At 30.4% G+C, this 218445-nt stretch overlaps 10 protein-coding genes and 2 long non-coding RNA genes across 23 annotated transcripts; 7 read left to right on the top strand and 5 right to left on the bottom strand.

Moving 5' to 3' along the window:
- Positions 1-8176: 8176 nt before the first annotated feature.
- LOC114946707 (uncharacterized) lies at positions 8177-10391 on the bottom strand. Its single transcript, XR_014924068.1, has 3 exons — positions 10132-10391; positions 9254-9378; positions 8177-8616 (listed from the first exon to the last, which is right to left on the bottom strand). It is a non-coding gene; the product is annotated as an uncharacterized LOC114946707 (long non-coding RNA).
- Positions 10392-11779: 1388 nt separating this feature from the next.
- Positions 11780-14885, top strand: LOC114944813 (eukaryotic translation initiation factor 4E type 3). Of its 2 annotated transcripts, XM_029320860.2 has the most exons (6): positions 11780-11980; positions 12934-13054; positions 13694-13801; positions 14069-14191; positions 14364-14463; positions 14533-14885. In XM_029320860.2, the coding sequence occupies exons 1-6, from the start codon at positions 11784-11786 to the stop codon at positions 14565-14567; spliced, it is 684 nt and encodes a 227-aa protein (XP_029176693.2). In that variant the 5' UTR covers positions 11780-11783; the 3' UTR covers positions 14568-14885. The 2 variants fall into 2 exon arrangements, with proteins under 2 accessions (XP_029176693.2, XP_029176694.2); XM_029320861.2 differs by lacking the exon at positions 13694-13801.
- Positions 14886-28100: 13215 nt separating this feature from the next.
- Positions 28101-40653, top strand: Reg-5 (Rhythmically expressed gene 5). The gene is given in 5 exon segments (XM_029320885.2): positions 28101-31428; positions 35387-35558; positions 35810-35902; positions 38290-38317; positions 38319-40653. Coding segments are annotated over 5 exon segments (801 nt in total). The 5' UTR covers positions 28101-31305; the 3' UTR covers positions 38704-40653.
- A 537-nt stretch (positions 40654-41190) lies between these two features.
- flr (actin-interacting protein 1 flr) lies at positions 41191-46738 on the top strand. The gene is made up of 13 exons (XM_029320855.2): positions 41191-41377; positions 42882-43003; positions 43124-43214; positions 43648-43795; positions 43879-44046; positions 44120-44288; positions 44408-44536; positions 44617-44721; positions 44822-45142; positions 45325-45444; positions 45529-45687; positions 46263-46413; positions 46488-46738. Exons 1-13 carry the CDS (start codon positions 41236-41238, stop codon positions 46595-46597), a joined length of 1935 nt encoding a protein of 644 aa, XP_029176688.1. The 5' UTR covers positions 41191-41235; the 3' UTR covers positions 46598-46738.
- LOC114944810 (uncharacterized) lies at positions 46728-51929 on the bottom strand. The gene is made up of 4 exons (XM_029320856.2): positions 51794-51929; positions 50924-51117; positions 50366-50542; positions 46728-47936 (listed from the first exon to the last, which is right to left on the bottom strand). The coding sequence occupies exons 2-4, from the start codon at positions 51104-51106 to the stop codon at positions 47259-47261; spliced, it is 1038 nt and encodes a 345-aa protein (XP_029176689.1). The 5' UTR covers positions 51107-51117; positions 51794-51929; the 3' UTR covers positions 46728-47258.
- A 696-nt stretch (positions 51930-52625) lies between these two features.
- Positions 52626-68821, bottom strand: LOC114944848 (WD repeat, SAM and U-box domain-containing protein 1). 4 transcript variants are annotated; one of them, XM_029320910.2, is made up of 18 exons: positions 68770-68821; positions 60508-60641; positions 60248-60419; positions 59800-59945; positions 59448-59674; positions 59114-59352; positions 58948-59038; positions 58604-58713; positions 58395-58537; positions 58135-58327; positions 57912-58057; positions 57393-57616; positions 56945-57216; positions 56768-56858; positions 56498-56592; positions 56258-56419; positions 56040-56184; positions 52626-55924 (listed from the first exon to the last, which is right to left on the bottom strand). In XM_029320910.2, exons 2-18 carry the CDS (start codon positions 60612-60614, stop codon positions 55764-55766), a joined length of 2724 nt encoding a protein of 907 aa, XP_029176743.1. In that variant the 5' UTR covers positions 60615-60641; positions 68770-68821; the 3' UTR covers positions 52626-55763. The 4 variants fall into 4 exon arrangements, with proteins under 4 accessions (XP_029176743.1, XP_029176740.1, XP_029176744.1 ...); XM_029320907.2 differs by lacking the exon at positions 68770-68821 and adding an exon at positions 62622-62743; XM_029320911.2 differs by lacking the exon at positions 68770-68821 and adding an exon at positions 62622-62743 and having other exon boundaries at positions 57393-57604.
- LOC114944850 (GATA zinc finger domain-containing protein 1) lies at positions 61243-65335 on the top strand. 2 transcript variants are annotated; one of them, XM_029320914.2, is made up of 5 exons: positions 61243-61300; positions 62648-62896; positions 64016-64388; positions 64604-64806; positions 64912-65335. In XM_029320914.2, the coding sequence occupies exons 3-5, from the start codon at positions 64113-64115 to the stop codon at positions 65123-65125; spliced, it is 693 nt and encodes a 230-aa protein (XP_029176747.1). In that variant the 5' UTR covers positions 61243-61300; positions 62648-62896; positions 64016-64112; the 3' UTR covers positions 65126-65335. The 2 variants fall into 2 exon arrangements, with proteins under 2 accessions (XP_029176747.1, XP_029176746.1); XM_029320913.2 differs by lacking the exons at positions 61243-61300; positions 62648-62896 and having other exon boundaries at positions 63894-64388.
- On the bottom strand, positions 64015-68075 carry or (AP-3 complex subunit sigma-2 or). 2 transcript variants are annotated; one of them, XR_014924067.1, is made up of 5 exons: positions 67530-68075; positions 66881-67264; positions 65621-65970; positions 64902-65051; positions 64015-64284 (listed from the first exon to the last, which is right to left on the bottom strand). XR_014924067.1 is itself a non-coding variant. In XM_029320915.2 (3 exons), the coding sequence occupies exons 1-3, from the start codon at positions 67596-67598 to the stop codon at positions 65848-65850; spliced, it is 576 nt and encodes a 191-aa protein (XP_029176748.1). In that variant the 5' UTR covers positions 67599-68075; the 3' UTR covers positions 65340-65847. The 2 variants fall into 2 exon arrangements, 1 of the variants encoding a protein (XP_029176748.1); XM_029320915.2 differs by lacking the exons at positions 64015-64284; positions 64902-65051 and having other exon boundaries at positions 65340-65970.
- LOC114944849 (beta-1,3-galactosyltransferase 1) lies at positions 68579-74375 on the top strand. 2 transcript variants are annotated; one of them, XM_029320912.2, is made up of 5 exons: positions 68579-68898; positions 69757-69994; positions 70134-70399; positions 70484-70755; positions 70862-74375. In XM_029320912.2, the coding sequence occupies exons 2-5, from the start codon at positions 69757-69759 to the stop codon at positions 71283-71285; spliced, it is 1200 nt and encodes a 399-aa protein (XP_029176745.1). In that variant the 5' UTR covers positions 68579-68898; the 3' UTR covers positions 71286-74375. The 2 variants fall into 2 exon arrangements, with proteins under 2 accessions (XP_029176745.1, XP_085336000.1); XM_085479874.1 differs by lacking the exon at positions 68579-68898 and adding an exon at positions 68914-69323.
- Positions 74376-75439: 1064 nt separating this feature from the next.
- Positions 75440-79016, bottom strand: LOC114944811 (uncharacterized). Its single transcript, XM_029320857.2, has 4 exons — positions 78941-79016; positions 78196-78305; positions 77234-77478; positions 75440-77033 (listed from the first exon to the last, which is right to left on the bottom strand). Exons 3-4 carry the CDS (start codon positions 77286-77288, stop codon positions 75610-75612), a joined length of 1479 nt encoding a protein of 492 aa, XP_029176690.2. The 5' UTR covers positions 77289-77478; positions 78196-78305; positions 78941-79016; the 3' UTR covers positions 75440-75609.
- A 1461-nt stretch (positions 79017-80477) lies between these two features.
- On the top strand, positions 80478-97921 carry LOC114944802 (uncharacterized). 5 transcript variants are annotated; one of them, XR_003822274.2, is made up of 8 exons: positions 80478-80542; positions 80836-80911; positions 81306-81431; positions 90485-90559; positions 90747-90786; positions 91594-92055; positions 92332-92380; positions 97468-97921. It is a non-coding gene; the product is annotated as an uncharacterized LOC114944802 (long non-coding RNA). The 5 variants fall into 5 exon arrangements; XR_014924064.1 differs by lacking the exons at positions 91594-92055; positions 92332-92380; positions 97468-97921 and adding an exon at positions 91542-91589 and having other exon boundaries at positions 90747-90802; XR_014924066.1 differs by lacking the exons at positions 91594-92055; positions 92332-92380; positions 97468-97921 and adding an exon at positions 91542-91560.
- Positions 97922-98622: 701 nt separating this feature from the next.
- On the top strand, positions 98623-212383 carry LOC114944801 (uncharacterized). Its single transcript, XM_029320844.2, has 6 exons — positions 98623-98684; positions 182158-182271; positions 184128-184241; positions 199298-199368; positions 207392-207661; positions 208701-212383. Exons 3-6 carry the CDS (start codon positions 184172-184174, stop codon positions 208815-208817), a joined length of 528 nt encoding a protein of 175 aa, XP_029176677.1. The 5' UTR covers positions 98623-98684; positions 182158-182271; positions 184128-184171; the 3' UTR covers positions 208818-212383.
- The last annotated feature ends 6062 nt before the right edge of the window (positions 212384-218445 follow it).

Genomic DNA, 218445 nt, shown 5'->3' with positions numbered 1-218445 from the left:
CCCAAGACTGCAAGTAAAAAATCTGTTTGGCAACATGTTCTCCAGATTCTTCCCTAGTCAACCCTCAACGTCTAGAACCCGCAACCTAAAACCGATATCCGTGCTCCCCAGTAATGCAACATGTGTCTCACACGGTTGTGCACCCCCAAATACTATTCTCCGAAAACAAAAGGTCTTCCTGATCAGAACAAGAATGGTCATTGGAGTCGTACCTTCCGCGGACAGAAAAAAATGGTTAGTACCGGACAGAAAAAAATGGTTAGTACCGGACAGAAAAAAATGGTTAGTACCGGACAGAAAAAATGGTTAGTACCGGACAGAAAAAAATGGTTAGTACCGGACAGAAAAAAATGGTTAGTACCGGACAGAAAAAAATGGTTAGTACCGGACAGAAAAAAATGGTTAGTACCGGACAGAAAAAAATGGTTAGTACCGGACAGAAAAAAATGGTTAGTACCGGACAGAAAAAAATGGTTAGTACCGGACAGAAAAAAATGGTTAGTACCGGACAGAAAAAAATGGTTAGTACCGGACAGAAAAAAATGGTTAGTACCGGACAGAAAAAAATGGTTAGTACCGGACAGAAAAAAAATGGTTAGTACCGGACAGAAAAAAATGGTTAGTACCGGACAGAAAAAAATGGTTAGTACCGGACAGAAAAAAATGGTTAGTACCGGACAGAAAAAAATGGTTAGTACCGGACAGAAAAAATGGTTAGTACCGGACAGAAAAAAAATGGTTAGTACCGGACAGAAAAAAATGGTTAGTACCGGATTTTTTTTAGGTAGCAGAAAAAAAAAAAAAAAAAAAGAGAGAGAGAGAAAGGAGAGTTTTTATTAGTACTAGATTTAATAGTATTTTGATGTATTAAAGTTAGGACCAGATGTATTGTAATGGTTAAAACCAGGTTTTATTTACCCCCTTCGGGGGCGGAAGGAGCGCCAACACCCGGAACGGGAAAGTCGCAGAGCTCAAAGGGCGGGGGCCCTTCGAGCTCATTCCATGCGGCTCTCCAAGGATTGGAGAGGAGTGGTGGAGGTCCCCACTCCTCTCTGCCTGGCAGGCTTGCTTGCCAAACGGGTGGGACGCACCCGAAAGGGGTGCGTCACGGCGTTTCGGAGGCCCCGGTTGCATGCGAAAGCAATTCCCGGGGCCTCCGAGTAGCACCAGGAGGACCACCGTCAGGTTTAGCGGGTCGGGAATGGGCCTTCTGCCCATTCCCATCCCCGCATAACCCGAAGCCTCCCCCGAGGTGGAGGGTATGTGTTGAACACATTCCTGACGTAAAAAAAAAAAAAAAAAAAAAAAAAAAGAGGGACCAGGTTTTACTTATTTTTTGTTTATAATTTTCATTCCAATAAGGGTTTTTTTTGTCATATTTAAAATTAATTTGTTTAATATTAATAATAATTAGAACCGAGTTTAATCTTATTTCTGACTATTGCATAAGTAAAGAAGTATTCAACAGCAATTGTCACGACATTCAATCTATTTATTTTCATCTCAATCAACTGCATTGTTATTAATAATTTTTGGGATCAGGTTACACATAATCTTAAGTTATTACAAAAAAAAAAAAAAAAAAAAAAAAAATAAATAAATAAATAATAATAATTATAATAATAAAATAAAATAGAGGTTAAAATAGAGGCCTTAAAATAATAAATAAATTATTGTAGGTGGTGTCAGGATAGTTTTAGATGATGTCAGGGCGTAATTCCAATAAGGCTTCTAGTGGATCTTAACAAAGGATCTTTATTAGGTTAAACTGTACTCGATAGGACACGCACGACGGCTCACTGCCGTATATCTGTCCAACCGCTCTCCCTTTCCGCGGGGAACTGACCTTCTTAACCTTCTCCCTTCTTTCTTACGCAGCGCCGCCAGGGGGGGAGAGGAAACGTAATTCGCCGCTCACGCGTGTATATAAATGAATATCGGTAGAATAATAATTCGCCTACATTATTAATCATATTTAACGTTTTAAATGAAAAAAAAAAATAAAAATAAAAAAAAAATAAAAAATAAAAAAAAATTATTTAAAAATAAAAAGTATTAACAGAATAAAAATATATATATATATAAAAAAAAAAAAAAAAAAAATTTTAATAATAAAAAAAAATTTAATTTTTTAAATAATATATACATATATATATATAGATTTTTTTTTTTGCGTTTTGATAAGAAAACTTTAAAGAATCATTATCTAATTTCAAATTACTATATTTCATTAATGAACATAAAATTAGTTATTTGAAATCTATAAAAAGAAGACCCGAGTTCAGAATATTCAAATAATTAACAAAGTAGCCCTTTTTTGATAATAAAAAATATTTTGAAATACACAAGATTTAATATTACAATATCTTAATTCATTACAATATCAAAATCTAAAAAAATTTACATAATACTCATCCCTTCTATAAAAATTATTAGAAAAAACGACTAGAATGAACATGATTTACAATACGTAAATAATGATCCTAAAGTAATCACAAAATTTATTACCACAATTAACGATATAAACTCTTCAATAAGTAAAAGAGCCTGGTAAAAATTATAAAAGATATTAGCAAAAAGCCCTCTTTTTGATATTTAAATATATACTTAAATAAAAATCATGATCTTATGTTCATTTAAAGTATCTACATACTAACTTTAAAGTAATGACAGAATTAATTATCGCAATTAGCGATCCAATATTTTAAAAAGTTAATAGGACGTTAAAAATATTACAAAATATTAATAGACTAGTTTTCCCCTCGATAATAAATATATTCACAAAACACATGATCAAACGTTACAATATCAAATAAAGACTCTAAAATAACAAAAAATGTTTTATCGTATTTAACGGTTTAAACTTTTTAAGAAATAAAAAAGCTTGGTTAAAAATAGAAAATATCACAATAACAGTCTCTTCCATAATAAAAAATATTACAAAGCACGTGACCAAACGTTTAATTAAGTTATCTAAATAAAAACTTTAAAGTAAGGACATAATTAGTTATCGCAATTGGCGTTTAGCGTCTCTTTCGCGCGTCGCGAGTGCTTAGGAGGAACGATGCGGGAATTAAATAAAGTTATGCAATGATTAAATTAACTGAATATATTCTTTAGTGTAAACGGTACGCGTGAATACAGTTAGATATATCGCTCGGATTACAAACGTGATGCGTCCGTGCGCGGCAACTATCGAAGACGGTATATATCGTTATCTAAAAATCCCCTATTTATACCTTGCCTCAAAAACGCCCTTCGCTAGGCTTCGAGAGGCTTCGCGAACTTTCTATCTATTTTTACTTCTTTGTTTCTGTCCTACTCGTCTTTCGTCTTGTCTGTAATATTTTATTTATATTTACTTGTGCCTTTGTCCTTTTCGTATATGTCAGTGTTCGTATTCGTATGCGTGTTTTCCTTACTAATCTCAGGGAAGTATGTGACGATGTAATCGCCACAGGCGATTTAAAATCTTTAAACAATAAAAAGAAATATAATAAAACATTATTAGAATTGCTTTAAGTTCGATAATAAAAAATAGAAAAACACGGACCTAACATCAAGTTAAGATATTTATAAATTGTGATTTTAAAGTAACGACAAAATTAATTATCGCAATTAATGATTATTTTTAAAATGAAAAAGCTTTGTTAAAAATATAAAAATATATTAACAGAATAGCTTTCTCTTCGATAATAGAAAATATTAGAAAATCACGTGATCTAACTAACTCCAAGTTAAGATATATAAATAATAGCCCTAAAATAAGGACAAAATTATCGCAATGAGCTATTAAAACTATTTTAAAAATCTAAGAGCATTGTGAAAAATATAAAGATATATTAACAAAATAGCCCTCCCTTCTATAATAAAAAATATTGGAAAAAGATGTGACATATCGTTACTTTATTTAAATAGAGCCTTTAAAATAAGGAAAAAAATAATTATCACATTTAGCAATTTAAACTTTTTAAGAAAAAATAAAACTTAGTTAAAAATATGAAAAATATTAACAAAACAGCTTTTTCTTCGATAATTAAAAATATTGGAAAACGCGTGACCTTACACTAAAATAAGTAATTGAAATGATATCTCTAAAGTATCCACAAAATTAATTATCGTAATTGGCGATCTAAATTATTCAAATAATAAAAGAGATTGGTTAAAAATATTCAAAAATGTTAGCAGAATAGTCCTTCTCTCAATAATATAAAATATTAAAGAAACACATGACTTAACATTGCAATATCTAAATATAGAGACCTTATAATAATGAAAAAATTAATTATTCCAATTAGCTTTTTAAACTGTCTAAAAACAGAAGAGTCTGATTAAAAATATCAAAAAATATTAACAGAATTGCCCTCCCTTTGATATAAAAAAATTAGAAAACGGCACGACTTAACGTCTAGTTAAAATATTTAAATGCTATCTTTAAAGGAATGATAAAACTAATTATCGCTTTAAATGAATGAAACTAATTCAAATATGAATAAACGTACTTCAAAATATAAGAATACGTTTCTGAAATGGTCCTCAGTTCGATAATCAAAAATATTAAAAATAATGTGACATTACCAAACATAATGATTCGTACATTCCCTTTCTAAAAAAGGCATGTTATTTATTCTCGAATATCTCGAAATATTGTTACCTTTAATCCGCGATGCCGATTCGTTCCGTCATAGCGTTTACTTCGTAAACGGCTGTCATTCCATATTTTGACAGTTGTATGTATCGAGGGGTTATAGTATAGTGACAGTATATAATGTATATAAAAGGATTTGATGTATTTAATAGTTAAAATCTAATGAATAAGTGTTTATTAATTTTGCGATTGAGTAGTTTCCATTACATTTTCTCAGTTTCTTAGAAATAGAAATTTGGTAAATTAAAATCATGTATATATCGAAATTCAATTAATTTAGATTATTAGATTATGTACATATTTCCATTATAAAATATAATACTGAAGTTGAAATCAATATTTACTAATATTACACATGTATTATCTACGTTAAATATAACAACAAAGGAAATCGATAACTAATACTGACAACAAGATTTTGAAGGATTCTTCGAATTTTTATTATCTCTTGATATAATTTTAATTTATCAAATTTTTATTGTCTTGACATAATTTTAATTAATCGTTATTTATTATGTCTCGAGATAATATTAATTCATCGAATTTTTATCACGTCTCGAAATAATTTTAATTATGTCTTGATATAATTTTAATCATTGAATTTATATTATGTCTCGACAGAATAAAAATTTTTGAATTATTATTATTTCTCGACATAATTTTAATTCATCGCCTTGTTATTATGTCGAGACATAATTTTATTTCATCAAATTTTTATTAAGTCTCGACATAAATTTAATTCATCGAATTTTATTATGTCTCGACTTATATTTAATTCATCGAATTTTTATTATGTCTCGACATAATAAAAATTCTTGAATTATTATTATGTGTCGACATAAATTTATTTTATCGTATTTTTGTTATATCTCGACATAATTTTAATTTATCGAATATTTATTATATGTCATGATATAATTTTAATTCATCGAATTTTTATTATGTCTCGACATAATTTTAATTAATCGTTATTCATTATGTCTCAACATAATAGTGATTCATCAAATTTTTATTATGTGTCGATGTAATAAAAGTTCTTGAATTATTATTGTGTTGATATAATTTTAATTCATCGTTATTTATTATATCTGGAGATAATAGTTTTTCATCGAATTTTTATTATGTCTCGATATAATTTTAATTCATTGAATTGTTATTATGTATTGACATAATTTTTATTCATCGAATTTTTATTAAGTCTCGACATAAAAATTCATCGAATTTTTATTATGTCTCGACTTAAATTTAATTCATCGAATTTTTATTATGTCTTGACGTAATAAAAATTCTTGAATTATTATTATGTGTCGACATAATTTTAATTCATCGAATTGTTATTATGTCTAGACATATAAAAAAATTCTTGAATTGATTAAGGCATTATGTAACCCCTTACATCAAATTAAGGGTAATTAGATTTTTTCACTAATCATGACATTATTTATGTAATTTTTCATGTGAATTGTATTTTAAAAAATTGTTTGCGTTTTCTTTTTTTTTTGTATTTACGACTATTTTATTTTAATATTATACCCAGAAGAGGACTCAATTTCAGGGTCGAAACGTTGCCTTTTTATAATAAACAATCTTTTATTATTAGCCAGTGTGGTAAATTAAAATTTACAACCTTGATTTAAATAACTAAATCTAATTAAAAAATGAAAGACTGCTATCACAATTTAAGAATATATATTCTTGAAATGGTCCTCAGTTTAATAATAAAAAATATTGACAAATGACGTGTCAATACCTAACCCAGACAGCACAATAACGTTTTAAAAACGTACTAAATATATATATATTGGACGTTTCGTACATATTTAAAACATCCAGATTACAGCCTCAGACATTTTTAAGACATTTTAAATATGTCCAGTGTTACTGATTTGGACAATTAAAAAATGTCCATTTTATATACCAAACGGACTAAAATTGGACCTGTTTCGAACATTATTTAAATTTTTTATAGTAGGTTTAACAGCACATATATTCAAAAGACGTTCAGAGGACATCCAAAGGACATTCAAACATCCTCTGGATGTCCTCTGAACATCTTTTGGATATATTGTGCTCTAGGTAGGTGTAGGTAAAATATTGTTTATTTTTAACGCAAATTGGAGTTAACTTGTTAGCAACTTATTAATATAGTATAAAATATATATACAAATATTGTAATTGCTAACAAATTAAATTCCTAATGTAGCATTAAAATTAAACTTTAAGAAAAAGAACAAATTTAATATTCTTTTAAATATATATTAAATTTTATTATTTATTATATATTTTTATCATGTCTCATATAATTTTAATATTGTTTTAACATTTTTAAATTATAAATAAAATAATATTTATTGCGGAAAAAAGAAAACGAATTTTGTTTCTTTCAAAAAGTAATGTACATGACAAACATTTTGTACTGGAAAGAGAGGAATCTTGTTTTTTTATAAGGTCTACAATAGGTAATTTATACTCTAAGCTTTAAGAAACTGACTAATCACAGTCAAGTATTCCATTCATACTTGACTGTAATCAATTTCTTAAAGTTTAGGGCATAAATTACCTATTGTAGAACCGGTCTAACACTTAATCATAATTAACAAAAATAATTATATATGATATATTACTTTCTTTAAAAGTACTTATACATTTTATGATATATTACTTTCTTTAAAAGTATTTATAGTGAAAAAATAATATGATTATTGTTCATCTCACACAAAAAGTAATAAAGTATAACAAAACATTTTGTACTAGAAAGAAAGAAATCGTTTGTGTGCTCCTATAACATTCAGTCAATGAACAAAAATAATTATAACATTTTTATATGATATATTATGTTCTCAAAAAATAATGCAATATTTCGTATTAGAAAGAAAGAAAAAGAGAAGGGAAGAAAGAGAGAGAAAGGGAGAGAGGAGAGAGAGAGAGAAAGATAGAGGAAAAGAGAGAGGGAGAGGGAGAGAAGGAAAAGGACGAAGAAGAGGAAGAGGAACAGAGAGGGAAAGGAAGGAAGGGAAAGGGATAGGAAAGGGATGGGAAGGGAAAGAGAAAGAAAAGGAGGGAAAAGGAGAGAGAGGAAAAGGGAAAGGGAGAGGGAAAGGCAGAGGAAGGGAGGAAGAGGAAAAGGCAGAGGAAACGAGGAAGAGGGAAAGGGAGGGGGAGGGAGGGAGAGGAGTGGAGAGGAGGAGAGGGAAGGGATAGAGAGGAGAGGAGAGGAGAAAGGAGAGGAGAGGAGAGGAGAAAGGAGAGGAGAGGAGAGGAGAGGAGAGGAGAGGAGAGAGGAGAAAGGAAAGGAAAGGAGAGGAGAGAAGAGAGAGAGGGAGGGAGGGGGAGAGGAGAGAGGAGAGGAGAGAGAGGAGAGAGGAAAGGAGAAGAGAGGGGGAGAGGAGAGGGAGGGAGGGAGGGAGGAGGAGGAGGAGGAGAGAGAGAGAGAGAGAGAGAGAGAGAGAGAGAGAGAGAGAGAGAGAGTATTTGCACTTTTTCTTAAGATTATTCCACAAGGTTCGAATGGCACTAACAATTCATAGATCTCAATGATAGGCTGATTTCCTTTATATTTTTGATCATTGACTCTGCTAAACGAATGTCTTCCATTTCTTTTCCTTGTATAACACAGAGACGATACGGAGATTCTATATCATCTTTACTCATATTAATATGTGTGCCACTTTTATCTTGTATGTTTTTGATCACTGAACCACCTCTTCCTATTACAACAGCTGCATATTGCTTAGGCACTTTGTATTGTGGTAGTGCTGTATGGTGATCTGGATGTTACTATCCGACGAGATTTCGTATCATCATCATTATCATCTCTTGTCTCATCATCCTTTGCAAATACAGAATATAAGATGTATTTTAAATTTATTGTCTCAGTTTTCCTCTTTCAGCAGCTCTTCTCAACCATCCTTGAATATGTTTTTCTGCTTCTTTAGTTGTTTGACAATATCCTCCTATTTTAGAGGCACCTATTTAACATAAAATGAAACAAAATTATTTAATTTATGCAATTTAAAAAAATAGGAAACATTTACATTTTTTTTTATATTTTTGTTTGAAATTTTTAGATAAACTTTTCTAGAATGTAATACTCACTTATTAAAACTTTGCAAATATTAAAGTTACAAAACGCTTTTTTCTTCTTTCGTCCAAAAAAACTATATTTATCCGCAATCTCATTTGTTAATATCATAGAAAAACTAAATTCACTAAAGTCGCTCAACAATAGAAAAAGTTATAAAATATACAATTAAGCTTTTATTATTTTAATATTAGAAAATTTGTCATCTTGATATAGTATAAACAATGTATGTGTATAGTGGAAGTAAAGAAATAATGTTACGCAACATTAAACATCTAACACATTTTATTTAGTCTTTAAGTCATCGATACTCAAGTTGGTATTCAGCATTGAATGTAAGATAAAATATAATTATATATATAACAAACATATAATTATATTTTACTTTACATTCAATGTTGAGTATCAATTTGAGTATCGATGACTTCCAGACAAAATGAAATGTGTTAGATGTTAAACGTGGTGTAATATTATTTCTTTACTTCCACTATATGCATAACAGATAATTGGAAATTATATCTTACCTTATCTTCAATATTGAGTGCCAATGTGAAATGTCGACTTTCCCGAACACAATGATGTGTTAGATGTTTAATGTTATGTAAAGTCTGTTTATTCCTCTGCTTCCACTGTATACATAACAGATACTCTGAAATATAAAATTTGATTAAATTGCAAGAAAAAGATGTGATAGAAAAATGTATGTGTATAGTGGAAGTAAAGAAATAATGTTATGCAACATTAAACATCTAACACATTTTATTTAGTCTTGAAGTCATCGATACTCAAATTGGTACTCAACATTGAATGTGAGGTAAAATATAATTATATATATAATAAATATATAATTATATTTTACTTTACATTCAATGTTGAGTATCGACTTGAGTATCGATGACTTCAAGACTAAATAAAATGTGTTAGATGTTTAACGGTGCGTAACATTATTTCTTTACGTCCACTATACACATACATTTTTTTATATTAAAGATCATATTAAAATCTTAATAAAGAAATAGTAAAATTATAATTAGCCATAAATTTTATAGGTACAAGGTACATAGAGGAAGTTATAACTTTGTTTTAATGGACTAAATTCACAATTAGCATAATTTTCGTAAAAATCAACGTAATAATTATTAAAAACAATTAAAGAAGTCTAATAATGCTATTCTGAATATTATATGAAATTATGTGCCTTAAGTTTAATTATATTTTTTATTTTATTTGGAATTTTGTCACCTTAACCTTATTACTATTTTTCGGAAGGCTGCAAATTTACAAGAACCAACAAATACAAGGAAAATATTATGAAAAGTACACGAATAAATATGTAAGCTAATTTATTTATAACTTTATAGAGTTGATTTATGAATTTAATAATGAAATAAATAAGGATTACCTTCGAGTATGTATGCACAGCCTTCGGAGATAGCGAAGCCAAGGCGGGAAGGACGAAAAAAGTTGAATATCACAGTCACGTAATATACGTTTAGAAAACATCGAACAAGTGAGTGCTCACACGATAATCACTGTCACTAGGTAAATTTTGGCTGTGTTTCAAAATTCACTGTCAATACTGCTAAAAATTTATAAATATATACGTAACGTATAAACTATCGATTGTGTAACTTTTTCCAAAGTGAAAAGGTGAAAAGTGAAAAATTTCTTCCAATCACACATTAATTTTATTTTAAAATCAATGCGTGATTGCCGAAAATTTTTTACTTTAAAAAAAGTTACACAATTGATACCCAACACTAACTTTAAATTTCAGAACACACAGCCTTTATAACAGACTCTATATATGATCGAAGTATATCGAAGACGTTCAGAGAACATCCAAAGGATATTCTAGATATTCTCTGAACGTCTTTGGAACATGTATGCTGAGTTATATTGCGTATATATGAAAAAAAATTATTTCATCTACGCATAACTACGATCCGTTATATTGCGTTTATTATTTCCTTATGTTATATAATATTTATATTCTGTTTGCTGAAAAAAAGGGTTTATAACTATTTTACACGAAATTATTTTTATCGATAAGAATTCTTTACATATATGCATAAAATAAACATTTTTAAAACGTCCAAATATAAATATACTTTGAACATCCAATAATGGATATTCTTAAAACGTTCGTATTAAGTCCATGGACGTTTGTACCAAATAAAAACCAAAACTGGACGTCCACTGGACATTGTGTGCTGTCTGGGAACATAATGATTCGAATACATTGGGTCCTATTTGAACAAATTAATTATCACTTTAAATGATAAAAAAAATAATTAAAAAATGAAAGAGCATGCTACAAAATGTGGAAATACGTTCTTGAAATTGTCCTCAATTTGATAATAACAAATATTGAAATATGATGTTTTAATACTATCTAACATATAATGATTCGTACATTGGGTCCTAAAACTTGGAAAAATTAATTATCGCTTTAATAAATTACTAAAGCTAATTAAAAAATGAAAGAGCGGGCTTCAAAAAATGAAAATACGTCCTTCAAATAATCCTCAGTTTGATAATAAAGAATATTGAAAAATAATGTGTTATTTCCTAACACACATAATGATTCGTACATTATTGGGTTCTAAAATTTTGAAAAATTAAATTGTCGCTGTAAATGGCTGAAACTAATTAAGAAATGAAAGAGCGATCTTTAAAATATGGGAATACGTCCTTTACATGGTCTTTGTGACTATAAAGCAGAAGACAAAAATTAACAAATCGGAGCACGAAACACTCGTAGCGTAGCTGCAGAGCAGAGCAGTGGAGCAATGGAGAATGGAGCATATTTTAATGTTTTCTGTTTATCTATCACTGAAATATATATATCTCATGGAAACTTATCTTTCTACAACGTTAACCTGCACCTTGCACCATGATCGTGCCTTGCACCAAGTATATTTGTGTCGACGCGCGCTTGCAATGATCAGATGATGGCGGGAAAACCACTAGAGTTCGAGAGCCAATCAAAAATGGTTCGGAGTTGGCGCATCTCTGATCACAGGTCTACTTGTGAGTTGCGGCGGCGATCACATGATTTTGACGTTACAGCGCTGCTGCATCGTCGTTTCGAACATGGCCGCGGCAGAATGCGAAACGAAGGAGAGCAACTCTCTTTCGGTGGACCTGTTGAAGACACCGGTCTTGTCCGATGAGACCGTCAGCGCGATCGAAAAACAGGAAGGCTCCGGCATTCCGTTGCAGACTTCGTGGACTTTCTGGCTCGATAAGTAAGAGAGAACATCGATCTTTTCTCGTATAACCTTCTCTTGCGCGACGCTCTTTCGTCAGGGCATACCTACAGAAATATATACATCTCGATTTTATCACTCTTATTGTTGTCAAACATCACGACACAAATATTTCGCGATAAGTTCTATCAAATAATCCTTTTCAACTTTGATATCGATATCGGTTGCTGCTTTTCATCTCACTTTGTTTAAGTGCAGTATATTTTAATTCACATAATATATATATATATTTATATATATGATAAATTATATATTATATTTTCAGAACATTTCTCCCTGTAATACTTTTATCCTCCTAAATGATCTCATTAGGTGGTTGCCAAACAAAGAAATTTCTTTTTATATTATGATACATTTTGGTATAATATGTTGCTATTATTCTGCAACACATGCACATAAATGATTAATGTATTTAGTTATAAATAATTATATAAAATATTTCAGATAGGATTAATTGATGTTACAGAACTAGTGTACAAAATAAAATATTCATTCTCTTCTTTTGATTCTTATTTGTAAAAATTAAAGAAATTATTGCTTCCATAAAAGCAATATTGGAACGTCTAATATTAGATTTAGAAAAACTTTATATTTTAGATTTTATTTTTGATATAACGTTAAAATTTGAAAAAATATCAGCATTATTCTATAATTCATTTAAGTTGATACATTTCACTTTAATGAAGAATTTCTCAATCTGTCTCTAAATTATTGAATTCTTAAAAATTCATGTCTTAAAGTATTATCAGATTTAAATTAATTATTACCATATAAACATAGATTAGTTATTCTAAACAAAAAAACAACATATATCAAAGTTGATATATTAAATATAGGTGATATATTAAATTAGTATAATATAAATGTAAATACATGTTTCAAAATTCATTGAAACTGGCTAAATATTTTTAATGTAAAAAACTTTTTAATAGAGCTATCCCTGGAACAACCGCTGAAGAATACAAAGCCAACTTGCAGAAAATCTATACTGTAAATACTGTGCAAAATTTCTGGGCAGTCTTCAATAATATACCAAATGCTGGAGATATGCAGGTATAATGATAAACTTTTTTGAAAAAATAAGTTTATTAGCGTAACATATTTTATTTTAATTATAACTCATTTTATTAATTATTGAGGAATAGAAAGAGACTTGTTACATTGCAAAACAAGAATGCTGATTTAATTTGTTAAAAATAGTTTCATTGAATTTGCATATTATTTCTTTACAACAAATTCTTTAACTTTATTAATGAAAAAATGGAATCAGTTTTCAGCAATATCATCATTTCTTTGCAATAGTAAAATATTTTTGTACCATAAATTATTTTATTTGAATAACAAGTTCTAGAAATAGATATAATCTGCCAGATTTTATTAACAAAAAAGTTTGTAATATCAAATGATAAGTTACAATAACAAATTTTGATCACTTTTATATTGAATATGCAGTAATAGTGACAGTTTTATTATTGCTATATATATATAACGAAATTCTTCATTATTTCTTTTATTCTACATTGTTTGCTGAAGTAGGAAAAATTATTACAACTTATTTATAATTGATATTAATTATATATATTATTGCTTATTTATGCTATGCTATTTAATATTTTATTCTAATATATTGTTTACTTATTTGTTATTGTTATTTATATTTTACTATAAGTTATTTAAATTTTTTGTTGTCAGGTTAGATACAGTTACCACTTAATGAGAGATGAGAGATATCCTTTATGGGAAGATAAACTGAATCAAAAGGGTGGGACCTGGAGATTAAAGTGCCATAAATGCGATACTGTAAATATCCTATATTTATGTTGACATTGATTTTTTGATTTCTTTTGACAATATATTGCTAAGTTTTAATATATATGGGGACTTCTTGATTTATGTTAAGTTACATTATTTATATAGTTTTATTTAACATGTTATTTTGTACTTATTTCAAAGTTTTATATAGATAATTGATATTATTATTATTATTATTATTTCTTAACTTGTATAGATAATCAACTTCTTGCTTTTGTTGCATAACATCTAACTTACATTTCCGATGTTTTTCAGGAACGTGTGTGGAAAGAAGTGGTGCTTGCAGCTATTGGAGAACAGTTTACTACACATGTAGCACAAGATGATGAAGTCTGCGGAGTGACTGTATCTATACGTGATAGGGAAGATCTTATTCAAGTAAGTATATTGTAAATTAATAAGTAGACAACAATGTTCAAGTAAGTATGTATGTATGTATGTATGTATGTATGTATATATATATGTATGTATGTATGTATGTATGTATGTATGTATGTATGTATGTATGTATGTATAATTAGATGAAATTAAAGTTGTATTATGATTTCAGATTTGGAACATTAATGCTGCCTTGCAATCAAAAGCTACGGTCCTAAAGAAAGTTCACTTCCTATTGCCTGAGGTTAATTTCCTGGGAGAATTTTATAAAGGTAAGTCTTGTTAATAAAAGTAACTCTTTCTTTTTAGAAAGATGCAAATTAGCATTGTTTATGTTTTAGAACATCAATCTAATCATGCTTATGGGAGACGTTAAATATACAGTGATATTATGGTGAAAGAAAAATATGAATTGTTAAATATTTTAAAATTTGATAATAATATGAAAATGTGTGATGTATAAATAATATTCGTATTATGTATTATGATAATACGAAAAAAATTTCCTCTAGAAAAAAAAATTCGGAGCACAATGTGTGAACACATCATTAAAGAATGAGCTGTCATGATTTTTAAAAGTTTGTTACTTGTTTAACACGTTCAGTGCGTTGTTTATATCAAACTCGATATATTTTAGAAGCGAATAGCTGTTATAAACGTTTTACAAACGCAAAATATATTTTTATATTTACAACCTACGTATCTATTTATTTCTCATGGTAATATGCTTTTAAGCGAGCGTGCATATATTTTTAAATGATCATGACATATACACGATTTCACATCTTCATAATTATTAATGCTGTTCACCATAACGAAACACTGATTGATTGTCGATTAAATCAAGTAGAATGTTTACTGAATTTTTGGGCACCAATTTTTGTGCGTAATTTATTAAGCGATTAACTACACACCTACATAAGAAAGCGATTTATGTAGAGAGAAGGAGTCTGGCGCCTACCACATGTTGTGTTTATTAATTGCAATTTATTCAATCCACCTTCGAAAATTTATCAATGACACATCAAAGGTAGTATTAAAATTCTTCAGAAAATAATGCGAAATCGTGTAGCAAAAAAGACGATTCCGCGCGTCTGTTATCGTGCATAGAAAATAAACATTGACCCTGAATTTTATTAAGATCCGGGAAGTATTCGAAAGCGTCTCTTATCTCCGTGATTTCGGATGTAAATGCAAATAGGGTACATCCTCGCGTTATTCAGTAATTCCGTAATTCGAGAGATAATGACGGTGAATATAAATTATAAATTCTTTTCTCTTAATAAAAATAACGCTTGTTTAAATATTTTTGTAAAGATTGATAATATAAATTTCTCTATAAAATTATATGAAGAAATAAGATTTTATTTTAATTAACAATTGCAAAAATAATTTTTTTTCTTGCGTAGTAGAATAGAGAAATTGGCTGGATTTTGATTGTTGCGAATTAAATTTGCATGATAAATGTCCGAGATGTTTTTGACCGTCAATCATAAAATAATTAATACGATCAAGAAATTTCTTTGAGTACTTCGAAAAATTAATTTAAATGTCTAATCAATCTTCGTTTAAAGCCGGTAACATTGTCCGACTACTAGACGCCGAGTTAACATTTTACTACTCGCATTTATATTGACATCAACAGAAGGATTTTTCGAAGATATAAAAATCCAAATTTATTCAAACACTCGATACCTATTAGATTAATTTTAAATCACGTTTAAATTATGTATACCGATTTGCATTTTTCGTTTAAATCGACCAGATGCGAGAAAACGTCATTATTGAAATTCGATTATTCACACTATTAATTACTTTTCTGATAATTAATAGAGAGAAAGAGAGAGAGAGAGAGAGAGAGAGAGAGAGAGAGAGAGAGAGAGAGAGAGAGAGAGAGAGAGAGAGAATACACACGTTACGAACACATCATTTTTTTCAAGATAGAATGGCTTAGATACAAGTAAATGCGTATTAGTTAAAATTAAAAAATTACATTCAAAATTAAAATTTTTGATTAAATTAAATAACAAAATTAACTTTTTAAATAATAAATTTAAATTGAATTTGTAATTTGTCACTTGTCAGAAACGATATTTTTAAAAAAAAATTTTATTTGTCTTATTGTTTTCTCTACAACATTATATATTTTTGTTAATTTGTTAAATAATGGTAGTTTTATAAAATAGAAAGTTCGGCCGTAAATAGAAGCTCACGGAAAAAAATTAGTCACCATAGCTAAATTTTAGCTGTCCCTATTACAATCCAAAATTTAGTGGTGTTATCATATTATCGCCTTAATATTTTTTATAGCTTAAGAATTTTCCGTTAAACTATAGCTAAAAATATTAATTATTATACCTAAATTTTATCTATGGTAAAAAATATTTTTAACTATAATTTAACGAAAAATTCTATAACTATAAAAATATTAGCTACCAGCTAAAATTTAGGCATGATAATTAAATTTTATGTATAACATAAGAACAGCTTATTGAGACAGTAAGTTTAGCTATAGTTGTTCATTTTGTGTTTCCATGCTTCTTCTCTTCTCTTGAACTAAAAAAATATTGATTTACGTTTCAAAGTTGCTGAATTACGGGTTTGGATGATGTATCACTATATACGCAAAACAGAACTTCCGAGATGAAGAGAAAAAATATTTAGAATGAAAAAAAATATTTATCGATCACGATTAGCTACAAGTCCTCTTTCCCGATATATATATATGCATCCGTACGAATAAATCATGGCATCTCGGCCTTGCATACGGCCTTGCCATATGGGAGACACGTGTATACGAGTGTGAATATGAACATTAGCGATGTCGTGGATGCCTCCCAAGAAAGATGACACCAATACGGAGTCTTATTACTCTGATGTGTAAAAGTTTCTCTCGCATCTGAGTCATTGTCGACAATTACTTACCTCTAATTAGCAACTAGACATTTTCATGAGAATCGTGATACTCTCATAATCGATTCATCGGTAATTTAATTCCTTCGTTTCTTACCAGCGAGAGGGAATTATTAAAGAATCTTCCTCATAAATTTAAACCTAATTAAACTGCATAAACTTTATACTAATCAAATGTTTTTATAATTACATTGTACATTGAAAAAAAAATTGTTAACTTGACTAAATCCTTCAACTAAATTACTATGTTGTTAATTGAACATTTGTAAGTATTTAAGTTAAATACACGTTTTGTTAGATTTAATATAGTATATTTAAATATTTCTGTATATGTTCAATTAACAAAAGAGTATTTAGTTGAACGATTTAGTTAAGTTAACAATTTTTTTCAGTGCGTATACTTTTAAGAAATTATGAAATGATAAATTTATATCTTTTTTATGACTATATGACTTTTTCTCGGTGAAAATTTTAATTTTATATGCAATCTTAGCTTCGCAGAAAACGAACTAGACGTTTTCAAAATCGGTTGAGAATCGTGATATTTTCATAATCAATTCATTTGTAATTTAATTCCTTCGTTTCTTACCAACGAGCTATTGCTTCGAGAGAATCTTTCTCATAAATTTAAGTCTAATTAAACTGCATAAACTTGATATCATATATAATCAAATGTTTTTATAATTATACTGCACACTGAGAAAAAATTGTTAACTTGACTAAATCGTTCAATGAAATTACTATTTTATTAATTGAAGATACATATATAAGTATTTAAATCAAATACACGTTTTATTAGATTTAATATAGTATATTTAATTTAAATATTTTTATATGTTTAATTAACAAAATAGTATTTAATTGAATAATTTAGTTAAGTTAATTTTTTTTCAGTGTACTTTTAAGAAATAATGAAATAATAAATTCATCTTTGTTATGACTATATGAACAACTTTTTCTCTCGGTGAAAATTTTAATTTTATATACAATCTTAGCTTCGCGAAAAAGACAGAAGCAATTAAATATTTTCATGAGAATCGTGATACTCATAATTGATTCATTAGTAATTTTATTTGTTCGTTTCTTACCACCTATTGCTTCGAGAAAATCTTCCTCATAAATTTAAGCCTAATTAAACTGCATAAACTTGATACCATAATCAAATGTTTTTATAAATACACTGTACACTAAGAAAAAAATTATTAACTTGACTAAACCGTTCAATTAAATTACTATTTTATTATATTAATTGAACATATATAAGTATTTAAGTCAAATACACGTTTTGTTGGATATTTAATTCTATAGTATTTAGTTGAATAATTTATTCAAGTTAATTTTTTTTCAATATACTTTTAAGGAATAATGAAATGATAAATTTATCTGTGTTATAGCTATATATGAACGACTTTTTCTCTCGGTGAAAATTTTAATTTTATATGCAATTTTAGCTTCGCGAAAAAGACAGAAAAAATATAGAGATTATAAAAAATGTTTCTGTTTACCGAGCGATTTATCGTTTTATCGATTTATCTTCTCGTATCGGAGGGGAGAAATTAGAGAAGCGAAGGGATTAAGAATAAAATTTCTTCGGGTTATAACTTCGCTTTGGCATCAGACCAATCCAGCACGCGCCGCTCATTATAATTCAACTAACTGTCTGACCGGTACCGGTCCAGGATCCTCTCTAGCAAAACATCGGAGGATACGGGATTTCCTGATTGCGGAATGGCGCCGCGCCGCGGATACGACACTGTGTAGATTATATATGCATGTACGCATACATACTTGTATATTTGTATATATTATGACATCAGCAACAGTACTGTTACATACTTTCATGTTTAAAGAATTTATATCGGAATTTTTGTGCGCGATATGTCATTGAAAAGTCAAAGGCCTCGCGGAGCATTATTTTCAAAAATCTGCATTGATAAAAAGGGCTGTCCTCGTTTATTTATCGCATTCACGGAAAAAAAGAAAATTATCCATAGCTAAATTTTAGCTATCTCTATATTACAATCTGAAATTTTATTATCATTTCAGCTATGATAGCTAATATTTTTAGCTATAGCTACAGCTAAATTCTATAGCTAATATTTTTAGCTATAGAATTCTCCGTTATAGCTAATTGTAAAATATTAGTTATCATATCTAAATTTTAGCTATCGTAATTAATATTTTTAGCTATAGTTTAACGGAGAGCTTTATAGCTAAAAAATATCTTCTAGCTAAAATTTAGGTACGATAACTAAATTCCTTTTGTAATATAAGGACAGCTAAAATTAAGCTATAGTAGTTAATTTTTTTCCGTGATTTTTGTTTACCTATTGTGCATATGCATTACATAATGCTTATTTTCTAAAGAACCATGAAAATTTATTTTACATCAGGCCGTTTAAAAAAAAATGAGAATTTTAATTTAAAATATAAAAAAATATTAAAGTAAAAAAGAGATTTAATTGAGATTTAATAGATTAGTTTTATCTTTTTTTAAAGTAGAATTAGAGGCAGAAAATAAGTTAAATTTTAAATAATTTTTTTAACATTTAAAGCGATATTCCTCTATCTTAAATACAAATTTAATTTATTTTGTTTGTATTTTCTACAAATTCTGTTTATTCTCTCTTCTTTTGTTTGAATATGTATATTGTACAAAGAACTTGAACTTAAATCTATTTAATTAAGATAAATAATAAGATAAATGTACAGATTAAGGCAGATACGAACACAAAAACTTTAAAATTTCCAATGCTCTATACAAAATTAATAAGCAATAAATATGCATCGATGCACAATAAATTTATATTAAAATTTATTTTAAATATATATTTTGGAAACGTGATTCGCGAGTGTTTTATTCCTTTTGCTTTCATCACTGTATTTGTGGAATTTTTTAAGGGAAAAAATCTCATTATCATATTTTATTGTTTTGTTGTTTTTTTATGCAATATTTTTCTAGTTCATGCAATGATATATAGACATTATCAATTGTAATGATCAAAAAATTAATCTTGTGAAATCGCGCGTAAAATCCTGCAATTACGGATTTACGCGAGGAATTGAGCTTTTTTCTGAATCGCTCATAAATAATTTTTCTCCGTTTTGTAGAAGAACAATTAATATCAGTAGCTTCGCCGGGACTTAGCCTGCGTCGTGATTTATTCGACGATACTTAGGAACGGCCTTCAGAGGCCGAGCGATGTATTTTCGTGAATAAAATAAATGCGTTCACGACGGGATGCGCGAATTCTTACTTCATATTAGTCCCGCTCCTCCAAGAGGATGCACACTCACTCTCTTGCCTTCTATTAATAAATTATCTTTTCATTTCGACGTACCCATCTCGCGGGATTCCCTATCACGCTCTGCCAGCCATTAATCAGTCGTAACATTGTTCTCGTCACCAGAATCTGCATTCCTACACAACGACGACGACGACGACGACGAGTATGATGACAATGATGCCTCATAAAATCAGTCGTAATTTTGTAGGATTTTTAATATCTACAAATTACGATCATAATCACTGATCACTGACTATCCGGAACTCGCATGTTTTTTTTTCTTTTTTTTCTCGATGTTCTACTTATGTTTCCTCGTCAAAGCCAGCCGATAAGGTCCAACAATTTTCGGTTTGTTTTCGCAAAATTATAATGTAATTTGTAAAATATCAAGTATTGTAATAATACTGCATTTCCACAAAATGACCGTAGACAGTAAGTCCATTTCGATCATCATTATCATCGTTGTTGTCGATATGGTATACAATGACCCAGAAAATTACGCGAATGTCTGATCGATTCCCGCGTTCCAAGAAAGTAAGAAATCATCACGTTAATAAAAAATTAGTCACCATAACTAACTTTTAGCTATCCCTATATTACACATGAAATTTATTTATCATGTCTAAATTTTAGCTACGACAGCTAATATTTTTTAGCTATAGAATCTTCTGTTAAACTATAGCTAAACAATATTATCACAGCTAAAATTTAAGCATACAATAACTAAATTTCAGATTGTACAATAATATAGGCACAGCTAAAATTTAGCTATAATAGCTAAATTTTTTTCCGTGATGGTTATTTGAAGTAGAATTTCATCTGCTTTTTTTTTTATTTACAATTTGTGTCAATATACAGCGGCTTCATTCAGATTCAAGTATTTTGATCATAGCGATCAATTGCTGGAAGTGAGAGAAGCCCTGGAGATGCGTATCCGGATTATGTCAACCGGAACGCAGTTCTTTGCACGTGTTGCCTACGCCAACGCACAATGTTGAAATTTGTCCGATCTGAAAAAACGAATTGTCTACCTCTTATAGAGAAATATTGTGCATTTTCCTTCAATTTAAAATTTTTGATTTTGTTTAAATAGTTCTATCTCAAAGTACCATGTACCAATCTTATATAAAAATAGATTTTGGTAACATTAGTTAGTTTTTTTTTATAAGTTGCAGCTTATAATCTGCTGAACAAAAGGTACAAAGGTAAATAATAAACAATTACTGAGTTACAGCTAGTCAATAACTCGCAAAACCTTTCGTATTTGACTAGTTGTAAATCAATAATTGTCTGTTATTTAGCTTTGAGGCTATTATATTTTTTATTCAATAGATAAACCACAATATATGAGAAAACCAGCTGATTTTATCGAGATTTAATTTTATCTGGAATTTCATATAAAATAAATAAATTTATAAATTCAAAACCCCACACTAAATCCTTATATAAAATTGAATCTTAGTAAAATCTGCTGGTTTTCTCATATGCGTAGTTTTTTATTGACTGAGCAAAAAATATAATATGCTTGAAGTTAAATAATATAGATAATCACTTGATTTACAATCAGTTAAACTCAGCTTTTACGAGTTGTTTGACTCACTTTAAATTATAGCAATTATTCATTATTTATCTTTGCAACCATTACATTTTTTGTTCAACAAGTCATAAGCACAAGAGATAAGCTACAACATATGAAAAAAACCAACTAATTTAACGGAAATCCATTTTTACATAAAATTAGTGCAGGGTACTAGACTATGTTCATTTAAGTAAATGAATTATTTTTAAATTACCTAAATATTTTATATTGTTTAAAAAAACGAATAAGAAATATAGGAGTGAGATGGATGTATGCATATATTACTTTTTACTTTTACGTATCCTTATTGAGAACAATTTAACACAGCCGTGTATAATAATCGAGAAATTTATTTATAGTTATATAAATCTTTATTTTCGTATATAATGGGATAAATTATTTTGGTCTTCATAGATTTTACAAACTTCGCAATGAAAATCAGAAAGTGATTTTCCCTTTTTTTATTCGCTTCCGCTTTCTGGTCCTTCTGCATTCCGTTGCGATCGATGGATACGAGATTTATCGTTGCGCGAAACGATCAACACTGCGTATCGCGTGATATTATTCGAGATACATCCGACTCGGACATTGAGTTATTGCGGTTAAAGTTGAATGATGTAACTGCTGAGTGATGGTACAATCAGTTTGAATCAGACGTTGAAACTATAAGCATAATCGTGCCGAGTGTTCTTGATGCTATTCAACCAGGAAGAGAGATTCTAAGCGAGAAAAAATAAATGGAAAACGTAGAATAAAATTGCATTATACAAGATTTTATTTTTGATAAAATTAAATTGAAAGATTTCCGTATTTATTCGTGACAACAAAAAACGTGAAAATTATTATAACATTTTTTTCAATATTTGTCAGATATTAAGACTAAGTCTCACAAATCGTTACAATTATTTCAGTTCCAGATATTAAAAAATAAGTAACATACTTCGATATTTTATATATCTAATTTCGTTGCCAAGAAAAACGATGGATTCGGCAATTCGTTTCGATGTACTTCCGAAGGCGAGAAAGGTCTTGGTTCATGCATAAATTAACACGTTATTTAAATTTTAACAATATTTTAGAATACAACGCACAACACAAAATTGCAATAAATTTTTAATCTGTATTTATAATACAGGAATTATTAAATTGTACATTATTATTTATAATTTATAAGAAATACGCGCATTTGTCTTTATTATTTTATCAAATCTGTTTGAGTTAATTAAAATTTAATTAATAATAGACATTTTATATTGAAAAAAAACAAAATAAAATATAAGTCCAGGTCACATGTTAAAATAGATTCTATTTCATATTGTTCTGTAATCTACTGATTTTCTTTTTTTCTCTTTGTATAATTTTTATGAATTTCTCGTCATTCCTTAAGATTGCGATTCTTCCGCGATAGCACAGACAAATACACATGGTTATATATGTCCGTGTATTACGCGCTCGCGATGATGAAACGCAAATTTATTGGTACAGAATCGTACAGCTTCCGGTTACCACAAGTTGCGTCCGCTTTATGCGCGTTACAGAGGTAGAATCTGCACTGCATTATCAGAGAGCCTACGTGTGAAACATTTTTATGTAAGAACCCGTGGAAATCTTTCTATCGATCCTACCATTATGTAATTAATATAATTAAGCTGTCGGAAAGATGCTTTCACCTAACGTAGGACAGTATAAATCCGCGTTAAAACTATGCGAAATAAATCTGTATTTGGGAATTTGGGATTTTGACGCGTGTGACTAATTTAGAAATGTCTCTTGACCTGCATCATTAAATCTTTTAATTAACTACTTATTTACGGTTGTAATTATCATTGTAATTATTATTGTAATTTTTTCTCCACAATCTGTTGCATAAAAAGTTCTTGTAAAACTAGTGATATATTTAATACGTGCGAAATCTATGCATTGTATCTGCAATATATATCACTCTTATCAACAGACTCCAGAGATGTAATCTCAAATAAAATCGAAGAATTATGACAGATGAAAAAAAAATGTTATCTCAACGAATACATTGTGTCGTAACAAGATTAATTTATTTCGATCAAATTTCAATTAAACGGTATTCCCCAGCAACAGAAATTAACATAATATAAATTGTCAAAAGTTCTTGCAATTTTACGTGAAATCAAAGAATATGCGTTAAAGACGCGTTTGGCTCCAATTTGCAACTTTTTGCAAGCAAATAATTTTTATAATTGAATTGTAAACGATTTTAACAGAATTCTTTATGCTATCGATATTGATCTGTAAATATTATTCCATTTGCAGTTACATAATTTATAACTAATCAATAATTTTAAAATCGTCCCAATAAATAACATCTAAAATAATCAAATTTTTTTAAATTTTAATTCAACAACAATTCTCGTACGAATAATTATGAAAATGTTTTATGAAAAAAGTTTTTACAAATAATAATTATAATAATATAAAAAAAATCTTTTTTAATTAATTCTAAATTAATTTTGTTAAGAAACTTATTAAACATTTTATTTATTGTTTCTTATTAAGGGTATAATATTAGAAATTAAAGAAAAATATCTGGAATTTTATTCAAGCACAATTTGCTTGGAAAAAATTGCTTAAAAATTAAAATGTAAATGTGCTTGGAATTAAAAATTAAAATATTTTTATCATCTATTTTCTTATAATTAATTATAATTACTAAAAGCTCCTTATTTTTAATTATTTTAGATTATTAATTTTTTCAATAATATAAAATGCCTCGACATTTTTCTTGTGCAAAGTATTATATGTACTTTGTATACAGAAGAAATAATTTTCAATCGCAAGTTATTTGACGCTGCGGTAAATATAGATGAAGACTGCGCTTCACACATGCATTTAGATTGTGTCATTCTGTTTTCCAATTCAATTAGCTATGCGCGAACCGACCTCGATCTCGCTACATACGAGCGTCCTTTGAGTTTAACATCAAAGGCATGGAAGGATATCCATCACGATGATCTAAGAACACATTAATTTTTTTTGTAGAAGAATATTTAAAATGTGGTAATTGGGTGATTCCCAATTAATTAAGTTACACGATGAAGCGATGATAATTTCTGCATTAAATTATTACATTTAATTAACAATTTATTTTTTATTTCTTTTAGAAATTTTTTTATATACATTTCAACACTTTCAAGCTCTCGAACATGTTTTATATATATAGTACATACTTCGCGCATTTATTTAATTGCTCAGGATTTATCCTAGAGAATAATTAGTTACTGCCAATTCAATTCAATTCAATTCTAACTTCACATACGATACAGTGGTAACAATATACCATCATCAGTTTCTAGATAATTTAAATCTCACGATGATCACATCGCAAAGATAATCTCATTATCAATCAAATAATAACGTTACGTGTTAAAGTGAATTAATTTCATGTCTTATTGTTACATAATAAATGTATATTAGTCCGTCACATAAAATGCAAAATGTACAAAATACAAAGTGCCATACGCGACATAGCTTATTATTCTTTCTACAGAGTGACCACTTTGAATATTTCTATTATTAGTAGATCGAGACAGATGTTTTTGTGATCTTGCTTTGATATAGAGTTGATCTATATCTGACTTGTAAATATTCTTTGAATGGATCATATATTAATTTTTATCTTATATGCATATCTATTTTATCTATCTTCCAATAGAATCATCAAAAAATAATTATTAAAATGGCCATTAAAGTAAACAGATATGGAAATGGATTTATTAAGCATAATAGAAAAATAAGACAAAATCCACTAATCTATAACAATGTTCAAGCTCGTATGTAAACAAACACAATGATAACTTACTAAATATTATGAGGCCATGTAAAACGAGCAATAAAAAATTATTCTAAACTTGGAAAAATTTTAATTTAAAAAAATAACTAATTACAATATAAACTCTAATATTCTTAATTAAAGGTTTCAAACTATACTTAGTCTTCCTCAGTGCGCAATAAAAAAATAATAAAAAATAAAAAAAATTCTAATAAAGAGTCGCAATACAATAGTCAAAATAAATTAGATAATTATGTTAAAATTAAAAGGCGAAATACGTTAACAATAAATTGAAATAATTACAAATAGTTCAACGCGAAAAGTCCCAATTAGAAGCAAAAATCGAATTAAAATAATTTATCCGGCTAATCAATAAATTTTTTAATTATTAAAACCTCGGAGTGGCACTTAAACATTTGTCCAAACCAATCACTCATCGTTAGTCGGCGAAAGGCTATCAGTTTGGCAATGACCGTGTCCATCTCCTCCAAGTTATTTAATATTTGTTATTATAAAAATTGTTCCGAATAAATTAAGATGACAATGCCTTGTTGTTGAACTTAGTACTTGACTGATCATGTTAACGTATTTCGCCTTTTAATTTTGACATAATTATCTAATTTATTTTGATTATTGTATTGCGACTCTTTATTAGAATATTTTTTATTATTTTTTATTATTTTCTCATTGCGCACTGAGGAAGACTAAGTATAGTTTGAAACGTTTAATTAAGAATATTAGAGTTTATATTGTAATCAGTTTTCTTTTTTTTTTTTAAATTAAAATTTTTCCAAGTTTAAAATAATTTTTTATTGCTCGTTTCACATAGCCTCGTAATATTTAGTAAGTTATTAAGCATAATTTATAATAAAAAGATATCTTATTGCGCTTGTTGAATCTGTTTTTTTATTCATTAAAATTATGATTATAATATAAAGAATTTTATTTTAAAGTCAAATTCACTCTATTTTTATGGAATCATATAAATATTTTTTTTCTATCTTTTGATGAATATTAATGGCTAATATTTCTTTCATATATAAGATAAAGATTTAATTAATAAATTAATATTTTGAATACAATTTATTTATTATATTTAGATTCGTTGACTTCAAATTCATTTTGTGAATTGCAGAGAGATAATTATATTTCTTATTTGATTTTTAATAAGGATTGATTTATATTTCACTAATTATTTGCTATCAATTTGACATAATTAAGCTATTATTAAATAAAAAATGTCTGTCTTTCTAACAAAATATTGGTATTTGAAAGATATTTCCAAGATATTTATTTTGTATGCGCGACTTCTGAATGCCGTGTAAGATTTAAATTACTAATCTAGGAGATTATCATGAACGACACACGCGTTGTGGTAAAAGCAGATGCACATTCACACTGCATAACTGCACGTATAACAAATATGTTATCTTGATGCATGCACAAGGCTATTTGCAGAGCATCGTTTGAACGCGATGCGGTGTTTGCGTTCTCACGTTGGTCATCGCCACGGAAAAGCCTCATAGTTCTATTGTTCGATTTGTTACGCGTGAATTTTCCTGAGTTGTTCGCACATTCCGCAAATGTTCGCACCATGAAGTCACGTCGTGTAAAATTCGCCCAATCTCCAAAAGAGATTGGAAATAAATATAGTATTATTGAAAAAAGATTTTTTTTGTTAGAAATAAACCAGAAATTATTTATTAAAATTGTAGCAAGTATCATAACATTTTCTCAATTTAAAAATAAGATCTTACATCAACTCTCGAAAAATTGCAACTTTAAAAATAATTAAAATGAATCTCGCACTATACAAAATATTCTGCATGTCAAAGCCTATTCCGACCATTTTTATCATTCACGATCGATCGATCGTCTGATCCATTTGATATAAAAGTTATTTAAAACGAAGCTAACGCGATTATTCGCACGGGAAGGGACGAATGTGAAAGTGAAATTGAGAAATGATGTACAAATTTTATTCGTATGCTATAAGCGCGCGGTGAATAAATAACACAATCGGCGTTATGTATACCGCGCGTCGTTGTTACGAATTACGTTTTACCTGCTTATGGGTCTTCCTGACAAACCGCCGTAACCGATGCCGATACGATCGCAAATGAACGACACACAATCGGTGTCGCTCTTAATTTGCACACCGCTCACGCACTCATTTGATCGTGCCCGATGTGATACCTGTTCATGATTAATCGCAATGTAGACCTGCATGTTGCACGTTGCTAACTTTTATATACGCTGCTCGAAATATATAGAGAATAAAATTTTGTCATTGCAGTAAAATCTCCATTACTATTGCATAGTACAGTGTATGTATAAATATGATCCTAATAAGGAATTCTTATAAATTTTAGCAAAACTGTTTATTCAATAATATAGAAAAGAATTTACTTTTAATAAAATATTTAAGTTTTTCTTTCTCTCGCACTAATCTTATGTAAAAATGGATTTCGGTTAAATCAGCTGATTTCTTATGTTGTAGCTTATGACTTGATGAACAAAAGATGTAATGGCTGCAAAAATAAATAATGAATAATTGCTAATTTACAGTCAAAGAACTCGCAAAATCCGAGTTTGACTGGTTGTAAATCAGTAATTATCTATATTATTTAACTTTGAACATATTATATTTTCTGTTCAGTAGATCAAAAACTACAACATACGAGAAAACTAATAGATTTTACTAAAATTCAATTTTATATAGAATTAGTGTGAGGTTGATTTTGAATTTATATGCAAATCTAGATGATATTAAATCTCGGTAAAATCAGCTGATTTTCTCATATGTTGTAGCTTATCTACTGAACAAAAAATATAATAGGCTCAAAGCTAAATAATAAATAGTTATTGATTTACAACAGTTAAATACGAAAAGTTTTGCAAATTGTTTGACTGGCTGTAACTCAGTAATTATCCATTATTTATATCTTTGCAGCTATTATATCTTTTGTTCAGCAGGTAATAAGCTGCAATAACATATGAAAAAACCAGCTGATTGAATTGAAATCCATTTTTACATAAGATTTAGTGTGGGTAATTTTATTTTTGCAATTAAAACGTCATTTTTTTAATGATAGAATAAAAATTAGTTTATTATAGAAAAACAATTTATTGAGTAATCTTATTTTTCAATTAATTCAACTTAAATTTTAACAGATTTTTTTAGATTTTATTGTTGCAATACTTAATTGAGAAAGCAAAATCTTTCTCGTAAAAAGTGTTGATTTCTCATAAAAAGATTTTATTAGAGGAAAATTACAACACTTATGATAAAATGTGTGGACATCCCATACATATAGTTTACTTTGTATCTTGTTAAAGAAATGAACGGGGCCTACTTATTTATTACTGTCGTAAATTTTTCTTGTTTACGCCCAGGATTTTATGAACTGCAAAATCTTTAAAAGGCCGTTCACTGATAGAAGGTCGATAGTGATATTTATGCTAATTTTTCTAGTCGTCAAAAAATTTTTTGTCAGATTAGTTTTTATCGTATGTCTAAGTATAGTTTCGCGAACGGTGGAAACCCAAGGATTAAATAGAATATAATAAAATCTCAATCGTTTATCTTTCTAAAGCAACACCCAATATGGGAATTGTTATAACAATGTACATATTTTTTTATTAGATTTACCAAAAATTCCCGCGATGACGTAAAGTTGTTCGGCAGTTGTGAAGCCATTATAAAAACGATCTCTGGGTTTTTACGATGTCTAACACGAAATAAAAGAAAACTGTACCCTTAGAACTCCGGTTACGCGTCAGCTCCAAGAGATATAAGAAAAGAATGATGATAGGGAAAACCAAACGATCAATGTTGAGCCCTTTTGTTATACTTTCTCACAGAAGCAGTCACTCCTATCTTGCAACCAAATCGGATTATTTAACATGAAAGATCGATAGTTAAGAGAAAAAAATTTAACCTTGAAGCGGTCTTTAACTCTTAAAAAGGATGACCTGCAATATTCGTTTAGTAATTCGCGAATTGTTTTGACAAATACGCGAGTCTCTTCATTTTTTTTTAACTTGTCTGTTACACATACCTAATTTTTTTCGTATAAAAATTATACTATTAATATACTTGAAGCTGTGAGATTAAAATGACCCGAGGGGAATTACTCTTTTTTTCTGCTCCAAAAAGCGATCGTTTTATTAACGTGGAATAGCCCGCGTAGGAATGTCGACGCGGCGCCGAATAAAATTAAGGAACGCTTTTTTGCGCTTTTTGCATACCTCTGTCGCGGCGGCGAATTCTTAAGAGATCGCCGATATAAAAATAGCATATAAAAAGACCAAGTATTTAATAAGTTTATTTACAGTGTTAATGAATTGTCGTCTTATTTCATCCATTTCACTCTATGCCGTATGAGAGAACCGTAAACTTTCTTCGACTATACGCACATCGCGCGCAGGAATTTCAGTGCGGCGCCGAATAAAATTAAGAAGCGCTTTTTTTAGTATTTTTTTACGTCTTTAGTCACTTTAGGAATTTCCTGTAACACGTAAATATACTAGCGTAAAATAATGTATACTTTTGTGATGACTATATTAGAATTTGTAGACAAAGTTTATTTAAATTCGAAAACAATGTATAATTATTTCTAAATGAATAATTTTTTGCACATTTTTTAAAACAATAGAATTGTTTGGCAGTATACTGAAATATTTTGCAGTACTTATTCTCATAGTTTCTATTATTAGAAGCATTTTTAGTACTAATCAATGAAATGTGTTTGACCTATGAAGATGTTTTTCTCAAATACCTCAAGATAAACTTCTCATCAAGTATCTAATTATTTATGTATTAAATAATAATAATATACAGAGGATATTGGATCACAAGACATATATGTGCAGTTTGCACATTATTGGCATAAAATATGTATATAAAGTATAATGAGAGGATAAGATCTCTTTAGATTGTATTGAGCTTTCAACATTATCCAAAAAAGTTACATCTGTGAATTTAATTAAAACAATTATTTAATAATTTATAAAGCATTGGCGAACCTGTCTATCTAGTTCATTCCATATTGTGATACAAAAAAAAACTAAGCTTTCATCGACACTGCACGTGTCTGCGCACAGGAATTTCGGCATGGCGCCGAATAAAATTAAGGAATGTCTTTTTTTTTCTTGTGTCGCGTCAGCGCGATTTCCTAGAGCGGGTAAATACTTTCCGGATCCCGTGGACTCTGCTCCTCGTACTGACGTATGCACGAAATCCGGATATACGAATTAAAGTGGGGGCTCTCGGAGGCGCGTAGTCACCACTGAGATGCTCATGTCAACATAAAACGAAGCGGCAAACGAGACCGGAGCTCAGTGTGTACCAGACGGTCGATCGCTACACGATCTGTGCGAAAGCTTCAGTTGTTGATTGTTTGCCAACAATCGTGACAGCGACAATTGCGCGTGATTTTTCATACCGGTCGGCGTGAAGCGAGTGTCGCGAATACGTGAAAACGAAGAAGAAGAGTAAACAAGCACGACAAAGACGACGACGACGACGACGATGATGATCAGCAGGACTCTTATCGTGAAGGTCACCACCTGCATTTTGCTAGGCTGTTGCGTGACGATGCGAGTTACGGGCTCGGCGATACCGATGTGGGAATTTCTCTCGAGAGATGAGAAAGTGAGTACTAATTGTAAGAAGAATCATTAATTACTCCAAAATATAACAAATAGTTTGATGCGAAAGATTTATCGATTTTTTTTATTAAAGTTTTATTAAATAAAAAATGTTATTCAGTGTCTAAATAAAAATTTGAGGAACTCCTTTCGAGATGAAGAAGTATCGAAATTAGCAAATATTCCAATTGGAAAAATTTACTCTAAAATTGTAATTTTATGTTTATACTTTTATTTTTTGGTAATATAAGTACGATAAATTATTTGCATCATTTTAATATATTGCATGTAATGAGTAAAAAGACATGAGACAGGATATAAAGTACTTTAGATTTATCCATTATTCTCTAAGGTTCGATTACACCAATACCTATTATTTTGGCTTTAAGACTTAAATATGCATCTATCGTTAATTTTCTTTTTAAATGAATAAAAACAAATACATATTTAAGTCTTGCTTAAAACCAAAATAGCGTTGGTACAATCAGATCTTAGTCACATAGTCTATCAATGTAGAAAAAAGACACATTTTTTAATGAATAAAATGTCTACACGTCCTATCATCTTGGAACCAATTTTGAAAAAGAAAATTTTTTTACTGTTAAGTGTTTTATCACAACACAATTTTTATTTAAATTAATATATTGAATAAAACACTTTGCAACAATATTTTTCTCGTTTATGAAGGTTTATTACAAGAAGAAATTTACAAATGTTTTTTTTATTCACTGCTTCCCATGCATATCTAATTTTTATTTCCTCTACGTTAAATCTCTTTCATTAATCTCGCACAAAACCGCGAATGAGAGATGTTGCAAGTATCTCTTCATGGTATCAGCGTTGTTTGGTGGACTTTCACCGAACAATCGAGTGCGTTCAATGCGAGTGCGTTGCATCCGAACCACACCACACCACGTGCCGGGCGTACTCGATGTTACCGCGATCTCATTCGTATTGCAAATTTCTCTTGACAATATTCACATTCAAATGAGTCGATGAACTAGAACGTAGCCAATGGAAAATATATAAAAAAATTTTATTTCACTTTATTTATAATTTTTGCATAAATTCTCAACGAAACATCTTCGAATTTTAAACATTCAATGTAAAAAATAATTTATAGAAAAATAATTATTTATAGAAAAATAATTTAAATAAAAATAATTATCTTTCTTCCTTTATCGTTTATTTAATTCGTTTGTACTTGAATTAATTGAAACTAACTCATTTCCTTAATCCTACGCGAATACGATGTATTAGCTTTCGATTATTTGATTTGCGGATACTATCATAAATTGTTAATAATCTTAAAACATGGCACAACTATTTAGCATCTCGTAGCTATATCAGGATTTAACTTTCTCCGAGTATATTTTCTTACAAGTTATCTCTCTATACTATAAAGAAAAAAAGTTTTTGAAGACAAAATTTAAATTTTTTTGCAGCTGACATTTTATTTTAAATACGATTTAATGTTCGAAACAATCCTCAAAATTAAATATCACGATATCCTCTATAAGATTAAGGTAAAAGATTCGACATGCTTTTCTATTTTTTGTTTTAAACAGTATCGATGATATCAGTTTTAAATAAAGGGATTGAGAATCCTCTTTTTCAATTCTCAAAGAATGTCTCTCTAACATAGCTATTTTAATCGAAAATTATTTTGAAACTATATAATTATATTTTTCTTTTTCAATTTTATTTGACAAATAGACTATATGCTCCAATCAAACACTGGTTAATAAGTTTTCCGATAATGTGAATAAATGATATGTTTGTTGTAGTGGAGTTGTAATAAACATCAGGATTTTAGATTAATTTCAAGCTGCTCAATATTATCAATCAATAGTCATTCTTACGATTTTACATTTCAATATCGCACCTATTATTTCAAAGCTCTTATATTTCTCATAGAATATTGTCAATACCTGTAAAGTATTATACGGTAAGGAAATATTATAAAAATTTGAAAATTATCGTGATTACAACGATCAGCTACCACGAAGATAATTACGGTGAGTGTTAATTGTCGCCATGACACGATAATCGCGCGAATTCTCGAAAGCCAACGAACATACAAGAGATCATAAAAATCTGCTTCCAACGTATATCGGAATATTAATTAGTATTTCTTTCCGATATTCATTGACCTATGAAATTTCGAGAATTCCTGAAAATAAAATTCCTTAAAAACTACATATAAATATTTAATTATAAATAACATGTTACATGTTAATTGTATTAATGAGAAATATATGTGGATTTTTTAGCTTCTTTAAATATATTTTTATTTGCTGATATTGATTGCAAATAAATGTTAAAGCTAAAAATAGAACTCAATGTATACAGAACCTTGATGAACGCTGACTTACTACAAGTTATTGAAAGTACTTCATGTACTTTTAGCCAAGGCTGTAGACACGGCATTTCGCGGCTGCATGCACCGGATTAAATGTATATATGTAATACTCTTAGAGCAAGTAAAAGTGATCGCAAACGCTGAGTAAGTGTCGATTTGAAGTTCAAGAGCACCGCAGTTTATATCCGAGATTAGTTTCTTGATAGAGTTCAAATTAATATACGAATTAAATATATCGATTTCGATTGATTAGACGAGTTAAAAGGACACATATTAGAGATAATTTGACAATTTTTTCGAACTTTAAATAATTATATATACGCTGGTAAATAATACATTTAAAATTTAAATAGTGTTTAATTGTAACATTTATCTGTAAGACAAATAGATAAATTTTGAACAATTTTCTCTTTAAAATTAATTGTAATTTAAATATATAATATTTTTTCTATATATAATTAACGGGAAAAATTTTCTAAACGAAAGCGGGATACAAAGATCGCTTCAAAATGTAAAAGTATATCTCTCTAGCGTAACTACAACATACAGTCATATCATTGTCTTTCCGCGCTAATTCCTTTATAGCCGAGAGTCTCGCTAAAAAAATCTCCGCTTTCTCCAAATTTCCGGAATTACAGCGGAAACGGGATAATAATCCATTGATCTAAAGGACATCAATCAATCATAGTAATAATCGTGTTGAAAAAACATGCGAGATGAAATGAACATGAGATTATTTTCTCCATTATTATTATTATTATTATTATTATTTGTTTCCAATTTGAATTGATTTAGGTATTTAATTTTTTTTTTTATATAAAGAAAACAACACACACATGTTTAACGACAAAATCAAAAAATTTTCAGAAGATGCTCGAAATTTTTAAACAACTTTGCCCGATTACCATCTAAAAAATTTTTTTAATTAAAAAAAAATGTTTGTCATAAATTCTTTTGAATTTGTTTAACTTTAATCTCAAATATTTATGTTAAAAGTGATATATCAAATGGATTAATTTATATTCTCAATCTGTAAAATTGATAAATAATGTGCCAGACAGTGTCGAAAAGCGAGAAACAAAAGTAGACAAAACAGGATACTAGGGAATATTGTTGATTACAGAAGTATGATTAGAAATTCTAAGATCGGATGTGCGCGTCATCGGAGCCGTAAAAGGTGTCCGCCCATGTGGACATCGTTCTCATTATCCTCATTGTCGACGCGAGATCATTTGCCATATTTCACGCAATTGACGAAAAAGACGGTATCACGCAATCAAATACGTGATGAACGGGACGTCGCATTGCGCATGCATACCATATCTCTCTTCGCTTTTAACTGTCAGTTCCATCACTGGTGTTACATATTGCAGAGTTTCACCGGACGCGATTGGAATGCGGTCCTATCGCGACATTCCGCGAATCGACTATCTTTCAAAAGATTTAACATAAAAAGCATATTAATAAATGTTATTCTGAAAATTAATGATTCATTGTCTCCTTCATTCTCTTCTCGAGAATTAATGTACCGCATATTTATATTTTGCAGATCAATGAATTATTACAACAATTTTCAAATAAATATTTTCTCTCGTTTCAGATGAGTCACTTGTATGGATTATTCAGTAAACAAGTAGCACAATTCTGTGCCGATTCATCGAGGCCGGACTGCAATAAGAACCTGCTTGTATCCGGTATAAGGAGCCTCGCCAGCATGAACGACAACGTTCTCGATCAGCTGGATCCCTATCAGCGCGGCGCCCAGGAAATGAGTAAGAACTCGTTCCTATAACCATCCTGAAAAAAATTTTGTTGCATTAACAAAAATTCTATTCGAAAGTGGACGAAACAGAATTACTGGTTGAATCTACCAAAATTCCTTTTAATGCAAAATTGTTTTCCAATGCAAGAGCGAAAGAAATTTCGCGTTTACGCTTTTGATCGAGACATACATATAAACCACGAATTTCAGTCTTGACATTCCATATGGCCTCGTACTCATGCTACTTTGTAATGTTCACAGTTTGGCGTGCCATGGTAGGAAACAATAGATTTACATCGAGAATTAGCAACGAAAATGACGAATCTTATTTTACAACTGGAGCCGATTTACTAGGTGAGTGTTGAAATGATAATTGAAAAAAAATTACTAAGAAGCCTTTCGTGGTCAATAATAGTCGTTGAAAAAGAGCTCAGACATTAAGGTTTAACAATATGAGAAATATCCTGGTTTATCCGAGGAAAAAAATGATATTTGCATGTTTGCTTCTCTATTTTGAAAATCTCTCCTCGTGAACGGAAATACACATTATATCTCGAGAAAGTTTCAGTCGCGATCTTTTTTCCCTCCTTAAATTGCACCCTTGTTGATTACTTTTAATACTTCAACCGCGTGCGTTTTCTCCAATCTTTTGAAAAAAGACATCACGTCATGAATCGATCTATGATTGATTTAATCGACTCGAAAATTTTGAACTTGTGCCATTATTAGAATTTTATCGTGCTCCTTGTACCATAAACTTGTTGAATGTGCTGAATCACAAGTGAATAGAAATGAAGGCAACACGAAAGGTCGCATAGTCTGATGCAAAACTTTGTCGCGAGATACTTTCCTCTTTCAATTTCCTTCTATTAAAGTTAGATAAAATACACATAAATTTAATAAAAAATAAAATTATAATATTATCGCTTCGTTTCAATTTTAATTTTCTTTGGTACTGCTAATAAAAACGAATCATTCTTTCAAGAAAGTGATTCTCTGATTTTAAAGATAATAATTAAAAGATGTTTAAATATTTGTATTCTTTTATTATAAATTGCTTCGTGATTCATAGTAACATTTTGCAATATTAAATATTTTATAAATATGTGAATAATTTGCGTAGATTCAGTTTGTGTGTACAAAATATTGTATTTCAAGATATATAATATTTTTTTATAATCAATCGAATAATCGAGCGTTTTTGACAAATCTTAATTTTCATATAAATAACAGTCTTAAACTTCATCTAAGATATCTAGACGAATATAGATAGTGGACAGGTCGCGAAAGGAGGTCACTTTTCTCGAAGATGAGGTTCCTACGGGGGCGTACGACAGTAGCTTTCACATTTTCTCTGTGTGGCCCATATTTATCATGCATATACGCTAATGGCGCATTAACATGCGATGAAAGCCGCGTGCATTGCGTGTCCGTGATTTCAGGTGTTTATCGATCAATTACCGAACAATTGGCGTATATATGAGAAATCTGATGAGAAAGAAAAAAAAAGAGAATGTGTAAGAGAAATACTTTTCTCATGCTCGATGGAAAGAGAAACGACCAGCAATCATCTCTCTATTATGAATGATTAATTTTATTTGAAGTCAATATAGTTATTATGCTATATATTTATTGAGAAATTCATGATGTTAGATATTTACACAGCTTTTTCACTCGTCAGAATATACAGATACAATCGCGAAAGCAATTTTCTGCACGTCTATCTTACAAAGTCCCTTGTATTCTACAAATCGATGATATTCGGCCAGTTGTCGGAAGCGAAAAGAACACGGGCAGATATTGAATACCGAATTACCATAATGCGGAGGTCATGTTTAGGAAACGTGCGCAGAACGACAACGCGGCCGTTGATCCAGAATAATCATCGCCTGGGAAGGGGAGTCCGTTCCATTCTTGTTCCCTTCCTTTTACGGATATCAGTCCCTTTTAAAACGCAGCTTTTTCAACACGTCTATCATCTATCTTCTCGAATGGCATGAAAGCGCACGAGTCTAAGCGGAAATAAACATTAGAGAAACTCGACACGGAGATTGCTGAGAATTTAGAGTTGGTTGCAATATAAAGAACGATTATAATATTATATAATATTATTATAAAATATATAATGTATATGCAGGATGTGTCTAAATGAGTACGAAAAATTTTAGGAGATAATCCTTGTCGAAAATTAAAGGGAGTTTCTTATATAAACATATACTCTTAGACATCTTCCTGAATTAAGTTTTCATTTTTTTTTTCAAATTTCAGACAAATTAAAAAATAAAATAAAATAAAACTTGGGGGGGGGGGGGGTTATTTTTCATTTCATTTTTTTGAATCCTATAGGGAGGGATATAAGAGAGTATATGTTTATATAAGAAACCTCTCTTAATTTTCGACAAAGAATTATCTTCTTTTCGCACTTATTTAGATACACCCAATTTATATATTTTATTTTATAGTCTTGTAAAATAATTATACAAAAATTTATCGAGAAATTTATACAATTGACGCTATATTGTAATGGTATAATTCGACTTCTAATATCGTTTCACGACTGAAACTATGATGATGTATCATCTCGAATGAATTTCGCATAGCTAGGTGCATATACTTCCTGGTATCTGTTATGTAAATGGGCCTGTTGCTTAATCCTGGATAACTAAATTAAAGTTCGTTTCGCGGTCACGCTGGTGCGTCTGCTAACAATAAGAGTTCATTTCTCTCTTTGATTGTTTCAGCGAGTAGCGGCAGCGAGACGAACGGCCTCGTCCGAGGAGACTGCTGCGAGTGGAGATTACGTTCTACCATCGGAATCGAATAGGCCGTATCTGGCGGGCCCGATGGTAATACGTGTCTATCCAGACGGCCGACCGGTTCCAGAGGATCAGAAGCGCCCGTTGCCGAGGGACGAGGACATCGATGAACTCAGATACTCCCGTTTGCCATCGATAGAAGAGATCGAGGCTAAGAGCGGTAGCAAGTTCTACGGGAAAGGCGCGAACGAACCGACACCGGCCAAAAGGAGAATGTCCTTCGTGACCGACAAGGACTATCGACGATCGGAACAGCTACGTCTTCACGGCAATCCGCTGGCCTACGAAAGAATGGTACTTCGACGCGCGATTAATGAACGTGGAGTGCGTTACTATTGAAGAGAAAGAGGGAGGGAGAAGAGAGATCTTTCGTATTTTTTCCACTTGCTAAGAGACCTTCTGCGAAGCGGTTTCGCTACGTCGCCTCGTGAGGGAATAGAAGATTATTGGAAAAAAATTTCCGCTTAAGATTCTGCGAAGAAATGTTGCCGAGATAGATAACGTCGTGCTCACTGCGATAATATATGAAAAATACGCGAGAAAAGCTGAAGATATCTAGTGATACATCAATCGTGTGGTAGCTCGTTGCAGTAGATTTCGATTTAATAACTAATGTATAATTAATTATTATAGTATAATTAATTATACAAATTTATTGTCAACGCGCATTCTAATTTATCTGATATCGCCGTTGCGATAAGTGTATAATTATTATACTCTATTTTTTTAACTATATAGGATATGAATGTAGGACGTAGCGGGGAATGTGATTTTAAAAACTTACAATTAGTTTGAGATAAAAGTTCATTTATTATAAATCGACACATATCGCATATGTATCGATTTATATAAATAAAAGGAATTCACGGTTTCTGAACCGCCTAATTTGGCTTGACGATTGGTCGGTTAAATTTTTATCTCGATAGCATGCTCGAATAATCGCCGACCATGAAATACCATTTAGCTTTCACTTATTTAATTTTATTCATTTATTATTTATTTAATACTCAATATTTGTCAATCATGGCAGAATATTGCGGCACAAACATTGATGGAATTTTTCAATCAATTGGATTATGAATAATTAAAAATTTTATATTTTGTTCATGTGTTAACACAAAGAAATCTTATTATTTATACATTTATTTTACAATACATTCGATAAAATACCGGTTAATTAAAATAAAATTTTCTTATTTTTATTCTACTTTTTTTTTATAATGCACATTATCGCGTCACATAAGGGAACCAGTGTACCTCGCTGAAAATTATGTGTTACACATATATTATCATTTTAATCATCTTTGAATATTATACAAATTAGTTACGGATTAACGTATAATAATATATTTGCTAGAAATTATATTGTTTTTAAAAATATCCATAACTGGTTACACATATATATAATTTCTATATTACAATAATTGTAATACTCATAGATCTGTTGGTTACACAAATCGTTTGCATAAAGTAACAAATACAAAAATATATAATTATATACAATTTAAAAATCTACATGATTATTTACGCGACGATTACAATTGTTTATTATATTTATATATTTGCACTCTTATTTGTAAATAGTTGACGCCTTTATCATTAATTTTAAATATACAGATCAATAAGATAGAACTTAAAGTGTGATAAAATATTTAGAATGTAATATATGTTCCAAAAGAAACTAACAATATAAGACAATGTGATAAATTAAGACTAACGTGATACCTACTATTATATGTATATAAATACATATACATACATAGGTACAAATATATATACGTATACGAAGCTCTCTATTACATTATAAGACACCTGAGACTTGATATATGATTGAAAATCTTTATTTCGTAACTGTTTGGAATTAACAGAATTTCATTGCTGTTAACAGATAATCATTCTATGTTTTTATATTTTATCATAAAATGATTACTTCTCATTATCTTCATTATCTTATCCAAAGGTTGAAATATTAATTATCTTAACTTTCATTTCTTTATCTCGTTATAAATAAAGAGGTGCTAATGTCTATTTTCTTAACTTTGTTATATTTTAATTTTATTATCAATAATTCAGATTACAAAACATACATTAGTACATTTTAATAATAAATGTCGTTTCACATAAGATCGTACGAAGATATATACAAATTCAATATTATTAAGATTTGATATTTAATATAATAATATGTTAACTTATACACTTTGCGATATAATAATATTGTGTATATATGTATAAGTTTTGTACAATAGTATATATTTTAGGAATAAAAAGATGACTTAAGAGCAACTATATATTGCATTCTTATATTATTTTTATACACTGATATATTAAATTTATATACTGATATATTAAATATCTGTAATTTATTAATTTATTAATTTGTATATTTTTGAAATTACAGTTCAATATATTCATTAAATACATAAAAATGCATAAATATTTATGAGATGTATTTATTCAATAAAATATATCATAAAAAATATATATTTATTTTATATATTAGTTTATACATTTACATTCAAATATTAAATATTTTATTTGTAATCTCCATTTTTTCTTTTTTATTTTAAATATATATATACATATATATATACATTTACATATAATTTTTTATATTATATTTAAATATATTTTTATATGGTATACTATTAAATATTATATATATTTAAATACCATTATTTCATTAAAAATTCATAAAGTGTTGAAAAGTATAGAAAGGCATGTGACTTGATAAATTTCTAAAATCTCATGGAAACGTCACCTTAAAGCGCACCTGTTACACGCACGTTTCGAACGATCTAGTAACATCTTGGTTCATGTTTCAACCAAATAAGGCGAAGGGCGGAACAAGTATTACGGACGTGAGTGTGTATGTGTATACGTGGGAGGTGCTGTCGTGACTGCGTACGTATTGTCATAGCTTCTCGTAGGCTTCAGGATTCTATTTGGGATTTCGTTAAATATCAGTGGTTGCATAGAGGACTGCGTACCGGGAAGATGTCGTATGAAACAAGTAAGTCGCAGTGTAAAGACACTTAAGGTGTTCGCGGACCAGCTTGCCGTATTGTACGATTTCAGAGCTGTATAAAGTATCGCTTCTCGATTTCGTCCGGTTTATTTGTCTTTGATCGGACTATAAGATTGCTATAATATATCTGGTGCAGAGAGGGATTTTTATGTGCGTAATTTTTTGCCATCGCTTGTAGTCATCGAAATGACAAGTTGTAGTTTATATTTTGTCTTTTTTACTTTTCATTTAACAATCAAAAGTCTCATCGTGCATGACTGATACGCCGGACGCGCGGCTTGGTGTCAATCTCTATATATATATATATATATATATATATATATGTGTGTGTGTGTATAGGGTGTTCGAAAATTATTGGCATTTCCGTACAGTCGTAAAAGAATTTGAAATAAACGTATTGTTATTAAAAAAGTGGACAGAAAGATGTTTCTTTCATAAGGTTTCACACACAGGATATATATAAGTGATATAAGTAATAAATTTATTATTTAATTAATTTTTTCAACCATTTTTATTTAATTGGAGTTTTAAAATGTTTAAAATTTTTATACACATTACCAAAATATAATATCAAATATATTAAAAATTAAGAAGCTGTCAAACAGAAGATTGATTCTAAAACATGTCAAGATTTTTAGTTATTTTTTAGACACTTTGTATATAGACACATCAGTAAAAAGGTGAATCACAACAGATATTAAATGCTAAAGATTGGACCTCAGATAATAATTGATTACAGTTGGCATTATACTCTTTTTTTCTCTTATCAGAAAACAAAAGATATAAAAAGGAAGAATCATTTTACATTAATTATGTTGAATAAATATTTATACTGGCAAAAATCATTTAATAATAAAGAATAAATTTCAAAAATTTTTATTTTTATTTATATAAAGATAGAAAGAGAGAAAAGAAAACTATTATTAATTATAAATATAATTAATGTATACCATTCAAAATATAAAAAAAAAATTGTTTCAATAATACTATTTTCAGAGCAGAAACTATAGTTTGATGCAGGATATGTACTGTAGCTTGTCTCAAAATAATTTGAAATATTAGAATTTGGACCTATGCCAATGTATCAAGAATGAATATTTTAGTTCCAGCAACTGGATACATTATGTGTTTACATGTTATTTGATCTTTTCTGTTAAATTTTTTATAAATATTTTTTTTATTTATTTTTTATTTATCTTTAATTATAATTTAATCTTTTATTTATCTATTACTATGTATTACTATGTAACCAAAATAGTATTATACTTAAATAAATAGTAAAGAAGTAATACATTTTTTATGCACATAAATTATTTTTTATGAAATAATAAGAAATAACATATTAACTGAATATATTTAATTATTTGTTACAGATATTATTTATATCGAATTTATTTAATATATTCTTATTTATTATTAAAGATATTATATCTTTATATTGTATTCTTTATTATTTTCTTGCTTAAGTATCTCTATTTTTTTTTTACAGAATATATATTTGCCACATTACCGAGGACCCAAAGAGGGCAGCCTCTCGTGCTAGGTGGTGATCCCAAAGGAAAAAACTTTTTGTACACTAATGGCAACAGTGTTATAATTAGAAATATTGAGGTAAATTTTTATATTGCAACAAATTTTTTTTTTTTTTTTTCATTTAAAGTAAATATGGACAGAAATATTAATTTATATATATATATACATATATATACACATTATTTTAATATATTTCAGAATCCAGCAATTGCAGATATCTATACAGAACATTCTTGCCCTGTGAACGTTGCCAAATATTCTCCAAGTGGTTTTTACATAGCCTCAGGAGGTATATTATTAATATATATATATATATATATATATATATATATATATATGTATATGTATATGTATATGTATATTACATATATATATTTATATATTATATATATTATATATATGTTACTAATACATATAGAACTTTTAAATTAGAGATTTATACATAATAAGATAATAAATAGATTATCAAATATTATAAGTATTATGCAATATATTATAAATATATTATTTATAATATATTGCATGATACTTCTAATATTTTAAAATCATGTATCATTACTTTTATAATAAAATTGTATAATAGGATATTAACATATTAATAATAAGTATTAATTCAAAGTTTTACAGTATAATATATTCTACTTCTGTTAATTTTTTATTCCAATTTTGATATGCAGAAGAACTAAAGTAAAAATTAAACATATAATATGTTTTTATTTCAGATCAATCAGGAAAAGTACGTATCTGGGATACAGTTAACAAGGAGCATATATTAAAAAATGAATTCCATCCTATCGGTGGGCCAATTAAGGATATTGCTTGGTCACCAGACAGTCAGCGCATGGTCGTAGTTGGAGAAGGAAGAGAAAGGTGCTCATACATCAACTACAATAAACGAATATCATTAGAAAAATTGTATAATAGGATATTAACATATTAATAATTATATTTAGATTTGGACATGTCTTTATGGCAGAAACAGGAACATCAGTGGGTGAGATCTCTGGTCAAAGTAAGCCTATAAACTCGTGCGATTTCAGACCGGCAAGACCGTTTCGATTAATAACTGGAAGCGAAGATAATACTATTGCTGTGTTTGAAGGCCCTCCATTTAAATTCAAGTATATATAATAGCCTATGTTTATTCTATATTTCATTAAGGAATTTTAATGTAATTTATTGCCATTTATTTAGGATGACGAAACAAGAACATACTCGTTTCGTTCAAACCGTACGTTATTCGCCTGATGGAAATCTATTTGCTTCCGGTGGATTTGATGGAAAAGTATTTATATATAATGGAACAACTTCTAATCTTATTGGGGAAGTAGGATCTCCTGCGCACCAAGGTGGAGTCTATGGGGTGTGTAATATTTCTATATATTATATCTAACTCGCTTGACGTAAAAATGATGAAAATTTATTTCAAATAAATTTTAATGATTTAAAAAAAATAACAAGTAACGTTTATTTATATTATAGGTTGCATGGAAACCTGATAGTAAACAATTGTTAACTGCCTCTGGAGATAAAACTTGTAAACTGTGGGATGTAGAAACGCGTTCTTTAATCACTGAGTTCAATATGGGAACAACAGTCGATGATCAACAAGTTTGTAACTTATATAATCAATTTATGAAATAAAATCTCAAAAAAGGTAAATATGTTATTGAAATAATTTGTACTTTCAGGTAAGCTGTTTGTGGCAAGGAAAGCATTTATTATCCGTGTCACTTAGCGGCTTTATCAATTATCTTGATGTCGATAATCCTCAGAAGCCTATAAGAATAATAAAAGTAATTCTTGTTTTTCTTATTAATTTATCTTTCAAAGTTTCTATTTAACTTCTTTCTAGTGTCTTTTTTTGATATTATTTTTCAATCCGATAATTTTTAGGGCCATAATAAACCAATAACGGTCCTAACACTAAGTCCTGATAGAGGTACGATTTATACTGGTTCTCACGACGGTTATATTACCAACTGGAATGCGGAAACGGGGGAGAATGATCGTGTACAAGGACATGGTCATGGTAATCAAATTAACGGGATGAAAGCCGCGGGTAATTTACTTTATACCGCCGGCATCGATGATACTTTAAGATCAGTTGATATCGCAACAAATGCATACGCGGAGACGTCCGTAGTAAAATTGGATTCGCAGCCACGAGGTCTGGATATATATAACGATATAGCTGTAGTAGCTTCAGTCCGACAGGTAAATCTGTGTCTACGAAGATAGTTTTCGATTTCTCGAATTTATTTAGCAACTCTAAGAATTACAAATTTATTATAGAACTTGCTATAAATACATTTAAAAAAATGCAAATTACATTTATAGACACCTTCCATATATAATAAATTTATCATTTGCATAAAACACAATGGTATTCTTTACAGATCGCAGTTACGCAAAACGATAAAAAGTTGTCGAATTTATCCATTAATTACGAACCATCGTGTGTATCAATTAATCAAGAAACTGGAGATGTAGCTGTTGGCTCTACATCCGATAATAAGGTTCATTATTTATTTTTATAGTATATGAAAATATGTAAAAGAATAAGATTTATGTTATCAATATGTATAATTTATTTTATGTAGGTTTATATTTATGAATTGTCGGATACTATACTAACTCAAAAGACTGAATTAGAACACCTGGGTCCAGTTACAGATGTTTCATATAGCCCTGATAATAAATATTTAGTTGCCTGTGATGCAAACAGAAAAGTTATATTATATGCTGTACCAGAATATAAGGTAAAGTAACATTTTATAGAGAATATCATTTTTTAAAATAATTATTTAATTTTTAATTGTATACAATAAAGAAATTTAGATTTTGTATGATTAAGCTTATATTTGTCGTGATATAGATAAAGAATGTAGTGATAACAAATTTTAAAATAATTAAATTTTCTTTAAATATTTTTCTATTGCCAAAAAATTGCATTTTTACTTCTAATGTCAATTAAATCGGTTTTATAAAACTTATATATAATATAATATTTAATTACTCAATAGAATTTAATGTACTATATACATATGTGTGTGTGTGTGTAAAATTTAGTTTCCAATGTATATATATAAAATAGTTATATCCATGCTTTCTTTAATGAATTAATTACTATTAATGATTTGTTTATATGCTTATTGGATTACCCCAGAGGGTGAGTGACATAAATATAATTAAGAATCCATACTATGCAAGTCAATTACATAAAAACATAAAGATGTAGCTTTAAAATACATTAAATATAAATTTGAATTTAAAAAGCTTTAAAAAACGTGTAGTTCCTTACTTTAAAATTAAAAGATGTTTATTTAATTCGCAGTTGGCGCATAATAGAGAATGGGGTTTCCACAATGCAAGAGTAAATTCTGTTGCATGGTCTCCGAATTCTGACATGGTTGCAAGCGGTAGTCTCGACACGACTATTATTATCTGGAGCGTAACAAATCCTGCGAAACATACTATCATCAAAAGTAAGTAAATTTAGAAAGTACAGTAAATTTTTTCAGCAGATTGTAATTAATAAAGCAAAAAAATTCTTGTTTAGATGCACATCCTCAGAGCCAAATAACACGCTTAGTCTGGCTGGACGAAGAAACATTAATCTCTGTTGGACAGGACTGCAATACTAAAATATGGCGTATAGAAAAGATATAATTATCTTTTGGAAAAATTTATTGTCACTTTTAAAAGAAAAACTCAATTTTGGAAGTATTTTATTTATTACGTAGCCTATGAATATTGTATATTATTTTTTAATACAATCCTTAATATATGATTAAAAAGATTATATTGCAATCTCCTTTTATTGATTCATTAAAATTACAAATTAATTTACATTCCATATAACTATTTCTAGCCTCCTGCTGCTTTATCTTTCAACATTTCTAGATATATATTTGCACTAAAAGTCACGCAATTTATCTAATTTGTCTTTATTAAAACAGTGTAACAATAACAAGAAAGCGATAACAATTCGAACACTAAAGGTCTTCAGGAACATGATCACACTTTGTTGTTTGTACACTTGAAGATGTTATGGCTTTTCTTATTATTAATCAGTCCAGTGCTGTTCTTACGAATATAAGGTACCATGAATTCTGTCACTAAATTATTCGCTAGTGCAATATATTTAGAACACATTTTTTTAAAACTGATAATTTTTTAAATATATTTAATAAAATATTTGTTTAAATATTCTTACCTCTCTTTCAAACTTTCTTTTTGTGATTGCACCAAAAATTTTTGATAGGTATTCTAGCAAAGGTTAAAATGTCTATATATACATATGTATATAATAATAGTAATGACTTCACCATCACAGTAGTGGTGGTTTCGACGTATACCTTGGACGTTTCTGCGAAGAAGCCACCGGATGTCTATATGACACGTGTTTTCTTAACGCATCTCGCGATCGCGATACGTGCGAGCACGATGTGCAGCTGTATGAACTATTGCTATGTGTCTCCAAGTGTACGCGCAAGTTGTATTGATTGCTCAACTGTTTACCACAAATAAAACAAGTAACACTAGATTTGTTATAGGCCTGAGAAGTTTTGCCAGATGCGGATGTTGCAAGCAATTTGAAATTTGTGTCCCACACGGCCGATGGCGGTTTTACATCTTCTAAGGGTGCAATCTGATCCTCTGTGATTGATGCGGTCTCGTCCGTTATGCCTTCCGAGTATCCTTTATCGAGATATTTATTAACAGATACATTAATAGGACCAGACGTTTTCTCTCTTTGGTTTAATTTTGCGTTTATAGAGTAATAAGGTTTTGTCTTCACGCAATACGATATACTTTCTTGATCGTTGCTAGGTTCTTCATCGTCTAAATTATCTATTACCTCGTGTAGAGATGCAGATACCGATTCGGATTCAGTAATCATTGTATTATCTTTCGATTCCGTCGTTATCATTTCATTGTTCGACAGTTTTTCCTGAGGTATTATTGGTGGCTGTGCATACAAACCATTATCGTGTTTCGAATTTTTCTGAAATAAAAAAATATGTCAAATTAAATCAAATAAATAATTATATTTTTTTGTTGAAAACAAACATTTTAAAAGCAAAAAGTAAAATTTTAAAATATATTACACATTAAATATTACGGCGTCATATTTCATATTATAAATATTTAAGTGAATATTTGATATTTTCAATAATTAAAAGATTTAAGTGTTAAGATTTATACAAGAATATAAATCGTTTTTATCTTTCGATATTCATGGTATAAATATAAAATCTGATCTAATTCTAAGTAAAATATATGTGGATATTAATGACATACAACAAGCAAAAATGTATTCTTTTAAAAGTATTCTTCAATCAAATAAATTGTCTAAAAATATTCTGTATTACAGCAATGAATTATGCATTGCACATTAATTATTCATTTTTGCGCAATTTTGTTCATTATTCTTAATTTAAATTGTTGTTTAAGAAATATTACTTAAAGATATTTAGCATGATAATTTTTAAAATACATTGTTCTTTTAATTTATATATATTCATTGTTTCAGATACATTTATAAAACAATAAAATTTTCCTAACATATCTGCTCTTCTGTAAAAAAGATATATAATCAGTTATACTAAACTCTAACAGTTTAGCACCTAAAAGTACAGAATCGATTTATATTATAGAAATTTATTTACAAGAATTACTTTGTCTGAAGATCTCTGGATTTGAAAAATTAACGTTTGTTATCATCACACTTGACTAAAATGTTAAGTATTATTGTTCTGCGAAAAACAAAATATATTGTATAAAAACGCCGTTCTATGAACTTTGCTAAACAGTTTTTTTTAGTAATTTAAAGATCCATGGAAGAAGCTATATTTTAGATATACCTGTAAAGTCATTCTATGGGGTAAGGTTCCATGGGATGCATCCACTTGCATTTAGTTGCAACACACACAACGATCTTGATCTCGTGGATATCGTTTTTATTCATTATCGTTCCTTCTCGATGCATGTACGAACATAATATGTGTAGCTGTATAATATCCTTCGTGAGGTACTTCTTGAGGAACGACAGTGAATGTATTTAAGTGACCTGAACAAAACAACACGATCATAGGATAATATAAAAGGATTAAGAAAGGAACAAAAGCAAACGCGTTTATCTCGTTCTTTGTTCTGCTGAATGAGTATGAAATTAATTTAAAAAATTAATCTCGGATCTTTCTAAAAAATAATTGCAACAATATAGTGGCAATTCTGTAATTTGTAAAGTATCAAGAGCATGCATGTTATAAGGATATGCATTTACAATTATATGTAAGTTATGATATATCGAGATTGATTAATGAAACAGATAAGATATATTCTATAAAGATATAATGCTTACAACATTTATTGTTATCAAATAAATATCATATCATGGATATCATAATCTATAAATGTTAAAGTTTAAATATTAAAAATAAATTTTAAATAATATATATATTGGCCCATTTCTCATAAAAGTAGTACAATTGAATAAATAATTAATATATTATATTAATAATTAAAATAAAAAGAAATGTACATTGTAGACTAAAATAATATAACTTATTAATAAAAAGAGTATTATATAAGATTTGTGTTGTTACATATTATATACCAATTATGTGTGTTGTTGAATACATCTATAATTATTTTGTACAAATTTGTATATATGTATATTTCTGAACAAAAGATAAAATGTTTAGTACATATATTTATGATAGACTAATAGAATTGTTAGGGGGAATCATATTTTTATATTATAACGTCGCTTATAAAAATACATGCGTTATAAGCAATCTGAAACTTTTATTTAAGAGAGAACAAGCATAAAAATCAAGTATTATTCATGCTAATTACCTTAAGTACTAAATAACACGCCATTAATATCACAATTTTTATTTCTGAGTATATTATAATGTGATAATTATGCCAATATTTATCAATATATTATATACTTTTTTTGCATATAATTAACAAACTTTCAAATATTTAATCTAAATTTGAAACACATTGTCAATGATAATAATAACAAATTGCTTCATATTTCTATGATTAATATGTGTTTTTCAAATATAAGGTTATTATGTTATATATTTTGCAAATAAATACTAAAAATCAAAATTAGTATGTAATTTACATTTATATAGTTATATAGTTATTAATAATAAATACATATATCAATATTTTTTTACATGAACTTTCATAAACTATTATGTATGACGCCAGAAGTTGATAAAAAAAATTACAAGTAGAAAAAATTATAGAAATATAAGAAATAAAAATTATAGAAATATATACAATATATTCAGAAAGTATAAGTATAGAGAGATGAATTGCATTCTTTTTTATGCAATATATATTTCTTAATATTTAAAAAATATAATGGTTCTCTCATACTGTTTTATATATTAAGTAATCAAGAACACTTACCCCAGCCATATCAGCTAATCCACAAATATGTAATGTATCAGCCATAGCTAAAAGTGCAGGTAATTGTTCTTGGTAAATATTCACTTCACCATTATACATAAATTTGACTAAAGCGCATAAATTTGCATATTCCATGCCTGGCAACACAATAACAGGATGTTGCAAAGAGCTTAAGTCCTAAAAATTTATTCATAAAATTCCATATATATCATCATACTAGTATAGGTGTAAATCAAATGATAATCAATATGATTTCAGTAATATACCAATACTATGACTCTAGTAAACTTAAAAGATGATTATAGAAGTGATTATATTTATCTTATTCAAATAATCAAATTAACAAAACTAAATTTTTGTCATATTAAATCTTGCAATATATAAAAATAGACAAGAAGACCAATGCAAAAGATGTAATATTATGTTGTATTAAGAATAAATTTATTGCAAATATAAAAAAAGATGTATATTATATGTCTATTATATAATATTACTAATAAATTAATATATTACATGCATTCACACAAAAATTAGATAAGATACGTCTCAAATAAATACCTTAAACAGTTCTTTAAAATAATAACTACAAGCTGAGAGTATAATTCTATGAGCATGAATGTGTCTACCACCAGCGCTCAGTGTGACATCTGTTAGATGGCCACCATCGAGCAGTTTTGGAAGAGAGCTCAATAATGTATTTTGGAAATTGTGCCATCGTAAACAAAACTGTTGACTCTCCATATCTGTTCTTGCTGTAGAAAGAAAACACAGCATTGAAATCTCACATTTCATTGTCAGAAAGAGACATAGTTTAAGTCTTAAAAAACCTATACAGAACAAAAAGAATTAATTTCTATCATGTAAAAAATTGAACTTGCATATTAACAAAAATACAAAAATTAAATGTCAGATTATTCTTGAAGAAATATAAAAATGGTTCTATTATAGTTAGATATATAATGTTAGTGATATTTTTTTGCTCAATCAGTTATTGCATTTGCTTACACAAACTTAACAATAAAATGTATTTTATGTATATTGTTACACATAAAAAAATGTAAAAAATGTTACACACAAGGTTTCAAAAAATTATATGATGTAAATGAGATTATACAGTGAAGAAATATTCGTGCAGTTAGAGCGAAAAGAAATTCGCCAAAACGCGATATAGAGGATAACAGCAGAAGCAATGGTGAAGCCAGTTTAAGAGAGAGATATACAGAGAGACACAATATACTATTTATTTAATCAGGCTGCAGGTTCCAGCCAAATCTATTATTGTACTGAGGTATGGCTGGAGGAAAAGAACAGCCATTGTGTGATTTACTCACGAGACAGCTTGTGACAATTCAAGCGGAATTCGAGACGCGTAAAATTGCGACGATGGAAATCGACGAGGGGATGAAAATTTAATGTATTGTTTCCTACCTCGTTAAAATCGCTGTCCACTGTAAACGCGATTATTCTTTGTATATACACTGCACCCTTTCGTTTGGCGATCGCCACAATCACGAGTGACACGAATCACATAATTATAGATAGCGGATAGAATCCGCTAAGTTGCATGAACGATAATCGCTACTGTCAACCTATCGATATTATATCGAAACGATTAATATCGATATAACTCAATTTTCAAACAATAGCTTCGGAGTCTCGCTTCGAGACGCAAATTCCTAATTAAACTTTTTAAATTTGTGTTGTACATATTATATATCATAAATTTTACGAATATCATCTAAGTGTTACTTGAAATTAAATAGTGCATTATTGGTTTTATAATTATTATATCTATTTCTAAGAATCTATATTTCTATATATCTATTTTTAAGAAAGATATGTATAAAGTCGATAATCGCATCTCTCGAAGTTTATTGTTGTCACTTTTCTGCGATGCTAATTGGCTGTCTCGATTCGCGTTATATTCATAGTATTGAGTATTCATAGTATGACAGTTGTTCAAAATAATATTAAATCAAAGTACATAAAATCAATTAATAGCGCGCGCTTGTGTTATCTAGTACACGGTAAAACTTGAAAAAAAATATGCACATACACTTATTATGTCACTCGATATCGCATGTTTATTAGTTAAATTCGGATGTAATTAATAGTATATGTGTAATTGTAATCAATTATATTTCCGTACGTAAGTATACACACATATAATACTGTAATTAATTATGATTTCACTAAGAACTGCGAAGGAATAACAGGAATAATAAAAATATAATGGTCAATTATGCAGTTGGCGGATCTCTCTATCATAGAAAACTACTTGTCTTTATTATTATTAATATTATTATCGACTTTATTATTTTGTATATAGCTATACAGAAAGTCATGCTTATAACTGTAAAATCGCTTAACACGCTCAAGCTCAAGCTCGATTACATCGGACTTTCTTCGAAAGATAATGCGATTTTTTAAACGTGTCATACTCATCGATTGCGTTTTTACAAAACCATCGAAACCATCGTCATTCCTATACTACGCCGCAAGTTTCAAACGATTTCTCAATTATATCACAGAAATACTGACTTTAAATTCGAGTGATAATTTAAAGACATACAATTATAAAACAGTGTTCTTAATGGGTGATCGAAAATTTTGTAAAAATCACGTACAAACCTGTGTGTATATACTAATTATATAGAAACAATCGACGGTTTTAAAAGAAAATTACTACGATAATAATCTATCAAAAACAAAAACTAAATTGACGATATTTATACTCGTCTGATCGTATATGTATATACGATATCTTCTCGCATCTGTTTTACAATTTTATATACAATTATTTTTTTGTTTATTTTTAACGCTTAAGATTAATGTAAGAATTAATTATCGTATGATCATAAAATATTTATATAATTATACGTTTGTATTGCCTATCTAGAAAGCGTATAATAAAATCTACAGCATTTATAATTAATAATAATAAACAATTTTGTATATCGATAACTATATATTGATATAACACAATTAATATGTCAAAAGAATATTTTCTTTGTTAAATATTTAAAAAATGCAACAAATAAATATAATATTAATAACTAATATGCATGTATTAATATTTGCGAATAAAAATAACATACTATTATCACACACAAATCATATACAGGATGTCCGATAATGACTGTATAACACGATGTTCGTATATACAGAGTGTCCCATCAAAAGTGGTCACCCCCTTTTATCTTTGAAACTAAAGAGATATACCATAAAAGAGATAGACCATAAAAATAATTATATATGAAATTATATGGCTCAAACTGAACTGTTTTGTGGTTGCTTACAAAAACTATGTTTGAGCCATTTAATTTCATATATAATTTTTATGGTCTATCTCTTAGTTTCAAAGATAAAAGGAGGTGGCCACTTTTGATGGGACACCCTGTATATGTAGCTATTATATATCATATATTTATAATTATATAATAACGCTGCTCTCAACGCTTCATCATGCGGTATTATCGGACATTATCATACATATATATTAACATATTTTTTATGAATTTTATTTAAAGTATTCTATTTAAATATTTACTTCAGAAAGTAGATATTCGATAAAATGCAATAATGCCGTAGATTAAAGAAATTGCGATATTTTTCAATATCTCGTCGTTAATTATATTAGGCACAGATATTTCTATATTATTAATTGTTCACTCTAAAACGCGTTTTTATAACGTTTAAATTTTCCATTAATTATTAATTGAAAACTTGGTTTTCTTTCAGCCGTTTTTCATTTATTTAAATCTCAATATTATAATTGTAATATAAGGATTTGCAACTTTGCACTGTAATTGAAATAAGATTCACCCAGCTAACCATTTCTGCGGAGGCAAATGTAAGCAACAACTTTTGTTTTGTAAAATGGCCGCAGATAAGAAACATATTTTGTCATTACAAACACTGTGAGCATAAATTCAGTGAATATTTCCCAACATCTGTTAGCAGACTATATTGACAAAGTGGCAATGAGTAGCAAGCAGATCTGTCGAAAGTGTTGACAACAGATTGATGCCAAAAATGCAGCAGATCCTTCAGATTTAGGATTTTTCTTCGATTTGCTAAGCATTTGGCGCAAATCTGTCCTCAATTTACGATTGACAAATCTGTTCCCAGTCTGTTGCCAATCTGTCGTCGCACTGTTAGTAACAGATCTGCTCTGGCGTTGCACCCAACTTGATGTTAGGATATACTTTCAACTTTTGATTGCAATTGAAGCGCACTCGAGGACACAGTAGGCCCTGGATTTGCAGCCATATTTGGTCGTATTTATTGTTTCCCGTTTGTTAACAATTTCCAAGCAAATGGTTAGCTGGGTATTTACCATCTAAAAAAATTAAAGAAATTGAGGAAATTATTTTCTTCAACATTAAATATAATGCTACATTTTTTTAGTGCAAAGTTATAACCCTGTCAATGCAATCTTAGATTCGAAATTAGCTCTATTTAATATTGATACCGAAAATTCTTTACACAAATCTCTTTGTTTCGTGTCACAGAATCGAAGTTATAAAAAGTCTAAAATATAGAAGAGATATATAAGTAAAAGAGAGAGTGTGACGAAACACATATATGTCGCATTCGCAAGATGTGCGCAATTCAATTTCAAGATTTGTAAATCCTGTTTCATGCCTAGAACTAATAATATATAAAATCCATGTATTCTCGCGATATGTCTATCTACATATAACGTGTATATGTACGTTCGCTTATTCTGTAATATCCGATATTTAGACCAGCGCTTCTCTTCACTATTCATAATCTCGAAGATTGTCCATAAATTTTCGTAAACTTGTACTTGCTGCTTTGCATCAGGTATCTGGATCGTTACATGTATAGTACACGCGCTCGTATATCGAATATTTGGAAATCTTTCAACAATATTCATTTGTAGATATTGCTTAACGATATCAAAGATCGAAATCATTTAATATATAGCGGTTTTTTATATATACCGCTTCTAGGCAAAGTTATAACAATATTTGTTACTTATTAGCATACAAAATGTATTCTTTAAGCATTTTTATATCTCCAATAATTTAATAATTTCAAAACACCTCGAATTTAAATTTACTTTACATTTCGCAAATTCAATATCTCCAGAATAAAATTTAGGAATTATAATTTTTTTTAGTTCTCAAATATCCTGCGGCGGTAATTATATGAAATCACCACAAAGTCTTTTATATTTTTATGTAATTGGTCCGCGGTGCCGATCAAACGTTCGAATTCTTTTCGATTCTTGTAAGAAGAGCAAATATTATTGCGTTAAAACCGCCAAATATCTAATTTTCCACAGAATAAAATTACTTATCGTGTATAATAAATTGCCGACACGTGCGCGCGTATAATATTCTTTTGTTTTCTTTCATAAGTGCGATTACTATTGTGGTCCTTCGCCATGGAGTAAAGTGAGTATAGCATTTCTAAGAGCGAAGTTCGAAGTAAAGGAAGTGTCGTGCAACGATTCATTCGTCATTGGACTGGTGTATTTTCCGCACAAGAACCATTCGTTTATAGCTGCTCTTTCATAAGTAAATCCATCTAAAAATTTAATGGTCAATTAGATTTATTATAAAATAAATAAGAATGTATGTAACATGTAAATATTCTAAAATACTTTTCTAATAAAGACGTGACTTGTATATAATATTTTTACCTGAACACTGTACAGGTTCTTTCATTATCTCATGCGTTATAGGACATAGGAATTCATGAGGAATCTCAGACTCGTCTATATTCTCTGTAATATTGCAATCTTCACGCTTCAGCCAATATAATTGCTTCTTCAGTGTCTCGATCGCCTTCGAATATAATTTAAATATAATTAGTTCATAATAAAATTAGTTAAAGATTATTATAAAATATTGTATGTACCTCTTCGTCGTCTTCGATTTGCAATCGGGATATCAGTTCGTTCTCCGATATGGACAATAAATGTCGTCCAGTTATTCCCAGAGAAAGCACTCTCCTAGAAAGTCTGGATAATTCAATATCATTTAACCATTTCAAAGTATCGTGTATCTTCCAATCTGCAACCTGAATGACCAGATATTATTTTATTAAATGTCATTGAATATTATGTGCGTATTTCTTATATTTTAAAACATTACTGACCCTCTTCTTCTTGTTCCTCAAACTGTCTATTAAATTACTTTGCGACACTAATTGCTGAGGCACCTTCCAAACTAAAACAGTTTTATCCAGCGCACCTAAGAAAAATATTTCTTATTACAATAAAATAATTTTATACAATTTTGATTATATGAGTCTTCTATATAAAAAATATGCATTCAAAAAAATTTATTTAAGTTGAAAATTGAGCAAAACCGAATAAATTCATAACTTAATCATTGATATACAATATGTAAAATATAATCTTAAGACCTGTGGCAAAGAGTGACGAATCCTCAGAAAATGCACAACATGTAACAAGACTGTCGTGAACCTCTAGGACGTATAAACAACTTCCGGAAAACTGAAAACATTAATTCTCGTGAATATCTCTCTCACGTTTCTTTTTTTTTTTTAATTAAAATTTATTAAATTATCTTGATTACTCACCACACTCCATATGCGAGCTGTTCTGTCCGTTGCGACGCTACCTAGAATTTCTCCCGCGATAGGCGAAAAACGAACACACATTACATTTCCACCATGTCCGGTTAAGGATTTCTTTTCCTTGTAACGCGTTTCGATATTGCTTGTGCCGATACTGTCCGAATCGGATAATGACTCGGTTGAGATAATTATGTGCCATAATTTAACCAACGAATCGTTACCACACGTTGCCAACAAATATATTTGCTGATTGACATTCATTTCTGTCTCTCTTGCTGCAAACAATTGATATTTGAATTTTTGCGTTAAATAATCGCTATTAAATAATGGCAACAAAATTATATTAATAAATTGATATATTATATATTAATCGGCATGCACTATAATTTTAATAGAATTGAAGCATAGTTTAGTAGGATAATAATTTTTAATATTTTTTTTCCGTACGCACTGTATATGGCGGAACCTGGAGTAGGGCTGAAATCGCATCCTTGGACACCTAGATCGTGACTTGCGTCGCAAACCATCAATGATTCGGAACCGTTCTTTTCATCCAAAGTATCGAAAAGACGCCAAGTACCCTCGTTGCATGCAGTGACCAAATAACGTGAATCATGTGTAAACGCGATGGCCGTTATCGCGTCGGCGTGACCCTCAAAAACACTATAATATTCCCTAACCATTATTGTTAATTATCTACATCTACAAATAACAATTTAATTTATCCCAAATCGTTATAAAAGATGCATCGAATTTTTTTTAAACAAACAATTATCGTAAGATTCCATTTGAACTTATTTTTGTTTAAAAAATCTTTGGCAATAAATATTATAATATAATATTATTTTATTATTATATATATTTATTTTATAATATTATTTTCGAAGATATTTCACATTTATCAAAATTTATTTTTTACGAATTAGTAATGTATTTATTTGTATTATTTTCTATTATTAACTATACATACTGTAATTGATCCATAGTCTCCACATCCCATAACATTGTTTTCTCGTCATCACCAGCAGTGGCAATTTTTGTACCATCTGGTGACCATCGACATACACGGATACCTGTGCCGGAATTGACAAACGAGGCTTTTGCTTGACTTCCGTTCTGTTAAGAAAAATTATCATAAATAAAGAGCTAGGCCACAATATTATATTATTCGCCATAAAATAATAATTATTTACTTCTGTATTCCAAACTACAGTCGTCCCATCGAGAGAACAAGAGGCGAGCATGGAACCACATGGACTAAATTCCACATAATTGACGCTGTAAGTGTGAGCGTCGAGTGGACTGAAAGGCTTTTCTTGTATTTTAATTATTTCTTCTCCGTCTTCCTCTTCAATTTCCACGCTCCATATACGCACCAGTTTATCGCTAAAAATAAAAAAAAAGATTATGTCATTGTCTTGTTACAATTTTACAATTAATTTCAAAGATTTACCCGGATGCTGAGGCTAGAAGATTATTTCCATAAAAGGCAACGCTGTTCACTGCTCCATTATGCTCCTCCAGTTTTTGAATCAGTCGTACTTCGTTAGCATATGTCTCAACGTTTTTCATCATATCCTGTTCATACATAGCATTCTAAAATATAGAATTTTATTAACGTTGCGTTATTTGTAAATTATTTATTATTTACGATCAACTCACTTTTTCAGGATCATTCACGAACCACTTCGTTCCAACGTTTCTTGAGAGTTCTGAATCAACAGTTAAATTCCCTGTCAAGTCCCAAACAATTACCGACTTATCATTAGAACCTGCAATTATATTAAGGATTAATTGCTTTGAACGGAATTATATATATATATTTTCTGGAAAATATAAAATAAATATATATATATATATATATATATATATATATATATATTTTATATTTTCCAGAAAGATTTATTCCACTTTTCCAGAAAGATTTATATATATATATATATATATATATATATATATATATATATATATAAATCTTTCTGGAAAAGTGAAAAAAATTATTATACCTGTCGCTAATAAGCTTCCGTCACGTGAAAAAGCGCAGCAAGCGATGTACCTGTTATGACCGGAGAGTATCGTCACTACTTTTCCTGAGCTCTATAAAAAAATTAATTATTAAAAAACTGTCAAATTTTCACAATTGATTTCTCTATTAAAAGACAAGTATCTTACTATTTCCCAAATTACTGCCGTTTTATCGAGGCTACAGCTAGCAATATACAATCCGTTGCTACTGAAACGGACACAAGTTAAGGCACTGCTGTGCTTTTCCATCACTCTGCAAAGCTGTACAATGGCTGTAGAGGGTTGGGCCTCGTATTTATTCTGACTTACTGTGATTTCCCATAATTTCACGTCGTGATCGTTGCCGCACGAGACCAGCTGATAAAGTTTAGTGTACGGCTCGTTACCTGTGCGATAACATAATTACATTACTTTATCAAATTTTATGTAATTATTTTTTTTTTAGATTTGTTCAAATAATATCTGTAGTATGCTTGCATACATGTGACTTCTTGAAAAGTGGAGAAGTCGCAACAAACCACTCCCATGTCGTGAGCATCGTCGATTGAGGCGAGTTCGGCGACATCCTCATTGCTAGACGTACAAGTGTCAATCAGCTCGGCAGTGGAAAATAGCTTTAGGACGCCCAATGTGCACGAGGTGATCAACCAGCTGGAATCTGGTGAAAAAGATACGCTCTGTACGGCGCCCTCGTGCTTTTGAAAGCATCTGTAAATCGATAATATATATATATATATATATATATATCATAATTGGAATGCAAATTTTAATTTTATAACAATTATTTTAAAAAATATGATTTTACGAAAAAAATGATTATAAAAAAATCTTGCCTGATTAAATTGCGATGAATCAGATCCCAAATACAGACTTGCCCATTATCACCGGCGGTCGCAAGTAATGTCGAATCCGGTGAAAATCTGCAAACTCTCACCGCTTCACCACCCATCTGCACCATAGTGTGTATCTTTGCTCCCGTCTTTGAGACCAAAATAGATTTATATCAATAGAAGAAATAATAATTGCGAAAATATAATTTACAATTTTTAACAGACTTTTTATGTCGACCTTACATTTCTTTTAATATTTTATTATTGCAATAAGAAGATTGCACTAAAATAACATATGCGCTATAGCGGCAACTTCTATACGTATGTATAAAAAAATTATTCGACTGTATATAACTTTAAAATTATATAAAAAAGCTTAATGACTACTATTATATAATTACTATTATAGTACGTTATTTATATTACATTTATATTACGTTTTTAAACCTACACGTAAGTTCCAAAGCAGTGTGGTACCATCTATGCTGGAAGTGGCTAACATAGTGGATTGAGGGCTGACTTTGACCGAGGTCACGCCGTATTTGTGCCCCATCAAGGGTGAGAAGTAAGCTTCCACATAGCCAGTACCAGGTTGCCATTCCCAAACTCGAACGCGTTTGTCTCTGTTATTGAAAAAGGTGAATATGAATCACAAGCATCTTGCATTAATAATTAATATGATATAGGTGCATCGATAATTAATATATTTACCCGGATCCCGTTATTAACACGCAATCACCAGCGAAGTCGACGCTATTTACATCGCTGGTGTAAACTGTGAGAGTCTGCAAGGCTTGCACGTCGCCTATGGCAGTCATGTTTTTTCAGATTAACGGGTTACTTAGCTGTAAAGATGTATACAATATTAATTAGCTGTGTGCGTCACTTGTCAAAGTCAAATCGATGTCATCCGCTTAATGAAAGTGCGCTTACTACATGATTGACGATGATCATTAATCTTTTAACGGAAAGAGATACCTACGTAGTTTAAATCACATTTCGTCTTTCTGTCTCTAAAGACTGATAAATGTTGAATTCATGTTAGAACAATTTATCGATTAAAAAATAAGGTCATATTCGAGAGACAAACTTTTCAAGATATGGAATAGCGGAATGTGATTGACAATCGCATTAAGTTGTCACAGTTTGATATTTTTACTATATATGCATCATAGATATTTCTTTAAAATCAATATATTTGCGTTAAATATATGTATATATGTATATTCTATCAGATTATATATGTGTATATATATATGTTCTATCTATAGATGTTACATAGCAATGTCGAAAGGGTAATGAAACATGAAGAGAAAAGCACCTTTAACCTTCGCTTTTCAATGCTCGCAAACGTGTATATACACGTATGTATATGTACATACTACATACACGTTTCTCAATAATACATACATTACAAATCGACTAACTGTTCTACAGGTGGGTATACGTAAGACATTGAATGTGAAGCTTCTGAAAGTCAGAGAGCCTTGGCATTGACCGTATCGTGAGTCTTAAAAATCATTTTATCGTCATCGATTTGCAAAGTATATATAGCATTAAAATAGATATTTCATATGATTTAAAAATCCATTGTCATTTCATTGTGAGATTAGAATTATTTCATTTTTAAGATAAAAACGAAAGAATCCTAGATGTAAATTTATATCGCGTTAATAATTTCGCTATAATTATCACTGTACAAATGATGTCGTGTTTTTTAAATACATACGATATGTTTTGAATAAAATGAAAAGTTTTTGCAATATAAAGGCAAGTGTTGGACTTACTTAGATAGTAACACATAATAGTAAAACATGAGTTTAACGCTGACGTGTTCTGCTACGTAAAACTTATTGATTGTATTTATCTGTTCTATCTCTCTATATATAATGTGCACAACAAATATCACATATTATTATATATATAGTAACGATCGATATAGCGAATAAAACAAAAAACTCGCTGATCGCCATATACAATTAATGATAAGATAAGCTACAAAGAAAGTACTTCAGATAAAATTGTAATGTCATGTGATAAATAAAAATATATTACTTGTGTATACATATAGTACCGATAATGTGTGATATTATCAATTTTGCACTGAAAAATATAATGCGATTATCGATGCATTACATTTATTTTTAAAAAACTAATAAATTATTACACATAATTATATATCATCCTATTACGCGTTATTACGCAATTTTGTGATATTATAATATTAAATGATACAAATACAGTATAAAGTAATGATATCTCGATTTACGTATTTCAATTTCAAAATATATAAAATTATATTAGCCATAAAATTTTATACGTAATAAAAATATGAATAGTGAAAAGTATGAAATAAGTGTTAGAAATCTACAGATATACATCATATTAAGTGTTAATAAATATTTGTTTAATTATAGAATTGATGTTTTATTTTTTGTGTTAGAAAACAGCGTGCATCGAAGAGTTGAATGACTCTAAAATTAATATGTGCCTAGTATTATAATTACTCTTCTAATATAAAAATAGCTATTTAACAATTGAGTCGTAACAATTTGCGTAGGAGATGTTGCGGTTTTTGATTTATATCTAATCAATAAATCTCTCATTAAATTATTAACCAACAGGACTTTAATCACGCGCAAAATAAATCGGTGCTCTCAAATATTATATATGTTTCTATTAAGTCATATACATTCGTAAAAAAAAAATTACATCAAACTATTTTTTTTCGTCTCTATATTAATACGATTTGCGTAGAATATTATAGGTTTATATAATTTTCTTGTTATGTTATTTTAAAATTATTATTCTTCTCGTACACTCACTCTCGTAACGAAGGCACATGTTCCAGATACTAGACGCTCTCTCGTCTCGGTGCTTCGTTGTTCCATCAACAAACACGAACGGGATGCATGATTTTCATGATTTTGGGCTACGCGTGGCGAAGCGATGTCACATATTATTTATCACGATCAACATAGTGTTCCTGCCGACGAGACACTTCGAACAGGATACCCCGGACAGGGCACCTGTCACAATGAAGTTAAACGCGCTAAACGCATGTCCACTGGCGTCCAGATCAATATTACGGAGGCGTAACGTGAGATATAAACTGTGTGCGGTGTTTACTGCAAAATACATACAATATTAATGTATATAGCTGTTTTTCTTTTCGTTGCGCGAGTGAATATTTTTATTTAATTATATATACCTGTACTTAATTGTATAATTTGTCTCACAAATATATAATATTTTTATTATCTCACAGTGTAAGATGTGCTAACTAACAGTTTGCTGTATTTTCGCAATATATACATATATATGCATATGTATGCAAATGTATATCTGTGTGTGTACATTTATTTTAAGACAATAGCGAAAATATTCAAATATTTATTACAATAATTGTATATAACATGCATGAGAACGCGTACAATTGGTATATATATTTAAGTTTTATTTTTTAATTATATTTTCTAATATATGAAATCCATTAAATAACAAATGTTAATTAAATTTTACAATAGTATATTGCAAAAATATAGCAAACTGTACATGCTTATAACACATTTTACTAGTATATATACACTTTTTCTGGTAAGATAATAAAAAAAAATTGAAAAATATAAATTTACAATATAAATTTTACTATAAATAATCTATTTTTTTACATATATTATTAATATGAATAAAATGCATTTCATAGTAATGGAAAATTATTATAAATTTTATTTATTGATTCTGTGTTTTATTCATATTGATTTATATTGTTTTAAATTTGCTATCTCAATGTCAAAATTCGTCGAAATTTATATATTACTGTTATATTTTGCGAAAAGAATATTTTCAAATTAATTTACTGATAATACAATTCATGTGCAATAATATATGTCCCATAAAAAATCATCAAACTGAAGAGAAAATATATATTTTGGCAAAAAATAAAAGCTAAAAATAAAAGAGGAAAACTGAAGTAATTTATGGGTATAAATTCGCAACTAAATTCGATATTATTAAGATTACATGAATTAAAGAAGATTACACAATTTTCTTTTACTTCTTTCGAATCGTATTCTAATATCATAAATTTAATTGCGAGTTTCGAATTCCGCGGTATATCTCAATAATGACAGCTACTTACAATCAGCTGATTGTTCTGTCAAACGCATAACGCATGCGCAAACTGCCCGGTAGTAAAAGCACATGAATGTGTAAACAGAAAATGACAATCAAGATCGGAGGATAATTCGCAGAAGGAACGCTGCCGTTGTTTATGGATTGTTAATCCGATAGTAGATTGAACAATCTTGTATCCGATGCCGCTTGGTAGCAAGCCAGAATGCACAAAATGCGGGACTCGCGAGACTCCATTGTGGCATTCGACCGATGCTGGAAACTTGTGCAACGCTTGCTTGGAGGACGAACGGAATTCCGAAGCGAATTCATCCTCTAAAGCAGACGAGGAGGATAAAAGTGGCTCGCTTAAACCTAGAAGAAGCACGAGAATCACTAGATATTGCAATACAAAAGCGACAGGGCCGCATAAAATTATACCTAAGGGCAAGGGTCGCAGGAACTTGTTTAAGAAAACGGTGTGTGAAAATTCTTGCACATATATTACATCTTCAATTTATTAAGACCTAATATGTTTAGTAACGAGTGTATAAAAGAGATTGTTTTTTCTGTTATTGAATAAAGATTTAAAGAAATGTCTCAGAACTGATATTTATAGTTTGTTATAGAAATTGTGAATTATATAATTATCGAATATGAATGTATTATAATTTATGAATGTTTATGTTTACAGCCAATCAAGGCCCCCACTGCTACTGCAACTCCAGTCACTAGCAACTTTGTATTTTATAAAGGTACATATTTTCAAGTTGGAGATATAGTTTCTATGCAAGATGTAGATGGTGGTATTTATTATGCTCAAATTCGTGGTTTATTGACGGATCAGTATTGTGAAAAGAGTGCTGCTGTTACCTGGTTATTACCCACTACAGCAAGGTATATTTTATTCTATTAATTTTATACTTAACTTATTTGTATATTGTGAATATATATTTAGTAATAATAATTTATTAATTAATTTAATAATATACCATATTTTAGTCCACCACCAGAAGAAGGTTTTACTCCCGAAACGTATATAATTGGACCAGAGGAAGATTTACCACGCAAATTAGGGTGTATGGAATTTGTTATGCATGCTCCATCGGATTATTTTAAGTTAAAGAATACACCTTATCCACCTGCACTTACAGAAAAAGGAATCGGTTACATATGGACAACTCTTAGAAACGAATTAGCTATATCTAAAAAGTAATAATTGTTTTAGAATATAATAATAGATTTAACTGCATAAAAAATATCATTTATACTATATGCAAACTATTTTCAACTATTTTCAATGATTTTTAGAATGTTATTTAGAATATTTTTTAGTCAAAAAAGCTATTCTAGCAGAGTGAGTGTGTAAATAACGTTGCAAAGTTTCTATTAGTACAACAGAAATATACATAGAAAATAATACACATTGCTAGTTTGTTTATTAAATATATTTTCTTACAATATAACACATTAATGTTTTTCATATTTCTGGTGAATAACTGTGGACGTGCTTCTTTCTAATGGAACGCGGGGCTAGATTACTTTGGGCAATCAAAGTTACCCAATTCATAGTCAAATTCATAGACTTGATATTGTTTTAATATACTTTCTAACATACATATATAAAAATCTAAAGAACATTCTTATTTAATTTTCTTTTAATGTAAAAACTTTCGAGTCTTTAATTTATATTCTTTTCCAAAATACTTGCCAGCAAAACTTGTAATCCAAAATAGTAGCAATCAAATAATGATTCATCCGTGGCCCTTAACTCTGATATCGTTGAGATGGGATATATGCAGATGCAGCAGGCAACATTGGTGCATTCTCGTTTGCTTGAAGAGAGGAGAAAAGTGCCCTCGGTGCGGTGGTAGTGTCGGTTACGTTCGGGATGGCAGAAGAAACCAGTCAGCTAGGTGCCAACGAAGTGACGGCTGGTCAGAATTTGAGATCTTTTATAGCTTGTGGCAAGTCAGGCAGCTTCATATCCTTTATTTGTTGCGGTATATTCATGTTCTTCACCGCCGAGACAGCACGCGCGGGCGCTGCTGTGATTCCCGCCTGCACACATCATACAGGATGGAAGAAATGTGGAGAACGGACAATTTTAGGAGGATTCGATAAACGTGACTAGGCTGAAATTTTTAGCGGGGAGCGAAGGCAAATGACAGCAGATGACATGACAATGACGAATATTTATTATTTTTATGGAGCATTGCGATGTATACATTATTTTAAGGCACTTGGAATGATTAATTAAAAACAAATTGCATCGCCATGCGTATTACGTAAACGCTCACGCTGCACAAAAGCTATAAAAATCTTAACGCTTTCAACAACAGTTTTAATTACAGAAAAACAAAAACAAAAAAAATAAATAAATTAAATATATACTATATGCGAGAGCGAGATTGTACAAAGTGGTTTGATTTGCTACTGCTGATTTTTACTTAAGGAGGGGGCCCCAGGAGGACAAATGGACGGGGTGAGCAAGACCGTCCAGATTTGTAAGTTCCCTAAAATTCATGTTACATCAATCAATTCTATCTATCATTACGTTAAGTTTGCTCTACAGATTGTACTGCATATGCATGCATAGCTAGAGCGCTTCAATAAATTACATTAGCATATTAATAATTTGAAGCTCAATGAAAGAAAACAAACACATATTTGCAAAATCAGCCATACTAAAACGCATATTACTAACATTCTATATAATGAGAGACAAGTATAAGTTTGGGCATAAAAAATTATAGAAGTTTATACATCATGAGCATGGGTCAATGTTCCTGAATCTGTGATCTATTATTTTTACTATACCTTTATTGTATCGTGATATTAAGATATATATATATATATATATATATATATATATATATATATATATATATAATCATGTATAAATTAAGGAGAAATTTTTAAGAGATCACAGTTGAGATATCAAAATTATAATAGCAAATTAGCAACTTACCTCTTGCTTTTCTAACTTGTTTTGATCTTCGATCCTTGTGAGAATTTCAGTCATATTGGTTTCAAGTACCATACCACCCATCACCAATTCGTTGAGTATGAAATGAACTTTGTCTACATGAAAAATAAGATCAAGTTCACACACATTTTCAAAACATTTGTCCAAAGTTTCGACAAAGACTTGTATCAAGTCTAAAATTCCAAGCTCCGATTCTGAACTATCAACACAGAACACGAAATAAAGCGTAGCATAGTGTCGATAGATCAACTTATAGTCGGATCCACCAATCAGGCTACCACCTTCCAAGAAATTACATACATTGTCGTCTCTCTTTGAAACAAGCTGAAATGTCTCTTTTATTATCTGCTGTTGCATATCCTCATTCTGAAGCAAAAAAATCTCATTGTAACAATGCATATGCAAGTGCATTTTTGATGCATTCTCATATTATAATTGTAATTTATTTGTGAATTATTTTAATATCTTGCATTAATATTTTAATTATAACATTACATGTTGCTTAATGTAATTTATTATTTTTAGAGCATAAAATCAGATATGAATTAAGTAATTTAATTTGTACAATACAGGTATAGTATTCATTAAATGAAGAGAAAAATGTGAGAGTACGTCAACATAATATACTTACGAAGTACTGATAAAACTTGGAAAGACGAGGTTTCCCATGATTGTTAAAAACTAAGATTGCCTTAATCATGTCTGTACCCGGAATTATTCGACCTTACGGTAATCCTAACTAACCTCAACACATATGGTCTTGATAATTAATTACACGAGAGGTTAGATTCTACGACATGCTTTTAATAAATGAATCCTTATTATTTCCTTTAGATATGTCAGGCGGATAAGACTTTTATAATTCTCTCCTATAATATTCTCAATTCTGACGAGGTTAGTTCGTCAGCTGTTAATGATGTAGCTGTTTTCTTTTTTATGCAAGTATACTTTTTTTTTAAGAGAATGTTTTTTACTCGAGAAAGTTATTTAACACATAGAATATCACTGTTATCGAGTATAGCATGGAAAAATTTTATCTTTCTTTACCAACACGTATACAAACATATAGAAGTCTTTCCTTTTCACTCTCCTGCGCTTAAAATGAGATAGATATATGTCCAGGAGCGTAAATGTAAAATCGAAAATATGCAACTATATGCAATAATAAAATGACACAAATCTTATTTTTATAGGATTTTTGTACATAGTTAATTAGATGAATTATACAATATTATATAGCTAGTACGATGAGTAAAAAGAAAAAAAATAGAATCTGATGAGAGTTAAACTTTATTCTCATTGATTGAGATTTTTCACCATAAATAAAATTCCTACGAATTCTTCACATATCTGATACTATTATTTCAAAAATATAGTAATAAATATATATACTATAAATTATATATATACATATATCTTATCAGAGATTATATATATATATATATATATATATATATATATATATATATATATATATATATACACATATATATTTCTAACGATGATGACAAGTGATCTTATCACATTTTTATTATTGTGATATATATATAAATGATAACATATATCACAATAATAAAAATGTGATAAGATCACTTGTCATCATCGTTAGAAATTGAGTTTGTCGAAGTTATATAGCGATAAAACGAAGAGATGGATCTTTTTTTTAGTTTGGGTGGTTTCAAAAAAAAGTAGAGTCGCAGGGAGACAAAACACGCAAGCGCGCATTTGGTTTCCTCGGCATGTGACAGCTTCGAGATGGATAAAGAAAGAGAGAGAGAGAGAGAGAGAGAGAGAGAGAGAGAGAGAGAGCGAATGAGAAGAGAGAGAGCGAGATGACATCTGATTAAATAGGATTTTTTTCTTCTCCTTACCGCATGTACATACGTGTACACTTTCCGCAGTACGTGATGTTTCGGTGAACCGAGTTTTCGTTCTACGAGGACGAGGTAAATGGAGAAACGTCAAATGCGGCGTGATCACGCAGTCATCGCGGCCGAAAGGTGAGAACGTACACGATATATATATTTCGTTTATACGCGTTATTCGCGCGTGAATTATGTTAATCCTGTAGGAAATTACCGCACACTGCACAAGAAACTCGCGAATCTTCGAACTTTCGCACCAGACGCGATTACATTCGATTGCACTGTGCAACTGTGCTTTAAACTTGGAGCACACGTATATTTTTAACATCGCGCCCGAGAGATACACTCGAAATTCATATAACTATTATTAGATCATGTTTACCTGATTGATTGTACTTCTTGGGCGTCAAGGTTGAATTTTATTATTCCTAAGTGCATAGTAAGATGTGGTAAAAAGGCCATGTGGAAAATGACAGGCAATGCCATTAACTTCTCAAATAAATCTATGAACATAAATAATAATGTGAATGTTAACAATAGATAAAGATGTTTATTACAAGGCAAGTATATAAAAGCGACTTTTATTCCCTGATTATATATATATATATATATATATATATATATATATATAAAATCAGGAAATATATGTATAATAAATACATAGATTGTTTCAAATATGATTTATCTTTGTTTGTTTACATTTGTTATAAATGTATCGTTGATAAGATCAATTGTAAAGAACTATAAATCAATGTCATTTAGATTAATACAAAAAGTATAACTTGTAAATAATCTTTGTTACAACAGTTAAATCAATTAGATGACGTCACATTGTAGTAAAATGTTGAATCTTATACACAGAAAAATTTCATATAATTATTTACTAAAAAATTGTTTCATATTTTCTAATATTTAATTTGCACATTATTAACAATACATTTTTACTTTTATACTCATTAATACAATAATTATCTATTTTTTATCTTTATATAGATGGACAGATTGCGACTACTGCCCATAGATTTACCTCCAATTATTGTCAACAGTAATGGCAGCACTAAAGGCAAGGCATCTTTTGTTCGACGATTGGCAATAGGATTTGTAATTCTGGCCATATTGGGTCTTTTATATGTGCCAGCCTATCATTCTGCTCAGAGTCCATTTTTAGGCTTAAGTGAGACTCAATCTCCTGCAGAATCTCTTGGCAGTTCGCACTTGATATCATCTATGGGTATGTATTCATTCCTTATCCTTATTTAGAATAATACAATGCCTCTAAAGAAAAATTGGATATGAAAATATTTAATTTTAATATAAATATACAAAAATATTTAATTTTTCACATAATAATATAGAAAATTAATTTTTAGCACAATTACCTGGGTGGTCATATAATACATCAAGAAATCTCTGTGCTTACATTCATCCAGAGAATACCACGTCAATTCTCAATCCTACGAGCATTTGTTCACTACAACCATACTTGTTAATAATTATATGCTCAGCAGTTGCAAATCAGGAGGCCCGTGCCGCTATTAGGAACACCTGGGCTAATAAATATTACTTAGATAATTTGTACAATTCTACAGTCAAAATAGCATTTTTATTAGGACAAAGTGACAATGATACACTTAATGTACGTATTCGCCTTGCAGTTTTATGTCTGCATATGCATTTCTAACTTTACAGAAGGTTCTTTAATTCTTTATTTTTCTCGTAGAATTTGATTATTGAGGAAAATTCTCAGTACAATGATATTGTACAAGAACGTTTTCTTGATACATATAATAATCTGACATTGAAATCAGTTATGATGTTAAAATGGGTGACATCAAATTGCGATAAAGTTAAATACCTCATGAAAACAGATGACGACATGTTCGTGAATATTCCATTGCTGCTGCAAACACTGCACTTGAGAACACAGCCAGAGACTCTCCTAGGTTCTCTCATTTGTAATGCTAGACCGATATTGGATCCTAAAAACAAGTGGTAAGTATTCTTCTTTATTTGTTTTATCATTTAATTTTATTTTATCAAGAGATATGTAGCATATGTAAGAATAATGTAAAATGACAATATAATTTTAATTATGCAGGTATACACCAAAGTACATGTATTCTGAGAAAACATATCCAAATTATTTGTCAGGCACAGGATATGTTATGAGCATGAATGTGGCATCGAAATTATATCAAGCAGCATTAATAACACCATTGCTACACTTGGAGGACGTTTATATTACGGGTTTATGCGCGAGGCGTGCAAAGATTCGACCTGTCAATCATCCTGGATTCAGTTATGTACCTCGCAAGATAGATCCCTGTGTACTCAGGAACGCCATAACCACGCACAAGGTTAACGCGTCTAATATGTATGTGATTTGGGTGAAAGTAAACGACACGAATGTTTCTTGCAGCAATCGTACTCGTAATGATAGAAGAACGGTCACTCTGAGCAGAAGTGGCAGAAATGCCGGCTATTATGTCTTTAAAAGAAAGACTATAAATAAATGCGTTTAGATATGTTTTTCAAAGCATTGATATGTTTCACGCGGATTATATATATTATATATATATTGTATTATATATATATAATATATATATATATATATATATTGTTATATAATATTATATAATATTATACATGTTATACATATATAAAATTAATTTTTTATCAAGTTTTTATTAGGCATAAATGAAATTGTGTCTAATAAATGCATGTGATTTGAAAGCGATGAATTTCTCGTTCTAAAAGTTTAAAGTTTCTATCGAATTTCTCAAAATTAATTGTTTTTTATGAACATTTTTGGTATCGAAATATTATTTCTTGTTTTTTATATCAATTTACGCCATTTATCGAAGAAAATTTAATCCTAACTAAATAATTTGGATTATAAAAGAACAAAATTATCAATGAATTTTCACACATCTTTGATTCTATAAGACTATGTCCAGTTTTCATTGTTAGTTTATGATAGCCTTTATATAAAAATTATACAAATGAGACTGCAGCTAATTTGCACCAATTTAATTGATTATATCGATTAGCGATTCACTGTCTCTTGGTAGATTTTACGCATAATATAAATGGAGACAGATTTTGATTAATTTATTTATTTAACATTAATATTGATGCAATTGGCACTATGCATTTTTAGAGAGAAGCGATTGTGACAGGCGTTCGTGTGTTTTCTATGATATTTTTCTATTTAAACCAAAGTAGTATTTAAGGATACGCTCTGTCAATTAGATCGTTTACATAATTTATATTGTCTTTTCCGCTTCCTCTTTTATTGTAAGACACATGACAATTTAAGACAATGAGATTTCTGGCACGCAATGTTCGAATAACGAATGTTACTGTATTATGGACAATTCGTTCGAACGTTAGACGATTGTCGATTGACATTTCCTATAATAATATTTAAATAATATATTTATCTATATGTAGTATAGGAAGAAATTTCTTTGTGAGACATATGATTTCGTTGCAATAATCATATATGTCGAACAAGAATTGACAGTTAAATAATTAGTGACTGAAGTACACAGGAAAGAGCACAAGCAACTCTTCCCTATCCTAATAATACAAATCTGTGTAATATTATTGCTTCCACGTACTTATGTGAAGTTATTTAGAAAAGTAATAGCATTGATATTATTAATCCATTTATATTTCAGAATTTTCTAATAATCTTATGTTTCCTGTGCATATATAACATATAAAAATTATGCACAAGAAAACTGCTTCCTTCATTTAGTGTAATAAGATGTACATATTATTTTACATCTAAATAACAAAACAATATGTTAATGATTTAAAGTCTAAGTAAAGAAAAATTTCGTGATTGATATTAGTAAATTTGATCCAATGAATTATTAATTAGATTGTATCTCTGTCTAAATATTGACAACTTACTAAAAAAGTTACTTTATAATACATAAATGCGCTATATTGGTTGTATTTTAACTCACTTTTTATCACAGACAATTGAAATAATGTGATCATATTTTTAAGATTAAGATATTATGTTATTTTTTGCGGCTTAAAATATGAGCAATTTTACAAAGCTTAACATTATATTTATATTGCATCGTTATTGGACATATTAAGAACTTATTAAGAGTGAATGTTCAAAAAAGCATTTTTGCTTTATAATAAAAATATTTTTTTTTCATATGCTATTATAAAAAAATCCAAAATTCAAAAAAGTCTCCGGTTATAGTACATATATATATATAAATTTAATGCATAATATAAATGGATATATATATATATATATATATATCGTGAAGTATATACAAATACAGATGTAAGTGTATATTGCGAATATATTGTCGAGAAAAACTAATTTTTGTCTATAAAACATATCTATTCAACTTCAGTATTCGAATTGATTTCGTATTTTATATATTAGAATATATTTTGCTTCGTTGAAATTATTTATATATTTAATTAAAAAATTTTTTAAATATTTTTTATATATAAAACTATTAAAAATTTTCTATATATAAAACATAATTTTAAATTATTTATATATATATATATATATATATACATATATAAACTATTGTTTTTTATATATAATCATTTTTTTCAAATAAATTTTATATTTATGTTATAAAAAACACAATAGATTTATGTACTCTTACTTTCTGTAATTAGTGAATTTTGGATTCTTTTTTTTTCTTCTTCCAAATGGAAGTTATGTAAATCTCATTGTTTCCAATAATATTGTGGAAGATTATAAGATAACGCGGTAAAGTTTAACTAATTTTTGAACAGATATATCATAAATACTACAAAGCAGTATTATTTGTAATGTATGATAAAATTAGTTTATTATTAAAGCTATTAAGAGAACTTGATATGAGCCTAATACATAATAGAATTTGCTCTGAATTTTGTTAAGAATTTGTTATAATTTCTTATTAATATATATAATCTGGAATTTGTAATATATTCCGCGTATATCACTTTATATCATATCACGATAATTAAAAAATTTGAGTAGTAAAAAATTTGTGTGAATTGTACTATAATTGTGCTTCAAAATTAATACATTCCATGATCCATGACGATGAGATATTTATATAACTTAGAATAAAGATAATAAAAATTATATATATGGAATACCTTCTAGTGGCCTTAGAAACTTTATTTTATAATAAATAGATTTGGCATTGAATTTTTTTTATCATTAAAATATCTTCGCTAGGCCATCGTAATATTGGGTGCTATATGATATCTGAACGAGTGTTGCTGTGTAATAATATACATTTATAAGAATACAAGTGTAATATGATGATACATCATGTTGCAAGTTCCGTCAATCCTTACACATCGAATCAACTAAAAAAAAAAAAAAAAAATTTCTTCCTATTTAAAATATATATACATTTTTACTTATATGAAATATATAATTCAGATGATATATTATTTTATATCACGCTGTAGTATTAGTATGCTGTTTATATATTATTGCAAAAGCGTTTTAAATAAGAACAATGATCTGTACATTTGTCTAAACATACAACAGAAATTGCGCATAAAACAAATATATAAATATTGTTCTGTGTTGCATTTCAAAAATAAAGAGAAAAAACTAAGATGCAATTATTTATTAAAAATACAAATATATATTTTACATATACATAATAAACTACAACATGCTACATTATTGTTTTGTTAGAAACTTTGCTTAGACAGAAATTTAAAAAATATAAAATTAATAAGTTTTATACTAATTTTATTCATAACTAGAAATCGCTATCCATGTTTGCGAAAAGTATAATCATGAAAATGTATAATATCTACTAATCGAAACGAATTATTTTTATATAATTTATCTTGATTTGTGTATGTAATAAAATTAATGCTGACTTCAAGACACTTCAAATCTTTTTTCGATTGATATTAATTTTCTTCTTTGAAGTAAACAAATCATGATTTTGTAAAAGTAAAGTATAACTACTACTATTTACAAAGTATAAATTTACAAATATATGATAATTATAAAATATTATTTATATGCAGGCGATAATATTCATTTATGAAATGTATTTATAAAATATTGTCTATTATTAGTGAGAAGTATATATAGGTTTTTATTTTTTAAAATTAATTTAATTTATAATTATCTTTTCTAAATTATCTTATATGTACATATTCAAGAATGTACATACAACATAATAATAATGTATTTTAGAGCAGATAATTTAATATCAAGTTTATATGAAAATTTTATTACATATATTATTAGTATTCCTTATAGTATTATTTTTTGATGTAATAATATATGTAATAAAAAATAAAAATATCTGAAATATTAATTAATATAATTAATTTCTATTGAATATATTTATTATTTACCTATTATTTATTTCTTATTAAATTAATTTTAAAGTTCATAATAAAACAGATATGTATATAACATCTAGCATTTTTATACTTAAAAAGACTGAGCACACACAAAGTGTACAATAATAAAAAGTAATAAACAACAAATTGAATTTTTGTTAAAATACAAATTATATGAATAACAAATGATGAAATAATGATTAAATATTAATATTAGCATTTTTCAAGAGGTTTGTGTGTTATGTGTGAAAATTTTATTACATATATTATTAGTATTCCTTACAGTATTAAAAATTAAAAATATTATTCGCTGTTTCAAAATTACTTTCATATATTCATTATTATGATTTATATTTTATTGTACAAAGGCAGAAATGTATATGAAAAGTAATTGATTTGCATTATCCAGATTCATATGTGATAATGCAAATCTATCTCATTTCAATAATTAATAATCTCAATACACTATTTTAGATTTCCTTTTTACACAGGTGTAAGATGGGTTTGAGTGGGTTTCTTTTTTAATCCATTTGCACTTAACGCTTCTGTAAGATCAAATGCTGTTAATTTTTTTATCACACTGTTTAAGTCATCTGTACAATTTTTTTTTTTATTATAATAATTATCTATTTGTTTTTTGACACGTTTTTGCTCATGTTTATTTTTTTTTATTTTCTTGTTAAATGATTTGTGTAGTATATTTTCTGCAGAGTTCAAGTATTTTTTTAATAATAACAAGTCTTCCTCTTTGCTAGTTCTACAATACTTCCATGTTGTAGCTTTTTCCTCGATTTCTTCCTTGACGTGCATATTTCTTCTGTCTTCATCTATTGGAAGTGTTATTATCGTTTCATAAATATCTTTATTAGTTTTATTCTTTGAACTATTTGAATATGAGATAACTGGATTTATATTTAATTTTTTTGACTTTATAAAATATGGATTCTTTATTTTAGTCTTCAGCTCATTTGGTATGTCATAATCTGATGCTGTTTCATGTGTCACATATGGAATATTTTCCTCAAATCTTTTCTTTTGCCTATTTTTCTTTTTTCTTTTGCTACACTTTCCAGATTTTACATTTAATTGTGACTTGCAATCTTTTTCTTCTTTAAATCTTGTTAATTTTTTGTTATGTGGAGAGATATACTTTGAATCTGTATAATTTTTCTTCAGACTGCAAATACTAAATTGCTGTGTCAATTGATTTAATCTTCGTCTATCATTTTTTCTCTTTTTCTTGGATTTAAAAATCAAATTTTCATATTGGGATATGTTTTGACCAGTAATTATTTCCTGATTATTGTCTGGATCCTCACTCTCCTCTGTATCTAATTCTATTTTTGTTTCCCTATGAATCATAATATTTTCTTTAACTAGACTTTCATCTGATTGAGATTGACTGTTAGTTATAACATCCACAAATAATTTAGGTTTCTGTTGCTCAAATGTCTCGATACATTTTGAGTAACCCAAAGATGTGATAGCATGTGTTGCCATTGTTCTAGTATCATGTATTTTATCTAGTTTGTTAGTCGTTGGACTATATACAGAATTTTTTGCAGTCTTCTTTTCTTCTTTTTCCATAGAGATATCTTGTACAGATATCAAATGACCATTGTGAAGAGTAGAACTTTTCAGAAAGTTTCCATATTTCAATTGTTTCATTTTGCTTTTGTTAGAAGAAACAATATTCCAGTCGTCACTCATATTCAAATCGTTAATTGTAGATAAACAAACTTTGTTGTTACACACATCGACCTTGATATTTTTGACAGCTTTATCATACAATGTTTCCCACCACTGCTCCGAATTGGTTTCATTAAATCCTATTCCTGCTTTATCGAATTTTAACGTTGGTTTTAAGGCTTCCGTAAGACCGTTTTCATTTTTACCGAGTCCTTTCCCTATATTATGAAAAAAAAAAATATTAATTCTTTGCTCTGGCCATTGTAAGATGACAATAGATATTTTGTTATCATCGATATTTATTGCAATATAAACAAAAACAAAAGATAAAAAAGAGAACAAAATTTATATCAAAAACACATGTAACAAACAAGTATATGTCGTTTTATTTGAATAAAAAAATCATGTGACATCCTACCTTCTGTCCAACCGTACTTCAGCAGTTGTGTTTGCGCAAAATTTCCATAAGCCATTTATGTTCTTGTACAATTTCCTTTCTATATTTTTCAAATTGCACGTTTACACACAATTTGCCACGTTTTTTTAATGCATGCCAGTATTATACAGCTGTGCTTCAAGATCATGAACCATTTACCACAAAAGATGTAAGAAATAGAAAGAAAACGTTTGTCGAATTTTGTGCCTATGTCATATGTCCTGAAACTAGTTATCTGATTGGTTATCAAATGGACCAATTGTAAAAATTTTAAAATATAGATAATAATAATATAAATTTAGATAATAAATTTCATAATATAGATATCTGTGATAAATAAAAATAATACAAATGTCTGTGATAAATATTAATAGCAGAAAATGTTTGCAACTTTTTTGAAAATTTAAATTAAAAAAAAATATAAAATAAGATATTAAGATTATGTAATAAGAGAGAAATTTAAAAAAAATTTTTTTAATTTTTAATCTAAAAATTCTTTCTGTTCTTCTTTCTCTCCTTTCATCTTGTAAATATACAAAGATATTTGTTGCCAGATTATATCATAATGCATATCAATTTTTATTTTATTACACAGCAATCAATTAAGATCTTTTATTTATTAAAGAGGTAGATGTGATAATTTTTTTATCTAGAATAGTTTAATATATCTGATCTTATTTGTATGTATTATTATATTAAAAAAATAATTTTTATTAATTATTTTATTATTATTATTATAATTATATTTTTCCAAAGTAACAATATAAATATAGAAATTATACATATTGTAATAAACAAGTGATTTAAATCTGTCAATAAATTGCTAATGTGTTAAATTTATCACTAAATGCAGCAATTACTTCTTTTTTAATGTACAGATTAAGCAATGTTGGATTTTATTTGCATGTGGATAAAGAATTTATTTTATACTCAACAAGACTCACCCATTTAGAAGCTGTTGTTCACTGTTGAAAGGAGGCAATCTTTCAGATTGCTAGAGTTAAAACAATGTCATAAGCTCAATCATAGGTATTCTTCATGATATGAGTCCGATCTATTTCAGAACCAGATTAAATAGAATGTTTTTAACACTTTTATAATGACAAAAGCTTTACATATAAATAATATATATAAATATATATAATAATTATTCTCTATATAAAATACTATAATTTCTTATGTAATAAAAAAAATTTCTCTTTATATCTACACATAGATCAGCAAATATGCAATTGTAAATATATGTGAAAATGATTGTTATCTAATTACAATATTTCATTTATGAAGAAGTTATAATAGAAAATTGCATTGTTGCCTTTTGTTGAATTGACATATGTGTGACACACTATAGTTTATTTGGAGACAAAGTGCAATTATAAACATAATGTTCTTTGTTAAAGATGTAAGAATAACTGTAGCAATAATTGTAGAATTAATGTTTGTTTCACGATATAAGAGTCTGCTTAATTATATGTTTTATATACCTATATTTGTGTGTGTGAATGTATATAAAATATAATTAAATAATTGAATTTTTTAAATATTTTTGTTATTTAGAGAATGACTATTTAAAAAAAATTGTATTATGTTAAAAATGATTATAAAATACTCTAAAATAAAAAAATTTATAATAATTATAATATTGTAATTATTGTATCTACTTAAAATTATATTTATCAATACACCAACCTTCTTTTAGCTTTGCTAGAAAGCAAATGAGTGAAAAACCATTCCAGTTTAGTTTATATAGAGGAATGTCATTACTGGATAAGACTCGATGCATTATTGACATTGGTGTCATCTTATTTTAAACCTAAATCTCCTGTAAAGTATTAATAAACGTATTACTTATTATATTAAATTCTTTGAGAGTTATTAATCATATGATGTCTCTGATGAAAGACAACAAAGACAAAATAATTGAGTATCAAAAAAAATTATATATAAAAGAATGTTATGCATGCATGAAATAGAATGCATGGATTAAATGAAAAAGTAATATCTTGTTTTCTCACAAAATAATATAAAACCTATTTGTAATATTAGAAATTAGAAGAATTATTAAATAAAAATAATAATTGCATACAAGTCCTCAATAATAAACAGTGAAGTTTTAATATACATTTCTCATTTATATATAAATGTAAAACATAGAATTTCTTTAAAATAGAATCTGTCATACTAAATTATTAGACAACTAATAACTTGTTATCAATAATAAAATATTGCCATAAATGGAAATGTCCAATCTTATAATTTATCTGTGCTTTCTCACAATTTTTTCTCTGGAAGAGAAGTTGAATACAGACTTCTAGTTGAAAAATGTATTATGATAAAATTGAATAATAATTTACATTATTTTATCATAATAAAACATCCTATGCTCCCCACATACAAATAATACAAAACATTATTAACAACATAATAAATATGTTCAAATGACAAATAAAAAAATAAGCTGAAAAAAGTGATAAGAATGCTTTCTTTAGATTTAACTATTAAAAGAAAAGTGAAATAGGTATAAAAAAAATTTTTTACTAACTTGTATATATATATATATATATATATATATATATATATATATATATATATATGTATGTAAATATCGAGATAAACAGGTTAGAACATTATCTCGATCTATTTATCAAGATTCAATCTTGTGAATAAAATATTTGAATTCTCATATATATTGTTCGGTACACGATCCTCGCAATAAATTATGACTTTCGAGCTGTTTCTTGTAAGAAATTTATAGTAACCGTTAAGGCTCGTCTACATAAGCAGTAAGCAATTCAGAGTAACATGCTATATATACTGTCAACTGAAGACAGTTTAAAGTCTCGCTAAAAGTGGAATGCGTATAATCGTACTTGATATGTTCATTTACATGTGATTTTGAAAGGAAAATATTAATTTTAGATCTTAATTTTTTTTCTACTACTTGTATTATGCATGATCACTTTCATTTGCATAATTACTTTAAACGAGTTTGAATTTTTGCGCTAAATTGTGGGAGAACAGTCCTGCAAGTTTCGATAGATCACGTGACAATTCTTTGAATTGATTGGTTGAAACGGTTATACGCGCCAAAAAATCTACCAATGAGATGATTCAGAATCCATATATTACTACGCCGAGTTTGACCAATCAAGACAAGGGAATTTTGGCACTCTTCATCTTGATTGGTCCGAGACGCTACGTGCTGCGTGCAGCGACTTCTTCTTCCTCTTTCTGCGCGGGAACGTCGTGGCGCACGGAGGTAGATTTGTGCGTTGCATAATATCTGTACATGTAAGTCGACAAAGAGATAATTAAGCCAAATAGATTATATAGATTATTATTCACGACAGCATTGTCTTTTGAATAGATTGTGAAATAACGTATTGTTTTTATGACATATAAGATGCTACGTGTGCTATCTATCTATCTATCTATCTATCTATCTATCTATCTATCTATCTATCTATCTATCTATCTATCTATCTATCTATCTATCTATCTATCTATCTATCTATCTATACAGGTATATATATATATACATATATATACATACACACAACAATTTGTCCTTTTTTTCTGCGCAGGCGGGAACGTCGAGTCGTGTCGTACAGAACACACGGAAGTATATAGAGATCACGCGCTCCGGAAATATCTGTACAGGTAAGCCAACAAAGAGATTATGAAGCCAAATAGATACTATTATTTGCAATAGCATTGTTTTTTGAATAGATTGTGAGATATAGTGTAATATTTTTGTGACATATTATATGTTAAGAATGGGAATAAGAGATCAGCGATTTTTTCGGGTCAAATAATCATGGTCATTTTGATTTACTCTCATGATTTTCGAATATTTGTACATTTATAGAGACGAATTTAAATTTATATATACATAATATACATTATATATAATATATAATATACATATATATAATTGAGTTGACATCGTATAATGTTGAATATAATAATAATATATTGGCCTAAATACAATAAAAAATTATTTTTTAAAATTTATGATATAAAAATTTTAATTTATGTAAATATATTTGTACAGGTAATGACAATTACTGAGGATGTGTGGGTGAAATATAATTGTGCAACGCGTGCGACGAATGACTTGGAGATCTGACTACAAACATATCAAACTGTACATTATTCATGCCAACCATTTATTGTACAAGTAAGTTTAGAAATAGTACATTATTTTCTTTCTTTGATGCAATTTGTGCCACTTTTATTTTTGCATCAAATCTATGTAAATTTCTCAATGAATATTATATGAATATTATATATGAATTTCTCAATGTTGAATATTATTAGCAAACAATTATAATATATAACATTAAAATCAAAATCAAAAATAGAAATATCTATAGAAATTTTGTCTATGTGAAAATAATAAAAAAAATAAGAAAATAATAAATATATTTAATAAAATGTTATTTATTATTATAAGAAAGCTATACTTTTATTTTTCTCTCTTTATTGAATATAATATATAAAAAATATTTAATATTTATTATGCATAATATATAAATATGTAATACATAATTACATTATTGTTTTTACTCTATTTTGACATAGTTCATACTAAGTTTTCAATTTTATTTATTGACATATTTCATTCCATGTTGAATATTTTTTACATTTTTTCAATAGACAATGTTTTTTCTTGTCTAAACAACATGAGAACATTTATTTTATATAAACATGAACAAAAATATTTTATCCTAAATATAAAATAAAATAAAAAGTTAAATTTGTAATTTTTAAGAATACAGCATACTGTAATTTTTATTTTTTTATATTATTAGATAATAGAGTCTATAATATCTAGAATATTAGATAATAAATAGGGGAAAAAAATGATGAATTCATGAAATAAGAAACAAAATTGATAAATTTATGAAACATTACTTATAATATATATGAGTCTTATAAGAAATAGAAACTTAATAATGTTATTCTTAAATTGTCTTCACCAAATTAGTGTTAACACCTACTTAAATAATTCAAGACCACACATTAAATTATTTGAGTTTTAAATGCAACAAATAAAAGTTAATATTTCATATTGTATGCTATCCAGACAGTTTAATGGAAATTAGCGTTGCCATACATCTAGAAATAAAAAACATTTATTGTTCTGCATAAAACTATAAAGAATGATAATTACAATTCACGCTGCGGCACATTCTTAAGAATTACAATGTTAATGTTTATTCAAATAATTGAAAACAACGTGAAATAATTCGAACCATAAATCTAGCAAACAAAAGTTAATGTTTGCGCTGTATATGTATTGCTTAGATAATTTATAGAAAATAGCTCAAATTAGTGCCACATGTCTTAAAAATAGAAATAAAGTTTTTTTTTTTATAAATTTATTAATGTTATTTATTTGTGTATTATCTGCTGATATTCCGACAGAATAATTTTTACAATTTTTCTTTTGCGATATAAAGAGAAATATATTGTGATAAATATATTTTTGAAAGATAGTTTTCAGAATCAACAATATATAATTTCCATCTGTATGAGCATGTGCGTAACTTTTGTTAAATAATATTAAATTAAATATATTAACTTTATCGGTACAGTTATTAATTCTTGCGTAGAGCCATGAAATTAATAATTACATTAAATCCTATATTGAGCTAATTATAAATATATATTTAAATATATATAATTATAAATAAGTAGAAAATCATTTCTAGTTATGATAATCGTAATTTTTTTTATAACTTATCTGAATATTGCATTTTTTTCTTAGAGGTTTACATTTGTAAGTACAAGGCTGAAAATCTTGAAATACTTCAGTTACTCAATGTCTGGTGATATAGTCAGACAACAACTATATAGCTTCTCGGAGCATGAATATATGTATACATTTGAGATAATAAAAGAAATGTCTTATAAGAATGGTATCTTATTACTTTTTTCATGATTTTTATATATTTTTATATTTTTCATGCTTATTATGTTTTCCTCTAATATTTCTTGTTCATAAATTGCTTTGGGTATATTTAGTTTATAAAGCATGTTGGGTTCTTAAAAGAAAATTTTAGTTAAATTTTTTCAAGGATGGATTTACATTACCTAATCTATTGAATTATTAAAAGAAGTGTTTCTGTAATTTTTTTTCTTTTCAAATTTATGACATACATTGCGAATTTTAGCTTTTATTGAGACATATGTGACATTAATTTGAAATATTTAGAGTTGTTAATTTAATAAGACACATTTGCGAAATATATTCTGTTTTTAAATTATATAATTATTCTGTCTTTAAATTATATAATTATATAATTTTAAAGACAGTTTAAGAGTTTGTGGTAAGTTGGTAGATATCTCTTATTGTTAGTATTTAAGAATGAGAGTCACACACCTACATTTTTTGAGGCCAATACATGGTCTGCTGACTTAATGAAATAAATGCTTTTGTAGCTTTTATTTCTTAGAGATTTATGATATTAATACAATGTGTATATAATATATGTACAATGAATACATGTATATACATATAAATGCGTGTAAAAGCATCACAAAAATTGAACTATGATATGAACAATTAATGCTCCCAGGTTTTGCATTGTTATTATGTGTTTTATAATTCTATTTTTTATTTATATTAATCTTATTACACATGATAATACGCTGCATATATGCGCGGTATTATCGATTATGATTATTCTAGATCTTCCATAAGATCTTGAGTATAAGAGATCGTGGCTAATGTAACGAATAATCACAAAAATTATACCTTTACTTTTAATCAAACATGTGACAACGGTCTATTTAGGACAAATGGAAAAAGGAAATAGAAGAAGGCTATATATGTAGCCGAATTTTCACGAATGCACCGGATGCAATTCAATGCAAACGGTGACCCCTCTGTGCAATGCGAGGTTGCAGTTTTATTCTTTTTATGCATTTTATATGAGAAATTGCTAGGAGCATGTATGCCAATTTTTCCTAGGAATCATTTAGCTTACCATTTCTAATTGCATCAATATTCGTAGTACTATTCGTATGTACTGATATTTATCTTATGATTTTTTATTTTTGATTGTAACGTTCTAATTAATGCAATAAAATAAATATTGTTGTACATACATATCAATGATTAATGAATTAATTAAAATGAGATAAATAGAATTATTTTAACTAATAAAAAATCAGATCGTAACGAATATAAACATTGAATATTTTCTCCAATAAAAATAAATTGACGATGCGAAACGCGACTCATCGGAGTTAATTACGATTTTTCGTAGCGTCAAAATAAGATCCGAATACTACGTTAGAAGTTTTCAATCGACAAGAATGTGTTCATTCTTCCGCGTCTCATTGCACATTCCAGACGACCTAGTTTTGCCTATATTCGCCGCAATCGAGCTATATGTATAGCTACTCTCTTGAGTATCGTGCGCGCGCCGAATCCATTCGTTTTCTCAAAATAAAGTTCCTGTGCATTTTGTGATGAATTTTTATGAATTCCCAAATCAATAATTTTTATTTTTTACTTTCAATCTCAATAATTATCTCACGCTTATGTATTCTAGGATTTTGATAGGTTTAATTTATTAAGAATTGAATTTTCTTTATATTTACTATATATATATATATATATATATATATATATATATTTATCTCTCAAATAAATAAAACAAAGAATTTCTTATTTAATTTAAAAAAGGAACTTTCGGCAAAACTATAGATTAAAACGTTTCGAAAGAGAGCAATTTGACTGCTTCAAATATCAAAGTAGAGAGATGTTTGATTGAAAATTGAGATTAAAAGTATTAGGAAAAAGAATTTGATTCGAATTTGTACGAAATTTGCGTTTTGTGCGATTTTCATCATTTCAAGAAACTTTTTTCGCGAAACATTCAAGGTGTAGGTTTGGCATTTTGCGTTATTTAAATAAGTTTCTCCATCGGCAAATTTAAATCAATTCGATTTTGTGTATTTGAAAGTTAAATTTCCTCAATAAATCGAGCAAATGTCGTGCGATTTTTGTGCATAATTCTCTCGCTATGTTTCGATTATGCCATATTTTGAATGCAAGGCGTGGTGGGAAGAAGATAAAGCTCTTTAGTAAATGAGTCTTCTATTCTATCCACCTAAGGGAGGGCTAGTACATATGTGAGCAGGATACCTAAAACGCATTGCAAGAAGAAGATAAACCGTAAACGTGCTTAATCCAGTTGTCGGTATATTAATGCCAGGGAGGAAACATGAGAAACTGACGAAAGGAAATAGAGAGCGAGGATGAGAGGAAAAAGGAAATAGAGAGTGAGATGAGAATAGGGAGAGAGACAGAGAGTGAATCTCTCTTGCCTCTTGTTTCTCTGGCGTAAATGAAAGAACGGTCGGGAGAACATCGTCGAGGTCGGACGATGAAAAATAGGGAGGAACGTGGGTGGTGGAGCAACGTTGGAAACCATTTTTTGTCTTCTATTTCTCACTCTATTTTCTTTCTCTTTTCTCTCATGTCGTTGGGTTAGTCTTTACTGATGATGAACGATCTTATTTTGCGTACGGCGCCATCATCTATAATCTATAATTAAGATGATATTATATAAAATTCGGTTGCGCTTGGAGCAAAGGACGATTCGCATGAAAAATACTTTTTATCGAGATTTTTTAGAATATTTCATAAAGTTTGAAATTTTCTTTACGAAAATTAAGAGAACTTTTTCTTCAAGATTTTTTCTTATCTTTGATTGGGTTTCTAAGAACCATACGAAACGATTTTTTACAGAAATGTTTCTTGAAGTATTACGTTCTTTTCATCTTTTATGACATTTCAAATAATTTTGCTCCTTATTTTCTCAGATTCAAAAAGAAAATTTTTATAAATTTTCTCTGCGAGTATTTCCAATAATAATTATTTCTTTACTTGAAAAATAATACAAAATTAAAATAATTAAAACTAAAATTCCAAATTCACTTTTACATTGTATAATCTTACTTGCAAAAGGATGTTGCCATTGAGTAAATTTGACAGTAAATTTCGATGTTATTACTAGATGCTCATTTTCTGAGACTTCTCAGAAAATCTTCACGCGTAATGTATAAGATACGATAGGATGCATTACGGTTCATCGTTCCTATGAGATTCAACGATGCGTGATAAGCACGCGTCTCCCTCTGACAGCTTACAATGTTTATGCTAATAATAATATTTTTATCATGAGCTTTTATCTTTTGATAAGAAAGAGATTCATCCCGTTAGCAAGCAAAATTTGCATGCACGTATTTGCCAGCATTTACATATAGTTCGCATTAATAATTATTTTTTAGTAATCAATTATAATGACGATTCTACATTGCATATATACGCAAATATTTATATACAATTTTAAAAAGACACATTTTAAATGTATCTCGCACTGAGAAAAAAAATTGTTAACGTGACTAAATCGTTCGACTAAATTACGATTTTCTTAATTGAACATATATAAGTATTTAAGTCAAATACACATTTTGTTAGATGTTGTATTGAACGTTATTGTTAATATGTTTTATTTAATTTAAATATTTCTATATATTCAATTAACAAAATATTAATTAATTCAATGAACAGAATAATATTTAGTTGAATGATTTAATCAAGTCAACAAATTTTTCTTTCAGTGTGGATGTATTATTTTGCATATTAAACTCATTATCAGACAGACAATTTTTATTTAATAAATTGCTGAATTAAATTATTAACTTTCTTATTTAAAATATTTAATTATAAAAATGTTGATTTTCCAGTAGCATATTATAATATTTTTAGTAAGAATTTTTATACAAACATACATTATATTATTTTAGTATTAACAGGTAGAGCAATAAAAAAAATCTTTCATTTTTTTATTTGAATATTTTGACGTTAAGATAAGATGTTCAGGTAGTTAATATTCATCTACTTCTATTGTAAATGATAAAAATGTAATGCATAAGTTTTATTAGACTGTCATATAATTATTTATTATCGCTATTAATCTCTTTCTAGAATCCTTTATACGACGTAATTCGTCATTTATGATATCTCGAACTATATTTAAAGAGCTGAAATTGCAACTTAAGGATGTCTTCATATACTAATCTCATGAAGTTCACTTACTCATATAATATTTATGACGTAATAGACATTATAGAAGTTGATGTGGTCAATAGATTTAAAAAATAATTTTAGACATAATTAACATAATTACATTTTTTTAAAGTATTTGATATATAGAATGTTCTTAATAAATCTTTTTTTTTCTTTGAGAAAAGACAAAGATAAGAGAATAACTATCTTTTTATAATAAATAAATCTTGTATATTATTGTAGTTTATTCTACTTGAAAAGAAATATATCATTTTTTTTTCATATCAACCTTTAATTATTTTAATTATTTAAAAAGTCGAGATATCTATTGGTCAATAATACGTAACGTAACTATTTTTTCATTTATTGTAGAGAGAAAGAGAGAGAGAGAGAGAGAGAGAGAGAGAAGGAAGAGATTTAAATAATTTTTGTCTCATATGGTTTTTTATTTTAAAAGAATCACAAGCGCGAGAAAAATCGCTAGGAAAGAAATTTGTCCGGTTTACAACTTCGGTATCACCGCGGTATTACTGTTTCGTGCGTCCACTCTATCGCGTTCTCACCAACTTTTGTCTCGCGTTACAGAAACGCTTGTCACGAACATGTAAAACGCAATATTCTCAATCGCAATCGAAGATAGTGACACGGTTATATTATTGCGAGGCAATAATAAAATCAATTGCAAAGGTAAAACAATAATAAAAATAATTCGAAAGAGGATACGATATAGAAATGAAAAATGTTAAAAATCCAATACATTTATTGGTGCAATTTGTTTACATCCACTTTTCAATATAAACGCGAATGGTTATCTGACATTGTGTCATACGACATATTTAAACAAATATTTACTTTTCTGATTATTTTTTTAATATTAATTTTTTATTGATATCATTAACTAATTTATTGGTAGTATAAAAATATAAATGTAGATAATTTAAAAAGGAATCATTTTTTAATGCTATAAATGAATTAGTAATAATAATAAAATTAATTATCCTTTACTTTGTTGTTTTTTTTTATTATTTGGATTATGTTTATTTCTTTTTTTTAACTGCTATATATTTAAAATATTTTTGACTATTATCAGTTTATGTTGTGCTTTTACTGAGTGCACACGGTTAAATGATGACTGAATTGTTACGTATGGTTATTTATTAGTGTTCACGTATAATTTTTTGGAATTAATTCACACATAGTCATCATGTTTAATGTGTAATTTCTTGTACAACATATATCAAGTTTCTATTATATTTTTTTTATATTATTGTATAATTTTATAACTTTGAACTTGTTGTCATATTTATTTTTTGTTATATAATGATATCACGTTGTCTTTGTTATGTAATAAATAAAGTAATTTTTTCATCATTAACCGGTTTGGTCGTCTAAAGAAAATCAACCTTGAATAAAATTAATATTAATAAGAAATTAAAAAGTAAATCATATTAAATAATTACAAATATATTATCTTTTTTTTTGAAATTTTTTGTGTTATAAATTTATATTGTGCTCAGTGTTAAACGTTTTACATTTTTATTTTTCGGGCAATAATCACTGATCAAATGTAAGACAATATGCAAATGAAACGTACAAAAGTTTTTTTGTTATGCTAGAGGAGAGATTGTTGAAAATACCAGGGGCGGGGGCCGAATTGAATTCTCTGTGGAGGTAGTGCTATTATTAATTTACGAGGATCAAAGGCGATGTCACACGACAGCTAATTAGCCCCGCACGGCATGGCGGTAGACTCAGAGTATGTAGAAGCGCAAGCCGAATGTATCCCTATGAAAGGCCTGCGCGAAAATTCATTTACGAAGTGGCCTGTCGTCGACGCGCTGACAGTCGAAAGCAGAACGTAATAATAATCGAATATCATGTCACCGAAATTTCGACGCAAGTTTTCCGAATTCTATCTATAAAGACATTAGAAAAGAGACGAAGAAATAATTTGCAGAACATTATTGTTGTGTAATTTAATGTAAAGCGACTATGTGAAAAGAAAGTTCAACTGGAGCTTTACATTATTGTTTATCATTTAAGTTTGATGATAGTATTGGATAATTATAAAACTATGTATTGCGATTATGAAGAGAAAGCATGTTCATTAAATTGCAATATAATATAAAATATATGAAATTGCATTATATGGCTTTCAAAATATATTTATCAAATTATTTCCAGTATCTAGATCGCTGTTGTTATATATGGCTACGTTAATAAAATGTGTAGTACCTATATTTGAAGTGGAAAGAAAGGCTTTCGATACCGCGAACATTGTTTTTATCTGAAACAACGTTACAGTTGTGCCAGCAAAAGCAGAAAGACCTGTCGTCACAATGTGCCAGTGGTGAAACAGTCACGAATTTGTTCTCTATGTCTTTACTTCATCCTTCTTTCTCTTAATTCGGTCATGTCACTCTATCGGAAATTAGAAGGTAGCGGCTCGCTGATTCCTTCCATTTCCGGTTGAGATGTGGCGCATCGTGTCGGTGAAAATTCACCCTTCGAGGTGTTCACGGATAAATTATCGTGCAAAAGTGAAGAGCGCGATAACAAAGTTCTGTTTCGACGAGAAAATTCACCCATACGACTTGCTTTTTTTATTTTTTATTTTTTTTTTTTTCATTTTTTTTGCACAAAGAGAATAGTTATTCGATAAAGTCCGGAATGCTTTTAACGTTTCAATGCTTTTTAAGTTTCAAGCAAGATGTGTTGAGTGTGATTAAAATTTACATTATTTTGAAGAAAGTAGCTTAAGAATCACATTTTTTTAAAATAAAAAAATTTGAAATTGTTTTTTTTAAGTTTTTAAAAAAATTGCCTCTAAAATTGAAATTTTTTTATTAATATTGAAATTTAGTATTAATATATTTGATACATATGTTTAAGTGCTTTTTAAAACAGCACGATAATATTAATATATGTATATAATTATTATTTGAAATAATGTTAATCTTTGTTAGTTCAATTCTCATTTCTATTATACTAGTTTAGTTATGATTAAAAATTTATAAAATTATTTAATTAAATTTCTGCTTATTATTGCATGCATGAAAAATAAAATTTAATGTATACAATTAAAATTTTTTTAAAAATAGTTTAGGTGCTGCTACAATTTGAATTTTACTTGTATGTTACAGATCAATGAATCTTGAGAGGAGGAGGAGGTCTGAAAGAGACATCGGGCAGAGCAACTATAGGGTGCGAGGATATTGGTATTTGTCTATTAGTTTTATTGAATCAAAATTCATAACATGTTTTAATTATATTTCTGCTGAATATTGTACGCGCGTAAATATAAAAAAAATATAAAAATCAATGTATATACTATAATAGTTTTCTGAAATATTAATTAAATTGGTGGTGTTGTGCTATAATTTTTATTTTATTTATATGTTACAGATCACAGCGTAGCTTTGATGCGTCGTATACATCTGCTGTTGTGCGTCGATCGATGAGTTATATAAATTATTATTTTATATTAGAAGATAACGGTGTATTGTAGATTAGATAATGTAGATATAGATGTATATTGTAGATTGTAGATTGTTAGTTTCCGTTATCTCAAATTGGATGGATTACAAAATGGATAGATTAAGAATATTTCCGTTTAATAACAGAAATATTTTATATATATAATATATAACATATATATAGTATATTTAATCTAATTTATTTTACAAAACACACAATAATTAATGATTATAAATTGCGCGTGTGATTATAAATTTTTGTATAATTGATTATAATAATCATAATTACTTATTGTTATAATGTATCGATATTATATTATGGTTTTGTAATCCATTGATTTATGTTGATTGATAATTTGAATTTATATATAGTTAAAATTAAAATGTGTGATAAAATAATGTGAGATCTTAAAGATTTAAACGATATTTTGCCGTTATTTTGCCGCGATTATAAGAAAAATAAAAAAAAATATAATTTGCAACAATAATAATATACGATAATAAGTTACGATAATTTACGATAATAATTTATGATAATAATTTACGATAATATTTTACAATTTTTAATGCAAATTCTATTACGCGTTACTTTTTTTCTTTAAAATTGGTCGAGTAAATTGATTTATTATCGAATTATCGCGATGCATAATAAAAGTCGATGCATAATAAAGAATATATAAACATATTAAAATAATAATATTATAATAATTCTTTTTGGAAATAGATATAAAAAATATCGCTCGTTTTATTGTTAGTACATATGTCCTCCTCCACAGTATCGTGCGTTTAATGCGGAAATTTGATTAAAAGTATCGCGCGTTTAGTGCGGAAGTGTCGTCTAAAGTATCGCGCGTTTAGTGCGCGAATTTCATTCAAAATATCGCGCATTTAAAGCGGAAGTGTCGTCCAAAGTATCGCGCATTTAGTGCGGGAGTTTCGTTCAAAGTATCGCACGTTTAATGCGGGAGTGTCGTCCAAAGTATCGTGCGTTTAGTGCGGGAGTTTCGTCCAAAGTATCGTGCGTTTAGTGCGAGAGTGTCGTCCAAAATATCGCGCGTTTAGTGCGGGAGTTTCGTTCAAAATATCGTGCGTTTAGTGCGGGAGTGCTTTTCAAAATATTTTGCGCGTATTTCGGAAATCGGACTTTCACAAATAAACAGACAATTGTGATCAACCCGACTTGAGAGGAGGAGGAGGCTTGTATAGGAGGCATCGGACACCAGCGGAGCAACTCTGGGGTGAGTATTGTAATACTGTATAATACTTGTTGTAAATTAAATATATGTATATTACACTTTCTACTTCTATATTAAAATAATTTAAAAAAGAATTAAAGAGGAATGCTTTTGATATATAATTCTTCTAAAAGTTTATTTTATAAAAGATAAAATCTTTACATAATTTATACTGATGATTGTACGCATTAAATATAAAATTAAATAGGCACAATAATAATTTTTGATAATATTAATTATTTAAAACGCTGTTATATTAATTTAATTTGTATGTTACAGGTCAACGTAGCTTCGATGCAGTTATAACTCTGCTGTTGCGCATCTGTCGGTGAGTGATTAACTATATTATTTTATTAGGAGGTAACGGTTAAATTGTATAGATGTAGATCTAGATCGTAGATTGTAGTTAGTTCCCGTTACCTCAAAATTGTAGATGTAGATCTAGATCTAGATCGTAGATTGTAGTTAGTTCTCTGTTATCTCAAAATGATTGTTAAAGAATATATATACTAAAGAAAGAATACTATATACAGATCATAAGATATTAAACAATACAGAACTGAAAAGGAAATGTTTTATATTTTTACTACACATCCGCGTTTTAAAAAAATTCTATGTACGCGAAATCTACGCAATTTTACATACATATATATTTCTATAATTTAAATTCATAATTTTAAGTTTATAATATGATTATCTTTAAAAAAAATCGGCAAAGTTTTTACATACAATTTTATATAAAATTTTTATATAAAATTATTTATATGAGACAAAATTGACTTTAATAACGTCCTGATAATGACCTTAGTATATGTTTTTTAATGTTGCATTGGATAATACTAAATTATGCGAAATTCTGCAATATCGTATTTTTTTGGTCACTCTACCGATATTTTAATACATATTTTAGTTTCATTGAAATATATAAAAATCTAATTTATATATGCGTATACATGCGCTATCCCTAAATATTTTTTAGATATTCTCTCAGATATGTACATACATACTGGATTTAATGTAATCCAGATATAATTATAAAGAATGTTAAATAGATAGTAAAAAAATCCAAGATATTAATTATAATTACAGTTATAATTTATAACAATTATATCTTTGGAAAACGAATGATATATTTAATTGAGATCTAACATGATTATATACGATTATAATTTACAAGATGGTTTTATATAAACTTTGGCATGAGTAAAGATGCAGCGAAATATTTTATCAATCTGTTATACACAATATGCAGTTTGATTACGTTTTGTTGTTTAACCTTTCGCTTTTATCACTAAATGCAGAATAAAACGGACTAGCGCAGCCGTTGTCACGCCGCTGCCGACGTTTTGTTCTAATTGCAGACGAATTAATGTCGCTGGATGAGTGAACCTCGCTGAGTTGATTGGTATGCTCAGTACATATCTGGCTTAATATCGTAACGACGACTGTCGGCATATAGTAAAACCGCGTGGGTGGAGAGGAAAATTGATTCAGTAAATATAATTAGAGCGCAAATTGCCGGCTCTCTTTTATCTCGAAAACTCAATTAAAATAAATTTGAACGTGAACGAGATTTTGTCCCATTTTTAAATGCATGCGCATGCGACTGACAGACTAGAAACACATCACTTTTGTGTATTTTCCCCCTTTGCTTTTTTATTTTTTTGTTTATTTATCTAGTTGTTATCTTTTACAACATTCGATTAAATATATGCTGATACGCTTTGAGAAAATTATTTTTATGTTAAATTATGTACTCATATATATGTACATACATACATATACATATAATTAATTATTGACATATACGCGTATAAAAAAAATATCACAAATACGATATAATAATTTATAAAAATAAAATTAGTTACTATAACTAAATTTGAGCTGTCCTTATATTATATACACATAAAATTTAGTTATCTTGCCTAAATTTTAGCTATGGTAACGAATATTTTAGCTATAGACTTCTCTGTTAAACTATAACTAAAAATATTATATAGTTACCATAGTTAAAATTTAGGCATGATAACTAAATTTCAGGTTGTAATATAGGGATAGCTAAAATTTAATTATGGTAGCTAATTTTTTTCGTGATTGATTATTACGTAATATACATTATTAATTAAAATGTGGAGAATAAAATGGCAATTTTTTAATCCATAATATTATTATTATCCGAGTTGAAACTTTTCTCTTTCTTTCACTTCTCAACGTTTAATCTAATATCTTCTTTAATATATACTTTATACTATAAATTATTTAATTTATAGTTTTGTCGAAAACCTTTCTTTGAAATCTCTAACAAACTATTTGTTTATTGTCTATTTGAGGTACTAAGGTAGAAGCTCAATGCAATATAATTCCTATGCACATAAATAAAACTTATCAAAATTTTTAGAAATTCTTATATATGAAATAAACATGAAAAAAATAAAAGAAAATAGAAGTAAAATTTTGACTCGGGACGGAACTTTCATAGCAGTATCAGATACATACGTGAAGACATTGCATTATTCTACGAGTGCAAACACGTTCGATTCCTTTCACGAATTTATAATATTCGCGAAACGAACAGAGATCTGCTGTCGGCTCATATTAAATTCTCTTCCGTGTCGTTTGTTTGAAAAAAGTTGGACTGTGTGTCGAGTGACTGTTGCAATGTAGTCGCAAACGCCAGATAGGTTTTAAGGGTCACCGTGACGTCATAGGATAGATCAAGGAAAGAGAGTGAAGAGATGAATAAATTACGAGAGCGCTGACACACTGCCAGTGATAGGAATGAACAAATGGCAGCTCGACTATTTTTAAATGCGTTATTATAGTCAGCCGTTTAAATTCTCTAAGCTTTAGTTTATTTCATTTTTCACTCCATTTAAATGTCGATATACCGTTTAATTGACATCATTTTATATTATTAAATACCTTTTTAAAACGTAAGAATGAAAGTAGAAGCACGAAATTTTAAACCTTATGTATATTACATTATCAGACAAGTGCGAGCACAAAATAAATCACCTTTGGTTATATAATTTTTATATTTAATTTATTATTTAATTTATTTAAAATTTATATTGAGTAGAAGTAAAACTTTATATTTAGAAGATGTGGGAACATGATTACACGTTATTAATGAATAACGCAGAATGCTTTGAAATTGTCCGATGAAATTACATATACATATAATCTCATCTCTCCAAATATAATTGTTACGAATATATATATATATATATATATATATATATATATATATTATATGTATAATTAATAATATATAATATTTTAAAATATTATTATATTTTTTTAAAATGTTATTATATTTTTAAGAAATAAATTTAATTGTCAAACTTGCTTTGCATGATTTAGAGTACAGCTTATTTGATTTTTTTTTTATTTTAACTGTTGACACAGAAATACGAAAACTGTTTATGTCGCATCTGCTGTATATACATGAGGGTATGGCGCCAGAAACATGCGACTTTGTGACGCCATTCTTGTTTTCTTACAATGTTTACCCAGTTTTGCTCTAATCTTATTATATCCAGATGGTTATTTTATGATTCATTTTTTTAAATCGCGGTTGCAGTAGAAATTGTAATTGCACTCTAAGATAAAGAAATCTTTATATATTGAGAAAATATTTGCGCGAACTGTTTGATAATATTTCTTTCTAAATCGATGTCTATAAAAATTAATTTTTTCATACAGCAGACAAAATAATTGTTAGCTTCGGTGATTATTCCATAAAGTTGAATTGCGTGTAATATAAATCTTAGCTCATGACGTTAGATGATTTATATGTCGTTCAAGTTGATTTGTGATTCTCACGTTTCCTAGATAAATAGCGTAAAGTTTATTTTAATGTACATTGCAGATGGTTCCTGACCATTGCGCTAAATCACGAGTAATATAGTTGTCGTGGCTCACTAGCAGGAAGCATTACAGAGACATTCCGTGTACTGAAATATAGTTTGTTGTAATGTTACATGTAGTCATGCGTCATGATTTTCAAATGCAATTTGTTTGTGCAAATTTGATTGTTGTCAATTACGAGATGTGTTATACTTTCGTTTGAATAATCTTGTCTTCTTTAGAATTTAAAAAAATTATGAATGTACTCGAAAAGAAAGAAAAATAAATAAAAAGGAAAAGAGAAAGAGAGAGTGAGAGCGAGAGAAAGAAGGGAAGGAGAAAGGGAGGGAAGGAAGGAAGGAAGAAGAGAAGCTTTTCTGAGTGCAAACTTTCTGCATCTCGTCGTTGGCATAATAATTTTCTCATATTCATATTCATAAGTACTGCATGCATATTCACAATAAATTTCCCAGCAGAATCGCTGTACTGGAAAGTGTAAATTATTTTGTAACAAATTGAAAGCTGTCTACGTGGATGTTCAGTATAGAAGCAACGTTCTCGGGGTGCCATATCTCATTCCCATACAAATAGTTTAAGTTAGTCTGATGAGAAATTGTCAATTCCAGCTTTTCGCGTATACGATTGAACCGCATTGCAAGCGACACGAAAGTGCGAAGTGTTAGACTCGAGTTTGCTCTAATTATTTAGTTTTGACACTTGATTTAATTTAATATAAGAGAAAATGTTGCAAGAAAAAAAAATAAAATGTGAAACAACAGACAAGATACTTTAATTTTGTAATATTAAAAATGTTAATAATTCTAAATATTAGAGTGTATAAGAAATGTCACAAAAATTTGTTTTCGAAGAATTGTAAATCTTTTTAATTTTTGTTAAAAAGAGAAAAGAGGAAAAAAAGACAAAGATAATTTTTGTCAATATATTCGATTTCCAGATTAACAAACTTTTGGTATTTATTTTGCATAATATAGATTTGTTCTATTTTGAAAACGAATGATGTGATAAATTTTGTTATGCGCCAAGCGACATGAATCTTCCAAAAATCTCTATTCTGATATATGTATCGTTGAATCTTGCCAGCACATGCATAATTCGCAACGAATGACTTTTTCTAAATAATGATTTTTTGCTCAATAAATAATCATAGCCAACGATATACTTTTATCTAATGATCGATCATCTATTGAAATAATTAGTTTATCTGTGTGTTACATTCAAGTTAACTTTTTTTAATACAGTGGTTATACAAAATATTGTACTTATAATAATTTTATAATTTAAAATTTTTTATAATTATTTTTTTATAAAAAAATATACTTGAAGAAATAGAAATAGAAATAAAATATATATCAAATATTTGCAATTTTATTTTAATCTTTCTGTCTTTTTCCCTTTAATTTTCACTTTCAAACATAATGTATGATATAAAGTACAAAATTTCATAATTATTCATAATTATTTTAGTCAGCTGCTATATTACAGATATTTTTAAAATCAAAATAAATAAATATAAAATGATATGTAAATATACTCTCTTCGAAACAGATTCATGACTGCTCGAAAACACGTACTGCTTGTGGAAAACGTGTTTTCAATCGAAATTGTAAGTAGCTTCACGATAAGTCCCCAGGAGTCAATAAATCGGGGGCCTCTTCCCATCTACGATGACCTATGCTCGGATGCACCGTCCGTCTTTCTCTCGCTCTTCTCTCTTCTGACCGATCGTCCTGTCATCGTTTGTCTTTGTCGTTTCCGCTGACCAGGCCACCACTGGTTCACCTCTGTCGAAGCTAACTTCTCCCCTCCGGCAGGACAGACTAGGTCGGCGAATCGAATCCAGCGTTTATTTCTTGCTGCAGAGAGTTGCCGGAGGGTGCGAAATTTTCCAAGTAGTACGCGTGAATACAAGAGAGATAGAATAATGCAGTAGGGAGAGACAAGATAGATCGTACAAAGATCCAACCGGAGAGAGTAAAATGATACGAATCAAAGAGAGAGAGAGAGAGAGAAAACGAGACTATAAAATCGTACGTGAAAAAGAACAGGATGAATGAGACGACCGAAACACACAGTGGATCGACGGAAAGTATCGGTTTGTTCGTAGATGGAGGGGTGAAGAAAATAACAGAAGAGAAGGCTATCTGCGCGAGAAAGAATACATTAGTTCGAAATGCAAAAGGAAGGAATGCATAGAAACGCAAAAGAAACAGGGAATCAGATCGACGCCAGAGCGACGAAGATATTGTTGAAGAACGAAGGATCAAGCGAGATGGAAAATAAGAGAGAAACTACGTGGAAGGCAGTCCGAGTTGGATAAACGAAGAACGCGCTTCGACGAGTGCGAGAAAGATAAAAAAAGTACGAGAAGTTAAGGGAGAACTCCGGATTGAAAGAGAAAAAGAGAAAGATGGATAGAGAGAGAAAGAGACAGAGCTTCGCAGATAAAAGAGAGGGGTGCGCTTTCCCGCGAAGGGTGAGAGAGGAAAAAGGCCAGGGTGGGAGAGCTTGCAGCCACCGCACAGCTACACCCACGGTGACGATCGAGGCGGACCACCTCACTCTCAGTCGTCCGCGCACCCTCGAACGGTGAGGGTGGTTCGTGCTTGGTGGTGAATAATATTCATCTCCTTGCTTTCGCCGCCGCCAGCACCGAGTGCAAGCCACGTCACACTCCGCCTGTTTCAGCTGACCTCCGATCTGTGCGACGTTTCCCGCCGACGTCACAGCTGTGCGGGCATTCGACCTTTGGCGACTGACAAAGGGTGAGTAAGTAAAGCTATTCAGCTAGAAACTCCAAAAGGGATCAATCGAGACACCGTTCTTTCGAGGCTCATTCGTGTTCAACGGTAAAGTTTGATCGAGTGTTTAATTTTTGTATACTTGATTAAAAGCGATTTTTTTTAGTTAGTTAGGCTTGGCATCGAATGATACTTGCTAGGAAAATGATGCATAGTAGTTTGAGTTAATTTAACGAAAGATAAACTAACAGGAAAAATTTTTCGGAACAAAGTCAAATATATTTCTAGAATTGATATAATCGACTTCTTTTTATATAGTTTAATTGTTAATCCAAAAAATATAAACTTTACAACATTAATTGCATAAAGGACGATATAGATAATATAGGAAACATGTCTGGCTTTATACGAAAATATTTCATACGATTTATAAATATGCAAATCCATTGATATAGACACAATTATCTTGAGAAATCATACTGAATTTGGAAGCATCGTATTCCAAAGCTCATGAATGTCATGAACCAATCGATGCTGAGGCTTTGCATTGAAACAGAGGCATTTATTGGTGAATTTCTCTGTCGTTAAGGGAATTAAGTATAAATTGATTCATTATTTGCTCGTTAAATTTGACAATCAGGGAACTTGTTCGATACATTGTTAAGCGTCAATGAGATTGCACTTGAAATGAACGAATTTATTGGAATATAGTTCAGACTATATACGATAGAGATTGTCTCTTTGTTAAGAACTTGTTATGTTTTAATTATTGAAGTAGCACGAACGAACAACTAATGAGATTGGAGTGATGTAATTTTTGTTAATCACAATTGAGTCAGTTAATCGAGTTTATTAAGGCTCATCGGTTAGATATCGATTTGACTAATTAGCATGGATAGCACATTTCGCTCGGTCTTGAGATGACATGCCTGCATATACACATAATCGTTAATATACTATATTATATTTATTGATTGTGATACAATCTATAATATTTAAAATTTTACAAAGACAGGGATAATTTTTTATTATTTAATTTTAAAATATATACTTGAAAAATATGTAGCAATTATTTAGTAATATTAAATAGAGATGAGAATTATATGTCAAACTTTCTTATGAACTTATACAAATCTTTGTAAAGACATGTGACAATTTCTATTAAATATGCATAAATATTTAATTATAAATATAAATATATAATTATATATAATTATATATGTCTCAAAGTTTTCTATAAATTTATTATAAAATGATGCAACACATCTTTGATAAAAGTTTTCTATTAAAAAGCTAAAAACGTATACTTGCGCCTTTAAAAACCGGTGCAAAATATGAATTCAAGATTGAGAACACACAATCGCCGGCGATAAAGTATCTCGCACTTGTCTGGAAATGAAGTTGCGACGAACGTCGCTCGCATTTTGACGTGGAATCGGTGTGTAGCACGTTTCTGAAGCTCGCATGAGAGAGATCCTGAACATGTTTGCCTTGCTCGCGGAAGCAGAAAGCGAGGTTAAACAGGCAATGCTTTTTTCCTTTTTTCTTCCTCGATTTTCTCGCTGTACCTATTCGTGGTAATCGATACCCGATCGACGAAACGTTACTCACATTGCGTCCGATTGTTCGCAAATGACAGTCACACTGTTAAAAATTTGCAAGGTATTCCGAGAAACAATATTATGTAGCGATATTTAATAGATTTTTTTAAATGGCAATTATTATCCGAAGTAATTATTTTTCAACTTTTCCACATTTGCGATATTTCATGTGTCGTATAATGTTTATTATTATATTACAATGTCATTAACAAAGTATGATATTTGTAATCAATAACATATTCTTATATCATACTTCTTTCGGTGATTCTTTGAAAAATCTCGTAACTTTATTACATTTGACAGTTACATATCACCAATATTACAGTGACACCATCCGTCGCGTGTCACTTCCATTAACACCAGCTTGATGCTGCTTTTTTAATCGATACGTCGTATCGCACTGCGTCGTTGGGGTGTTGGAGTTATACCAAAGAGACATTAGTCCCTGTGCACACAAGGTTCTCCATTACTGCAAAATGGGAATAATAGGGGAGCACACGGGTATTGCAAATAATTTACTGCGCGCTTGTTTATCCGTTGCTACTGCAAATTGGATATGCGCTCGTCGGGAATAGTGTACGGTCTGTCTGTTAACGTGTTATCACCGTGATATTACAATATCTTGTTGATATGTCAAAAGTAAGGCGGAGAAAGAGGAACAGAGAAGGAGTGTTTGTGTTTATTCTATAGAATAAAGATATTTTTGCCATTTATCTAATATCTACTTTTCAACAAGAAAAATGTCTTTTCCATGTGTGACTCGTACTTTATACAAATTTGGGTCAACTTGCTATCTTCTAATATATCATGATTTTTGCATCAAATCTTGCCGAATCCAAAAGTATATTTGTTTATATATCATAATATATATGTATAGAATTTATTTAGGATTAATATATGTAGGATTTTATAAGAGTTTTTCTTTATTTCATTCATATTTGTCCGCACGGTGGAGGGAATGAAAATAATTGCGAATCTAAAATTCCTCTATTCATTTTCTTTCCTTAAAATTAGCGTAGCATAATCTAATGCTCCAAAGATCTGTATATTCTTCTCCTTTTTTAAAGGAAGCTGCGAAAATATAACGCATTTAATAATTCCAAATCCATGACGCACATATTCGATAATCATAACAATATTTTATACAATTGATTAATACTATTACGAATCTATTATTATATTACACACAGTTAACGTTACGTGATAAAAAATGATTTGCAAATATAAAATCTCATTTTTTTTATCAATTTCAATTTTTTATATCATAAAATCGTTCAAAAAAAAAAAAATAAATAAAATTATCATAAATTCTGTGTGTTCTATAAAATTATATATTTCTTTTTTATTGATAGTTAAATATATTGGGAATAAAAATATTAAAAATTGAGATAAAAACGGTAAAATATAAGCATGCAAAGCCTTAATTAATTACCATAATCATCGCAACATATCGCTTTATTTCTACACAGAAAAATAATTCATTACATCTCTCGATGATGGGACACAAGAATCGATACGCGTTTCTCGCGCATGTAATCGAATCTATGTTCTTCATGGGTAAGTTCTCTTCTAACTTGCAATGAAAGAGTTAACGAGTTTTCTGCACGAGACTATTATATCGGGTTCTCACTTCTATCGACAAACGGGAAGCATGTGATTCCTGTGAAATCGATGATTATCTCAATTCTTAAGATTTATTTTAACATGTAAATTAGGACGTAGAGCGCAATGTGGATATTTGCCGAGAGAGAGACGGGAGAGAACGTAGTCAATTTCTGCACTAAGTACGCATCGCAAAGCAAAGATGCGAAGTGTTTCTCGCAGAGACAGTTCGTGACTTCCACCGTCGCGGTTAACTGTCTTTCGCCATTACCAGTTTCCAACGAACGGTGGCTTTCATACATGGCTCGTACTCTGTTCCAATTTAAACGAGGCTTGCTTTGCGAAATGTTTGACATGTGAATCGTATGTTGAGGCACAGTTTTCCGAGATATTTGATTTATAAAAAACATTTTCAACGCGCAGCTACAATAGTTTGTGATAAATTAGTCCATTTATTAATCTGTAGTTGTATAGTATGTAGGTATAAATGTACTATATAAATGAAATATCTGTATACAATATATAGAGGGTTGAAAGGATAAATTGACTTAAAGAATTAATAAGATAAATTGTTAATTGTTAGTCTAATTGTAAATTAAAAACAAGGTTGTTAAGTAATTCACCACATTAATTATAGCAGTTTATGTTAATCTTTGATTTTGTGAACATCGTTAATGACGATCGAATTTTCACTTGAATTAGTCATTTAACGTTTAATAATTTTTAATTTAAAGTACCTTGACAAATGGACATGTCTAAGCGCAAATATGGCTAACAAATAATTTTTTATATATTAAATGTAAGCTGGAAAAGGACCCAATTTAGGATCGAAACGTCGCTAGAATAAAGATATTCATCTATAGTCAGTGTGGTCAATCACTCAACAATCTTGTTGTTAAAGAATTAATATTAACTTTCATCAGTAATAATTAGGACTAAGCTTGTTTGCTCATTTTTGTTTACTTTGATTATATATTGAAATAAAATGTTAAAATATTTCGTCCGTAAATTAAAAATGAAAAACTCTCTCTAATCAAATGTTAAATATAAATTACTCGGGATTCGTGAGTTTCCTAAAACTACCATGCAAATATTATTTGAGTGATGGAAGTGATGCAAATTGATTCACTACGAACACAAACAATTGTTGTTTCGCGCAATCATAAATATTCATCTACACACATAGTTTTTGAAACCGCATTAAGTTATGTAAACTAAGTAAATATTGTTTATGCATTTTAGATATAATATGCATAAGATAAGATTATATTACTTAATTACAACGACCTTTAAATTATGAGAATTGCTATGTTTTTCGAGTATTTAGATAAATATTTATATTATATCGAAGAATTTTGCGAGGAAACAGCTATACACGAAGAAAATTTTACAATACAATTTACATGAAAACAAATTACATTCTCTTTGATAATATTGATTATAAAGCTTGAAAATATAACTAATATTAATATTTATTATTATAACAAATGTAAATTATGCATTTGTTTTATTATTTATTAACAGTTTATTTATTATAAATGTATTTGTACATCAAAATATTTTAATAATTATAATACTATAATCTTTTGTGAAATATAATGCATATACTATAATATTATTAAATAAAAGTATAGTGATGTTTTTCTTATACGTTAGTATGTTCCATGATTATAAAAATGATATTGGAATTTTTACTATAATATTTTGTCCGTGTATGTAGATAAACAGTCGGTTAAATAATTACTGCCTTATACGAACTAATGGTTACTCCATTCTGTAGGTGTTGTCCAAACGAGAACTGTTTTACGAATTGTGTTGCGGCAAGCGATCTTTTGTCTTCATATATGTGCAGGATATGCGTATTATTATTCTTCTAAGCCGCAGCCATTTGTACAAAGTCGAGGAAATGCTTTTCCTCATCCTTTATGCCTGGAGATACGCCCGAGGTAGTCGGTATATAACAAAATCCGCAGCTCAAAATCCTATCTCTCATGGTGCTGTAGTTGCGAATCGTGACGTGGAAGAGAAATTATTTTTATATAACTGCATCGTTTGTGATTTTCTCAAATCAGATTGATAACATATTTTTTTTTATCTGCAGACATCTGACGTTATTTGATATTTTATCAATATACGCGATTTTATGATTTGTTTTTATCATTTCTTTATTATTCTTATCTTTTCTAAAACTTTCAATATTAATTGAATTCAATCAATCATCATGTTTCGTGATAGGAACAAACGACGTTCTCGCAAAGAAATTTGCTAAATCACTTTGTTCGCCCCAGATGTGCGGAGTTGTATTCCGCTGCGACTTCGTTGGCAGCATGCGCAGTTTGACTAATGAAGCATTTGTTCGAGACACGACTCATAGACGCGACTAACTTCAATTTCTCTACCGAGAATGTAACATGTAACTCGAGACACATGTACATGTTATGCTCATATGTATATCGAATCCATGCAAAACTCCGGATATCGTTGTATGGAAATTTAATTATCCTTTGTTTATTAAAATGATTAACAACGTAATATAGCATACGGATAAAGTTGCACTTACATTACTCGATACAATACAGGGTTACAAGTTACAAACGCGAGACAACTAATTGCTAAAGCGATTAGAGAAATGAAGAATGACAGATCATTAGGGCGATACGTTTAGAATAACGAAGATTACTTGTCGAAATTACTAATATGTGTCTCGTACGCGGCTCGAATATCGGTTAGAAACTCGGCTTTTATGTATGCAGAAATAGTTGGCGAACTATTTCCCCACTCTGACAGTTTCCATGACGTACCAGCGCGATTCAAACTGATACTTAAGTAGGGTTAGTGACAAATGAGCGATTGATCGCTCTCAGAATGCATGACGTATCAGCTAATTATTCTCATCGCAAATGCTCGAACACAAGATCGAATAGGGAATTTAAACTTACACTAGCGGTGAATTAAAATGAATATTTTACATCGACAATTATACACATCGGATGCTACGCAATTATTATAATTTCGATTTTCGTAAACGTGCTGCACGTTTAATGCTCATTCAGTGAACGTATTAACTTTATTAACATATAATTACGGGCTTACGCAAAATAATTTTTGGACTTCGCCTGCATGTTAATATTATAATTATATAAAAATGTCTGATATTTGAGATAAAATATTCTTATTTATTATAAAATTAAATTTTATCGTATATAATTTAATTTGTACGTATAATTTAATTCGTTAAAATAGTTAAAGAGAAAACATGGATGTTAATTTCAGCAGGAAATTGTAATTACATATATAACACCTAAAACGGAGCTGTTTAGATAAATGTTATAAAGACTTTATAAATTAATGTGATTTATTTCAGCTTATTATATATATCAAGTGATGATTTACTTTTTATTATTAAAAAATTTACAAAACTTTAATTTTAAAGGAAATACAAATGTTAATTTTTTGCCAAAAGACATGCTTTTGTTAACAAGTAAAATAAAATATAGTATTTAGAAAGTAATCGTTAAAATAGCACAGAGAATGTTGCAGAATATCGTTTTTCCCGCTTATCAACTTATTGTGGAGTAACGGAGCAAAAGCACAAGCACTTATAACTACTATTATAAATTGTTTTCGCTTCTAAACTTCTGGAAACGCGTTAATGGTAACATTCTATATTGTTCTTGTTCATCACATCAAAGTACCCGTCTAATCATTTTCACCCAAAGAGATCTATTTAAAGATGCACGTGCATTCTAATTTACCATTCCTATTTATACCAGTTTCTCTTTTTTTGACTTTTTTATATGAGAATATTATTCGCTTACACACACACACACACACACACACACTATTTATATTTTACAAAAACCGAAATATTTATAAAAAGAATAATACTTTTAACGCAAGCTTATTTCTCTGTATTATATTACTATGAAATTATACATTTTTTTCTATTTATTCTGAAAATTAATATTATAAATTTATTTTAATTCAAATAATGAGATAAAAAGTAGGTATTTACAATTTACTAAAATTTAACTATTTATATTAAATAATTAAATAAATTGTTAATTGTTTTTAAAACATTTTAAAACATTAGGTTTAATTTATATTTTATAAAATTTATACTTTTTTCTCTCTCTCTCTCTCTCTCTCTCTCTCTCTCTCTCTTCCTCCCTCCCTCCCTCCCTCCCTCCCTCTTTCTTCTCTTCTCTTTTTGATTTTGGGAGTAGTATATTTGATACGATAACTAATATTTTGAAAAAAAAAATGTGAACCGAGAAAGTGCACTATCTCTGCCGAGATTATAATATATGCCACTTTGTCACTAATGTTTGACTATGCGCCGCATAGAAATCAATTCTAAATATTTATGCATCACCCACGTGCTTCTGCATTATGCATGTGAACGTTGTATCTCTCATACATAAGCACACATTGCGTATACGAGCGGAAGGCTCAGAATGTCAGGGGGATGAGCTTATATTAGATAATTTTCATGTCAAACGTCTACCGTGTATAACGTCAAAGTGTCATACTATAAACCTATCTCCTAAAGATAGGGTGAATATTGTGTTGTTAATATAGTTGAGTGAATAAAACATTTTGCCTGCGCCTCAGGCCTGGGATATTGAGCGACCTAGAATAATCGTGCTACAACGATAGCACGATTAATATCCTGTTTATGGAACTTATTAAATAAAACTTGGAATTTTTGTATATTAGAAGACAATTTTCGTTGCATTATATATATTCATATGTATATTTTTTTCATATAAGTAACTTGAGCCTTTAAATCACATTCAAAATTTCATTTAATATACGCACATAAACTAGCATACACATACGCACACGTATATATATGTATGTATATATGTATAAGTTTTGTAATAATTATTTATTACTAACTCTTTATTTTTCTTGATTTATATTCATTATTTTATTGCATGATACCTTAATTAATTTTTTACTTGCAGATGAAGTATTTATTTCTGTTAAATTAATTTAAATTTTGAAAATTGCTTAATTTTAAAGCCTTATTTCACAATATTTTTTATACGTCAAGATTCGATTTGGAATTTCGTATTTGCTGATTATAGATCACGATCATAAGCGGCCGTATCTGTTCGTGACACGCATGAAAATAGGGACGATGTTCCACAAATTGCTTCTTCCACTTTAAATCGCCCGCATTGTAGTGGTGGTTTATCGTGGAAGCGATTGTTGTTATCGAATCGCCTCTACGATTTCGATTTTATTCCGCGCCACGTTTCAGAAATTCGTTATGTCAGTAAAAAGAAACATTTGTTTAGTTAATTGCACAAATATTTCTTTATATATGTATATCTGTTTCTTAAGTAAATATTCTTCCATTATACTATTTCATTTATAGACAATAATATTATTGTCAATATCTGTTTATTATTTTTATCTTTTTATTGTATATAAATATTTTTTTCATTATACATATATATATATATATATATATATATATTGTATACACACACACATACACACACATATATATATTGTACATATATTTGTTTTATTATACATATATACATTTTTGTGCGTATACGTATATGTTTAGCTAAAACTTATATTTATTTTTATAATATATCATTGTAAATATTTGAAAAAAATGATATTCGAAAGTATTATATTTTATATGATTCTCTTTTATTTGTTAATATTTATGGCTATTTTATATTAATACAATAGCAATGCAACTTTTGTCGACAGTCAAATGACAAAGCGTGAATTTTATTCTTTCCTTCGTCGAGGTGAGCGAAATGTCACTCTTCCTCTCTTGCAATGTTTTCACGTGGAAATCCGTATTTGCATAACATAAATTTACGGCTGCTTTAAAAGGATATCGCGAAGAGAGGACATGCAACATAGAAGCGGACAATTAGCAAGATATTCAGTAAATTCTTGAATACGTTTTTCTCTGTCTTTCTTTCTCTCGCTTTTCTTCTTATTTTGCATTCATTCCTTATATCCAGATATTTTTAGCGAGCGGAGAATGCACACTTCCGGTTAGCAAACACTTGAATCTTATTCAAGTGCTCTGTCATTTGCATAGCATTGCAGTACTTCAACAGTTTCGACTTTTATTTCACGAATAATAATAATTAAGGCGTTTGAACATTTACATGGTTTTATTTCTTGCTATTATTATTGATCGTAATAAAATTAACATAAATTACTTTTATTTATATAAATCTATTTATTATTATTATTATTCTTATAATTTATACAATTATGTACTTTTTCTGTAATTTATTTACATATAATATTTTATTCTATCTTTTAATGCTTTATTTTATCTTTAATTTATAGTTTTCTATTAACAAATTATTTCTTACTTTTTACACCCGATTTTATAAGTAATAATATTATCATAATACAATTACTCTCTACTTTTATGTAATGTTAATTTTGTGATAACTCTTAATTTGCTGACATATTGATTATATTCGCAGTCATTCTATTTAACTTTTATTATACTGATGTGCTTTAACTTCTTCGTAAAGTGATAAATATTTGTTATTTCTTAGAGAGAACTCGATAAATTTTTAAAATGAATAAACTTTTTATCTTTCTTTTCTTTCTGAATTCTGGGATAGATGAACAATTACATACATACACATATACACATACATGCACACATAACAAAGTAAGTTCATATTTTTAATGAAAACGTTCCCGAGAGTGAGCGCAACTATAGAGAGTTGTGCAACTCTAGAGAGAATTAGGAGAAATCTGAGTTGGCAATCTAATGACTAATAGATTGATATTAATAAGATATTTCTGCTAACATTTACTAAAAACGCGTGAACATTTATGTCAGTTTCATCAAATTATATGTCTATATTACATATATAAGTATATCAATAAGAGATATTATGTCTCTTATTGATATATTTCTCTCAATTTTTAATTATATATATAATTCTAATTTAATATTATAAATATTCTATAAATAACATATTAACAAATCTATATTAAGCAATATGCATAACGCTCAACATTAAATAATACATATAAATTAAAGTTTTTGTAACATATTTAGTTACTATATACTGTTGTATGTATTGTAAATAATTAAACTTGTTTAATTATTTATTTTATTTAATTATTATAATCATTTTAGATGTATTAGGTTTTGTGTCTTTAAAATATTATTTATTTCATCAAATTTTTGTAATCAATTAAGCTTTCTAAAGCATGTGAAAAATTCTCAGCATTGTTTAATCGCCAACGTTAAGTCTATCCGATAGATCAACGCCGATATATATATATGTGTGTGTGTGTGTGTGTGTGTGTGCGTGCGCGCGCGCAAATGCATCGATACACCAACTATGTCTGTATTCTATATGTTTATGTTCCATCTATTTTTATATTTTCACCTACACGACGGATTTTTTCCAGCCTGTCTGCCGAGTTAACGGGTGGTGCAACGAGAAAGCGTATGTAACTGCCAGCATCGGAAAGCTTTTTAAAGCGAATAATGCGCAGGGGCTAGAAATTATACGAGCTCGGCTAATGGCGCCGCAACGGCTGGTATTAAATCATGATACCGGTTGCTCTATGATGTCGGATTATCGATGAAGTTCACGGTATATGCTGCTGCTAAAAAGTGCATAAAGTCATTATAAAATGCAAATTTTATACAAATGCACAGAATGAAATACGATTAATCAACACAGTACGCATCATTAATAAAGAGTATTAAATTATATCAAAATTTATTCATTCTCTAACTTTATCTAATTATGCATAAAATATTACCAATATTATAAGTAGAATAGAGAATTATAAAGAAAAACACAGAGAGAAGAAGAGGGTGAAGGAAAGAAAGAGAGAATATTATTTATTTATTATATAACTTATTACAACCAATGTAGGTAATTTAGAAATTTTACATTATTGCTCATATATAAATAGTAACGAAAAAATTAGAATTTTTATGAAAAAAAATTTTTTTACGTACTCAAATATATTAAAAATACGAATAAATTAAATTTAACATAGCATTAACTTAGCATTAACTGTCGACACGGTTTGGAAAAAAATATACAGTTCTTACAGTTTTTGCAGATTGTTATATTTAGTCGCGTTAAAGTCTATTGTTGTTTCACTATCACTGAAATGCAAAAGCTTAATCCTTATAACTCGAACAATGCGCTCTTCGCATATGTGTTTACCGCGTTCACGTCGTTAACGATTGCTTAGAACACGCCCTTCATTGTCCGCAGTTTGCGGGCAATTTCATTTCTAGTCGTGGAAAATTTATGCAAATCGCCGAGAAGAGTCGAGCTTTATAATGAGTTCGCGTAGTATCATCCGATTTTAGATGATGCGAGAAAGTGCAGTTATCGCGTCTGAAGGACGGCGATAGAGTAGATTGTAATGAAAGAGAAGCTTTCGTTATCATACACAACCGCCAATGAAAATGTTTCTCGAAGCGCTGATCACAATAATAATGATGAGAATAATAGGCGTGTATATACTTAATCGATAACTTGAAAGTTTAAAGTAAAGAACGTCGTAATATTTTAGAAACCTAAGCAGATTATGGTGATTAATTTCACAATTTACTCTTTTCTTCCATTTATGTTAAATAAAATTTACAAGATAAAATATATTTTTAAAGTAAAAAAATATTATTTAGTTAAAAAATATAAAAGATAATTTTTTTTCTATCTCTTTAGAATTTATCAAATATTTCATACAAGAAAAATACATGAACTCTACTCTTTTATTCAATTATTTTGCACAGAAAATAAAAAAGAACAATCTTCCAAATTATGTATATGTCGCATATATTATGTTTTTTTTCTCTTGTATATTTTACACCGAGGTACTACTATTGCAGAAATTTATATAGATAATAACTATATATGTATTCTCCAATACATCTGTTTGCCGACAAAACTTGTAATTAAAGTCGTAATTAAACCGCTATAACTGAAGAATGCGGTTAAAAAAAGAATTTTCCTTCCTTCTATGCATATTAGATGCAAGCGATAGTTAATGTGATAGTTAATGATATCTAAAAAAAAATCGCCATTAGCAAATAATGAAAAAAGACAAAATTAGTCATTCTTGAGAACAAAATAGAAATTTATTTCTATTGTTTTATATTTGTCTGATGAAGAGATTCAAGTACTTATAATATTGTTTTTTCTTTGTAATTCTCTTTGTTAAGGAACTCAGCATTTTTAAGAAATACGATATTTATAATTAAATTTAACGTTTATTTATAATTAAATTGTACGTTTAAAATTTTATATTGATACTTTTAAAAGATGCTTTTCAGAAGAGCGCTTGTGCGTAAGGTATTAGTGTGAATTGTGTTACAATCAACATGTGGATGACAGAATAGAGTGCTTTGTTATGTCGCGAACGCAAATAATATCTGTCGATACGAATTTTCAAATGTTTTGGAATAAGTGGATATAAAGCGCGATCAAAAAGCTATCGTGCAACGGTGTAACGATGAGGTATTTATTATAGTGATCGCTATTTACAACATAGCCATATTATTCCAATAATACATTGAACTATTTTAATTATTATTTTAGAGACAAAGAAACTTCATTTTTCTAATTATATATATATATATATATATATATATATATATATATATATAGAATCTCTAAGCAAAATATTTAAGGACGAAAAAAAAACGCATAATTATTGCAAATAATGTCAGTCGAATCATGTTACCACAAATACATTAGCGCGAATTAAATTAAGAGATCTATCAATTAATACATATTTAAACCATTTTTCTGTCGGTATATTGCATATCTAATACTAATATATTAATAGCATATAATTAATAAGATATTTAAAAATTTATATTAAACAATATGAAATTTATAAATCTGTTGCTCACATAAAAGTTGAAACATTCTATATTAATTTCTTATGAACTTTTTATGAGATTTATTTCACGAATAATATTTGACAAATGCTTATTCAATTAATTTTTTATTATAGCTTTTTGGCAGCACTTTATACTGTAGTTCGCCGTAAAATAAAAATTTGCTTTCTACGCGAGGAGTGCTTAAAAGTACGCACTTTCAGTGCGTTTTCAGCTTTCATTAAGCTCGAGGGCACGCGTTTACCTCTTTTATCACGGAATGCGAAGTACCGGCGTCGCTTTCACCCCATTTTTCGCTCTTTATACTTTTTCCGTTAAAAAAAAAGCGGACTAGGTCACATCGCACTTGTTTGCGGCCGGCAGGAAATAGTTAAAGTCCGCTCCCACGGACTTCTCTCGTGGTCGCGATTAGCACTATGTTCAAGTTGAAGTACACAAAGTTGTCTCGCGGTTTATTAACCTGATCAAACTTTGCTAAGATCCTTTAAGAAGAAACGAAATCAAATTTTTTTTATAGAACATTAATATTTAAATATAAAAAAATTGACAAACATTATAAAGACAAATATATATATATATAACAAATTTGATTTTAATTAATTTTTGTAATACGATGTTTTTCCATATTTATAAATTAGAAGATAATTATATTAATGAATTGGAAAATCTTTGAAGAAATATTTTATGCGCATTTAGAAATAATCCTATCCATGAAAAATATTGCGTTATTTTGGCCTTATTTTGTTTACATACAATATTTTTGGGTTCGTTCGCAATTATAGCAAAAATTGAAATAATATCGAAAGATTATTCAAATGCTATCTCATTCAAGCTACATATTTTTTTCATGATATCTGATGGGCGGATTCTATGGACAATTATGTCTACAGAACATCGAGAGTTTAATGGCGAATTGTTATTCTTGCTATGAAGGGTTCAAACAGATCGGGAGAGATCTTTCTGGAATTGGGGCATACTCGTTCGAAGTTTTATCCGGATTAAGCTTATTGTTATTATTTTTTAGAGGAGAGTGAGGAAAGCGCGAAATCGAGGTGCATCGTCGTCGTGACGATGCTTGCAGTTGCGCATGTGACGGAAGGCTGATTAAACCGGAAATTTTTCTGCATAGTTCTTTTCATATAGAAAACGTATGCGAAAGTGGGTCAGATAAGCAGCGATAGGCTTACGATGGGATTACGTGGGATTTGAGAATTGATGTGATGGTTTCTATTAATCGAACGTTCTCTGAATTTGTGTTGCACGATCACGAGAGGCTTAAGTTGTGAATGAAATATTCTCTCTATAGCAAACATTTAATTTTGAGATCAATATTGATTTCAACTGATTGCAGTCGGATTTAATCTTTAGAGTATAAAATTAAATTTACATGCGTTACTAAAGAAAAATATAAAAATATTTTAACATTATTAAAATGCATATAGCTGTGTAGATGTGCTCTTAAACAATTTTATCGCGGATCAACGATATATTGAAATATATAACATTTTCAATCTCGCTATATTTCACTGACAAATTGAACGCGTTCATTAATAATTCTAACAAAGTCCGAATAAAATATTATCCATTTGTTTTTATAAAAGGTAATCTATATATAAAACAGATTCCATTTATGTAAAATATATATAGTATAAAAACGAAAAAATGTTAAACCGAAAAATCAATAATTGTTACGAATATGAAATATAATAATACAATGTTGAATATATATTAATATAACGTTATTAATTGTTAGGTATTTCTCCAAAATATTAATTAAACTTTCTCGACTAATAATCAAAGAATTCTCGTATATTGAATAATTGATGCCAAAGATAAACAGCAGAAATGTTTATTCATTATTCATTAGGCTTTTTACGAAACATTATTTGATTTCAAAATTCAATATATAAAATTGTTTTAAATAAAATTATTATGAAACAGCTGATTTTGAAATCAGTGGCGTTATTCAGTGTGTGTATTGCTGGAAAAATCAATACTGAATTCGGTGCAATATATTCGGTTCCGTGTATTAGTTACATACTGAAATATTCGATTCTGCAATCAATGTGTACATTTTTGGTGGTAAAAGTTAGCACATAAGATTTATGATCTGTATTTAGAAAGCATCAATTTGGATAATTAAATATGAAAATGATTTTTATTAGTATTATATTTGTTGTAATTAGAACTTGAATTTATATGTGAAGACATGATGAAATAAAATAATGTAATATATCTCAACTCGTCAATATATTGAAATTGAATGTTATATATCGAATATTATTTCTAAATCCTGTTATTATATAAAATTAATAATAGTCGTTAATTTCGACACTGATACGAAAAAAATAGTTACATTATTTAGCCGGATATTATATGTATATACATATATATATATATATACACACATATATACATATATATATTTATATATTATTGCATAAAAAAACACAAATAACTACTTATTAAAGCTTGTTAAGAATTATCTGAAATGATAAGCTGCTCACAAAAGTAAAGTTTTTAAAGGATATGTTGTTTGTAAAAATTTGAAGTTTTATTTTTTATATAAGAATACAGTTCTAAAATTGTTTGAACTTATTTCTGAATAACGTGAGAATTAGATTTCGGAAATCTATTTAAGAACGAAACTGGGACATCGCAATGTTTTCATAACGTTCCATAATCACTGTATATTTAATAGGCCACGTGGCACATGAGTGATAGGCAAGACCTTTTAATTTTAGCAAAAGTCCCGGACACTAAACGGCTTATGAACGGATTAAAACAGGTCGAAAAATTGATATAGCCGGAGCTCGTGTTACTTTCCGTTTATCCGCACACTCTTCCGTTCGTTATGTTCGATACGTTCGCGAACCTTATCCTACCGTAAAATCACTTGGGCTTATTTGTTGGTGTATCTTCAGCTAAGTGTTTCAGAGAAATCCCAGTTTAAGAGGATCAACTCACTGCGTCACTGCGAATTAATTATCCAATTAAATTTTCGAACGTAAAGTATTAAAAAGGATTTTTACGTAAAGCTGTTTGCTTTTTTAATAAAAAACAAGTTTTATGAATCTTAATAAAACGCGCATATATTTACCTACAATATATGTTTTATTCACGTGTGTATTTATGTCTTATCTAAATTTAAAACATTTTCTTCTCGTTGCTATTTCGAGGACAGATATGGGGAATGTCACTACTTTATATAAAGTATAATATTGACATCCTTCACCTAAGACTAAGAGATAGTTATTGTCAACAGTGTACTACGTCGTTGATCGATCGGTTTAATCCTTCAAGCCATTGTCGAAGGGATTAAATCAAGATGAGACTAATTATACAAGAGAAAACGTCAAATATTGTCAACAATGTGCACGCACGTTGTTTGGCGATATGTGTACCAATATTAAATTCTTCTTACAGTCGTTTTCGTATACGCGCGAATTCCCTGAATTGCTTACATTCCCGGGGAGTCTTCTTGCTATGGCTTCGCCGTTTATTCCCTCGCTACCAGACGGAATATCCGGTCTTAGTTTCGTGACGGATTCTTTAGTATTAATAAATATTCGAAGAGCGATTTTCTTCGCGCTTTGTATTGCATCAAAAAATTCCGGCGGAGAATAGTTAACGTCATCGGGAAATATTTTAACGCAAAAAATCGGTTAATCTTATTATTCTGAATGATATATTAATATTTCTATTTTAATTTAAAAAATATGACAAATTATTGTCTATACAAATATATTTATTTTCTTTTTCAAAATAGTGTAATTTTCCATAATAAATGTTATATATACTTTGTTCAAATAAATTATATTAAGTTTAAAGAACGCATTTGCGTTATATATTTCAATATATCGTATTGATCCGCAATAAAATTGTTTAAGAACACATCTATACATCTATAATAATCTATACGTTTTTAATAATGTTAAAATATTTTTATATTTTTCTTTAGTGACGCGTGCAAATTTAATTTTATACTCTAAAGATTAATTTCTATTAATATGAAAATTTGGTTGAACAAAAATTTGTACATTTCTATCGATGATGAATAAAATTGGTAAACTATAGCGAAGCATTGCCGTTATTCATTAGATTTTTACGTCATTCGGTCATTCATTTGATCAACTTAATGTTTAAAATTAATCGCTCGATTGTGTCTAATTATTCTGGATGTCCGTGAAATTTTCTGCTCTTTCGCCGCGTGTAATCTCGTCTGTTGCCCTGCTCGGTCACATTTTTAAATTAAATTCTCCGTGGAAATTGGCTTTTCTGTTAGCATCGCGCCGCACACTGGTGCCTGAACTGACAAAAACTTTTCATTATTCAGTTGACTATTAATATAAAATAATTTCAATTAGCTGATTAATAACAGATCATTAATATACATATATCATAAATAGCATTCGTTTTTAATTAAAGTAATGAATAAGTTAATATTATCATATATATTTGCATATCCAAAATGTCTTTAAAATAATATTTTGCATTTAGATTTATTGTCGTTACTTTAGACTTTATATTGTCCAAAAAATCTCATTTTGTTGTATGGTATTTATTACAAAGATGACGACATCTGTACTATTGAAGGAAAAAAAATTGTTTCGGCACCAGAAACGACTACTTTCTTTTATCGTATGTCGCGTTTGCTTTCTCGTAACGGTCGCAATTTAGGTCAAGGTTATGTGGAGAAGACCGAGTAATGGTACCTTAATGGTGTATAATAAATTAGTCGGCCTAATGATAGAAAAGGGAAGAGTATTGGGAGTTGAGTAATTCCGAAGTTGAGATCATTTTTCTCTTCCAAGTTCGAAGAAAATACTACCAGAAACGCTATGATTCGCGTATTCTTTGCAAATGTATTCTACGCTAAAAATGAATAATCTTCTATGTACTAAATTTTATTTGTTTCCTATCAAGATAACAGTTGATAGTAAATGTGCGATACACAAATTTTTGTTTTGCGATAAATGTCTGAGAACGTGATTTCGTGATTTTTATTTTCGGTAAAGGATAAATCAGATGTCTAAAAATTATAATACTAAAATATAATTGTTATTGTAATAACTTTCTACTACTTTAATTTCGCCGACATGTCGCGTATAATTACTTTGCATGTTCAATTTCATCCGCTTATCATCGGCCTGAAATATTTCAATTAACTTCGGTGTTTCGTTGGTTCTCTGTCAAGCCGTCATTATTATTCTAATTAGGATTCACGCAGGCGCAAGAGTCGTACGGAAGTCTGACATTAATAGCAAACTGCTGACGAGGTAGCAAGCGGCTTCCATTTAAATACGGCGTAATCTCGCATTACCATAATCTCTTCTCAGCCGCGGAGACCTCCATACTCAATTTATTCGCATTGGCGCGACGCGACGCGACGGACGGGTGGGTGGAAGCGCGTATTTTACGAAGATCTACGTGAGATCACGAAGGCGGATCTCGGCGACGACGATGTCGGGTGTCCTGTCTGCGGAATGAAGAGTAATCGTTGAGACACATAGCGAATTTTGATACGAGTGTGTGTGTGTGTGTGTGTGAGAGCACATATTATCTGCCTAGAAAATTTATCTCAAACTTTATCGTTTATCTAATTAAATTGTGAGAGATGGTCGTAAATTATACAATTTTACGAATAAATGAAAAGATAAGAAAAAAATTACAATTTTCTAGATAATTATCTTTGTTCGATGCTTCAAAATATGCTTCTAAGAAAAAGATTAACTTTCAACTTTTTATATCTTTAATGTTAAAGGTGAAGATCATTTGTTTCTGCCAAAGAGTTTACGTTTCTGAGTTAATTCTTTTGGATTTGTCTGCTTAACTCTTTAATTGAAGAGTTAAAATTTAGAGGGGGGGGGGCATTAATTTTCATAAACCCACGTTACCCAATTAATTGGCTATTATAAAATTACAAAGTAATATTTTCACAGACGTTATTGATTACCCTATAACCATTAGAAAATACGTTTTAAAGTATTTTTATCTTTTAAAGATGATATGACAAGAGATAATGATGCTTGAATATCTTCATTAAAGAACGATAATCTAACTCCAAACTTAAAGAGTAAGAGTTTGCAAATGTAAGTGTTTTTGAGACACTTTGCATAATTACGCCTATATACATAATATATATCACGTCCGCATTTATAATATATGCGAGTGTGTATTTTATCCTTTCAATTATTAATTTCTTTTTTAGCATTTTATATAATGAAAAATATATTTAAAGTAAAGAAACAAATATATTGTAACATGATTATAAATTTTATTTAATTTTTATTTGCTATTTAATCTGTTGCTTGATGCTATCTATACTTTATAGTCTATTAGCTATTTACATTCATATATATATATATATATTAATGAAACAAAAAATCATAATATATGTGATAATAAATTCTAATTATATTATATTTAATGGGAAATATAAATTTTCTTCAGGGTGCATTGATCCTCATTTCTCGCGCGCCGGATTTACATTCACGCGGAAACAGTCATTTATTGTCACACGGAACGAAACACAAACTCGGCCGCACATTCGCATTGGGAAATCCCACGATTTACAGTATGGATGGTGCGTGCTTCATTCGCGCGAAATCGCGAACACGATGAGTTTCAATCAGAGTTTATTCTCGTACATCCTATTCATGGGATTAGATTGTCAGCATGTCACCAGAATCCCTATATAAATGTAGATTAGCAAGTTTGAAATAAGCGCTAATAGAAATGAAAATAATAAGAATATATAAATACATATATATATATATATATATATATATATTAGAATAATTAGATTAAAGTATAGAATATAAATTAATGAACAGATTTGAACCAGGAGAATTATATTTCGATATTTGATGCCTAAATTATTTAAACGTACCACCTAAATTATCTAAATGAAGTTATTTAAATGCAAATTGTGTTAAATTTAGTTGAAAATTACATCGAAATTAAACGAATAGACAGAAAAGAAAATCATTTAAGGCTTTCTTTATTATAGATGTTTTAAATGGTCACTTTCTTTAGCGACGCTTTTTCCGTTTTCCGTTTTCTTCTTAAACATTCATGATGCACTGTTTAACTCTCCTCTAACGTGTCAAGTTGTTCTCGTTAAACAACTGCTCGTTCATGATGCAATCGTGGCACGATTTTTCTATTTCGTTTTTTTCCATTTTTTTTCCGTGGGAAACCAGTATTTAATCTCGGTTGAAAGTACCATTTTCCTTCTGCCTTTTGCGTCTTTCCGCCGCGGACGGATGAGGTTTTGCAAATGATTCAACAGAAAACAATTATATGACTGCAGTAACGATGTAATTAAGCCACAGTGTCGAATAAACTTATATTGATTATGGAAAATACAATTTTTAGGAAAATCTCTTTAGTCGTCTAGGCAAATCTGCAATTTGATTTTAAAATCGTTACTTTATGCATCATTTTTAGAGATGAATAAAGACAAAAAAGCTTGAATTATTCAATATTAACTCAAAATACATAAAGAGATACACTTTTTACATTTTTAACGAATTTAAGTTCATTAATAAATAATCAATGGATAAAATTACTTATGATTGACATTTTCCAATTGAAATTTATTTATTACGTTATACTTAATTAAATTATAATTTGTTTCTGACGATCAAAATCAAGATCGGCGATTGTTGCAAATTTATTATTAATCGTTCCAAATCGCTCGATTGCAGTAGTGTAATTTTATCTTACGGTTTGCACGCAATAGAAATATTCTCGTTCGTGTCGTACTCGTCCTTTAATCGTTTAATCGATTCAAGGGAAGCGTTTCTTCGTTCCTTCTTCCTGTGAGTGCGAAAAGTGGAAAACTTTATAGAGCACTTCAGACTCTTATATTTATGCGATGATTCTATATGTGCTCATCAAATGCACTATTCCAGAAGTACATTTCATTTATTTTGAATAGAAAATTAACGATTTTATTATGTATTTACGCTACGTTGCAAGAAAATAAATTTTACAAGGAAAGAGAGAGAGAGAGAGAGAGAGAGAGAGAGAAGGGGGGGTAAGGCAAGAAAAGAACGTATATATACTTGAAGTAATAACACGAAGCAATAATATGGCAAATGGAAGAGTGAATGAAGAAATAAAAGTCTAGAAAAACAAGAATGGTGCAAGCTGGCAAATGCAATAACATTTAATGAAGTTTTAAACGTGTCTGGTGAAATTAAATCAAAATAATTACCGCTATTTGTTGTGCGCGCTATTCTTTAAAATAAAATATCCTTTTATGGAAAGATTACATTTCATAGTTGAGTAAAATGAACGCAATCAGTCCTCTCTTCGAATTGGGCTGGATTAATCGAAATTCGTGGGCGTCTATCGGAATGTCGTTATTCGGGATTAGCGATAAGGACGATGTCGGTATCGAGTTTCAGCGTTAGGGCAGAATAAATGAAGTTAGTTTCGCTAGGGAAGATCCTCGATTTGAAGAAACGAAAAGACTGCGCGTTTTACTGTGCCGTAAAATAAATTTCGGCTGTGTCGCAATCGCGCTAGTGGGATGCAGCCATAGTTAAAATAATCCGAGCAGAATTAATTGAAACGGCTCAAGGAGAAGATCCTACTGATGTGAGAACGCGTTTAATTGAGATAGGAATATATAAATATCCAGTTAATAGCATCCCGCAGTATCGGAAAGGAGATTACACTGTAATGAGTATTTTATTACAAAGTAAATCGGATCAAGTGGAAAAGCCTGCTATTTAAGGGCGAATAGTAGATTAAAGTGGATTGAACACTTCGGAAGAGCTTCAGCTGGCATAGACAAGTGGATCATAACGGATAATCCTTCAGATAGTTATATTGTTTTATCGGTGATCATGTTTTCACGGAGGAATCGCACGAGAAACTAGCATTGTGCAATAATTGACCGGTTAAGAACAATAATTGAAGTATTAATCGGTGGAAGTAATAATCGCATTTGTGTTGAAAGCCTTATAACTACAATATATCAATATATCGCGAAATTATCTAATATATTCCAAATTCATGTTTTATATATATATATATATATATATTTTGTTATTATCTTTTCGTTCTATCGATTTTTTATCTTTTATTTATACTTACTTTTTACGTCATTTCTTTCTCAATGTTTCCTTTCAAAAATTCGTCTCTCTATTATTAATAATGCTGAGGACGCGTCATCATAAATGATGAGAAGGAGATCTAAAACTTTTCTTCGGGCACCGGTGCCTGAAGACTTACCTGAATCTACGATGAAACAAATACGAAGCGTACTTTATGTCTAGCGAAATCCCCGATCTCGTAAGAGAAGAACTCGGTTCAGACAGGCGTTCTATCCCGCTTGGTGACGTCCTCACATCTGACATTGACATAGCAAGCACACCAGGTATACGACGGGCTTGGTGGTATCGGACATATATAAATAGATTTTTCAACGTCGCCGTGCCTCTGCTTTCTCGTCCTTGCGCACCCTGTATAGTTTTTCTCGCCGTATTTATTTTTCCGTTTTATTTATTCCTCTTTGCCGATCTGACGGCGATTCAATAAATGACAAAGTTCAGGCCGGTGAGGTAAGCGGCTTTTGCAAATCTCTCACGTACTTCTGTGCCGGAACTCCATTGCAGCGATACCCATAAACTTCAAACGGATTATCGATTCATCATCTCGACAACTGATTTGCCCGCGTCTGTTTGTATATGCATCGTCGAGAGCTAGGTGGATGTATATTAGATAGGCGAGAATGTATACACACAGAGGGATTTGTAATTAATTGCCGTGTATCCAGTGTATAATCGTTGTGTATAATTAACGAAATTACATAGGAATAATCGGGGATTCATCAGTTTATAATAGGCTTGGTATGCGGTAACTTTGTTTAATCCGCGTAAGAAAGTGTTAGGACGTGTATTATGAGATAACCGATAGAACGAAAGAGATAGTGTTGTAATTAATGCTCGAGTAAATATTAATGAATCTAATATTAATGTAATTTTGTAACTTTTGCACGTTGATTTATAGACCTGTTATAAAATTATAATATAACACAAACATTGTAACACACAGCTTATTATTGCTCAGTCTTTGCAAAATTTATATTATTGACGCATGAGCAAGCAAGCAATTTGTTCGCCTATTTATGAACTAGTAAAATTACACGCCTGGATAACGGAATTGTTACGCAAGCCGCTGTGCGATTGAAACTTTTTCATTTTCAACTATCGGCTACCATTGAGTTGGAATATTCCCTTTTCTCTTCTGTCACTGTGCTATACAGCAATTGACGTAAAATCGAATCGTTCACACGGAACCTTTAAACGTATAGTGAAGCATACAGCGATATCCGTCGCTTTTAAAACTTTTTAAGTAAATTATTATCAGCTTGACTTATATATATAGAAGGGAATACGAAGGGAATAAATAAAAGTGCAGTGAAATAACTGTATTGAATCGGAATTTAATTTTATATTAGTTCATTGAATTGCACAAATTAAATTTGCTACAATTCAAAATATTTTATTAGAAATTTAAAATTTCTTAAAATTTTAATCAATTAAAAATTGCATTATTTATTTTTACCTTATATTTTATACATTACATTTATTTTACATTTTTTTATATTTAAAAGTTAATTCGGATTAATAAATTAAAAAATTTTTGATACTAAAATAATTCACATAAAGAAAAACAAAAATAGATTAAGAAAAATTGTTATCTGGATATTAGTATTATTTTTTAGAAGAACATTTTTTTTTATTAATAGTGAAGTAAATGCTATTTTTATTTATTAAATTCATAAATTGTGTTTCTTTTCACTGACGCAAGAAGTCAATATCTTAAAGAGCGAACTGCGAGATCAATTAATTACATACCTCGCATTATGCTGTATTGCTACTTATTAATTTACGAAGATAAATGTCTCACTATACGCATTTCATAGTAGTTAATTAATAACTTTCACTTGTAGAGAATATTATACATCGATAGACGCATATTATTGTCATATCAAATTCCATGAAAAAATCGTCACTCTCTTCTTTCTCTCTTTCTTTGCATTTTAAAAATATTAATGAAACATATTATTGATAAAAATATTATCTTTCAAAAATTGTTACATATTGCAGGCTATTTAAAATGTAATTATTCTATAGGATTATTATATAGGATAGGTATATAGGACTGTAAATTATATATATTATAATATTTTAACAATTATTATTATTATTATTATTAGCTTCTACATTTAAAAAAATTTGTAGAAATTAGTTAGCAATGTAAAAAACAAAAAATATTTTGATCTTTCTGATGTTGACTGTACTTCGTTCCTGTTTCGTAAAGCAACCGTATATACGTTAACATCTAATCATCCGTGCGTGGTTCATTATAATTCATCTTACGGACGCCATCTGAAGCGGTGCGCTATTTTCGCAACAGTAGTGCGACTCGCTATTACGGCCAGCCATAAATGTACCGGGTCTCGGACGTCAGAGCAGAACAACGCGCAGCGCTAGGGGCAATGTAGTAGTAAAGGCAAACACCGAGGCAGTCTTCGCAGTAGAAACAGCTTGCCACAGGCGCGGCGGTCTGGTCGCAGCCGTTGCGGCCGACCTACAATCGTCTTCCAGAATAATACCTGCTGTCTTCGTTGAGAATATTTTGTGAAATAATCAACTGCGCTTTCAATTTTTTTTTATCCTTTATATTCAAAATTGCAACTAAGATATAACCAAGATAATTACGTAAAACAGCAATTCAGTAATATATTTTTTCCTCTCTCCTCCTCTCTATCTCTCTCTCTCTCTCTCTCTCTCTAGAAAAAATGTATTATATAGATATAAAAATATACAAATATAATTTTATATATATATATATATATATATAATTTATGCACATTTATCTAATGCTATTAGAGCAACATCATAAATTGCATTGGGTTAAATATTTCGATCAGATTCAAATGTAACAAATGTAGGATCGAATGCTGATAGAAGAGGTGTCCGAATCATATCTCGGAACAGTACCGACGTATCTCTTTGGTCTATTTACAGTTACAGTTGATGCGCTGTTCCCACGAGACACATTGTTAACTCCGTACGTGTGCGCGTGATCATATTCGGACATGGCTCGCTATACAGTTTCTGGCTGCATAATGTAATTTCTCACTCATGTACAGCATACATACACTAGTCATGTATCCTGCAACGTTCTGCTGTGCCATCACAGTTTGTCGGAGGTCGATCGTTATTGCTCGATGTAATTTTTGTATAAAAAATTTAACGTGATTTTAAGTCTCGTGCAACGTCAGCAATACCGGATTTTATTACATGAATAATGCGTGGCAATTGACACTTATAAAATATATTGCATAATCTTTTTCACACACACACACACACACACACACGCGCGCGCGCGCGCGCGGTGTGTGTGTATATAATATACAGTATCGTCACAATAATTAGTTTAATAATGTTTTGTTATAATATAAATCAAAATATATATCGAGAGATAGAAAACAAGTGCTAATTTGTATAATAGAGGATTATTATTGTTATTTCGCCTCTTTCTATGCATGTTATAGAAAATAATTTATGCATAAAAATATTTAAACATTTTAATACTAATACTGTCTTTCAAATTATTTAGTAAAATATAGCTTCCAAAAGAAATTTAGAAAATCTTTCAATCTTTACATTTATTATTATAATTTGATTGTTATTATTAATATTATTATTATTATTATTATTATTATTATAGTTAGAATAATAAGTAAGAATAAGAACGAAAAAATATTTTTATTTTTGGACTCTTCCGTTTTTCATTTTCGGTTTGCCTCTATAGAGACTTTCGTTGGAGTTTGCACGATTATGACATCCGGTTTGTGAATAATTCAGTATCTTAATGGAGAAATAATGCCTCGTAACGCGTACGATCGAAGCGTCAGGACGATTAGAATCCATTTTCCCGTGTCGGCCCTCATAGCGGTTTTGTTGCCCAAGGGACCTGCATCCCTTCCATTTCTCATCTAATCGATCCTTCGACTTCTGGCGTTTGGGGAATACGTCTTAATCTCTCCTGGTCTCGCTGAATTGATCTTTAAAAAATGAGAATGAACTTTTCATTGCTTTTTAGAAAGTTATTGGGATAAATTATGTTCTCGCATTTCCCAATTAGTTGATCTGTATTTAATGAATTACATGACTTACCGATCTAAAACTGAGTTTGCAAATTCATAAAAATTTATATTTCCGTAAGTAATTTTAGATACATCAATTAGGCAAAAGAAAAGTTTTATTTTATTTAATATTTTGTAAAAGAATATTGTGTATGTGTATATAAAATCGACCGAAAAACTTAATTTATTAATCTGATTGGCATGCGATACTAATGAATCCTGTATTTTATATATATATGTTTCGGATCGACGAGTGCATCAGAAATAATTTATTAATTATTCGGTTTTGAATGTTTTATACAATCAAAGATTAGATAGCGGACGCGTAGGCGAATATATAAATTATGTTGGACTTCTCTTAATTCTCTTTGACGGAAAACTCTCTTATCGTTGCATTTTCTTTATAGCGTCTCTCTGTCGCTTCTTATATTTTCCTCTCGCCTTCCATTTTCAATCTTCTCTCGGCAGCCGTTTCGATCCTGTCGAACCGAAGTCTTTCAATCCTCTTTTCGTCAATTATTCACATCCACCTACCCTCGTCTCCCCTTTAGGCTCCACGATTATCCGCGATCTTTCTCGTTATATTTCCGTGCCGCAATCTCGCTGCTGACACTGATGCTTTTGTGCAATCGCTGAGAAACTTTGACTAAAGTAAATTGACATGTTTCATTTTCCTCTCTGGTTTAAAAAAAAGTATTAAGTTTTCTCTGTACTTCTTAATACATTTAACATATAATACTATCTTAGAAACGTGAATAGTTTAAATTTATATATTTTTTATTTATATTTTTTTGAGTTAAATTTATAAGTATAAAATTAATTTTTTTTTACCACATACATATTGAATTATATAATATTTTAGCTTTTATGTTAAATGTGTAATCAATGCTACGATTCCATATGTCGCATCTTTGATATTTTATATTGGTGAGACAGCATCGGCAACGCATTTTCCCCGGCAATCATCGGTGTTTGTTCACACAGAAGCATGCCCATTACGCGGCGCCGCTTTGCCCCGTTTCCCAACGTGAATGAGATTCTTTTAACTCTTCACCGTGCGACTTCTCGGCGACAATATATAGGTAAGCGGATGAAACTCAACACTGAGATACGCCCGCTCAAAATTGCCCGTCGTAAATCATTTTTCGCGTTTCATGCTTCACATTCGTTTTCGCGATCGTTTTCTTTCGTTTCGCACGAAGAGAAGTAGGTATGCGTTGTTTTTCTGTAGAAGCTTTCTTTTAACTTTCAAGGGCTATTATAAAGACGCACTGCGATTTTATGAGAATATGAATTATAGTCTATCGTACTGCAATGTCTAGTTTTATGTCGAAAAATTTAAAACACTTTTTTTGGACGAGAAAAAAATTATGTTGCACAAACATTTATTATATAGATTTCTTAATGTTAAATTATTTATGCTTCTTTTGTAAAATTATCAGAATACGAATAATTCTAAAAAATTAAATATAATGTGTAAAAGGATATATTTGTATAAATAAATATAATATTATATTATAATATTTTAAATAATATTTTACGTTTTATTTTTTAATAACAAAAACATATGTTCCATAAAACCGATAAGGAGTACGCGATAAGGAATTGATTATTTTATAATTATTACTTTGATATACTAATTAAATTTTTAATATTATATACATTCAAGAAATTACGGTAACGTTTTGGAGTGGATTTCTTGGACGGCTATGAAAAATTTATCGTTTCGAACAGTGGAAATTGCGGTATCCATGTTTTGCGTTGCAGATTTTGTTAGCTGTTTATGTACATTGCGCACCGTGCTTGTTGTGAGAAGAAACTTCTTGCAAACGCGTCGGTTTTGCACATTCGTGAGAAAATATTTAGACGTAAATATATAAATGGATATATGCGCATTCTTCTCTTTTTGGAGGTGAAAACTCGGAAAAGCGCGTCTTTATATGAGTTGTGAAATATTTTATTACTGCGCAAAATCTAGTCTTTTGTACGATAAGCTTTCTCGAACAGCTTTGTTCGTTATTCCGCCACGCTGCGTCCAATATTGACCTATACTACTCGAGAGGCATTGTGCGGTTGAGCTTTGGTGAAACGGAATGTGCAATGAATTAGTCATTAACAGATCCTTCGCCTTGTGCTTCGCAGTTATATGTCCTATCTTATGTAAAAGATATTCGATTACTTGATAATTAATGAATTGTTTTCGTATTACACTGATTATCAAACTCTTTTTGCATGTATAAATAAAATATTAGACGCAATAGAATGATAGTTAATCTATAAGATTTTCAGACAATCATAAATTACATATATATACTATATATATATATATATATATATATATGTATGTATGTAAAATATATATCTTTTGATAAATTAATAAAGATATAGAGTATCGCGTTTATTGTGCATATATTTTATTTTAATTTTTTATTGTACATTCTTAGCAGAAAAAATTAAAATATTCGAGTACTTTGAATTAAAGTAAAAATATTTTTCTCGTCGTCAAAATATTATGACGTAAATAATATCACTATAGAGAGGTCAGTGTTTTATGGTTCGACTACGTCACTAGGGGGATTCAATGCTCCAACGTAGATAACGTACTGCTGGAATCGTCCGATGCTTCTATTTCCATTGCAAATCTTTATTGCCTCGATGCGGCTGCGGGTCAGTTTTATCAGTATGGAGTCATTCGTTTTCTTTATACCGGTACCATCTCATGAAAATGTGACTCAGTTACTCGTTCTTTTTGACGACGGAATCGATTTGTCCAGCGCTCTTGTTTCTCCCGTTTATATGTCTGTGTTTGACCATCTTATTTCTATCTTTGTTTCTTTATTTTTTTATTGCAATATGATAGTCCAAGTTCAAAATCATAAATTTTAAATCAAACTTTTTTAATGTTCTGGGAATTTAAGAATCTATTATAAAATACATGTATATATTAAACATACAATATATAGAAAGAGTTATATAGAGAGACTATTAGCCACTTTTTAACGGCATAATATTTATTATGTTATATTTGAAGAAAATAGAGACGCGAGAAATTTTACAAAATACGTTCATTCGTACGCATTTTCCAACATTTGGTAAAATTAAGCAATGAAGAATTTTAAAGAAAACAATACAGCTATTCGTATATAACTTGAACATTAAACAATTCGTGGAGAAAATGGGATCCTAAACGTTTGATCCTATCGCGAAATCGTTCGACAAAAGTTTCATCGAGCACAATATCCAGAAAGCAATATCGCCGATGTTCATATCGTTACTGATTCGGTACATACGCGCGAAAAGCGAACGCAGGTTGAAGAGCAATCCATCGCGGCGCCATATCTGTCGATGTTTGCGGAAAAAAAGAATTATCGGACTTGGCATGCATCCCATTCCTGCGGGTGTCCGCGATCGAAAGGAGAATAAAAGCATCATCCCTTTCATATCCCAATCTGTTGTCTTTATTCTCCTAAATGACGAGGTGTCCTAAAAATTGTTTGCATAGTATACAGAGATTACCTTCTTTCAGTTATTTTATGCTTTTGCTTGGAGCAGAGTAATGTAACGTTAAACGGAATTTTTACCCTGCTTTATTATACACGTGAAAGCTATTTAAAAATTTCTATTTTCTGAGAAAAATTTTCTCTAGGACACAAAGCGCGTATATATTTTTTTACGGCGATAAAATTAATTCCACGTCGCGCATAAAGTAGAATATGAAGTAGAATAAGAGAGTAGAAGAGAGACTTCTTTAAAGACACAAGATTTTTGGCTTAAGACTTTCGACAATCCTGCGCGCGGCTCCACCTTATCCTCGTCTAAATCGAGATTATTCTGCCGACCAGGCATTAGTTGAAGAAATGCGGCAAAAGTTTTGCATCTAGCTAGTAGCATTCACCGCACAGGCGTCGACGAAGTTTTCGCACCTGGGAGCATTCTCGATGGGAGAGGATGCTCGCGATGCGCCTGACGTCTGCTTCGAAACTTTCAGAAGTTTTCGATTAGTTCGCGCTACGATGCATACGAAACTATTTCACCGGATATCGAAGGTGTCAACCTTCATAAAGAAGAATAATCTCTGTCTGTTGGATATTACCTGCTTATCAGATTTTCTTGATTGAATATTTTTTTCTATTTTTTTATAGTTTATGCACTCTGAAAAGTCTTTCACAGATTTTTTATACATATATACATATTAATATACATTTTGATAAAATTTGATTTTCTCCTTTTTTAACAAAAATATTTCAATATAATTCTATATATATAAATTGAAAATTTTGAAAAGTCATCATTAAAGCGTTTTCACGTCGAATCGTAGGTATATATTAATCTATTAAATCACCGAATCTGAACAGATGTGACATATGTTTGCCCGATTAACAAAATTAATGATCTGATGTTTGTGACGAGCGATATTGTAACGTTTTATTACCTTTCAAACATTTGTGAAATTAAGTACTAGTAAGGGTTCTCGGCCGTAAAGGAATGACCGAAGAAGAGTGGGTCAAAATGGATCGTAAAAACCTACGCGGAGGCGGGGCACGTGATATTAATGTTGCGAACTCGCGGCTGCACTTTGCAGGCAGCACGCGGGTCTACAAGGCCACAATAAGCCATTGTGGATCAGCAAAGTAGTTTCCGATATCGACCGATAAATTCAAATGTGCTCTCGAGCAGCCATCGAGACGCCACGCCCGCGGCACGTGCGTCGACAGAAAATCGTTAAAGATGCTGAATAGCACCGGCAAAAAGATACTGGAAGGGTTATACGGAAAAGACGGAAAAGAGCAACGCAAAAATCGAACATTAACGATACGCATTATTATCATAGAACTGCTCGTAAAGCAGACAATGCGTCATATTTTTCATCGACGTAACTAGCGTGTCTTAGATGTAGCTGAAGAAATATATGCTCAACATGCATTATGTGTAAATATTTTTTACTACACTATATGTGTGGAGAAAATTTAGCTTAGAATTTATATTTTAACATTTAATGGAAAATACATTTTTGATATAATTATTAAGAACAATATATACATAGATATGTATCAAAAATTATTTTCAAATCAAATATTAAAATATGTAGATATAAATTCTAAACTAAATTTATATATAGTTTTGCGTTATTATACCAATATCATCAATATTCGGCGGTGATTTAGTCGCACGTGAAATAATACTTAGATGGATTAAAATGTCGAGGACATTCGATTATTTCCAAGTCCGCGGATCTTCGAGCATTATTCAGCGAGTGTACAGTTGTACTAAAATCGATTACGTCGCGTGCTTGGGATCAAATCGAGAGAAGATACAGAGCACTTTTGCCGTCAATCAGAGGAGAGAAATCCTATGCGGATCCTACGCGAGGAAGTAGGTTCGATTTCGATTTCAACTTTGAAGCATTCTCAAGAGATTCGGATCAAACTGTACGATTTCTCTCTCACTCTCTCTCTCTCTCTCTCTCTTTTTGATGCGAATGCGGAAACGAACGTTGCTCTCTTTCTGCTTAACGTATATATTCGTATATGTCCTGCATATATGTATATCTAGTGGGTAAAATCTAGATGCATAGGGATGTAAGTCCGAGGAAGAGTAAATCCATCGGCCAGGCTTAGTTATGTAAAGTCCCGGCTGAAGCGACGTGGTCGAGCTTCGCACCTGTGATTCCAAAATCCATGCATAACCTCAGGGAATTGTACAGGATATTATACAAGATAGATAAAATTTTAATTTTAATATCGCGTACGATGATTCAGTCTAATCATGATTTGACACAAAGTATTAGTCTGGCATTTTTTAAATTAATATATATATTATAACGTGTAATAATTAAGTTGTGTGTTTTGTGTTGCCACTCTCTATCTTATATAATATTACTTTAAAATATTATTTCCTTTTGATGATTGATTATTATTAAAGATAGTCGCAACTTTTTTCTAAATTAATTTCTTAAACTTTCTTATAACTTTCTCGAAATAATTCTTAAGATAAATGACGAGATTAGCGTTGCTGCTTTATCAGAGACTTGTGTAAATCTACTATGTCACTGTTAATATATATTTCCTACTGTATACACATGAAGTATGATGAGGCAGGAGTTTGCTTTTGCTTCGAGAGTCGCACTTCAACTAGTTTCCCCTTAATTTCTAATCTCTCAAAGGGGTTGTCCGTTAGATTAGTCCTTGCAGAATTCCTGTAGCAATCGCAATCGTTAGTCCTTCCACTCGTCATCGTCGTTTCACCATCTGTAGAGCAGTAGTCACTTTAATATCCTTTCAATCAATATAGTGTAGTATGAAATGAATCTCTCTTTTTCACCAAACTTTGAAAAATCTAAGTACATTCTTAATATAGCACATGTTTTATTTTACAAAAATATATAAATTTATGAAAATATATTCATACAGGTATTTACATACATACCTGTGTGTTAAATACATACCTGTATTTTACTTTCTCTAATATAAGATATTTTGAAAATAAATAGTAATATTTATTGCACAATATACATTCTATATAAAAGTTGCGGTAATTTCAAAATGTTAATTACGAAAGAAACATTTTTGATTGCGAGAAAACGACATTTGTCAATATTTCGTAGTTAACTAATCTAAATTTATGTATTGCTTCGTGATGCACTTCATCAAAAGTTTCTTGCTCTTCAAAGGGTTGTGACAGTTTGTAGAATTTGCGAACTGGTGGCTATCGGAAACTGAGTTCCTTTAACCTTCTGACTTCTACTGATGGTATTTAATTTCTATATCTACTATTTAGTCCATCTAATTCAGTCTTCCTCTACATAACTAATTCAATCGTTACTTAAACTGTTCACACTAAGGAAAATTTCCTGATTTTTATCGACCTCGTTGAAAAAACTTAACCTAAGACTCTTTCTTTTTTTTTAATATACTAATTATTGAATAACGAATTTATATTAAAAAACCAATCTTGTTGTTCATGTTGCTATTTTAAATATTATAAGCTTTCTGCAAAGTTCTACTTCAAAAATTTGTTTTTACTTCAGATTCGTTGAATTGCATTTGGAAAAAGATTATATATATAATGTTGCGAAATTTCTAAACAACAATAATCTGTAGCATTTCTAGATAGTACTCTTTGATAAGTTTTTTGAGAAACATAATAGACCGAATTCTTAGGACTGCTTGCTCATCAGTACTGCTGCGTCGCTTGATTGCAAAAGACTTTAAAAGAGAAGAAAAGTTGCTTCTCCGCAGATCTGAGATAACGAGCGTGGCAATTTTAATGATTATTCCCATGATAAATGCCTATCTCGCTATTGGTGTTTTTCACGATAAAACAGGATTATTCGTCGATTTTTTTTTCTCTACCGAGACTTGCGTCGCCCGGCTATTTAATTAAGGAATTACAGACGCTCGTTTTGTCTTCGAAGAAACGTCCATTTGTAATTCCGTTTGCGCGTTTTTATTCCTTTTGTTTTTTCGGCATTTCATCCGTTCTTTATCTTCTTCGCGATACGCCAGTTAAGAAAAACATAAGCCGAGAGCAATTCACAGACCGAAATGTGAATATTCATGTTTTTAAATTACGAGAAATAGGAAAATATAGTGCAGTTTTAACATAAAATTATCACAATTTATTCGTTCAATATTCACTATTCATAATTATGTGAATATTCTATATCCTTACATTCGTTTTTTCATTCTTATTCTTGCAACAAATATCACTATTTTAGAACGAATAAAGCGCGAATAATAGTTTAATTCTTAGCGCTTCTTGAACTTTCTGGATTGTTTTTAAAATGCCATCCTACCACTGTTATCTACAATTCGATGGATCTTAAATTATCCTTTATCTCTGGTATCGTGCTACATCAGCCAGTAATCGAAGGATACCTGGCGCTTATCCTCCATTCTTGGAAGCTTAAGTATAAAGGACGCATCGCAGAGTTTGCTAACTAAATCCGCAGAAATTGGTGCTTGCACTTTCCGGCACTCTCATCTTTTCCGACCGAGCGATCGTTTCGAGCTAACAGATTAGCCATATGTTGTTGCAAGTTACTATCGTTCGTAATCCTTCTATTTCGTTATCGTACGTAAGTTCTGTAATTAAAGTTGTTCGCAAAATTGGATTACACATTAATATGTTATAACTTGTATAATATATGAATTTTATTTTTGATTGAATTTTAATTTAAGCTGTAATTATATATTAACTATTTTATGATCTCTTAGAAATGAAAAAAAGAGAAGATTTAGCGAAAGAGTACGTTCAGTTAAAAAAAATTTTTAGTAAAAGAGATTCGAATCTCCAAATCTCGGTTACAAATTTAAGAGTTTGCGGAAAAATGCCCCCCCATTTCGGAGATGTATTGTACGACAGTACTTTCGCGTGAAGAGTTATCTCAGAAATATCAAGGGGAAAAAAGGTCCATTTTGTTGAAAGAAAACAGTATCATTTGCGCGTTTTCTTGTAAACGTATAGAACGAAGAGAGATATTGAGATTTCTCAAGAGAAAAGAAGATAGACGGGAGGGAGGAATATGTAGAATTGAGGAAACGTGCGAGAAAAGAGCAAGAAAAAATACAAATGTAGTTTGTGGGAATCTCTTTTCCATCTCGCGATGGAACACACTTTGGCGATATACATCGATGAAAGCTTTCGGCAAAGTTTGTCGACGAAGGCCGCGTTAGTATTGTAACTCTTTCGATTCTCTCTCGCTTGTGCATTCTTTAACATCATATGTATGGATTATGTTGTGTCATACTACATAGCGCAGCATTATTCGTAAAATGCGTAGAATTTCGTATGGTCGTCATCGCTTTAAAAATGGAATACAATAGGTTTAATAGTACAATATATACAGTTAAAATACTTTACATTATACATACACAGGGATTATACATTATTATTAACAAATAACAAATAATAAATAAATTGATATTTTATATTAATACTTTTAATTAGATTAATACAAAATATTAATAAATTAAATTAATTAGATTAAATTAATTAGATATACATATAATCTCGTAAACTATTTAAGGAAACTCAACTCTTTGGGATAGCTATAAAGAATTAATGGAATTTTGCACTTATAATTCAGAGATCATTATTCTGTCCGAGGCAATTGCGCGTTGGCGAAGTTTCGAGTTTCGCAAATTGGAGCGAAGGAATCTTATGCCAAAAATATTCTGTGCCAAAGTGCAATTTCAGTTTTCTCGCTCGCAGTCTGCGACGAGTTCCATCTTTTGCTCACTGTAGTTTTACAGTTTGTCCGAAAGTTCTGCAAGTTCGCGCGAACTTCGCCAGGATGGATCGCCGGCTCGCGAGTTAATGCGTGCGAGAAGTTCCATATGTGACTGAGAGTGTAGCTTGTAAATTTCTTTTTTCCGAACGATATATCACACACGCGACGCAATGTGAAACGAATTTTCCTCCGCGAACGATCCAATAATTCTTACACACCTGCGCGCGGATATGGATAGATGATCCTATGGCCATTTTGGTTTTCGTAACCTTATGCTACAATTTGAGTATAGTCTCGTTTTAACTAATATTACACTTGTATGTTTTACTCAAATTCTATTTATTTTCGTTATTTTGATATATATTGTGCTTTTTATTACAAAAGTACGAAATAAAGATAGAAAAGTAATTATTTCCTCTTTTGCTTATAAAAAAAGAAATAACAAATATTAATTCTATTAAATGCTATTTAATTAGCAATATTATTGTGTTCAATTAGCAATAGGAAAATATAATAATGGATTTCATTTTTATTATTGAATATTTTTCAGTTCTGTCGCGACAGGTAGTTTTTTCCTTTAACGTGATTATACGTATATGGTGATTGGATAGTGAAAAACTGCACCAACGGGAATATAAATTGCCTTCGCGGACGAAAACTCGTTTTCGTTTCGCGTATCGAGCGGGAAAGGCGTTCGCATAATTCACCCATAAATATTGCCAGTCGTCTATATGCCGTACCGTGCAATTTGGTGGCGAATTTGTATGGCGCAGGTGCAAGTACACTTATGCTAAGTGTATTTTATGAACGGTATACAGATGTATGGGGCGTTAACATCATTTTCCAAACAAGCTAATTGTTCTGTATATATTTTTATAAGTATCTCGAAATGTAAATAATTTGTCATATTCCGTGTTCGTACAGTACAGTGTAAAATATTCAACAAAATATTTTTCTTCAAATTCTGATGCCTCGTTTGCTTGAAATATTTTTGTTCGGTGAAAAATTATTTTCTCTCGCGTTACACGTTCCACAAAGAAATATTTTTACGCTAAAAAATGTTGTTTCTAACGATATCTCGGCGCGCGTGTGTATAAGCGACGGCACAATAATGCATCGTATTGTTATATTACAGTATACTAACGCCAAGGGGGGTTAAGAGCTACGTGATATAAACTGCAGAACTAGAATTACGATGTTGCTATTCATTAGCGGCATAAAGAGCAAGTTGCAGAACATCTCGCATTTACCCGGCTCACTATCCTTCAATGATCAGGAGCTACATGTACAATACGTTTCCTCGTTTCGTCTGAATTCTAGTGCCTCGCGGGCTTTGCTTGTTTGTTGCGCTTTGTGCGCGTTTCTCGTTCAGCGACTTCCATCGTGTGCTTTCCGTTTTTATTTGCCTAGTTTAATATTACATCTACCCTGTTATGCTACACGATTCTCGTATAACATAGGTGTGTAACTAGAGAATATGTCGGGTAACGGAAACCCTGTGAACGAAATAGAAGCGTATCATCATGCATGCACTATCTTAACATTTTGGGCTGCATGGTAATACGTATTATGACAGTTTTAAATCTCCTTTCATTCGTTCTAGAAGTAATAATGCGAGACATTACTAGCATTTTGGTTGTTACCACAAGGCTTATACATATTACAGTATTTTAACGTGATACCCTTACCGGGCTTAAAATGTTAATTCTACCGGGCTTAAAAGGTTAAAACTAGTGGGTAGATTAACGTTTACTTGCGTCCTCTTTATATTAAAACACTTGATGTGTATGTGTCTAATGCGCTTTTATTTCTATATTGTTATAAATCCATGTAAAATATACTATAATATAATTGGCAGATCATAATAATTACACCGCAATCTCAAATTATATTATTATTCAGTCTAGAATTACAGATTCTATAAAAGATCTTATTAAAACAGTTTATTAAACCGTGTAATAAAAATTTATTTTCTTAAGAATATCAGTACACAATAAAAATATGTATGCTGTTATAACTTAACAAAAAATGTCGAAACGCTAACAATATTTGAATTATAAGCGATAAAAAATAGATTCATAGATTGCGAATAGCTTTGAACATCTAGAACATCTATTATCAAATAATTGAATGTAAATGGAAAAATCCTGAGGTACACATAGACGCGATTAAAGACTATTATTATTGCGCAACATTGTAGCTACCGGATGTGCAAAAATATCAGCAGCGAGTTTTGTTACTTGATTCTCGTAAGAGCTATCGGGGGAATGGAGAGTAATAATTTCGTAATTACCAGGCCTGTTGCTCCCCGGGGAGGACTCGCGCGGTCATGCCGAGTATGATTTTGCATTCGCGCCGCGGATTCCCAAAGGTATCGTTGTTACCAGGCCGGGAGAAAGAAGAAACTACGCGAGAATTCCCTCCGCGCCTCTCTTTCTCGTAGTTGTCTTCTTGTCTGCGGAAATGCCAGTGTTTTCCGCTCCGTCTGTCATTGTACTTTTGCTTCTGTTGCTCATGTTTGTACTCTTTGCTCTTCGTCTATCAGAGCCTACCTTTACACGCACACATAACACATACATACGCATACATACAGATTCCTCTGTTTCATTTTGCGATATGAGAAGTTTCCTTGATTATATCTACTATACATGTATAGTAAATTAAAATATATAATTAGAACAATTAATTTTTCTTTTTTAATAAGCGATATAATTAGAAAATTGTTAGTAATTTGTTTTCTTCTTTTTTCGCGAAAAATATTTGATAACAATAAAACAAAATTACAAATCACACACAAAGTATTTCAATCCATCAGAGAATAGGGCAGAATATTTAACGACTGATGGCCAAAGGTGAATGCGCTTATTAAAGATATAAAATATTTTATACATTTGTTTACGGCGCGGATACGTACATATATTGATTGTACAAAACATATTTTATTGCAGATACCTATTTTTTTATTTAGTATATCACATTGCTTCGTGCTAGCGGTAAATTTGATAAAAATTGCCGCCGCTTTACAGGAGACAGTTTGTAATTTGATAGCGAACTAGATCCTGCGCGTTTACCATGAGCAAACCCCCGATTTAACGCGAATAAATTTTCGTTCCTGTCTCTACCATAGTGTCTTCTTTAACGTTACCCGACCATTCCTGGCTCTTGTGCGCAATTTTAAAATCCATGAAAACGTTCGTTAAAACGCTGACAAATGATATTTATTTCATAGCAAAAATGCACGTTAATGCTTTAATTTTCAAATTATTCGCAATTGATAAAACATGAATTTATCTTTCTCTTTTAATTTATATTTTACTACGTTTCGAGATTTTTCAAACAAAATGCAATTAAATCAATACTATATTCAATGTATTTTTCGTATTTTATTTTAAAAAGTAGCAAAAATTATCTCAATAATATTTTACATTCTCGCATATAAAATGAAATACGTGTTAGAATTTATTACGAATCAATTAATATATAATTTATGTTTGACATGCAGTCGAGAAAGAGAGAGCGAGAGAGAGAGAGAGAGAGAGAGAGAGAGAGAGAGAGGGAAATGACTCGAGAGATCACAAAATTGAATGATTTATTATCGTATGTAATTAATTTGGCATCGATCTATAGCTAGCTTTTGCGTGAAGAAACGGAACGCGAGAGATGCAGAACAAAAAAAGGTCATGTCCAAGAATTATTAACGATGCTATGGATGAGCACAATTCTCGAGTTTACACTGGCGTTTCCACTCCTCGTACACGCGAAATGTAAAAATTACATTAGTTTACGAGCGTTGTGAAAAATTTGCTTCCTCCCATTTCGCATTCTGCATAAATGCGTATGTGTTATGTATTATCCGGAAATTTCTGTTTAGCAATTTTCCATCAAACTACTACAATGCAGTAATTACATACATTTGCAATTGCAAAAAATGGAATATTTCTCTTTTTATAACTTGGAGTTTTAAATTGCTCGTATACTTTGTTATAGCTCGCAGCACAACAAACGAAATAAGAAATATAATATTTAACGCATATTTATTTTAAATGTATGATGTTATGACGTGTCTCTTACGATTAGGCTTAATCTCTAGATATTGTTCCTATAATAGGCATTTTTAGGAACAATATTCTGTGGACTGTGTATAGTAAACTTTGAATAGTACCGAAAATTACATCGCGCTTCGAAATGTGAGATTTCGTCGACGAAAGGCTGTCCAAAAATAACCAAAGTTCATCCTGTGCATCGAAGTTTCTTTTACACAAGGTTTCTAAATCGTAAATGTTTTAGATTGCACAAAACGGATGATCGATCGGGCTCACACGGTTATACGCGGTTGATTAAGAGACCGGAACTCTAAAAATTTTGGCGATGAAGCGTCTCGTGCAAAGTTATTAAACATACGCATTAAAATAAGTATCCAAAGATAAAACATTTTTGTAACTTTATTTGATTAATTATCTCGTACAAAAAGATTAATAAATTTACTTTTTAGTATAATACTAAAGATATTCTTAATTGTTTCTTGAGTTTGATTTATGTGTTTGATTTCTCACTCACTTTAGTTCTTTAATTATATTATACATTTTTCGTAAAAGTAAAAAAAAATGATTAATAAAAATAGACAAAATCTGCAATATGTTCTAGCAACATGTTGTAGCAATTTGTACACATATTGTTCTGTACATAAAATATTTTCTTTTATATTAATTTTAAAAAATTAGTATTCTTTCGAATATGTTTTTACAACAATTGTAATGAATTTCTATTTTCATCTCTCTCTGAATACTATATATAATATAAGTAGTGAAAATATCTTGTAGCCTTTTCAGAAAGAAATTTTATGATATCATTAAATTTAAAATTTAATGGATCCATTTTTAATTGTCTACCACGCAGCATTCTTCATTGAAAATGATTAGTGCCGGGTTATTTTATTAGTACCGGAGGAATCGCTGTATAAATTAAGCGTAATAACTACGAGCATAGAGTGTTTTATTTTCACAATGCCGAGAGGCTTTCCATCGACTACAACTCAGTTGCCGTTAGTTGATCATACTTTCCTACACCCGTCGTCGATTATTCTGACAAGCAATAATAATCGGCGCCTCTTTTGTTCGCGTTAAGCACAGATCCTCAAATTAATCTCGAGGAGAATCTAATTAGTTGGCGAACAATGGCACTGTGATGCGAGACAGAAATGCGGGGATGCGGAAACTGCGTCGATCAGTCATTCACAGACCGTCAGGTACCAGCGTCGATTACTCTTGCCGAGTGCACTTAATCTATGGTATATATTGTTAAGCATTAATCGCGACAGCGCGGAATGTTACATCGCGCGATGATAATCGATAATCGCGGCGTTCCGCCAGCGCGCATGATGGATCTCGCCAGAAAATTCGATTATCTGCTCTATTTTTTGGTAGCGCGACCAATCATTCATCAGCCGATGAATCATCTTCGATACTCTTATGAAAATATTCTGCGCGCCAATACATTTTTTTCGCGAGTTTAACGTAAAAAGAAACATATTTTCAAGACTGCGTGGCCTTTTAGCTTAATACGCTTCGACATTTTTTCGTATAAGTCTAAAAAATTAATCTTCTAAATTCTTTATGGGATTAAAATTGCGGTATTAAACAAGTTTTATTCAAAATATTCTCCAGTTAAATTTTAAATTAAAAATTTTTAATTTAAAAGAAAGATTATACATGCAGTATACAGTATAAACCTTTTATGTAGAGAGGCTAACAAATAGTTATAGAATGTCTTTTTATATACATTTCGATTAATTTTATTGAATTTTTTGTGCTAGTAGAAAAATAGGATTTTTTTAAAATGATTGAATTTTAATAAAATTGTTTTATGGAAAAGTAGTGCATTTCTTGTATAGAATTTCTGCTGTTCAATAACATCGCATTAACTGCGTTACACCGCGAACATCCCGTATCATTTGAGATCGTGCAGTACTCGATTTCCAGTAGTGTAGTCGAGTGTATGGTCGGACATGCGTTCGTGCTCCACCGCCGGCCGCGCCGATAGCTCGCAGTGCTCGACAAGCATATCGATGGTTTTACATCTGGGTCCCTTGCAGTCGTTTCATTCAATATCGCCAAAGGTTCTGTGCTCGACGAGCGAGCATAGCTTTTATTATACTGACCGAACATGGTTGCTTCGGTCGATTGTGGATGATTATTCGCCTCTTTGTCGGTTGAAACAAAACTGCACAATTTCCAGTATGTTGTACTTTTTCTCTCTCTTTTTCTCTTTCTCTCTCTCTCTCTCTCTCTCTCTCTCTCTATTTCGATATTCGTCCCGGTACTTGCTTATTCAAATAATAGAAAGTTGTAGGTTTGTTACAAGCTTATTCACATAATAGAGAAAAGCATTGTAGATTTAAATGAATATATTTAATGATTATATTCTAACGTGAATTTGTTTAAAAAATGTGACAAGAGCAATTTATGGGCACGTCAATTAATATATACAAGAATTATAAATTTTTTATTCTAATAGAGAGATTAAATTTTTTAGAGATGAAGATATTAGTAGGAAGTATTAGAAATATTTATATATGTATAATTTTTAAGTGTATAATTATTTTACATTTTTATTATAAAAATTTATGTAGAAACATCGATAATTATATTTATGTAAAGTATTACGATATATAAAAATAAAATAAGAGAAAGAAAGAGATTGAAATTTGCGTTTATGTAATTTTTCTAATGGATAAATGTACAATTACATTTTCCAAGCAGGTCGCGCGAATTTTATGAAAATCTCCAACGCGCACGGAATGTTACAGATTATCTTGTTTATTCTACCGTGCAGTATAAAGCGGAAGCTAGAATTTACATGACTCTTAATTACATATCTGCCGCGTTTTAAGTCAGTATTCTCGTTAATTTAGTACATTTTAATTATTTGCTGCATTTTAAGTTAAATTAATTGGATTAGATGTAAAATTTATTAAATATAATAAGATTTAATTTAATTTAGTTTTCGCTAAAGAAACAGATGCAATTGCAATAGGTATGCAGGAAGAGTGATTTATATAAAATAATATAAAGCTCGCATCTATATTAATCCTTTCGAAGAAGAAAGATTTTAAAGAGATGTAGTGTAGATTCTAGAAAGAGAGATTTTAAAAAATGCTGCGTAACATTACAGAGGAGACAAATATAATATATAAAATTTTAGTTTTATGCGGTAGTTTTACATAAAAAAATAAACGCTTATAGAATACTTTGTGTCCAATACTTTGATAGTATCAGATTATCTTAAAATCGTGCTTTAAAAAATCGTGGTATTACGAGAATCATTCTGTATATATATCGTATTCGAACATTACATAATATTTCAGCATTTATTCTTATAAGAAAGCAAAAATTTAATTTCTTAAAACAAACTAAATATTTTAAGTTGCTCATTTTACATTGCATTATAATGCATAATATAAAGATCGTGTGTATCGATAATATGAATTTTTTGCAAGTGTAAATTATTATTCGAACGCAGATGGTAATTATTGGCAAATGTCTGAACACTTTAATGCTGTTATTGTACTCAAAATTACATATATTTTTATCGCGAAACCCGGCAAAGTATTTAAAACAAGAATAGTTGAGAAATAGTGGGAAATGACTGGTTGTAATGCAAGTTGCAGCAGCGTATTGCGAGCTATATATGCCACGTAATTTTTGTGAAAGTACTTCAGAAACAACCATTATATTCCTTCCGTCTTTATCATCGATGGCAATTATCAGTATGTTTTATTGGAAGATTTTTGTTAGCAATAGGAAAAATGAAATTAATATTGAGCGATGAGTGGTATTTTTTACAATCTGATAGATTTAAATCTAAAAAATTTGCACAACTCTAATTATTTATTTTTTAATTTTTTTATTACTTATATATTAAAATTATATTTTATTTAATTTTTAAATATATTATATACTGATATACATATAAGAGAGATAAAGTATATACAAATAATGGCAATTTTTTCAATCAAATTTTCTAAATAATGTATATTAACATATAAATTAGAATTATTCTTGATATATTTAAATAATAAAAGCTCAATATGCTCAGTAATGTGCTTGTAATTTTTTGTAAAATTTTTTTACGTGTAAGTACTCTATGTTCCGTTTTTTATAAGACAGTTTGAAGTACGATAATGAAAGGAGAAACTACGTTCGACTTTACCCAAGATGTTCAAAGTGAAGGGAGTAAGGTAACGATCTCGAAGATTCGGATTGTTAGAGCCTTCGCTTCGCAAAAGAAAAGAAAATTGTTATATATACCATCATGTACAGGCTTTAGAAAATTCAATACTAAAGGATTTATATAAATTATACAAATATTAATTTAAAAAAGAAAAATGTTGTTGAATGAATTGGAAGCAATAATATACGTTAGGTTTATAAATAAAAATAAAACTACACAATATATTTTTCTACAACAGTTATTAATTATATATTATTTTTTAAATTATAAATAGAAAAATGTTTAATGATTGAAAATTTGAATTTTTAATAATTTTATTGTTATGTTCATTGTTATGAATTATTTTGCAAAAATTCAATCTTTAAAGAAGTCTTAAGTAATATAATTTGCGACACACAGTAAAAAATTAGAGTTAATATAAAGATTATATAATATTTAATATCAAAAATATACAAATCTCTAGTTTATCTATTTAAATTGAATTCAGATTATAATTGTGTGTAAGAAATTAAAGTGCACTTGGACAATTGGATTTTTACGAATAAGAGTCGCGATGAATAAAAGAATTCAAAGCAAATCTACCAGCGATTGAAACGCTGGATTGCCGCCGCCACGAAAAACCAGGAGAAATCACCAACTCGAATGAATGGTATCAGACTAGCTTGAAAGTGCTCTTTCTTGCTTCAACCAGGATAGCTTGTCGTGACTTTTCATGGCACGATTCTTTAGAAAACTTCTTTATTTTTATTTCTGCGAAGTTGGTTTGCTGATATGAAAGTCGATGTATATTTGCGCAAACATCAAACAATCTCTATTTTCTACGGAATATGATTCAAATGATTCGAATGTGTGACAACGAAAGTTTCGAAAGAACGAAAATAAATTTGCTTTGTGTATATTGTGCATATGGTTAGAAATATTTTTTAAAATTGAGTGTTACATTATAAAAATTTTTTTAAAAATTGCTTTTGTTCTAAAATTGATATTATTATTTATTTCACTTTTGCTTCCTCATAGAGAAAGCTTTGTTTTTTATTTATCTTTTAATTTTTGGAGGAAAATTATATATTGCATTATTATTTCAATTTTTTAAAATTTAATTTATAATCAATGTATTAAATTTAATATTTTAAAAAGCATACAAATTAGTTTAAAAAAGACATATTAGGTCGTAAAATTTTGCGCGAATTTAATTTCTTTTTACATATGCTAGAACATGGTTCATATGAGCGGAAAGAAATTTGAGATGCAGAAGTTTGAATTTATATACGACGTTCTAGATTTTACGCTCGTTTCAGCCGCAGTTTCCCAATTTTATGGAAATTCGTGGAACTCTCATATTGGCGGAAACAGGATGACGTAGAGGATTTAGCAAGTCTGTAATATAGTTGACTGTAACTTTCTTGTGCAAATTCTGTCGAGCAAATGTATGATAGCAAGATTAATTTATTTCAACAGTTGCTTTAAATAATTTGCATAAATCAGAATTGAAGTGTTTGTGATATAAATAACCAAAAAATATATATATTATATTATAAATAGCAAAACAAAATATATAATTCAAAATTAAATGATTTGAATCGCTAGTAGCAACTGATGCGATTTTTTTAATGGAATGTCATGTTGCACTATGTTATTTTTCATCGATCAATCTTAATTTGAAGCTTTGAAAGAGACCGTCAATAGAGTAACGTGAATTTTACAGCCCTGTGCTAGCAGTATTGTTGCAATTTAATGCGTTATTTGCCAAACAAAAGACTGAGAGAATAGTAATTTTTCTTTAACTTTGTTTTATTCAACAAATTTTTAAAATAATTTGTTTCATTTCGTTTTGTTCGTGATTACAAAGTGCTGTTATAGCTGTAATTAATTTAGCGACTTTGCTTTATGGTTTTGTAATAGACAAGCTTTTAATATGTAAAATATACAAGCGTGTATAACGCGTGAATAGTTTTTCATATCGACACACTCTTTGCTTAGCACAATTTTTTTTTAAACGAGAGAAAATTACGCGCAAGTTTACGCCACACGTAGCCGGTTTCGAGGATTAAGACGAAAGATATGTTGGCTTACTTTGGGATATATTGCGGCAGCTTTGCAGTTTCGCCTTACTTTAAACATCCCTATAAGTCTTAATACGGTTTAAATGACTTTAACGTCGCTACGATCAATGTTACATACTTCATGCAAGTAGAACGCAATATTAAGTGTTTCGTGAACAATTTTCAGGATTCGTTCTTCAAGATATTAATCGCGCGCGCGCGCTGAAAATTTTCTTTCGAGAACTCCAACGTATAATATAAAGCCGACTCGACAAAAAATCCAAGACCAGAGTAGAAGCCATAATAAAGCAGCCCATTCTGCAATGTCGCCCTTCCTCTTCCGTCGTTGTATTTTCTCAACGTGACCTTTCTCTCTCTCGTTTTTTAATCTGTCCTCCATCTCGACCCTTTTACAGGCAAATTCGCTTCAAATTGCTCCTGAAAATCTCATTTCCACTATCTCTATCTGAGAGATTCTTGTCAAAAAAGAAAAGAATTACGTGCCGTTATGGAGGATACATGAACTGCCTCCGCCATAGTGCGCGATAAAGCGCGGCGGAAAGGACGGCGAAGCGAAGGAGCCTGAATGAAACAAGAAAAGCAGGACACAAAAATACGGTGTAGAAAGGATGAGAAGGCGCGGGCGCTATTTTCCGCTCTTTGAAGATCGTTGATATAAAGCTTCCTCGAACGATGTTTTCGTGTTATATGAATGGTATCACGTGAACCGTGCCTGCGGTGAAATTACGAAGCAGGTTGTGAACGTTGATAGAATGTGGAGCGAGATATTCAAATTGTTTTCTCTTAGAGTTTCTTCCTCCTTTCAGGAAGAAATTCTTCATTCGCGGAAAGTACTCCGAGCAGCGTATTTGTGTTTCATTACTGAGTTTGATATGTGAAAACATCGATATAACGCAATCTTGAGAATTTATCCTATGACATTTTCTATTATAAACTTGTCACAAAATCAAATGGTTCGATGGAATTTTTTCCAGGAGATTCTTGAAGAGAAAAAGGCTTCACCATTTTTATAATATTTTAGGGAATTTTATTTCATATATTAGAGAGAGTTTAAATTGTAAAACTTCATAAATATGTTTTACTTGTGTATCATGAGAATTGCTATTGTGGTATTTATTTACGGATATTCTGCAAATCTTTGGCATTTACTAATAATTCTAAAGGAGAACCGATAAAAACCTAAAACTCAATCAAAGGATTTGGGAATGCGCAAAGTTATTGATCTCTTGTTATTAAAGTCCCATAACAACCTATAGAAATCGTTGCTCTATATTATATGTTTGTCACGTTTCACCCTTTATTACAAGGGATGTCGCCAAGGGAACGACATAAATTAAATGTCCTAATTAAGGATATAGTCCATTTCACAGAAGATCAACGAGAAATTGGGATGGGAAATCCTGACGTGAAAACGTAGTTTTCTCTCCAGGATGAAGAGACCTAACCAGAAATTGGCCCTTCGGGAAAGCATGACATTAGCTGTCGCCTGAATGTTCGGCGAGCTGGACGTCCGGTATTTTCCGAGAAAAACTCAGGGGAAAACGTACGAGAGATCAAGAAATCGTATCTCAACGGATCAAATCTTCGGCGAAAAAAAATGTTCCCGGTAGCGGCGTTAAACATCAATGAGCAAGCACTGATGTGAGTTAAATAGCTAATGGAAAGTTCTGTTTGATCTAAACTTTGAAATCTTTATTATTCAGTGTATTTAATGCGATAATATTTTCGTGAAAAATCAAGTTACTAGGTATATTGCAAAATAATATCAATAATTATTTCTAAAACACTTTTTTTTTCAAATTAAGAGCGACTTTCTTTTAATTTAAACTTGTTCCTGTTTGAACATTTTATTTTTATGCTTGATTCAATTGATTCTAATAACGAAACAATTTTCTATGTCAATGTTAGCATGAAACTTATTTTGCCACATGATCGATGTACAATAATTTATTCCATCGATTATCGGCTTGAGTGCCATAACCGGTGCGTGTGAACGACATACTGAAACTCAGTTAAAATCACTGACGACGCTGCAAAAATTTTTAATGCTCAACCTGTCAAGCACGGACAGCGCAAAAATCCATTAAAATTTCCGAGCGCCATTAAAAACGACGATGTAACTGTTTTCCTAGCAAGATGTCGAGAGCTCTCCCGCTATTAATATTTTCGTTACGTGATTACTTCTTTTTTTTGTCAGAAAATCACTTTGCATTTTTATAAGATTGCGCGAGATACAACATTGTTTCGCAAAAATGGAAGATGAGCGCACACAATTTTTTCCTATATTTAGTCTGCATTCTAATATATTGTAAAAAATTCAGATGAATGTGCAAGTAAAAGTGACGCATTTTACTATATAATATATATAATTCGTTGATTTAAATCAAAAATTTTAAGAAAGAAAATTTAATATAATTCTATTTATTTAAGTTATTAACTTTATTTTTTTTTTTTTGCATCAATTTAATTTTCCCATCGATTTTACGTATATTTATATTTTCCTAAAAGAAATTTTTGTCATTATTGATAAAATATAAAATAATTCATTCTTCGTGTATATTACACCAGCCTTCATTTTTTAATCAACCAAACCATCGTTTCTGAAATAATAACGTATTAATATTAATAGTCCACGATGGTCTGTGATATTGTGATTAATTGCGTATTTCGATGCAATGACAGCGGCAAAGCGTGCGTAATCGAGATAACAAAAGGAAATAGCTAAATTAATCGCTAGAGATAGTCGGTCAGGGTCAGACGTACCGCGAAGACGTCAATGCGTCCGTCGTTGGTTTAGCTGTCGCTTGAATGCTGAGAGAAAAGAACGAAGGGAGAAGAGAAAAAGTTTAAATTCTAGAAAAGGGATGAGGTCGAGAGGCGGAGAGAATGGGAAGGGGATGCGCGCAGAAAAGAGGAAGAGGGTTCGCGAGATTTCCTTCCGAACGACTACTCTTCGATTCCAGCGGAGTTACACGAGTCGCTGGATTCCGATCCGGCTAGCCGGGCTTTATCTCGTTCTGTCTCCTTTTCAGTGGCGCGCGCTCAGGGCCGAGCTCTCTTGATTGGCGCAGCAAAATCAATGCTCGAGAGAACTACGAAAGGACTGATGATCGGATGTGTGCACGCTTCGTTGCTTCACGTAAATCGTTTGCGCGAGAAGCCCAAGCGAAATTTGAGAATCGCTCGGTTAGGAATCGGTCGGTTAGTGCAAGCTAACTATTTTTCCCGCATGATTTCCTATGTGCCAAACAAGAATTTGTTACAGAAGAATGCATTTGTGCGGTAAGAGAGATGCAATTTTTTTTTATTTAATTCGAGGATCTCTAACACAATATGCGCGAGTACAAAAATTTGTTTCTCTTTATAATAAGATTATCATACTACACAGTATTGATGGAAATAATGATATTATCAATAAAATTATTATTTATCATTATAGGAGAAAGAAAAAAAAATTATAATAAATAATTATATTTTTTGGGATACATAATAGATTGTTTTCGCGACATAGTGGCAATATAAGAAATAATATAGGTATAGTAAGAGTATGTAGTAATATATAGAATTGATAGAAATAATTACATTATCAATGAAATTATTATTTAACATTATGAGAAAGAGAGAGAGAGGGAGAGAGAAAATTATATAATAAATATTCAAAGTTCTTAGCAAAAGTTATATTTCTTGGGATACATAATAGGTTATTTTCGCGACATAGGGGCAATATAGGAAATAATATGGGTACGTTTTATCAGGAGAATGTAGGACACGGAGAGGGAAGCTGCATTGTTACGAATGGTGTTACTGATAACGCCCGTACGGCACGGCGCACTTCGAACTTTAATCGTAGTTTACAGCCGACTCGTTTGTGCTCCAGTTTCACTTAGTTACATGTAATGCACAAAATTGCGACTCCATCGCGTGGAACGCGTCTCGCGGAAAGAAAATGTTCTCGTGAAAAACATTTTAAGCATAGATAGTTTGACATAGACTTTTACTTTTCCTCCTTTTATTTTTACACGATGCCTGTCTCAATTTTTATTATTTCGTGATTTAACAATATATGATAACGAATTAAATAAATATAATAATCTAACGAATAATTAAACACTAAATTCTACGTACATTGTATATTATATGTTAAATTACTTTCTAAAATTTTAGAACAATTTGCTGTAGCTGATTGATTATATTATATATTCGTTTGCAATAGCAGCTTGATTGATTCATTAATCGAATAAACTGTAAACGTTCATGTATGCGTCGAACTACAAATTAATGTAACGATTGCCGAATAACAGTAATTCTCTCATAAATGAGCCAAGGGTAAACTAAATAGGAATTATTGTATTAATAACTATAGCCACAATATTTAAATATGACTCATAGAAGAATTATATCGCTAATAATAATTGTAGTGACTCGATCATTTCGCAATTAAAAAAAACTCGCTATTCACGGGAATTGAAAAGTCCACTTTATATTGAACGTACAAAATGCGAGAGTGTATTTTGCGTTCGACCGAAATTTCGCAGTTTGCTCGCGCGCTGTTAAACGAGTGCACCTGTTCGAGCCCCAGGAGTAGCTTATCACTAGCGAGTACTATATGTGTGCTGCAGTAATACACGAGCGTGCAAGGAGAGTACCCTCTTGTGGCACTTATACTTGTTCCCACTAGCGAGGACTGACTCGAGCGTGCACCTGTGTCAAACATTATGCAGGCAAGCAAAAGCCCCTTGAAATGCAAATGTTTGCTATGAGCGCAATTAGGGTCCTCGACGCACAGAAATCTCGACCGTTTCCATGTTTGCCCATTGTCGAAAAGACGCGATTTTATTTGCAGAAGTATCATGACGAATCGGAATCGGGAGTCGGTTTGCTTATAATCTCTCGGAGAGAAAGAGACAGAGGCGATTTTTTTAACATCATTTTTCCAAAATATTTCTCGTCGCAGATACAAGACATTAAAGATATCGTTAATGTTATATGATACATGATAAGGAATGTTATGTAATAACTGGTAAAGAATGTCGGTTAGCAGAATAGCTAATGCCCGCAAGGCTATGCCAAAAGTCCTGAGAAGAGTTTTTTACCCTCTATTTTTGATATTCTGCATTTTTTTAATTTAGAAAAGTATGGTTGACATAATTTTTCTAGTCTCTCTACATTAAAATAATTATAATTTAATTAATATATTAAAGTAGATATTTTCAAAAAGTACACATTTACATCCCTATTTTTTTATGAAATATTTTTAATTAAATATTGGACAACAAATAGTTATCCTGCAAAATATGAATGCGTTGAATGTAGACTACGTATATAAGAGAAAAAAGGAATTGTTATGTGGGATGTAGACAAACCTTTGTCCTGGTAACTGGATTGACAAACGTCCAGACGGGTATGACAGACATTCTACGCGTCAGTGCAATCGTGCAATATCTTCAGTTGACTGCATCCATTCCTATCTCACAGAGATTGGGCCAATAAGACTTGGAATGTTTGTATTGAACGAGTATTTGAAATTTTTGCGACTAGTTTTGAGCTTGCGGAAAATTGTACAATAATCGAACACCGATTTTGTACAACAAATAAGATTTCTTAGATTTTGAAATAGGGGAGTCATATAATACTATACGCATTGAATATAACTTGTTTTTCTTTATCTGTTTTCCTTTTTAGTTTATCTTTATATGATACATTTCATTTTTTGCTACGCGTTTGACATTTGGCGTAAGACACGATTGTCCTTTAATGGTTTCTTGATGAACATTTTCGAATTTAATCATTTAAAAGCATATCGCATTTTTTATTAATATTATTTCCATTTAATATATTTAATAACAAATACTTATTTAAAAGGATATAAAGAAAAAGATGTAATTTGTAAAATTAATTTATTCTTAAAACAATGATTTTTTTATTTGAATTTATGTATCTGATATACATTTGTAACACAGAATTCTAATATTTTTCACAGAGTTGAAATTTTTTTATTACATTTATTTCTAATAATAAATCATTGTAATGAGACTCATTTTATTTTGGCACAAGAATGGTTGTATTTATCATTGCTAACTGCTATAAACGTCATTTAAATTCTACTGGAACACAACCGACATTTTTCTGCCTATCCACATTTTCTGAAAAGAATGTTTACGTCCCGTGAGAATCTCGGAAGCTCACGAACACGGCGATTTCGCGTCGAGGAAACGCAATTGCAAGCAACGCCGACAGACATTTCCATTACAAAGACGGCCGCTTTCAGATGGATCAAGCCGCAAGGACGCTACTCGAATATGTATGGTGAGACATCCGTAAAAAGAGCCTGCTTGACCTCGAACTCGAAATATATTCGTCAGACCGCTCATTTTAACAACATTTAATACTTTCGGAAGATTTTCTATACGTATTTTTTCTAATTTGGTAGAGTTTAAAAATATATTGCGATTTTTTCTTTTTTTTTTGGAATTAAGCTGTTCGACATATGCTATAAAAATATAATGCTTCAATAATTTTTTTAAAGAATAGTTTAAAGAATTATATGACAAATAACTTATGATTTAAGAATACAACACACGCAGCATTTAGTTTTACATATCAAAATATAAAATATCAATTTTTTGATAACATTATGAAGAATCTACTAAACGTATATACATATATAAGTACGCGAATAACAGAAAACTTTGTTCATTGTTTTTGAAAAAAAGAAACAATATCTAAGTGTCACATTTTTTAAAAAATTACAATATATAATATTTTCTCAGTTATATGACATGAAACTGTAAATCCAGACAAACGAAATTTTATGAATTTTGTTATAAAATAAATGAAAGAATTATATGGATTTGTTATATGATCTTTTAAACTCTTATTTCTACAAAAATTAATTATTTTATTTGTGAATCAATCAGCACTTCTGGAAAAATTTTTAAGAAAATGAGAAAACGAAAATAAATATAAAATATGATCGAAGCTTATGGAAGTTTTCGAAGCGACCAATAGACAATATTGGTACAATATTGGAACGAAGGAACGTCACAACGTAAATTGATCACATTTACCTATGTCTGAAGTAAAATTTCAATCATTTTGAAGTAAAGTCAGATATTTAATAAGAAAATAAAAAGAAGATAGTTAAAAAAAGATGAGTAATATAAATCATGATAATAAAAAAGAAATGATCAATTTGATTAATTAAATAAAGAAGAGAATCATGAAAGAAGACGAGAAATGCAATAATAAAAAATTGATTAGAAAATAAATCAGGAGATATGATTAGAGAGAAAAAAGCAATAAAAATAATAAATCAAATAATACGCTAAGAATATGAAATACGGAGCATTTCAAGATGAAAATGAAAGGGAAAAACAGATTAAGCGAATTAAATGAAGCAAAGTCAAATATTAATTATATTTGATAAATGAATATCTTCTTTGAATATTCATAAGTTTAGAGCGTGAATCAGCAACTGAATCTTTAGAACTATATCAGTAATAACTGCAAATTTCAATCTCTCACTGTCACCAAACTTCGCAAGAATATCAAGAATTCTTTATGATGCGGCATGGTCACAATTTGGAAGTTTTTGCACCTAAGAAACTCTAATCGAGAATCATTGTAATGCTAATTAAATTCGAAAATAATCATCAAGAGACCATTAAAGGACAATTGTGTCTCGCGCCAAATATCAAACGCGTAGCAAAAAAACAAAATCATGTAAAAAAGGAAAACAGATAACGAAAAAAAGTTATATGCATAGAATGCTTATAATATTAATGACTCGCCTATATTTCAAAATATTTTATAAATTATTATATTAAATTATTTTAATAATATAATATATATATCTGGATTGATCAATTTCCTATATAGAATCATTTATAGAATTAAGATTTCTATTGCACAACAAAAGTCTTCATTATTTTTTCATAATACTTTATAAAGAAAGATTTTATAATGTAGAGAACAATCTGTAAATGCAAATTGGCAAATTTTACACTTAAGTAATGCAAAGTTTAACGATAAGATGTAAAAGCTGCTCGTAACGCGTTATATACGACGTATTGAGAAAACCAAACATTGAAGCATTATTTGCACATGTCAATTTCAACTCCGAGCCATTATTCAATGTGATGTCTTTATTCTCGTTGAAGACAAAGTCTTCCAAATTCCGCAACTTTCAAATCAGACGTGATCGACTAGTTCGCAAACTCTCGTTCGCGCAATCGAGATTGATGGCGGTTGTTCTTACAGGTTGTTCCTTAGAGAATGTGTCGACATAGCAATTCTGTATAGAACTACGCCTGACAAAAGCTATAAAACGAGCGCAAATATGAGGAAAATAAATATAAATAGAATACAATATAGATGCTTATAATTATATTGGCACTCGATATTTTAATTATATAATTAGAAAGCAGTAATGCGAGAAATATAAATTTGTATCGCGCAGACCTGGTTAAATTCTGTATCTTTTCTTAAGCTATTTTGTATAAATACAACACATATATAAACAAAATAGTTGATATATTTTATATTAGATTTTGTTTTACAAAACAATTTTTTTTTTAGAGTAGATTTATCATATTTTACCTACTTCCGAAGTATCGTAAATGAAATCTGCAAATCAGTATCTGAAAATCAAATACTGTATCCGTCAGGACGGTTTGCGTGCTTTGTCGCTGAACGATCGCGTGCGACGGCGGAATATCGCGAGCACGATTTAATCTTTCCACGCTCGCGCGCGAATCGCCTCACCTGTCGTAATTTTAAGCGAGGTGCCGGTGCTATTATGCGCAACGATGCCTCAACTGTTGCATGCAAAGGATTAATTTCACGTGCCGACGCGAGAATCTTGTTTGCAATTTCTTGCCTCGCGGGTATTAGTACAGAGCGAAATCTCCGGGCCTGAAATTTCTCCCCGACCCAATTCGCCCTGTATACATACCAACTGCATGATCCCGAGGGAGATCTAAAGTTCCAGTCATTTCTTGCCCGGCGGAGCAGGTCGCTGAGATGATGAATGTAATGCGGTTTTCTCAAAAGTCCCTTCGCAATCGATATCAATTGAACATCTAATTCCAATGTCTCACACTGAAAGCCTATATTAAACCTGAAAATTTTAGGATCTGTCGTTAATTAATCTTACATCAAATATCAGCCCGAATTAACTAATGCTAGAAAAAATAAGATTTAAATAAGAACATCTTTTGTTTAACTACTTTTGGCAAAAAATATTCTCGCAAATTTAATTAGACGATATAACTTGTAACTCATTAGAATTAATTTTATTTTGAGGAATATTTTTAATTTAATGAGATTATCGAGAATTTTATGTTAGACGATTTAAGTAATTTCGATATAGAAATTACACTAAAATCTGATTTGAGACAATAAATAAAATAATTTTGATTATATTTTTTCTAATAATGAAACACTGATGTATAAAATATTAAATCAAATTAAATAATACTGAATCAAGAGTTGCTACAAGGAGAAGTTTTCAAGTAAAATTTGACTTTTAGAATCTGGCAAGAAAATTTCGTACCAATGTTAATCGAAGCGAATGAACCTGTATTTCTGCTCAGATAGATTCGAAATACCTCAACTCCAAGGTTCTCCAGGAGTTCTATTGCCATCCTTATAACCTCTTATACGAACATTCGCATTAGTGCTGGCTTCATCCTGTAAGCACAAGGTTAGTAAATGTCCTAGAAGTTACGGCATAATATCGCCACCCACTTTCCAGCCAGTCCGTACGAAACTTTCGCTGAATTTAGCGAACTAAAATTAATTAACGGCAGATAATGTTCATCTGCGAGTGCCAAATTGGCTTGCTCTGTTAACGCAGTTACGAATATTCACATCTGATCTTGAATGTAAAATTATGATGCAATCTTTAATTAATTAGTGCAACGTTATGGATAATTGTTTCTCTCATTTATGTCTTCAATAACAATTGTAATCAAATTTGTATTGCCATGACGTGAATAAATGAATAACATGACGACTATCTACGCCACGTTTCGAGTGTTCCACTTCGATATAAGTTAATTATTTCGCTCAACGTACGAAATTCTATAATAACTGCACGAGTCTTGTATAATAAGAATATTAAACGTAATTTTCTACAATTGATTAACCTCCAGATGAAAAACTATGCCATCGTCCATCAATATTCAAGTGACTCTTGTGCGAAATCCGAGCCTGATAATCGAAAGGACAATAATAACCTTGAAGAACGAACAATTTCCTGAATTTTACGAATTATTTACTAAAGTAGTTTTCGTGTAAACAATATTTATTCATACTGCATGAAATTTAATAATTTCAGAACTTCAATAAATAATTAGTTCAAAATAATTGGAAATAGAATAAAATATTCGCAATGTCTGTAATTCTTTTACAAATGACATTGTATTAACTTTTTATTACATAATTATTTTTTTAAAATATTAATGTAGTGTTTGTCTAACACTTTTGCCAATAGTATACTTAAATATTTTATTTCAAAATATATAATATATCTACGTTAATATAATACGTGAAATATGTCGTGTAAAATGATATGTACATAACATGTAAAATTGAATGTTATATATGCAAATAACTCATCGTATTAATGCAAATTGCAGCAATATATGCTTGTGGCACAATTATGCAGAACTATGAAAAAATTAGTGATCGATTCTCGTGCAGTATGGATCAATTTGTATATCGTTAATTTAATCTTAATCGTACGAAACTGTATGAGCTATTTCCATTTAATAACGCTTCGAGCTTTTATTTTATGATACATATTTATAACTAATATTATAGTTCATACGCAATGTTTGTTGTTAAATAAATACTTAAGTTTTTACGAGTATTTATACGGAAAAAATATGTGTTAACTATAAAAATATCTTGATAATATCAAAAAATTCTTTCGCGAAATACAAATTGTTTTGATATTCATTTGTATTATGTATATTCAAAACAATTAATATCTGATTTTTTCGAGTTTTTCGCTTGCATATCACGCATCAAGCATCATGATTTTATTTTTCGTGAAAATTGTGTTGTCGGAGTTTTTTTTTGTTTTTTTGTGAGAGAAAACATTTTATACGTTTGTATTTTTTGTTAATGTTGCACTTCTCCACTAATGAATTAACATTTACACATATGTATGTATCGATAAAATAATAATTACGAATTACAATTTAGTTAATTTTCAATTTATTAATAAATAAATTTTATATTTTATTTTTATTTTTATTTTTATTTTATTTTAAATATTTTTTATTTTTTTATATATGTTTTATATTTTATTTAGTTTATTTTTAATTTGTTATATTTTCTTTCTCTTCACTGCCATATGATTGTTTAATGTGCTAGTAGATTCAGGCGATATGTCACGGACAACCTTTTAGGATTTATTGGCGAGTTTCTGAGCAAGAATACATGTCCATTTATAGTTTCATAAGCCTGAAGGGAGGACTTAATCTGATGTACACAGTGGGGTAAATCTCACTTTAATAATTGTCAAAGCTAAAGTTAGGGTTTCCTAAAACTCGTTGCAGCGTTGATTAACATAAATATATGTATACATTACTAAAGCATAGTTTAAGCAAACTTTATAATTGGATGGTTTTTGATCAAAGAACTCTAATATGAATTTTAATTATTTTAAGATTTTGCACAAAAATTCTCTCTCTCTCTCTCTCTCTCTCAGAAATTTAAACAAATTTATGCAAAAGCAGTGCGTATACTTTAGATATAAAATGTGTATAGAATTTACGTGGTAATGGATGAAGCAATTGAAGTTACACAATACAAGATTCAATCGCCTGTTAATTTCCAACACAAACATACTTTTTTTCGAGAGAGCGGCAAAGATTTTAACGCTAGTTCTGAACTTGATTCTCTTCTGCGCAGTCTTGATACTTTCACGTACGAAATGAGCGACATAGAAGTGCTGCAGGTATAATTTTGAATAAAAATATAATTACTATATATATATCTATATATATATATTTCTTCAATATTATGAAAATTTTATACTTCGATTAACATCTCAAAAATTTAATTAAAGTTTAAGCTATAATAATATTACTATTCATGCAGCGAGCTCTTTTGAAAATTGAATCATCCGATGATCCTCAAGCTGCATTTGATCATTTCTTTACAAAAACACCGGGTTCATATACATGCGAATGGAAGGAAGTCGACAGACAGTTGAAAATTTTGATGAAAAGTAAGCTTAATGGGATTAATTTGTAAAATAGTATCTAGAGAAGATTTATTGTTACTGCGCCCAATTTTTTTCTTTTTTTGATATATGTATACATATATAAAATTATATATTCATTATACGTTTTCTCGTGCTCGTAAGAAACTGACACGTTTTAACGAGAGTAAGCCGGCATGATACATTGGTCCATGATAAGATTCGAAGAAATGAGATACGTTATAAGAGAAGAAGAATGCTTTTAAGCGAATCACCCATTTTCATTGCGCGATAGCAAGGAACGGATATAAAGGGAGGGAATGGCAGGCTGTAACTTGGTCGTTTACGTTTATTCCTCTATGGTGCCGTTTCGGCCATTACGTCGCTGCAAATTCGTTACAGAGACGAAACGACCGGACGAAATTTATTCCATTTCGCGATACACGTTCCTTGCGTTATTGCATTTCCCGTTCGGTTCCATGTGGCTCGCTACTTTGCGTAAAATTGCCGCGAAACATCCGTATTCATTGAAAAGTGCTGTAAAAGTCGAGAGGATAGTTCCTATCTCCCTTCAACTTGGTATATTGAATATGCGACATAGTCGGTTACTTGTTTACTTATATATAAAGGGAAGGGCCAACGAGTTTCGGCTTTGATCGATCGAAAGTACTGGTTTCAAAGAGTAGCGAGTGACAAAACGTTTGAGTAAGCCTATATAGGCGCACGATGCGCAGAATTTAATTCAATCAACTTGTATTTCCGTGAAAGGGAAGGCTAAATGGACTTCTCTTTATTTTACGGGAGTAGCTCGTTTCCCCGGAAACGGTAATCTCAAATTTATTCTTCGAGCGTGAACTGACTGACTGTTATTTCGTGGGAAACTCTTTTTGCAGAGTGAGGAAGGTAGACTACAAAGTTGAGGCACGAAATGTGTTCGCTCGCTTCGCTTTACGCACGTGTGCACGTTGTTTTATCCCGTTCTCTGCTTGTTGAAATATAAAATAGCGGAAACCTTGCTATGGGGTATGAGTTATGGTAGCGCAGTAGTTTTCTTGAGAACTTTGCCCGATTAACTCCTGATTGGCCGCAGAAATTCGTTTTAATTTATTACTCGTAGAATTATTTGATTCAAGTTACCGAGCAGAATTGGGGAACGTTAGCAAGTTCAGGAATAATTGGTTGACGAAGCAAATCCGCATACGAAGAAAGTATACATTTAGGAATCAGGAATTAGTCCTGTGAATGAATCAACATCTAGTCCCTTGTTTGCGGTGGTTTAATTAAGTTTACTTATACCGTTAATTTGCTGTGTTCTCGAGAATACAATCTGAATTCTATCCCTCAATGAAATAACATTTTATTATTTCTGTTCATTTTACACAAAATGTTTATTGCAAATATAAATGTATTGTATTTTCTATAATTGTTTATTGCTATATCAGTGCTATACATAGTCGAATTACGCGATATGAAAATCACGCTAATTAATTGCAACGGAATTGCAAATGCCATTCTACCGAAAAATTATGAGTCTAAATTTCAACGTAATTAATTAAATTTCGAGAGAAAATTAAAATTGTTTGCTTTAGAAATATTAAATTTACTATGCTTTCGACTTTAGAGAAATTTACAATGCAAATTATTTTCTATTTAAAAATTATTTTTTAATCGAGTTTAATCTGCAAGTGCAACGGTTTCGATCGCGAGATAAATTGTAATCATAACATTCGCGGAGAGAACAATTTGAGTATCGAGAAAAAGAGAGGAACCCTCGACTTTCTTGAGTATATTCATCGATGGTCGGTAGTTTAATTAACGAATCTGCTTGCGGAGGCGTAATTAATTTCTACGATTCCTCGCAATATTTGCGCGCCTTTGGCATTTATTCAGGACGCGAAGGAGCAATGACGACGAGAGCTCGAACGGTCGAGAGGAAAGTAGCTCGAATGGTGGACATATTCAGCACACCGCCGTCGCGTCGTGTCGGGTGGAAATTGCTTTTCCTACCCTCTGTACAACAATTCGTGAGCGCGTATGCGTCACGCACACACATATAAACTGTTATTTTCAGTACGCGATACCGTCTAGCGCGCGTAAATAGAATCCGCAAATCTTTTCCTTCTCTTTTCGTCGCCCACTCAAATATATATGTATATATATACGTGTCGCCTCTCTTTTCGTTTTCTCGCCCCTTTTACTTCTTTTCGTGATTGTATTTTCTTATGAGAAAGTGCTACCCGTTGCCACAGCGACGCGTCGTCGATTCGCTCAGTCGAAGTCGATTTGATTAGACGATTCCATAGATGAATTTCATCACAATTTCGTTCTTCTTCTCTTGTCGCTAATGAATATCCATAAAAATGTCATTTTCTCATTTTTATTAAATCAATTTTCAAACTGGAGTAAAGAAATACTTACAAAGTAAATATAGAGTAAGACAAAAAGAACATTGAAAATGATTCTTTTTCGAATACGCAATTTGAGATATATATATATTTGCGCTCATATTGTGTAAACATTTACTTCACATATCGTGTGTCGCAAAAATCAGTTGACATTCGGTTAAGAGGATATTATATACAAATACACTCTCTTTACACCTCTCTCCGAAAATCATCGTAAGGAAGACGATTGGAAAAACGTGAGAAACAAAATTCGCAAAAATATTCAAATCTTTGATATTTTTTTTCTTTCAATGCTGATTATCGCCACATGATTTTTTACTTTCCATTTGTAATCCCCTATCTTCGATTTTCTTCTCCATAGCGGTGAAAATCTTCCTACAAATTGAATAGCTTTGCGAGCTGGATAAAAGCGCCTCTAATAAGGTCTTGCCGGCTTATTGAAAGTTAGATTTCCGCACGTCTTCTCAATGTGAGGATCAAACTGAATCTAACGGAAAATACGTCTATGCGAAAGAAATCAAAAATTACGTTTGACGATAGAAAAGAAATTTATTAAGTCGCTTAAAAATACAAAAAATAGAATATCATGTTGAAAAGTTTTTTTTCAATTATTGTGCCAGATATTTGTAACTGATTCACTTTTTTTAGAGGATTTTAGGATTACGCAAATATCCATAAAAAATCGAAAAATTTTTGAACCATATTTTGTGTATAAAAGAGATTTAAAATAAATTGCAATTTTTTAATTTATAATTAATTTTAGACTTTTGAAAATTTTTAACTATTATATTTTCCTTATATTGAAATAAAGTGCATAAATAAAAATAAAATTGCTCGACGTTCTGATTTGATATGCTCATTGCAATTTTTACATATTTCTCTTTTGCAAAATTTCGAAATTTAAATCTATAATTTGCAAAACTTTTTAAAATTTAAAATTAAAAAGCTTTACATATATTGCCATTTTACATAGTACAATATACAAATTTTCGAAGAATTCATAAATGCATTGTAATTTTAGTCCATTTTATTAAGAATGCACGTATATTATTGACTACGCAATTTCGTTCTGCTTATATCCGTAAAGAAATTTTATAGCCCATATTACCGTAATAATGTGGTAAAAATGAAATTATGCTGCACTGATATCTATATGCTTTCTTATCATTAACTGAATTAAATATATAACTGCAGTTTAATTTTTGAGTTCTAATAAAATATTTTTATAGCGTTTAGGGGTAAAAATGATGGCAATCAAAAATTTTTCGAAGTAACAATTGCTGAAATATACTCTTAGTAATGAAGCAATTATTAAAATAATTTTATGTATAATTATACATATTTTAAAAATATGTCTATTATATATTTGATAAAGTTAACTATTTTTTAGTATTCAGTATATTGTTTTATATTGTATAATATTTTATCTTGAATAAAATACGTTTATTTTATTATTATTAAATATTACATTTTTGATAACAGTGTGTGTAAGCTAGATTATAAATCATATTTGTACATCATAAATGTAATTACAGCAAAATACAAAGATACAGTTTGTATTTTGCTTGCTTTTTCACGGATGCTTTTATCTCACACGATCTTTTATGTAATTTACCCGTCCATTTACGATCTGTAGGAAGCAATATAACTTTACTTTGTCATCACATTATCTGATATAATAGGTATAGATAAAGCTTGCACATAATAGAAATTTCATTTGAATCGAAATTGCATGGATTGCACACCTATACCTTAAGGCATTTCAGGAAGGAGAGCGTTTCTCCTTCCTATAGCCAAGCATCGTTATTGTTCGGCGCATGAAACGCAAGCAGCGATTAGAGATCCGCTCTGACGTCAATAGCACCGAAAAGTGGCTGCTGCAACTAAAGCAACATCCGCACTGCAACGATCGTGTACGCTGATAGTGTCGTGTCGAGCGATAACGGCACCCTATTGTGCAAATATCGATCGATAGGGGTACGCACATATACAATTTCAACCGGTGTGACAGTGAAAACGAGGGATTACAAACATCAAAACAATAAAATGGGGAAAAACACTGGCCAACCATATGCACCGAAAGATAAATTAATCCTTCGAGATTGAACATGCGCCGGGTTTTATGTTTGCTTTATTTATCTGTTTGTTTAATTAAGTTTCGTGTCACTGATCGTGAAACCAGCGATACATTTTCGTTATGATATAACATCGCGCAGAATTTGTAGAGTTAATCCAGAGAAATTGTTGTCGGTTCTCCTTAAATTATGATTTGTAATATATATACACAGTTCTCCCCATTTTCCATTCTTCTTAATTTCTGATTAAATTTGATTAAATAATCATTTCAATATTGGTAATTTTAAAATTATATAAATGCAATAAAATATTCAAAGAGCGTGCAATATTAAATTCTTCGATCATAATGAGCACATTTTCGTATCTACGAGAAATAGATTAACGAATAATATATTGTATAAAACTAACTGATTAATATAATATATCAATTAGAAATAGAAATTTAAAAAATTATTTATAGTCGAGTTTATTTATATTTGTATATAGGTATGTATACACACGATGAATGCACCGATGTAGCATTTTCGATTAGATATCATTGCACGTATGCAAGCAAAACGCGAAAAATGTGTTCTCAAAAATAGTTTACGTATCTTTTGTACTTACACATTCTGGCTTGTATTGGTCATCTACCTTGCGTGGCTTGTATCTATTTTTCGTGCCAGTATTGGACTTATTTTTTATTGCTCCTGGCCGCATTCTGATCCGATTTTTATCCAAAGAGAGGAACTTTTATATAAATTCTAAAAAGACTCTACTTTTTATTATGTAGAAACATTTACGAGATTATAGTTTTTGATAATAAATAAACAAATAAAATTACGCAATTAATTCAAATCTTGCGCGCATATACGATTAATAAACTAACATACAAACAATAATTTATTCACTTCGGGATTACTGCGCCGGCGCTTATCTAACAATAAGCTTCTTCTCTCTCTCTCTCTCTCTCTCTCAGGTTATCGAGGTCCTCATGGTCATCAGGGTCCATTGACTCACACGCATGACACTCTGGACGATATTTCATGATTGAAAAGAATTCCATTTCACATAAAAATCACATTTCAAAAAAATAAAAAAACAAAGAATTATAACGATAACTTCGAGCAAGGGTTAAATCCAAAACGGAAAAAAAGGAATTGATCGATGGATTGATTGATGTGAATGGGACAGTATAATTTAATCGTTTTAGCTTTGCTAGAGCTCGAGAATATTTTTCTACAGTGTGCTGAATTGAAATGTTATTTATAGAATTGGATAAAATCTTTCGATATATGGAACTGTACAGACAATATGACGGAACATAAACTTTTTATTATGGAAGAGTGCAACAGTAATCGTGAAAAATATGACTTTGTTTATTACCATTGCTTAATGCACTTCAATAATATAGCTATTAACTCAAGATTAAAGTCGACTGCTACTATACAGCTGCTTGTTAGATTATTATCAAACTTTAATTTCTACCAACTTAAAGTACTTTAAACTCGACTTCGTAGCATTATTATTATAGGTAGTGAGATTAAACTTTGATAATATTAAATTTTGTAACATAAATAAACACAAAAGTTTTGCATGCGAATCATATGTATATAACAACAAATTAAACAATAGTAAAAAAATAATAAATCAAATCGATATAATGAATCTGGCCTTGTAAAAATATATTAAACGTTTAAAACATTTGATTAAAAAATTGCAAATTTATTTTTATTTGTTTTGCAAAATTAATTATTAATTGTAGATTGTAACAATTTAATTTAATTTTATTTGTAATATTCACGAAACCATCAAACAGTGATGTTTCAATCTTGCACATTATTAGTCACAAAATCGTGAGTATTCCGCATAATTTCTCTTGGGTCGGGGCTATATCTCTCTAGAGCTGTTCCTTTTTATTCAGCGAGCGTATAAGAGAAGTTACAGGGATGCTGAGTTTCGGACGGTCGCGGCATCATAAAAGTAAAATGCTGCCGGGCCGACGTGCTAAAAAAAGCAGTTATTCGTACAATTTCAGTAAGTGAACTTTATGTTGTCGTAAAGCGCAGATATCGAGCCAGTGCTTTTGATCTAATTATAATTTTTCACTCAAAAATCAGAATATAAATCGAAAGCGTTTTTGTTCCAAGTTGAAATAACAAAAGACCCGTGCGCAATGCATATAGCGCAGCATCGACACCCGACATTTAAGAGTATAAAAGAGTATGACATAAAATCACAATGTTATTTAATTCATTTTCTTTGAAGTCGATAGCACTGTATGGCGAGTGAATATTTTAATCCCCATGCGAACAATGGAAATAATCGTCCAGTTAATTTGTGACATTCAGTTGTAATTCCGGAATAATGCGCACCTGTTACTAACCCGGCTAATATGAAAAGCTGGCAAAAAATTTATACAAAGTTAGAGCTTAATATTCTGCTCTGCTATTGTCAAGTGCTAAATGCGCGGAATTTTACTTGCTCGAATATTGTTTGAGGGGAAATTATCTTGGGACGCATTAAGTATCTTTTCGATGCATTTCATACTTCGGGAAACAACTGCGTCTGCAAAACCGCGTTATGTCATCTCGGGACCACCGAATCAATAGAGCTCCTCGACTGGCGGTTAACTATTTGCATTGCCACAAGTGTGGATTCGTACTTGCGTAGGCGGATGCTGTATGTTAGAATTATCGTATGAATTCACGTTCGCGCATTTATATTAATCTACACATTTATAATAAATCTAAATCTGTTATATTCGATCTTCATTTGCGTGAATTTCATGAGACTTAGTAATAGCTTTTGTAATCTAGAGATTTGTAATATTTGAAAACTTTTTCAAACGTTAATTATATGGATTTCTTTAGATCTGCGCAATTACATGCTCGTAGTCGCAAGTTGCAAAATCGCTTTTTTTTCCATCCGATAAACGGAAATCCTCGACTGCCAAGTGGATTATAGTGTAATCCTTCCGCGACATTCGAAAATCTGCCGCAACGCGATATGCCGCGGCATATTATCCTAAATCTCTCTTTATCGTTCTTTTATTTCATAATTTTATGCAGGAGCGAGTAATCTTTTCTATCGCAAGTGATTAGGATTCTCCATCTCTTTATTTTATTTTCGTGATAAAATGATACGCTTCGTGAAAATTTTGTGACCTAAATATATGTACATGTATATGTACTGTAATTGCATATTAAATATAAACGCAGAAATTAGAAAGTACTATTGGGAAGATAAAAATCATAGTATATACAACTGTATTGTTTAAAAGACACTTAAAATTTTATTGTAAATTTCTTGTTTATTTTATCATATAATTTTTCATCGAGTAATGAAAGCTGTAAACAACAACAGTCATTTCTTTTCTTGAGAATCGGAATTAAAAATTTTGCAATTCTAAGGTGGATTTTCATATAATACACTTCCGTTGCTCGATAGCTTTATCCATAAAAGAGAAAGAGAAAGAGAGTTGCCTTTTTTTATCTGCCCGTAAATTTGGGAATGAATAGAACCTGGACAGGGTTTGCAGAGTCGAAATTAGTTCCCAGGATGGCGTCACGCCACGTTCGTGACGTACCACCCCGTTCGAGAACATTTTACTTCTCTGTGTTCCATAGGATTAGTTATTCGCGGCACGAAGTCACGTATTTAAGTGGTCGCAAACGGTTCCGAGGTTGTACTGTTGTTGTAAAAAATTCGAATGTGACATTGCCAGAGAGAAAAATGGATCGCACGAGCTTGGAGTATTCGTATGCGTTGCTCCGTAGTATTTCACGGAAATATTTTGTCATTCTTATTTACGTGGAATTACGCAATTCTTTACGTGTTGTGCTCTGACTGAATATTATCTTTTGTTTCTGTCGTTTGATTAAGCATGCTTGTGCGAAATAAATGTCACAAGTAAATTTTTTCTACAGATAATTCTTATTTCTCTACATTTTTTTCATCAAGTTCTTTAATGCTTTTATATAAAAGAAAAATTTATTTTTCATATATGAAAATCGAACACAAAAGAGATGCTGCGAGCATCTGAAATGGCATTTAATGATTGCGTTAGTAAGATTATAAATGATTATATTGATTGATGCGATGTCAAGATATGCGCATTGTGAAAGACATATAGAATTATCTTAACGTTCCAGTCGGTTCGTTTGTGCGCGCGTCTGGACTAAGGTTCATCACTAATAAGATTGCTGGAACACAGTCAATGAGAAGCAATAAAGCAGCTTGAAACTGCTTTAGGAAAATTGGCATAAATGGAACAGCGACTGCAAACCGGCGCGTCCATTGTTAAGCGGCTGTAATCAATATGTGCTTGGAGTATTACGTATTAAATTGGCACGTGAGAGGCTTAGAATGCGGTTCAGTCTGAGATTATGCTTACGGTATATTTGTTGGAACGATTAGAACTAATTATTTATTCCCTAAATTCGTAATTCGTAATTTTTCTCTCTTTCCTTTTTATATCACAAGATCAATTATATTAGAATTCTTCGTTATTTCTTTGAAATTTAAATTCTTTTGAAAACAAGATTTATCGTTTTTTTTAGAAATATATTAATATAAAATATTAAAAAATGTGATTTTTTATCTACAAATTTTAATTTATAATAATTTGATAAAATTAAATTATTCTTGATTTATCATCTATCTTAAATAATTCATGTCATTTATCAAAACTACAACAATCAATTATAATATTTCGCAATCGAGGAGTAAGAAAATTGTCTTAGATTATAGAATTGCCAACTATCGAAAGCACTCTATTCGCGAAACTTTGCGGACTAGTGCGCCGTCTTGGTGAATATTCTTCGAATTAGAATGTTTTTTTTGGTACATCGGAGCTTCATTTTGCTCCGCGAGATCTACAGAGATTACATTTGCGTTCGCATGGTAACTAGACGCAATTTGACGACTGCACGTTGCACACGCGACAAATGCATAATGTGACTGACTTGCATATGCATGAAGTGACGGAACGTACTTGCACATGCACAACGCACACGTACTGCGAATGTACGCGCATCGTGGACCACAAGAGAACAAACACGAACGACAAAGCAAACAACTGCGCGGCCACGAAACGTCGGAACAGTTTCGAAACATTAGAACATTGCAATTGAAGTTTTATTACGACCGTTGCCACAATGGTAATGATAAAATAAAAGATCTCTCTACGCGCAACCACACTAATTCTGCAGTCGACTAGTCATTTCCTTCTTCATTAAGTATTTCACGTAAAATACATAACGTTTGTCAAACACATTAAATGCATAACGTATGGCTTTTACTTGCAAGAAATATATTTGAAACTATGTATTTCGTCGAAGATTACAATTATCTTTTAATCGGTAATCTTTTCCTTGATGCTAGCAATATTCTAATTATTGTTTTCTTCAATTAATATAATTCAAATTTTCCATAACTATAACTTTATAGTCTTATCCAAATGTATATAGATGTGAAAATTTTAACATTCTCCGTTATGATGCGAATAAAAAAACGCAAAGTACTTTCCGCGATTGTTAGGCGCGAATTAAAGCACGCATGAAAAACGTGTCTTGTGAAGAAATTGGTCGTAAATTCCATAGTCGGAAAATCTTCCATCTCTTTATGTAACGCTTTGCGTCGTTTATTGCAATGTCTGCTACCATCTCAAGATAAGAGGTGCTGCCTACTCCTTCTTTAATCTCCGCTTTTTCAAGATGAGCGTTCTGCGGTCGATTTCTTTAAACTTCCTTTAATAAAACACGTTTCTCTCGTTTGACATAAGTACAATTTCTGTTTTCTGACTCGCGCAATTTTCACCGCTCGTTCTTAACAAAAGGAAATTCATCCGCGTCAATAACTAGATAACTGGAATTAGAGAGTGATAGGTCGAAAATATTGCATATTGATGTAACGTTCCGTAGCATCGAAAAAATGGCAAATTCATTTTTGCAAAAATTTATTTTTGCGAAAAACGTATATTTTTTAGTGGTGGCTATTGACCAATAATATGAATATATTTGGTTTTATTAACGTTACCTTTTATTTTCATCTTTTTTTTTATTGTTAACTAATTGTTATTGTTGAAAAAATATTTGTTCTTGCATACCAGTTTGCCAGATAGATTTTGTAACATGGTATGAAATTATTTGAAAAATGTGATATCCCAGAGAAGCCGTTGTTTTTATACTTTTTTCTTTGTCTGATATTTTTTATTAATATGAAAAGATTTAATTTTGTTAAAACGCGTGTGGGTGTATGTATGGCGTCGAGGAGAATTAACAATCCATTTTTAATTAAGATGGATATATATATATAAATTAAAGATAATATGTAAAAGCATAATATTACGCTTAAAGATAATATCTTTAAGCGTAATATTATGCTTTTACATATTATACATACAAAATTACATTATAAGGTGATTGATTAAAGTATTATATATGTATAATATAAAGTTGCAAGCAATTATTTCTTAAGAATATTATATATCTTTGTTACGAAATCACCTCTCGTGACGTAATTATGTTCACGATTTCTCATTGGCGCAATGGCGAATATGACAGGTACGCTGTAGAGATCTTCAAAGAGAATGTAGATATTAATACCTCGTTACATTTCCGACTTTTGCAGAAGCAATTTCAGATGTCAATCGAGATGTGGGAAATAATAATAAAGAAATAAAGCTTAAAAGAATTTTTATAAGAAATGTCAATTAAAAATTATTAACAAAATAAATGTGAAATTATAATAATGTAATTATAACGAAGTATCAATTACAACAAAATTATGAAACGTAATTAGTATTCTCTCTGGATATAATTCTTCTTCTGTCTTAGATTATTGGTGCGTTTTAACAGATGCAGTTGATATAAGACGCTGTAAAGAAGTTAATAAAGATGTTACGAAGTCTCCGATAAACGTAGAAATTGGCACGAAGGAAATCGATTGGGGTATCGAAGAAAGGGAAGAAAAATGTTAGCCAAGTTGTACACTGCGGTACAAACTACATTCGTGTCATGTTGTTTTTCTTTAGAACGTTGTGTACTTATATATACTTTTTTTATCCAATGTATCGAATCGATACGTTTATCTGAACTTGACGAGCATACTTCTGAAAGACGGCGACGTGAAAGAAAAAGAATGAACTTATAATTTGGGATATCATTGAGAATATAAAGCAGGCGAGCATAGCAAAGCAATTATTATATAACCAACCATTTATACACATTTTTTTCCTATCTATTCTTCACGCGTTAAGTCTGTAAGAAACGTAGCGAAAAATTTGCGGTCAGTAACGCCGGTGGATTTTTGAAGCGCAAGAGACGCAAATTAAACACTACCACGACGTGAAGAGAATGAATAGAAGCTACATATATATAGGTACGTAGGATAGATACGAAGTATAAACATTCTTGTGGAGAAGAGACGAATTGACTCGCGTTTTTAATGAAAGAGAACTCACGCGCATACAGTTCGTGTAAATCTACAAAAGAAGAGAAAACTAGGGATGTGAGAGATATATAATTATGTAGGTAATTAGACATACCGTAGATATATTCTCAAGAGGCATGTAAATAAGCAAAGCATACAGTTAACATAAAAGAAACTGGAGTAAATGGGAAAAAATTGTAATTAAAAAATAAGAATTTTTTAAAAATTAAAGTTATATAAACTATTAACTGTGTTTTAACAATTTAAAGCATTTAATGTTATTCGAAATACAGTCTTTAATTTGTTGAGAATTAAATAAAATAATTCTTTTTAAGTTTAATTTAAGTATTTTTTATTGTTGATAATATGATTAAAAAATAATTAAAAAAGTATTTATTTTAATTATAATATTTTTAGCTTTGTGAAATACTGTAATTTCAACGAAAAAGAAAAGATACTTAGAGGTAAAATTTTTTCCATAATATTCTCTACCAAGAGGTAATGAACCGTTTGACAAGTGTCGCGGTCCTTAAGAGGCGTCTAAGTACTACTCTAAGGTAATTTCGCAAAGGGAGAACGCTCTTGACGCGTCTTGGTATACATAGTACATTTTGGAGAGTGTAATTAATCATAGACTTTTGAGAATTTATCTATCGTGGACGTCTAACAGAATCTCCCCTCCCAAATTAAAATATATTTCAATCGCATTCAAGAGTAAAATCATCGAAAAAGTATGATTACTACCCAAGAAATTGTAAAATTTAAAAATGAGAAATGAAACATATTATAATTTAATAATAAATTAAAGTAAAAAAATTACTAAATATTTAATCTTAAAATTAAATCTTCTGTTTAATTATATTTATTTTGTATTTTAATTTGAGTGACGTTGATAAAATATTGAGATTTAGTAATACAGTTTGTTAATATTACATTAGATTTAAGATTTTCAACAAATGACATGACGTAATATCTTAATATAAATATTAAAATTTATTAACATTTTTTGTAGAATATATATGGAGATGACAGTAAAACTTCAGGGTAATATGTAACGGAGGGTTTGTCTTGGGAGTATTCAAATTTCTTTTTATGAACATCTTGTATTATATTACAGAACATTTATGCCGCACTTAGGTATCATTTTATTTTACTCATATTTTCATAGCATCCCATATATCAAGAAGATTCTTGTTCTTAATTCTCATATATCCTTTATAAGAAATAAAATGCTTTTTTCGCATAAATCCAACGATACAGACAATAATCGTGCTATTAAACATTCTTTGATTTATAAAATTATTCACTATAAAATTATTTTATTGTTTTTTTTTTATAATATTGAGTGCAATTGAATAATTTTGAATAAAAAAACAACTACTCTATAAAAACTCACAATAATACAGAAATGTGTATGTAATTAAATAAGTACTCTGCAAAGATTTTACGCCAATTTACCCATGATAATAAATCTCTAAATATGTATTACTGAAAATTATACGCCAAATGCAATCTGAATTTATTATACGATCTCACACTTAGATGGAAAGCTGTGATTTGCATATTTCTCTTTATAAGATTATTCGTCTCATCACTGAATATGTCACATACAGTTAATCAAGTTTAGAACTATCTAAATTAAAATTAAAATTAAAATTAAAATTTTATTATATTAAAACGAGCATACTCTACACATGACGTTATTTAAGATTTATCTTAATTTTCGCGTGTTGTATATGTATTTTCTAGAGGAAAATATGCTTCAGTCTTTGTTCAATTATTGTTGAATATTATAGAAGTTATTTTTGCATCGCGCAATTTGATATTATATTCACGCTTATAAAAGGGATTTAACTTAGTCATGAGCAACGATCCCTTGATTAAATCAGACTACAATGAAATTATATTATATAGTCGAGAGACGAAAGTAAAGGTGGTGGAAGGTTTTGAGTAGGAAGCAATAACCGACCGACGTTCTGCAAGAACGAGGCTTTTGCAAATGTATTCATTTGGAATCAACGCGGTGAGATGTACTCTTTTTTAAAAGTTTACTTAATTAACCACGAAGCCCCAAAGCACGTAAAAGGCTATTTAAAGTGAGTTATTCAACTTTATGAATCTTTTTATCCGAAGATAATTAAATAAATCAAGAAATTATTATTATTTTTTTTAATATTTATGTCCACAGTTATATGTGTGAAGCAATTTCTTAGATTCAGAAAGTTTAATAAATATGCATGCCTTTTTAGTATTGAAAGTATAAATAATAATTTTTTTACACTGGATTAAAAAACACCGTAATTTTTTCTCGGTTATTGCTATTATTATTTAAACTTGTGATCAGAGTTTTATTTGCCAGTCAACAAGCAGCCGTGCAAATAACTTGAAATGAAGAAAGCGACACGTGTACAAGTTTTACGTGCCAGGCACGTCTGATCTCCTTTAGATTGTCCCCTTTTTTAGGCTGTCCCGGTAGATCTTCTCTTATGTTCAAGAGACTTGAGAGCTTCTTCCCTGATATAGCCAGATCCCGACTAAAGGGGCTGAATGTGCGTCGAGAGGTCGAAACTAATGAAATTGATGCACCCCGGGGGTTGACATCCGACCGCATCCCTTGATTACGATTCTTTCGGAGTCTATATCATTTCTATTTGTCGTTGAATGGTGAATTTATGTCCGTATAATGCGAATAGTGAAGATCATGAAAATATAATTTTATGATGCTGAAAGAGTTACAGTTGATAATCACATAGGGAGATTTTAATATTAAATATACATATATAAAAATTCATTAAATGGCATATAAATTGCCTAAATTTTTAATTGATTATAATATTAAATAGTAATTAATTACATAAAAGGGTTTTTGTTGTGTGCTCTTCAGAGACATTTTCTATATCTTTGACGCAACATATATCTATCTTTGCGTAAGCTACTTAAAATTAATGTGCGTGCGTGCGTATGGACGTATATGTTTGTTCTCAATACACGTACGCGACAATATATGAGATACGGATTTGAACAAATATAGGCCGTTGACAGCGGTAACTCTGATGTATCGGAAGATTAGGAATTCGGTGGCGCCATACGAACAGAATTTTCCTTTTCTGCTTTTTGCTGCAAAAAATTGCCGTAGCACCGTCTTAAAACTTGTGCCAATCCGAAGAATGGACCGCTGTAACGGCAAACTTTTAACTACGGCTTACATGCGAAAATGCGCTTGTTATTATTGCCATGGCAACTTTTTTAAGTGTCGTTATCTTCTACTTTTGTGGTCGAGTTAGTATTGGCACATAGGAGCAGTAACAATAGCTTAAAGATGGGATTTTATAAGAAGTCTCCCTCAGATTACTTGGAAAGAATATTCCATCATGAAAAATTACTTTTGTGCATTTTTATTAGTCAATAGAGGGAAGAAAAATCGCATTTTTTAAAATAATCTCGCAATTATGAAATATATGAAAATGATAAAAGAAAAGAAGATTAAATATAAATCAAATATTGCAAAAAAACTTAATTATATATTAATTATATATTAATTATATATCAAGAGTGTAAGTTGATTATCCTAATTCAAATAATATAGCGATATGTTATGGTCAATTTTTATTATATAATTGATTACTTCGTTCTAATTTTTATACAATGCAAATTTAACATGACAATGTAAAATATAAAATCAGATATTTGTAAGAATTTTGTAATAACAATTTTATTTACAATTCTAGATTAATGAGAGTAGTAAAATATCATTGATTGATTTATATTTTGTTTACAAGAATTTATGGAAATACGTCAGTGAAATAATGTCAGGAAACCAGAATAACCGTAAATTTTATCTTACATGTAAGTGACGTAGAGTTATCTTTCGTCTTATGGTTTTCGTCCCTTCGGTGCTGGCTTATGTATCTCTATACACATAACCCATCTCTGTCATTTCTTGTTCTCATTCTCTCTTGTGAGCACAAAGGAACTCCGAGATAAGTCAACATCGCGTCGCAATACTTTTAAGATATCGCTATACCATTATTTGCACAGAAATAATAAATTAAATCATATATTCTAGCCGTGATTACTGGTCAAACTATTTAGTTTAGAAAGATATCTAAAATTCGTAGGACACTTGATAAACTTAATATATAATGTGGCACAAATATCGCAGAAAAGCTGAAGAAAATATGTTAACTTTACTCCGATCCCGACAACGCATTTTATCTTGACAGTTTGACTTCAGGGAATTTTCGTCGAAAACGTATTTCCGTCTCGCCTTGGCATGCCAGCGAAAATCATCATAGATGAATGCGAATTGTACCCGATGCGTTGCAATTGCAGGTGTTTGTAAATGTCAAAATTGTAACCGTCAGGAAGTTTTCTGCACGGCAACTTTTTACGCTCGAGAAGATACTTCGTGAAAGTTTTCTATAGAAACAAGAATGCATTGGTGGAAGTGTTACAGAATTTATGAAGTCTCGACAATGTGACCTGATCTTATTTTCGTAAAAATCCCTTTTGTAATCTCACACTAGTTTTTCGCCAGATGTCTGTATCGTTTCTTCTTTATCATTATAGATTAAAAAAATCTCCCGCAGTTGGCAGAAAATCAATTACAATAAAGAACCAGTGATGCCAAATTCAGGACGCGCGTATCAAGTCGAGCCAAGTAATGGAGGGGACGTACATAATATATATATATATATATATGAATATATATATATATACATATATATAAAAATTTCATTCCTCCTCTCGGTTTCGTTCGCTCGGCTCAGGTTCGGCTAATTTGATTTAGACTGATATAAATGTCAAAATTATGTTGTCTGTAACATAAATTATAAAGAACAAATTATAGCAGTGCTGAAAATAATTAATATTTCAAAAAATTATTATTGTAACACGCCGAATTTTTTATATCTGCAATAACAGATATATGGAACAATTTTATAAATTTGGCATCGAATTGACTTTTAATCTACGAAAACAGATACGCGAATTGTTGCTATTGTTCTCTTATACAATGGCGAATAAATATTATGAGAGAAGAGAACAAGTGAATAAATGTCCTCAGAATAATATCGATCGTTGATAGTAGTTACATGGCGTCAGCTGTTATTAATTTTCCGATATCTGCGGTTTTAAGTACGATTTTGAATTGTAGTTGTTTCATAACCGCCAGTTACACCACTCACGTAAATTCGTTTATGTCATAGTAAAACCGCATGACTTTTCACACTCTTTGGTGAACGTGTTCGCTCATGTTTGAATTGAGATAGCAATGCTCGATGAACGGATGTTAAATAGAATCTATGACATCTATTGCATAACGCATAAGAGACATTATTTTCCGAACATTTGCATCTCATTTGGATAGATTTTTCCTCATTTTCTACTTCTTCACGTTCATATCCTAACATTACTGTGTTATTTTATATATAATTTCTAACACGAGCAAAATTAAAAAAATTTTTTGAAATATAGAATATTTAGAAGAATTTAAGATAAATTAATAAATGAAAATAATGCTGAACGTAATAATTCTATTTTATTAAAATTAGTTTCAATTTAAATTAATTAAATATCAACTATTCGTGTCAAGACTATCATCATAAACATCAATTTTCGCGGTTATTACCTTAAGAACGCTCTTTCTCCATTTGTTCAATATTCATACACAGGTCCACTTTTCTCAGTCCCGAGAATCTCGAGCTTCCAATTTCTAGTCCTTCCATCATGGTTGTTCTCATCGTCCGCGGAAATCTGTTTACTCTATGCGCTTGGCACACTTCCTCGGTTTTCCCAAGTTTGCTCGGGCTAAGCTGCCAAATTGGTCACCATTACTCATGCGTGAATCACGAAAATAAAGTGAAGAGAAACAACGGAGAAACGAAAACAGAAAATAATAGAAAACCGGAGAAAATAACAAGTTTCCATTGTACAAAGAGATTAAATTATTGTCAAATTATATTCGTGCTTATTATATATTTATATTTAAGAATTTATGCAATCGAAACAATATACGTATATACGAAGAATATAGCAAGTGTTCTTCATCGATGTAAAATATCACAAGTGATGTTTTTCTTTCTTTCATCTCACAAATCGGACGATTTGAAGGAAATAAAGAAGCTGTCAAATATCGCGTCCGTTTGCAATGTCAACTTGAAACAGAACAATTTCTCGTGTCAGAATCGCAATCGTTGACTTAGGAAAGATATAAATCATATATTATGTTGGAAACTGCGTACATCAGAAATGCATTTGTGACAGATAACATGCACTTATATATTGTACCGCATCGTTTCGACATATCGGCAGTTTATGCGCGTGTTATTACGATTTCTTCTTTCTCTCAGAATGAATTCTGTCTATGCTCTCATATTTTTAAAATAAACATTGAAAATATCTTATTTTTTTTGCTTTTATTTTTTAAGAGCACTTTTTAGCAAATAATAACGCAACTTTCCATGTTCAGTTATATTCTCTGGCAAGTTTTACTTCCGCAACTTTTATTAAGATACTAAAAAGAAAAAAAGAACACTTACTAAAATGCTGTATATCTACGTTATGCGTTGCCCTAATATTATATTCTAGCATGAAATAAGTAGAGACGCGCGTATCATAAACGACTTAAGTAGTAATACTTGCCAATAGGCAGACAACAGGCATCTGTTATAACACATCGATGCTACTGTTAGATTCTAACTTCTTTTGATTATGATACATTACATAGGATGATTCGGGATGTGCAAATACAGAGATTTTCTATTTAATTTAAATGTTATAATTAATTTATAATTAAATTTCAAATTTTATTTAATATTTATATAATTTATGTTTTTAAAGTAGATGTTATATAATTAAGCTCTATTATTTATTATCGAATAAAACACATTTTCTTAAATACAAGAAACATGCATAGAATATTGCCCGGAAAACATTTTTTATATCATTTCTTGTCGATAATTACAGCATCACGCATAATCTGCCGCGTCTTCAAACACAATTTTTTGTCTATGAAATTATTAAATTAAAAATATCCGCATAAGTGCATATCTTTGCTTATTCTGTATAATATAAAAAAATTAGAATCTTAATGCAATATCGAGCGTAACAGATGTTGGTCTACTGTATTGACAGCATTACTACTTAAGTCGTTTGTTCTACAAAATTTCTAAACTACGCGACAGGATGTATTTAAAGGCGTCACTCGTCAGCTATTTTACCGGAAACTTTGTGTTCTACTGACAAAACTTTAATAAATCTCGGTAAGAAGTTGGCTTGTTTTCTGAATGAACCTGGTGTCTAGGTAGTTGATTAATATTTTTACCGCGTGAACTTTTAATAAAACCGCGTATCCGTCAAGCCTTCTGTCTATATTATTTCGTGAAATATCCGCTTCGAGAATACCGCTGGGCTCTTTTGAACATAAGCAACGGAAAATACACTATCTCCCGAGAACCCGGTATATGCAGTTGAAACAACGGAAGCTCGATTACAAAAAAGAATGTAGAATCACTTTAAGCGAGATCTAATAATACGCGACCTGGAAAATTCCAGAATATATGGTTCGGATATATGGCTAGATTTTTTCCGAGAAATAACCAAGAGAGTTTCTGGTTGGGTAAATATCTTTTACATAAAATATAAACTGCCATATAGCTGTTGGCTATACTTTAAGAGAGACTGAAATCCTAAAAATAAAACTCCAAAAGCATAAAAACTTCATAGCTTATCAGAAAATTCTTTAAAAATCTAATTTTTTAAAAATTTTGTCAAATTTTGTTATACATAACGGATATTTAACTTTATAATATTAATCACAAAATATTCGATTAATATTTATATTTTTCATTTTTTATACAATAATTGTTTTTATATATTTATTTTATCAAGAGTTTAATTTTCAATTTAATTTAGAAATAAATTTTTATTGAAATAAAAAATGCGAGCACAGATTTATAAGTTAATTTCGCGATCGTTATATGCGTTGACGTAAAAAAAAAAAAGAGGATTTTTTTAGCGGTAGTAACAATAATGTAGTTATTATATGACGCGTCCTCGGATAATCAAACAAAACAAAAGTACGAAGAAAAAAAGTTGGTCTCCCCGCCGTTGGCAGCGAAACGCGGCTACACTCGCAAAACTTTATTATCAGGTCGACATCGTGTTGAAAAAGGGAAGGCAGAACGATAGAGGGTATTTGCTGCACCACGGAACTATATGCGGTCGCTTTGTTTTCCGTGTTCCGCGGGATCGCGGGAAAGTTTGTTGTATAAGTTAAGGACGCTATTGTATATGCATATATAGAACTGCTCGATGAAAAGCTAATATGCGCGACCGCGTTATGGTATATCGAAATAAATTGATTATATCAAATCCAATTAGAACTCATTTTCCTATTTATAATCTTCAGTTTAAGCATAATAATTTCTGATTGTCATTTTATATTAACAACGAGAAGAAGTGGAAAATATAATGTCTCTTATTAATACAATATATATATATATATATATATATCTCGCCAAAATTAGAAATTTTCCGATATTTAATTAAAAATAAAATTTAGACAATTGTATATATATAATTATTTATTAAACGAATTATATATAATTCTTATATATTTATTTTTAATTTAATTTAATTTAAAATGTTATTAAATATACGTATTATGATATTAAGCTTCTTCTCGTAACCTCTTTTATTAATAATGTACAGGTGAAAATTTCCCATAAGCTCGTAGATTAATGAGAGCATCTCGAGGGCTCAGGACATAAAAATAGTATGCAGATCTCGTACGCGAGAGAACCGAGGATTATGTTATAAAATAGTTGCGTTCCACGAGCATGAATCTTAAAGAAAAGTCAAAAATAGAGAAACATTATTGCAATATTGATTGGATACAAGATCAAATCAGAAGGGTAGGTATACGCAAGAATATTCGAAATCTCAAGACAAGGATGCTGTCAAAGTGTGAGGAAAGAAGTTAAGATTTATGACTTGGTATATTGATATTGATACAAGAGAGAGAGAGAGAGACTATAAATCAGTTATCATTTGATTTCTGTTGTTCATATTTATCTTGTGCCTCTTTCAACATGAATCTCAAGTTATAAATCAAGTATCTTGAGTGCTGTATAATTTATTAACACTATAAATATAAATTACAGCGTTCTCTCTTTAATTAATTGAAGAAATCAGCCTTCAACACAAAATAGCGATTAAATAATATAATAAAGTTTATTTTTCATGTATAAATATAATAAAAATTGATTAGAACATATATAACATATATATATAATTAAAAATGTTTTGATATTAATAAAATATCGCTTATATGCTACACTTGATTAAGACTAGTATTGACACATTATTTTCTCTCGAAATTGATTTTGATGATTTACGACGCTCTCATCACAAAGGTGGAAATAATTTAGCTAAAAGGTTCAATATATGACAATGCACGGCTTTCCGCATCTATCGTAGTTCACAATGGTTTATGTCCTGTCACGTCATTTGGCGTAGCTCTATATATCGCACCTAGATTGCGTGTCACGCGAGAGCGTATACACATACATATATAGTTGGCGCGTGTGTGTGAGCGTTGCACTGCGATGCACACTACGAACAGGAATGGCACGAGAACGAATAACTAAAACGTCCTTCTCTTCATCTCTTTTTACGAAGAGACATTTTGTTCGAGATTTAAAAAGAAAATAGTTATATATTTCTTGATAATATTACATTCAAAAAATATTTTTTAATCGAACGCAAATCTATGTGTGTACATATAAAATAGAATAACTTATTTTAATAAGATAGTTATTAAAATTTGAATGTCAAATTTTTGTTTTAAATAAGAAAAATGAAAAGAGTCGTTTTTAGGTCATAATTATATCAAAGCCACCGCAGATCATATTTTCGACGATGTCACACGTTTCTTTCTTTGAAAGAAAGTGTCTTAGATATATAAAAGTCGTAAGTGAATATGTCGCTGCATCACGTTTCAATTTAATAACTTAGCCTGATTTAAAGCCGTCGACAGCTACATCGAAGAGTTGGGAACATCGAAGATAATATTCTCGTGCTTTCTCTCTTGGCCAAAGTATATGCGAGAAAATGAAGTAGCGAACGAACTTTCCACGGGCGAATAACTTTTTTATACTCATGATGGATAGCTAAATTAATATCACTTCGTTATTCCGCGGATGAGGAATATTTACGAGACGTTACAGCGACAAAAAGTGACACAAAATTTCACATTGACATATAATTACAAACAAATGAAAGATTTATGATCAGTTGATTGCAGTCACCTGAAAAATATTATTTCTGGATAAATGTAATTAAAAAATGTCATTTATACGTGACGTTTGAACTTTGTGTAATCATTGAAATTAAAAATTAAAGTTATTCTAATTAAAATTTTAAAGAGCAGGCTATACCGAAATACATACTTGACAGTTGATTTGATTTAGAATATCACGTAACGACTTATGATTATATCATCAATAATTATATTTGACTTGAGATTAAAAAGAATAATATTAAAAACAAATATAAAGACGAATTAGTCGATTTTGTTCACGAATGGCAAATTTGTTCAAATGAATTGATTGCCACGCAAATCGGTTTAAGTTACGGTGAGACCCAGATGGATTTCGCTATCCGGCGAGAAACGAGGTTAACGATTTCAGGGTGAATTTGCCCCAGGTACCCGACACAGAATACCGGCTTAAAACCTATCGGGTTACTCGCTGTTAAAGCCGCGTTTTAACTACAATGCGCGCACGGCCGTACGGAAGCGTCCGCTAATGAAACGCACAATTAACTGTTATCGCCGTCGCGCATCCTGGGACTTTGCTAATCGAATTCTCGTGTGATTATGCGCATTTTCCCGTTCAATGCGAAACACACATTATCCTTTCCCGTAAGCAAATTGTGCAATTGGTCTTCTATCCTGTCAATAGCGTTCGATCGCGTCACACATTTGATATACGCATATACATACATATATATAGTATATATAGACGTTGATTAGTTGAAATTAATTAACTAATACAAATTGACTACATAAAACGTAGCAATAGTAATATGTATATGTATTGATTTACACTTGCTTTATGATACAATTAATTACTACGAAGTAGTAAAATTAATTATATACATATGTATATACATAATTAATTCCTTAACCATAAAACAATAATAACTATATGTTTGCATTTTTTCTTCTGCATATTCAAAAACAATATAAAACTTTATATAGAAAATAATAGAATCTTTCTATATTATAATTTATTAAAGTTGAAGTTAAAAGTTTGTGTGGTATTGAAAAAATAAGTATACTATTCGAAGCCTAATGAATATTCGAGTCTATGATTCGATTATTGTTTTAGCGCGTTCGTAATTCGAGTTTAGATCGTTCAAACAGTGAATAATTGGATGAAATATATTTGTAGCTTTAATAAAGTATCATTAATAAAATAATTAGCGTTTGAAAAATGCGATGTTTTAAATGTTGAACAAATAATAACTTTACGTGATCGTAAAATATCTCATTGTTCCTTCGTTGCAATAAATAATGTAATAAAATGCGAATCGCGAATTAAAATCCAATTAGAATTGAGTGTGCAAAATATTGCATGATTGTTGTGGATATTGAACGCGATGACGTACCCATATCCTTCCCACTCGAGTGTGACTATGAATGACAATGGACTACATATGTACGTATACCTCTATCTCTACCCTCAATCCCAGCGCGCACCCATTCTTCCCCTACCGCATAAAATATAATTTATTATCAATAACATTAGCATTCAACCTCGATGTTGGCTAACGCGTTATTGCTGACATTCTTGGACTTTATTATTATTCGCGCGTCGATACTTGGAATAGGAAAATAATTTAATGCGAAACAATCCATTAAGAGATGTAAAGCGCAATTGCTTTCCATGATTATTAATGCTTATTAATTTTTAATTATGCTTAATGATTTATCGGAATTCGTAAACTGGAAGTAATGTGGCATTTCTTTATTTATGATAGAAAAAAATAATACATTACAAGAATTCAAGTTCAAAAAGTCTTATCTATTTAATTCAAAATTTGTTCAAACATTTTTAAAAATTGATACTTGTTTTTTATGTGTAAAAATATTTGTTAAAGAATATTATTTTATTGCATTTGTCAAAAAAGAATTTATTGTATTGAATATATATATATATTTAATAGATATGATTAGAACTAAATTTTGAATAAATAGAATATAAAGTTTCTTTTAATTTTTTTATGTATTGTAAACCTAGAATTAATTATTAGCGGTTTTAAAAAATAGTTTAACAGATAAATATATAAATTCAAAAATAAAATTAAAAATAGAAAAAAAACACATACATATATATACTCAATCATATAGATTCTTTTTACTTTTTGAGACGTATAATAAAATACTTTGTCAAATATTTTTGTACAAAATCTACAAGGCTTAATATAATCCCGAATTTTTAAATATATATTTAAATAAAAATATTTTTGGTTATACTTTAATTGTTATTAAACTATCTATTTCTTCTTACAAAGTATCGTAAGATATGCTAATTACTAACTATTTTAAGATAATAACATTTGTTTTTTGTGACACATAACGCTAACTTTTACAAAATTTTAAAACTTTGTTATTTTCTAGCTCTTAAATTCTTTATTACTTATTTATTTCAAGTTTTTAAAATAATTTTATTGTGTTTAACATATACGTAAGTAGCTATTCTTCTGCAAGCTTCTTTAGAATTCTAAAGTTTTTAATTTTTGCTTTAAGAACGGCTCCAAACTTTGCTGTTTATTGTTATTTTCTTTCTTTAAACTATATTATAGACTGTAAAGGTGCGTATATTACAATGCGCGTGTAAGTTAATAAAGCTTTAGAACATTAATGAAGCCGTTAGCAAGTTGTGTGAAAAGTAATTCATATATATATTTGTTTGCATAAGAAATAGCCGAATGAGAAACGTGTCTATTCACACTGAAATGCACTGATCTGTAAATGGAACGCGAATGCAAGCCTCGTTGAATGGTAAACGGTAGGGAGATGAGTCTAAAGCAGTAGTTGACGCGAAGCTCTCGATTTACTTCGTGCGACGAGCAATTTGACGGAGTGCGCCATAAAGGAGAGTACCTCGAGTTTGAGAGAAGGCGTTCTTGCTAGAGCAATTTTGATAATAGCGATTCGCTCGACATCATATATACCTATTGCTATTATCGATCATGTCTTTTTTTTTTGTAAGAACAATTTCTTTTATCAATGATTATGTATTTAATTACCAGCTAATTATCAGCATAGATAAAAATAATTTTAAATTTTATAAATTCCAAAGTATAAGTTTGTTTTTAAAAAAAATTGTATTTTTTTTTTCTCAATGTTCGACAATCTTGTTTTATATGTGAAAAAAATATATATTATATTTATAATAATCATTTTATATAAATTTTTACTTTAAATAAGTATTATACGAGAATAAAATATTATAGAGATATTTTAATCATTAAACGAAAATTAATATTGGCTATTGAAATTTATTTTTAAATGTTATTTTGCTATAGAATTGAGAGAAACCAAACATTTGAACAATGTGAGAGGAATATATGGAGGACAGACACCAAACAGACTGGGCAGATCCGGCGAAATTACGAACACGTGGCGAGACGTGAAGCGGGGTAAGTTAGTAAATTACACTCTGTCTACATGGTTATAATTTTATTTAGAAAATTATATCTTAAGTTATAGAGTTACATGTTATATATAGAGGTATATATAATTAAGATTTGCGTGTAATATAATTGTAAGATATGTGAATCGACAACTTTATATCGTCGTGATTATCTTTCTCCCACTTTTTCTTTTTCTTTCTCGTTTTGATATTTTTTTTTCTAAATTATATAATTACATACATTTATTTTACAAATTAAAAAATTGTTTTGTGTTGTCATTTATCAGATTTTAAATAACGATATAATAAAGTTGTAAATATGGATTAAATAACTATTAAATAAAATATAATAAATTATAATATAATATAATAAATTATGAAATAATAATAAATTGAACATAATATACTAATTTTTAATTTTTGATAAAAATAATATCAATTTATTTTGGATATGTGCACAATTATTTTAAAACAATGCTATTGTATTGATTTATAAATTACGCTACTAAATTATTGTACGAGATGCTCTCAATTTTGATTTTAACTCATTGTCAGTTTCAAACAATGCTGCATTTTCGTTTTAATGGAAAAATCGCATTTTTGATCGGAGATTATTACACAAAAAAACAACGAAGATAAATGAGTTTTAATAAATAAAAGTCTGTGTGGCCTAGATCTCTTCTTGAGACGCTATGTTATAAGCGTTCGAATTTCACCTCACGTACGTATCACATGGTGTAAGCCAGATGACGAATGAAGAACGGAAAGAGCGGCGATCGTTCCGTTCACCGAAACTTCAATTTCCAAGTTTTGATAAATTTCACGTTTTATGAGAAAGAGGAAAGAGAGTATTTTGTTTCAACGAATAAAAACATTTCAATGAATATGTCTTGCTAAAAGCTTGGACAAATTCCAATTGTTAATTAATCTTTAAAACTATGTACATTTTAAAGACAAATTTGTCTTTAGAAAACTCTTTCATTTGGTTATAATGTATCTCGTAAAAAGTTATAAAATATTTATTCCTTTTAATAACGACATTGAGATAAAAATATCTAAAAGGCGATTGAAATTACTTAAACTTAAAAGAAACGGTATAGAGCTAGATGATAGACACTATTGATCCTTTTTTTCTGATATGAGGCAGTTATAACAGTGCTCTTGCCAGCTTCCAAAAAGATTATGTCTATAAATATGTATGATGGCGTGTCCAATTTTCTGAGAAAGAACTATTAAAATATCAAGAGGATTAAAAATCGCTTAAAAACGCTAAGCAAGCTCTACAATGTGCGCATATGTTCTACAATAAATATACCAGAATATAAAATATATACACACAATATATGATATATTGTGCTATATCTCATTTTCCATAACAAAAGAATGCACAACTCGTCAGTATGAAGCAATTTCTAATGAACAAAAGCTATTTTGTGATGAATATGAATTTATTTAGGTGAATAAACATGCATTTTGTATATATTCATATATATTGTTTAAAATTTTGAACGTGTTTTTATTCAATTCTTATAGAATTAAAATTTTTTTATTTTGTACTGTAACACATAATTATAGTTTTGGAACATCAGAATTTACCTCTGTGAAATTAGCACCTCCACCATAGAAAATCAAATTAAGGCTATTGCTCATTAATTTGTACATCATCCAAATCATCGAATTGTTAGAAAAAAAATATATATACATATATATTTACACGCGAATTAAAATTGAAAGTTATAATGCATTATTTTTTATTAGAAAAAAAATTAATCTTCTTTTATTAATATAAGTGAAAAGTATCAAGTTTGATGTTGAGATATCAGGTATTGTGTGATGTACAATATGTCGTTCTTGGTTTTTTAGCGTTGAGCCTGCTGTGCATAAAGAAATTTTCCGGCAGCGCGACAATGCTGGAGGCGCCGCCTGGAAGTCGTGAGGATCTCGTAGAGGCGGCAAGAACTCCATGTACACCTACTGGTAAGTGACGCTGGCGCTTTATCATAAAGTTCGAAGGGAGTTTCGGGAGTTGGTGAAATTTATTAGTTTGCTTAAACACGTTTGGGTATGGTTCTACTGGTATGGTACCGAAATAAATGGCCACAGCTTGATGCCATTGTACGTTGTTGATAGTTGATTACATAGACTATACTAATTCGAAAGCGACTAAAATCTGGTAAATTAATAACTGTATTTCAAATATATCTACAAAACAGAGAAAATATAATTATCAAGTTATTGAATTAATAAATCTATGCAGATCTATTATAAATATAAATAATAATATGAACAATATTGTGCAATTAAAGTGTGAATTACTTTTTTTCTTGACATAACTAAATTTAAAAATTATGTCACATTAGGAGAACTATTATTCGGACATATGTATACTATGTATACTTGAATTGCAGAAGTCATTTCAAACGAGATGCTGAGAGAGATGTCAGAAATGTTCCCGTAATCTCGAAACACAAACTCCTTATCACGCTCACTCTCTATTCACATCCATTGCTCAAATTTTATCACTGCATCGCGACGGCTATCACTCACTCCTGAAAGGCGACGTTACAAATTACCCTTGATCAGCGTATAACGAATTACCTTCTCGTTTTATCAGATTGCACTCCGCTACTTCCGCTCTCGACGATTGCAATAAATTAGTTTCTTCTCTTACCTCCACCAGGTAATTACAATCTTGTCTGGTAACATCATTAGAAAATTACCACCGAGAAATATTTTGTTAGGATCGCTCCTTGACGTATCGTCCTTTGTGCCGACGCAAAAGCATCCCTCTCGCATAAGGGATGCAGGTATCGCCAGACACCGTCTCTCTTTTCTCCCTCGAACCGGTATCGTCGACACTGGCGGTAATTGACACCGTTTTCACGGTTAAACCGCTTTCCAATTTTCCTCTTATTTTCACGATGTAATAACTTATCGAGCCTGGCGTAAGTTTAGCCACAGGGCCGGTCAAGGGGGATGAAAGTGCTGTTGGCAGCGGCTACTAACGGCGTTTAAACGTATATATAGAGACATCTTCTTTAGAAGCCGTCGCCGAGATAAGCTCTCATTGGCGACCGAAGCGTAATCACTATGGCTTCCTGAAATAGCGCGTCAACTCCTCGCACCGCCAACACCGAGAGTCCTTGCGGAGGAGCGTCGATCACTTGTCAGTAGCAGAACTAGCTTTTGCAAGAATTACGCTCGGTGTCTTGCGGCAAACTCGACTCTGTAAAAGATTATATAATTTACCTTTCAAAAAGTTGTACAAATTTCTACAACTTTTCAATTAATTAATTAATAAGTCAATCATAAATCATAATTAATCACTTATTTTTTAATTTAATAATTTATGTTATATATCATTATGATTAAATTTTAATAAAAAATACAATTTTTATAAAAATGGTATATCGTGTGCCGTACAAAACGAGATCGATTTCCTTCTCGTCGCATTTTGAGTTTCCATTTTTCCGCAACATCGGGACATCATAAATCTCATAAGAAAGTACTCTCGCGAGTGCTCTCTTACGAACGAACGACGTGCGATGATGATCGAGATGCAGATCGAAAAAATTGGAATAAAGGCATCTGGGAGTCTCGTGGGACGCGACCCTCGGTCTCTCTCTCTCTCTCTCTCTCTCTCTCTCTCTCTCTCTCTCTCTCTCTCTCTCTCTCTTTCTCACTCTCAGTGTGTGTGTGTGTGTGTGTGTGTGTGTCGCGTGTTCCTGACATAGAATTTCCATCTTTACCTCATAAATCAAAGTGTCGTCGATTTCGCGACGGTCGTCTATTCTCCTCTAATTTTTGTTGCAGGTCACCATCTGCCGAGTTTGTGGAAAAGTAAATAATAGCCGAAAAATGTCGGCATGTTTTAAGGAGCTAGGTCTTAAAAACTTTCGACTCTCGGCTCTCTTCGTCTTCGTTCTTTCTTCTTTTTTTCTTTCCCATTCCCTGCCCCCTTTTGGTCCGTAACTGTTCCCTTCTTCGTGGGGCAACCTAGAAACTTTGGTAATTACGCGGAATTAAGCTTCTTAAAATTTATAACACGACCGGCTTGACACATTAACGATATAAGAGGCAAACAAACGATCGAGTTAGAGATGTAAGGGAGAAATGGATTGTCACTCTTTATTTTGAGTACGAGAAATTCGTAAAATATGATACCTACATTGAAAATATGAATTTTAGAAAAATTATAAATTAAAAATTATTATTTTTGTACACTATAATTGTGCACATATGTTTTACGAATATAATGTATATTTATGTTTTAAGTTGTGCGTGTATGTATATTTTAAATCATACATACGATGTAACATTATAAATACGATTGAAACGTAGATATTATGTTTCCGCCAGTAATTAATTCATCATGCTTCCAATAATAGCTCGTCTGGAAATCTGAGATACGGTTATTTTTATTCTGATCCTTATCGATTCTCTATACTATATAATCGGTGAAAGAAAATATAATATAGATTAAATATTTACTTTTAATGTGTAATGTCGTTCATTATTACTTCTGATGGTTTTTCTTAACGCAGCTTATAAAAATTTATATAATATATTGTAAAATAATTCGCGTTTCTGCCGTAAATTTCATATCGGATAAAGTTATAATGCGGAAACAGTTTGCGACGAGCGAGTCGGTGTGCACTGAAATTAATAATAACGCGCATGAGGGCATCCCACGCGCGTCTGTTGTATTAATTAATATGAAATTCTAGATCGGCAACTGTCACGTCGAGAGCGGAACCGCTTTCTTGTATAATTAATAATAATCCACGAAGCTACCGTAAATGCTTCATTACGAACTTGAATATAAACGCGTAGAATGTCGCTAACAAAATGAAAAGGTGGAAGAAGTTTAGGCAGGAAAAAAAATTATTAAAATATAAAAAGCACACACATCTGGCATAACGCCGCATACATTAATTACTTTGCGTGAATTAATGCTTCTTTCTTCTTCTGCATATTTATAAAAGAGATTCAAATTTGGGAAATATTAAATTAGTTGTGATTCAATTAATAACGATATTTAAATTTTACATATTGCGAAAAGAGCAGCATCTGTTGAAATCCATAAAAATTTAATTAACTTATAAATTAACTTTGCTAATAATTGATTGTATTATTTATTCTCGAACGAAAGACCATTTTGTTAATGTATTTCTATATTTTTCAACATGCTCTTTTATTTCTTTATTTAAGTTTTAATCATTAGCAACGATAATTAATTTTTTCTTAATTTTAAGGTCGTTTATATATAGCTTATGGTATGTTATCTATTATTTCTATATTGTTTATTATCTAGGACTATTTCATTCATGTATTTCTATATTTTTAAATACGTTCTTTCATTTTTTGAAAAGTTAATTATTGGCGATGATAATAAATTTTTTCCAATCCTTGAGATCGAATTTAAATACCATGCAACATTAGATCTCGTTTTTTAAAATAATTATGAAATTTATGAATTATAAAACATTTGAACAAAAATCTAGATTCTCAAGATTAAGATTCGATTTTAATCTTATAAAATCTAATCTTGTGATATATTGCAAAGTTAACGAATTAATATATAAAAGTTACATGAAAGTTTGTGATCAATTGGACTAATCAAAGCGTATAATACGCATATATTTTGAGCGAATATAAATTATTACGTTTTTTTAACTCATCGTGTATATGTTACGCCTTTTCATATTTATTCGCGCGGACAACCATGTACCGATAATGCGCTTCGAACACAATTTATCGACAATAATTGACAAACCGGATTATATATCAGGCATCGCGGCTGCGATTACTATCGGCATTTTTCCTTTCTCAATATCATCAAGAATTCGATATCGGCTCGTAACGAACGACTCGATCTAATTAAACTTACTCGCTGAGAGAGACGCGATTCGTAGTGCAAATGTTTGCAAATAAAAGCAATCTGCCTTTACTCGATATTCAAGAGCTAATCGAAAATAGTCTTACTAACAATAAGTACCGTGTCTATTTCTCTTGCTTTCCTTTATATTTGCACCAATAGTCCGATAATTACTACTAATCAAAATTGGAATAATTTTAACTTGATAGACGGTAAAATTATCTGTATGTGTGTGCATTCTTTATATGCAGCATGATAATTCGTAGAAATTACATTTTCATATAACGTAAATAAAAATTGAAAAAATTAATAAAAAAATAATACACATATATGTACCTATAATATAATATTCAATAATAACGCGATTTATCTATATGATAAATTTTGTTATGCAAAGAATTTATAATAAAATTATTTATATATTATTAGTAGTAGAAGATTAATAAGAATATTAATAAATAGCACTGAAACATCAGAGAAGTAGTAATGGACAGTTGTATCAGAATCTGGAAATTATAACGCGTTAACACTGTTTATATAATTTATAGTTTTATTACATTAATTTAATGTAATAAAAAAATAATTTTGACAAAGGGAGTATCAAGAATCTTATCAGCTGACATTAATAGTTTATTAATTCCTTGTATCATTGCTCGTATCATTTTGTTTCTATAAATCTTTTATTTACTCTTGATATAAGATTAATTTAGTATCTAGTAGGATCGATTATAACATATGTTTATTTCATATATTCTTATCAGCTTGCTGAAGTAACAAATGTTAAGAAATGTATGATACTGACGGCAATATTTGTCAAAAACAGATGGGAAAGTTATTAGACAATTTCACACGTTATTACGATGCGCATTCTTCCCTGAGGTCACAATACATTCAATAAATCGAGCGAGTTCCTCTTTATCTCGGGTGTGATACTATCAGACAGTAGCTATAGAAGGGCGACGTTACGTCATGCGTGCGAGTTGACTTACTCAGGGTCAATAGAACGCGTCGTGAATTGTGACATTTCATATCGCTCCGAGTCAAGGGACGCGATCAGGTGAGTGTCCCGACCGGTATATGGCCCAACTCAGTTTAAGAGCAAATACATCGAAGTCCACTTGGCTAACGTTGAATAATTCATAAAGTTCGACCGACGCCGTCAGTGCTATATCAATAGCCATTGAACTGTTCATCACGGGCTATTGATTGGGGTGGCCGTTTTCCGTCCTCTCCCTCTGCGTTTCCGTCATACGCGCATCAGAGACGAATATACACTTTGCAAAATATGTAACACGTTGCTTACGACAGATCGATCTTTTATATAGACTCGTTCTTATACTGGTGTAGTAAAAGATTAAGTTTTAAAAGTCTTATTTAAAACACAAGTTCGTTAATATTAACGTTGTTCTATTAATATTAATTATTTAAAAAAGATTGATTATATAGAGTTTCAACCAGAGGTATAACGAAGAGAGAGTTTACAGAATGTATATACACAAAATGGAGAAGTGTGTATTTTATTATAAAGATAAACAAGTGGAAAGTTAAATATATATACAGATAATATTGAAGATACTAGAAATTGTTTGCAAAAGTTTGACAAAGTAATTTTATCTCCCGCAAGTAAAATTTATTCCAACGAGAAATCTTACGAAGAATTTTTATATGACGAAACAAGTTTGAAAGTGTCTCATTCTTCATTGTTATAATAGTGAGTTTTCTAATATATTAATAAATACGAGAACAAAAGGTTAATTGGATTCTATTGTTGCGTCATTAATCTCGCAAGAAAAGCGCATTTTTTCAAAAAAGTTTATGAGTAAGATTATATGCACACATATACAATGTAATGTATGTTATTTCTATACCTATAATTCTTTATTAATACTTACGTGCGTGTGATATTCTACGCTACACGTTGCTATAATAATACATTTAATATATTTTTAATTAAGTAATATATTTTTATAACAGAGTGACTTGATAAAGGAGAATAATGATTTGTATTATAATTGCATATATATATATATATATATATATATATATATATATTTATTTATTTAACGAAAAGCTATATCTATATACGTAATTTTTATAATAAAATTTTAAAACTTTTTTAAGAAGAAAGCAAGTAACAAAAATAAGGATAATAAAACAAGTTATTTACAGTCAGTGCTTACCAATAAACACTTCGAGCGGCTTTATGAATCGCTGTGTGCGCGGCACGGCTTAAGTGAACGCAAAAAAGGTCCTGTAACAGGTCGCGAGCAATGACTATTTATCAACTCTCTCGCGTCTCTGCAAAGTGCATCGACTGGCAAAAACTCCGCATGTATCTCGGTGCAATAAAGTTCGTCATCGCACGAATATTCGTTCACGGTAGCGCCTGTGTAACACTGCTAAATTGCACCTTTCCCCTACTATCTATCGCTCTAAATTTGGATTTAAAGGATGTCATGTGTGTATAAAAAGATTAAAATTTTTATCTCTTCTAAAAATTTTATTATATAGTATGTAGCTCACAGAGCATGTAGATCGTAAAAAAAAAAATAGTTTTCCAACTTTTCATAAAAAAAAAAAAAAATACAGACATATTCAACGATTTTCTGTGCACATCACACTTTTTTAACGTTTTAATTTTGAACAATGTCTCTCAGAATTGTAGCGAGATTTTTACAGTATTTATTTCTTGCAATTTTGCAGGGCGATCTATCTAGCGGGCAATATCTACGTTAGTGGAATTAGCAACTGGAACATTTCGTTAAAATTATACTTTTGGTTGAGCTTTTGGCTTTAATGGAATTTGAACTTGTCAGTCTAATTTGACCTTTAGCTTATCGCATTGTCGCATCCAATATCATAATTCATAACGTTACGCGACTCGTATTCTGACTAACGTAGATGAATGACCAGATTCCGCAGCTACCTAGATCTTGCGGATATATATATATATATATATATATATATATATATATATATATATCCGCATATATATATATATATATATATATATATATATATACATACACATATATTATATATATATACGGAAACCGGAAACCTCATCTCCTGAGGTACTTTAGCAACTCCTCCTACATTACTTACTATTATCTATTGCGCTATCTATCTGCTACACATCAATCTCAAATGTCTATTCTATCTTTCGTGATATATTGTAACAATGATGCTCGGCCTTCAGCAATTAATTTTCTCATATTATTATTAAAATAAAATATTAAAATATTAAAATTTTTGATATGAATAATGTTAATTTTTAATCTTTATATATGTGTGTGTGTGTGTGAAGGTGTATTGCATTGCGACAGCGGAGAAAGCAAACATATTTTATCAATGCACAGAATTATTTGCAATTTTTATTTCCTACAAAGTCGCATTGCATATGGGAATATTCAGTTAATAATTCATTTGAACATATATGATGAATGCGTAATGAAGATTACGTGACGAAGAACGATATGAAAGAATTACGCATTTCTATAGCAATAGCTTATTATATCTATATATCTATATATTGTATAATAAAATGGAGCATATCTTCTCGTTTTATTCACAATGTGTTTCGACGAATTAAAATGTTTTTTATAAATTATGAAATATCTCCATTATATATACCTAAAAACTTACTAAATTTTTGTAATTTTTATATAAATTTTTAATTTTTCTTTTTTTACTTTAATTTAAAAATTTTTTTGAATTAATATTTTTAAAAATTTATATTTTTAATTGGCGCAATTTTGATAATATCATTTATTTTGCAAATTAAAATAACACTATTTTGCAAATATATGTATATAACAGCTTTTTTATCTGATACGTGGTACTTTTTTACTATTTTATGAAGTAAGATTTTTATAAAGTAAGTTTTTAGAGATATATCATTCTCTCTTTCTCTCTCTCTCTCTCTCTCTCTCTCTTTTGTAATATATATATATATATATATATATGTATATATATCTTTTAAATGACGGATGTGATGTTTATGAGAGACAGCATCCGACTTGTCTGATACAATATTGATTCCTGGCACAGTGTTCGATCTTGCAGAATAGAATTTGCATGTGGAATTACAAGGATGCGTTGCTCTGTCATAGTAACGTATAACAAACCCGTATTTACTGTTTGATTGTACGGAAATTGCATCGAACGTTAGCGTACGCATAGTTGACAAGCATGATTCCCTAGACTTCGTGGAACTTCGATCCTCTATAACAATCGGTCTAACAATACAAAGCGTGCCTGATTCTCTGCAGAAGATAATAGCGAATAAATGCGAATGAATTTAATAATGAAATTGTTAGGATTATTTTAGAAAAAACATCATCATTTTGTATTTATTTTTTAATATGTTATATAGTTTGTAAAGATTAGATATTTTGTTCCGGCAATAAATAACATTTTTAAGTAAATAAAAATTGATAATTATGCATAATTTTCATTACAAAAATTAATTATTTTCTAAAGTTTATTTCTCTCAATAATTTTATAACTGTACAATGATTAAAGCATCAAATTATCGAATATTGAAGCTATAGTAATTATTTGTCGTGAGCACATAAATCACTGATATGACTAATATTATTATTATTAGCAAAATGCAATTGTAATTATAGCCGAATTTGTCATTTCACTGTATTTATAGTCAATTATGGTATTTTAAAATTAGAAAATTGTAAAGTTAGCATTCATGGAATATTATTTGTGAATGGATCTTTTACGGATGTTTTCTTATAATTATTAATTATTAGTTATTATCGATTATTATAAGTTTTTTAACAGTGGATTTATATCACGTTAAAAAATATATATTATATATAATCAACTTTATTTGTGTTACATATTATAATATCTATATAAAAACAAACAAAAAAGTAGTTGTAAAATATATGTATATATCTAGATATACAGGGTGTCACTTAATTGGCGCCCACTATTTACATATTCCTTGTGGAAAACTGAGTCAAAAAGTCCTGAGCCATTTTTTTCTATAATGCATAATAAAGCCGTAATTACTAATAATGTTAAGTCATAATAACTAATCATTATTACTAATACTGGTAAACCGCGCGTGTCGCCGCGGTGTGCGTGAGCGCATTATGCAAAGCACTATGCTTATGGCAAGGCGCTATATATCCTTTTGCGCGCGCCTTTGACATGCCTTTTTCTAATAAAAATAATGAAAATTATTATGCATTATAGAAAAAAATGGCTCAGGACTTTTTGATTTAGTTTTCTACGATGAATATGTAAATAGTGGACGCCAATTAAGTGACACTTTGTATATTTTTATTATTAAGATTAATAATAAATAACATATTATATACATTATGTTTAATTTATTGTGAACCTGTTAGGTACACAATTATTTCAACTTTATCTACTTTCCTTTTACTTTGATGTTTAGGCTTTATATATCTTACGACGATCTGTAATTATAAATCACATTTCCATGTTATATCGCAATTGTTGGAACGTCCGCATACATTTTAGCCAGGTGCTCACAAGGGAGTGTAAAAATAATGGCGATAAATTCACGACGAATGACGTTCGCGGTCGGATAGGTCGGCATGGAAAAGTAATTAGCAATAAATTCTCATGGTCTGATGTATAGCGTACTTCGATTTCTTTATGCTTCATCGGATAACACCCCTAGATGAGGGAACGGTACATATCCATAACTCTTTAAAGTAGAGCTATTTGAGGATTTTACGCGAGGAAATAAAACAAAGAATTTTCCTTTTATTTTAGTCTAGAATTTCCATTTTATTTACTTTTTCTTTCTTTCACGAACTCAATTATTCGGAAAATATTTTTTCGGCTATTGATCTATTGTTTTACTTTTTTTCTTTTTTAATTCATTTTTTTTGTTTGAAAAAATCGAGAAGTGACAATAGAAATCTCGCACACGTGAATTCGACAATCTCTCTCGTTCTCTTTTTCTCTCTAGTCGAATTTTTTAAATAACATGATAGAAGGGGTCAATTTTCGATTTCTGTTGCAAACACAAACGACTCGTCCTATTTTTTACAGGTATAGTACATCGTATCAATTGCACAATTGTTTTGTTGCGAGCCACCATATTTCCCGAGCGCGGTTCTTGTGCGTTAAAAATTGGTCAAAACCAAGTGTTTCAAATATAGAACGTATTTCTCACGCAAAAAAAAAAAAGGAGTATGTACACGCGTGATGGAACACGCGTAGAATTGACTTTGGCCGTTCTGCATTCGTCATCCATCATGTAATACAAGGAGATTTGTCAGGGTTGGCTCGATGTTACGCGCTCAAATTACTTGCGATGCATCGTTTCACGATACATCGTTGCATCACTGCGTAGCTGTATATTATAAACTTTATGATCGCTTACAGTATCCTTTCCCAAGACAAACGATTGAGTTTCGAGATAAAAGAAAAATCTAATTTTATCCTATCATGATAAGTAAGTCTTCGACGTTTCGCTTCACAAAAAAGAATTCGCGCGATTCGTCATCAGCTCGAGGCGATAATTTTCGCAAAATATTTAAAATGCGATAATTTATATCGCTTAGGGAGTTTTTAGCGCATTATCGCATAAATGCATTAACCAACCTGGCGCGAGGAAAACGAGGTCATAACCGGCGTCATAAAAGATATAGCCGATTACGATCCCCGTTGCGCGATACGCGAAGAATATGAGAGAGGTATATATCAGTAGCGCGAAACAATTTCGATATTTGCGGTATGCAACGGCGATGCGGTTTATGGGTGCATTTTGGTGTGCCGCCGTATGTATGTACCGCAGCTTTGTGTTTCCGTCTCTTTTGCCGTTTCTCCCCGTCTGACCAGGCAATATAATAACGTCGTACGTACTTTAGCCAAGTGATATATTGCGAAACATAAAGAAGATGAAGCGTTAAAAATTATAAAATTTTTTTTGTGCATTGCTAATTTATTCTAAATAATCTCTTTAAGGAGACGGTATTATAATATATAGTTTATGCCGGATGTGATTCTGTAATATATATACAATGTTTTCTGTTATCTAAATAAAATTATATAGATAATTATTTAGGTGAAATATTAGTGTCATCTTAGCTTTATATAGATAATAAAAATATGTTATCTCTCTTATCTGCGTCTTAAATGAAAAATAATTTTATCTTTACTAAATTATCTAGAATAATGTTCAGATAATTTGATTTAGAATTACCATGTATATATATAGCACATAAAAATACTTAAGTAGTAGAATACTAAGCAGAATAAGCAGTAAAAACTTATAAATAAAAATATGTGAATATATTTTTATATCTTTTTTATAATTTATATTTTTCTATAACTGCGTTTACATAAGCAATTTTAAAAATAACATTGGAAATCATCTAGGTGATGATAGAATTGCCATATAATTTTATTCTTTTATCTACTTATATTTAAAACAACATCATCTTCATTTTATTTATCTAACAATAAGATGAATTTACATATTTTTATCTCATTTTTATCTAGCTAATTTTAAAATCACTAATCTAAGCACAACACTGATAATATATTATATAATAAATACCAATGTCGATCAATTACGATCGATTAATATCGTCCGTTTGAGCGAGGATTAAAGTTTTTCACAACAATACTTTTGCGTGTCGGTTTCCGGTCAACCAGTTTTGGTCAAAGCTTTCGGGACGGGCTGGCCGTAGACGAGTCGGAAACAATCTATCTCTCTATCGTTCTATTCCTATCTCTCTATCGTTGAATATGCGCAATGTAACGTTTCTATTCGCGCGATTAAACATCCTCGTCGTGAAACCAAATTTCGAATCGATCGCCGGCTCTGATTTACGATTGTGCTTATTCACGGTTTTCAATTCACGTGTTAATCGCGCTCTTTATCGCGCGGAATGAACTATTTTATTACATGCTATCATGCTTCCCATCAGTGGTCTCGGATAGATTGGTTTTAAATTAAGAATCATTAGTCCTGCAGATGTATATTGTTTCGTAAAATATAGCAACGATAATTTTTATATTTGCGTATTATATATTTCTCTAAATCTCTATTTTCTCTTCTCTTTTTGCGAGAAAAATATGAAAGAAAATTTTCTTTAAGATTGCGTTTCATGTATATGTATATTTATGCTGATATTTGTTTATCTTCGCTCTTCGTGCTGAAGGTGACGTAAAATACCGCAGCAAATTCTGTTAGGGCTCCTCAGAGCGTTCGATGGCCTCAAAGTGACCTCTCACGTTTGGTACAAGCGCCCTTTTAGCGGTGCAATGCCGCCCTCGCAAATTGAAATTCTCCGTCGAATCGCCGGAGCGACGTCAAGTGCCGCATATCCTTTGGCGAAGATAGCGGAGAGACAGCGAATCGTGCGGCGATTTCCATCGGAAATCGACCGTCGGACAGGCGTCACTGGATGGCTTTGTGTTCCGATTGATTTTCGTCTGGCAGATACGCAGATGCGTGATGCGTGATGCAACGGACGAGGTCGAAGGTCGAGACCTTTCGTATATCGAAATGAATAGGCTATCGAGATTGCAAAACACGTCCATCGGTAGAATATCGCGCAATCATTTTGAGATATTGCCTCGTTACATTTGACAGCACCGTCCTCATCATTCAAATCATCCTTAAATTGGAACATATATAGCTATTAATGTGATTGTTGAAGCATTTGACATCCCATTAGAATGCCATTTATGAGATCTAGCGACGAATCTTTCGAAAATTGTATAGTCATGGAAGGAGAAAAAGCCTTCAATGGTCGGACAGACAGTATTTATCTCAATCTCTTTCGATTAATTAATTATAAAACTTATACTTTAAGAGAGAAAAACAAAGAAGAAAATAATTAATTTAATAATAATAATATATTGAAATATTAATTTTAATTATAAGGTAGTATAGCAATATTTTATGAATATGTATAGGATGGTAAATATATTCAATAATACGGACGCTTTTAGCATTACCGTTTATGTTACTTAGTATGCTGTAACCGCAAACAGGATATCATTAATATCGTAAATTTGCCGATCGAGTCCGTGTGTAATATTAACAGATCAATAAATTTTATACCAATGAATTAATTTTCTCTTGCAGTGCAATCGACCTCTGTCAAGCTATTAAATTTTTCGCGGACGTGTTATAACAGCCACGATGTTTTTGCCTTCGTTCGATTATTTTCACTTCACTCGATAATAATTTTTTCCACGGTAACAGCAAACGTCAATGCGGAAAAACTCGTTAGCCCTTCGACAGCTATTACGTCAGCGTTATTTACAATGGATGTTGCGGCTGCGGTAAATTACATTCGTGCACGAGCTTTTTTTTTTTTTTTAAAGAAACTATTTCAATCGGGTATCATATTCGTGATTATTAGATATATATAATAAATAGTCACCAACTAATGGATAATTATTTTTAAAAAATTAATAAATAATAACTATATATAGAAAAATCATGTATTAAATTTTATTTCCCTAAAATCACACGTAACTACTAATTGGCCGATATATGATTGACATTATCTACTTACGTCTAACAAAAATGTTGAAGTTACTCACAAAGCAGATACTCCCCTTAATTTCGAAAAACAAACAAAGCTACAAAATTATCACAAAATAAAATACAGAGCATAACGCAGCATAATGTAAGCACTAACAATAATATTATAAAAAAAATTATTATTGTAAATTATTATTGTAAATAATTAATAATTATTATTAAAAATTATTATTGTAAATTTATTTATGTGTTCAATTAATAGTAATATATTTCTCGTATAATATTAAATATTTTTTTATATTATATTTTTGACAGAAAGCATTCGAATTTTCTTTAAATATATGGAACAGCATGTTAAAAATTAAATGCCAATAATTAAACAAACTTTATATTTATTGATTAATGTTAAAAAATATTCCTAGAAACAAAAAAAAATAAATTACACAAAAAAAAATAGTAACGGCTTAAGACATGCTGGCAAATCTTTAACATTTTTTTTTAGAGGAACGCTTGAGAAGCGCATTCTCTCGCTTTAACAGAATTTGTTTCTAATTAAGTACTACACATAAAAAAATTTTCGTTAAAATCGGTGAGGGGAAGGCAGTGCACTCCCCTTGTAAGCTAGTATAAATACCAAGAAAGTTTGAAGTACGTAAATACTGAATCAAGATCGACGCAAATGTTCTCCGTGAAATGATAGTAGCGGGAAGGAGAGGATAGGAAGCAGAATTCAAGCGGGAAGGAGAGGATAGGAAGCAGAGGAACAATTTCACCTGAGTATTATATTCGTGATTATCAAAAATATGTAATAAATAATTACCAACTAAGAAATAATTATTTTTAAAAAATTTACAAATAGTATATATATAGAAAAATTACGTATTAAATTTTGTTTCTCTAAGATTACATGTAACTACTGATTAGCCGATACGTGATTGACATTATCTACTTACGTCTGACAAAAATGCTGAAATTACTTACGAAGCAAATACTCTCCTTAATTTCAGAAATCTGAGTATCATATTCGTGATTATTAAAAATAAATAATAAATATTTACACCAACTGATGAATAGTTATTTTAAAAAAATTAACAAATAATACGTATACAGAAAAATTGCGTATTAGATTTCGTTTCTCTAAGATTATATGTAACTACTGATTGGCATCGGCCAATACGTGATTGACATTATCTACTTACGTCCGACGAAAATGCTGAAATTCTCTACAAAGCAGATACTCTCCTTAATTTCAGAGAACAAACAAACAAAGCTACAAAATTATCACAAAACAAAACAAAGAGCATAATGCAGCGTAACACAATGCAAGCATAGTATATACCAAGAAAGTTTGAAGTACGTGAATACTGAATCAAGTTCGACGCAAATGTGAAACGATGTTAGAGCGACTCGCAAAGTCCTGAAGGAAATTCAAGCGGGAGAGGACAGGAAGGAGAGAAAGGGATTTAAGGATGCGCTCGTGTTCTCGTTCCGAAACCGTATTAGGGATTGCTCCGTTCTGTACACTGCATCCAGCGTGAATTAGAATGCTGCGGTGACGCAGCCGTGAGTGCGCGCATTACCGGCATTAGTGTGTGCTTCGCAACTGGTTAGACCCAATTTAATGCTCTGCTCGCTTACCTTGGGTTTCAGATCTGGACACGATGCTGTATGGATACACTAATAGCATATACGTGCTGGACCACACGCCCGAATCCTTGCCGGTGAGTACAATTCGGTGTGTAATGAGCCACTTAGCCGCAGCTGTTATTGCGATCCGCTTGTGATCCGCTCCGGAGAGAGGATGTGATGCCTTCCATAAATCTCTATAGTTCAAATACTTAAATGCAAATCGTTGGAAGGATTTATGGGCGTCGCGTCTTTCAATTTTGATCAAATAGGTCAAATACATTATATTAATACTACTTTATTCAACAATTAGAATTCTAATTTACACAAGTAATGAAATGATGACTATACCTATGTTATCTATAAAAGGACTTTCTCTTTATGGCTTAACTTACGTCCACATTTGAGGAAAATTAACTTTTGGCAAACAAGCTATCGCCAATGCAATATGTAATCAGATTATTAACTGCAAACGACGTTGCAGAACGCACAGTTTACCAGAACTGTTATCGTCGTGATTATGTAAATCTATAAAATCCTATAGTCGGAATTGTAAACAGATTGGATAACGGTGCAAACATACGAATAATACTAAAGTGTATGCCGTTGCCAAAATATTACTTTGATTTAATTGTATAAGATTACATGTAATGATAAAAACTAATTATTTCAAGATGCGATGATTTGTAATTAGGGAAACTCTACTCTTGTAATTTAAGCAAACTAACAATAAGCAATTATTTGGCATCTATTATTCCACGCTCTAATAGATATGAGATTCACGATTAGATTCATCAATTATTGTCATAATTGCATAGCCAAACTCGACGTTGTACTATGCATAATAACATGAGTTTCAATCTCGATAACTGATTAATCGAATATCCCTGACGTAATTAATCGAACAATCGTATAATTGTAATTTCAAAAATTAGTAAGATTTCATGAAACGACAGCAATAATATTTAATTAAAATTTATTAAATCAAATTTTAGTTGGAATTATAATTAAATTCGACGAAAAGAAATACGATATTATTACCAATTACATCATAATATGTATGCATAACGGGTTTCTACTTTTTTTTAATCATATGTTATGACCAATTATGAACCTTATTTATATTCTTCAAATTTGTTGGTAAATGGCTCTTGTTATCAAATATTAATTCCTGTAATATACATGAAGCAGGAATTATTATTACGAGAAATAGTATAATCTGTGACTACCATAAATTATTATTAAATCAAATCAATCGTCGTTGGATGTAAAAAATTGCGATTATTTGTGAAGTGAATAAATTTAAATAAATATATATATATAACTGGATATCATATAAATATATAGATGATATCATTTTATCAGACAATATTTTTCGAATAAAATTATTCGACTGTAATCTGTTATAAATTTGTTATAACTTGTGTAAAGGAAATTTTTAGCAAATTTTCGGAAAAGGGAATATATATATATATGGAGGAATATTTCAATATTTTATTCTCCGACATATTTTTTCATATTATTTGATTTATAATCTCCATATTATATTTGCCACAATTCAAATATTGAAACCATACAAAATTAAACTTTACATTTAAATACGTACTTACATTAACTTATGTTAATTAAATGTTTAATATTATAAAGGATATTATTATAACAGAGATATATTATAGCAGAGGGGTAACATTATTGAAACATTTATACGTTATTTCGTGACGCATTATGCGTAGTTCTCGCGAAAACGGTCGTCATAATAATTGTCTCGAAAATAGTGCCTATCATAATCGCGTCCACAAACAATGGCGCACAAACGCGTAAATTGATACAAACTCGATCAGCGCGATCGTACCACACAACGATATGCATTATTATTCGAATAGACTATTGGCAATAGCGACATTACACACATGATTAACAAACGTGATTACAATACATTCGCGGGAATGTTCCGCAGATGTTGTAAAAGATAGACTGGTTAAACTTGTTGTCTTTCGTGATGGGACAATTAATGTGGAAAACATTTTGCTCTCGATAAAAATTTATTTATTCGCACAGCAACTTTAGCAATTTTATTTTGCATTGATCGGTGCGAAATTGTCGATGCGAAGATGTAGCGTTCACGCGCGAGTTACTACAATTATCGAGACACGTTTGCCAAAAAGAAGTAATTTACAATTTACGATTTGCATCGAAGCGATTCGCCGTAGTAAAATGCATTAATTAAGCGAATGTCGCGTATTCGTATCGATTTAAGTTCTTTTCGTGCACCGTTATCTCATATATATTTGGATTAGTGTTTCGTACATAAAAAAAACCGTTTAATATAAATTTATATATGTACATAGCATTTTATTCCTTCATTGGGAGACAAAAATATGTATATTAATAATTGTATAAAAAAAATAAAAATCATAGTGATAACGCGCGATATATTATAATCCAATATTATCCAATAATTGCAGATGGATTTATTAGAATTCTCTTATAAATTACTATCAATAATTTTGTAGGATCAGGGGTAATACCGCCGCCATTCGCACGTGACAATTATCCTTCCCTGTGGAAACACAAAGGAGGCGGATCACCTCGGTCGTTACGAACGAGATACGTGCAAACTCGGTGTGTAAGGGGGCTTAATAAAAATCTCGGTTTCAATAAAAAACAGATTTGCCACGCGCGGACTTTATTAATTTCGACCGCGTAAACGCACGATACACGATCTAATAACCGACTTAATATTCTGGACTAATAACGTTGTCTCATTACTTGTCCATCGGCGTGATGAAACGAACGTAATTATCCTGTTTCGCAAATTGTCCTGTATGTCTCTCTTACGTGCGAGCTTTTGCTTTGCGTGAGCTCTCTCCTCTCGTCCTCCGCCGCCCTTTATCGAAAGTTTCACACAGTCCCTGTCGGTATTAATTAACTTAATTAACTGGATTCTCTTCATTAGTGGCAGCTCTCTCCCTCTCTCTCGATGGTCTCTGTTGACAACCAGGTTACAATGGGTATTAACGGAGGCGCAGAAGGGAAAGGGAGGGAGGTTGAACATTGCGTTGTTGAGTGAGCAAGATGTACTTGTATTATATTATCGTTGATCCTCCGGCAGGGAGATGATAAACGATAATTCTGAAGAAAAGACCGGAAAAGCTCGCATGCGAGTGTTACGGACAATGGGGCATTTACTGCTTTAATGATGTTACGTTTTGCGCTGCTCGGGAAATATTTACTGTTGACACAGAAGAGAATAAAATCGCAAAATAATGCGGCACATTCGAGATGCGTTCTATAAATTATATTCCGACGATAGCTTTATGCGCGATATAATGTTGATATAATGGTATCGATTCGATATTTAGAAAATTGATGTACGTTAATGGAAACAACGCGAGAGAAAGATTTATCGAAAAGCTATTTTCGTTAACGCGAACTTATACGAGGAGAGCTATCATGTATTTTATTATCACAATATTTATATTTTTACTTTTAATACGTAACATTGATTAATTAACCAAATTCTATTTTATACCATATTCTCTTTTTATATAAAATAAATTGAAAAACTTTCTTCTAAATTACCACAAATATATTTCTACTAAAACTGTTATATGATAATAGCCGCAATATTAATATTTGATTGATATGTTATAATAAAAAATTATTTCCAATCTATATTATATCAGCAACGATTTTGCTCCTACTTTTTTCAACTTAGCATAGTTTTTAATTCATAAATTTTACGTCGATTGATAAATGCAAGCTATTGGAACGATTCATAAATAATTAAATTAGTCGGGATAAATTGGATTTGTCACTGCTATAAACTATCGATTGATTTTTCTTGCAATGCTCTTGCTTTATCTGATTTTCCATCGGCCAACTGTTTACAATCAATCAATACTTGAAGTTAATTAACCAAAGCGCATCGGAAATTTGCACGAAATTCAATCTCCGAAACTTGTGCTAAACGTTCGATTTTAGTGAATAATGGATTTTTTCAATGAGATGGATATTTCATTAATCGATCGAACTGCGGCATCGGAAAATGAATGAATAAAAATAATATTTTGTTTATTGATAAGAAAATTGGAATTTAAAATATTATTGACATTTGGAAATGAGAGGTCATGTTACGTTGGTACGGTCTAGTTGGGAAGCGACAAACATTACAACGCGTTATGACAACAATAATTTTCTCGCATACTAACGATGAAATCTATGGGATCGGCCAAACATCTCAATAGAGCGATCAATCCGTAAGAAATATACTGACGTTTTGTAATTTGACTCAACACGACATGCACTAATTCGGCGATAAAATTGCGACTTACAATCACTTATGATCATCTATTTTTAATTCCTATACTGAAGAAGACCGCGTGCGGTCGAAACGTTTGTACTGTATTATCTTATATAGAATAAATATTTAGTTTATATTATCTAATAATGCTCGATTAGTTGGCCTTTTTATATACTAAATTTTGTTTTAATCAATAGACGAGCGAATACACGTTTTTAATATTTTAAAATATTATTATCAAAAAAAGTTGAAAAAATCCAATTTTTGAATAATTAATTGTGTTATTTGTTTGTATAGTTATTTCAATTTTATTGCGGCTTCAGTCTAACGGACTGGATATAATATATTTCTCTGCTTGATCTTGTAAGAAGAAGTATAGTGAATAATATATCGAGGTTTTTATATCATGCAGTATATTTTTCAACATCCAATAAATATTATTTTGCAGCACACACGCGAACTTCTTTCGTAGAATCCACTCTATCGTGGCAAAAAAGTCTTCGTCAGTTCTATCTAAGCCCGCTCGTTCGACCGGGTTATCTATCAGCGTTGAAGGATGCGAGGAAAGTTCACGCGCGGCTGAAAATACATGGAACGACGGGATATGCGTCCCGAGGGACCAAACCGAGATCCCTTGTCTTCTTCTGTACATTCGGAACATCGAATCAGCTTGGTGCTTGTTATCGTCTACCATTTGATCTCTTTGTCATTTGCCATCAACTTCTTTTGTCCGCTGTCAACTATCCTGAAGATGATGTTTCCTTTAGGCGTCACCATTGAACATGATAAGATAAAAATCGTGTCGTCGTCGCTATAAAAAGAAAAATGGCCGAAAAGATAGTTTTTGCTTCTCGGAATATAATCGCGCTCGGTAGCGGTAAAGGGTTAAAGATCCTTTCTTCTTTAAGACTGACTTTTTATTTATTTTTTTAGTAGATAATATTAAAGGTAGATGAGAGAATCTCATACGAGCGAATAAAAAGATGAACCGTTATTTTTGTGGCCTTAAATCTCAGCGCAAAAAATTGCCGACAATATTTTAGCTTGCCCTTCTATCTACAAACTTTTCCAAATATGATCAACTTTGAATGCAGTTGAAATAGTTTGTCGCGAATAAATGATATGTTTGTTTGTGCGCAAATTATCAGAAGTTTACGTCACATTAAACAAATAAATGATAAAATTCTCTGTTTTCTATGGATGAATATACTCAGCTGCAAAAATTGATTATTTTGTATAATTATCACCAAATTAATGAGATATAAATGCTTATCAGGCAGATGTATCTCTTTGTTGTGTTGCATTGAGATATTAATGCATGTACAAAATATTTTACGATAAATTAAATTACAATTCCATTAAACGATAAATAATGCTAAACGATAATTGCATGCTTTTATTGAAGTTTCTAGTGACATTAATGTACCGACATTTTATTCGTTTAAAGTTACGCTAACCGCATCTCTCTCAATGGGAACACTCAGCAAGAAGACAAGATACATTTCCTGCTGACAAAGGAGTCACTCGAGTAACTCTCTCCTGTGTGTTTCACCATGAACTTTCTAGCAGGATGCAGTTCGATCGCTATTAATCAGAGCATTAATTGAAAACCAGTTGCTCTCAAAATTCGCCTAACATTGAAATGAAATGTATATTCATATGAATTTAGTGCGATACGTTTTATTTCTTAATATGTATGTTTAATAATTATACATTTTTTTATAATTTTTATTGTGGATATAAAAGAAAAGAAGGAGAGAGAAAGAGTATGTTGACACATTTTTTAAGATTTTTTGCACTTTAAATTACATAATTTCAATGATTAAGTTCGTATTTATGAAATGATTTACGACAATAATTTCATTATTTTACTGGATTATTGCAAGAATTTATTGCGTTCATCTGATAGCTGTAATACCTTCCCCACAATCCGGAATAACGCGAGATCATTTAACAAATCCTAGTTGCATCGAATGTGGTATCTCGCTGGCTTTTCCAGGAAGTTCTATTTTCCTCCTTGAAACCTTTCTAAACGTTGGTTGAGATACATTAAGCGTGGAGCTTAAATCGCTTCGACCGCAGCTCGTAGACGAAGCTTGCTGCAGCTCGTAGACGAAGCTTGCTGCAGCTCGCTAAGAGCGCATCTTGCATTTTACCAAAAGTTCTCACAATGTATAGTTGCAGTTTGCAAAGAGCAGTCAGTCGGAGATAGTGCTTTTAAAATCGCGCGATTTTCGTCCCGATTTTACTGATCGCGACTAGTTTCAAAAGAGATTTTCAAACTCGATAAAAAGTCTTTTTTAACGAAAATATAACAGCAGGCTATTCAGAAAATAGAAGAGAGCGCGAAGCGCATAATTGCTATTTTTCCGACCCTACTTGCGGAATGATATATCGACGCAGAAGTTGTAAAATTTAAGTAAAAGCGGAAAATTTACGCGCAAGACGGAAATCGCGATATCTTTATTCAAAGTTCTTCAACTTCTCAAGTCGTATCCAATTATTCGGTTCCAATTATTTTCTTCCGGTGAAACGATTCGACCATCGTCCGATATGAAAGCGCGTTTATTACACAAATACGTTCATTTCAGCGAGGGATTTTTAATGATCTGCATGGAATCGAATAAACTGTTCTCTAAATATTATCACCATCTGATATTTGCGGTCGGGTTTTTCGGTATTCATTCGTGTCTTGCACGTCTAAAAAATTTTTCTTTACAAAAAATGATAAAAAATCATACGTTGTTCTATATTTTTAATGATATGCTTGCAGTTTGCTTTTCACTGCAAGGAACGAATGCAGACTACGACTGAAATATTTTTTTGCAAATGTGAAAGTTTGATCATTACTAGCAGCTTTATAAAGTAAAATCCGCGGACGAGTGATGACGTATAGTTCCGCAATTTTAATAACGCGTCTATATCAATACTTTGGTTTTTAAATATACTTTATACTGTAAAAAGATGAAAGTGCCATAGAATAGCCTACATTTCTACGCGGATATATATTTGAGAAAATATATTATTAAAAAATAATATTCCAACACGATAAAATTTGTATAGTCGGGCAATTTTAATAACGTCTCGAAGATAAAAAATACGGAAGGCTACCATTATGCAATTTTTATTTTATGCATATAGAATTTTCCTTTTCTGTAGAAAATTCTGGGAAATAATGTTGAACGAACATCATTTAGAGCGCAGTAATTTTAATAACATGTGTCGTATCCAGGAGTATCTCTACCATTTCGAAGTTATACAGCACATTTCTCGTTGTCATAATACTCGTACATTCGCCGTTGTTAGAAAAGTCTTTCGCCCGAGGGCGTGTCATGAATGGGGTTCTCGACGATCCGAAACGAATGGGATTTCGGAAAAAGAGATTTTCATGAGAGAATGATATCTTGTTAGACGAAGAGAATTCCTTTAGTTCTATAACGAGCACCGTTTTTATGCTCCGCTGGACATTATCCGTGTAATTCAAAATTACATTGTATCTTTTATAATAAAGCTTAACCGCCGTCTTTTAGGTTTCTGAAAGAGAAACGAGAATTTTATAGAATTTTAAATTATTATTTAAAAAAAGAACATGTATATTATATCTTTGACAAAATACTTTTCTTGTGATTGTCATTATAAGAACTTTGATGATAAGATGTAAGTAAATAATATTTTTTATTATTTATTATTTATCAAATTAATTATGAAATAATATTTTGTATCATTTGAATAATGTCAATCGTTCGGACTTTAGATATAAATAATGTAGGTGCGATCTTATGCATTTCCATTAATTTGCGGACGTTTGACCGTAGGACATGGATATGCTGCAACTGTTCGCGTCTCCAGCAGGTCGAGCGTTGCTCACGAGCGACAATCGGCCAAGGGGATCGACGTCGACCTCCTCCTTGTCTCGAGACTCCTCGTCGAGGCTGAAGAGCGGCAGAAGATCATCGGGCACCGTCAGCGCACCAACGTCGCCACCGAGACGGCGAAAATCGAGCGCGGAACTCTATAAGGAGGCAGTCGAGATTCTCGGCCTCACTTGCTCATTAACCGATAGTTGCCGATGCATCGATTGCCAGGTAATTATTCATTCATTAAAACTCAATTCACATATATCACTTTATATCTTTTATATTTTCAAACATTGAAAACAAAGCGAGAACTCTTAATTATTTATAAATTTAATGTCTAATTTTGGAAATCTCCCAATAATTCTTAAATCTTAAATCAAGATTTCTTTTGGAATAGAATACGCTTGACAAATTACATTGTCGTAACTTTTCAAAGCTTAACAAAGTCGCAGAAGACAAACTTGGCAAGATGCTTTAGTAATATATTGCAGTTGCAAAGTTGGACTTTCTTATGTACGATTCGGTGCATTTACTTATAAGCATTTTATTTCAGCCATTTTGCAAATTGGCAATTACGAATTCTCTATTTGGATTATTAACCGAGAAATGTTGAATTCAATTAAAATTTATACAGATTATTTTTTTAAACCAATTATACGTAATTGTTCTCTCTCTCTCTCTCTCTTTCTGTAGAGACACAACAAAACAATACGGACAATAGTCGCGTAAATAAAGTCGATACTAGCTAGTTTATGTATTAATTGGATAGCTCTGTTATGGATTACTCGTCGCGAAGTAAAACTTTTTGCTGCTTTATTTTGGCTCGCACTTCTGGGTTCGTTAGTTTGCATCGTTGCAATTGGAAAATTATTATTCTATTAAAGTAACAAGATTTGTTACTTTACATGTAAATTTGATTAATTATGTAAAATTTTTTGTTGAAATTCCAACTAAATCTTTGAATTAACTAGGAGGTAATTAATTACATTTTTTCGAATTAAGTTGGACCATAATTTCAAAATCATAATTTGATTTCTATTATATTAAAATAAAAGAAAATACATTAATTATGTATAAAATTTTATAAAAATAATAATTATTGTGTACTAAAAATAATATTACTTAAAATTAAAAAGCTAATTAAAAAAAGTATTAAAAAGTTTACTTTATGTAGATTCGAATATCAATTGCAGTCCGAATCGGCCTCGTCTCAAATAAATTGTACTTCTCCAATTGAACGCTAACATTCTTTATCTTCTTTGTGTAGAGCAACTACTTCGACTGCGAAGACGATTGTGGCGATGGTACGGAATTGGCAGCGGGCACTCCCATTTTATTGGACCACGCTCTGTCGCATCATCTGACTGTGTGTTCCATACAGTAGCAGGCGACCAGCAGACAAAGACTTCGAAATCGACCCTCTGTTAATCCGCTCTGCCACATATTCCAGAAGAGGAGAATAACGCCAATGGCGTGTTGACTTCTTCCGGCAATTGCGCAACATTCGCGTTAAAATCAGCGGAAATCAGAGACTGACGAGAGCGAACAGAGCGGCAACGATATTACACAGCAATCGAACATATATGACAGGAAAATGGAGTAATTTATTTTTTTGTTTCGTAAAGTTCACGCAAATATACAATATATATATATATATATATATATATATATATATTCACTTGACAAATAATTTATTTAACAATTAAATACGATTGGATGATTATTTGCTCAACAGTGTCCATCGGATAAACGCAGAATTGGACTTTGCAGATATGTAAATTATTTCATCCAAATACATTCAAATACGATTGTTTAGTAATAATATACCATGAATATCGAACGAATTTATAACGTAAGTGATAATAAAGTTGATCTTTGGTACTATTTATTATTTAAAAATGTTTTATATTATTTGAGTAGCACAACGACTTTTAAATTTTCGAAAATTCAATTTTAAAAAATTGCGTTAAAAAACGACGAGAAAGTACGGTTCAAAAATTAGATAAACAAAACTATGCCAAATAGCGCCAAATTTACGATAGGATATCCTAATTAATAATTAGTCTGCGTCGCGTTTGGTCATCCTTCGGATAAACGTATCGATACTATTTAATCGAATCGCCCGTATACATGCGCGGTATATGAATTCTATTATATACATACATGTGTATATGTGTATGTATACAAAAGGGGAATATTATATTTACACACACGCTATATGTTTTATTATTAATATTTACTTAAAAGAGTCTAGCAAAATGCGATTGTTGAAAAGTAAAATGCTCGTAGCTAGATAAAAAAAGAAATAATCCAGGCGATGGAAATAATTTTACTCGAAGTTATGTATAGACTTTACATACGTGTAAGTCATGAAGTTGATTATGTGTTCGATTGAGTTTTCTGACGTAAATCTCCTTCTACTGACAATGAGAACTTCACGTTGAGTTAAGGAGACGCGAATAACGATATAACGAGCAGGTTTCCTCAATCTTCAAAACGCACATTGCGCGAAAAAGCAATGGAATGTAAAACGATGTTTTATTGGCACATCTTTCATGTAATTTTGTTCTATAAACGTATTTTACGTTAAAAAAATTGATAACAAATAATTACACACAGAAGATTGAGGATACTTCTCATAGCATATAACTGTAATTGTAATTATAAGCGATGTAATGATAACCAAAGTGTTAGGCCTGAATTACGTTGCGCACTTCGAGTTGAATGAGAGATACGAATGAAAAAAGCAAACACATCGTTCTCGCCATGGTAAGAATTAGGAAAAAAGAATTTAACGATACACCGAATAACAGGATTTATTAAAGAAGGTCAAGTGCCAAATAACTCGTTGCTAAGCTTGCCAGATAAATAATCGAATTGTTAGGGAAACTTTCGCGTGTGTATGTTAATTAAAAAACGTTACGCTATATATTCGAACACTCCGATAAAATTTTATACCAAAAACTGGAATAAAAATATTTACTTCCAGATTTAATCTATAGGAATCCGCGCGATAAACATTCCGCTCGCAAAATCTTTCGGCTGTGTATTACATTTTTAATTTATTAAATATCATATGTGATGTTTTATTGGATCGTCGCACACACATTCTGTCCCTTAAATTATATAGTTATACAATACTGTATCTTTTAAATATTTTGTAACTTTTAAGGTTTTTAAGAAGTATAAAAAAAAGTTGAATTCTGAGCTATTTATAAATAAAATGATACTTATGGAAATTTCTTATTCAGGCAAAAAATATGATCGATGAAGAAGCTATTCACAATGTCTATGCATTTTTAATCGATACAACTGTTGCGTTTTTAACCAATACACATTACAATGCTTAATTAAACACAATTTAATATTTCGAATTCAGTATTTAAATATTTTATTTCTGTTAATTGTATTTGATGTGTTAATTATTTCTTACATAATGTTATTTTTAATTCAATTATAATTTTCATCTATTTATATTATTTAAGCAATCTGTGTAGTACATTATTAGATATGTTTTAGATGAGATAAATCTAGTTCTTGTTCGTCCAAAGAAATGTGCATATAGCATGGAACAATTGAATTCTTACATAAAAGCAAACATGAGAAATTCATCACTAGAACAAAATAAAGCGCGATATAATTTTTGTTTTCAGAATTTTAATTAAACACAAATTTTTGCAAAAACTTGCAATCTTACGATCATCATGTTTTGCGACGAGACACGTTGTTGATGTAGATGCAATAAATAATCATAAACTTTTGTGTTTTTCTTAATCTATCAGCCATCTATACAGCAATTTATTGCCATTGTGATTAAATACATGCAAATAGAGAATCTTGTTAAAAATGATGTAATTTCTTTTCAGATGTGAAAAAAGGCACAACTCTGCGAAATCGTCACCGAAAAGATAATAATTGTCTTTAGTGATCGATCTTTTCATTCGAGAAACGCTCTACAAGCAAAACGGTAGATTTTATACAAATGTCACGTAAAATTAAAGTAGTATAAGTCAAGTACATGCAGAATCTGTGCATCATATTATAATTTTCGTCAGCTGAAAAGAAAAGATTAAGCTTTCATTTTTCAGTGATGTAATGAGAAAGTTTTTATCGTGCTGGAAAATGTCTAAAATAAATGATCGATTATACCAAATGGCATTTTCTTCTCCGTGCATTAATGCATGATTGATTGATCAGTAGCGACGGATACCAGATGACATTCATTGATGTACCTTTTTTCACTCCAAGATGATTATTTATCTTCATTAAGAAGGCGCGCTATAGCAAAGTGTTGGTATGATTGAGATATTATTACTAATGTTATTAGGTATAGATAAGAAGAAACGGAGCAATCTTTTAAGTAGACGCGAAGTGGGAGAAAGCCGCGAAATTAAAATCAAATTTTTATAATTAATTAATTAATTAATTAATTCTGTGAAAGCTAATTTACTTTTTTCTAATTTTGCAGGCGATTGTGTTGCGTATAAAAATTTATTATTGTTACGTGTATGCGCATTTATATACAGAATGTATTCTTATTTTAAACATGTTTAGTATAAAATTATTTTTATTACAATTATAATACATAGTATACATAATATTATTGCTTGTAGTCAAGACATATAAGATTATTTTGTATTTAGGGCTTTCTTCCGTATATACATCCGCAGTCAATCAAGTTTTAGAATGCACGTCCGTTACATCGGATTGGCTTCTTCTCATCGACGAAAGTAACAGCGCAATTAATAATCTTTTCAAATATATTCGAGAGCCGCGAGAAATCTCGCGAGGGTATGTAATGCAAAATCTGTGGCTTCTAACCATTTTATAGTAATATAAATTGCGAGGAAAAATATTATACGACAAGGAGATCCTCGCGAGCCGCTGTGGCGTACTCTTGAATAAGACTATTATTAAAGTACGATAGAATATACTTGACTCTCGTTTTAATATTGTGTACGCATTTTTAATTGTCCTTAGACTTCCTTTTATCCTGTGCTCGACAGAAAAATTTTTAATCCTTATAATCTATATAGAAAATATTTAGAAAGAGATATAAATCTATATCACATATAAATTTATTTAGAATCTTTTTTTTCGGGATAGTATTAATTTATATTCACAGAGATAATCGTACATCAAAATTCAGACATTTTTGTTTAATATAATTCAATAATAAATTTATTATAAAACAAAACTGTGTTTCTATAAGAACAAACTATTTATTAAAAATGTTATATTTATAAATAGATTTCTGTAAAATGTGAATCATACAGATTAATTTTATAAAGTTTTTCTACGTGTTAGATATTTAAAAATTTCTGCACTTTTTATTATTTCTGCAAATACCTAATATGTTGACAGGTGTTATTATTGATCTTTTTCGTGCAAAATTGACACTTTCTTCTCCCTTATCGTTTGGTGATAACTTTGCTGATAACGTAGAGAGTGTAGTATTCATATGTAATCAGAGTAACTTGCTCTTTTACTTGTTGGTGATAAAATAGATATATATAAAATCGCAAACTATATTGATAAAAATAACAAATGAATTGATCGACTTACTTTATTAGTAAAATAAAGTTTAATTATTTTGTATACACATCTTATAATTAATTTTTGAAAGTTTGTCATTTTTATCGATTATCGCCATTGTTATTATACTAATACTAATAATAATTTACATTTCCTATTTAATAATTAAATATTTTAATAATTTTGAAGGTTTAATGATAATTTGACAATTGAAAGTTATATTGCATATTTCTAATCTATTGATTGGTGCAACAGTTATAAAACATATATATGCATCTATTTAACATTATATTGTATTATTTCACGTTATCATTTTACATAATTATTTTATTATTTTATATAATTAATTATAAGTAATTTTTGTTTCAGATATAAACATTCACACATCCATATATATTTAGCGAATTGCTGTTTCCTTACTTGCTAACTATTTCATACACTTGTTTCAATGATCAGACAGGTTCTCCGAAGTAGGATAAATTTCTATATTCATAACATATCATATCAGATATTCTCCGAGGAACTATCTGGCAGAAGCCATCAGTCTCCACTCGGTATGTCGTCGCATATGTTTGAGAATATCGGCGGTAGTGGACCACCAGATGCCATTTTGGTGGTCGCTATGCGGCTTTCCACCCATGCAAGATCATAGCAGATGGCACTTTGGCGAAGTCAAGGATCCACCCCCGCGTTCTTTGGAATGGGGGTGAAGCTGAAGCAGTCGGGATGTAAATTCGATTGGAGGCACCGGCTACATCGGGATACTCTTATTTCCGAAGATCCAAAGGGGGTGGGCGTGAGCGACACGGTAGGGTGGATCTGGTGTCCTCCAGCTCAGTTCTCCTCGTTTTCCTCGGCGGAAGGATGCCTCTGGGAGCGTCGCTTATATCGAGTTAGAGCCGTTTGAATACAGACACGCTCCTACGATTGGAAGGGGCCCACCAGACCTCCTGCCAGGGAGATATCGGAGGATCAAAAGTTGATACTCGACCTTTCTCGCGACTCCAGAGCTATCTTTATATGATTACTCGAGGACCTCCTACCACCCGGCGTTTCCTCTCTCTTGGCAAAAGGGTATCGGTGCAGCCTCCTACCCCGACGAATCCTCCTCCCTCGCCGCCATCTTAAGACCGATACACTACTAGTCCCGCACGACGCGTAGAATACTTAAGGATCCGTGCCTTTCGCGACCCCTACGCCATTCCACCCACCGACGACTTCCATCTTTCTGGTCTAGGCGGTTGGAATGACGCGAAGTACGCATAAAGTATTCCTGGGAGACGATCCGTTTGGAAACTGAGTTACGGCTGCTACGTGGTCCAAGCGGCGATACGGTCCGCGACATCGACGCGAGATCGATCGCGGAATTATGCACGCGGAGAAGACGAGGGATGATTATATTTCCATTTACCGGGCGACGGGACGTTACTCGCGGGAGCGATAAATGCGAGCGAGCGAGCGGAAGAAACTGGGATCGAGGAAAGGCAGCCATTAGTTCTTCATTCGATCAATCTTCATTTAATCAAATCTTCGATGCAATGATAATTAACATTGGAAAGTGTAAAGAAACTTTACGAAAACTATTTTCAATGTGTCAGTATGTCAAATTATATTGTTTTAGATATTATCATTTTTATACTTTGTTGTATAATTCTTCCAGATATTAATTTCTCCAATCTTTTAATTTGCAGAAAGAAGGCCATATATAGGTATTTATGAAGCATAATTCTCTGGAATTACTAAATCGCATTACAATTAATTCTCCTTTTATCACTATAAGCAACTACGAACATGAATAATACTTTAATGTATTTTTACTGTTTTAATTTTCGAATATAATTTATCTTTTATATTTTCATTTTATGTTAGAACTATGTAGAGAACTATTTGTAGAAGAAAAATGTAATACACGATTTTCATTGATATATACATTTAATGATCATCTAATTCGTCTCGCAATGTCAGCGGAACGTTGTCGTCGCGTAAAACATCGCACGACGAAGTAAGAGTTAAGATGCCGAAGGGGCGTGGACGACTCGTTGATCCTGCTCATCAATGATGCAACCGAAGGAGATACACGATACCATTCGGTTGCTTCAGCGAGGCACGATGCATGTCCTTGGGGGTCGATTTCGTCGAGGACGACATAGCATCGACGAATAATCACTTTTCCGAAGTATTCTCTGGCCAGCATTCCCATGGATAGTCATCCGTGTCCGTGGATAATCATTTATTCAGGATGGGTAATGAATCGGACGCCCTTGGGAACATCGTCATCGCCTTCGTGTGGATCACCAAGTCTATTCGTGAGTTTTCGTTGATTTCCGAAGACTTACTCGGAGACTTTACGGCCGGCCGGAAATGGCGTTGTCACGGTATATAGCCTATTCCATTCTAGACTCGTTATTCTTATCTGCGAGATTTGCAATCACGTAATTTCAGATTGATTTTTTTCTCGGCGAAAATATTTCGTTATATTTTAATAAAAATTCTTATTATATATACATACATATATATTCTTTTTTTTTTTAATATTGCAACATTTCGAATGAATCCATTATGAATATCCGCAATGTTGTGTACGTACCCATGCAAGTCGGAATTCAATCGATCTCCGACTGTATTAAGTCAGTCCGGCTGGAGAGACTTGATTGATCGCCGAAACGCGCGACGTGCCCTTTTCTTCTTCGCAGGCGTAAACGATCATCATTTGTTTTCCTCTTTCCATGCCGAGCTATTTGTTTAAAGTCGCACGATACACACAGAAGACAGAGAGAGAGAGAGAGAGAGAGAGAGAGAGTCGCCTCGTTATTAGAGAAGCCTACTGACAAATGACCGCATCTGTGACAGCTCATCGTTTGATCGATCGAAGGTCCATGCTGTTTAAAAAAGGAAAAAGGAAATAATCTTACATCTCATTATCGAATAAAGTAAAAACGAGTGAGTTTTTGTAAATTTGCAAATGCTGGTAATTTTTAAAATTGTATTTTTTGAAGAGAAGCCAAGCAGATTCAACCGAATATTACGTTAACCGTATTGATGAGAAAAATGCGCTTTTAGACTCGCGTTTAGACGAATTAGGTGTTATCCGACTTGCGTAACTCTAACTATAAGTGATTGTAAACGAAATTGCACTTGTTCCTGTACATACTCCCGTCAACGGAAGGAACATATCTCCGTCACGATCCGCGCGTGGAACGAATTAACGCGTGGCACGCAACGCACGAAAATTGCATGAACGCCGCGCGCGAGTCCCCTAATCTCCCTCTCAAAAATTCCATTAGCCGCGCGATGTCCGACGATAATTGGACATCGACGTTTTTTAATCCGACTAACCCGCACAAATGCGACTGACATGCAAATCCACGCAGCGTCCATCCAGGCCGCATTTACGCGAAATGAGATTTCGGTATCCGATCATTTCGTTTGCTCTCGAAATTCGACGCGCAGAGAAATAACGAACGAAAAAATTACATAGCATCGAGGGGGAGGTTGCGAAAGTACAATATTCCGCGAATAATAAAAAATGTAGTGGAAATAATGTGTGCTTGTATGCGCGAGGAAAAATTTTGCACACGCAACTCTGTGGTACATTGAGAGAAAATGCGACAATATATTTCGATAAGCATCTTCTTTTTGTGTTTGAGAATAAATAACCAGAGAATTTTTTTTTAATCGATTGATTTAATGCGCCTAAAAAATAACAAACGTAATATATAATTAATAAATAGTGATCTTAGTTTTATATTAATCTTTTAATATATAAAATTTAGAGAAAAATATAATACATAACTTAAGATGTCAGAAGAATGATTATTCCAATATTGCGTATATGTCGATTACAGAGAGTGGTGAATTAATATATCTCAATTTATCGATAAAAATACGCGATATAAACTATAATAATTTTCTAAATTGATTCTCGTACGTTGCTTTAAACAAATGTTACCTTAAAGAATAACAGCTCGATCTCGGTATTTCTCATTGACAGTCGATTACGCGTCTTTGCAACGTCAAGCTCGACCAACTACTCAAAAACTATCGAGCAATCATATTTTCCTCCAACGGACACCATCTGTACGTCGGATCCTCGCGCTGCTACATCACTCAGAGTTGTCACGGACAGGTTACGACGTCCTCGGTTTCCACCAATTTGGCGACACACGCTAGCGCGCGCGTTCCGGACCGAGTTATTGCGGGGGACAGGGAGGAGACGAGTCGGGGCTTGTAAATAATATGGAAAACCGCGAGGGGGTGGATATAAGGGAGGACGTGTATATATATATGTTTGGCGAGAAAACGGGAAAAGGAATACGAAAAAAGGTGCCGGGATGCTGATAGAAAGAGGGGATTGAAAAGGAGGAAAGGGGGAGGATATCTCCGACTGACGGTATATACACCGACGGTGACCCGAGGTGCTATATTTCAAAGTGGGGCGTCCTCCGAGGGGTCGTGAATACCTTAATAGTCATAAGGTGTATCCGCGTATATACGGCGAGTGTATGGAGTTGTCTCCTAAAACGTATTCGAACGTTCCATTGCCGAGCGAGACGATGCGAACGGCTTTTCTGCGTTGTGGATACGAGGTGGATACAACGAGGATCGTATAGGCGATATGGAATCGGCACATAGCCGCTAAAGCGGCTGTAATGTTGTCGCGAAAATTGCAATAGCCGGGGATCGTCCGCGATTGGTGTACCGCTCGACAGGGAGAATATTATATGATCTCGTATTATTTCGCAACATTTTTTCAGCAATTTTCAACATCTGAATCTTTTAATGGCAATTTTTGGGAATTGGTTGTACGTGTAATGAATAAAAGTTATATAATAAAATATAATAAAATTATATCATAATAAATATTAATAAGAGGTATATAATATATTTGTATTATAATAAAATTATATAAATTTTTACACAAAATATATATTTCTGAATATCTATATGTAATCACGTCAAAACGCAAATGTTTGATTTATGCGAGTCTACTCGCGGCCCGGCGCTATTTAATAATGAGAGGCTCTCTATTACTCAATGGCTATTAGGAAGAACGCAGGAGGGGTGGCTTTCGGTTCTACTTGGTTCACGGTGCAATCGGTTAATCACCGCTCTCTCTCATCCCCAGCCCGCGCAGCCTGAGACAAGGTTTAAGCGCCGACGTAGCCGCGCGCCCTTCGGCCCACCTACCCAGTCCCCATATCAATTAATCTTACCCAGAATGCAATAACTGTCCAATCTGCTCCCGTGGCTGCGTCATGGTGTCGCGCAGTCTGTGCTGTAATGTCCTTCCTCTCTCTCTCTCTCTCTCTCTCTCTCTCTTTCTCTTTTTCTCGCTATTCTTTTTCGCAGATAAATTTTTCGATGTGCTCCATCTTTCTTTTCTTTTTTTTTTTTTTTCGCCGGCCCGTAGCCTTTATTTCCCGCGACGTTCCGCACGATTGGCACATAGACGATGGAAGCTGTAAACGAGCCTACGG

Source organism: Nylanderia fulva, unplaced genomic scaffold (assembly GCF_048542155.1).
Source record: "Nylanderia fulva isolate GAGA-0341 unplaced genomic scaffold, ASM4854215v1 Scaffold13, whole genome shotgun sequence".
Lineage (NCBI taxonomy): Eukaryota > Metazoa > Arthropoda > Insecta > Hymenoptera > Formicidae > Nylanderia > Nylanderia fulva.
Note: the sequence above shows the minus strand (reverse complement) of the source record. Positions and strands in the feature narration are given on the sequence as shown.

Excerpts from the sequence above, each read along its gene's own strand:
- LOC114944813 (XM_029320860.2), top strand. The coding sequence starts at position 11,784 with ATGATTTTGACGTTACAGCGCTGCTGCATCGTCGTTTCGAACATGGCC. Across the intron at positions 14,192-14,363 it reads ATAGGGAAGATCTTATTCAA|ATTTGGAACATTAATGCTGC; the intron begins GTAAGTATATTG and ends TTATGATTTCAG. Across the intron at positions 14,464-14,532 it reads CCTGGGAGAATTTTATAAAG|AACATCAATCTAATCATGCT; the intron begins GTAAGTCTTGTT and ends TTTATGTTTTAG.
- LOC114944811 (XM_029320857.2), bottom strand. The coding sequence starts at position 77,288 with ATGGCTTATGGAAATTTTGCGCAAACACAACTGCTGAAGTACGGTTGG. Across the intron at positions 77,034-77,233 it reads GAAGTACGGTTGGACAGAAG|GGAAAGGACTCGGTAAAAAT; the intron begins GTAGGATGTCAC and ends TTCATAATATAG.
- flr (XM_029320855.2), top strand. The coding sequence starts at position 41,236 with ATGTGTATACGTGGGAGGTGCTGTCGTGACTGCGTACGTATTGTCATA. Across the intron at positions 43,215-43,647 it reads TTTTTACATAGCCTCAGGAG|ATCAATCAGGAAAAGTACGT; the intron begins GTATATTATTAA and ends TTTTTATTTCAG. Across the intron at positions 44,537-44,616 it reads CAACAGTCGATGATCAACAA|GTAAGCTGTTTGTGGCAAGG; the intron begins GTTTGTAACTTA and ends TTGTACTTTCAG.
- LOC114944850 (XM_029320914.2), top strand. The coding sequence starts at position 64,113 with ATGCCGCTTGGTAGCAAGCCAGAATGCACAAAATGCGGGACTCGCGAG. Across the intron at positions 64,389-64,603 it reads GGAACTTGTTTAAGAAAACG|CCAATCAAGGCCCCCACTGC; the intron begins GTGTGTGAAAAT and ends TTATGTTTACAG. Across the intron at positions 64,807-64,911 it reads TTATTACCCACTACAGCAAG|TCCACCACCAGAAGAAGGTT; the intron begins GTATATTTTATT and ends ACCATATTTTAG.
- LOC114944848 (XM_029320910.2), bottom strand. The coding sequence starts at position 60,614 with ATGACTGCCATAGGCGACGTGCAAGCCTTGCAGACTCTCACAGTTTAC. Across the intron at positions 59,675-59,799 it reads ATTCATCGCAATTTAATCAG|ATGCTTTCAAAAGCACGAGG; the intron begins GCAAGATTTTTT and ends ATCGATTTACAG. Across the intron at positions 57,217-57,392 it reads TCCAGGTTCCGCCATATACA|CAAGAGAGACAGAAATGAAT; the intron begins GTGCGTACGGAA and ends AATTGTTTGCAG.
- or (XM_029320915.2), bottom strand. The coding sequence starts at position 67,598 with ATGATTAAGGCAATCTTAGTTTTTAACAATCATGGGAAACCTCGTCTT. Across the intron at positions 67,265-67,529 it reads CCAAGTTTTATCAGTACTTC|AATGAGGATATGCAACAGCA; the intron begins GTAAGTATATTA and ends TTTTTGCTTCAG. Across the intron at positions 65,971-66,880 it reads ACAAGTTAGAAAAGCAAGAG|GCGGGAATCACAGCAGCGCC; the intron begins GTAAGTTGCTAA and ends TGATGTGTGCAG.
- LOC114944801 (XM_029320844.2), top strand. The coding sequence starts at position 184,172 with ATGCTGGAGGCGCCGCCTGGAAGTCGTGAGGATCTCGTAGAGGCGGCA. Across the intron at positions 184,242-199,297 it reads AACTCCATGTACACCTACTG|ATCTGGACACGATGCTGTAT; the intron begins GTAAGTGACGCT and ends CTTGGGTTTCAG. Across the intron at positions 199,369-207,391 it reads ACACGCCCGAATCCTTGCCG|GACATGGATATGCTGCAACT; the intron begins GTGAGTACAATT and ends GTTTGACCGTAG.
- LOC114944810 (XM_029320856.2), bottom strand. The coding sequence starts at position 51,106 with ATGGAGAGTCAACAGTTTTGTTTACGATGGCACAATTTCCAAAATACA. Across the intron at positions 50,543-50,923 it reads ATTTTAAAGAACTGTTTAAG|GACTTAAGCTCTTTGCAACA; the intron begins GTATTTATTTGA and ends ATAAATTTTTAG. Across the intron at positions 47,937-50,365 it reads GATTAGCTGATATGGCTGGG|AAAAATTCGAAACACGATAA; the intron begins GTAAGTGTTCTT and ends TTTTTATTTCAG.
- LOC114944849 (XM_085479874.1), top strand. The coding sequence starts at position 69,291 with ATGTTAACAATAGATAAAGATGTTTATTACAAG. Across the intron at positions 69,995-70,133 it reads GCACTTGATATCATCTATGG|CACAATTACCTGGGTGGTCA; the intron begins GTATGTATTCAT and ends ATTAATTTTTAG. Across the intron at positions 70,756-70,861 it reads TTGGATCCTAAAAACAAGTG|GTATACACCAAAGTACATGT; the intron begins GTAAGTATTCTT and ends TTAATTATGCAG.